The sequence below is a fragment of the Abramis brama genome (genome assembly GCF_963993115.1).
Source record: "Abramis brama genome assembly, chromosome: 10".
Lineage (NCBI taxonomy): Eukaryota > Metazoa > Chordata > Actinopteri > Cypriniformes > Leuciscidae > Abramis > Abramis brama.
The window spans coordinates 17,633,662-17,922,019 of record NC_139972.1 but is presented as its reverse complement, the minus strand read 5'-3'; the positions used below and the strand labels follow the sequence as shown (position 1 = coordinate 17,922,019).

Sequence of the window (288,358 nt, the reverse complement as noted above, 5' to 3'; positions counted from 1 at the left end):
TTACGAATTGCAGAGAGATCAGGTTGTCACTGAAGAATAAACAAAAATCGTCACACTGCCACTGCTGCTTCCAAATATGAATTTATTAAAAATGCAACATTTCGACCTGAAGGTCTTTGTCAGGTAGACGATTTTTGTTTATTCTTCAATAAATAATCAAATGAATCACAATCACATATTTGTGATTATTTTATATATATATAGCCTATATATATCAATATTTGCTGAGAAAAGCCATCATAATAAGATAATTTAAGTAAAAAGTTTAGAATCCTAAATAAAATACCTTTAGAAGTTTTAGATCTATATTATTGAGCTGTAATTTTCCAGCAATCCATTTTGCAGGAAGGTTGGAACATTTGGTAGCAAAATTCTTTTCTTTTTTTATGCAACATTTTTGAACACATCATTTTTATGCAATTAAATGCATGACAGCATAGACTTGACAGCTTTACTTAATAAATGTAGGAATTAGAGTAAGTGCTAGAATGACTTTAATTTAACACATTAGTAATCTAGAAAATTACACTTAAAAAGGGTGAAAGAGGAGGTCAGCATAGAATAAAACGTATGCAAGTTGTAAAACACTCCAAATTACAAAATTATAGCCCTGAAGATCAGAGATTTGTTCATGATATCCTTGCCCAAAAAACTAAGCTATTTATTTATCTCAGTTTATCCTGGCAATTTGGAGACACGTAGCAGTAAATATCTTCAAAACTGCCAAGAATCTGAAACCCTCAGCCTCATGCCAAACCAAATGAGCTGTTACAGTTTTCTTCACTTATTGTTGTATTAGACTGATGATGTTTAGTTTGCATTCATGTTTGTATATTAAATGCGTTCAACTTCCACTCTTTTAAATATGTCATTACTGAAATTGAAGTCGGATTTCAGCCATCATATTATATGATTTGACTTCACAGCTAAACTGTCAAACGGTAACTTTTCCTCCAGGCGTTTAGCCATTACCACAGAGAGGCGAGGGGGGAGTTATCATATAGAAGATTTGATGGCGTTGCAGTGGCTTGGTGGGAGTTTCCATGGCAACTCATGAGTCTGGTCACACCTCATTAGGGGACACAGCGTGCCTGTATAGGCTGGCTAGTTCAGGAGTGTGCGCTCTCCATGGTAATTGCCTTCAGATTTTACTGCCTCACTGCGCACAGTAAAATCACACATCCTAGATGAGGCTCACACTGGTGAGAAACTCTTCTTTTTTCATGGTACAGGTGTTCCTCTTGCGTTTATTGAGCAGAACAAGTGCGCGATCACTAACAAAGAACAATGCTTGCTGAGATCTCACTATAAGATTAATGATTAACTTAAGGGTTCCTTGTTTGTCTGAAGCTTCGATTCTAAGCAACAAAAATGTCTAAACAACCTTCCTGTTGACATGGTCTTATAGATAACCTTAAGTAACGTAAGGTTGTATTTTCAGTGAAAGCCAACTGACATCTGGTTTTGTTCACATATCACGAGTATAAAATATTGCCATATGGGAAATAAATATTAATGTCAAAACAGTCAGATAATATCAAAATACATACAAAACCACACTATGAAAATACCCTAATACGATATAGGGAAATGACGAGAAAAATGTATCAAAGTGCAGTAAACTGTAAAACTGTTTTCGCTACAAACCAGCGTGTTTATAATTAAGACAATACATTAAAATAATATGGTTAGAAATACCAGTTTGCAATATCAAGCAGGATAACGAGTTGTTTTGTACAGCTAAAAATAACCGGAAGCGAATGACACCGAAAGCCAGACACATTAAAATTACAAATGGTCAGAAGTGGATAGTCAAGGCCAAAAGTTTTGGCAGTGACATACATTTTGTGTTTCGCAAAGTTTGCTGCTTCAGTATTTGTAGATTATTTTACAAATTATCCTTTTTCAAGATTATACTGGAAAACAATGATGAGCATTTCATAAGTTTTAAAGGCTTTAATTGGTAAAAACATTCAATATATGCAAAGAGTCAGTGTTGACACTTCTTTATAACCTCTGCAATTCACTCATGCATGCTGGATACCTGCTTCTGGGCCAAATCCTGACTGATGGCGATCCATTCTTGCCTTATTAGTGCTCGGAGTTGATCACAATCTGTAGACCACTTGTCTTTTGAAGATTGACCACAGGTTCTCTATGAGATTAAGATCTGGGGAGTTGTCTGTCCATGGATCCAAAGATTTTAATGCAATGATCTCCGAACCACTTGTGACATTGTGCTCCATCATGCTGGAAAATGCACTGATCATCACCAAATTGCTCCTGGTCGTTGGGAGAAGTTGCTCTTGCAGGACAGATAAATACCATTCTTCATTCATGAGTGTTTTTGAGCACCCTTGGATGAAAAGCAACCCCACACATGGATGGTCTCAGGATGCTTCATGTTGACACGACACTGGACTCATGTTAGCGTTCACCTTATCTTTTGTCAATCGATTGTCAATCAATCAATCGATTGTCGGGATGTCCCAAACAGTCGGAAGAGGGCACTGGTGGTGACAAGATTCCATAGCTGTCTCCTCAGGAGGAGACGGTCCTGCCGTTTGATGGGACGTCCTAACACTCTGGGACGCCCTTCATCAAACGTTCTTCACTGCAGTTGAACCTCTCTCCTTGGAGTTCTTGATGATCCGGTAAATGGTTCTTTCAGGTTCTTTCAGCAATTTCCATAAATGTGAGGCCATTTTGTTGCAAAGCTGCACATCTTTCTTTGGAGGAAACCATTTCTAACTCAAGAACACATGATTGGAAGCACTTCTTCCCTCCATTTATAGCAGTCTGCTCTTATTATCAAATTAAAATGATAGAGCAATTTTACCTGACTAATAATACTTTCCCATGTACTGATGGTATGATTAGTGAAATGATGTTAGCTGGTCATTTTGCGTCAGGGCCAAAAAACAGTGAAATTTGGGTTTTTGTGATCAAGTTATTTTGTTTTTGGACCAATTAAGCTTTTTGCGATTATATAAAATGCATCTGATCACTCTGCACAGTAATTTAGAAATAACTGTGCATCAAAACCAGAACAACTGAAGCAGTAAACTTTGCCAAATGGAAATTTATGTCACTGCCAAAACTTTTGGCCTTGACTGTATACTTTTTGAATGTCATTGTATGTGGATATTACACATAAACGTACAAAAACCCATCAAACTAGCAAAAAAAACCTAAATAATAGTGGCTATTTGGTAACACTTAAGTTTAGGGTCCAATTCTCAATATTAAAGGACAAATCCAGTGAAAAATGAACCTAGGGGTAATTAACACATGGTTACCGAGTCGATCGTTCCCTGCGATGCGTTTTCATGAAAATCGAATGTAAAGAGTTTTATCTTTAAAAACAGATTAGCTCATAACGCTAGTATATGGGGCACAGAGTAAGTAAAAGTAAATCGCTAGTTAATACCACTAACAAGGCTCAAAATAGCCTCACACTAACACGGTAGCATAATGAGGGTCCCTACATGCAAACCGAAGCATTGAGAACTTTGTAAGTGTACAGACAGTTTAATAAGAAGATACTTTATAAAGACAGTACATTACGCGTTTACAGACAGGATCCATCTTGGAAAACAGTCTCGACTAATCGAGCCACGAACGCCGTGCTAAGTGAGCTGGTCGATAGGAATTACACATAGTGAAATCTAACGTAGCACGGCGTTCGTGACTCGACTAGTCGAGACTGTTTTCCAAGATGACGCCTGTCTGTAAACGCGTAATGTACTGTCTTTATAAAGTATCTTCTTATTAAACTGTCTGTACACTTACAAAGTTCTCAATGCTTCGGTAGATAAAACGATAAAAAAATAAGATAAAACTCTTTACATTCGATTTTCATGAAAACGCATCGCAGGGAACGATCGACTCGGTAACCATGTGTTAATTACCCCTAGGTTCATTTTTCACTGGATTTGTCCTTTAAATTGCTTATAATCATGCATATTACTAGGATATTAGCTGTTTATTAGTACTTATAAAGCACATATTAATGCATTATTCTGCATGACCATATTCTACATCCCTTAATCCTTCCCAATACCTAAACTTAACAACTACCTTACTAACTATAAATAAGCAGTAATAAGGAGTTTATTGAGGCAAAAGTCATAGTTAATATTTAGTTAATAGTGAAGATTGGACCCTAAACTAAAGTGTGACCGGCTGTTTTTATTGATTATCTTTTACTACCACATTTACTCATTTAATAAATTTGCATCTTGAACTTTAAAAATTCAGAGAAATTTAACACACATTAGAAAACAATATTTGTATTATTTAATTTGGCATTTTTGCAAAGGTACGTCCATGTTGTGCACAGAGGGGTATTTGACCTGGAGGGGGGGCTTTCAGTAGATTTATTATCCCATGGCAACTCAAAGATGAATGTGAAGAATGTCAGGAAAACATAGAACTGGCCCATAAGAATGTTCAGGGAGTATAGCAAAGATGAACTGATATAATACAGGGAAAACAGTTCTGGTGTGCAAAGTAGGAAGTTTGGGAAGGAAAAATAATGAAAATGGGGGGCTGATGAGTGGAGAAGATTAGGAGAGGGGGGATGGGAAAGCATGGGAGGCTTTGATAATATGGAACAAGACGCATATGGAGAAAGTTACTGAATGTTACCATGGCTGACTCTGTTCCAGATTCATAACTGATATACACACAGAGCACCAGCAATCAGTACACTGCTTTCTACTGTGATAAATAGCGCTCTTTCATATACATTTCTATTAAAAACGTCTGTATGCCGTGAGTAAAATAAATTAAAGGGTGACAAATTTGCATAAAAGCCCAGAAAGTGTCCTGTGAAAGCAGAATGCTGCACTGAGGCGTGCGTGTGATTGCATAGTTTTTGTGCAGTAACTGGTTCAGACGCTCATACAGCTGTGGCACAGTTCTTATCTCCACGGCAACAGGCTGTGATGTAGGGGGAGCTGGGTAATGCAGTGATATTACACACTAAACTGTTGCAGTTCTGTTCAACTGGATCAATATATATATGCGTGCCTCCAGTTTATTTTGCTAATTTCTGTATTACATTATCAACCTCTTCCAGCTTGCCCTTTTTTTATTTATAAATTGTATACATTTATATATTATTTATTCATTGTCTTTTGGCTTAAAGGAACACTTTAAAAAATGTATATGTAATTTGTAATCTAATAGTTATTTAGTTACTGACAATATCTGTTCAGTGGTCCTCATTTAACAAACAGGTGGAAAAGTAATCTCTTACGGGTTCATAAGCGCTGCTTACTGTTCGTCTCTCTGAGAAAATCATCGTTTGTCTTCAGTAAAGCTGGGGACACACTTAACGACTGTAAGGCCTATTATGAATGTAATTTGATACTTACGACTGATCATGCCCAAATGCCCTGAGTCAGAGACAGTTACATTCAGTTCTTTTGAAATATGTTTTAACTGTTTTTGTACAATGAAAGTCAATGAATGGACATCTGACATCTGGCTAAATATCTTTACCGTAAAATTGGGGTATAGAAACAATTTTCACTCATTTCATTAAATTTCACAAATAATTACTAAGAAATGGCAATGAAACTAAATTGTATTTTCTTCTTATTTAAAACGTCATTTTTTACAGTGTTCTCTTGTATTTCACAAAAGAAAGAAATGCATTGAATTTTAAAAAGGATTGTTTTCGAACAGGTTTCCTAAAACAGTTGTTATTAGCCGGCCAAACTGGTAGTCCCGCCCCACTGGTTGGGAACAAAGAAAGCTTTTAGTGCAAAGTTCATGCTTTTCAAGGAAATCAACCTTGTGAGTGCCAATGCATATTAAGCTGAGAGTGTATTTTACTATCGAAAAAATTACACACCTCAGCTTGAAGTAGAACTGCTTTAAAACGAAAAGAATGAGCACTTTAAGCTCCATCTATGGACGCATGGTGGCCGTCTTCAGGCGTTTCCTTTTATCGCACCTCCCTCTATGCAGTGTAATCTCAGCACCTGCACAGTGAATAAACTAATAATCTTTCGCCTCTCAGCGACTGCAAAGTTTTTTTTGTCTGAGCTCTTCTTCGGTAGCTCTTTCATGATATGACCGGTGGCTTAGGCGCTAGAACGTGTTGCATGGCATCGGTGGGATGGCTAATGATGCAAACAACGGCAGTCATCCGTGTACCTCCTGACTGATTGGTTTCTTTGTGTACGGCCTCTCTAATGAGGCAGGCCCAGCTCACGACAGATATATAGGGCCATATCACTGCGTTACAAAGCAGTTATTGTCATTTATGCCACCATTAATGCCATGGGGAAGTGCTGCGCTTATACTTACGTTCACTCAGGTTTCTACGCACCATTGTCTCTATGCATTTCAGCTTCAATTAAGCCCTCCCACAAGGAGGTAATGGGCTTTCATGGGCCACTTGAGAAGCTGTGTGCAAACCCGGAGAGGACTGAATGAGAGCAGGGGCTCTCCGCTCCCGTCCCTCTCGGGGGAGAACCACCCACTACGCTCTCATCCATGGGGATGTTTCCAAGCCTATTCACCTGATGGCATTCCCCCGGTGAACCCTGGGACTTTCCACAACTCTCTCGATCAGGCCAAAGAGGCCGCATATCAGACAACGACCTATTTGGAAAGTTTTTAGAAAGCTCCATGTAATTAAGGTTTACACTTCTATCATCCATGCATTTTCATGTTATTTTTTTGTGAACAAAAGTACATACATAACCAGTCAGATTCTACATCTATTAAAAAAAAGCAATTCATGAAAACAAAAAAAAACTTAAGTATAATCAGGAAATTACATCATAAACAGTAGCCTACCCCTGACTGTGTATCGAGGTCAATAAGCCGCTTAAAATATCAGAAAATGTGAACTTTTAAGGAACTTAAAGATGGTTCAGGTTGTAAATGTCTTGATACTTATGAATTAATAATAATTAATTATATTTATAATATATCACCATCATTATACATATATTATTAATGGCCGCTGATGATTACTGGATGAAGCTGCACAAAAATCTACCTTAATAGATATATTTGAGGAAAATATATTTGAGAAAAATTACTGCTTGGCTGCAGATGATTTTGGACATTTTTCAACCAGAAATGGGCACCAATCAAAACATATTTACTTAAAAGAAAATTACTTTACTGCATGATTACTGCAGATAACAGAATATAGGCTATTCCTTGAAGTATGTATTTACTTTTTCCTTTCTACCTTCCTTCCTTTAGTAAGATACTAATGTCAATATATTGTTGCTATAGCAGCTGTCAGGTAAATGTAACTACAATTGTTCTGTTTATAAAAAGTAATTAATAAAAACAGTTAAAAATGTATAATATAAAACTGAAAATGGCATAAAAAGCTTTTCAAAAACATTAAACCAGCATGAATACAAAATAGATTTCTAAGAGCTTGGCTTTTCCCCTCTTCTATGTCACTGACCCATGTAAGGGTGTCCTAATGAAGGCTGTCCCGGCGGGAGGAGAGGGCAGCGGGGCACGGTGTGGGCAGGATGGAGGGGCAGGGCTCCAGCCACTTTGATGTCTGCCGGTCCAGTCACGCCTGTCTGCTCCCCTCACGGCTCAGGGGACTCCGTGGGACTTCGCAGCCCTCTTTTAGACGGACCGGTTTGAAGTGAGGGACCCCCTGCCGCACACAATGAATGAACGCATACCTAGCTGACGGCCGTTTGTGCCGCGAGAAGAATGGCAGGAAGGGAAGAGAAGGGACGGGGGGTGAAAGTGCATTTGAACTTGGCCGATACCATCTGCAATTTCCTCTGACTCTGCGTTAGTCTTTCCATCAGCATATCTGCTGTATTAGGACTTGTATTTTGTAGTCATTCACCAACGTGGCTCACGGTGTTTAGAACAAGGTTTTCTATTGCATACGATGAATAGCGCACGCACGCGCAGAGAAACACACATATTCCGCGCCGAGTGTTTTGTAAAACACATGAGCCAGCCGATGACTTTTCGGTTTAGTCCCAGACTTTGACTTCCAGCATGGTGTAGTTTCTGACTATCCGACAATGCCGCCTCGCTTGGCTAACGCATTGTTCCGTGTGTGGGAACTTAGTTTCCTCCTATATTAATAAACAGGAGAGCCCCCTCCCCCTTTCACACACCCTCCCGTTTTCCCCTCACTTTCTGCCCACATAATAAAGACTCTTATAATACGAGAAAGGACGGTAGGGAAGGAAGAAAAGAGGAAGAAAGTTGTGCACTCTTAACACTTCAATGGAGCCCCGTACTGCAGCACACACACATCTCTGCCTCTCAGGCTGCTTTTGACAAAGGACAAGGGAAATGCACAGATCAAAGCCGCACAGCGCGAACCACACACAGCTCCACTATATCGCCACCCCCCCCTCTCCTCTCTCTCTCTCTGTGTGTGGGGATGAATATACAGTCGGCTCGGGCAGATCTCTATTGCCCTTGAACAGTCCCAGGTGAGGGCAGCATCCATTTCCCGAAAAGAAAAATACCTTGTTTGCATGCGACTTTGGCTAAATTAAACCTTTTCAAAAATAATTTAAAGTAAATTAAATTGAAATAAACACTAAATTAGCCCAGCAGTTAAACGATTGCAAAATTATCTTAGCACTTGAAAGAAAAAAAAGAAAGAAAAACGTATTTCAGACTAATTAAACCCAACAAATCATTTGTTTGTCCTTGTGGATCATATGATCTATAATTAAAGAGAAACAAACAGCAGGAAAACGGCTTTATGATGCAGAAAATTCCAATCAAGGACTATATTTTTTCTTTTTAAAGATTTTTTATTTTTTTGAAAGTCTGTTATGGCACAAATATGTTCAAAGGAAATATTCAAGAAATGCAGTTTCACAAATAAACAGTTTCAGAACTATTAGATAATATCACATGAATACTGAATAATTACAGAGAAGTGAGTTAAATTCTTGCAATTATGAAATATAATTTTCTTGCATATACACATTGGCTAGATATACAGTGTTGGTATTCGTCTATACATTTTGAATATCAAAATTTTATTCAATCAGTGAGACCCAAGTAGCCTACCCATTTATCAACACCAAAATAGAAAAAAAAGGTTCTTTTGATTAAATTACTGAATATCATTTAAACATTCATTTTAAATAAACATTTTTAAAAGCAACTGCAACTGTGAGTGAAAGACCAAGTACAAAATAACTAGACTCAAGAACTATAGGTTTTAAATGTTTTGTCAATCACAAATTTTTACTGATCTGCATGGAAATAATAGTCATTTCTGTTATCTAGAAAAAACAAAGTCTGATCTGGTGTTGTACTGTAAAGTGATGAATTCATCTTGTATACGTGGCAGGGCTCCAAGTCTGTTTAAAAGTGGCACTCTTAATTCAACATGGTGATGCATCTCCTGCATATTTTGCTTGTTAAAAAAGAAAGTGCTGCTAGGCTTGGAATCCAATTCCAGAGAACCTATTTCTGGATCTGGAAATAGCCGTAATCTGCTATTTATAGCCAAGCACAGAAAACACATTCAGATTCCTTCTTGATGCATGAAATCACACTGCCACATTTCACTTTAAATGAGGGAGAGTGACATCACCGTCTCCGACGAACACACAGCACCGTTCAGCTCCGTTCAAGAGTTTGTAACACTTTCAGGTAAAACAGAGCGACAGAATCGGTGTGTGCTTTTCACGGTGATTTAGCAGGATATAACTGTAGTGGCTAAATGATAAATTTGAAGTGTTTTTCAATGTTGAGATGTTTTGTTTTTTGTGTTTCTCTCCATCCAAGTATAAACATCTATAACAATAAGGAAGTCATGCTGGTGACAAATGAACAGCTCAAAAGAAACAGAAAAATGCTCTCAATTGAAAGTACCGGTAGTGTTTGCACCTTCAATATTTTTTAAATTCCAAACAGGAACTGAAAGAGGGTAAATTCAATTGTAAGTAAATACTCTTATTAAGTAATTAAGTATGAAAGTGTGTGCACCTCTAATGCTTATTAACAGTGTTTGCCAATCCACAGAAAAGACAAAGTGATGAGGAGAAAGGAAAAAGAAGGAAAAGGCATCATTTAATGGGGTCTTAAAGTTCTCAATGAAGATCTGAAAGTTAACTTTTATTTTACAACTGATAATTAACAGTTTTAGGATAAAAACAACAACAAGTAAAACAAGGAACATTGTGACATTATGAAATGTTTAATATTCAAAAACCTCACAAATCATTAGACTGATTATATAATTTGTAATAAAATAACAGTCCTTAAGTAGATAAAAAGAAAATAGAAGCATTTGGATCCCACTGTATATGTTTTACTTTTGAATTGTAAAGAGTGGCCTGCAGTGCTTCTAAGCTTTGACGTTATACTCCTTTTATCTATTTAGGGATAAATCAATAAATGAATAATGTTGTATCAGAGCCATAAAAATAACAGAGGTACTTTAAGTAGATTGTGTACAGGATGACAATATCTTCATCAAGATATAGCGCCTGCATTTATATTTTGTTCTGGATGCTGCTGAACCTGAATGGGCAAAACATGAAATGATAATTGTCCTGTCAAATTTAACATAAACTTTCACATGTAACAGACAGATTGAATCTTTGCAATAATATTAGAATTTGCTGCAAGAAATAAACCTAAACAAAATGTCCTCAAAAAAGTATTCAGACACATAAGTGCCACTTTCCAGTATGAATGTAATACAGTAGATACAAATATAGAAATAAGTTCCCAATACTGTGCTATTTTAGTTATAACATTCTAACATTAATTAGTGGAAAGTCCTGTAACTACCTTAATGAAAAAAACTACCAAAATGTATTTAAAATACATTTACTTCATACAAAATATACTACAAATCCACTAACATATCACTTGAGACTTACTGATATAAATATTATAATTCAACTTTATTTTGAGTACTTCTTTATATTGCATAATGCACATTTCTTAATATTAAGCCTAAATTGTGTTTTAATATCACTATGATGGTATAACATCAGTCTTTAAAAACAAGATATTTAAAGTGTACGTACTTGCAATAGTTCCACTTTAGCACAATCAAATATTAAGTTTATCTTTAGTTGAACTTCAGCACTATTTCCAGATAACTAAAGTGCATTAAGTAAAAAATTAGTTGTTCCAATTTAGCAGACTTTAAATATATCCGTTTAGTATACCAAAAGTACAATTGCAGGGTATTTATATTAAGTAGATAAATATGTAGTATACTTAGCATAAATACATTTCAAATGCATTTTAATTTTCACTAGGGTAGTCACCACTTATTTTGTTTTTCACAATTTTGTAAACACCATTTTTCATTTGATAGTTAATTATTTGACATTGTTCTGCAGAGCAACCAATGCATTTTGTAACAGTAAAACTATTTCATGTAGTCTTTCAGTTAATAAGTTTATTAAAACTGCATGTATAATAACTGTATAGCAGAACTGAAAACCCCCCAAATAGCTTTAAAACAGCTTTAGATGAATTATAGCATGTCATGGCACAGGGCATTGCTGAAACTAGATATCATGTCAATCAGAGTAATAACAGCTGTAATTCATCACATTAACCATGAACATGTAAAGTGTCCAAATAACCTAACAACATTTTGTTTTTGGCTCGAAAAGTGTCTGTGCTATCTTTCTTTAAAATAAATGACACTTGGTTTGATATATTGATATAATGCAAAGAAATTCATAACTTTTTTAAGCAACTTAAGTATCCAAATACATTTCGGGGGAATGAATCAGCATAAATAGGAGTGAAGACATGACCATTAAATCATAAAATCTTTATCACAATTATGTGACAAATCTGCATTCATAATCAGTGCATGCTGTACCTCTAAAGACCACTCTAGAGGAAACAATCTGGAGGAAGTGCAGCTGTTTAATGACTGGTTAACATCAACATTGAAGCCATTGATTAGGACGTGCATGCAGAAGAAACACTGTGCCCTAATATAAATAGCCTGTGCAAGAGCATGCCTACTGACAGATTAAAACATCTTTGAAGTCTGCCATACATCACTTGAAACTCCCATCTTGGTTTTAAAGCTAATACGCTTAAGTCTTCCAGCAGTCAAAGCTGCTCCTTCACGAAATTTTAATCCCGGCTTTGATGATTTGTTATGTACTGCAGGAGAGAAAAGGAGAAGAAGAAAAAACTGTTAAAGTTGTACTGAAACTTTTACAGACAGACGAGCTTTGTATCTGTTTATAAAGACCTGAGACTTACAGTTGACAGTTAAAAAATAATAGCTGACCACGGTTTTCCTCAAGCCTGACAATAAGTATATCCTTCCTCCACTCACAATTTATGCTTTAAAACCCCACCTGAAAAATGACATAAATAACTGTTATATAGTTTCTATAGCAACACACTGGAAATATTCTTGCTATTAAAATGGCTAATAAAAGCAATAAATAACTCAAAATAGATACAGTGCTGTGGATTCCTGCTAACAGAATTCACAAAAGCAAACGGTTGCTGAGGATCAAAGCAACATAAGTAATGATTAGTAAGGAGAAACAAGAAGCTGAGGATATTAAATCTAATATATGTGGCCGACAACATTATGGTTTTATTACCCCCCTGAAAGAACACAAAAAGCTCCCTGAACGCATTAAACTGCAACAAAGATTGCAAACTTGAGTCAGCACAAACACAAAAAGCCTCGTTACTGCTTAAATAAATATGCTGTCTTAAAAGTCATAATTGCTTAGTTATACTGAACATTGAGGGATGAAAGAGTCCAAGCAACCTAACAAACCTTTTTTGTGAAATGACAGACATTCATCATTTTTAAATGTCTAAATGCATTTCTAATGTAAATTCTGAATATGTTCAAGTAAATCAGTTTTACTTGAGTCTAATTCAGTTCATTAATAATCGTTACTAACTAACTTATTCAAACCTTAAAATGTAAAATGGCTGCTGCTTTTTATCTAAATAATTCCTTTCGACATATGTTCTTGAGTCCAAACATGTTCTGAATTATAAAGCTTTAAATATCCTCAAAGGAGATGATGATTATGAAGCAGGAAGCTCTATTTAAATTTGAAATGGATAGTATTACTAAAGCCTGCACGAAAAAAAATAAAAAAAGCCCTTCCCCCATGGCTTTCGGCCCACTGTCCCCGTTAACCTGGCTTCACTCATCCTTGTGAGCCGAGAAAACAAAGCCGCCGCAGAAAGCAGAAGTATTTCATCGTTTATTTCTTTTACATTCATTTGTGTTCCGCAGATTTAATACAATCAAGACAGAGTCGGGAGATTCAACACCCCGACGTCAGAGCCACCGCAGAGAGAGAGAGAGGAGCCAGCAACTGGAAGTGTTTTAGGAAGGTGAGAGAGAGAGAGAGAGAGAGATAGAGAGAGAGAGAGAGAGAGTGAGTAAGAGTCGGGCCCCTACGGGGGGCTTATTACAGTCAGACGGGCATGTCGTGCCTGCGCAGGGTCAGCAGGTTTACGCAGAAAAGCCTCCTTGGGGTCTGATAATATAACCGCCATTTGCTATGGCATTGTCAAAGTGTTTTCTTGAACTCGCGGTGCCTAAAAACTCAGTGACCCGAAGTCCGTGTCTGACATGGAGGCTGTCGGATTTACATTAGTCTTATAAGAAAAACGTACAAGGTTTCAACGCACAGCATTTAAACAAAAGCACATTATATTCAAAACAAAAGAGCTGTAAATTACAGACACAAACAGACAAAGGGCTTATTATCACTCAAGGTCTTAAACTGACAAACGCAGGGTGCCTTCGCTCACGGTGGTCTGAAAAACGTTTTCTGTAACGTGGCTAATGCGCATCGGGGAGGCGCCAATATAAAGACATTTTGCTGGATGCTCTTAAAAACATTAGGCAGACAAAAAATGTTATGCCGAGCCCTGGAAGGAACGCTGCGCCAATAGTGGATTTAGAATTTGGAGCTGATTTCTTCACAAATCAATGGGGTGCGGCCACTCGCTCACATGCAAACATTCGCACACGAACACACTCGCGTACATTCACACGTTCGCTTAACCAGAAACACTGACGCTTGATAATACAATAAGTAGGCCAAAAGCCATGCGAGGATAAGACTCGGAGAGTGTGCGAATAAAACAAAAATGACAGCAGGAGGGAAACTGAGTGGGAGAGAAAGAGACAGACAGACAGAGACTAAGAAAAAGGGCAGCGCGTGTTCACACACACACACACACACACACAGAAAAGAGAGAATCAGGCTCATTCTATTTTGGTTGCTGTCAGCTCGAGGATAATCTGCAAAGGCTTTCCTGACTGAGATGGCAGACTAAGAGCAGGCTTAGTCCCTGAGCCATCTCACCATTCCCTTTACACATCTTCACTGCGACCTGCAACTGCACTTTACACCTCGTACACACCTGCTCCATGCCTGACATTCATGGACAAAGTGGAACAAAATAAGCCATTCTGGGGCTAGTTGTCACATGCAGAAGTTGTATATCAGTACGGGATTAAGTTAAAGTGCAATTACACAATCATTTATTTTCAGAAGCAGTGATGCTTTTTTCTTCAAAACCCTCTTAAACTAGAGCCATTTCTGTCTAACATATTAAAATGACACATTTTAATTCATACAACAGTCATAAGAGCAATATTGTTGAGTCAACAAGTGAAAAAAACACACTGACAAATAGGCCCGGCTTAGATTAAGCCAGGATTGGGCCTTAGTTCAATTAGGACATTTAAAAGAAAACAAGAACAAATATTACTGGTGTGCATCTTGAGAAAAAACAATGGCACTGACATATTTTAAGATATATCAGATATGAAAGTTCCTTTCAGTTAAAACATGCATTTTAGTCTGGGACTAGCTTAAGCCTTGTCTGTGAAACCGGATATTCATAGTCATACAAGTGTTAACTATATAATGGAGGTGTTTTTAGAATGAATTTATTTTCATAAATATCATGACAGGGCAAGTTGTCACATGTTTTAAATGTTATACATTTATATGATTTTTAGCCCCCAAAAAATATATTTTTATATTTTACCCTTGACATTTTTGTTTCATGACTTTTCATAATTGCTTTAGCGTTTACATTTTGCTGAAAGCTAATAATAAGCTTGGTATCGGCAACTCACTAGTGACAACATGCCCTTCTAAACATCAAATTGCATCTTTCCTGTGCAATATCAGTATAAATGATCAGAAGACTGAATGTGTCTATCCAAAAAGTGGCTTTAAAAACTATCCCCGCTCTTCTTTAAAACTGATATAAAAAAATATACATTTGTCATTAGGACAAATGTCAGAGTAAAGTCTAGAAGTCTCCAAACCTCTAGAGATTGTGTTGAATTTCATGATTATAATGTTCTCACATTCACTGAAGAGCTTTATTATACAGTACACGTCTGTATTTTTGGTTGCATGGGTTTTCTTAACATCAGGACAAGCCAGCTCTGTGTATTCTGTTGTCCTGGAGGTTGAGGAAAGGAGAAGACGTGCTGTCCATCCAAAGCAAGGCATCTATGGACGCACGGGCACGGCTGACATGGTTTGTAAGCAGAGGACAGGAAGGACAGTCTGAGGACGATGGCTCACACCCAGCCTGTCCTCTGTCTCTCTGTTCAGGTTAGTCAATAGTCACAAACACGAACAGTGACAGTCTGCCTCCACAGCACACACCATCTCTCCATGAGACGCTCTCCACGCGCGACTCATTTTTGTTCTTCATTAAAATTAATAACAGATTAAAAAAAACCTTAACATGCTCAAATAAATCATTTAAACAAGCTCTTGAAAATAAATGAATCATGTCTGATTTAACTATAAATTGACAATATGATGGACCAGTCATAAAAGAATAAAGGTGATTTAATGTGTTTTGACATCACATTCAAACACATTCAGGTACAGGGCAAGGATAGAAATCATTTTCAAATATTTGAAATCACATTTTATTAGACGGTATTTATAATATAATATACATTCCCTGCTCTATATATTTTTGACAAAATGTATTTTTGAAAATACTTAAACATCTATTTATTAAACAATACAGATAGCAAACTGAAATCTCCCTTTTAAAATCTTTAATAAACTTTAAAAAAACAACAAAAACAACAGCGTAAAATAACAATAACTCAAATAATAATGAGAGATTACTTTGGCATGTGAACAATGATCTGATAAGCCATCTGAACATCTGTTATCAATATTCTGGCCTTAGTAGCAAGGCAGCTCTACTCAGGTTATGTGAAGCTGATGCCAAACTAATTCAACATCAAATGAGATTGAGATATGAGAGGATGAACTGCGTCCTGAAACAACAAAATAACCGAGGCCCTGTTTACACCTGGCATTAAGATGCGTTTTGTTCGATCGGATCACAAGTGGACGACGCTAAATACAGGTGCAGGGCTCTAGACTCATTCTTCTCACTGGTCGCACTGGTGTTTCTCAGTTGGTCGCACCAACACAGGATTTGGTTGCACTTTTTTCCCCATTGCTACAACATGGGATTAATCAATGCATGCTGATGAATAGTTTTGCACTGATGTAAAAAGACTGACAGTGACACGAAACATCATGACGTGTTTAACTCTCAAAATGTGACTGATAGGCTTGCTGCGATAGTCGGTGTCAGCGGTGTTACAGGTGTTCAGCCGCAACAGCGGTTACATCACTTGCCCACCGCGGAACCACATCCCTGTCGTTTTGATTTTTTTTTACCGTAATAAAAATCATTTAGTTCAATATAAAACTGAATGTGTCTGCTCAATTCAGCGTGAGCCGAACGAGAGTCGCAGCACAGATCACCAGCAGGAGTCAGCTCATCTTCCATTGGAATTGATTGAAAATGCCCATGTGGCCATATATCGAATTAGCGATTTAAAAGCAAGGTGCAAAAAAGAAAATCTCCAACGGGACTAACTACAGGAGAATATCCGGCTTGTTGTGGTCGATAATACATGACGGATTCGATAAGTCCCTAATGCAAATGCAGGTAGGCAGACACCGATTGAGTGCGTGACCATGCACTCGCACAAATTCTCAAATTCACACATTCTCATAAAATGGTCACATCAGTCTAGAGCCCTGAGGTGTAAACGGAGTCTAAAATGTTTTGAGCTTGTCCACTTTCGACCACTTCCAGAGGAAAGACCGGATTGCTTTCGTAGTGTAGACGCTCATGTGTTCGAACAGCCACAAAAGACCGCCTACTCTCCACCAACTGACCTATAGCGCGCTAGCAAGACAGGATTTAAACTTTGTCGGCTGCGTGGAGACCCAAGTTTGGTTTGAAGATGAAAAACGTATCAAGCACAACGATCTCTCACAATTCCTGATTTTTAACACGCATTCATCGCGTTCGGCGTAGTCTTGCGGCTTTCAGAGTTGAAACGAAAGCAGCTGCTCTCAATGTGTTGTCCAGTCATCTCAGTTCGCGTTCATATGTAAATTGCGCAAGCTTATTTTGTCAATTAGATCCAAAGATCTAAAAAAAAAAAAATCATACATTTACCCGCACATAAACCCTCCCCTAGAAGAAATCAGGACAGAAGTGGTTGAAAGTGGACAAAAGAGACGGATTAAAACACCGGGTGTAAACGGGTATGTGTCTGCCTCGTCTACTTGGTCCGATCGACCAAAACTCATTTTAATACCAGGTGTAAACAGGGCCAAAAAGTGTCTCAAGCTCTGCCAGATATCATAACATGTGGGCATGATTGCACTACAGCAAAAAATTTATACGTTTGACAGTTCAACACATTTATAATACGTGTAGACATCCAGTGCGAATGAAGGCTTTGTATGACATGTGCCATATAATTGGGGAGGCTTTAGGATACAGCTCTGGCAATCTGTAATACCCGTTACCAATGAGCATTGGCCTTTACAGCACTGGGGCCATTATTTCCTCAAGGTGCTTGTGGAAGTGTGAGAAACATGATTTGAATGTTCCTTTGTGCCTCATTTGACGGCAACACACACACACACACACATGCAGAGCTGATGATGACAGAGTGAGAGACAGAGCTGCCACCATGCTTTTCTCGGCACTCGGAGACCTGGCCACTAGCTGCCCCTGGCAAATCGCTGAGAAACAAACGTCAACCACTGTCATGCAAATCGCACTGACAACAGTCACCACAGCGACACAATTCCTGGCTCCCGAGGGAACAGGGCCACAGCCAAAAGAGACAGTGTTTATTAATGACAAATTAATCAGTCACCAAGCATGATTACAGAGAGAATTACGTACATAGAGGCGAAGATTGATTATCATGCTTAGAAATTCTGATTGAGTGCAAAATTAAAAGAACGAATGAGTGTAATAAATTACAGTTTGTTTATTTCAGCCTTATTTGATCAGGGACCTCGTGTTAAATGTACACTACCTTTTAAAAGTTTGGGGTCGGTAAGATAAAAAGTAAATAAATACTTTTATTCGGAAAGGATGAATTTATTTGATAAAAATTTGACAGTATGACATTTAGAATGTTTGTATTTGAAATAATTGCTGTTCTTTTGAACTTAAGAAATGTTTCTTGAGCAGCAAATCAGCATGAGAGGATCATGTGACACTGAAGACTGGAGTAATGATGCTGAAAACATCACGGGAATAATACATATTTTTAATGGAAAACAGTTATTTTAAATTGTAATAATATTTCACATTATTACTTGTTTTTACTGTATATTTTGATCAAATAAATGCAGTCTTTACATTAATTAATCTTACCAACCCCAAACCTTTGAAAAGTAGTGTATATATTGAATATATCAGTGATAATCACAAACATAAAATAATTATAATAGTGAATTGTATTAATTAACATTACTCATCAGCTCAATTGAATCTATAATTTAGGCAACCTTAGGTAGAGCTGCTACATTTCCCTCTATTTTTTTTTGTTGTTGAAATTTCTAGGATGTCTCCATCCCTTTTGAGCAATAATCATAGTTTAATGGCTTGTCATTGTTTTGTTTGACACGTAAAAAGACCAAAGGGAAGACATGTACCTACATCCCGGAATTTAATCATTTATTTAAAAAAAACTAGCTAAAATCAAACAAATACGAACGTAACAAGTCTCACACCATTAGCTTCCGCAGCTATTGAGTTCAGTAAGGCCCAGTGAGATGAGCCAGAACAGGTCCGACCCAGCACCACATTCCCACAGTAAGAAAGGGGAATTCCAGGCCGTCTCCATATGAACCAACTGACCTGAGTGCAGTGAAAGGAATACTGTTCTGCTCGGTGAGCTCCACGGATAGTCCGGGCCAGAGGATGAGAGGACTGACCTATCCTTGCATTCCTGAGCTGGGCAGGGCTGAGTGAAAGAGAAAAGCTTGTTGATATACACTGGTGACATTTGCCCGCTGGCTTAATTAGGTTAGGTTTGAGCTGATTAATCTTCCTATGCCTGTGCTGGTAATCCTTAAGATGCTCTAACCTGTACTGAGGTCCGAGGTGCCAGCCCGCCTGCGCAGACAGCGAACTCTCTCAACGCTCATTATGAAGTGAGCAGCTGAGCCTATGCTGCTAATATGGACCTATGTAGATGCAGGCAGTCTCCATTATACGGGTACAATCTTCTAGTGGTCAACCAATATGGGCGTTGCAATGTTAATGTTAATACCTAGAGAGTGGGGTGGCCAATATAATTCTGAAATAGCCTAAACATGATACAATTTTATGTTAAATAAGACATACAATAAAGTAACCTTACATAGTATTTACCAAATATTCAATAAAATAATTGAAATAGAAAATGTTTAGTATTAATTGACAGGGCTGTTGGTTGATTTTGGAAATGACACAGGAGATAATGTAGGCCTATATATTCAATTACTTGTGATTCTTCTTTTGTTTTTATCTAAATGACTAATTGCAAATGTACCACTTCCGTTAATTAGAAAACATAGGGCATTCAGTTGATGCTGATCATCTCAAAATGGTCAAGTCCTTTATTCAAACTGGCTGATATATCATTACACTCTCCGTACACACACACAGCTGTGCTCTTTAGCATCATTAATCATTGCACTAGCTATAGCCTACCCTTGTCCCGAGGGGGAAAGCATTCAGGAATGTTGCATGTGGATGAAGGTATGACAGACACACGCGATCGTCAACTCAGCAACGACTATGTTCACATAAAAATCACTGAGATGCATCGTTCTCTACTGACTATACAGTACGTTCTCATTCAATCTGCCTACTTGGAGAGCATGGACAAGCACATACCTTCTCCATGCGACTGACACTCAGCCAAAACTTCCTTTACATTATAGATCAAATGCAACTACTGCAGAATCATTATTTTAGGTCTTAGCATAGAATCTGGATCAATTTATAGGTCGGCCAAATATTGAGCAACACCACCTGTGGGCATGGAAAATATTGTTGCCTCTGACAGACAACGTGCTTTCCACACCATCTTGCCATGATTTAAAAAAAAAAAAAAGAACACTGTGATAAACAAATCACACTCGCATGTGGTCACCATCATGAGTCCAGTCTCTTTTTTATGAAAACCCAATCAAAGTGATCTATATTGCCTGGTTGTAAAAGGAATAGGAATAGTCACTATACCAACCAAATTCACATACCCTTTCAACCACCACTGAGTAATAATTAGTGATGTCCGGTTTGTGAAAAAATCGTTCTTTTGAACCGGTTCTTTTTAGTGAACCGGTCGAACCAGTAAACTAAATCGGACTGAATCGTTCGAAACAGTTCGCGTCTTGCGTCAGCGCTGATCCACAACTACTCACTTTTGGATATGCCTGACAGTCCCTCTGACTCGAAATAAACCAATATCCCGGAGTATATGTTACTCCAGTAACTCCAACAGTTCACTGAACTGAGACATGTTGTGCTGAGAGAAGTGATGAGCACGAACAGCTGATACTGAGCATGCGCATACTACTGAACGTACAGCGGTTCTCAATCACCAGTACATAACCGAGAACTGTTTCTTTCGGACACGTTCGACATACTGATAACCGATGAGCTGAGCATGCATGCACTTTTTTCAGAGGGAAGAAATGCATGTTTCTTAAGTATTTTGTTGAAGCTAACATCAATAAGTTTAACAAAATAAAACATGTTGGAAACATGTTTATCACATAATTACTGTCTTTTCACTGTATTGTTTTAAAGATTGGATATTTTATTTAACTCTTGCCAAGGTTTTAAGGGTGCAAAGTAAATATTTATAATGTATTAATCAAAAAACATAACATATTAAACATACTGGAGACATGCATCGACTTCAGCAGTTCTCAGCTCAGCGCACGTATACTGCTACAGCAGTTCTCTGATCACCAGTACAGAACCGAGAACTGTTTCTTTCGGACACGTTCGATACAGAGAACCGATGAGCTGGAGATACTGAGCATGCGTGATAGCACCGTCTCTAAACCGAACCTTCTTTCGGCCAAGTGCATGCTGTGCTGATACATGAGCACAGGTGAACCGAGGACTTAAATAAGGGGCCGAATTCGGCGAAATGTACGTTTATTTAATAACAAATAAAATAAAATTGATCAATACCAGTTTATTCACTTTTTAGGCTATCGTTACATCGCCAATACAGGGTTCATTTGCAAAGCGTAAATGTAAGAAACTTATCCAAGATGATTATGACGATGATTACTATTATTTAACTGACGTTATGAGTACAAATCTGAATTTATTTTTATCCACCGGAATGATAGAATTGACATCAGGACGTAAAAGAACTGGTGAACTGTTTTTTTGAACCGGTTCATTGAAACGAACTGTCCGAAAGAACCGGTTCACGGAAAAGAACCGGACTTCCCATCACTAGTAATAATCTTGTTCCATCAAACAGGCTGCCTTTGCACTTTGCACTGTTTTTAGACCTGATGCTTTAGTGATTCAGAGGGATGTCTTCGGAAACTCTTACAGCAGACTGGGGCAAAACTCTCACCGGGGTAGGTGAGACTGAATATGAAGTCTCAGCAGATCAATTGGACCTGACTGGATGGCTCTGGCTGGAAGTGTGTCAGATAGATCGGTGCTGCTTAGCCATGGGCGTCACCCGCCCTGGCGCTGTCTAACACTCCACCTGCACAACCTTCCTCACTGCGGCAGCCTTTGTTCTAAGTTAGTAAACCTGTCGCAGTCTGGCTTAAACATGGTTGTACAGCTTCCTCCATGCTCTCCAGTCCACCTTAAAAGTGGGCCAGGCTCAGGGAGGCTGTCCCAGTGTCAGTAGAGTGCAACGTGAGCGCAGAGACACAGGAGTGAACAATAGAGCTGCAGCCTAGACGCCAAAGCACAGCACTGCAGAGACAGGGGTAAAGTCAATATAATACCATGCTATGCCATAGAAGAGACCGGCCTACTACAATCCTTTCGTTTTCATTCGAAAAAAACTCATAAATGCGTGCAAAAGCTTGATGATTTCCATCAGAAATTCAGTGAGCAATCTAAGCAGAGTGTATCAGACAAATCCTCTTAGAGAGCAAGAGCATGGCTACCTCCACATGTACCGAGACGAAGAGCTTCTCTGTTTGCTCTCCCTTTAGCAAAAACCGCCACAAATCACACCTCAGACAAGCATTCAATGTATGCAATAGCAACGACACTGTTTGTGATGAAGAGAGTTTTCTTTAAATGTGACAGTGGGTACTGATATATAGAGAGAGGTAGAGAGACAGCCTGTGGGTGTAATGGTGGGTAGAGAAAGAAAGACAGACAGGGATGTGGGCGTGATGGCACGATGCATTATACGTACGATGCAACGGCTGATGCCTTAAATCGCAACACTGCACCGTCCATGAACTGTGGGCAAGCCTTTATCTCGTTAAGCCTCTCACCGTCTCTCCAAATGCCAAAAAAGGTCTTAGACAGTAAAGGTGTTTGTGTAGAGTCTGCAATAATTTCTCTCACCATAGCTCTTGCATAGCTTTGAGTCATTCATGAAATGTTGCCGCAATGCCATTTTAGACAGCAGCAAGACGTGCCACAAGAATGGACAAGTGGTCCACGGACACACTAAGAACATGGAACTAACCGCAAAAGAGCATCAGTGATCTCTCAACAACTGATTATGTCTTCCAGTTGCAGATCTTTAAGGTTTAGTGTCTAAATCTTAAGGTTTAGTTAAAGGGATATAATTCAAGGTTTGTCAACAACCAAAAGAAAAGAGGCCTAGTCAGCACTTGTGTAACACAGTAGCCATGCTACATGCTAAAGCCACGCCAGAAAGCATGAGGGACTTAACACACACACATGACTCAGCAGCACACATTAAAAAGATGGCATTCACATCTACAAGGTGAGCGGATGAGGGCTCTCTGAGGTCAAACACAAGTGTACCGAGCCTTTAGCATGACGCTCTCCATAGTACTTTGTGCTGCTCTCAAATGAAAAGAGATCTGAAATTGTAAATATAAGTTATGGTCAATAAAGGGATAGTTCAATCAAAAATTCTGTCATCATTTACTCACCCTCATGTCTTTCCAAATCTATATGACTTTTTTTTTTGCAGAACATGGAAGATATTTTGAAGAATGTTGGTAACCAAACAGTTTTGGTTACCATTGACTTCCATTGTATAGACATAAAGGCATTTTTCAAATGATCTTCTTTTGCATTCCACAGAAGAAAAAAGTCATACAGGTTTGGAGCAATGTGAGAGTGAATAAATGATGACAGAGATTTCATTATATCCCTTTAACAGGTCCTGGCCTGGCAGCATTTGACATCAAACTCAAGAAGTGCAAAGGAATTAAATATCCTCTTTTTAATCTTATCCCTCCAACAATGAATCCTCAGCTGATCCAACCCACTAGCGCATCACATGACCCCTATGCCAGCATTTCTTCAACCCCCCCCCCCCCACCCCATTTATACACACAACTAGCTGCTTCCTCTCTCCTCTGTCAGTTGTGCTTCGCCGTTGACTAAAATGTCTTTGTTTCCGACGCCGGCAGGCTGATGACAGAGCGCCCCTCTCAGCTCCCAAGAACCTAACCCGTGCACATAACAGGAAAACGTCACAAGTTAGGGTCTCAGGGATTGTGAGAGGCACATTCGCAGATTGACCGCCAACCTGCAACAAAATTCGAGCACAAGGTCACACTCTGATGTGTCCCACCACAACAAAAATTAGAAGAATGAATGGCAATAAAAGGCCCATCTACTCATAGCATTTGCGCATTCCCCAGTCCCCCGACACTTGTTTGTCTGTCTGTCTGTCTGTGACACAACAAGTGCAACCTTCAGCTAGACACAACATTGACCCATCTTTCCCTCCCCCCACAAGCTCTCCCCCTCTCTCTCCCCATCACCCCCACTCCGTCTCTAACATTGAACAATAAGGCACTTTAAAAAATGCCCCTGGCTCCAGGTAAACTCTTCACCAGCTCTTGTCTCGCTAAGCTCTCTTCAAAAGCATTCAACGTTAATCATAAAAAGCTCTCTGTCTAGCCACTGTGACTTAATACTGGTGTCCCAACATACATCACTGGTTACTCTAAACCACTAAATTGTAACATTAGCTAAACCATGAAGTGTTATAGACTAATACAAGAATTTAGCTTACTGCTAACTGGCAAGCCCAGCACAAGCTGCTTCAGACAAAGGTAATGAAGACACTAACAGATGCTACAGCTGTGGGTGGGGAGAAGCAGAAAATGGTTTTAAACTCACCCTGGCGCGAGGATGAGCATTAAGCCGATCGAAGTTCTCTCGCAGCCTGCTTGACAAAGAAAGTGGGTGAGAGAAAGAAAGAGAGAAATCTCAGATTTCAACTTTTGTTGCTAGACCCGCTGACAAAATTGTGCAAATTTGATAGGCTAGAAAAAAAAGGAGAGTCATACGGTCAGGTTGACTGGACGGCTGTTCGCGTGAAACGAAAGAGGAAGAACGAAAATGAGGAGAGGTGGACAGGAGAGGAGATGGTTGGATGGTAATATTAAAGCACAGGTCCGTACGTCCATATTACAGCTTGTCGAAAAAGCGGCAGAGGTGGAGAGCGTGCCGATGAGGAAAAGCCGAAGGGTGGTGTGATGGCACTGAGGATGAGAGACAGTCCGAGCAGCAGCAAGGGCCACACTACCAGCAAATCATGCCAGTCTGCTGGATCTCAGGAGAGGAGGGGTAAACACACACGCGCGCACACACAGCACAGAGACTCTCACTCATTCACTTCACCTCACTCGTCCAGCGCTGCTCAGCCGCGGCAACTCCGTTCACGCGTATATCCCTATTCCAGGTCTGACTCGATTGGATGATGGAAAACAGGCAGCCTGCTGCTGCCAAAAACCCTGGGCTACTTCCCGCTGAAAGAACACGACTGAGACGCAGCAAATGCATCAATGCACCGCGTTACTGGCTCTCCACTCTCGCTAGCTCGCTCTCTCCACACCCCCTTCTTCTCTTTCACTCTCCGTATCTGTCTTACATTTCATTTTCTCCCTCCCTCACCACCTCTCTCGCTCTCTCCCAGGACACACACATGCACGCTCTTCCTCTCTCTCGGAGTTGAGCAGACTGAGATGCATGCGAAACTGAAAAGAGGAGGGGGGAAACGTAGAAGCGTGACACCCCTGGTCCATCTTTCCCTCTTTATAAATCCACGTTGAAAAAAGTTGGAGAAGGGGGGAAAACAGAGAAATATCCATTAATTTGCACGCACAGCTGTGATCATTTAAAGGCAGAGGCCCACTTCTCCTGAGTATCAACCCGAAGGGGGAGGATGTTGGTGGAGAAAGAGAAATAATATAGAAAACGAGAGACTTTCATGATGATTGTTTCACGATTTACTTGTCAGCTTTAAAATATCTATACATTTGGTATTCCCAATGACATTGACATTCTAGAAGTTCCCTATCACATGCCCGGCATCATAAACACCATCCTTTAAAAAGAGAATGAAAGTGAGGGAGAAAGACAGAGAGAGAGAGAGAGAGAGAGAGGCCCTAGAAACACAGCTACATGATGTGCTTGGCTTATAGAGGCTACATTTAATCTCCACTGGCTCCCCCAGGCTTGGGCAGAGCGAGGGGGGAGAGTAGCCTGTGCCGATGGGGGAGGGATGAGCCGAGCAGGTAGGGAGGCTAGCGACGGACAGCAGTGCATGGGATAAAATCAGCGACAAGAGAGGAGGGAAAGCAAACCAGCACCACACTGCCCTCTTCCTCTCTTTTCCTCACTTACATCATGATCTTGCTGCCTCTGTCTAATCTCTAGGCGTCACATGTAGATTGAGCATTATATCCTCTCTGATGAGGATGGGACATGCATGCAGGCTCTTCGGCGGTAAAACAGAGATGCTATCCCTTTTAAATTCCCCCCTCGGCTCCAAGGCCCCCACCACTGCTATCCTCATTTATCACCCTCTTTCGTCCAGATACAGCAAGCCATCAGTGAGGTGCTAATATTAGACTGCCTTTGACTGCGCCGGCTGCCGCCTAGAGCCTATAGCGAGCAGACACGCGTGCACATGCACATATGTGCACACAATTACACATGCATGATAATGACCTAAAAAAGTATAGTAAAGCATATTTGATGCATGGTGGGTAATGCAAAGAGAAAGTGCATGAAAAAAGCTGTGCAAAAACACACACATTCAAGACAACTCCATATGCCGCACTATTAATTTACAGGTCTTTAGCACGCATGTAATTGTGTGCATGCATATACACCTCTATATTGGATATTCAGAAAAAAATCCTATCTCTTTAAATCTGTTCCCATTTTTTTTATATTGTTTGCTCGTAAAAAAATCAGAGCAGTTAAAATTATACAGAATGAGATCAGCACTTATTCACTGTGTGGGCCTTTGGATCAAGCAGACAACTGTGATTTTTTATTTCAAGAGGATATGGCTTTTTTTTGTGTGTGTGTGTGTGTGTGTGTGGCAACCCACAAACTGTTTATGGCAAAATTGTAGAGTATTTCCAATCCTAAATCCAGTCATTCCTGCTGTAGAGAATGCTAAGTGCTCACTGTAAGATTATGACTACAGCTATGTTTAGCAGACGTGTCTCCAGAGAAGTCAAATATAAGGCCATTAGCAAAGCGGTGTAATTATAGTGCTTCATACCTTGCATAACAAACATTGTGGTTGAAGTTCTAATGAGGGAAGAGGCACTTCTTTAGGACCCAAATAAACCCTTGATTTAGTGATACTTACAGTATAATACATGACTATGATAATCCTCATTACATACTATCAACTGGAGTAATTACGTCGTATATCAAGACCTCATAAAATTAAACAGAGTTTTGTGGCTTTGAGTCTGTGTTTTATCTTTGAGGCTATATGTTAGTGTAATCCTAAATGTCTTTCTCTTCCGGGAAAAAGGAGCAAAGATATTGATGATTCATCCTGCACTAAACAGATTTTTGTCCAATCAAATGCTCTCTATTAGAATGCCCCTGCCCCAATAACATCTGCCATTGACTAGCAAGTTGAAAATCAAGCTCATGACTGACTTATAGTCAACTGGCTTTTAAAAAAATGATAATTATAAAAAAAACTTTATATGCCCTGCTTGAATTTTCTGTTTAAAAAGGAAATAGATTCATACTGTATATGAGACCTTGTGAGACTAATATTATCATGTAAACTTGCAGTCTCCCAATTACCAAATGCAAAGGTCCAGATGATATTAAGCTAATGAGGCAGACGCAAAGCATTTCGATTAAGTTAAAAGCATGTATTTCAGAATGTCGGCACAAGAGCGAGGCAACATGGTCGTATAGCATTTCGAGAGCTTTCATAAAAAAGAGAGAGCGAATGAATGTTCATGAATGCCTCAGAGTGAAAGTGGCGAGTTGAAAAATCTGTTTGTTTGTCACAGCTCTTTTCCTTTGGCAGCGATTATCAAGAAGAGGTGCAGAGAGCTACAAACTTCTGTGTGTTTAGGACCCTCTCGGTTCTCTGATCTGCTTTGGATTCGTGCTTCAAGGCTGACATTACGCAGCACACAGACCCTCCTGGCCAACTAAAGGCACACACAGAATGAGGCACGTTATCGCAGTGGTATTGCCGCAGAGACACGGAAGAAGAAAGGAACGGAAAAATGGGAAATAAAGCAACATCAAAGACTACATTTTCAGATTATACATAAACCCTGGAAGGATTCTTAGAATCAGATGCTAAGCAATTTACAGCTGTCTGTTTCAGTGTGTGTGTGGGGCGGTGAAAAGCTGCACCATTGGGGGGCAGCCTTTTGCTCCAGAACTACAGTAAAGGCTGTGAGGGAGTGTTCACGTGAAATCTCCAGCCCAGCCAGTGAGATCTACAACGAAGATAACATCTCACTCAATCTTGCTCAAGCTTTGTGCGCTGAGCGTACGTACATCCATGCGTTCTGTTGCTCTTAATGTATAGTCAGGCAGCCTCTGCTGTTGTAAACAAAATTACACAAGTACACACTTGTGAGCATTTTCATCACTTCAATATGCGTAAACCTGTTATTACCATTAAACAAGAATATAAAGGAAAACTGGTTGTGATTGCAGTGCAAATATCATGTCCTTTAGCTGACATCTTTTCTACTGGTGTAAGATGAGGACAGGTCCGGCAGTAGCATGGGCATTAATAGAAACAGAAAAATCTATTTCAGCCTCCATTGTTCGTGGATCAGAGGTGGCATATGGTACTTTATTCTTGCTCCAGATAATGAAGCATGCTGCTATCATCTAAAGTGCGCTTTTAAGCATGACATATCTACTTAACAGTAAATACAAACTTCAGTCTTTGTATCTTTGTATCATCTTTGTACCCATGAAAACCACTCTTCCTTAGTAAAACTGATGGCTAAACTCCATCCATCCACCTCAAGATTAAAAACCAAGTGTAAACTCTTTACCATTACTTGGCTGTAATTTTGACCAGTGTTAAAAAGTAATGAATTAAAAGTGGTGATATAACTAATTTAACTATATGTTCCTTGGCATTAGTCTTCTTTCTCTCAAGTAATTCAGTTTTACTGAATCGGTTCCTTTGATTATTCATGTAAATTAAGAAGTTTATGACATTGATATTTTATTTGTTGCATTTAGTAAACAGTGGGGTAAATTTAAATAAAAAATGAACAAATATGGTGAAAGGAATAAGAATAAGATTTGAGTTACAGGGATGAATCAAAATAGTAAAGTATAGAGACATGTTCAGGTTTAATGCTATTTCCCTAACTAAGATCTTTATTTTCTGTACTACTCTGACTGTAATCATAAATTATATATCTTTATTAAATCAGTTTTTTTAAGGATATTGTAAAAAAGGACAGTTTGGCCCAAAGCAATTTCAATCCCAAAACATAACACGCTTCTATTTTTAAATGCAACCAAGAAATTTAGGTAACACTTTATTTTACAGTGTCCTTGTTACATATGTTACATGTATTTACCATAGTAATAACAGTAAATTATGCATAATTACATGCAACTAACCCTCAACCAAATCCTAATCCTACCCTAACCCTATAGTAAGTACATGTAGTTGCTTAACATTACTCAGTACTTAAATATATAATTACACTGTAACAATGACACCTTAAAATAAAGTGTAACCGAAATTTACCACAAACTACTGAAACGTAGTGTAAATTGGGAAAGTTTAAGTAGAAACACTACACCTCTCACCTGAGACTATAAAAGGTGATTTCTGAAGAAAAGAAATACTGTCAGTACAACTACTGTATGACTTCTGCGTTTTACCTCAAGGTCTTTGGTGTGCCTGGTCTGTGTCAGTGGCTCATTTTGGTTCTACAGAACACTGTTGCAGCTCAGTCATTTCACAGGAAATAAAAATCTGATGTTTTGTTTATGCCGTTGTGTTTATATGCATTTTGTTTATATAGCTCCTTAATGAGAAAGACTGCACAGGTGGAAAACGTCAGCGAAAAAGTAAGGTTGTTTGTTGAGGTGCTGAGGCAGGAGTGTGTGTATCTCAGGGAAAGCTAGGAGGTTGTACAGTTATCTCCTGTGATGTTACTCTAAACTATACAACCTACTACCTCAGCCTGGGGGCACTGCAGAGACCCTGAGGGAGGAACAGGGTTGACCCTCTATAAATCTGAGAAGGAAATTCGACTGTTAATTTTGATGAGACTCCTTGGTTGTAAACGGTTTTAAAAAACTTTTAAAATCCTACATTCTGAGTGCAGGATGGTTTAAAACGAGGCCCTGAATAGTAGGTGTGAAGGCCACACAGACAGATACCTATAGATACAAGCTTGTGTGGACAGTCACCACAAGTTCGGATCTACGGGTTTGTGTCAGCAGGCAGGTCTCTTCTTGTAGAAAAACCAGTTCAAATGTCATCCATCTGCTTCAGTTATTCCATTCTCAACCAAATAATTCTAAATCTGGAAATGAATTTCAATCATATAAAGGTAATACTGTTTATAAACAGGCTGCATATCGCAATTCTGAAACTACTATACTTATGTAAATAGGAATGGCAGCACATACACTGAGGTGAAAAACATATTTGCAGTTTTACGGTTCAGCTAACAAACAATCAAGAAAACTGATTCTTCCCTTTCTTGTTTTGATTAGATACAATTGAAAATGTCTCCACAATGGCGAGATCATCTGAGACATTCAAACACACACTGAGATATTTGGACTATATTCTTGTAAATGACTCCCGGTGCGTCTTCATGCGTCTGCTCTCCTGTGGGCTATGAATCTAAAAGCCAAGTCAACAGTGCAAGAGCAGCTTGCAAACAAAAAAACAAACAAAAAAAAGAATCCTTGTCTAACGAAAATAACGAAAAATTACAACATTAGAACAGCACTACAACAAATGCACATTCAAACCTCCTTTATAAGCTATTTTCAAAGAGAATGATATTATTATTATGATATTTTCTGGACAACCACAAAATGACGAGAGAGAGAAATAACTTTCATAACATATGAATATACAAAATCCAAAATAATGGCTCTTTTAAAGGGTTTAATATTTGTTTTATATTTTATTAAAACATTTTTTACCAATGCTGCATAGCATATACCTTACCTATGGATCATGACTTTGGCATGTTAATGTCAATTATTAAATTATTTTAAATAATTATTTTAAACAATCAAGATCCAGCTAATGCAGTTTCTGAACATACTTTTGAAGAAAAGAGCTGCAACCTCTTCATTTTAAAAGGTCTCTATTTGAAAAGGCTCTCAAAATGGAGGCAGAATGCCCGAAGACACAAAACAAAGCCAAATTTAGAGAAAAATGGTGAAAAGAACAGTCAAGATGTGTCAAAAACTGTAGATGTGTCCCCAACGGTAACACATTCTGCAGACTAAGCTAATTACAAAAGCTAGTATAAAAGTGATTTCATGAGCAGACAGCAGTTATGAATTCAACACCTGGATCAATTCACCCCCTCTGTCTGATATTATTCTATTGCAAGATATTGCTAATTTTAAAGAATAGATTTTAGTTTACATTAAATCAAGCCAACAAAGAGATAGACAACAAAGGTTTTATCATTATCTGCTTGTCCATTTCCAAGTCAGACAGGCAATTAAACCATTGCCTTGCAATCTAAGTACACTCTAAAAGCATTCAGACAAAAGAGGAAGGGCATCAGATAGAAATTTTGCGAACAATAGGAAAACCAAGGCTGTGTCCAAGCTGGCCAACTTCCAACCCTCCTCTGAAAGATCTCATCGAACGTCAGTGCATGCTCTTATAAATGAAGTACAGAATAAAGGCATGTATACAGAAAGAAAAGAAAGAAAGAAAAGAATGAACAGTGAAAAATCGGTATTAGACGGATATAAGCTAAGGATCAGCAGTGTCTGCTCTAATAACCACCAGCTGGAAGAAACAAAAACACAAAAATACTGAACTGGGAATTTATATATTAAACTAAAGTAATATACTATATACTGCTATACTAAAAGTTTTACTTTTAAATTTTCTTTCTATTAAATTGAAAAAGGCAGCAAAACAAAATGAAACAAAATCCCCCAAGATGGAAAAATAGTAATAATACTTTTATTATATTATAGATAACATAATTATATTATATTATCTATCTACTATATTATTATATTGATATAAACTAAATTGTTCTTGCAAGATACTATTTGCCATATTCAAAAATATGAAAATGAGAATATTGTAGTCATTATTAGGGCCCGAGCACCAATGGTGCTATACAATAACTAAAAGCAAGTTGATTTTCCATTGCCAGTGCCATTGCCATTCCATTGTAACACGTTTTAAAGCGGCAAAGTAGTTGGCAAGGTGAAAGTAAAGGTAAATACACAAAGCAGGGAAATATTGTATTGCAAACATCAATTGTAAATGAACAAAACAGCTACAAGTTGCCCAAGCACACAGCTATGCTAAAGCATTTAAGAAACATCAAGCACCAGCATATCTTGAATAAATATTGAATAAAAGAAAAAGACAGGTTTAAAACACATTATTCGAAGAATGCCACCCCTAAAGCATACCTAAACCTTTTATATTCTAGCTTTTTGGCCTCTTTCCCTTCCATCAGACCATCTTTCTTTCGGTTTTATAGGCCTGCATCTGAGGACAACAGCTGAGCAGTGTCAGATCAAAGACCTGTCAGTACAACCATAAGCTAAATATCTGCATTACCCCTGAGCTGACCACACACAACTATATATACAGATTACTGGACAACTTTCTTTAATAGCATAGCATCATATAACAATTCAAAATACATGCCTTTTAAAAAGGGGTTGAAGTCAAACTTACTTTTATAATGTATTATTTCTTTAAGAAAAAAAATCAAGCATGTTTAAAAAGTCCTGTTGATTTATTTAAAAATGAAATGATGCATACACAGACCTATGCATTAAGATATTTATTTGCATCGCCTAAAATTTGAATATTGTCTCACCTAATTGGCCCAGCATTTTTCAAAATTTGAAGATTTCTGCATCCAAATGTTTTAGGCCCCTTCCTTAGCATAATAAAGATGTGTGAAGTAAGTCTGGCCCACGTAGCCAAACCCAATGCCATTAATAACATATGGCTCAGTGTGAAATTATTTGATGGTCAATTTAGACTGGCACCGCACCTCCGGTGAAGAGCTTCTGACAGTTCGTGTTCCCTTCCCGTTTCCCACTACTTGAATACAAATGAACAAACTGACTTTGAAGTAGGTGCCAAGATCCTTTAACTATGTTAGTGGGTCTAAGCCAAGAAGTTGAAAAGACTCCTCAAAATCAGCTGAATAGGGGAGTGAGAATGACCCGGTGTTTCCTAAGCATCAGGGACGGCCAGACTTCAGTGGAGAAGTGAACTGATGCAGGACTTAACATCAGATCAACACAACAACACGCCCAGGGCCTCACCAACCTGCACGCCATAACCACGAGCAACTACACTGACTTCTACAATAATAAAAAATGCGAAATATTATGCACAGAAAATAAAACGTATCAATGTGGTAAACAAATCTACCAAATAGAAAGAATCAAATGCTTACCGACTGTGTTTACTGTTTCCAAAAGGTCTCTTTGAACTCACTGTACTTACAGTACTGGCAGATGGCATGGAGAATGTCCAGTGTGGCCCACAAAAGAGCAAAACACAAATGTGCAACTGAAAAAAATAGTAAAAAAAAAATTGAAACGAGCAAATGGATGAGATAAAGCGAGGGAAAAATAACTATTTGAAAAAATAAAAACAACGAATTGGAAAAAAGACATTCCCATGTTCATGAGAGATCGATTTTCCTTGCAATAAAACCATAAATAAGAGAAAGCAAGTCAGTATTGTACGATCTATGTGCCTGCTTAACGACCAAATGACAGGCAACATCTGTTTGTAAGAAAGCCAAGATCGAGTCTTAAAAAAAATTGGCTTGATTTTCTCTTTCACTCTCTCTCTATAGCCCTCTCCCTCTCTTTCACTCACTCTGTTGAATGAAGCGAAACAGAAAAGAAAGAAGCGACTGTGGAAATTCGGCAAAAATGAAAATGGAGTTGTGCACTAGTCCCTTCACCCCTTAACCTCATCTCCGCTTGCCTCTCTCTCTCCCCCAGCTGTAGAGGAGCAACCCAGGTAACAACTCCTCGGCAATCCTCACGCTCCCCTCTCCCAGACCGACGGACCGACCGACCGCCCGCCCAAGCAAACCCCCCACCCCCGCACACATACACCTCCCAAAAACACACACACACACACTTCTTGGAAGACTTCTCTGCACCAAAAATAAATACTAATCTGCAGTTCAGTCCAGCGTCTGAAAGAGTCTCGTTGGCCCCATGCCATTGTTTGCTAGGGGCAAAATTGTTTCGTGGTGGACTTGCCATTTCGGCAAACACTGACACCTTCTGTACATGACTGAAAGCCAAAGAGTTTCCTTTCCTTTGTTTTAACTGATATCTCTCTAGCAATCTAACAGAACATCAGTGGAATTAGCATTTTTAATCGAAATACAGTTAGCTTGACCACCAGGTGAGCCATAGGCGACAGCGAAGAGCATCAATGTGCGGCGGCCAAGAATAGAGGGTCTTATTGTGGCACATCTTCTAAGGATCAGCAGTCTGCAAATATAGCGCTTGGGTATTTAGACGTACATAAATCAGAGCAACAGACCTAAATATACCAAAATAACACCAGCAGCGGCAGAAGGAATATGTTTTAAGCGCTGATGTTAGCATGAGGCCAAACACAGTACTTTAAAACACCATCTCAAGCTTTCACACTTTAAGATGCCGGTTCTACTCGGCAGACTGAAGCTGACACCCTAATAGACCTGAATGCCCAGCGGGTATGTGCCGTTTCCCAGGGGACGGGGTGAAGCCATGTGAACACGCTGTGGTGTTTCCCCTGGAGCGCTGACTGTAAGCAATACCTCCAGTGCCTCGTACTCTACTCCCAGCATGTTGGGAGTGAGGGAGGGAGGGAGGGAGGGAGGGAGGGAGGGAGGGAGAGTCGTGTACATTGTGCACTGTGTCGGTGATAAACATATGCCTTCAGACTCGGTTAAGAAGCCACCATGTCTTACCCCTCCAAATTCCATGCCTCTCCCTCTCTGTCTCTGATATTCTACTCACGCACAACTGCGGCACTGCTCCACCAATCCGTTGCATTAACCAAAATCTCAGACAAACGGGCCACCGGTCTCTCTGTCTCACTCCTGACCAGTCAGATAGAAAGACCATTTCCAGACAGAGTAGGATTTAAAGGTCGAAAACTCTAAAAATCACACTTAAAATTTGGGATTTAGAATCACTTTTAAAACGGGCAAGTAACAAAGAAAAGTTATGATGTAAAATTAATAAGAAATGTTTCAGAAAATGTTTCTGAAATTGAATGAGATTATTTGTGACAGTGACCATATAAAATATTTTGCACAAATGGTCAGATTAGATGTTCTTGTTACCATTGAAGCACAAGCCGCTCTTTGACGCTCATCTCAAATCATGCTGGATGCATGATCATCAGGTTTTACACAATTAATGTAGCTTGAGAGTGGCTTTAATTAAAACAAACAAGGATGTTTTTTTAATAATAAAAAAATATATATTTTTAACATTTCCTCATGTTGTGTTCGGGTCATTTTGACCCGGAGAGGATATTCTTTTTCCCAAAAAAATAATAGTTAATGCTATCGTATTGGACTAACACTTACTGACTTGACTCACCCAGGGTATAACTACTTCCCCAAAAAATGTTGAGAAGTTTTGTAATGTTTTCTGTTTTTTTCCCCCCACTGTGCTCTCAGTAAAAAATAACCAGCCTAAAAAAAATTCTTATAAATCTCTCATTACTCTATATTATTACCAAATATTGGATTCATTTTTTTTTCTCAACTTGTTTTCTTTCAATTAGGATAGGTTTTGGATCTGATTGATCATATGCCTCCTTTATCAAAGCTTTTTTGTGGGTAATTTCTAGTGTGCTTTAATGTTTAACAAGGAAGTTTGTTTTGAAATGCTTTTATCTTTTCAAAATCAAAGGGGTTTCTATTATAAATCTTATAAATCTCTATTATGCTATATTATCACCAAATATTGGAGTCAATCTTTTTGTCAACTTGTATTCTTTCAATCAGTACAGGTTTTGTATTTATATTTTTTAAACTGAAATCTCTTGACTATCGTCGATACACGATACTATCGTCTATTGGCACAACCCTACACCACATATACAAATTTTCTTTGTTTTTTTTACTATAAAACCAAGTCTTCTACATTAGATTAAGACACAACATTTTAAATAAATTATCAATATTAGCGCGTCAAAAACAGGACATTGGTTGATAAAGGTTAAATAGTAAGTAAACTGTGTCTCAATTACATCCATAAATGTAGTGTGACCATTCAGCCCTTTGTCCCTGACTGAGACATCACCTGCTGCCCAGCAGTGATACTAGTTAATTACTGTTAATCTCGTGGGAAAGAAAACTGGCATTTTGTTTTCATTACAATGCAGTCTGCAGTCAAGGGAAAACAGCGTTGGTGGACCAATTAGTGTCATTTGGCTCTGATTTGCGGTAAGGTTCAAGCATCTTCTCCTTTGCTTTATATTATCTGTGCTCCACATCTTAAGAATGTATTGGGGAATAAGAGGATAGTATCCCTATATAGCCAGAACAAGCTTTATGCAAGATGATGCATGTGAGGCTCAGAGGACATGAAGAGTCTCTTTGTTCCCGTCAACCCATGAACCACTGCAACACTATCCACTCTGTTCCACCATCGTCGCATCCACCCTTCAGGATTGGTTGAAACCGATTTGAGACCATGACTCAGCCAGTTCCTCTCTGGTTCTCAGAGGGTTACAGTCTTGCGTGCCCCCAACTGACCTCAAATGCTTTGTCAATATACTTTAGGCTTCTAATCTTACATGGGCCCAGTCAGCACCCTCAATGTCCACACCACTCCCCCAAAACAAGGATAGTTCTAGCTTCTAAATCTGCAAACTGTTTAATTTAAAATGAATGACCAGCTTAAAGAGTTTAAAACCCATAAAGTATGAGAGCCATAAATTTGTCATCAGAATAAAAAGGATTATCCGAGTCTGGGTAAACAGACAAATCATGATGTAAATTAATAAACGGTATGCCAAAAATATTGCGGTGCTTGTGGGAGAGCTGGTGGTAAATTTAAAATGGTCAGACTGAGGTTCTTGTGAAAAAAAAAACCTTTGTAGTGGAAGAATTAAGCTCCTAAAAGAAATAATTTGCCTTTTGTACAAACAAAAAACCTTTATGAAATGCAAAAGATGAGTCCTTTGTGCGTGAGAAAACCTTTCGATTTTAAGCATACTCTATTCAAAAATGTACACCTGGAACTCAACAAAAGCCTCGATAATAACAAACGAGGAACATCTTCCTGCACAAGGCTACTCGTAATAGAGTCGCAAAGTGAATTACCCTTGAAATAAGCAATGTAATGCTAATTTCAAATTCTTGCCTCATCACGGCAGTTGTTTCGCTGCTGGAGTTAAGAGAGGCATATCACTGCATTGATTTCATTATGCTTTATCAGACGGATTCTTGGCTCAAGGGGGCAGAAATGAAAATCGTGTACTGCTGCGGCACACAGAAATAGAAAGGAGATACCTTCTTTTCATCCCTATACCAAGTGCACCTTATCTTTGAGATTCTAAGCTTGAGTTCAGCATCAAAAAAACAAAAATGTCTGAAAGATATCAGCACACTTTACAAAGCCCCAACATCTTCAGCGAATTGCACTGTGCCAAACTCTCTGAAGCTACAGCAGTCCAAGCCTCTGTCTCGCACCCCCCTCTTTCTTTTTTGTAAATCGCTGCACCTTTCTCTGTCTAGCTCTGTGCCCCCTCCTTTGGTTGTGCCCTTTTGCTTCTCCTCTGCCACCCACTCCCTCCTTTCTTTTCTGTTTGCCTCTTTCCTTTTCTCTCCTGTCTCCCTCCTAAGCTTTCCCTCTCCCTTTAATTTACAAATCCTCCAGTGAAGGACAGGAAAAGTGAGCTCCATGGAAACCTGGCACCAAGCCATCTCATTACACCGCCAATTGATTCTGGCCCTACGCCACACTGCTGTCCCCTGCGAACCCACTTCCCATCATGCACCTGACATCCCCAGTCTGTCTGCTGCAAAAGAAAAAGACAGAACACACACAAACTCACACTCTTTCTCCCTCTAAAGCTCTAAACAGAAAAGACCGGACACAGTTCTTCATTGTGACATAATGAAATAGGCAGAAATGAAGAATAACTTGAAATAATTTGATTTATGAAACATGAGATTCGTTTAAGATTTGTAAAATATACTGCAGCCGGTGTAGCTAGTACTAAATGGGGTGTTGAGACAAAGAAATACAGCACAACTCATGAATTAGACGTTACAAATACGGGCTGGAAGTCTTTGTTTATCTAATAATGACAAAAAGAAACATCTGCCTGCAGTTGAAAACACTTACAAGACCCTTGACATGTCATGTTCTTTTAAACAGCATGATTAGAAAAGGAAATGTATTAACAATAATTAACAGAACATGCCAAGTTGTTCAAAATTACATTAAGGTATCCGTCTCAAAATCCTCCAAGCCTTAGGCATAGTATTTGTTGCACTGATGATCCCCTCACACGGCCTTGCTCTAATCAAGAGCAGACACTCATATCTGTCTGAAGCCCTGCCAATAAGTTTAATCTCTGGGTATGAATTGCAATCGCTTGCGAGATGTGCTGCAAAGTCATCTGATTTTTAAAGAGGGAAGGAGAAAAAAGAGTTAAAAGTAACACATGGACAACTTGTTGACATGATGAACTTCACATGTTCTGGGATTGACTCCGAGCACAAAGACTACTCACATCTGGCACATCTGGCCTGAGGAGCGCATTGGGGAAGATCTGTCTGGAACAGAACTGACCGATTGGTTAGACAGGAGAATAAGCAAGTATGGTTATCAGGGTATCTGCACGTCAAGGGAATGAAACAAGACTTTACAATTGAGACTTTTTAAATGCATATTTTAAAAGAATTTAAGGCCAATTTTGTGACAAAATTAATATTTTTAAAACAGTCTTTAACATTATGATCCTTTAGAAATAATTCTAATACACTGATTTGGTGCTCAAAAACATTTCTTATTATTATCCATTTTGAAAACAGTCGTGCTACTCAATATTTTTTGTTTGAAACTATGATCAGTTTTTTCCCCAGGAATCTTTGATGAATAGAAATAGAATAAAACTGTAATTTTTGACCAATTTAATGCATAAAGATGTGTTCATTTCTACAAAAAAATCTTACTGAACCCAAACTTTTGAATGGTAGCATATTCCATGAAATGGTTCGACTTTGAAATATAGCACAGTGTATCTAACTATAAGTGTCTCCAGCCATTCCAACACATTTTAGGACCTTCATATGTAAACATTTTAGATTTTTTTGACACTATTTGAGATGTTTTCTAGCTTTACATTTTGAAAAGTTTTAAGCTACTGTATATAAAAAAGATTTTTGGTCACACTTTAGTTTAAGGTTCAATTCTTACTATTACCTAACTATTAACTACGACTTTTGCCTCAAACTCCTAATTACTGCTTATTAATAGTTAATAAGGTAGTTGTAAGGCATTAATTTGTGCTTTAATATGTGCTAATATGTGCTAAGTACTAATAAACAGCCAATATCCTAGTAATATACATGATTTTTTAATGCTTAATGCTCAGAATTCACACTTTGGGAAATCTGCAGAATTCTGAAACCAGATTTATGCGTTCATTTGTTGCTAAAGTTTCTTGTAGCTTAAAGCATAATCAAATAGGGCCTAAATATTTAATAAACAAACAACCAAGGGGCAAAGATGTGTAGAACCTTATTAGAGATGCACCAGTCAACTGGCCATCAATCGGAACCAGCCATATTTTTCACCAAACACACAATTGGCAACAGTTTTTTATTTATTTTTATTTTGGCTGATCTCTGTTCCACATTTGCACACAAACTGCATTGCAATCATTTCCCAAAATGTAATTTGTGCGGAAATATTAAGAAGTCTGTAAACAGGATGTTAACACAGGCCAGAGACGGGACACGCTGAAGACAGATGCAAAGAGGAGAAGAGCACAGGTGCGCCAGTAGAGAAAATGCTGTACCAGGCACAGCAAGCTCACGGTTTGTGATGCTTGAAATATTTGAAGAAAAATATAAATATTGAATTGGGGCTGACGGTTTATTGAATATATAGGGATTTTGCACAGGGTAGTTATGAGAACTCAGTTATAGGAACTAGCCACCAGGGGGGTTCCCAGAGAACTAAATGTTCCCCTTGGTCTATTTTGCTGGTTGCATTCGCACCACCAATAGGAACTCTGAAGTGACCTAAGCCGGCCAACAGTGACGTCATTTAAGTTTGCCATTCAACAATGTCGACAACTCCATAGTGTAAAGGCTGAGAAGTGCCTGGACTTCGGTGTTGGTCCATCTATCACTTTTTTGCCATGTTCGTGGATTTAGTCTGTGGAGTAATATGTAAACTGTGTGTATGACATGCATTCAGCCAAAGTACACTTGCGTCACTGCTAGTTCCTTTTGTGCTAGGTTAGACCCTAAACTGAAGTAGCTAATTTAGTCCCTCCCAAAATATGTTCCTAAAACTAAATTAGTTCCCAGTTCCTGTGGTGCGAATACGCAAAAAATGGAGAACTTCCACCAATAGTTATAGGAACTATGACATTTTTGTGAATTTGCATATTCAATCAGTCCGTCTGCTGTTTTTGTTTAATGCATGTTTTATGTAGCATAATTTTACAAAGCTAAAGTCTGAACATTGCATTTTTGCTTTAAATTCTGAAATCAAAAACAACTGCTCAAGCTACATGTAGCGTCTTTGTTTGGATCATGATAAAAATGCAGTGGATGCCGCTAATTTCAAATGGCTACAGGTTTAAGACCAGTTTGGTTTAAGACCAGTTTGGCCTGTAATAGAGCAAATAAACAACAAATACATCTGCTTAAAGACAAAGAAATTGGCATCCGGTATTGGCCCATTTGCTTGTAGAAAATCGGGAATTGGCCATACAAAATATTATGATCTGTGCATCCCTAAACCTTATGAATGATGGACTTTCTGATTCCTTTTGCATATCTGGCAAAGCACTGAGCTGCTCATCGAGTGTTACATGCCATGAAACAAACACTGGGTCTCTAGAGCCATGCCCGGGCTGAGCCAGCCACAGTTTGATACCACATTCCCACGATCTGGCAATTGACAAGGTGATTCAACCATCTCAGAATCTGTCAAAGTGCAAATTTAATTTGATTCTCCAGAGAATGTATCACAATTATGAATTTCCATGAACTGCAAACACTGTGATACGATCAAGTTGTTGTGATGCTAATGACAAAAGATGGATTCGAGTGCGCAGAGACTGGAGGATAGAGTGTCCCATCAAGGCCTCTAATTGTCCCACTAATGTGAGCTTCAACAATATCAGTCAATTGATTCTTTTAACCGATGGCCTCATTGCACCTAAAATCAATCTCTGTGATAAATCCTCTCATCGTTGCCTAGTGTGGGCAATTAGGCAGAGTTATTTTGGGGGATATGAATGGAATTCGATTTGGGGGGGAAGGCTGGTACATACAAACAGTCTGAGTGCACTGCAGCTGCAAGGAGACCGCTGGCAGATAAAGTTAAAGTCCCTGCCAGCATGAGAGGCCCAAGTCTAAATGTATAAGGGTTGTCTGAGGACACGCTAATTTATGTTACTTGATCCTGACGCAAGACAGGCTGTAAGATGCCAGGCTTGTGGGAGAGGCACGCCAGGAATCTGAGGTGAGGGGGCCAGATGTGAGGGGAGGAGGATACCTGCCCGAGAGGAAAGCGCAGGTGGGATGGGACATAGCTGAGGGCCACAGAGGGACAAGGACTACGACATTGCTTCATCCTGTACTTAAGCTTTAGAGCTCAAAGACTGAACAACAACAATGTCTAACTTCAAATGAGCTGCTAAATAACTGTTTGTGGCCTGATTTATTACTCATTACAGAGAGTAACTCCAAAATATACTTCATGAGATGTGTATGGAGTGTTTTGTTCTGGCGGTAACGAGCCATTGTGGTTGCAATTGCTGTGAAGTTGCCCAGACTTCCTTCCTAGGCTTTTTAATCAAGAGGGGAGAAGCATTGTGACTCCGTGAATCACCACCAATGATCCAGGAGAAAAACATACTCCTGTAGGAAAAAAAGGTTTAACTCAAGTATTGAGCTTCTATGAACGGAAAATATAAAATATCAATGTATGGAATGTGAACACAAGTCTAAAAGATGAGGATAACAAAGTCTGTTGCAATCCAAACAATATGTTTATCTGGACAGAAACGTCTAACTATGGAAGCATATGGGTAGCAATATTCAATTTGAAATGTAATATGCAAAATGACAATGCAATATGTAAAATGGCAATGTATTTCTGTATTTAAATTGACATTTTCCATTACATTTGTTGGTGCAAAATGAAAATGAAAAATAAATTATATAATTTACATTTGTCATTTCATACACTAGTTTTAATATGTAAATTGGATACATATTTTAACGCTTTATAAGTTGCAAAATTAAAATTAAAATGTATTACAGAAATTATTAGATATGTCTAACATGTTCAAGCAAAAACTGTAGCAAAATGATCATTTGAATGTTATTTTTCTTAAATGCATTTACACTCACAGTTAAGACACTCGCGATTGCATTTTCATTAAATGTTCCCCAATGAATGTAGCAAAATTCAATGTGCAAATTGAAAATGCATTCCGAGCCGATCACGTCCCCGCCCCGTCCCTCCCTGTCAATCACTACGTGAAGGCGGGCTCAGCAACAGGTAAACATAGGCTATGTGTTAAGTGTTTTGAGGTGTTGGAATGAAACATGGTGGCGGCAGAGCTGATACGAGCGTTAAATTCACTGGCAGATGAAGTGAGTGTTGTTTCCGAAGATTATTACGCGTCTGCAGGTGATAGAACCAGTACGATGTTGGAAGGTCTGGGATCATTTTCTGCCTTATCAGGCGTCGACACCCGTGTCAACATTATCCTGAGCTGTTGTTGTCTGATGCTGGACTGTGTTAATGACGGTTTCGTTTTGTATAAAATATTCTCATTGTCTGATACACATATGCTTACTATTAACTATAATTACCCAATAATGTTGGAGATCATACAGTTTTTCCTTACAAATGCATAGGCCTATTACTCTGAGATTACAGAATACGACGGGTCAAATTCATAGCTACCGAAAATTATTACCGCTCTTTATTTCTTCATAACTGACTGTAATGTTCAATAAAGTGACTCATGTGATGTATGAACATCTCCCATTTCTATTTTATTAAGCATATTGATCAGATATTGATAAATCTATAGGTACAGTAGGGTCACGAAATCTGACAGGTCAAATTCATAGAAGACTAGCCTTTTTTGTGTGAATGTGGAGCAGGTCTTGGGCTGGTGACGTCATCGCCTATAATTCAGTGTCAAATATTTAAAAAAACGAAGCAGCACAAACAATTTTTTTACCGGCACAAAACAGCACAAACGGCACAAACAAACGAGACTATTTTGTGTGAATTTGGAGCATGTGGGGGGGCTGAGTGACTTCAGAATGACCAATAATATTATTTTAATATCTAAGAAACCGAAGCAGCACAAAATAAACGTTTACCGGCACAAACGATTGAGCCTATTTTGGATGAATTTGGAACAGGACTGGGTGGTGACGTCATCGTCTATAATTCGGTGTAATATTTTAAAAACCGAAGCAGAACAAACTAAACTTTTACCGGCACAAACGAAGCACAAACAAACAAGACTATTTTGGGTGAATGTGGAGCAGGTCGGGGGGCTGGTGACGTCATCACCAGTAATTAAATGTCTAATATCTTAAAAACCGAAGCAGGACAAACAAAACTTTAACAGGCACAAAAGAACAAGACTATTTTATTTGGAGCATGTGGGGGGCTGGGTGACCTCAAAATGACCTATAAATATTCTTTTAATAGCTAAAAAAAATCGAAGCAGCAAAAAAAAAAAAAGTACAGCACAAACCATCACAAACGAAGTAAAAACGATTGAGCCTATTTTGCCGACGTTTTGCATCGGGTGGGGGTGGGGCAAACTTCACGCAGTGATTGACAGGGAGGGACGGGGCGGGGACGTGATCGCCTCGGAATGCATTTTCAATTTGCACATTGAATTTTGCTACATTCATTGGGGAACATTTAATGAAAATGCAATCGCGAGTGTCTTAACTGTGAGTGTAAATGCAATTAAGAAAAATAACATTTAAATGATCATTTCGCTACAGTTTTTGCTTGAACATGTTAGACATATCTAATAATTTCTGTAATACATTTTCATTTTAATTTTGCAACTTATAAAGCGTTAAAATATGTATTCAATTTACATATTAAAACTAGTGTATGAAATGGTAAATGTAAATTACATAATTGAATTATTTTCATTTTGCACCAAACGTTGCACAAATGTAAATGGAAAATGTAAATTTAAATACAGAAATGCATTGTCATTTTACATATTGCATTTCAAACTGAATATTGATACCCATATGCTTCCATATCTAACTACTGTATAAGCGAGACAAAAGTCACAAAAATCATCCTTGTTATTACACTTTCCTCAAGGTTAATTCTCAAGCTAAACAGTGAATCTCTTCTCAAATTAAAGTCTATATTTTTTAAAAAAAGGCACTTTTCACTTCATCGTTAGAGACATGCATAGTAATTACTGTTGCCATGGAGAAGTGAACTGCTACACGGGAGAGGAGATGTTGGCTGTACTTACATATAAACACATGTTTTTCATTTCTAGTAGATGGGAAAATATTTGAAGAGCTAGAGGGAGTTGTAAAATATTTCAGGATTGAGCTAAAAAGAAGTAGTTTTTTTATGGTGTTTTATCTAGATACTCATGCCTGCATTTGTCTAAATAATAAAAAAGCCTTTTGGTGAATGGTGAAGCAAACTGTTTCATTAAGATACTGCACATCTAGCAGTACATACAGTAGCACAATCCAATGTACAAAGAATATGCATAATGTGGGCTCTACAAAAGACCTTAAAGGCACAGTTCACCCAAAACTGAAAATCCTGTTATTATTTACTCACCCTTGTGTTGTTTCAAACTTGTACGACTTTCTGTAGAACAAAAAAAGGAAGATATTTTGAAGAACTTTGGGGTCCAAACCACATTGTACCCCACTGACTTTAATACCTTTTAAATAGTATTTTTTTAATTATATAATATAAATATTATAATATATCATTACATTTATTTACACATTCATATATATATATATATATTTTTTTTTTTTTTAATTTTTTTTTAATTTTTTTTTTTTTATATATATTTATTTATAACATGGCCAGTGCTTGATTGTTTTTTGGGGCTCTTTAAATTGTGATATAGAAGTCACAGCTCAATAAAGGGCTCGGGTTCTTGCGGTTCATCCAGTTAGTCAGCATTGTCATGATGTCATTTCCTGTGGCCTCCCTTGGTTTGACAACATTGTCTCAACCAATCTAACTACCTTTCATTATTTTTTGCAAATCCATTCGGTGTCGCTATTGGAGGAAAAATAACACACTACAGCTTTAGCAGTTCTATTTCTATTTCTTGACACATCTTGTGCTGAACAACACAACCAAACAGGAATGATTGTTCAGTCCAACAATTTATCCAGGAGGTTTCAAGGAAACGTTTAAGGATGTAGTTCTGAGGGCCCAAACCTTAATGTCCTTCTCATCTCTGTCTTCCAATACTCTGCCTTTCTCTTTCTTTCTCTATGCAGTGAGTGCCAGGCCCCTGCAGGGCTGGCTTTGTTTTTTAATAGGGGCTAATACTCGACCTTGGTTCCTTCCCATGGGGACAGGGCCCATGAATACCCCCACTGTGCACCCCTCTCTCTCTCTCTTTCTCTATCCTGCTTATTCGCTCAGGGAATGCCAATGCTCTGAGGTAAGGAGCCTTTGTACCTCTAACACACACACACACACACACACACACACACACACACACACACACACACACATACACACACACATAGTGGTTCTGGAGAAGCTATTGTGAACCTGTTCCCTCTCACACTCACAAATAGAGAAACATAATAATCGCCATGGATTGATGAAGTAGAAAGCGGGCCAACGCTGGGGTGCGGACTGTGTGAGCCAGGTTAGTGTTACCGCCACAGCGGGAGCATTAGTGGACCATCAGAAGAGAGAGGTCTGCTCACTGGCGTAGGTTCAATGTTACCAGACATTATCAGGACAAGTTAATTACAACAAGCTGCAGCAGCCATCTTCCATTATAGTTAATTTTAGGGCATTTAAGAGAGGTTTGCCCAGAAACAGACCCCAAAAATAAAGTCGAACAAGGTTTGTGAATTGGCAACAAAGCTGATTTATGCATCATCATCATCATAAATGAATAAAAACTTAAGAGTTCATCTCATCTCATCTTTTTTATTTAATGCCATGTCAGCAATCAGAGCTATCTTCATGGCAAAAATTCAATTACAAAAACACAAATATCATATAAATACAATAAAAACAGAACAAAGATAACCAGCAAGTCATATTATACAATATACTTAAGAGTTCAAAAATAGTGAATAAAAAAATGTCAAACAGGGCAAAGCACTTCTAAACTTCATATTATGCAACGCCCAAACCAGTTGTGGCAGCCAGCTCCACTATTAATTTTTTAATTAATAAAATTGTTCAATTGCTAAAAAACATTTGCAACAATCAGTAAATTACACAGAACTAACACAGTGTAACTCCATAACATTTCTGGAAAACAACAGCATGTGATGCAAAGCAGCCCTGACTGGTTTGTAGTTTTAAACTGTAACAATATTTTACATTACAGTTTTTACTTTATTCTTGATCAAATAAATGCAGCCTTGGTGAGCATACAAGACTTATTTTAAAAACATTAAAAAATCTTACTGACCACAAACTTTTGAATGGTAGTATGCAACAATAACATGAAAAAATCTTAAACTGGATGACATCATCTCCTGTAAGCCTGCAGTAGTGAAAGTAGGACAATACCGCAAACCAATTTTGGGGGCATCACTGCCGCCAGTCCTGATATAGAGCAGCACAAAAGGCCTTAAGCCTCAAATAGCCATATTCATATGGTAGCTTGCACTGCTGCTTCAACCTCAAACCTAATATGTCAGCGAATCCTAATTTAAATGACTGTAAAAGTCAAGCTGCTGAATTATTCAGTTGTGAACTATTCTTCCTTCTCTAAAGATATAACTGAAGAGAACTTACAGAAGCAAGTACAAAGCCATCTTCAATAACCTGCATTTCTCAACACACTTACACGCTCTCTTTCTTTATATGTTAGTACTCAGCCACCATTATCTCATCTGTACATTATTGACAGCATGTGTGGATGTCCGTTGCAAGGCCGTCAGCCTTGTTTCTGTAGCTAATCATTGTAAAGCTGGAATGTAAGGGATAAAAAGGGTGAGTTAAAGGCACTGTATGGTAACTGCTTCTGAGGTGGACTGCTCCTATTAGGGGTGTGCCGGTTTCATAATTGGTGATGACGGTTATGACGTGAGTCAAATGTGACGGTTCATAACATAACCATCGGCCGGGGGGGGGGGGGGCGGGGGGCGTTGCGACGTTCGTCTGTTATAGGACAACTTAGTTTGAATAAACGAGCAGACACTGATTAGCTACTTGATTGCCTATTAAACAAATAAAATTAATATCTCATCATCCGCACCAACGTTTTTTTTTCAAAGCCGCACCCGCCCGCCATCCGCTGATTGTTTTGCGGTCTATGGACGATGCAATGCTTTGCTGATGCGAGCCGCAAGAAAGCCCCTTGTCTGTTCTAGAAAGGATGCAGCAAAGATATTTAATGCTAATGTATGAGGCATAGGCCTACGCTGAGTTTCATTCATTTACGATGAGATGCGCTCTAGTTCACAATGCAATGCAAGTGAACACGGCGCGCCCGCGCCTGCATGTCGCGGTTATTATATTGTCTACTATGTTTGCTTTTTATTTATTAAATACATGCAATTGGTTGATGAAACATTTATTAAAATTAAGATACAATTTGTACAAAACGAAATTCGCTTTAAAGAAAGGCTCTTAACAATGCAATGCAAGTGAATGCGGCGCGCCGTCGCCTCAATGCACGGTTATTATAATGTCTGTTATATTTGTTTTTTATTTATTAAATACATGCAATTGGTTGATGAAACATTCATTAAAATTAAAATACAATTTGTACAAAACGAAATTCGCTTTAAAGAAAGGCTTTCTACAAAGCAAAACTTAATGAAAAGGTAAAAATCATGTCTGATGATTTACAAAACAAAACTTCATTAAGTGGTAAAAACCATGTCTCCCGAAATATTGCGCATCTTATGATCCTATCTTTTATTACAATTGTTTTTTGAGCTAAAATGTAATACACATCATATATATATATACACAGTGTATATGTTTATTTTATCAAACATGTTTGGGGCCAGTCAAGGGCTAATTAAACTGCACGATCACGGTAATGATACATTTTTTTATTGCAAATGTTTATTGCTAATGTTTATTATTGCAAATGTTTTTCATTTGTTTAATAAATCTCATAATGATGGCACATCACTATAACAGTCGTTGCTTTTATTTCTGTTTCAAATGATTGGCGGTCGGTCAGGGGGTACTTGGCAAAGAATCAAATACAGTTGGAAACGACGTAGATCACTAATAACACAGACTGTTAACAATTGTTTTTAATTAGTATTTAAACATTCTCTATGATAAAAAATATTTGTAAAAAATATTTTAATAACACGGTTTTGGCGGTTATAGAGTTCTAATGACGGTGTTCAACTATAACCGTCGGTCTCACGGTTATATACTAACCGTCACACCCCTAGCTCCTATATAGTTCAAATTAACTCACTTTCATGTTTTTGTGTATTCATGGACGGCATACAACTTGTTCTGTTTGCACAGTATTTGCTGCTATGTTTAAAAAAAAAAGAAAAAAGCTTAACATGCCGGTTAAAGCCAGAGGTGGACAGTAACAAAGTACATTTACTTGAGTACTGTACTTAAGTACACTTTTTGAGTATCTGTACTTTACTTGAGTATTATCTTTTCTGGAAACTTTTTACTTTAACTTCACTACATTTGAAAGACAAATATCGTACTTTTTACTCCACTACGTTTCTGTCAAGGTCCTTGAGTAGAAAGTAGTAACGTCAGTCAGGGGATGATTTTGGTTTGGAAATGAAAGTCGGGTTGACGTCAAAACCCGACGTCAGATTTACGTCAGAACCCGACGTCGGACAGACGTTGGATTTTGGTTGGAAATGAAAGTCGGGTTGACGTCAAAGCCAAAAAACTAAGCCAAGGGCACTATTTGAGGGAACAGCCATTTGGGTGCCCGAAACCATTGTAGACGTTATTGAGTGCACTTATTCAATCTCATATTCAATCCCACTACTGGAACTGTGTTCTAGAAATAAATGTGATATTGATATGAGGGCAGGCATAGATTCAGAGGCATAAGGTACTGTAAGTATTACATTCAACAATGCAACAATAATAAAACAATGCATTGACATTTACTTTTTACTTTTGATACTTAAGTACTTTTAAAAACGAGTACTTCTGTACTTTTACTTAAGTGAGAATCGGTCTTTACAACTTTTACTTGTAACGGAGTAATATTTGACCAGTAGTATCTGTACTTTCACTCAAGTAAGGAAGTTGTGTACTTTGTCCACCTCTGGTTAAAGCTTACATGTGTAAACTGATAAACCTGAGCAAAAAAGGGAAAAGAACGCTAGGCAAATCCCTCATATGCATTTAAACGACGTGTCAATGGTTTACTAACTCCTGCTTAAGCCCTGAATAAGAGCCATACAGCTGCGTGACAAAGATGCAGAGCTGCCTCAAACTGCGCTAGCCTTGAACTCAATCTTCTGACTGACCTTCTGTTAAAACAACCATGATCACTATTTACGGTTGACGTTAAACTCTTTTTTTACAACATATATCTACACAATGGCCCCTTAGCCCAGACATTTTGATGATGGTTCTGAACATATCAATAATATTAGGCCAAGAAGTAGTGAGCTAATCAGTTTGGACTAAATAATCATTTTAAACAAACTATTGGGAACTTTCAAGAAATGTTTCACCTGGTGAAAAGGTGAAACTAAAGTCAAAAACATCGATACTGGCTGATAACCCAGCCCGCTTGTGCGTTTTAAAATATATATAAAATATTAATATATATATACACTATATATATACACTATATATATATATATATATATATATATATATATATATATATATATATATATTAAAACGGACACGCAGGCTGGGTTGTCAGCCAGTATCGATGTTTTTGACTTTAGTTTCACCTTTTCACCATATTTTATCAAGATGTCTAGCCTAAGGCATATTGAGCAGCCTCTGCATTGCTAGCTGTTGAGTTGCCAGGATTGGCATCTCAAAGCTGTTCCTCTTTGCGTTGAGGTTTATGGTTATGGATACAGCACATTGTCGTACTCGGTCATTGATCTAATGCCTTAGAGTGCATTTATATTAACTCATCGCGTATTATTTAAATATTATTCAAAAAGTGTTAAAGATTTTGTAAACGTATTGCATAGTTGTGCTTGGAGTCAATTGTTTTATTTGTGATAATGCAATGAAACATACCAAATTATACAGACATAATTTTATTAATAACTGATTATGATGCAGTCAATGTACTATGCTTTTCCCTGTGTTTTTTTTTTCTATGCAATTTTTGCTGTAGTTTGCCTGTTATTACTATTATTATTAGTATACCTTAACCAAGTTTAGTCTTTTGTTCTTCCCTCAGTTCTGCTGCTTAATATTTTGGTGGAAACGAAACGGTGATACATTTTTCAGAATTCTTTGATGAATATAAAGTTCAAAAGAACAGCAATTATTTCTATTATATTTTGTTACTGCGAGATCAGTATTGGTTATTGACCTCAATAAAAACAAGCCAAGAGAAATAACATTTAGATATGGTTTTCAAAAGGAAATTAGCATATAGACCACATACGGGAAAATATTCATATAGTCTATTAATCTAATAATGAAAAGCTTTAGTAGATGCTATGACATGAGCTTTGCTCATAGTGGTCCGGTCTATAACAAACTTAGGAACTTTGACACAATTTGGCTCATCATTTAGTCTAAAATGAATCTAAAGAGAAAACATAAATCCATATTTTTGATTTGTGCCAAGTTTAAACTTTGTTTACTGCTTAGTACTGCTATTTATCCTTGATGGCACTTTTACAACTTTGCAGTGGCACTCATTTTGATGAATGCAGTTGGATTTACAATAAACAGCATCCTCTTATCGCTAAGCATTCACTTATTGAATGTTGAAAGAGTTTTTGCATAAACTCAAATGTCCCAGATGCAAATGATCAACTATAAACGCACTTCACCAAAAAGTTCTCAAGTGATGGCCTTGTCTTTCTATCCTCATACAGTAAATCCTCATGTTTTACATCGTAAAAAGCCCCACTAACAGGAAGAGAATAATGTTGTGCTTCCACTTTGCATGAATATGTGTTCTTGAGTGATTATTTTTGTGCCACACACATTACTGCCATCAGTCAGCATCTCAAAAGGCTTTAATTGCACAGAATATCACTTAATTTCATCATTCAAATGCATTTTAAATATAGATTCAGAAGTCCAAATGCTTCATGCAAAACAGAGCTGACCATTTTGTAGTATCTTAGCAACAGCACGGGCATCTGATCTTTTCCAATGAAAAGCTCTAAGCACCAGGTCAGGGGGTCTTTACAACAGTAAATAACACTTTAGTTCCTGCCCTGGCAGCAGAAAATGTTTTTTGTAAGATAAATGTTTGTAAGATTTCGCTTTCTCATTGGATGAGAGAGTCTCGAGACGGTGCTATTTCACAGCAGCTGACACTGACATAAGTGTTGGAAATCAGCAGCGGCCTTTTTCTGCTCTTTTGCCATCGACAAAGTGTCGCCCAGCCCAGTTTGAGTCGGTTTGGGAGGGTGTGAGAGAGAGAGAGAGAGAGAGTAAAAGTCGAAGCATTCTCACAGGACGAAAGGAGTGGTCTCAGGCCAGATGGCTCCCCTACAGCTCTGGACTCAATACCTAGCCCTTGATAGAGCAGACAGGCCGGTACACTCTTCAAAAAGGCCTGAAAGAAAATACAGGCAGAAAAGACTGGCCTTTCCAAAACTTTAATTACCCAACTGTCTGCTGTTGCTTTTCATTGGTGATCTTTGGACTGCCCACCCCTACTAAAAGCACACTGAACCCCAAGAGGATCCAAAACACAAGACACAATGCAAGAGGGGAAAAAATGAGGGGAGGGAAAAAGGGAAACGGGCGAAGGAAAATGTGCGCACACAAACACTAATACACACACATAAAAGATATGCAAATGCATGTGTCTGGGACGACAGGCATTAACTAGCATTGGTGCCATCTATTTTTAACTGTTGTCTCTTTGCAGTGGGAGGAAGGTGTGTGATAACTTCCTTAAGCCCGGCTTAAAAGAGCAACGCAGTCAGGATGAGCGCTTCTTCCAGAAATATGCCACTTACCACAGGCACAAAGGAGACGGAGCAGTCTAAAAAAGGTGCTAAGAGACAGCTATTGTAAAAATAAGCTTCTATGAAATCCTGACAGCGTGATGTCTTAATAAAGAGCAGAGAAGAACTGTGTGGTAAGAGAAAAAGCTGATTAAAAGCAAGAGCTGACCAAGCTAAAAGTATACAGAGATGTGCAAAACAACATATTTTCAAAAACAACTAGTCAGTGGGTTGCCTAAATGACTAGTTGACCTTCTGATCTTGCTCAGATGTGTTTCTTATGGGGCATTTACATAAGATGCATCCTGTGTACAAAAATAGAGATGGAGCACTAAGAAATGGGACAGAATGCATGCAGGGGTCTAGTGTTTAAAATTGTGACTATTTTTAACTTTACATTTGCCTTTAATACAACGCATACCGTGGGATGTTCAAAAACTTTGCAAGATGCGATCCAATGGTTAAACACATCTAAATGTGCATGGCTGAGCAGTAGGACGTATTTAAAACAGCAACTTTTCTGAGAGGGTTTTGGTGTGAAATCCGCCTAACAAGATGCTGTCAGCAAGCTACAGTAAGCAGAGTGCCGCTAATAAAAAACTCAATAAAAAAACGACATGACCTCATTAATCAATTGATGACTAGTTTTGAGGTTCTCTGCATAAGATGATCCCCTTGCAAGACAGTATAATATATCTAAATTCAAATTAAATACATTTCAGCAAATGTAATTTAATAAATATAATTTTCTTAACCCGTGTGGAAAATATTACTTGTGAAGAAAACTGATTGTTAAATACAACAAAGTTAAATAAATGTTTCCAAAATCATAATTGGTCATATCGTCACTGTACTAAAGCGAATTATTCAAATATCATCTAGAAAATATTAACTTTTTTTATTGACAGTTTTTCTCTCCCACAAAATTATATACAGATTTATTTTCTTCTCACTGTTAAAATCTGTGTTGTCAATAGAATAAAAAAAATATATATATAATCACAATTAATCTTATGTTTTCTGACCAGTGTTTAAAAAGCAGAATGAAATAACAATATAACTGAATTTGGTGAATGCAAATGTAATACAATATATATGTTTTAGCATTAGTCTAATGACAAAAAGCTAGTGCTGTCAATACAACAAAATAATCACAATTTATTTAAGAATTGCGGATCAGTCCTTTGTAGTAAACGTTAACTATGACAGCTCTAAAGAATACATTTTTTACAGTCCCCCTAGCACCGCCTTGTGCTACCCTGGGATTACCGGACCCAATTTTAAAGACCTCTGAATAAGTTGACCACTGTGACCCAACGGTCTGAACCAACATTCCCCTGTAAGCAACATTGTAAGTAATATTCTGCCATATGGATTAGTATTATCTGTTGAGCGCTCAGATCAGGGAGGAGTAAGGTAATAGGCACAAGGGGGCATATGGCCAGGTTTAGAAAGCAGGCTGAAACCGAACCGTACGCTCTTCTGTCTCACGCCCAACGACTCCTTCCATGAAACGGATACAACGATCGTCCAAAAAATGCTGCATACCTGATGATGCATGTCGGGAGGAATCCGAGACCTAATACAGCACCACCCTGCGAATGACCTCACATTCATTGTCTGTCAGGTGTTAAAAGATGCATTGCAGGAACAGGGCGGCAAACTCTCCCTGTCAAAAAAAAAAAAAAAAAAAAAAAAAAAAAGAAAAAAGAAAAAGAAAAAAAGGTATGGAATGAGATAAGCACCTAAGTTGTGTTTGTTGTTGTTTCTACTAAACATGCCAAGACTAGGGAACAGCAGGCAAAGTGTCTCTTCTTCTCATGGTTGAGCATATGGCAGTCAAAGGGAACAAACAAACAAACAAACACACGGAGCAACACACAAGTGTGATCACAGGATGGAAGTGTTAGTGACTTCTCTTTATATTTGTGTTGAATGGTTGTTGAGGTGCCCGGGGAGAGAGACATGTCAGGCTGACAGCAAGCAGGACAGGCTGCTTAAACCAGTGAAAGGAAGAAAAAGGAAAGCAGGAGAGGGAACAATGATCAGCTTCATATGGGGAAGACATCTTGTGGCTCTGCACAGCCGGGTCGGTTTACAAAGAGAGCCATTGTTTCTGCACAGCCACCTCTGTGCCCCTCTGCTCTGAGACTGAGCCGTACGGGGCCTGTACGGGGCCGCTGCAACCTGTCCCGGACCCCACACGCCTCCGCTGCTCCCACCACCCCTCTTCTAAAGTTTCATGCCGCTTGAGCTTATCATTTGTAGAGTTTTTACCTTTGTGCATTGCAGGGCGCGTTCCGACACTGAATTATGTTTCACGCCGACTCGCAGGCAGAGTCCGGCTCACGTTTCAGCCGCAGATCGCTGACCGATGAGGATATGTTTAAGGCAAACACACACAATGAAATCCTTGAGAAAAGAAGCGCAGGTCACATCCTGAGAGGGTCTAGCAGATATATGGCTTATGTTGCTTTGGCGGGCTCAGGATGAGAAGCAGAACGGAGGCCAACGACTAATTGAATAGATAAGAACAAATGCTGGATGAGAGAATTTTTCCGAGCTAAAAGGCCGAGAGGAAACCAGGGGTAATGGAAAATGAGGATTTATCCCGCACTATCTGAATAACAAGAGTATGAAAAACTAAATGGACTGACATCTCACACCACGTCTATTATGTCCTCATGGACATAGATGGCTTTACTTACCAAGTAAGCATGGTTACAAATCCTGGCGCTAAAGCAGATCCAGCGCATGGAAGTGGAATCAGGCCACATTCCATCAGTGTTCATGGGACTGTTTTGCCTCCTAAACCGCAAGCATACAAAATAGTTTCTCAATCCCACAGTGCTCGTTTAACATTTATACCACACATGTCTCAACAAACACAGTGGAAGACAGACTGACTTCTGTTTAAAGAGATCCTATTTTTCCTTCCTTCCTATTTTTACATTAGATGACCCCAGCAACATCCCTTCCCAAATACTCTATACATATCTGCACTTAAATGCACATACAGAGTCACAAATATACATTCTACAAACATGTAGTTTTGGACAACCCTAACATACACAACAAACCAACCCAAACAATCAGACATGGGCCAAATATAACCACACATCCAGACACTAACTCAAGTACACACACACACACACACACACACACAAATATGGGGAAGGTCATTCCATACCTTTTATTAGTGTAACATGGACTCGCTGCCCCTGGTCATCCACTCAAAAACTATAATAATCTTGTTTATTACTGGACGAAATAAGGAACCGTCTGACAAGCCTAGCACCCATCTGCCGGGTCAAGAGGGGTGTTATTCTGTCTGTTTCTTCTTATTTTCACCGCTTTCTACCATTCTATCTTTATTACCTCTCTTTCTTCCCTCACAGATTTATTCCCAGCCTGCTCGTTCTCCCTTATTCACATCTGAATGCCAAGGACAGCGAAGGTCAGGCTGCTCAGGATGGAGAGCTGGTGGTGTCTCAACAGCAGTCATTAATGTCCAGATACTGCAGAGCTTCACACCCAAACAAGGCGACTAGAGGGAGAGTGTCTGACAGCTCGCCCGGTGTACTAATGCACTGCAGCCTCTTCTGCTCTAATCAGGGTCCCTTGCAGAAAGCTAAAGGGGAGTGGGAGTGCATCAGAGCAGATCATTCATCTAGGTGAGCGGGCGAATGGTTGATCTGGGATTATTTGTGCAATTTTCTGAAGGCTCAACTGTGAAATTTATCACCATCCCTGTACCATGTTTGAGCTGCTCTTCTAATTAGCTTTCAGACACGATTTAAAGGGTTAGTTCACCTAAAAATGAAAATTCTGTTGTTCCCTCATGTTGTTCCAACCCCATAAGACTTTCGTCAAAGGAACATAGGCTCACTATTGGCCGACGCTGGTCATGTGTGTGATGCGTGTGATGCTGGCCAATAGTGAGCCTACGTGTGACGTAGAACCCAGAAGCGCTGCGCTGTTACACTACGTAAACTCACTCAGAGGCCCACACAGAAGAAAATGAATAGTTGGATAAAGTCGTTATTTTTGTTTGTTTTTTGCGCACAAAAAGTATTCTCATCGCTTGATAAACTTAAGGTTGGGCCACTGTAGTCACTTGGACTATTTTAACGATGTCTTTAATAACTTTTCTGGGATGGCAGATATCGATTACCTAGCAGCCTAGGAGTGAGCCAGCTCTCAGATTTCATCAAAAATATCTTAATTTGTGTTCCGAAGATGAACGAAAGTCTTACAGGGTTGAACAACATGAGGGTGACTAATTACTGACAGCATTTTCATTTTTTGGTAAACTAACCCTTTAAGAGCTCGTTTTGGCATATCATTTTATCAGCCTCGGCTTGAGGGATTCATTAAATCCATTAACATGTTTCTGAAATCACCTTGTCCAACTCCACGCTGCAACAAAGTGTGAATGCAGATGATGACACGCTGACAAAGAGCCTTTAAAGGGATAGTTCACCCAAAAAACATTTTGCCATCATTTACTCATCCTCATGTCGTTCCAAACCTTTATAAGTTTCTTTCTTCTGTTGAACACAAAAGAAGATATTTCGAAGAATGTTGGTAACCAGACAGCTGATGGACCCCACTGACTTCCATTGTAGGAAAGAAAATACTATGTAAGACAATGGGGTCCATCAACTATCTGGTATAGGGATGCAAGATATTATCGGCACACCATCAGAATCGGCCGATAAAGGCTTAAAATGTAATCATCAGCATCGCTCGATATGAAAACATTATGCAGATATGCCTTGCCAATAAGATAACGTTTAATATGCGCCTGCAAAAACTCACATGTGCAAGGAGTGCTAGCGATAAGATCACGTCAGTAGTGTGGCCATTATTGAAGTGAACTTTTGCATCTATGGTGATCAGAAACACTGTTTTGGAGTGTCAATTTGAACTTGAGCACACAAGTTTTATTTTCAGTTTTATTTATTTAGGGGGTCGCTGGTGGACTAATAAAATGTAAAGCAAATAAAATACACAACAATAAAAATACACAAGTTAACGATACACAAGTTACTTCCGAACTTCTGAATAAATAAAGCAGTAATTGCAGGGCTCCAGACTGCGACCAATTGGCGCCCCGAACTTGCCAGTCGCGGGCCGATCTCGATCACGCGACACTGTAACTAGGAGATCCAGACTCTGGAGATCCAGTGAAGAAATCCATTGAATTCGCCTCAGAATTAATTGCATCAACGCTGCGAGATCCAGTGAGAAACATTCCAATTCGGCGCAGAGTTCTCTGTTATAAACCATAGATATCAGATCAAACAGCGCTGACGTGGAAACCAGAAGAAACCCTTATAGAAGGCTTTCAGTCCACAAATCAGCAACATTCACCATGGATGTAGGCTAATGTAGTAACTCTAACCATAACTTTGGTATTGTGACAGAAATAGTCAAATGCTTACAAGTACTACACTTTTTCCAGCACTTCAAAACTATAACATCATATATAAATGTTATTTTTAATGTGATGACCAACACAGGATTTTGTTCATCCTTCAAGGATTGTCCTAAAACTAAAATTTTTAAGATGTAGGAAAACTTTTATTTAAACACTTATTTAAAAATAAAATAAAAATAAATACCATTGTTAACAGTAGGATGCTTATTGGCTATTTTCACTCCCTAATATCAATTTTTTCACTCGTTTTGCTTTTTAATTAATATTAAGACATTGTGAATGATAATAATTAAAAGTTAATTTCATCTACACCCTAAATTAAGCTTAGTGCTTTATTGTCAGTCCCAGTGCTACCAGATATTTTTTATAGAAAATGTGGCTCCGGTGCTGCTGCCCTCAAATGTTAGTCTGAACTTAAAATAAAACTGCACATTATAATATCTGTACGTTAAGTCTATTTATTATTAAAGAATTTGTCAGTATTACAGTTATTTTGGGGGGAATCTGAATAATTGCATTGCAAGCTGATTTAAGGCGTGTCCCTAAATTTTCTGCTTGTGCTCCTAAAATTTTCGTCAGGGGCTACAGTGCTCCTAGTAAAAAAAGTTAGTCTGGAGCCCTGAATTGATATCATAAAATCACAAGTCTGATTTGATTTAATGGTCAGAAACTATAGCCTACATGATAAATAAAAACGACACTTGTAAATTAAAGAATTTTTATGTATATACAGTTTATCAATGAGTTATTCATTTTTTTTCAAACAGATGATAAAAATAACTTGAATCCAAGGAGCTCTGAAAGATTTTTAGAATTTTTATCTGAGGCTAAAGGTGGTATCCTTCAACTGAAGTCACGCCACCCGCACTTATGTTGACAAATCCATTGCTGTAGACTCTACATTAATGGATTTGTCAACATAGAGTGCAGCTGGCGTGACTTCAGGTGTAGACCAGCTACAAATGTTAAAACCTCAAATAAAATGTTCAGGTTACAACTACATCTGCAACAGCAGTGATTGACTTTATTATTGTTATTTTTAAAGCTTTCAATATACTCTTATTATTAGACCTCAGAACTCTGAAACCGGAATGAAAAAATACAGTTTTTGCTATTTAATAAATAAATTATTTAGTGCAAATGTTGCTGGTCTGAAGCCCCCTCCCCCCATTATTCAAAATGCAATTATTAAAAATTAGTTTAAAAAAATGAAATGCATTATTAGAAATGCATGTGTAGTGTGATCCTGGATCAGCATATTTTGGCAAACTCCAACTGTTAACTCTAATTAGCTCTACAACCAGTCCTAAGATTAACCTGATAGGAATAGAAACTCACCCTACCAAAATTATGGTCAGTCTACAGTAAGTACAGTGGTAATCAGCTGCCGCTGGTACTCAAAAGTGTTATTCACATAGATGAAGCGAATGTTCTGAGGCGAATAATACAATATGAAAAGAGACCTGCGGGGGACGGTAGAAGCGATCAAACCAAGTGTGAAAACAGCATAATTGACATCAAATAGCTTAAGGATTCAGCAAGTTCAAAAATGCTGTGGTCTGAACCTAGAGCTTGATGATGATTTCACAGCAGATCCATTGTTTTTTGTTTTTTATTTTAAGATTCCACTGTTCATAGATGAAAGCAGACAACCTTTTATGACGATCCAGCGGCATATTTTTAACAGTTCTTAATTTGGCGAGACCTTCAGATGATTTGCAGATGGAAGTGCTTAGAGCAAACACCTGCCTGTCATTAACACAAATTGTCTGTAATATTTGTAGAAGTTGTTTTTTTTTGTGGCTCTGTCTCTCATCACACATTCTGCACACCTTGTGGGCCTCCAGCCTGAGAGGAGACCTTGTCTGTGTGAGCGGTTCGGCTTTCTGCACTGAACCCGTGACCCTGCTACAATTAAAATAAGGCTCTCTCTTTCCTCTACTCGCGCTCATCAAAAGGAGCTCCTGACTCAAGGTCAGCCCAAGAGCTGCTGTTTTCTGAATGAGTGCACAGGGCTTGTGGCACTGACGAGAGTAGCCGTGTGGAGAAACATTGGGGTTTGTTCTTTCTGAGTGTGTCATGAGCAATTAAACAGCATCTAGGACCAGTGTTGAGAAACTAGTAAAAGTAGCTAAGATGTTATAGAAAGTGTAGCTTTTCCATTAACAAATTATTTGTTCCCCTAACAAGTAGCAGTGCAGCCACGGCTTTATAGCTGAGCAAGATATAATTATCAGAACAATGAAATATGCAGTCAGCTCTGATTCACTGAATTGGTTTGGGGTCTGTAAGTTTTGTTTATGTTTTTGGAAGAATCTATATTGCTCACTAAGACTGCATTTATTTGATCAAAAATACAGTAAAAATTGTGAAATACTATTAAACATTTTATTTTGTTTTTTCCCAGGATTCTTTGATGAATCTTTTTGTAACATTATAATTGGTTTTACTGTCACTTTCAATCAATTGAATGCATCCTTGTTTAAAAAAAGATTTAGCATTTTTAGCTTCCACAACACTAGTAGACATAAAGAGATCGTAAAACTAATCTATATGAATTGAGCGGTTTAGTCCAAATTTTCTGAAGAGACACGATCACTTTATATGATGAACAGATTTAATAAAATAAAAAAAATTCACATAAACATTCATCAAAAAACAGAAGTTCAAGCATGTTCGCTTGTCGTGCGAGAACCAATGAGGCTCATTCTCTTGTGTTATGCAGCACGTTTGAGCTTCCGCAAGAGGTTTGTTCTCACACATCAAGCAGGTTCGGCTGAGCTTCTGTTTACGTTCACTGATCAATGTTTAAATGTGAATAAAAGCCTAAATTAAATCTGTTCATTATATTATAAAGTCCATTAAAATCTGGACTAAACCGCTCAATTCATATGGACTAGTTTTACAATCTCTTTATGAACTTTTTGAAGCGTCAAAGTGGTTGTTGCGTAGCTGTCTATAGAGAGTAGAGAAAGCTCTCAGATTTCATCAAAAATATCTTCATTTGTGTTCCAAAGAGGAACGAAAGTCTTACAGGTTTGGAACAACATGAATGTGAGTAACTGATGACAGAATTTTCATTTTTGGGTGAATTATCCCTTTAATGGTCTTAAAGTTTGTATTTCAGCATATGTGTGTGTGTGTGTGTGTGTGTGTGTGTGTGTGTGTGTGTGTGTGTGTGTGTGTGTGTGTGTTTTTAGCAGCTAGTGGTTGGTCAGCTGCTGTGTTTCAAGGCTGATGAGCAGAGAATATAAACAGCTGCACGTAAACACAAGTTTTGTATTCTATCCATGTGCCAAATATTTGTTTACACGCACAGCTATTAAAGGCATCCAAATCATGTCTGCAAATATCAGTAATGGATGGGCACAAAAAGCATATACTTACATTTGAATGATGACTTTGTGCTTCGTGTCACAAAACTTGTGGGTGCAGATTTCAAGTAACCCCTGAAACCAAAACAAAAACAAAAAAATTACTTCAGAATGGTCTTTAAATCACACTCTAAATTCTAGAGAGCTGTATAGAATTTCAGTGAACACTTCTCAATCGCACTTTGTTATTCTAGGTTAAAAAAAAAAAAAAAGTTTTAACTCAATGCTTTTAACACCATGGTTTTAACACCTGTAATTATATGGCAACTGCCTCTGTTGCAAACACACTAATGAAAACTACACCCTTAAAAGTGTGGTGAATGCTCTCTAGTATGCCAACTTCCCTTAAGCAGGCCTGCAGCAGACTGTAGTACTCACTAGAAACATGCACACTCTTATTGTTACCATTATCTTTACTGTTATTCCCCTTTGCCAGTGCAAACACATTCCACCCATTCCTGGCCTGTGCACTATTGGTTGAAAGCTGGACTCCTTCAAAGACAGATTTCTCATTTTTTCCTTGCATTTTTAAGACAAGCAGCCAATTCCTGGCATGCAGTAAAACAAAAGGAGATGAAAAAAAAAGTTTTTCTCCGACACACGCTCCTGCTGCATTAGCTCACTGTTTTCTTTTTATTGCACTTGAATATTTTTTAATTCTGTTGGCTGTTACGGTAAATGGCCTTAATTATGATCCTGCGTTCCAAGCGATGGCAAAGTAAGCAGAGAGCTATTAGCGTGTGGCTCCTGTATGCCTATTAAACAACATGCATCCAGGCAGGCTACTGTCTCTCCTTCCCTACCTGTTCACAGCAAGCTTGAAAGCAGCCGTTTAGGCAGTCTATTTGTCTTCTGTGTTAAGGCCTTTCATTTCTTTAGTTTGACAGGTCATGGTGAGCTGCTCTTGGTTCAATCCTGTTTAACTGTGAGGCACGAGAAATAAGGAACAAGCTATGCAAAAACGGACTTTAATGACTGCAGCGCGAGGAAATTATCGCATAAATGGAATATGACACACTGGTAATTAAACAAGTTTTCAATAAACGACTATTTAATTCAAAATATTGAACTACTGTATGCGTGTACAACAATCTGAAGGATTGCATACACGAGATACTTCCTAATCAAAGACATACGTTGTCAACTTTAATAGCATCTGATGTCACAGTACAGTGGGTGCATATATTGTGATCATGCATGCTGTGAAAATATAAACCACACTTCATTGGCTACTGAAAGAACAATGCAAAACATGTTGTCTGTTGCATGTAGTTGTAATTTTATCCTTCTCTCATCATTCAAATATTTCCTCTGGGGTGCTCATATTACAGCAAAAGCCTTGCTGATTATGATGGATTAGAAAAGTGGCCATGATCCATTTCAGTTATTAAAAAAAAAACTACCTTGACAATGGCAAAAATCTCTCAAGGATAGACTTGCCTGCAGCGTGAATGGTGGGATCCCTCAAAACCTTTCAAAAGGCAAAGGGAAGAATTCAGAATGCATAGACAAGGTTTTTGTTTCTCACAATGATTTAGCCTCAATAGTACAAAATCTTTTTTTTTTAAATGTATTTTATTTATTTTGTTACATTTCTAACATTTTGATTTATTTAATTTTAATATAACAATATTTAAATGTTCACTGACAATGAAATACAATTTTTTTTTCTCCCACCAAAATATTGGCACATTGTTTAAAACATTCCACATTTGTCAAAGGGATAATTCGGAGGGGGGGGAGGGGGTTATTATTGAAACTTGTGCTATTCAAACAGGATTCATTTTCTAAACAATGTTTGAGCAACAAATATTAATGGAATATTTCACTCATAAACATATTATTCAGTTAAAATTGTTTCACAGTCATGTCATTCCAAACCTGTGACTTTCATTCTACAGTGGAAGATAAAAGAAGGTATTTTTTTAGATAAAAATCTCAGTGTTTTTAGTCCATACTATGTTAGTAAATGCTCCAAAAAAAAAAAAAAAAAAAAAAAACAGGCTCCAAAACAACTTCTTTTGTGTTTCTCAGAAGAAATAGTCAGAATTTCCATGCTTTGGATGAAATACCCCTTTCACATGGGGCATCTGTGATTTTATGTACTGATTCAGATTGGGTTCTGTGTAGATTTTAAGATGGGAGTGTTTTTGTCTGGATGTGGGCATAAAGAATGATTATGTGCTCTGGATCCCATCACAAAACCCACTGAAATAAACCAGACTTGATATATGATTAATTATTAAACATTATGTATGTAATTATGGGAAGGAATTAATTAAGGTGAGGATCATACTACAGCAGCCACTCTTAGCAGTTTCCCCGGATCAGACTCGGATCAGACATTTAATTTTCATTTTATGTCAAATTAGATGAAAGCAGAACCACCAATTGTTATTTTCTCAAGAAAGTTGGCATAAGTTCTAAATACACAATCAAGGTTCACCAGGCAGTGCAATCATACACTTAGCTATACTTGCAATATTCGTGAAGGTCAAAATAAATGAGGTGAAAAGTAATATACTGCAATCATGGACAATTCAATCCAGAGTTGAAGTTTTCCAGAGGACCCCTTGAGTTAGCCAAAAAAAGGTAGGTAAAAGTAGGTAATTTTGCAACATCATTTTAACCAAGAGTGAGAAAAACACAGATGTGTTTGATTCGGATGCCATTAAAATTCAAGTACAGCTATGAAACTAGAAACTGTGAAAACTAGTCCAGTCTGAATAGGGCTTTACACCAGTTTACAGAACATTTCTCCTCCCTAGCGGGTCACAGGTCGTGGATGCTAATGTAGTGAATAAAATGCAACTGAGCATATAATCATATAGTTAGGACAGAAATTAATAAATATAAATAAAGTATAAAAATAAAATATAAATAAAACTTTTTTATTATATCTTTTTAAAACATTTCTTTTAAAAGGGAGGAGAAAATAAACGTACCATATCTTTTATCTATTAAAGGCCATCCGTCCAAACAAAATATACAGTGAAAATTAACTTCTTGGTAGCAGCTAGCCAAATGATGCCTTTATACATAAAACATGGAGAAAACCATGCAATAAAATGAAATTTAAAAATAGGTGTAGATTAAAAATGGGTTTACATACATCTGCTGTAGGACAAACATGGTTTGTGTCACCTAAAATGTGTTTTGTGTGATGCATTAAAAATATGTATTTTTGTAAACCAAAAATAAAGGAAAACGTCATTTTTCGTACTATTTTCTGAACATCTGTGGTGCTGATGGAGCTCTGCTGTATTGTGTGGTGGTTTATGACTGGGCGTCATCGTACTGCTGCAGTCCTCTCTCTGTCTCACTCTGCAGTCATCAGCGGCCCCTGAGAGACGGCAATTTTTTGTGAGTGTCCTTAAATGACCCGCAGTCCCATTTGCCTCCCTCCCTCCCTCCCTCCCTCTCTCTTTCTCTCTAGGCTGCTTCCTTTTTCTCTCTCAAATCACCTTCCATGCCCCCTTGCTTTCTGAATGTTTCCTCGTCCTTTTGACCTGTGCTCTGTCCCTGTCACTCTCTCTGTCTGTCTGTCTCTCTCACTGAATACACCTTTTCTCCCCAAAAAATTATTCATCATTCACCTCCACTGTCCTCCAGCAGCTTTGAACGCTTATTTATTTCTTCTAAACACATCTCTGACCACCCTGGGTTAGTTCTATAGTTTTGAATTAAAATTTTTAGTTTGTGCTTTCAATTTTGTTTAATTTTCATTCATGTTTTATAGTTTTCTTAAATCCCTTTTTTTTTTTTTATAAAAACAAAATATTTAATTTTAACTAACATCAATTAAATACTTCTGGGTCATCTAGTTTTATCATTTTATCTAAATAATTTACAATGAAGGCAGAAGGAATAATTCCAAAATAAAAAATATATATATTTATTGTGTATTTAAAAGGTAAAATTAACATTTTAATTTATTTTCAGTTTTTCCTAAATAATTATGCTTCCTAAATAAATATTGTATATATATATATATATATATATATATATATATATATGTGTGTGTATGTATGTATGTATGTATGTATGTATGTATATATATATATATATATGTATGTATGTATATGTATATATATATATATATATATATATATATATATATACACACAATATTTATTTAGGAAGCATAATTATTATATTTATATATATATAAATATAAATATATTTTTTTTTTACATTTTATATTAATTCTATATATTATATTATATATTATAATAATTATTTTTTTATCTTTTTCATTAACGCTATCAGCACTATATATTATATTTGATTATATTTATTGTCATTTTGTACTATGCTTTTAAAACTAAAATGAACTCGTTCCATTTTATTTATTTATTTTAGTATTTTTAGTCATTTATTTCAATTTTTTCTTTCTAATGTTTTATATTATATTTATATATTTTATATATGATACATTTTATATGAATCATTTTTATTTTAGTTAACGCTAACAGCACTGCGACCACCTAGTATCCGCCTGTCCTCAGCCCTCCCTGAATCTCTCTCCATCCTTTTCTCCTCCTCCTCCTCCTCCCTCTCGAGGCTGATGGAAGAGGGTGGGGTAATCCGCACTGGTTGCCATGACACCAGACAGCCCTTGCTCGGTGAAGGCACGTAGTTTCCTCTCTGCTCTATTTCCCCGGAGTCTTAAACGCAGAAGAGAGTGAGGTGTATGTGTGTGTGTGTGTGTGTGTGTGTGAAAGGGAGTGTGAGACAGTGTGCCTGTGAGTGCAAATGTGTAAGAGATGCCAGTGATGCTCGGTAGTGAATACATCATGTGTCAGAGTGCTGTTAAATCACCAGCCGTGTAAATGCTCGCATGTAATGAGCATGTAGACATAAGCAGTGCTAATGCTACGTTATCCTCCTCTCGACAGGCCTTTATTCAACACCGCCGCAAATCACAATCAGAGAGCGATGTTTGACAGCACCTAAGATCAACACAGCAGGCACTGACATCTGGGAAACATCTAAGGATAATATTTCAACAACAACATCAACATTCAGCACAGACGTGAATAACGGCTGTGTTTCAATGAGGCGGTGGCACTTCTGCAAATTCGATGCAAGGCTATTATATTCATGCCGGTGTTGCTCTCTTTATTTTTCTTTCTTTCTCCCACTCACTCCATCGCTTTCATCGTCCCAGTAAACTCTATCACTCCGTCACTAACCAAAAGCTGGAGCCCTGATGAATAATTTAGCAGTCGATATTTGCAGCCATCTGTTTATCTTTTCCACACATCAGTCTTCCTCACAAAGTTCCCATTCACTGCACTTTGCCATCAAACAGTGACTTCAGTCCAAATACTGCATTAGAGGGCTACACTAATTAATGCGCTTTAAAATCACAAAAATGACAATTCTGTCATCATTTACTCACTCCCATGTTGTTCCAAACCTGTATGACTTTCTTTCTTTCATCGTACTGGAAGAATGATACTACAGTAGTTGTTCGTTTCCATGTTGTTGCAACGAATGGGGCTTAGAAGCTTCAAAAAGGACCTAAAAGCACAATAACGCACAAATTATGGACCACACGAATTATACACTATATTCCAAGTCTTCTTGAGTGATATGATAGCTCTGTTTATGATAGATTCTGTTAGAGGAACAGAACGAAATCTAAGTTGGTATTCACTGAAAATGATGATATCCTTGTTCATAAGAAAAGCAACAATATCTCATTTGAGAACAAATCCTTCTTTTCAATGAATTAGTTAATCCAGTTCATAAAACTTACTAGTTGAACAGATCCAGTGATTCAGTGATCCAGCTGCAGTGGTTCACAGCTCAATTGAGAAGAAGATTACGCTACCGTTCAAAACTTTGAGGTCAGTAAGTTTAAAAAAAAGAAGAAGAAATGAATACTTTTAATCAGCAAGCAAATTGATCAAAAGTGACAGTAAAGAAATGTATAATACTACAAATTAAAGCTGTTCTTTTGAGTTTTCTATAAAGAAAATCCTGACAAAAATGCATTATTGTTTCTACAAAAATATTAGGCGGGCACTGCTACTGTTTCCAACATTTATAATAATACATGTTTCTTGATCAGCATATTAGAATGATTTCTGAAGGATCATGTGACACTGAAGACTGAAGTAATGGCTGCTGGCAATAGAAAACTATTTAAAATTGTAATAATTCTTCACAGTATTGGTGTTTTACCAATAAAACATTTAAAAAAAAAAATCTTACTGACCCAAGTTTTGAACGGTAGTGTATCTTAGCTTTTTGTGCAAAACTGAACAAAAACATGGCTTCAGAATAATTAAAATATAGTGTACAAGTCATATAAAATACTTTTTTTGGTGATTTTACAAGTACGTTTGTGTCCTTTTTGAAACTCAAAAGCCTAAAAAAAAGAAAGAGGGTGAGTAAATGATTTTAGAATATATAAATTCTATTTAACTAAACTAAAAGTTTAATAATTATAACAAGATCTGAAATATGGCCATAGAACTTTTCTACAGCACTGAAAGCCTGTCACTGTTTTTAAATGACGATTATATAAAGCCATGTAGTTATTTCATATTTACCCCTCTATAATGAACTAGTTTTTATGTTACTAGAGGTCATAGGAGGTTAATAGGTATATTAAGTGACCTCTGTAACAACTCTCTCAATAACCACATTATGCTTCAACTACCAACAGGGGGCAAACTATAGTTTCACAGCATACCCACCCTCTGGTGTGTGTCTCACAACTTTATTTAACAATGTTTAATCAAACTACATCAGGACGGGCTGCTTTTGATTATAGTGTATGCATGATGAAAATAATATGCCATTTCAAAGTCCTAGTACTGTAATTATGCCTATTTCAATAACATGCCATCAGGACGGTACAGAAAAATAAACATAATCCACATTAATATCCTCAGCCAGCGTTTAAAAGGTGGGAGCGGGTCGTAGCATACTGTAGGCTATTGCAAGGGATGATAAGCTGACTGAGTTGAACGTACAGGGTCCGAACAGGGTCTCTATTTTTGTGAAAATTACAGCTTTTGTAGATCAAGCCCCTGGTGGGGAGCCAACACAACCAGCATCTTTGTTCAGGTGAAATTCCTCGCCGTTATCTCAACCCACCGCTAACAAACCACTCCCCGCCCCTTTTGCTAGCCGCTAGTGCTTTAATTAGGGGTCCTGCAAACCTGCCCCGGGCCCGCCGGCATGACTACTCTCATGCAGAAGGTAATAGAGGGCAACATTTGGGTTCCGGAAATAAAAAGTCAATTTATTTTCTCCATAGAGAAACTGATTTTTAACGATAACTTATAAACCTTTAAAGACAAATCTGTAGACTTTATGCCAAATGCCACATAAACAAACAGGAAACCAGGTCTCATTGCATCCACTTGTCGGAGAAAGTGTTACTACCAATATGAACTGACGGCAATATCTATGGACTAGATACTGGATAGGTAATCGGCTAAACTAGCTAGTGCTTTTTATTGTTGGCGTTTTATCCGATTTAAATATCTAAATGTTAGTAAGAAGAAGAAAATAAAAAAACTTTTAGATATCAATCTGCATATGCGATAGACATCAGGGCTGGGCGATATGGCCAAAAATATTATCACAATATTATAATATTGTTTTAATATTATTTGATTTTTTATTAAATAAGATGCTGCAGAACAGAACTGTATAAATTAAAACGGGTGAAAAAATATCTTTGTTGTATACTATATTTCTGTCATAATTTCTTCGCCTTAAACCAGACTTTTATTTTGACGTTTTGTTGTGAAGGTATTTTAGTTTCAGTTTCAGTGTGTATTTGACGGTAATTTTTTTCAAATTAAATGGTAAAAAGCTCTCAGAAGCAGCTCTGGAGAAGTTCATGTCTTCATATTGAGACGCAGATGCTGAAAACACCGTAAGCATAATAGTGTTTGAGTTTGTGTGGACAAAACTTCGGTACTCGTTCAGAGACATGCAGAACATGCAGACTTATTAGCGATATGCACTGACTGGCTGTTGTCGCGTTCATTTCTGCTGTGTGATAGGCTGTTAGATTGTCATTTTTTATTCACAATCTCCTCATCTGTGGCACTAATTTTCACATGAGTTTGTGTGTTCTGATGTCACATGGCGATGGCGCAACAGAACCCCGCAGCAAAGCAACTTGTTCAATTATTGGCTGTTGACTTGTCACTCGTAGCAATTTATCAAGGCATGTGATAGGCTGTTTATGATGCAGGGACAGTCTTCATGTCTATTTACATTTTACTGCAGCTGTCCGACTTTGAGATGGCGAATGGGAATATGCTTTGTGTAACATTAGCAACACATTGTTAGCTCTTTGATAACGTAGTCAAGCAAAAGGCTAATCATATTAATTACCTTTATGTGTTCGACGTTGTAAAGAGCGATACCATTGTGCAGCGTTTACTACAGTAAGTTAAGTGAGTGCATCTCTGAGCTGGAGTGAGTGAATGGAGGTGGGGCTAATTAGCATATTCATGGATCTAAATGAAGGATGTAGCATTCAAGCTATTCTAAGGCATGAAAAATTTTTTACAGGAAAAAAACGTTTAAATGTGTCATTTTGGAGATCAAAGATGAGTTTTAAGGGATAAAATTGTTGATTACAGGGGAACTTTAAGTGAAGCTATCAAGCGTTATATCGGACAAATTTCTATCGATAACGGGATATACCGTCGATAACAGAGCATGGAAATTTGTTACGCATAACCCTCGTTGTGAGCTCCAAGGTTGTTGATGATTGTATATGCCTTTGTTGAAGTCATCTGTTCATTATTTCAGCTTATTTAATTTTTTTTTATTTTTTTAATGCAAATAAATGTTGTCATCGTTTTAATTTATGCGATTCACAATGCATCATAAGATTGTAGTTCTTTCCCTCATTAAATCTATTAAGTACAAAATTGTACATCTTTGTCTTTTTGTTCGATTTTCAAATATTTTTGTAATGTTGTGATTCATCTTGGAGCTTGGCTGGCTTTTTTTTTTTAATCCCTATGGGAAAAATAATTGGAAAAAATACTTCCGGAACCAACATCGCTGAAAAAGTAAGCAGGCACTAATGCATTCAATACTGCACCAAAATCACTCAACGTGTGCTGCGAGCCGTCAGAGCCGAGCCGACACGGCCTCGTATTTTGGTCATAACTGCACGTCTGGAGGGTTCTGACCGAAGCCTGACACATCTCATCAGAGCTCAGACACACTAGAGGCTGCTCTAAAAGCAGCCGGAGCAAGAGAGAGGAGGTCAAACATTCATTTTACTCTGCCTTTACACACACTGACAGATGCTGTCTGCTTTGATCTATCTTTAGCCAATCCGCTCCTATCTGTGGGCCTCTGTCCGGAAAGCCGCTTAGAACTTGCTGCCTCTCCTATGCCCAATGGCACCGCACGGTCGAGCCGTGCATGAGGTGTGCATCCAACGATTGGGGGGGAAGGGTGATTGGAATTCATTCAAACCAACAGCACCCATAGGTGAAAACGCCAGACTTGAAAGCATACGCGGTGGGCATAAATAGCTGAATTATGCACAGCTGCATGCAGTGAAGTAGCACTGTAGCTCGTGCGCACAATGGCAGCCGCAGCAGCAGTGAAAGCAGGAAGAAATCTGGCAGTGTATGTGTGTGTGTGCGCGCACTCTCTCGGAGCACAGCGCGGCCAGGCTGAACCGAATGAACTGCAGAAGAGCGTTTGCTGTGAGGTCAGAGAGTCCAACATTCCTCTGGAGCCGTGTGTTTACACTGCTCCGAGAGAGGGGGGATGGCGAGGGGGGAGCAAGAGGGGCTTACAGGAAAGGAAACAAATCAAGTCCCGGCTGCGCTGTATGCGCTTCTACCTGCCGGCTGGACCCCATCGCTTATTAAATCACTATAGGTGCTCATCTGCTAGGCCAGCCAGGACAGCACATACAGTTTATCACAACCTAGTTCTCCGTAATCTTATCCTGCACTTAAAACATGGGAGTCGAGTGTCATTCACAGAAGCTTTATAAATCTGCTGGCAGCTAAGGAGTGGTGCGCACAACACAGAGATCTCGTAGTCGGACGTTTCGTTTGCTTTGTATTTTTTATTGGAAGAGAAAAAGAATCACATTTTATTTTTTAATTATTCTAAAAAAAAAAACTAAAAAAAAAACATACCTTTATTAAAAAATAAAACTTTGATCAGAAGCTATTTCTGTTTAATCTGTTGACGGTTTACTGATTTTAAATGAGGTCAGCATTAAACTAAATAAATAGTTTCAAATATAATTTAAATAAAATGAATTAAATCAAACAAATCAAGGGGTTTTTCTGGGAGGCTTCGATACGCTCCAGAATATTTCCAGGCTCAAAGGCTTATTGTTGGGAATGGATTAGATTTTTATCTTTATTAAATTAGCATTATTCTGCCAGGTTAATGAGATAAAAAAAAAAAAAGTTCTGTCTTTTGTTTTGGTTAAAAGGCAGGCAGCCAGCAAACAAAACTGATTCCTGCCCAAAGCTGTACAGCTTTTTAACAAGATATCCGTTATTAGATACGATTAATAAGATCACATTTGCCAATTTTTGGATTCAAAAACATGCTCCTCACAGATACTGGCTGAATTATGATAATGATTACATTAATTGTATTTTACAAACTATAAAAAAAGCAAAAAAAAAAGTAAAAATAAATAAATAATAATATAGCCTATATATATATATATATATATATATATATATATACACAAAGCTTATTTATTAATAAAAAAAAATAGTGTAGATATAATCTTCATCTGTATTTCAAAAACATAATGGATCTGTCTTTACAGAACCAGATGAGACAAGATGAAAAGCTACAGTCATTTATGAAGTGATGAGTCTGAATTTGGAAAGGAGTATGCACATAAAACTAAGAGTCCCGCTTCAAAAGATTAGAACTGTATCTCCTAATCTTTTTATATTATCATATCAAATGCAACAAAGCGAAGCAATCTGGATCGGAACCACTTTTACTCACAGCCGGGGATGGGGGTGGATTTTCCTGACTTGTGCAAAGACGTTCAGTTTCCTCCCTCTCCTGGACAAAGATGAAAACTGCACAGTGACCACATGAAATCTGAGTGGACATGCTGTAATACATTGAATTACATGTACATCTCCAGATTTAACCTGTCACCTATCCTTTTGCCTTTTAACTGAATGCAACTAGAGGCACTTTTATTGCAAAAGACCAGCAGAAAAGCGAAACATCTAACATCTGTAGCTCTGTAGAGTTATTAATAAAGACATGTAATCACAATAATCCCAAAACAGAATCTCATTTATAACTACGTCATTATTTAACCTAATAATAAGAAAGCATCTCTCTTTATCCAGTCATTTATGAGATATAGAGCTAATTCAGAGCTACTAATAATACTAATTATCATTACTACAGAGATAAATATATTTCATATCCACATATTTGCCAGCTTCGATACTTGTCCAGAGGGCTTAGTGATGTCAGCCGATTTCCGGTCGACTTTCAAGATTTAGACTTAATTCACCCAAAAAAGACAAATCTGCTATTGTTTATTCACCCTCATTTAATTCCAAATCTGTATGACTTTGTTCTGTAACAAAAGGGGATATTTTAAAGAATGTCTGAAATGTTGTTTTGGACACACTGAATTTCAGTGTATTGACAAAAACACTTGAAACATTCAAAATATCTTGTTTATTATTTCACAGACAAGCGCAAGTCATACGGGTTTAGAACAACATGAAGAGCAACAAGGACATTTTTTAAATCTAAAGTTTTAAAAAGTCTAAAAATGTAACTGCAACACGATCATATCATATATTATGTTATGTATTTTCCTCAGCCCTAATAAACTGGTTTGACATGTCTTTAATGTCATCTGTCTCTTGGTCCTTTTGTCTTTTTGATATCTCAGATGGGCATCAGGAGGTCTTTTAAACTTTTACACATATATGCCCTAAGTCCTCCATACACACATTTAGGTCATTTCTTGCTAAAAAAAATTCCCTTTGTGCAAATGTTTTTAATCCATATATATATATATATATATATATATATATATATATATATATATACACACATACACACACACATCCTAAACCTCTCACTACCCTCGGATTCATATGCAGTCAGTGTAGTAGCTGACAGCCTAACATGGGCACATGATCCACAACACAACCATAAGACATCCACAGACCGGATGGAGATGTATGAGATGAAAGAGCATAAGAACTGAGAAGAAGAATCATCTTCAAAAAGGGCTTCACTGTGTGACGCAGCTCCTTTAGCAGTGCTCGCCGCTGGATAGCACCCCGGCTTGCAGGACGGGGCGCAGCGGAGCAGCAAACAGCTGCCGTACCTCCATGCTGCAGCCGCTCAACCCCTCTCCATCTGCAGCATCGGGGCTCAGAGAGAGAGAGAGAGGCCCAGTTTTGGGGGGCAGTGGGCTGGACATGAACACAATAGCTAGCCGTGGCTTTAACAATGGCTTCATCGCGCTCCCGCCCTCTCAGTGCAGAGACCTTTGCTCTCTCTCCATGACACCCGCATTCAGACAGCCAGCCAGACAGGGAGGACAAGGACAAAGGCAAGTGCAAGTGCAAAAAAAGGGGGGGGGGAGGGGGGTAGTGCGAAAGCGTGAACCAGCAAGGGATGATGAAGAAAAAGAGGATGAATGGAATGGGTTAGATTGCTCACCTTTTGTCCCGTCTCGCACTCTCTTTTTACGCGTTTAATTCATCCTCAGATTATTTTTCTCCCCTCTTTCATAGTAATCCATCAGGAAGTTTGAAGGACAGAGCGGGTGCTGAGAACACTTTTATCTGCCTGCCTTTCACTCGCTTCTCAGTTTTGGACAGTAAGCGTCTCTCCCGAATCTCTCAGTCCGGTCCAGCCTTGCATTGCTATTAGAGTAGAGACTAGAGCGGCGTGGAAAGTCAGCTGTGAGTGTTTTGGTGTTGTATCTGCACTCCTTTAGATATCCCTCCTGCACACGTTTATACACCCCCACCTCACCTCCCATTATACCACCAGCGTGAGAAAGAGTCGACAAAAGTATAAAGAACAGAAATTATATGTGCGTTAGAGTAGCCCGTGGGCGTGAATGTCCTCTCAACTATGTGTGTGTGTAAATACAATGTTCAGGTATGTTCGACTGCCTGTGTTTGCGTGAACCTGAGTTTCACAATGTCTCATTAGCAGAGCCATTTTTAGAAGCTCATTAACAGTTCTCACACTAATGTATCTGAGAGTTCAGAAGACAAAAAGGTGGAACAAAAGTGTGATGGAAAAGGTGGAAAACGCACTTCTGTTAGAACAGTCCCGTAGATCATTATTAGTCCGTCTGTGCCAGTGACTCACCCGTTCGATCTGCGAGTGGTTTGTGTGCCCTTGGTGCTGGCGAGTCGAGAGGAGGAAGTGTTTTGCACCAAAATGGCCATGGGTGAACTTAAATAAACAAACCTAATGACAACAAAGATGCAGATTTATCATGTTGAGAGGCAAGAAACAACTTTCACTAAGTAAGAAAAATCCACATGCAAGTACATTAACATGCACAAGTATAACAAAGCTACTGAGGGCTTTTGCATTATTTGTCACAAAACAAAATTAAATATTTGAAAGACTAAATAAATGCTGCCTTTCACCTCTCTTTCAGAGCAAGTAGAAACATCAAAGCCAATTGAAGTCCGATTAACATGTGTACATGCTGGACGAAGTCAAGCTGCAATCACATTATATAGGTCTGCTAATCTGACTGTGCAAAAAAATGGACTGTACAATCTCAGTTCAATTAAAGCATTTACATGAACACCGAAAAGGACAAATTATTGCTCTAGTCTGACTGAGTTACTGCTAACAATCACACAAACATGCACGCTCCTGGTCTTGGAAGCCAAGCAAGGTTTGGCTTGATTAGTTCATGAATGAATTGAACTTTTCAAAGTTCATGTAATTGTATGACAAAAAGAACCCACGACAATTCTCAAAAACACTGACAAACATGTTGTTATGGCTTTGTTGATTTCAATAAATAGTTTTTCTCCAAAATTCCAGAATCAAAGTTTTCAGCATTTGAACAAACCCATAACCCAAGCATTAAAATTTAGCACACACCTCATACCGCAGCGTTGTGCTACGAACCCAAATGATTCCTCAAATCATGTGGCTTGTTCAGGAGAGGTGTGCTGTTACTTTTCTAAGATAAACAGGTAAAAACAATCCCTTAGACTTACATTGAAGAACTCCAGCCATATCAAGAGACCAGAAAGTGGTCTATATATAAGGTTTATACACATGGTGGCTGTTTTAAATTGTGCCTGTTAGCAAACACCCTAGAAACCGCAATGAACACCCTTAAGAACACCTTGCACATAGTATTGCAGTAGGAATGCCCTGGCAACCACTCAACACTGTAGCAATGTCAAAAAATATATATATTTTTTTTCTACAAATCTGTGGTCATAACTTTTCATTCTTATGTTGACAAAACGCTAAATGTGGAGGAAATAAAAAAAGGGAAGTAGAGGGATGAGGAAGACATTTAAAGAAGAGAAGAGAGGGGAAGGAGAAACAGCATGAGATGGGGTGTCTGTCTGGACTGGAGCACATACCCACAGGAATGGTGCTGCTCGATACTTCTAAGGCTTTCAGTTGTACTAAATGCATTATTCATTCCGCTCTGCAGTTGTGTCACTGGCAGATTGAGACGTACCCGTTTCACGGCAGATACAGACACAAGCATTATGCCGAGGAGCCATTCAGCAAGCCCTGAACTTACACAAATGCCTTGCTCTTGCACGGCACATCATTTATTCAAAGTCATTCAAATTACTGGTCATCCCACATTCTTCTCCAATTTATCATCACACCCACAGAGTCATCCCATCACACCCATGCAAACCTGGATGTAATCAACCATTCCATAAAAAAAAAAAGAGAAGACCTGTGAGAAATACTGGAATAAAGCCCCGTTCACACCGCCAGCGACTCTGTCGCTGTATGTCACTAGTCTCTGTACTGTGAAGTCGCTTGTGGGCGTTTCCAGTGCTGTCGCTCTAATGTTATTGGTTGACTTCACGTCTGGCCATATCTATAGAAAGTACAATTACAATTGATATATTAAACTAAGATATCACTATAATTTGACAAGGAATTAGACTTAAAAGAATTAAAATTAACATTATGCTGTTGGAGAGTGTTGTTATATTAACCACAGCAGTGCTCAGTGCATTAAATCATTAACTAGATTAACGATAGATCAATCAACAAATTAAACTCAGTCATTCTGTCAAAAATTACTAAAATGTCATTGTCTAAATGACTTGTCTAAAATGACTTGTCCCTAAAAATCAACATAATGCAGGGGAAACCGTAAAATGAACTGCAGTCTGCAGCAGTGCTAAACTTGCATCATAAAATTACAACACAAGAACTATCAATGTATAAATCAAACTCACAAAGACTGTTGACAGTTTCTTTTCCATGCATCATTTTATTATATCCATGGTTACAGTCAAATAATATAAAACAGTGAAATCGCTCCAGATCTCTGTTCTGTCTTGCCTGCAGTCGAGACGGTGACGTGAGCTCAGTGTTGCCAGATTGGAAATGTCAAAGTATCGTACCAGAAGCTCAAAATTATCGTATTTGGAAGAAAATTATCGTACACGAGTCCAACCTGTACACAATACAGCATAGAAATGACAGACAGTCAAGAAATCTCCAGGCACACTAGCACACATACGCAAGGTCTCTCGCTCCCTTTCTCTATACGTTCTTATCCCGGTAGACGTAGAATCAACAGCTAGATCAATGAGAAACCCTATGATTACAACGACCATCATTTGAAGTGTCACACAGTTCTGAAATTATCGTACATTATAGGATTTTTTCCATTATTGATCGTACATCGTACAGAGGTCAAAATTATCGTACAAATACGATAATTATCGTACATCTGGCAACACTGCGTGAGCTTTACTGACAGTCCCTCCTATTGGTTGTCGCTTGCGAAATCCACTTCTCATTTGCATAAAGTTTAAATTTATGAACTTTTGAAGCATGTCTTGCGTCGCTTGTCACGCGCACATTCTGTCGCCAACGGTCACTGTCGCTTGAGTCGCCGGAATTCGCCAGCGCTCCATTGAAATGAATGGGATCATGTCGCGTTGTTTAAGCATTGATCTGTTATCTGCTAGATACACTCACTAATTTTAATCTTTAAAAACAATTACACTAAGTGTAATGTTTAGCAATTTACAAATTTTCTCAAATGCTATGCTACCTAATTTACTTGTGACATTTAAAATAATCGATTTGAGGTTTTAGTATTTAAATTTTGTATTTTTTTTAATAAAACAGTTTAACATTTTTTTTTATTTAAATTCTGCCATATTTCAGAATTAATAAGAATTTTAATTAATTTTTTTAATCATTCAACCTGCAGCTTTTCTCTCTCTTAATGTGTGTCCATGAGAAAGAGATCTCAAGTCAATCCATTTATTACTTAAAGGGCATATTTTAACATATCGCCAATCAGTATGCGTAGTTTTCCATTGACTTAAACATTCCGAGGATTGATTTTTTTCTGATAATGACTGTCGTCAATAAAAACGCCACTGTATAACAAACTGCTGTATAACAAACCATGACTGGCGCCATCTTGCGTCCCCTTAGCGATTGTATTGAAAATGACTACTCGTCTTGTTTCCAGAACGATTGTTTTGCACATTGTAATGGATTATAAAGGAACAAGCTGGATTTACATTATCCCTTACATCTTAGGACCTTTATTACAAACAAAACAGATAATAGAAAGATCATATACTTTGTCTATATAATACAACTAGAATAAAAATAGGATTTTTTGAGTATGAGAATTTTTTTTTTGTAAGGCATGAAATTACTTGAGACTCGACTTTGACTCGTGACAAAAGACGCCAGCTTAAAGACTGGTGAACATCTCGGTTCCAGGCTAATTGGGAAAAAAAAAATGCATACGTTGTAATAATAATACTATTACATTGTAAATAATATGAAATACTGCACTTCTTTTAGCACTGCTGGACCAGATGACCTGTCCAGTCCAGGTAACATTTCATCTGTGCATAAAAATGATTTGTTTTTACAGACAGAGATATCTGCAATATGTTGGTAAAATAAATAAAAAATAATAAATAAATGAGCATATTTGTCATAAATCAGCAGTGTAGAGGGAGTGGACTTTTACAGGAGACTCTTTTGTCTTTGGTCTCCAGTATCAGGTGAGCTGCAGTGATTATCACGACAGCAACAAGGCTTCAGCACTTTCTAGCCAGGTTGGATTCTAACCAGCAGCAGAACCCAGCTGTGGTAATTATCGAGATCTCTGCAACTGGAATGGTGTTATTGGGCAGCGTGTTAAATGTAGGCTAGATGTCAGCAGGGCTGTTGTGGGCTCACGAACCTCACGGCCCCGTGCCTCCGCTCCATACAGCCATCCGTCAAAAGCCGGCGTCTCAGCTGCACATAAACGAGCAAACTCAGACACACACAGTTACACACGTCACTGCAGTGAGATCGATGGATGTGAAAGGGCAGAGCAGAATGGCCTTTTCTGAAAAGTTTCTGCATTTTTATTGCTCAGAAGTTGTTCTTTCATGAGACTTAACGTTCTCAGTCATATTTCACTGAAGTATCAAATTTGTGTCAGGTGTTTCTCCCAAAATTAGACACAAAGGTGCAGAAAATTTGCCTTTTCTCATCAAGAATCTGATGAGAAATGTTTGAGTTAATTTTGAGATCTTTGATTGTAAGATTTCAGCAACTTGGCAAATCTGAGAACAGTTTCTGACTTAATAAAAATATCCTAGTTTCATAAGAGAATTTCAAATAGGATTAATTTTCTATCCATTTAATCTCACTGCTATCTCACATCATTTCATCACTGACTAGAATTGCAAAAATAATATTGCTAAACAAGTTCAGTGAACATATTCAGTGTGCTACTGGTTGAACAAACTCACTCTATTGGTTTAGCCAATGTTGTTGTTGTAGGGCTGGTAAGGATGCTCAAACGAACAGAAAAATGTTGTAACAGTGCCACAGAGTTTACAATTCTATTGATATCTGACATAAAATGGTAAATGATGGGAGAATTTAAGAAAGCTTGTGTGTAGCTGTGTGTGTTCCTAATTTGTTGCGTGTGTCTTGTCAAATGTATTCCCGATTCACCAATGACAAATGGTTCCATCCTAATTACTCTGGTCAAATTATAGCTGCTAGAAGAAGCAGGCCAAACATCTCTGAGAGGTGAATAACTTTACGCCCAAATTAGCACTGCAGATTTTGTTTTCAGAATAATAGAGAATATAATGCACAGAGTGAATTTTCCCTCCTAAAAATTTTGGTGTGCTCAAGAGAGCTCATTTTAAATATCATTTTTCTCCAACTCAACATCTGGGTAGTGTATTTCATAGGAATGGAAACATGACTCTAGTGGGTGATTTATGCTGTAGGGTAAATGAGTGGAAGACCTGGGCCACTCGAGTACTTGCATTACAGCACAGAGGAGAGCAGGCTACATATTTCAGAACAAAACATCTATTCAGTTCTGTTTCTGTGAAAGTCAGTGTGGCAGTAGGTGAGATGTACTCAATGAAAAGTCTGGACTTATTACTTTGTTAAGCTCCTGAAAAAGACACCGCATCAAACTGTCATTCAATGTTAACATTAGAGGAGAGAATTTCTGTGCGTTTTACTGTAAATGCAGTTAGCTTTTATGGATTCTTGAAAAATCATACTAGGTTTTTAGCTAAGTTTTCCTGTCACACTGAAAATCGAGGCAAAGCAAAACAAAGCTTTCTTTCAGCACAGAGTGCCCATGATCCTTTGCAGAGGGGTCTATATCTATAGCCGACTGTGTAGTATCAAAGCGCCAGTTAGGACTCATCCAACACCTGGTTTCCTGCACTAATCTTGGTGACAGCTGCCCCACATAAGCTAGCACCTCTGCTTACACAGCTCTTTACTACAGTTCAAGAGAAATATTAAAGGTTTAAAGAAAGAACGAATTAAAGAATCCTTGAAAGAGGAATGGTCCAAAGAAGGAAAGATCGAAAAATTGACAAGTCGAAAGAAATATAGTTAGGTTGAACGGTTGTGTGTGATATGTAGTGAAGGGAGTGGATTTACAATCCCTCTTCTTGTATTATATAATGAATTGGAAGTCATATTTTTGTTAAAACCAGTGTATCTATTTGGGTATTTATGTTACAGGCAATGTCTGTATTTGATATATAAAAGGTGACTGGGGGTCTGACCCATAAAAGGATATATACATACACACACACACACACACACACACACACACACACATATACACATATATATATATATATATATATATATATATATATATATATATTAGGGCTGTAGTCAAGACCACCTTTGTCAAGTCCAAGACCAGGACTAGTCGAGTCCAAGTCAAGACCGAGTCCAAAGAGGTTTGAGTCCGAGTCAAGACAGGAATAAAAAAGTCTGCTAAAAAATATAGGCTAGCCTATAGAAATTAAATCATTATGTAATAATGAAATAATGAATAATTTTAATTTTATTTAAAATAATTGACTAATTCAAAGAACAACCAAAAAATAATAATTATATAGCCTAGGCCTAACACATTCGTTTCGACTGTCTGATCAGCCTTACATTCTGTTCCTGTCAATCATACACGCGATGTCAACCAATTAAACTGCATGAGGGAAGACCGAGACAACTCACAGACACACACACACACACACACACAAGAGATGCGGATAAACCGCGGATCGGGCGGATGACGTGACGAAAAATAATATTTTAATTAAATTCGGGCGGGTGGCGGCTGAAGCAATCAAATGAAAAAAGTTTGCCACTAAGCAAACCTGCAAGTTATGAGCTGGGTTATTTTGTTTCGATATTAGCTATATTTTAAAACAGCCAGTCATTGCGCCTACCACTCATGGAATAGGCAAAGAAAGAAAGGTAAGAAAAAAAGTCGGAAAACTTTGCCCATTAATTAGATGTGCAAGGCAAGCAGGCTAGTTTTCGGGGTGTTATGGACAATAAAAAATGTGAATATTCACGTTGCACTAGCGGTGGACTTTCAGCGAGTTTATTTAAACATTTATTTTTTAAAGAGCCGTTTGTGAGTCAAAAGAGCGAAAAAGAGCCGAAATACTTATTAGGTGGCCAGTGTTTCACTTTCCCTCCAATAATATATTGTTTTAATATCGCGGCGACGTATGTGTGATTACTGGGAACATAATAAAGAAACCTGGACTCGGTCGAGACCAAAAGCCATATTTGGCAAGACCAGTGGCCGAGACCGAGACAAGTCCGAGTCCGAATACCAGCGAGTCCGAGACAAGTCCGAGACCATAGAAAAGCGGTCTCGAGTCCGGTCTACAGCCCTAATATATATATATATATATATATATATATATATATTCTGTTCTTCTCATGATAGCTGTATGAGAAATGTAAAGATGTAAAGACAACTGTGTCTAAGGTCATGAAGGTCACTAATGCACTACAGTACATGTATCCACTAACACATGCATTGTTAGCATGTGTAATTCTTTTTAGGATATTTAGCACCATTGGTCACTACATGTTAAACTATGACAGTGAATTATGTGTAGACATTTGTATCCATGCACTGTGCCCTGTGTGGATGCAGTTTTCATGTTCTGTTCCAGTGAAGTCCTGACAAAACCCAGCCATGAAGAGAGTGTAGAAATGTGTTTTATCTAATTGTCTTTGCAGGGATTGTTTAATATTATGAGAGGCATATATATATACATATATATATATATATATATATATATATATATATATATGTAACGGTTCACAATTTTTCTTTACTTTGAACAATGATGGAGCAATACTTTACCCATCTTCTGGGGTGTCTTCTTAGCAGCATATAAAACAAAAACAGCTCCATCGTTCTACTTGTTAATTTGTTTTTAGACTTGCCATTCTGTTTATAGTTTTGTTTTTGGATTTGTTATTGTGTTTTCATTATTGTGATTTGTTTTGCATCTCTCGGCCACCGTATCGTTCGGTTTGTAATGCGTACCGAACCGAAAGCCTCGTACGGAACGGTTCAATATATAACCATGCCAAATGAATGGGTTTCAGGAGAGTTCAACAGCATCCCAGATGTGAAGAGTCCTACTGGAATGTATTATTTGCCTGTGACCCTTACCAAAGTTTTCAAAAGAAAGTATGAAAAAAGGCTGAAAGAAAGAAATATAGGAAGATATAAAGATCTATTAAAAAATGGAAGGGTTGAAAAAGACAAACAAATGTAAGCATCTGCAGTTGTATAGAGATGATCTGTGAGATGATCAATATGAACTCAAACATTCCTACCATATAATATGTATTAATAAACAAATTAGTCAAGGATTGAGTCATGAGCCATTTAATGTACCTTTCAAAAAAAAAACAGTCATCATTTTCTGGTTTTTTTTTACACTTTGTAAAATTGAGATCTCATCTAAACTTTCGAGGAGACAAATGTGAGAGCTTCAGAGTCTTTAGCTAAGTGGAAAAAATCTGAGCAAAGTGTGTGATGTTATTGAGATCTCTTCTGAGGAGACAAATTTGAGAGATCCAGAGACTAGCTGAGGAGAAAAAGAGCTGATTTAGCAGAGGAAATCATGACCTGTTTTTACATGCATACAAAATGGGTTGTGCAAGATAAACATTGCAGTGTTAAACGAATAAAAAAAGGTTATGTAAGAACCATTAAGCACTGGTACACTAGTATTACATTTGTTAAAAAGAAAGTATTTATCTTAGACTAAACATCTTACACTTGTCTAATCCCTTGTTTGGAATATGCACTGTATTTACAATGCTGGGCACTGAAGATAAACTTAAACTAGTAACCCATGATATTCTGAAATGTATAGTATTAGTAAAAAAAAACAAAAAAACAAGTTTCCTAAAAAAATTGAAGGGGACCGGTTGTAAAAACTTAGACTAGTCTTCAAAGTCTAAATGTTTTTCCTTAAGCCTGATGAAAACTTTAAGTCATTTACATAAAAAGTTAGATCTGTTTAATTTGAATTGGAAAAGTAAGACTTATTGCCTTTTGGTTAACTGATACTTAATCAAACTAGTTCTTAAGTTACTATGCAACCAAGTGGCACCAGAAGACAAAGCTGATACCTAAATGAGACATATTAGAGAATAATTAGCCCTTAGTATCCTGAGCTTAGAGAAATCTCTGTCAGGGCAGCACATCGATATCAAGACACAACTGCACCTCTGACAGCACAAGTTCAAGTCCCAGCTAAAGTTACTTTCTTGCTCCTGTTCCCTTCTCTCCCATTGTTTTCTGTCTCTCATTATACGGTCCTGTCCATTAAAGGTGAAAAACCCCAATGTCATGAAAAAAAAAAAAGCAACCTCTGAAAATAATTTTACAATGGAGTCTTGAAAGAGATCTCCCATGCTTCTCATTTCTCATGCATCTCAGAACTTTCTCATGTGTCAGTTGTGTCTACTTTTATTTCTCCTAAGGAATTTTAGGAGAAACATATGAGATACTGTTGATACTACAATGAGAGATATATGAGAATCAAAACTAAGTCTCCTGAGTTTAAAAAGAGCAAACTCTGATCAATAAAATATTCCTATAATGGAGTCTTGAAAGAGATTGCAGCAAGACAATAAAGAGATGTTCTATGTTTCTTCCATAACAATCTCAGTTTTAACCCCTTTTCTCTCAGATATTTCTCATGTCTCAGTTGTGTCTACTCTTATTTCTTTTAGGAGACATATCTGAAACTCTGTTGACACTAAAATGAGGGGTATATGAGAATCACTGTAAAGGTCCTTGCACACCGAGTCTGAAATTTTCGTATCCGGTTTTTTTTCGTATTCGTCATTCTTTGGCTCTAAATTGGCAAAAAAAAAAATTCAATCTGCTTGCTACGGATGCGAAAAACCCAGAAAATCGAACCCCGTCGTATTTATTTTTTAACATGCGAAAACTTAGGAAAAGCAATACACCACTGAGCAATAAATTTTTCCTCTGGGTAGAGTTAAGACAACCTTCTCCTAAAGCTTGGCCCATGTCCTTGGTGGTCAGAGCCCATCTGAAGTGTGCACCTGTCCCCACTTAAGCAACAGGAGATCGCTTTATGGTGTGTAAGGAAATCTGATCTGGAAAATAAGGTGAGGCTGTCAAATGTGAGGGTGTAGCCTGTCCTCAGTAAATAAAGTCCTGTTGATTCAGCTTTCACAACTCATCTGACAGCAGCAGGGAGCCACTTACACAAAACCTGGGCTGATCTGAGACTCTGAACATATTGCTCCTCTTGTACATGGGTAAATCTAGAAATACCTACAAAGATCGGGTCAGCGGCTATTTTCGAACATTTCGAGATTACAACTACACTCATATTGGTATCATATTTCCTTTTTATAATCATAAATCAAAGCAGACTGATTTACAGACCTGTCTGTCCCCTCCAGACGTCTGATTCTTCAGGACGTGGAGCTGTACAAACCGGCCCAAGTGATTTACAAGCCCTGTCTCCACGTACAAGAGCCATCAAGAGCCACCCTCCCCCAAAACATGGCTGTCCTGCTCATGTCATAAAACACCAGGTAAAGATGCTCACTGCCCCGGACAGCAGACAAATCTGGCAGAAAAAAAGGAGGAGAAGGAGAAGGAACAGAAAGGAAAGGGATGCTGAAGGCCCAACAGCTAAAAGCACTGCATGGCCCACATTCCTCTCACTTATCTGGGGCGGCAAAACAAAGTCATTTGGCAGAAAAGGCCAAGAGAGAGAGAGGGAAATCGAGAACACAGGGTGCTAGCACTAAGCCTAAATAATTACCTGTCACACCAGCTAGAGTGTGACTGGCAGACACGTTTTGCCCTGTGAAATAATATGGAAAGATTAATAGTTCCCTGTCTATCCAACTTTCTCCCTTCTGCTGGACAAATCTCTCTCTGCCTAACATTGTCTACACACAGGGAATTCTGAGCAAATGGTGATTACCAAACAGAGAAAAGGCACAGCAAGAAAGACTTTGCTTTAATAAACCTAGTAAGTACCGGTAAATAAATCAAATATTATGTTTTATTTTGTAAATATAATATTTTAAATTGAATATGAATAATATATTTTATTATGAATACAAAATAAATAAACTTATTAAAATAACTTATGAACAACTATTAAATAAAATAATAGTAATTATTACTATTATAAAAATAATAATAATAATGATAATAATGAAAATGCTGGTTGGGCAGCTGATCTCTAAGCTTGAGCAAATGAAAAGCATGCAAAAACTATAAAACCTACAAAACAAATCATCTTAACCAGCTTGGCCAGACTAGGAGACCAGCCAACCACATTAAGCTGGTTTAAGGTTTTTTTCAGTGATGTATTTTAAAAAGTAATGATATAGTATAAAACCATGTCATAGGTTTGATATCTAGGGAATATATGAACTATTTAAATGTATACTTTGAATGCAATGAAAGGTGCTTTGAATAAAAGTGTCTGGAAAATGCATGCACATTCAAAAAACTACAACTTGCTGACGTTGCTTCCAATAAGTAATTTGATGATACCACGTTATTATACACTCTAAAAAACGCTTCGTTGGCTGAACAACCATTACTTATAAAAGTAATTAGATTAAACACAAAAAACTTAGTATTCATAACTTTTAAACCTCTACTTAACATATATAGTGTGTGTAACACAAAAATATAAGTTACCAGGTGAACTTAAATGTATGCATAAATAAAATGAAAAAACACAAGTCAAATCAACTACTATAACAATTGCATCAAAATTAAGTAAGTCTAGCATAACATTTTAAGTAACTATATGAGCCACGTGATATGCAATTTCCCGTGATGCCTTTCCAGCCAAAAATTTAAGCCATTTTGTGAAGCACATGTGAAGATGGTGAAAAGGTAAGCTTAACTTTCCAATAAACTTAGTAAAATATTCGATTTTGAAGTTTTAACATTAATAAACACTTGTTTATTGTGTTAGTGGGTGAAGATTTTCTGAAACGCAACGTGATGAAGACACTGAAAAGAGGTAAGCTTAACTTTTTTAACTTAAGGTACACTCGTTTATTGCATTTTTGGTCAAGAAATTAACTTTTAAACTGAATTTAAGAATTGCTATGAATTTTCAACAATTAGAAACGTGTTACTTACAAATACGTATGAAAACGTTTGCCTACATATTAGTTGATGTAGCCTATGAAATGAGTGACTGTGCGCGAGTATTCAAAAACATATAGCCTATATATTATTTGAATTATTAAGCGAGTGAGCTTCCATCGAATGTAAGGTTAGTGTTTATAGTAGTCAGAGTATTTATTGTTTATTTCGTGGGATATGACCATGCATCACATTGGCACGTATGCATTAAGATTGCATTTAGAGAACAATTCAGACGGCTCGCTCTCCCGCACGGAGAAATTCGTACTTTACATTAACGAGTTGTCACGTAGCTTATACTTGAGTATTTTTTAAGTAAATGTAGTTGTCATTTATTATATATGCATATAAGTTGTTCTTTGTATATTTACATATTCCTATGGATCGCGGGAAATGGGGGAGGCCAGGCCTTGGGCGCGGGTTACTTTTGGTAACGTTAACGTACAAATATTAAATTCGAAAACACAACAGCTCCATATGTGTGCACGATTTATCATTAAAAAATGGCGATCTTGATTCAAGCACAATATTATTTCTAAATGACAACGACGACTGTCTATTAAACCTTCGAAATTATTATCAAAATAAGTAAATGCCCTTTAAACAAAAGTTTAGCTTCAAATAAAGATTGTAGATCTATTACAGTTAGGCTATTCCAGTAGTTAAAATGTTTTCAATGAGATTCATTCAAAACCTCTGAGCAAACTAATTCTAATTCTGGACTAATTTATAACATTTAATTATTTTTATTTTTAGATAGATTTTTGATCAACAGACAAAATAATAATTATATAGATATAGACACACACACAATTTTTAATGTTTATAAAAGAAGTCCCATTTGTTCACCATGCTTCAATTATTTGACCCAAAAAACAGCAAAAACTGTAATATTGTGAATTTGTTTTACAATTTAAAGTAACCGTTTTCTATTTGAATATATATTTAAGATGCAATTTAAAAGTTTGGGGTCAGTTAGATTTTTTTTTTTTTTTTTTTTTTTAAAGAAATAAAATAAATTAATAGGCCTACTTTTATTCAGCAAGTATGCATTATATTGATCAAACGTGACAGTATATACATTTATAATGTTGCAAAATCTTTTTATTTCAGATAAATGCTGTTCTTTGGAACTTTCTATTTGTCATATCCTGAAAAAAAAACAAAAACGGTTTTCAACATTGATAATAATAATAAATGTATTTTTCGCATCAATCTGAACAATAACAAGTGATGTTGCAAGTAAATGCAGATTTGCTGGGTTTTTTTTGTTTTTTTTTAAGGATACTCATGGGAACGAAGATGAACTGGAACAGCTCACATTGAGGATCATCATGAAAGGTGGCTCAACAGAAAATATTTTAAGTGTTGCAAAGGGTGAAAAGTTGTAAGTGAACTTACATTTGTCAATTTGCCATATTTTGTTGTACATTTCATGTGTGGTTTCAGGCTTTGCAGCCTGTGGCAAAAAATAAAGTGAAATGCTTTATTGTGTGTGATTTGCATGTTTAATTTATTTTAAGACATTGAAAGCAGTGCAGTAAGCAGACCAATAGCTGAAGATCTAAAATAGGTTAAAAATGTTAAGTAAAAATGTTAATTCATTTAATTGTCTTATTTTTATTTATAAATTAGCTTAAATGTTAAGTTAACACAACTAAGATTTATTTTGATCTCACATGGCCTGCACTGTGTTGGATTTACTTAAAATGTATATGTGTTGGATTTACTTAAAATGTATATGCACCATTTTTGCATCACACTTTTTAAGTAATCCCAACTTGGAATAATTTTACTTAAAATTAACAAGAAAACCTTTGTTATATGTACTTATATTTTTAAGTAAAGAATGTTGCGTGAACTCAAATATTTAAGTACATATAACAAAGGTTTTCTTGTTAATTTTAAGTAAAATTATTCCAAGTTGGGATTACTTAAAAAGTGTGTTGCAAAAATGGTGCATATATATTTTAAGTAAATCCAACACATCATTTTTTAGAGTGTACAGTACATATTAATTAGAACGTGTTACACAAAACTGTATATAGAAATGATAAAGTATATTACAAATCCCTGTCAGGAGCTATAAATGTAAAAAGAAAATATCCGTGAAATACTTTCCAATCACTGTGCTCTGTTGCTTATGTATATTATGCAAACAAAAAAAGCAGAAAAAAGCAGCGGGTGTGTTGAGCTGAGTTTAGCCAGGCTGAGTTGAGGTGTGGTGTCCAGAGCAGCTGTGGGGGCCCGACCGCAGGGAGAGCTGCAGTCATTCTTCAACTCCCTCAGAGACACATGCAGCCATCACACCCCGTGACAAAACAAACAAGATCTGTGATGATTGGAGAACGGCCAGCTTTTAGGCGAAAAAAAATAATAAATAAATCTCCCTCCATCAACCCTCGTCATCTTGCCTAAAAGCTATTAGGGCCCAGGAGAGTCACGCACCCTCTGACTCCTCTCATGGTGGGCTAGCAAACTAAATTAATAAACGAATCAAACAGAGCAGGGCTGGGCTCCGGCCCTTTAGCCTGTCGGACAGTATGTGCCCATCTCTACAAAGTTGTAAGCATACAGTCATATAATTGTTCCCATATTTCTCCTGAGGATGCAGTGAATTGTCCCGCTCTGTACTGGCTGTCAAACATTTTGGCCATTTCATGTCTCCTGAGAAATTTGGGTCAGTGATTTTTAAATAACAGTTTTGCATAGTACAGTAAATGAGAAACATCTGATCTGTTATGGACAAAAGTAAGGATTGACATACTATACAGCATAAATGTCACTATATTGTTAAATATACTCATCAGCCATTTTGTTAGGTACGCCTGTTCAACTACTCGTTATTGCAAATCAATGCATTTAGGCATGCAGATATGGTCGACTCAATGCATTTAGGAAGCGACTCAATGCATTTAGGCATGCAGATATGGTCAAGACAATCTTTTGTTAAAAGTGAGCATTAAAATGGAGAAGAAAGGTGATTTAAGTGGCTTTGAACATGTTATGGTTGTAGGTGCCGGAAGGGCTAGTCTGAGTATTTCAGAAACTCTCGTTACAAACGAGGTAAACAGAATAGCGTCTCTGTCTGAACACACAACATGTCGAACCTTGAAGCAGATGGGCTTCAGCAGCAGAAGACCACACCAAGTGCCACTCCTGTCAGCTAGGAACAGCAAACTGAGGCTACAAAAATTGGTCAATAGAGGATTAGAAAAACGTTGTCTGGTCTGATGAGTCTCGATATCTGCCATTCAGATGGTAGGGTCAGAATTTGCCATAAACAACATGAAAGCATGGAACCATTATGCTGGCAAATTTTCTTGGCAAATTTTGAGCCCCTTAGTACCAACTCAGCATTGTTTAAACGCCACATGAGTATTGTTGCTGACCATGTCCATCCCATCTTCTGATGGCTACTTCCAGGATAATGTGCCAAGTCACAAAGCTCAAATCATTTCAAACTGGTTTCTTGAACATAACAATGAGTTCACTATCCTCATATATATATATATATATATATATATATATATATATATATATATATATATATATATATATATATATATATATATATATATATGATGCATTTGGTTAAGTTAAATACTGCAGTAGTAAATCGCTTCAGTGTACCGGTGATCATCTTTAGATTCAGCGCATGCAGCTCAAACAGCAATGTACGACATTAATAACTATGACTGGGACTGTCATATTACATAACATTATAATGAGAACATTATTTTAATAAAATGTTGTGAATTAATTTGGTTTAGTTTCAGTGCGTTGTTGCGTGAAGAGCCAGCCCGTTCTCATCCTAGGGCGTCATATATTGACGCTTTTGACATTTCGTCGACATCGAACGCACATGGCACCCTTTAGCGTCAATATGAGACGCAGATAGAAATGGGCCAGAAGGCGCCTCCTAGTGGTCTAACCCTAACCCTACACTAGACCTAAACCTACCCATAACCGAACAAAGCTCTGTGCTTGTCATATTGACGCTAAAGGGTGCCATGTGCTTTGATGTCGACGAAATGTCAAAAGCGTCAGTATATGACGCCCAAGGATGAGAATGTGTTGGAAGAGCACATCCACAACAGGAGTTAGACATTCTGACTATAGCACAGTCAAGTTCGCTTGTGCATTCGCAGTCTTTTGTGCAATTGTAAGTTGCAATATTATGTTTATTATCCGATTTATCTCATATAGGATGTGTTTGGTTAAGTTAATCAATGTGGTAGTGATGAATTAAGGCAGTTATGAAGGCAAAAGGGGGTCGAACCCGGTACTAGCAAGGTGTACCTAATGAGTGGCAGGTGAGTGTATATACAGTATATAAATATCATGTACCATCAGAGGAATAAATTACATTTTAAAATATATTAAAATAGAAAACAGTTCGGTTAAATTTAAACTTTTTACAATATTTTTATGAAAAAAATTAAAGCCTGGATGAGGATAAGAATTATGTAAAAAAAAAAAAATCTTACCAACCCCAAATGGAACATGCTCATAGTTAAAGCTGCATTCCGTAACTTTTTTGGGTTAAATATTATCCAAAATACATTTTTGAGCAAGTACATAACCAGCCAGTGTTCAAAACGATCTGCTTGCCTTAGCTCGATTCAAAACGGTAAGCTTGTAATAATGTTTTTAATTCCAGTGCTACTGGTGGATTTCCGTGGGAAATTCGAGCATGTCTTTGTGTCATTATGTCACATCTGTGTCTCGGCTAGTAGGCTATATTGCGTGTGAGGATGTTGGAGGTGGAGATTTATAGCCTTTTCTCACAGCACTTGATATAATTAAACTTATCAATTTGATGGCGGATCCAAAAAGGTTCAAACGACAATCACCAGTGACAACTAGAGATTCACCCGTTGTAAAATGCAAAAGACTTTGTTCGGACTTCGGAGTGGCTACAGAAAAAAAAAAGAGACTGCAACTGGGCCCATGTGAAAACAAGGATAAATATCGGAAGGGCATTAAATGTAGTTACTCAATGCTGATGTTGTTAACATTAACAATTTGATCATTTGCACGGTTTGACGTGATATGATAAGCGATCTTTAGATTTAATCAGCGCGATTTACTGCAATGCTTTTTTTCCCTTAGTTGGTCAGAACAAAAGTGGATGTTACTTGTTCAGACGACATTTTCTGGTGAAAATTCTTATGTTGGTCATACTACCAAAAAGTAGAATCTGTGATTCCAAATGACAGCCGCACATTCTCCTCAAAACATTGGATTCATCCGCGCTGTGCCGTGCCGAGGCACAACCCGCGTAAAGTTGATAATTCCGTGAATAACTGCAATTACAGATTTCGAACAGAGATGGCGACAAAGAGGACTACGGACTGCGGCTTTAAGGCGATAAATTGCACCTGTGGTTACCCTGTTAGGACACATGTGTGAACTTGAGGGAATCTAAGTTCTTATAGCCACTAAAATCACAGTTAATAGAAACTGTAAAAATGGCTCAGAAAAAGTTAATTGTGATTCTATTCATTTGTTTGCACATTTAGACTTTAAGTGCGATATAAGCATCCAAATCCTTTTAGGGGACACTGTATAATAAATACAGTCAAAAATGGAAATAAAGCAAAAAATAAAGCCCTGGCATGGACACTAGACATACACTCGTGACTCCAATCTGACCCAGCTAATGTTACATCATTTATAACAGCAGGGAGTTGTAGGATCCTCTCAGATCATGGGCTGACACGTGAGCATTCCAGGGTCTGGAAGGTGACGATTAACAAGAATAAACTGCATTCAATCTTGTGTTCTGTGGTTGTGCATTCCCGTCAGTCTCTGGAGATCATGTCTTTTCTATTCCATTTCTCAGTCTTTACACAAACACAAACCAGCCTGTATAGTTGATGAAAGATGAAACCCAAGACAATCATCCCAGCGAAGAAAGCAAACGCACACTGAAGCGGGTCTAATGCTAAATTGCAATCAAACAAAACTATTCCTTATATCAATCACAGAGCTGCTCTGATTGGTCACAAAGTGCTACATAAATTTTATCTAGTTCTGCTATGGGTGACAAGAATAATAAACTTGTAGGACTATATTGCACAATTATCACACATTTTCTCAAAATTGCTCATAATTGCAGGCTCGAGTTGTTATTTTAAACGTGGTCCTATGTTTTTGCAAGTCCCACCTTTTGGAGCTAAAGGGAAAAAAGGCTATATTAATCATTGAAGCCCTGATTGTGTGCATTCTGCATCAGCAAGCACAGAAGATTTGTGGTTGCCCTAGTGATTGCACATCGTGAGAGTAACTCGAGAAAAAATGGCCTCTCTTTGCACAGTGCCTGCAAACCGGTCCAAACGCCATTAAAGGAATAGTTCAACCAAAAGCCAAGAAAAAGAATGTCATACAGGTTTGGAATGACATGAGGGTGAATAAATAAAAACACAAATGGGTGAACTACCCCTTTAAATGGTACCACTTTCAGAAATGGCATGTGGGCCCTTAACTAAAGAGTACGAGTGAATACAGAGTCAGACTTGTATTATAAGTGGTGTAAGGAACTTCCAGAATAGTTAAACAATGCCATGGGATTGCAGGGTATGTGTCGGGGTCTGGTACCATTTGCTAAATAACCATCCTCAGAAAGGAACTGATCAGTAGACCAGGAACAGGCCAGTAAGATTAAAGAAACACACAGCCATGCCTCGTTCAGCCGGTCCCCTAGGAGAGCAAGAAACGCTACAGTGGGCATCTCACATTTATCCAATATCAGCAGCTGCTGTACCGCCCCTGCCCTCCCCTTCACTACCCTCCCAGTCCCGCTGGGGCATTCAGCAGATTTTAATTTCACTTCTAGCTTCTGTTCTGCAGCTTGTGCTTTAGGCACACAAAAGCCTGAGTTTCAAGTTGAACGTGAGAACCACCTCATCTCCTGAACCCTATTAGCATATGAATCCTCTGGCAAAATGATGGAACAGAAAGAGGAACGGGAAGACATAAGAGAATGACTGAACAGGAGGCAAAAAGTGTGCCCACCACCAAGTTAAAATCTCAGACAAGATTTTTTTTCTTTTCTTTTTTTTGTTGACAAAAAGCCACAGATTATGTTCTTTTGCGCTTTTTCAAATATGCTTGGTTCTTTGGGCATTACGGTTTTTATTAGCAATTCTTTTTGCAAGGTTTACAGACTTAAAATGTACGACAGGGAATGCTGCCATTAAAATGTTCTTTTATTAATATAAAAGTATGTGTTGAAAACACATACATGTGATGCTTGAACTCGACCTTAGTGCACTCACTGTTTGTGCAGGTAAATGTGCCCATCTGGAACTAGCTGTAGCTCTGAAAGGGTTTTGAAAGAAGGTTATAAGTGCTATTTGGCCAGGGTTTCATCCTCTGAGCAGCTAATCTGCCGGCAAACCCAAGATTGACCCCATTCTTCAGGGTTGATCTGATGGGTCTAGCTGGGGTGTTGCTGGGGGATATACAATGGGGGGAAGAAATGACAACAGTTGCACTGACCCGATCCGTCTCTCTCAGCATGGCAAACAAAGGGCCCCATACTTGTTCTTCTCCTCTCCAGCTGTGGACAGAGAAACACCACTGTCAGCAAAGCAGAACAGGAGAAAATACACACAGAACAAATTGATGTGGACCCTTGTGACACCCAAAATGATTCATGATGAGTGTTTCAGTAAAATGTCTTTCAGAAATTGATTATGCAGGTCATTATGAGTCAAAGGATATCCAGAAATTTTAAAAATCCTTGTTATTAAAGCATCCTGAGCCAGAGACCCTGTACACAAGGCCATTTAACTTTTTCATTTATAGTGAAAGTGTCCAATAATGGGGTTAGGAGCAAAGTATACTCATCATCATATTTCATCGTCAACATAGTATGTGCGTATGTTCGCATACATGCAGCCTTTTTTCTAACCGTGTACAGTGCATGAAGTAAGCACCGGAACGTAGTACCGACACTTTCGCCCGTTTCACACATACTCCGTTTGCAGTGCGTATGCGGTGCGTATTTTTTTCCGTACCCATGTTAACAGGTTAGAGCTTTCACACTGCACGCGGTTGCAGTCCGTCGATCCGTTCCAGTTGCGGTGCGTATACAGCAGTGCAGCGATCGTTTCCGCACCGAGTCTATTTTTGCTGTGCTGCAAACGCTGAATTAAAGAGACAGCGCATGTTTCGTGGTCAAAATGAACACAGATTGACCTGAAAATGTAGTAATTTCACCATAAATGCGTTTAATTAAAAAAAATGTAGTAATCTCACCATAAATGCGTTTAATTAAAAAAAATGTAGTAATCTCACCATAAATGCATTTAATTATATACTACTATTTTTCAGTCATCTTTTTACTTTTAGAAGACCGGGGTAAGGAAAACTACAATTTACTTCAACAAGGCGAACACTCATCTCATTCGTGGAGGTGGAAAAACAAGTTATTTGTGACATGCAAGATTTATTATATAAAGATTTAAATTATGCAAAAGAAAGGGTATGAGTCTGCTGTTTTTGTCAATTTTAAGTTTTAATTTAAAATGTATGCGATTTTAATATAAGTACATGGTTAAAATTTTACCACTTGCTTGAGCAACTTAAAATATAATTATATAGAAGTAATGAATTGAATAATACGTTGTTTAAATTGTGTTTAAACGTGAATATGTCTATTCAAGAGTGTATGTGTACAAAGAGAATCGCAATGCTGACAAAACTTTTTTTAAAGTTGCTGATAACTTCTGGATTTGAAATACAAATAGTGAGTATGTGTTTGTGGTACAGCCGCGGATCAGTTACGCACTGAAAACGCAGCATATGTGAAAGCACTATAGCGAGTGCTGCTCCTGTGCCGCATACGCACCGCAACACGCACCGCATACGCACTGCACACGGAGTATGTGTGAAACGGGCGTTTTATATTTTAATCTGTAGCGTACTCTCACTTTTTCTTGCCTACTACCAGCACTTCTGGTTGCTGGTGAACGGCCCACCCCCAGAACGATTTCCACCATGCTGTCTGAATTTTTGGCTACAGTTGGTCAGTTCCTTTGCTGATATAGCCCAAAAAACAACATGTACTATATAGGGATTAGTGAATGCGTGAGTAATTGCAGTAATTTTAGCCTGCTCTCAAGAGATAAGCAATGGTATCGGCCACTGAAAAACCCATATCGTTCAGCCACTACCAAGGGTCATGGAACATGTTCCGAATGAATCCAATAAATGCAAGACAGCACACATAAAATTGTTGTTCCAAGCAGATAGTTGTAGATTTATGATCTGTTTCTATCATTGGTAGTCTACTGGACCATTACACAACACAAAGCGGCATCAATCTCCACTTCTGTCAGGCCATTAATGATGGTGGCGGTCGCTACCCCACTCTCTCTCTCTGCCCATGTACCATCAGCTTTTTGTTCCCTCTTATTTTATAGTGATGAATGATGGATGTTATCGCAGACTAAGAGACAGACTTTTACAAGCATGGATTACTTCTGTACATGACCAAAAACTACCACACTACATCATTAGATTAAAGCACATAGCCACAAAGCTCTTCATTGTGACAGCAATCGAGATAAGCACCACACATGTAAGGGGATCATATTGTCTAATGTCTTCCACAGGACATCATTTATACATTTTTATTTGTCTTTCTCTCTGAGTTTGCAGAGGACTGGGGACGCAGCAGTACAAGACGGGAGCGAGGCTCAGAGCAGCTGCCTGTGTTATTATTGCTCTACACAGCTTTTATCATTCCCATAAATCTGGTTCTGCAGAGCCCCATAAAATGGCAACCTGTGAGTGTCTGGCACTCCGAACACCCCGTGGAGAAGGAGAGATCGAGACAGAAAGAAAGAAGGAGAACCACGGGAGCTGTTAACCTGACTAATGACAAACTCCACTTGTGCAAAAGCCCAGCGGACTCTATGACAGTGTTTACTGCTGCTACTGATGAGTAAACGGAGATGGAAAAACAGAAACTTGGCATTATCAGTTTTAAAAAAATGATAACAACAATACATACTCGTACAAGAAATTGAATTGTAGTATAAGTGCTAGGTAGTTTAGACTAACATAGTGTCCAATCCAGTCGCAAGAGCAAAAGGACTTGCTTTCCTTAATTCAGTTCCGATTCATTTGGGTATAACTTATTTCAGTCCATTTTGCTTATACATTAAATACATTTGGTGCTCAAGAAAATGTCTTATTATCAATGTTCAAAACAGTTGTGCTTTACATTTTTTCAGCATTCTTTTATTAATAGAAAGTTCAAAAGAATTTGATTTGATTTATTTGAAACAGAAATCTTTTGTAACAATGTAAAAGTCTTTACTGTCACTTTTGATCAATTTAATTCTGAATAAAAAAAATCCTAATGACCCCAAACTACCAAATTAATTAAACTTTAAATTGCACTTACTGTGTAAATCTGTTATAGCAATATGTAAAATAATTACAAAATTAGGGTTAGGTCTATTAGTTTGCATTTACACTCCAAGACTCAATGCAGTATCAGTTTGTTTTGTCCCATCTGTTGCTATGGTTACATCAGTGTCAACACAGGCGCCAATTTATGTTTCCACCAGTGGGTGCCGACCCCCCAAACCCCTGCCGCGAAGACAAACTCACCTCCTGCTAAAAGCAAAAAAGTGGCCTACAGTGCACAGTACATCTATTATTTACAGTGTTTAAACTTTTTTGGTAATAATGAAAGGATTGACGAGAAAACACACTTTTTTTCATACAGAACTCTAAAGTGCGCGGTGAACGAAAACTCTGCCGTTTTGAGCGGTGTTGAGCAGATTCTGACTAACTTAAACATCTCTGATGGGCCTTTACATTTTCACGCCCCTAAACATGAGGCGGAACAAAACGAACTGTGATTGGTTGCTTGCTTTACATGTTTTTGGCCAGTGAAAGCTGCGATGGAGTCCAGAACTTCTGCCGTCAGTCTGAAGGTCTGACTACACGAAACTAGCCATTAGTGGATAATATGCGTTGCAGCACTTAAACTTACAGCAAAGACGTAAAATGTTTAAAACAACACCCAAATTCAAATATCAACAGCAAAATTGCTGCCCATAAACCTTATAGAAACTCACATGTGAACAATTCCAGCTTCCACTACAGCATATGCTGCTTTTATCAGCTGATCTCATCTCACACTCAGCCTTCAAATCAATCACAGGGACAGGTAAGATAGCTGAGAAAACAAAGAGCTCAGAAATAATATTGCTTCCAAGGGTAACCACAGTGTCCTGCTATTGTGGGAAAGGAAACACCACGTATAATACTCAGGACATTCTTAAAAGTCGGAAAAATGACTGCTTTCCTTCAAGGCTCAGTGGCCTTCTGCTGTATGCTTTTAGTGTTGTGTTAACAACTGAACTCTTTCACCCTTTACTCAAAACACACAGCTGATGTCAGTATGATAACGTTGCGTAAGCAATGACGTGTGTCTGCCCAGACCAAACAAAAGATCTGACACATTCAATGTACTTTGGCCCAAAGCAGAGTGAGCTAAGACTTCATAACAACAGGTTGAAGTTGCCCTGCAACAAAGCTACAGCTGTTATGCTATGCTATGCTATGCTATATACTGTTTAATATTATCTTTAAAAATCAAACAATTAAATTATCCTTAATATAAATACAATACATTTAAATAAGAATAATAAATTATTATAATTAAAATAAAAAAAATCTCAGCATTTAATAATTCACGGGACAAACATGTTTATCCTCATTGCAAGTGAACTCTGTCATAGTCTGGGTCATATTTTCTTCTACATTACATCATTCTGCTCAAGTTTTTTTAAGGATGAAAGCAGTCTGTCATTTGATGATTGTGTTCATTTGATTAAGCGTGAACGCTGCTCTCCGAATCCTGGTGCGCACCAAACAAGCAAACCAAGACCACTGAAAAGATGGGTCTCGGTTCGCTTCCAAAAGAACTCTGCGGTTCGGCTGAAATATGAACGCAACACGGACCACAGACATCTAAATGGAGCTACGTTGCCCATTAAAGTTCGGTACAGGCATCAGAAACGCCGTCTCCATTGCACACAAACGAAGATCTGCAGAAACTAGGAATTCCTGACGCTGTTTTGACTCCTTTACACATTTTAGAAACTCTTCACGAGTTCTCAGCTTGTCAAAATACCATCATAGGTTGGCTATGCACATAAAACGAGCGCATTTAGTCCAGAACACAGCATTGTTTTGGATGTTCGTTAAGCTCCGTCACAAAAGACACAAAACAAAAAACGTTTTTTGTGACGTGTATTTTGAGACGGAGCTTGTCGAACATCCAAAACAATGCTGTGCGCTGGGGTAAATGCGCTCGCTATGCGCGTACATATGATGGTATATGATGGAGCTGACAACACGTGAAGAGCTTATAAAAGGAGTCAAAACAGCAGAGGAATCCCTCCTTCACATAGATAAAGAAGATCTGCTGGGAGGAGACACGGTTCTGATGCCTTTACCGAACTATAATGGCAACATCGTGACTATGAAAGGAAAAACAGGTATGCTTGAGCATTCTTTTTTAGGGTCGTATCTTGTGACATCATGTCCTTTTTTGGTTTGTTTACATGTCTTTGGTCCGCGTTGCATTTATATTTCATTCGAACCGCACCAGAGTTCATTTGGAAGTGAACAGAGACTCATCTTTTCAGCAGTCTCTGTCCGCCTGTTTGGTGCGCACCAGGGTTCGGAGGGCAGAGTTCACACTTAATCAAATGAACCGCACTAACAGAGCAATCGCACCAGGGTTTATTTTAATCGAACCAAACCTGCCAAGTGTGAACATACATTAAATGCATCATTTTCTTTATTTTTCGAAAAATCTAATTAAACTTGAGTTTTAATTCCTTTTAGGAGGACACTTTTTTTTTCTTTTTTTTTTTCTGTCCCTCTATTTTTGCAACTTTGAAGGACACAGCAAGGCAAGTAGAAATTATTTTTGACCATGACAGTTCTGATACTAAACACAATAGGAAAAAGTGTTGGCATTGAAGGGTAAACCAAAAAGCTTTCATGGCCTCTGGACACATTGAGTGTGATGCTCTATGAATTAAAGATTTAGACTTCAGCATTCAGGACAAAGAAAATGATCTTAAGCAGGCTGCATTTATTATCATGAACGGTTCAAGCATCTTCAGCAAATAAATGAATTTACTAAATGCTTTTGGTTAGCTAGAAATTAATTTTAAATTTTAAAATATATATTGTGGTGGGGTAAGTAGAAGAAATTGCTTTACAAGAAAACCATGGGCACATTTCCATCAGAAGACATATTTACTTTTATTCAATGGAAACATAAAAACTTATCACAAACCAAGAGTGTTTGGGTCCATAAAATTACACTCTTCCTTAAGTTTATGAGTTTTTTTTAAGGTGATGAATGTGTGTAATTATCTAAGTGCTAAAACAAGTGCCTAAGAGTCAATGATTTAGAGTGCAAACACACTTTTCATATGTAGTATTGCGTAAGTTACTTACAAACAGTGCCAAAGGGTGTAATGAAAATAAACCATATTAATGGGTTATGGGATTTTCATACAGCTGTTTGTTGCCAAGCAACACTTCCCAGATGTGAATTCCCAGTATCAAAGCATGGGAGTAAGTGTTATGTCTGGTGAGCCTCCATGACAAAACAAACAGGCTGTCGGAAAACACCAAAATCTTTACATCTCCTGCTGGAGAAGGGAGCTGCACAACAGCTGAGTGGGAAAATGATTTCATCGACTGTCATTAAAATAAGAGAGGGAGAAAAACAGCTTAACTTTTCTTTTCAGAAATTAAACAACAAACACAAAGGTTGCAACATATAGCATAAATAATAAATGGCACAAATAATACCAAATATAATCTGAAGTTGTGTTGGAATTTAAACCGTGTGTACTCAAAAATCTGGACTGAAATGGTGTTAATAATGGTATTACTAGTATGACAACATACGCTATGTAAATACATAGAAAATAATAAGTTTGACACTTCTGATGAACTTCTGTTTCACAGGACAAATGACACAAACTATCAAGTGTACTAATTTAAAAGTTAGATTTAAAGGTTTAAAAGGCAGACAAACTTTACAGCCCCTCTAAGTGGGCGGCAATACAGTGGTGTCAAATGTTCAGAACGCAATTAAGATCTAGCTTCTTGATTTCAAACTAAAAGTATATAATCTTAGCCAGAGGCCTTGAATCAACTTCCTGGTCTGACATATTAAAATAACACATACTGTGGTTTCAGGATACGGTAACACTTTATTTACTTTCCCTTATAGTTAATGTATTAACTACCATGAACTAACAATTAGAATTACATTTGTTACAATATTTATTAATCTTCGCTAATGTTAGTTAAAAATAAGTTGTTAATTGTTTATTCATGTTAATTCACAGTGCATTTTCTAATGTTAACAAATACAACTTTTGATTTTAATAATGCTGAAATTAACATGAATTAAGATTAATAAATGGTGTAGAAGTATTGTTCATTCTTCTTTCATGTTAACTTAAGTAGTCAACTAATGTTGACTAATGAAACATTGTAAAGTGTTACCAAAAATACATCGATTAGACTACATACAGTGAAATGGTTGCATTAAATATTTTTGTACATCAAGGTAACATCTTGTAATTTTAGCTTTTATAAGTGTGACCGGAAATTATACGTTACTGCTTATAGTATTGCTGCATTGCTGTATTACCTTCAGATGCAGCAGGTGACATGTATATGTTAGTGCTAAGAAATCACAACATCTGACAACGGCTTGTGCCCCCAAGAACACACAAAAATCTGAGACTTCTTGAAAAACACATGACTACAGAAACTCTAGAAGTTGCAGGAAGAATTCAGAAAAGCAACCACGTGTTTCACACTTTATGAAATCTGCCTTTTTTCATGGTACCCACGTGGCTGTAGTTGAGACAGATCCCTTCCGCCCTGCCGTCACATCCCAGACAGACATTCACCCTGAATCAGAGCAGCCACACATGAAGTGGTGATGAGACACTTCGAGCAGTTATGTAAAACTCTGAGCCCTATGTCAATGTAGGAGTTCTCAGAATGTGTCCACGTGTCTTCCCAATCATAACACAAGTACAAGATTCCTAACGCCTTTTTGCCAGCATGTAAACATACCTCCTGACCTTTTCTTAGACTTCACTGGTTTCCATTTGAGCTTAACAAGTTTCTTTGACCTCATTATTTCTAAAATCTTTATTCAGACTGCTTCTTATCTTTCTGATGAAGTTTTCCTTGCTTAAGAGAGAAAATGTACAGGGGTAGAAAAAAAAATTGAATTAAGAAAAAGTGCACGCACCCATCTCATAAGTCTTCCTGTCAATGCGCTCCATCTTTTCTAGTGTAATCCGCGTTCACCTTTTCAACCGTAGAGCCATAGGTGCGGAAGGAACCATGCAGGGTGGAAGCCAAACAGACACAGAAGAGTATAACTCAAGAGTCAGCGGCGTAACTTGCCCTCCCTCCAGTTCAAATTTGGGGGCTGGATTTTGTGGGACCCGAGCGTGCCTCAGTGAGCATGCTCTGAAACGAATGGCACACTTTTATAGGCACATGACAAGTGATTTCCAGTCCCTCCTCCCATCCACATCCTCCCTCCCTTCTGCCTCCGAGCTGAACAGAACCCAGGAATGCGGCTCAGACCAAAGTCCGACCTCCATCAGGAGTAGGAGCAAGAGAGAGCCTCCCCCCACTGGATCAATAACACGTCCAGCTGCCCGAGGCAAACGCCGAATTTTACCGGCCGCTTGCTTTTTCTTTATTGGAGGCAGGTGGCTAAATAGCAGAGGTCTGTACCACAAATGGGAGGGTCCCAGTTCCCAGTGCTGGGAGAATGGCACCTAACTAACCCCCTGACCCTTCATCTGCCCCAGGGGCATCCCAAAATGGCTGGCTTTCCCAACAAAGTGCGTTTTCTGCTAAGAATAGGAATGTGTGAGGTAAAAAGACACCTGAGCTAAAGCTTTTCAACTGGTTAAGTAAGTTGTGAAATACCCTCTTATGTTACTGCTCACAAGTTCTCACAAATCACAGGTGACACGCCTCCCTTAGTCAACCCCATGACCTCTATTGAAACTTAAACAGGTCTTAAATTATTTCTTTATTCAACACCATTCAAATGTTTGGGACCAGTAAGATTTTTCGAGAAGTTTTTGAAGGAAGCCTCTCATGCTCCGATGCTGCATTTACTTAATCAAAAATTCAGATAAATAATAATATTACAATTTAAAATAAAGGTTTTCTATTTGAATATTTTAAACTGTAATTTATTCCTGTGATGAAGTTGAACTTTCAGCATAATTACTCCAGTCTTTAGTGCCACATGATCCAATCATCCTAATATGCTGATTTGCTGCTCAAGAAACATTTCTTATTATTATCAATGTTGTCTTTACTGTCACTTTTAATCAAGTTGCTGAATTAAATTATCAATTTCTTAAAAAAAAATTAAAAAAAATAACTTACTGACCACAAACTTTTGAATGGTAATGTATATTTATACTTTAATCATACTTATTTAACTATTAACCTATTGAGTACAACAATAACATCATATTATACTATAATCTAGTATACTTGATTCTGATTGGTCAAACACAAAATTCTACATTTTTTGTATAATGGCCACTATTAACTGTTTATAACTGTTTAATTAAACATGTTTCTTGTAACATGCTGCTTTTTTATTTCTTTCTTTTTTACACATGCTGATAAAGCAATTTCAACTCCAATCAACATTTTAGGTCTCTGTATTTATTTATTTATTTGTCAAGTAGTCATGTAATAAACAGTATAATGTCATTAACTAAAAAATAACTTAAATTTATCACCCTGACAGAGATTATATTTTGCGTTAATGACCGGCTGATTGTACAACCACACAGCTGAAAAGGACTGAATTATAAGTTTTAATTTCAATTTAATTTAATTAAATTCAATTAAATTAAAATTTAATTTCAATTTAATTTATAAATTATAAATGAATTTCTCAAATAGTCAAAAAATGTGTTATGGATAACTGTTCGCCATCTCATCCACCAGTACTGTTATCATTTACAGTATGCTGTTTCATATGCATATCCACCCAAGGGAAGAATGAGACACGCCTTCCATGGTGTTTTTACAGTGTGTGCACGTCTGTTTTCACTCTTCTATCTGTGTGCCACTGTCTGGATAACTCTGATAAGCGCCTTGTCTCTCAGCCTACATGCAGATCTATTTGCCATTTCACTGATCAGCCGGATGAGACTTTTGTTCACCAAGTGTAGCAAAACAAACCACTGCTGTTTTCACACATACAAGCATACTTATCACATGCCGCTCTATCTATCGCAGACAAAAACACACACACGACCCATGGAATCACTGCTCATATTCTCCAGCTCTCACAAACACGCACTGAGCTGATAAGACTGAAGAGCAAACAGATTCATTCTAGAAAACGTGATTCCGCTGGAACAAGCTTCTATTCAGAGAATAGAAATACAAATTAAATGTGTTTCTGCTTTTTAATTCATCAAAACAAAACAAAAAAGGTTGATTGAAACAGGTTGATCATTCATCTGCTAATTACTGCTGAAATCTCATTTTTGTCTAATAAAAGTTAAGTAATGAATTGATTTTTGACATCAGGTATTACATTTTCTGGCGGTGGGTTTCACTGCGCAGGGTGTTTCAGACACGCTCTGGCGATTCTCTCTCCTGCCCTAATTTCTCAGAGAATCTGTCTGCATTCAAACCAGGTTGTACAATGAGGACATTAGTCCTTTGAGACATTCTCTCAGCCTCCCTCTAGCTCTCTCCTCTTTCACACACTCTCACTTTCTCTCCCCACACTCACTTTTTTTTGTCTTTTCCTGATTGCCACCCTACAATGAGAACCCTATACCTCTGTATTTCCCTTCCCTCTTAATACCTGTCCATCATACCATATCCCTGTAGGCACCAAACAAATGCCAAGTTAACATCTTACCTCAAATGATTTCTATTCATTGTATATAGTAAAGGGATTTTCAAAATGTTTCCAACAAGGGGGTCTCGGGCAAAAAATAATAATTGCAATGTAAAAATGAATTGAATTTGTTTCCTTCAATACAAATTATACCTTGCAGATAATATTTAATATCTTTAGCTTTAGCAATACATAAATGGTAATTATTTAATTTTTAAACATGTCTTTATAATATTATAATCTCTATTTTTCCACACACTTAATACGACAACCTTCATAATTTAGGAAGAAAGTCCTTTGCAATCTTCTTGGCATGAAAAAGTTTGAAAACCCCTGATGCAGAGCTTCATATCTCACAACATAATAACATACCTTGCAAATCTAGAGTATTCCAGAAAAAGTATCCTAAATGGTTTATTCAGTTTAACACAAGTATATTAAATTAATTAGCTAATATCACTTAAACAGTTTACACAAAACATCAATGTTTTGTGTAAACAAATCGCCCGATTAGTTTTGGCAGGTGTCAGAGTGACTACAAGGAAGAGAATTAAATTGCTCTGCTCCAGATGATTGCAGATCAGTCCATAAGGTCAAAGGTTATGGGAAAAAAGGAGGTAAAAAGAGCACTCGTGCTGAGGTGAAGGTGGTTGTCTAACTGGGCAAGAACAAAACAGAGAGGTGCAGAAGTGGGGGAGGAACATTGTCATTACGGTGGCCACAATAAAAGGTTTAAGCCTGTGACCCTTCAAAGCCAAAATAATGCCAATTAAGCTTTAAGAGACCCTAGCGTGGGTTCAGCCAGTGGCTCTTAGCCCTGGTCCTATTTGTCCGTTTTAATGACCACTTTAGCCAGACAAACAGCTCACATTGTCCGTACATAAGAACAACAACAAGAACAAAGGCGGTACATTTACTGCCTTTCTCAGGTCACGCCTTCCCATAACACAGCAGCATTGACCGGCAAGCCACTACACTGACCGTGACTTTACAAAGTGAAAACAAATAAGAATGTGGTTTAAATCGGAGTTTCAAAGGCAGCTGCTGCCTGCCCCATTGATGCTGAATAGCATATGGTTATCTGTGTTTCCTCTGCAAATAAAAAAAAAGGGAAGGGCGCATTTAAAACAACTAAATCTCAACAAATAGTGCATGGACTGTTTTCATTTATCATGGTAAGTAAATCAGACCATAATCTCTCCCAGTTGTGTGCATTATTAAAGCTACTAACCTCAAGAGTCTGGAACAAAGATATGTGCTAACAGCAGCAGCTAGGTGCAGGCCATCTCTTCTACAAACAAATGATATGTATCACACTTCACGTATTTTAAGTATTCTTTCTGCCACAGAAATATAATGAAACCATGCAGCTCATTTAAAACAATACAGAGACAGCAGATGGCAGTATTTGAGCCCTTTTTTATGAAAACTAGGGACATTTGTAGTGATTTTTTTTTTTTTTTTAATTACAATGATTTTTTTAAATATATGATAAAAAATTTTTTTTTTTTTATTTATTATAAGTTATCCGTGTAAACTATAAAACAGCAAATTCACTGCAAGTTTTCTTTCAATAGACTAGTAACACCTGCACAACACCACAATGGACCTTTGTGTGCAGACCTTGAAATAAAAGGGCTTAACAACAAGCAAGAAGTAGAAAACTCACAGGTCTTACACTGTTGCTGCATGAAGCAATGGACCGGCAGCTTCCATCGCACCATATGAAGCTCTATTGCCTCCTTTTGGAAATAAATGGAAGTTCCTGAGGACTTCATTTCAGTCAGACAGCTTGATTAGTGTTAGGCTGCAGTTTGCAGTTTGTTTAATTCCTTATGGCATTTAGACATATTTTAAACGTTTTTTTATTTTTTTTTAATCTAAAATTTAAACACAAAGATTACTCTTCAAGGACCATATATTAGGATGTGTGAATGCAACAGAAATACATTTTTCTTTGGTCTTTTAAATAAAATTTGTTCCTTTATTTGCTCAAAAAGATCCTGTTCCTTAACTGAAAAATATCCATTAAAAAATCTACATGAAAAATATATAGTATATATATGAACATAAAGTAAGAAAACTGACAACTTACCTGAAATGTTCTGGTTATGGCTGCATAATAATCATCTGTCCATAATTTGTAGAAACAGAAGTTTCACTTGAAAGATTCAGACCTCTTCATTTCCACATTCTGCATGCAAAGTGAACAAGCAAAGACTATAATATCAACACTGAAAAGCAAACGTTATTCCGGTGAGACGTCTGTGGGAGAGCCACGGGCTCAGTGTCTTTACACCCTCTGTGTGTGTGTGTGTTCCTTTCACTCCACATATAGGCTACGTGCCTTTGCCATCGGCATTACACTAATATATCTCCTGTCTTTAAGAAGGCACTTCCCTTTTTTCTCTCTTTTTGACTGGAACTGAAATCAATGGTCATGCAATTACAGAATGTGGATTTGTCAACCGACTTCAGGCTGTTAAAGTGCGTGTGGGGAGCACTATACAAATACTCAATGAGGAGTTCAATAAGAGCAGTAACACTGCTGATTGCCAACTACGGTCCCATCAAAACCAGACGGCCAGTTCCAGGTGTTTTATTCTGTCGAGAGGCAATACTGCATATTGGCAAAGAACATCGATGTTCACTCAAACGTCTCAAGGCGGTCTATTGACTCTCCACCAGGGAGCAGAGTCAACCATTTGGAAGTTATAGCTCCTTTCAAACAGTTTTAAGATAGAACAAACGTTCAGAGCTGGAGAGTGCTGTCTCGAGAGGCTCCGTCACCGATAATTAGTGATCAATCACGAATTAGTTTAAAAGCCTGAAAAGAACACTGAGAGCATTATTAGATTGCAGAGATTCACTGCTCTCCAATAATGACTTGGATTTTTAGAGGAATGAAACCCTCCAATCGTTTGTCAGTCTCCTCTATTGCCAATCAGGTCCATTAATCAGGGGAAGGTCCAACTGGTCCACATGTGAAAGAGCGCAGGTGCCAAACAGAAAGGAAGAGGGGAAAAAAGGCTGCTTTACAGCTTGTGTAATTAGAGGACGTTAACACAGATGGAGTCGACTGCTTCAGGTTCATCACTATGTGGTAAGTATTTAATAATAACTAAGTCTTAAAATGCTAATCAGAGACTCATTTATGTTCATTCTGACACTGAGATCTAAACTGAAAGTTATTTGCTTAAAATTGCACTCATCTAACTTAACAGATGTAAGATACTTCTATGTCTGGAGTTTGCTATCGAAACCACTCCCTCCCATGAGCATCTCTAACAGTAGCTGACCTGAACTGACCGGCTCTCTGTAATTGAACAAATGCATCAATGCTGCATTTGTTCAATCTAATTTCAGGATGCTGCTAGAGGGAATCTTTATCGAAGAAAACAAATGTCTAATAGATCAAATTAGCCCACAAATCACAGGTCAAAGCAAGAAGCCATATGACAAGATACCTGAGGTTAAACCAGGACATTAAAGATTTTATATTGTTGTCCTTTAGAAACCTGACCAAGGGCGTTATCGTGGTGGCATAAGGGCCTTAATTATTCAGTCGGAAGCTAAAACTAAATAATAATAATAATAATAATAATAATAAAAAATCAAACAGTTATAGTTTATATACTTCAGTTTCAGTTATTATGGTTTAAACTGTCAACATTATTATATATATATTTGATCATTTGTTATTAATATACTCAAATTTTTTTGTAACTATCCTCTACTGTTAACTGACTTAGGCAAACTGACTGTAAAAGGGAAGGGTTGGCAACACTTATGGTGATGTAGGCTTCTTGATAAAGGCGCGAACTCCGCGAAGCAACTAATTGACAGAAATGATATTTTCAATCGACTTGTTTCGCGCCATAACACTTTCACCTGCAAAGGCGCGAAACCAGCTGACTGCAAATGAGATACCTTACAAAGGCGTGAGACACTTGCTTATCTTCTCAAAACTTTCATCTCCAGATCAACGAGATAATGGGAGCTCTCAAACAAAGAGCCGATTTTTTTAATGGATCCTGGCCCAAATTGGCACTGGACGTAATTTAATAAAACTTTGAGTAATGGCCGAAAGCAAATTAATTACCTACTTCTCGTACCTGTTATGGTGCTCTTTTTTTAATGATGATATCTCTCTGCAGTATTTTTCTTTTCTGCAGTGGGGATGGAGGGTTGTTGCACTGCGCAGTGCGCAAGATAGATTTGAGGCGCTGTCTGTCTCTCTCAGCCAGCTGTCAGTCGTTCGAATCATTTCCGCGAATCGGTTCTTTCGAACTTTGCTCTAAACATTCAAATAAAGCCATTTCTATGAACATATTGCTGTTTATTGTGTGTTTTTAAGCAGGTTATGAGGGTGTTGATTGTACTTTCATGTATCCCCAACCAAATGCGTTAACGTTAATTCAAACGATTCAACTCAAATTCGTTTAGGGATCTCAACAAGTTATCATCCCAAAGTCCCTTTGAGTAAAATCTTTGATCATTCTCTCGAAAAAAGTCACTACTAATAACAAAAAGGCAGCTGTTCAAATTTGAAACATCTTAAGTGTTTAAAAACACTCAAACAATATATTGACTTTTCCACGTCTAGATTATTAATATTAATCGAAGAATTTTACTGAATGAGTTGTCGCTTTGAAATATGGTATATTTGACAGAAGGACTAATTATTTGAATTAGTCTGTGATTGTGATACTGCTAAATGGAGCCTTTCAGCTAGTCAAAATGAGCCTATAGTAGCCTATAACTCAATCAATAGTTTTAATAATATGTGCATCCTACCGCTACCGCTGGAAACTTACCTTGATTCGTCTGGTTGAGATGGTGTTAAAAAAAAACTGAAGTGTGTAAATACCACTTACCTAACCAAAGGTATTTGCAACAATTAACCCTTTTCACATTTCCGGGTTTCTCAGAAGCGGAAGTCGTGATAGTTGGGTTAACTTCTATAGCGGTAGGCTAATTGAGAGAAAACATTAAATCCATTTTTTGTGTTCTCATTTGCTCAAATAGCAAAAGAAAAACTTGACAATAGTGTTTTCACAACTTTCAAAAAGAGGAAAAAAATAGAGAGATTGATAACAGCATTCAGAAGAGAGACATATAGCAATTTTATCGTAACTCCCAAAGCCGCTGTATTAGAAACACCCTCACAGCAGCGTTAACTAGTTTTTTGAAATCTGATGCAAAGGTAATATAATACAAATTATAGTGTTATAAATGTACATACACAAAAAAAAAAAAAAAAAAAAACCTTTCAAGGATTTACGATGCTGATGACCATTAAAACTGTCTGTGAAAAGGGTCTATTATTGTTTTCAAACAGGTTTCCAGAACACACCCCCTTGTCTATCATTGGTCGAAAAAATTGACAGGCTTCCCCCAACTCATGCAATTGGTTGAGCAATGCTGCAGTCTCCGGCTGCTCAAACAGTGATAGAGCCAAAGAGTGAAAAGAGGAAAATCAACCTGCAAATAACTTTATATTTATCTGATCATATTGCTCTGAGATGGGAGACCCTGAGACCCTTTTTATGATTAATTACAATATTAATTATTTGTTTTTAAAAATGACACACTTCAGCTTTAATGTAAAGATATTACAAATGCATCTGATATCCATTCAGCTATGCTAAAACAAATATTACACTTTTTATGCATTCAAGTTACATTTGCAAGAGAAATAACTGAGACATGGCTGCCTTTAAGCTCTTGCAGAATTGTACATATTTGCATGGCAGGACATTTAATCTTTATAATAAGTGCTGCATTATGCCACTGTGCATTTTGACCAGTTAAAGTGATAGCCAATGCCCTGAGAAAGCCTCTTTAAAGGCTCAGTAAACACTACCACAAATGTTAATTTATCAGTGCAGTCTCCTCTGTCCACCTGCAAACAAAAGCTCTGCCACATCCTGTAAGAATATCTTATTTGCATAACTTAAAGACGTGACAGATTAGTTCTGTTTAAAAAATATTCTCATTTGTGTGCTTCCAGTGCAGGTAGCATTTCAGTCTCTTGTGGAATGACCCTGCAGATAAGATCATTCTTGCTGTAGGGTCTCTCTCCAGCTGAAACTGTGGTTGGGCCCATGAGTTAAAGGAAGAATTGGTGGATCCACGAGCTGCCAGACTCCCGAGTCCCCTTGCTCCTCACAGGCACAGAGACCCAGGTATGGAATCTGGATGGAAAGATCGGCTTCCATAAAGCATCACTTTTTAAAGTATAAAATTCAAATGTTTAAAGTAAAAGGCTGAAACTAACCTTTCGAACTACTTGCACAAATTCTTTAGGATTCTGAGGAGAAAGACCCTGGATCTGGCGAGTGCAGGCCTCCAAAGAGGAAGCATGTCCCACAAACAGAATATTTTTTCCTGATATAAAAAAAGAGAAGGTGGTTATTATTAGTAAAGAACAAGTGTGCTAGCCTGACAAGCCTGGGAACACACCATTGGCAGGGCTCAATCCGAGAGGCGGGATAAACGGTTGTCTTTCAAATTCCCTCTGCACGCAATAGGATAGCGCCACAACCAACCAGAGCAACGAAGAAGGTGACGTAGTCAGAGAGATTAAACTTTTGCCGTATCCGGTCGGCAAAACTCAGTGCCGTTCTTTGTTCTTTTCTCAAAGAAAAGCTTAACTCCAAGTCTTCCAGAGTCGCGACCAAAGCTGATTCGAAAGACCGCTGTTCGCCAGCAGCAGCAGCCATCTTCTTTGTTTTCAAGTAGCAGGGAATTCACGCAGAACCGTCACAACTCTGCTGTCATTATGTTAAGCCCGCCCACCGACTCTATACACGATGTGATTGGCCTGACTAGTTTGGTTTTTCCAGCTCGAAAGCCAACGGAGATTTGCTAGACGACATTGGCTGCAAAATAACATTTGCTGCCACTAGGGTGCGTCTAGATTTCTAGGCTACAAGTGTGCCGCACACGTCAGGTCGCCCCCTGGTGGCTGGCTGCAGTATAGGTCATAAAACCCACCCTCTCCATGTAATAGAATGGGACACAAGTCAAACTTATAAAATCCACACAAAAAAATCCAATTTCACTTCAAATAATTTTTTTATTTTGTCATTTTCGGTACTGTAGTTCTTATCACACAGTCGTATGTTCAAGTGTTTTTCCAATAATTTGGTTTTAGTTATTTGATGCGATAAAAACATAAAAACTGACAGCTGTGCTTGCGTGAGCAGGAATATGGACGGGACCTTGATAACGCGTCTCCACCTCAGGATCACTACTACGCAGAATCAGGCTCCGAAGGACGTAATCGGCAACAGCCATTTCTGGCATATTTTGGCTTAATTTTTCTACAGTGGAGGGAAGTGGTGGAGACGCGTCGTCCAGCTTTTTACAGTCTATGGTAAAGATATGTGAGTCAAGTAAAAGCAGTATTTTGATCACTTACCCTTATTTTTGCAGTATGCCAAAATGTCTTTGGTCACCTGGTGGCTGCGACTTATGTACGTGTCATACGCCTCCGAGACGGTTAGCTTGCTAATGGGGATGTGGGGTCTGAGGAAAGGCAGCTGTTGATTAGGACTGAATTTGAAATACATAGGCCACAGTACATGATCACTCCAGTTGTTACCTGTACGTTGTGTCTACATTAAGGTTGGCCGCAGCAAGATCTGTGGGGGGTATCCAAGCAGGCAAAGATGTCCCTGACACCCATTTAGTCCACTCAAAAAGCCCAGGCTCAACTCGAATGCTTATTGTGCCATCTTGCTGCATTCCTAAAGTAGTACATGACACATGTCACAGAGCATTTAAATATAATATTTTTAATTAAAAATAAAGTGACAATGTCAATAAAGATGTAGCACAACAGAGTGCCATTCTTTTTCAAATTGGGGTCCAGGGACTCCCAGGGAGCCACAAGGAAATTCTACCTATCTATTGGTGGGTGGAAGAAAAGTGCAACTTCATAGGACTAAATATACATAAATAGATTGATATATTCAATTAATATCCATTAAATATTCCAGCTAATATTTTTCACAGTCTGTAAGACTTTTTAATGTTCTAAAATAAGTCTCTTATGCTCAACAAGGCTGCATTAATTTGATTAAAAATACAGTAAAACAGTAATATTGTGAAACATTATTACAATTTAAAATAACTGTTTTCTGTTTGAATATATTTTAAAATGTAATTTATTCCTGTGATGGAAAAGCTGAATTTTCAGCAGCCTTCAATGTCACATGAACATTCAGATATTATTCTAATATGCTTATTTGCTGCTCAAGAAACATTCTTATAATTATCAATGTTGAAAACCGTTGTTCTGCTTAATATTTTTGTGGAAACCAAGATGCCAATGATTTGTTACGTTGTTTGTGTATTTAGTCATTGTTGATCAATTAATAAAAAACGTATTTCGAAAATCTTGCTGACTGAACGGTTGTGTATTTATAGTATTTTTATTTTTCACAGTATAAATTGTATCTTTATACTGTACATGCAAATGTATTGCTACCGTTTATATTTTAGAAAGGGGGTCCCTCACAAGGGGATCATCATATTTGAGGGTCCATGGCATCTAAAAGATTAAAAACCCCTGGTCTAAAAGACATTTACATACACCTATAGGGATATTCCTGTAGACATGTATAGATTTGTTCACACTGCACAGGTGTAATTTTTGACAGTAACTGAATCAGCTCATTAATTCTCATTCATATCGTTAACGATATAAGAGTGTGATTCTTCCAAATGTAGGTCATGTAAAACAATATTCCCAAGTGGCAAATTCTACCCTTCTTTATATCATGTTGGCATTCTTATCCATTACACCACTGCTGCCTCCATATTCCTGACTGCAGTACGTACCTCTGAGAATTTCATGAGCCGTCTGGACACATCGGAGGCTGGGCGAGCAGTACACAAAATCAATACTGGTATTACTTTCCAGCAGAGCCTCACCTGGAAATCAGACAGATGACATAAAAAGAGCATGATGGACAATTCGATTGGTGAAATTGCATGTGGACATTCAAACAATGAGCAGACATACCCACTGTCTTAGCCTGTGTAGATCCAACCACTGTGATAGGAGCATCCATTTCATAGTCCCTGTGCGCTCCACCCCGGGCGGGCAGTGCAGCAGGCATATTCAGGTTCCTCCTCACATACCTGCCTACAGGAAGACAAACTGAGCTGGCAAACTAACAGCACCATGTGAGCGAGGCGCCACGACCTGTCCGTTCAGATTACCTTTGGAGTCAGAACACTGTGAGAACCAGTGTTTCCCAAACACAACATCCATTCTCTCTCCATGCCGACATACAAACAGGGTCCTTTTAGGGGATCGAGACTGCATGTTGGATCGAAGCACCTACCATCAACAGCACAAAGAGCATTAATAAATTACTCAAATCATTAGTAACTGCACAAACCCAACGTTTATCTTGAACTCAGAAGTTTTTTTTTTTTTTTTCATACTAATAAATAATTAGGCACCTGCATAGGTTGGCAAATAACACTCAAGATGGCAGACTCTCCCAGCTTTGAGTTTTCAAAGCATCGAAGGTTGAGCAGCCCATCCAATGCTTTGCTCTCTTTGGAACTCTTTTCCGAAGGAGAAGTACAAAAGAAGGAGTGCGATCTGTTCAAGGAGCATGGGTAGAGTTAAACGCACTGCAAAACATTGTCTTTGTTAACATTTAACACATTTAACACTCAGTCAGACTGAAAATGAGATTACATTTTTACATTAATGCATTAATATTATGTGGTTGAACTAGGTTTTCTAAGGGTTTACACGACAACAAATGTACTAAAAACAGAAAAGTTTTTGTGTATAGACGACAACATTGTCAAAAAACAACTAAAAACGTTGTATTCTGCATGCCAGGCCAGTAGTTGGCGATGTCACTTTGTTATGAAACACAATTTTTTTCTGTTTTTAGTTGAAAACTGTGTCATGTAAATGGCCTCTTAGTTTGCCAAGTAGTTTCTGACATGTTTCTATGCGTTTGCTATGAATTTTGGAGTTTGTTCAAATGCTTAAAGAGATAGTTCACTCATAAATGAAAATTCAGACATCATTTATTCACCCTCATGTGATTCAAAACTTGTATGATTTTCTTTCTTTTGTGGAACACTCACAAAAAATTTACATTGGTGTCCAAACAACATTGGACCCCAATGACTTCCATTGTATGGATAAAAAAAAACAAAAAAACACTGAGACATTTCTCAAAGTAAGTCATATAGTGTAGGAATGATATTGCAGAAATTGCATACTTCCTTAATATATAATAGGTGAAAAAAAGCACTGTGTCCGAATTCACAGTATTTATAAAACAGTAGGTGAAAAGTACCCGGATGACCTACTACTTCTGTCGAGATTACGAAGTGTGCATCCAATGGACACTTTACTATCCCATGAGGCCACGGGAGAGGATTTCTAAAATGGCAGCGAAATGACGCAACTGACGCTGGTAGGTCACACGACAATGAAAACATGGCGAATGTAGTATGTCTGGATAACATTCATACTATTGTGAGATTTATTTTGTGTGAATATTTAGTATTATATAAATTGGATAATTTGATTTGCTGTTCATGGGTGATGCAATTGTGACATTATGGATAGGTATGGGGAATTGGCAAGCTGACATGCACAGTTATTGTTATGTGTGAAAAGGGACATGCACATGTATGTATGACGGAAAAAAAGAATAGTATAGAGAGCACGTAGGTGAAGCGAGCGTTACTGCAGTGTGTGTCTCCCTATATGAGCTCTGACAAATAAAAGTAGCCAATAAAGTTCCAAATTTCCTTGTGTGCCTGCATTATTCATTCCACATCCCCTCTTACCCTACATAGAACATACTTGTTTAATGGATGCAAACAAAGTGATTTCTTATTCAAAAGAAGTACCTACTCGGGAAGTATGTGATTTCGGATGCATCCGGTGAGTATGTGTTAGGTGAACTTTCCCTTGAGCCTCAAGCAATGTGAAAGAGTCTTGCTGAGAACATTTGGAGAACTTACCCGTGGAAAACCCACGTGTCAGACTCATCTGCAGGGCTCACATAATTCTCAGGCAGCAGTGCAGAGATGCCTGTTCCCAGAGACGTGCCGTACACCCAGCCCTCACTGGTACTCATTTGCTCCACTGTAGATGAGAAGATAAAGTCTCCTGGCACCAGTTCCAGCTCATCGTCATTCTGAGGAGTGTAGGGGTACATCACTCGCAAAGTCTGACAGTGAAACAGAGGTTAGTGTGCATTAAAGTGGATTTGCATGAACTAGTAAAACAATAAAACTGCATGAATGAGACTAATAGTAGGACACTGGCTCAATTGGGCCTCACCTCGTGATTCGCAAATCGAATGTCCCGTGAAAAGAGGGCAGCTAGCCAGTCACAACCCAGCTTTACCTCAATCCCTCTTGCCAACTTTTCCAAGGAAGAAAAATGATTGGTTGGGAAGTGATAGGCTAGAGTCAAATGAAGCTGCTTTTTATGTGGTTCCACATGGACATCTATGAAATAAATAAATAAAATAACTAGTGTCATGAGCATTTTTATGAATTGATAATCATTCTTTATTCAAATACCCTTTTTGATTAATTAATCAGTATCAGTTAATTCAATTTGAACAGATTTTTTAAAACATAAATCTATCATTCATAATGTTTAATAGTTTAGCAATTTATCTTGGACAATTATAGATTTAAAGGGATAGTTCTTTTAAACAGAAAATTCTGTCATCATTCACTCTCATGTCTTTGATGTCATGTCATTCAGTAAAGCAAAAAAGTTGAATGTTTTTGCTGCTCTTGTCCATATAGTGAAAGCATACAGTGTCCATGGGTCGTCAAGCTCCAAAAAGGAAAAAATAAGCATCATAAAACCATAAAAAAGTACTCCTTTTTATCTTATCCTATATGATATTATGTGCAATATATGAATTTTCTGAAGCCATATGATAAATTTGAGTCAGGAAAAGAACATTATTTTAGTTTTGCTTATAGTATTTATTAATATTTTTAATTAGCAATTTTGTAATATTAAATTTTTTTATTAAAATTTTAGATTTACAAATTTTGGGAAGTGCTTTTGCCACTTTTTAAAAAAAATCTATTTATCTTTAGTAATTGTTTTACAGTTTTAGTCATTTTAGTATTTCAAGTTGTTCGTCTAATATTTCTAATTCATTTCAACTTTATTTCAATTAACGGAAATTATTTTTATTAGTTTTAGTGGTAACGCTACAATAAGGTCCAATTAGTTAACATTAATAAATGCATTAACTAACATCAACTGACAATGAGCAAGACATTTTGTTACAGTATTTATTATTCTTTGTTAATGTTAGTTAATAAAAATACAAGCTGTTCATTGTAAGTTAATGTTAGCTCAGGTCCATTAAATAATATTAACAGATACAACTTTTTGATTTTAATAATGTATATGAGTAAAAGTTGAATTTAGCATCAAATAAGATTAATGAATACTTTCATTGTATTTTTCATTGTTAGTTGAAGTTAACTTTAAATTAACTAATATTAAGAAATGAAACCTTCTTGCAAAGTGTTACCATTTTAGTTAACAGTAACACTCTTATTCGCTGATAATTAAATCTTTAAAAATCCATAAAAATCCCAAGAAATGTACTTTGTTTTTTTAAATGCTCTGCTTTCATTGTATTGATAAAAGCAGCATGGACATTCTGCCAAATTTCAACATTCATGTTCCAAGTAAGAACGACATGAGGATGAGTAATGAGCTGATTAGGAAAAAAAACGTGAGCACTATCCAGGCACCATCTGTGACAAATGCTCTGATCACGCCCCCCCACCAGCTTTAGTGGCAGCCTCCACGGCAAAGTCAGCCGCAAACTTCTTCAGTGTCTCAGCCACCTGCTCCTCCACAAAGAGGCCAATGAAGTTGGTGGAGGTGTAGAGCTCCAGGGGCAAAGGGCTGGGGAAGCGTCCTCTCCACTGATTCACTGTAGACTGCAGAGCTTCACACAGAGCCACTAGTTTATTGTCTGGACACTGTAAACACATAAAATGAAGAAATGTAAAAAATTTCCACAGCATAATTAGAATAGATCACGATTAAAATAGAAATTGTGACTCACCATAAAGAACTGGCAGAGTGTGATGTGTGGAAATATGTTGTGAGCTTTGTTCTTTCCACAAGTCAAGCGAGACTGCTGCCAAAAATGGGATAGCTGGTTTTGTAAAGGCCCACTGGGGCGCAGGTAGAGCACATACTCTCTGGGTAAAGGGTCGTCCAGGAAAGGGTCATCCAAATGTGAGAAAAGCCTAAGGAGACATTTGCACATGATCATAAATTCTAAAGAACAGCTAAACCAGAATATAAAGTATGTGTAATTGTAACTGTCAACCAATTATTCTGCTTGTTTTATGTATAGAACTGCTGGATTGATGAAAATGAAGCACTAGAGGGCAGTACAATTCCTTTAGACTGAGGGCTTCAACCTTGCTCCTGGGGAACCAATGTAAAAAAGCATAACGCCTGCTAAAGCTGTGGTACGCAGGGAAGGAGAACAGGGGATGGATTTTTTTAAAGGATGTCAATGGAGGAGAGGCTTCACTACGCTGAATAAACCGCTTTTGTGGGAAAATGGCTTATCATTTAATGAATCGACAGCCAATCGGCTAATCTTCAACATATTTGCTCTTAAACATTCGTTTTTGATAGTTTACACCAAAAAAAATCCAGTTTTATAAAAGAAGTCATGGACATTTGGTGACAGGTATGATCAGTTTAGGGCAATTCTCATTCATTTCTATGGTATCTGCAAAGAGTGATTGTCGCACAACTCTGAACTCTGAAATTCAATGACGTCAAGGCTGTAATGTGATTGGTTATCAACCCACACATGATCCAAGTTGGCTGTTACGCTTTCTCCATTGTTAGAGCCACGGACCCTCGTATTTCCCAATAATAAGACCACCGCTGCGTTCCAGTTCGCCTACTTATACTATGCCCTAAAAGAATGTACTGTTTTCGTAAAGAAAAAGTACATACTTTTGAGTGCGTAGCAGAATACTAGGCAAGCTTTGGGACATACTACTTCGTCATAACGTTTAAAATGCCGTCAATCATCTTGTCACAGTTAAATCCTCCACATTCAATTTAATTTAATTTCCTACTGTTTCGGAGAGACATATAGCAGCACGTTGATCTGCCAGTCGTGGGTCTTTCATGCAGGAAACTCTCCTTTGCAATCTGCATGATGATGTTTTTAAAAGTACAAAAGTTTTACAAAAGTTCACAATGCCGTTGCAGATGAAATATAATGTGGATAACATTGAATACATATCTTTAAGTCAGGTTAGATACTGATTACTGATCACTCAAGGGTCAAACCCCTTTATCTAAACCTCTCTACTACTTTCTAGTTTTTAACACTTTTTATTCGTGTTTGTAGTTCTAATCCAATTTTTTGTCCAACGCTCAGTGGGTTGTGGCACTGGGTGATTTTAGCCATTAGAGTGGGCACGGATTTGCACTTCGGATTCTAAACGGAAAAAGTAGACCATCCGAGTATCTTTGGAAAACTCATTTCAACATACTACGATTTGGGACACTAATTCTAATTTCAAATACTATTTAGGACGGATAGTATGCGAATTGGGACACAGCACATCTCTGGTTTAGCTACAACCCTAAACAAACACACCTGAACCAGATAATCATGGTACTCAGGTGTGCTGAAGCAGGTTGGAAATAAACTTTGCAGGAGATTGGGTCCCCAGGAGGAGGGTTGAAGACCTAGGGGTGCAGTTAGGAAAGCTCACCAGTCACATGCAAGCTGAACACTTCTGCCTCCAGTTGATGCCAGAGCTTTCAGCCTGTAAAGAGAAAATATTTTAGAATTACCAGTAGCTACAAGTTCCCCATCTCAGAGTCAGACAGCTGCCTCAGTATCCTTAGAAACGCTTTGAACATCTTAGAACGTCAATGGAGAAAGGCATATAGTTCATCATAACATTGTAATATACATCATATACATAATTCACCTGCTACATTCTTCGATTCTTCATATCAACAGAAAAAATTACAGGGATAACATGGCTTCTGTTGAGACTCTCTTGCTTCACAGCATAGTAATGATATGCTAAAGCCCGCCGGCACGTTGACATGATTGGTTACAGGTAGTTTGTGATGTAATTAACACCAGCGATTTCAAACCGTGTCTTTAGATCACAACAGTTTTAAAGATAAAATACTCTGCAATGGTGTTGACTTAAAGGGGCATTCCACCCATTTGAACATTGTTTTTTATTTAAAGTGGGTCATATATGTAGTCGAAATGTAAAATAAATTTTGAATTTGGTGCCTTCGTGACCGAGGAAAGACAAAAAATAACTTCAGGACGCATTTGTATGAAAGACAACAACTCCCACAATGCACCACATTGCACAGCTCCGCAAGCCACTCCCACTAATCCAGAAAGCGCATATCTGCCTATAAGAGAAATCACTCTTCCGTCTACAAGGCTAGCTACCACCAGAGCTTGAAATTCATTTCACACAAAATGTCTAGTTAGTTGGCGAACTCATTAGTGCATTACTCCTCGTTTGTATTTCTTTCGAAAAGGTGAATTATTGCATGGTACCGGGATGTTCAGTCAGAACATATGCGGTGCGAAACTAGGATAGTTCACAACACTAACGTCCGTGTCCTCGTCTGATTCAGAGATTTCGTCCAGGAGAAATTGTCATCGTTGAAATTCTTTGCCGCAGACGGACTCTATCTCTGTGTTCGTAGTTGCATAGTGAGATCACCGGCGCCACCAGTCTGCCCTAACTCGAGCCAGTCCGGGCTCCTCGTCCGCGGCAGGCAGGTCTTCTGCCTCGGCTGCTCTTCGCTATAATGCGGCTTGTAAAGGTAGCCACAAACACCTGATTCAAGCATCAGACTTCCGAAATCCTCTTCTTCTATATCATATTGAGCACTCTCCTCCGCTATTGTCATAACTTTACATCTGTCTCCTCTCCACAGCGCCTGTTAGCTTAGCTTCAAACAAGATGGAGGATATTGCTTTCAGTTTCAGAGAGTAAAGTCCCACCCACTGATCTGTAATAGGTCTGTAGCGTGAGCGGTTCCCGCCCCCTGGGAAAGATGAGGAACGAGTGTCTGTAGTCTCAACAGAAATCTCCCCCTCTTACACTTCCTCCTACAATGACGCAAAATGACGATTTTTGCGTCATTGTAGGAGGAAGTGTAAGAGGTAAATAATGGATTTCTCCCGTCTCAGGGGAAAATGAGAGAGTGTTGCACGACCATTCAATAGTATGACTGGGTTTCTAACAATGCAAAGCTTAATGCAAATGGGTGGAGTGTCCCTTTAAGAATTTGCACATGGTTTGTCTTAAAGCATATTAAAAACACCACATAGACACATAATATTAAAATATTAGAATATTAAAAACTTGATTTTTAAGCAACTTGTGGTGTGCAGGCCTGAGCAAGCATACAGTATGATGAGAATATGTTTGAAGTACAAGAGCTAATATGCACTTGTTATTTTCCAGTGGACCATGTGTCATGATTTTTGAATCTAATAGACTATGTGCTCACTGTGACACCATGTTTGAGGTCTGTGACAGTGGAACATGTATAAAAAGAGATGAGATGTTTTTTTTTTTTTTTAATAATTTCTAACATGTGAACCAGTGAAAAAGCTGTAATGCTGCGTGGGAGAGGTGATCATCACACTTCTCTCACACTTCTCTCACACCTCAGTGTCTCATACACACTGTGATTGCTTCTTGAAGTTAAAGTTCTGCTTTAAAAAGTGTACATCTTTTTTAAGATGCACCTTAAATGGAAAGTATTTCAGTAGTAAATGCAGTTTGGATCATATTTTCTTTGATCTTGCATACTTTTGTTCATGGTTTTCAAAGATCTTCTTTGAAACATCTTTATTTGACTAGCTTCTACCAAGTGACAGATAAATTTGTGCAAAAATATAGTGGTTTCAACACACAACCTTTGAGATCAACAACAAAAAATATGCATAACTATGCATGATAGTATAGTTAGTTGGACTTAATTTGCGTATTACGGAGCCCCGCACAAAATGTGTTCCCTTGGAAAAGAAACGTAAGGGATTACTATTCATTTTTCTGTAATTTAATTACAGTTACTTCTGATGTAATTGCATTAAATACTTTAAAAACTATAGAACAATTCTTTAAGACGTTTATGAAAAAAAAAAAAAAAAAAAGCCAGGGTAAGAATACACCCTAATTTGTCATTTTCAGAAAACTTGGAACCTAATGTCAAAAGAAGAAGAGGTAAATTCAACAGCATTTGCGTGACCAAACAGAACAAAAAAAACATTGTGAGACGGTTTCTGTTCTGAAAGTACAACTAAGTGACACTGTGGTTACATCATGGGATTGTAGAGTGTATTAGAGTGTTTCAGCCTGTATAAACAGGTCATCATAAGACCTCACAAAGCCTCGTTTTAACTATTACCACTGAAGCGAAACCTCACGGTATACCAGGACTTCCCCTAAGCTCTGTTCTGCAAAGACCTCGAACAGGAAAGAGTTTACCCAGAGCCACGGACAGTCTGTATATTTCTCAAAAAAGTTAAAAAACTGACTTTTCAGTTATTACTCCCTTGTGACGGTTTAAACCCTTTTTCTAGCACAGCTTTGCAATAACTTTTTACAATATTATTTGTTCATTGAAAAGACAAATTAATTACTGTAGATAACAGCAGTCAACATCTGAACATAAATAAATGACTAGATCGTAAAAAAACCTTGAAATTCATTATATTTCCATGATCGCGTAAATGCCAACAACATGGAAATTATGAACTATACATATGATGAAAGGGATTTTTTTTTAAATACTAAAGTGTGCTTTAAAATGCACATGAGACAATCACTGGGCTAAATATTGCATATTTGCAAATAACAGATGAATATTGCAAATAACGGATGAATCTGTGCTAAAATATCACAGTTTCATTAGGCTCATGGCATTTCACTTGACAACAAACAAGATATGACACACAAAAAAACTCACAAAAAAAGTCAGGCGTTTTGTCCTCCCTAATAGTTGATGAATTTATTTAGCTATTAAATATATAATATAATATAATATAATATAATATAATATAATATAATATAATATAAGATTGATTTGATATGATATGGTTAGTTACATTTTATTATTTGCATTAAACATATATTTTTTTCCATTTCCTCATTTTCTTATTAGAACAGACTTTTTCATAATAAAGCAGCCCAGATCAAGTCATCTCACTATAAAGTTTAGTAGACTTAATCACAGTGGTAACAGGCCTGAAATACTTTCTCATGCACAGTATGCACTGAGTGAAAAAGAGAAAGAGGCCGAAGAGGTTTACAAGTTAACTAAGAGGGTGACAAAACAAATCCGTTTTTATGGCAATCTAATTTCATGGAAAAAGCTCTTGACAACATGAAATATTAACACGCATACCAAGCATGATAATGAAAACATCCACTGATTAAAATTTAAATTAGGTCATAACGCTTCAAGTAATATTTTCCCATCATATAACCAAATATGCCTCTTAAAACGAGATAAAAACTGAATAACCGCCCAGACGCCCACACAAGCCTCACTCACAACCTGTCATGCCCTAAGATGCCTTTTATGTCTTACTAGCTATTTCCAATACCCTGTATTACTCATATACAATTTGCTGAAGGTGCAGTGGGGGGTGATTCTTTACAAATTCCAGTGACACATATGATAATTAAATAATTATGACTGTTTGTCCGAAAAGCTGTGATCAGTAAAGCCTATTTTGCTCAATGAATTTGTACATCTATATCCTCAAGTGTATTGAACAAAAACATAAATTTAAATGGAGAGGGGCGCTTACATGAGCAAAATCTTTGCATTGTTTGTGGTATATGATATAAATGATCTAAAAGGAGATTATTTTCGTGGATATTTGTATCATGGCTTTTAGCATTAGCAACCAGCAGCCAGTAAACAAGATTAACTTTACGGGTTTACTGCCTGTTCTAATTTTTGTTCTTGTTTAATGATGCATCTAATTGTTTTCCACAAATCATTTCAGATAATCTCCACAAAGTGTCTTTCATAATCATCCAGCTGACCAAACAACACACCTTTCACTCGGCTCTTTGGGGAAATCCCACAGCTCAGACCTCTGCATCCTTAAGTTTCCTGTTTACAGATCTTCCGTTTAGCCTGATTCTTTGCCAAGAGGCTCAAGAGTCACTGCAATCCAGAACACTACTTTCAACAACTGGTTTTGCAGACAGATAGATGTACTGCAGTACTGGACTGTTTGCACTAGAAGAAGTAATAGCCTATATGTAAAGATTCAAAATATAAATAGCTTTTATAATAGTAAGGACACATTAAATCAATCAAATGCGACATTAGAGACATTTATAATGTTACAAAAGATTTCTATTTCAAATAAATGCTGTTCTTTTGATATTTTGAAAAATATCACTGCTTCCACAAAAATATTAAGCAGTACAACTGTTTTCAATCTTGATAATAAAAACTGTTTCCAATGGAAGATTGTTTCCGCCACAGAATGAAAAATAAAAAAGCTAACTGCGACTTTTTATCTCACAATTCTGACTTAATTTCTCAGAATTGGGAGCTATAAAGTCAGAAATGCTAGATGTAAACTCTTGTGAGACAAAAAGTCGCAATTATCTTTTAAAATGTTTTATTCTGTTGCGGAAACAAGCTTTATAGTTTCCTGACCCCCAAATCAGCATATTATAGTTATTTCATGTGACATTGAAAACTGGAGTAATGACTGCTGAAAATTCAGCTTTAGCAGGCATAAAACACTCTAAATAGTAACAATACTATTTTTATTTGTTATCCTTGTGTCCTTGCGTTTCTTCCAGAGCTTCATTCTGAGCAGGAGGGTGGAAGGACACCCGCATTTGGACACACGGCTCTCATTCTGGCAATCGCACAACCGCCACAGATGGTGGACTCACAAATGAGAGAACACACACTGATACAGGCCCCTTATAAACAGTGGAGGAGTGGAAGAGTAGGCTGACTTTAGAACAACTGCTTCTGTGGATCCCACTCTTGTGCCTGTGTCTGTTTTTTCAGAGGTGGAGGAGAGGTTCGCTCCCTATTGACGCTAGTGTGCTGGCCTACATCTGTTTCCTTTATCCCAGCAGCCACCGAGGGAGCTGAGCCAAAAAGGAAGAAGAAAAAGATACGATTGATCTCACTGACGCCCGGCAAGAGCAACAGACACTATCCCACAAGCCCCAAGGCCCACAAGTACCAGCTGCCATCCCTGCCACACAGAGAGCACAGCTGTTCATCCCAAAATATGGCCAGCCAACACCTGCAGGCCTGTCGGCAAATGTGGCCAGACCAGGACAGGCAACAGGGACAGCTGACGGCCCACTTGTATCCACAGAACATCACATCACAACAGAAAAATGAAATGCATCCTGCGAGGGACATAATGTGGCCTTTCAGTACGGAAAATGATCAGGATCTCAGTATTTATACACCAGGAGGTCATGGTCGCTATCTCATCTCCTGCTCTGTCATCTTTCAGGAAGGAAGTTGATGACATTTACACAGCGTGACCCTGAGACGAAACCACAGCATTATTATACACGCAGACTGACTACTGGTAAACCATACCTTATGACAAGACAGAAACAGTGATATACGCATGAGCAAGAGAATAACGAGAAGGACTGGTTAGTGTAGTCAGACTTAACGGTTCACCCAAGAAGGAAAATACTGTCATCGTTTGCTCACCCTGCTGTTGTTCCAAACCTATAAGACTATGTCAAGTCAAGCTCAATTGTCATTCATCCGTATACATGTACACAGCTGAACGAAATTTTGTTTCGTACGGACCGAGGTGCATAACCAATGCAAGAATAAACAGCAACAGATCACAACATCCTACAACAGACAGTGCAACACAGCCCTCAACCATTCACATGATACACAAAATACAATACATAGCAAATGGTAAACAATACATAGTAAACAGAAAAATAGTGCAAATCGCCAGTAGACAGACAAAAGTGCAATAGACAGTTAGTATATGAACAAAAAGAGGAATTTTTGAAGAATATCTTGCCCACACTTTTTTTATATAATGAAAGTTAATGAGAACTGTATTCTGTCAAGCTCCAAAATAAAATAAAAAATACACCATAAAAGTATTAAAATTGGTCCAAATGACTCATGACCTTTAGGCTGTTATTCAGTGCAAATCTGGACATCTGCCTCATCTTGAACTTGAACTTCCACAAACTTGGTGAGTTTATGAGAAGTTGTAATCAGTGTTGGGGGAAACGAAAACACGCATTACAAGTAATGCGAGTTACTTAATCAGATTACTTTTTTCAAGTAACTTGTAAAGTAACGCATTACTTTTAAATGTACAAAAAAATATGAGTTACTTTTTCATATATATATATATATATATATATATATATATATATATATATATGATGGTTATTGTATTGCAGTTAATCTCACTTTATTAACCAAAGTATTTGATGCTGACCTTTGAAGATCCAATTCAACCACACTCTCAGAAAAAAAGGTACAAAAGCTGTCACTGGGACAGTACCCTTCAAAAGTGATCTAATATGTACCATTTAGGTACTAATATGTACACGTTTGGTACCAATATGTACCTTTGAGGGACTTAAATGCACTCTTTAGGTACAAAGGTGTACCTTTTGAAAAGGTACCGCCACAGTGACAGCTTTTGTACTTTTTTTCCTGAGTGCATACTAATAAGCAAAAATTACTAGATAAACATCACATTTAATTTTTTTTTTTTTTTTTTTTGCTGAAGTGAGAGAGATGAAATTTCCTGCTTCCTATTACTCAGCCATCCAGAATTGTTTAAGCTGCACCCTCTACTGTACAGCCGCGAATTTGCATTTTCTTCAGTCAAGGCTTACTCATTTTACTTTTGGTGTGAAAGGGCCTTTACATTTGCACAAAAATAGAACTTTTGTGTTTTTTGTTATTAAAGCAAGCAAGCCCAGCTCAGGTGAGGAAAAAGTAAAGCTAAAGTAATGCAACACATTACCTTCCATGAAAAGTAACGACACAATATTGTAATGCATTACTTTTAAAAGTAACTTTCCCCAACACTGGTTGTGATGTCCAATTTGTGAACGAATCATTCTTTTGAATCAAATGTTCTCAAATAATCTGTTAATCCAGTTCATAAAAACTAGGCTGCATTTAAATCCAATTTGTTATGCCCTTCCCTCGCTAACTTCCCTCCGTCTCGTTCACTCGGGTGTACGTCATTGCTTACATTGCATGAGTGCCCACTACTGGCGCCCTTGATCACATGGAATCTGCTATGGACCTGATTTTTTTTACATTTTATAATATATATATATATATTTTTTTTTTATTTATTTATTTATTTTTCTCCACATGAATTTGTTTTATGCACCATTTTATATGCCTGTAAGTATGTTTGGCCTGTTAAATAATTAAATATAAACAAATATTAAATATGAATATATTTATATTAAATATAAAAAAATACACAAATGAAAATGATAACAATACAATAAACTATAACTGTATTTAAAAAAAGTTTAAGGTAGCTACAACAAGTATTAAATGTAGTTAAATGTCAAATTAACGCCAATATCATACACTAGAGATGTGTGGGGTGGGGGTAAATTAAGAGCGACCTGCTGTGACGTCACAGTCATGGTGGAATTGTGGACTATGGATCCGCCTGAAGTGTACATGTTGAGTAGACTCACTCCCTTGGTCAGAATCGAGGGGTAGAGGGTCTGTCCAAATAAAATTTTGTCGTCCACTGGACGAAGTTGAATGCACTTCAAAATGGCGGTGGGGATTCCCAGAGGGGAAGTGCTTAGGGAAGTTTGCAAGTATCGCTAAAAGTGGAGAATGATTGTATTGATCTATACGGTTTTAGGAATGATTCTACTGATTAGAACGATACAGATCAAAATGATTTTCTAATCGCCAACTGATCCGGTTACAACGGTTAACAGCTCTCTGGAGGGAAAGGTTATCAGTGAATAATGATTTAAATTTCAATAAATTTGAAAGTAATATTGAAGTTTTATGGGTTTTTTTTTTTTTTTTTTTGTCATTTTGGAGCTCGACATCATTAAAGTGGTCAGGATTTTTCTTAAAAAAATCTGCTTTTGTGTTCCACTGAAAAATAAAAGTCATCATATATGGGGTTGGAACAGCATGAGGGTGAACAAAGGATGACAGAATTTCCATTTTTAATTAAAAAAAAAAACATCCTTGTGATCAGTTCCAAATGCAACAGGACCAAACAAGTAATCACCAGGACCACAAAAAAAAGGGGAAAAAAAGAAACTTCCCACACAAGACTGAGCGCACATCGGCTGTGCTTTATTTAATTTTGAACAGCTGCATAGTCTTGGGTTTTCTCATATATGTGCCAAAATAAGAATGAAAACAAAAACCTTGTGACTTACAAATCATTCATGCTGTAATAAACACAGATGTTCCTTCCTCATGTTACAGGACACCTTTACCATCTTTTTACATTGACTGGGTCAGTATGATGGTACTCCTACTATCTCAGTTGGTTCACATCAGGGCAGTGGACACATCTGAAAGCTCTTAACTTTAAAAGAGTCCTTTACAGGAAATCAGGACAGTTCACTGTTGTTATGTGGGTCAATACATCCATAAAGGAAACAGAGGAAAAGCATATTAATAACTCCTGACTAAGCTTGACACACACACACGCTAGTTAATACAAATGCACTTACGAGTGCCCTTAAATAGAAAAAAAAAACTTGAACATATATATATATATGTGTGTGTGTGTGTGTGTGTGTGTGTGTGTGTGTGTATGTATGTATGTATATGTATATATAGTTGTATTTTGTACATTTATTTGTTACATTGTCACAAATGTATAATTGTAATTTTAGATTTATATTTGTATAGAATAAATTATTAGTGAAGGAAACACTGACATTGATTTAGACATAATTCCCCAGTTTAGATCGTGCTCTCTGTGGGTTTTTTGACACAATTACCAAAAATGGCTAGAAGACTTTCTCTTATGTGATGCTCAATGTGGCTGCAAAAACACATCACTGACCTGAATGATAAACAAAAGCCTTTCTTGTAAGCGATATAATACAAGCCATTTGCACTGCATGATAACCATTATTTTCATGTCTAAGTGTACATTATCCCATATGATATTCAGTCAGTTTCGTGACTTTATACTGACTTGAAGTCAAAGTAATCCACCTCAACAATAATTTAATTAGGTTCTATAGCGTGTTAAAACACCCTACAGACGAACTTTGAGAGACAAAAACATTATTTATTCATGGATGATTTTACGAAGAACGCCATTATGGTCTATATTATACATATGGGACTTACGCTCTCATCTGAGGAAACCCCATCGACAGCAGCACGTCCAGATTGGATCCATGTTTGACAGAGACGCAATTGTTCTGTCTCAGTCTGCGCGGAATAATCTTTGAGTAAAGATCCTCCTTTGCTGCCATCCTTTAGTCCCATCAAATGACACTGACGATAGTCGGGTAAGACACATCCACATCTGCTTATTTAGCGATTTACACTATGACTGCAATAAGCATAATCGGTCCCTCCTCCTGACAGCGGCAACGTATGTTTGTATACAGTAGCAGTAGTAGGCTACAGTAGATTAACGAGCTACAGAATGTCTGCGTCTCAAAATCTAGTCAGCTCCCTACATACTAAAATATATTTGGACCATCATAGGCGGGTTTCAAGTATGAACAAAGCAGCATATTTGAGAAACGCGCCTGTATGCCAAAAAGAAAAAGAAAAAAAGAAAGAAGCAATCTATATAGGCAGGTCACGAGGTTTTAGACACAGCTCAAGTGTTATGCTTGTCAAACTAGCAGTGACCCGTTCACTCGTCATGCTTGACACTAACCTTCTTTAATTAGTCTAATTTACCTAAAAGTCCAAAGTTAATAAGGTTTTACATTACCGTTAGCCTACACCCATGACATGAAATAACAAGTAACTCCACACATTCAATCACATATTTTATTTACCATTATTTACTTCCATGTAATTCCAATACTAATTTAAAGTGAGTCAAAAGGATTTATTTGATTCATTAACATATTGACAAAATATATGACAACATGGGAGAATTTTTTGGTGGTAATTTGGTAGTGCTGACTATAATAATACATAGACCGATATAATTTAATTAAACCTTCTATTCGCAACCACGTCTTATTGAAATAAAGAAAACACTTTTGGCTCTGCACAAAAACCTCTTTACGATACAAAAACAGGATGGGTGTGGAAGGCCATTGCAAAGTCCAATTGTTTCTCGTTTCTATCCGAAACGTACAACAATTGGAGCCCCACCTACCGCTAAACAATGACCTGTGATATAGAAGTCTGAAATAGGAAAACATTGACAAGTTCATTTAAACTTAAGTTCAAAACTTATGTTAAAACAAATATAAAGGGATAATTCACCCAAAAATGTACATTCCGTCATCATTTACTCACTCTCATGTCGTTCCAAACCTGCATGGCTTTCTTCCGTGGAAGACAAAAGATGATATTTTGAAGAATGTTAGTAACCAGACAGCTTTGGCTACCACTGACATCCAAAAAATCTTAAAAGAAATCTTCTTTTATGTTCCACAGAACAAATAAAGTGATACAGGTTTATACTGTATATTGTAAAAATTAAAATTTTGGGGTGAACTATGCCTTTAAGCTATGTTCCTTTAAGCAGAGCCTTTATATCTCAGCTTCTTGGCCAACAATTAACCATTTCTCTGAGTGATCAGTCCTGACCCTGCACTGACGGGTCATAAGGCACAATTAGGCAAAACACACATCCCGCCTCTTGGAAAGCCCTCTTCATCTCCACCTAGTGGTAAAACATGAAATATATTTTTATACTGGGGCACAAAAATACCACTTCCAGTTCAATTTAATTTCATATCAGCCAAGATCTGTTTATGATAGTTGATGCTGTTTTCACAACATGTTAAAATTTGTGTAATTACCAGTACATTATTACAAGACCAGTAAAAAAAAAAGCATCAAACTCATAATTACAAGTTGAAATGTCAGGCTTCTCTAACTTGACTGTTTTAATGTCGTAAAAACAACAAAAATGGCAGCAGTTTAAAGTAGTTCGGTAGCTATATACATACACTAGGTTGCAAAAGTTTGGGGTCATTAATTATTTTCTTGAAAGAAAGAAATTAACACTTTTATTCAACAAGGTGACAGTGAAGTAAAGTTTTCAGCAATACTAAGAGATGTTTCTTGAGCATCAAATCAGCATATTAGACTGATTTCTGAAGGATCATGTGACACTGAAGACTGGAGTGATGATGCTGAAAAATCATCTTTGCCATCACAGGAATGAATTATTTTTGATCAAATAAATGCAGCCTTGTTGAGCATCAAAAACATTAAAAAAAATCTTACAGACCACAAACCTTTGAACACTAGTGTACATTTATGTTTGATATAATTCATAATGTCTTAATATAGAATCATTTCAATTATAAACCAAAGACATTAAAATGGTTTACAGACACAGTACAAAAGTTTTGATGTTATGAAAGTTAGAATTTCCAATAGCACATGAATAGCTCTGAGTAGAATCCTAAGTTACTTGTTGCCTCCTAATTATGGTAATTCACACATTGCATCAATTAAAATACAAAAAAGCATTATCTAAAAGTCAAAAGATCTGCCTTACCAGCCGCTCTTGGTCCTTACACAAGCCCACCACAGCACCGCCACTGCCGGGCAATTTGACTGCAGATTCAAACTACACACACAAGAAAAAATCATTCAGATGTGCTGCTTTTTTTCTGCAGGTCAGATTGCTTCTAGTATTATGGAATAACTTAGTGCACCAGTTAATTTACCAGATATATTAGGGAAACAATGCATTGGCATTCATTTACCTGTCTCGCAAGCTGTACCATTTTCAGATTTCCAGGGCCCAAGCAATCTTCAGTATACACCGACCTGATGGACAAAATATAACTTCAACAGTGGTATCTATTTAGCTATTTATAAATGATTTAAACCACATAATGAAGGATTCGTTGTTGGTTCTTTTAGCTTGAAACTACAGCATTAATCCACAGATTAGTGACATGCTGTTAAACCTCCATTCAACTTAAAACATCATACCGCCGTAGCTCAAAGTTTTCATCCATGAGCTGTGCGAGTCTGGCCCAGTCCTTACACAGGAAGGCAGCCCTGCATACGGTGAGAAAAACTTTAAAGCACTTTTCATTGTTTCGAATTTTACATGAAAAGTATGACGCTACAATTATTGAAGGACCAATCGTCAAAGATGAACCAACCGGGCTTGGTCTGTGAGTTCAGCAAACGATTTCATAGCTTCAACCACAGCAGAGTCACCTGTCCAGAAAGAACAAGACTTATGAAAAGCTTCATTTATTCACTATCAAGACATAAACCAAGAAATAAAGCAGGACTTACCGTTTAACCACCGCTGTCTAACATTACTGTGGATCCGTCCAGAATCACTTGGATCGCTCAAGTACGCCAGCCAGAACAAGGGAAGATCGTTCATGTCCAAGGGAATGTATTCTCCTATTTAAAAGAATAGATTGACATGCAGTACAGTCACTTAAAATGTAGGTTTCTATAGCAAATGCACTACCGTTTAAAAGTTTGGGGGGAAATAAATGAATACTTTTATTCAGCAAGGATGCACAAGTGACAGTATTGACTTTTACATTCTTACAAATGTCTACTTCAAAAATGCTGTTCTTTTGAACTTCCTATTCATTAAAGAATCCTGAAAAACAACTGTTTTCAAAATTGATAATAATAAGAAATGTTTTTGAGCATCAAATCCGCATATTAGAATGATTTCTGAAGGATCATGTGACACTGAAGACTGGAGTAATGATGCTGAAAATTCATATATTTTCAATGTAATGTTATTTTACAATGTTACTGTTGTCACTGTATTTTTGATCAAATAAATACAGCCTTAAGCATAAGAGACATCAAAAACATTCAAAAACTTTTTTAGGTTTATATACAGTACAATAATGCATTTTTTTATTTATATTGCCCAGAATAATATTTATGTTCAAAGACAGTACCATAACCCCGCTCGTCCATAAGCTGTTTGTTGAAGTCCATGTAAACCAAGCCTTCATAGACCTATTAGAAAGTTAATACAGAGACAGTCATGTTCCACAAAGTCTAAGTCAGATTGGTATAATTAATATATATATATATATAACCTGCACAACTCGATCCTGTAGACCAGCTGTGATGAACAGCTCATCTGTCTCTACGTTGAGGATGAAGTTGGCTCTGACTGGTTTAGGAAGATCCTGTCTCAGGATAAAGTTTATGTAAGATAATAGTTTTTTCCAACATTAAAAAGTAGTTCTAAATCTATCCACTGATTGGTGAATGCTGAACATACGTTATCTGTGATGTTGTAAAACTTCATCAGGCACTTCAGTGTGGCAGACACAATCGCACTACACAGAAAACACCCAAATGCTAATGTTAGAATACTCAAATTTGACCCCAATAACAGCAGATGAAATGGCAAGCGTTTGACACTTGAATAATGATTATAATGCATCTTGTTTGATTACAAATCAAATAGACATGAATGAGCTTTGGAGAAACTGACTGTTAATGTTCATTGAAGTTTGTAGTCAATGTTTTACTTACCTACTGCCAGCTAAACCCTAGAAGACATCAAAGAAATGTAGAACAGTGTTACTCCACATTCTTAGTACTTAAACTCTAGATAGACAACTGCAAATATCATTAGTAACAAGTCTTACCACTTGCCGAGGAATGTTTGTGTCATACTTGAGAGTAAAATTCTGCTTGGACAGAGCAATGCTGTCAGCATAAAAGAAAGCAAATACAGTCAGTGTCTTAATCATTCCAATTACACAACAGATCTTTTCTTCCATATTATTCCATCCACAAGTGTAATGGATTATCGAAAAAGTAAAAAATATAGTGCAGGGATTTGAATCATTCCAGTGGTTGTTGATTGGATTTATTTTTTATTTTTTTATAAAATCAGTTTGCAAAGAAATCTATGATCTCCAAAATACTTTCAGATCAATTATTATCTTCATTTTTATACGGTATATCCTTAATGATAATGAAAACATATTTGTCAAGTTGCCAGACATGACTAAATGTATTTCTGTCCAATTACAATGAAGAGACAAAATTATTTGTCTATTTCAATATAGTACATGGAACAATACTTCAATAAAGAGACAGTATTGTATTTAAAAAGAGACACTGCCATTGTATCACTGTATTATCTACATAAGCCATGTCTACATAAAGTGATTGGACCCTGATAATCATGTATTTATTATGTTTATTGGATCTCACCCTTGTTCAGAGCAGAACTGGTAAAACTTTTTACAGGTGGCTTGTAGAAGTCTCAGACCTCCCAAATACCTGTAAGGTAAATAAATGAATACTAATGTTAATAATTGGTTTTGTTGTATTGTAAAAATTAGACATATGGGTTTGGGTCGACATGAGAGCGAGTAAATGATGAGAGATTGTTAATTTTGCACGATTTATTCCTTGTTTAAAGTGTCCATATTATTGAAGTCCATGCAAAAAAACACACTAAAAAAATCAGAGACAAATACTTTGGACAAACCCTTCTTTCCGGCTGATCTGAAAGAGATCCTGCAAGCTTCCGAACTCCGTAGGGTCGTTCAGAGGATGAGGTAGAATGGCCTTAATAAAAACAGTGAAATTAATGAAGAACAGAGCTTTCCTTGATGTCTTATCTCAGTCTGTTTTTTTGTTTTACCAGAGTCTGGCTCTCCATGAGTGTGACCTCAGCCCAGAAGTTAGCAATGGTCATAGCAATGGTTTTCCCATTGAAACCATCAGAAGGGTTCCCCATGAGTCCAACCCTGTGAGTCAACACACAGATGTATGTATAGTAATGAAAAGCAGGTAGGCATTTGTGGATACTAGCTAATGTGTTCTGACTGACCTGGCATACGAGCGGCATGTAACAGGTTTAGATGGGGACAGCTGCTGTTTAGAAGAATAGTGAGCGAGCCATTTCGTGTAATCAGACAGACCCTGTAATAACAGATGTTAACATTCTCAACATGTATTAATACAAAATGTATGTTTAGAATAGTGGGGTATACACTCCTATTCGGTGTCAATAAGATTTTTTTAATCTGATACTTGCATTCAGCAAGGATGCATTAAATTGGTCAAAAGTGATAGTAAAGTAATTTATAATGTTACAAAAATTTCAAACAAATGCTGTACTTTTTAACATTCTATTCAATAAATCCTGAAAAAAAAGTAGCAGAGTTTCCACAAAAATATTAAGCAGCACAAATGTTTTCAACATTGAGAATATAATAAGGAATGTTTTTCAACACCAAGGATGATAACTATAACGATAATGAAAAATATATAGTTTTAAAAATAGTTGTAAAAGAATAGCAGAGTCCACAGCTATAACAATAACGGCACTGAGTAACAATATCATTGGAATCACTTTCAGAACAATTTTTTTTCCAGCTGAAGAAAGATAAAAACATCGACAGCCAATCAGAATCCATCCTCGAGCATTTAAAGTGGTTGACGATAAACCTGCAGCGCGCGCTTAGGATAAACAGCATTATTGTTTGTTGATGTCAATGTTAATATAGTTATCGTTATGGTTATCTTTATAGTTATTGTTCTTGGTGTGAACGGGCCTTGAGATTGCTTTTGAAGGATCATGTGACACTAAAAACTAAAGTTATGGCTGCTGATATTTAAAAATTAACCTAAATAAAGCTACATTTGTACCCACCACTTGTCCAATTAGTTGAAATCCTGTTGGTAACTTCATCCCATAAACAGGAACCTTCTCCTCATTTATAAGCCATTCCTACAACCAGTAAAATCCTATTTAATATTGAAGTTAACATTAAATCTAAAGACACAGAAACAAAGGTTTAATGCTTTACATTTTAAAACTCAAAGATAATTTAAAACATTTACCCAAAAAAAGCCAAAGGTTCTATCTTTAACGTCTGTGTGTTGAACAAGGAAATCAGATATGTACGGTAAGGACTCTTTACGCAGACAGTAGAACACCACACTTGCCAGACGGGATGCGGTGACGCCCTCTCGAGGCTTCTCAATGAAGCGCATGACCCTGGTGTGCACATAGATTCAACATTTTGTAGTGAATGCTTAAACTCAAGTGGTGCTCACTGCTCACTGCAGAGCCAAATGACGTCCACCTTCTAGCTCCACCCATTATGCCTAAATGTCATCTAGAGAGGGGGAGCTGGCCACCCATGGCTCTGCAGTGAGCAGCCTTAAATTAAAGCTACACTGTGTAATTTTTTAAGTTGATTCAAAATGATATGTACTCATTAATGTGTAATTACTTATACCAACTAATCAAGTATTCTCGTAAGCGTAGAATCTGCCATTTAGAATACATACGAGCGAGTCGCTCGAATGGTGGCAGCCATGTTGCGCCTCCATTTTGAAAATACATTAGCCAAAGAGGGACATACCTGGAAATTCAAGCTTCGCCTTTTGCGTTTTGACACTCAGCGGCACCGTGACGAATGCGAGGGGGAGATTACTCGCGACTGCCGGCAGATTTGAAATAATACGGCCACCGTAGGAGTTAAAACGCCCTCGGAATGAGAGGGGCTAGAAAGTAATATTCAGTTGGTAGTCATAAACAATTTCACCGCTAGATGGGAGAAAATCCTACACAGTGTAGCTTTAAAAGAAAATGATTAAATCTTCCATTGGGCCATATATCAAAAATGTCTTATTGTCAGTTTGAATTTTAAAATGCTACTTTTTTTATTTATGTCTACATACAGTAGGCTATATGCTTATAAACATAAGTATACATGTTGTCATATGTAAAAAAAAAAGAAGAAAACAAGTCAGCCATCATAACGTCACTTTTCTATCTAAAGTTTATTTTTATTTATGTCCATATGTATGTTTATATTCAATGATTATGTCTAATGTTTATTTTCTGCACACAATTGTCTAAATGTAATTTATGAAAACGTCAAAACATATTTCCATTCTATGACACATTAAAAGGAGAATTAAGAACTTGTCTATTCATGTTCATTTGATATACATTTCGTTTGAATCATGATGTCACTGATAACGTCAAAGACATTTCCATTTAATGATAAAATGAATAAATGATAACGTATAAAATCCTGCTATTAAGAGGGCATGACAATGGCTATGGAACACTAAATTAAAAAAATATATATAAAGAATCTAATAAGCTTGGCTAATTTTATAATATCAGAGGGTACTTCTTCCATGACAACACAACAAAAATAAAAGTAAAGATGCTATGTCATGCCTCACCGATGGGTGTTCGGACAAACTTCAACAATTCCTCTGGAGTAGCTCTTCTCTCCTGACTCCAGCTCATAATATATAGCAAGTTCTCCAGGCTGAAGTATTAAATTGTAATGAGAATTAAAATTGAGCCGAAATTACAAATTATTTCAGCAGGTTAAATGAGTAATGATAAATAAATAATGATATAAAGTTATAAAATAATTAACTTTATAACTGTATGCGTCTGTGCCACATGAGAATCCCACTATGGTGCAAGCGGGAAAGTACAAATCAGTACGAACCTGGTTGGGTCACTACGTTTGACATCTCACCCACAAGAACCAACTTGTTACAACACAGTCAATATGATAAGTCTCTCTTACCTTAGATCTGAAAAATCGAATGACTTGTGCAATATCAAAGTTTTGATCAGCACAAAGCATGTCTCCTGCGATCTGCAAATGCAATATGAGAACACACAATTGAAAGCAGCCCTTTCAATTTAAGATTTAAGTCAAATAAAATAAAATAGGTTTTGGAAAAAGGTGCGACTAAATGGACATTATGCAGTGTTTTAATAGCTCAATGCGGTGTCATACCACCATAATGTCATCTTGTAGCTGTCGGCTCCGGATGGCCAATTCAAGGTCTGCAACAGCCCCCAGTCTGTCATCCAGAGTGGTGCTGCCATCATTCACAACATTCTCCACCGGAAAGTCATTGGCTGTTGCCCACCGCTCATAGTGTTTGTATCTAAATTGAGTGCAGTTTTGAACCAATATACAATTTTAAATTAGTTTAATGGCTGCTATTGTGTATCTTAAACATACAAAAAGCCACACTTTCTGCACTTATTTTCACAAAAGAAATGTAAACATTGCAAAAACCTAGTTGACATGTTTGTCAAATGACAGAACAAGGACTTACTTATCAGCATTCGTGACCAGATAGACTTCACTGAAGAGCTGGCGACTGGGAGAGAGGGTAAATACTGTGTTGCATTAGTTTGCATGGAAAACACCTTTCGCAATGATGCTAACAACAAATATAATGACTCACGCGTTGACGGTTTCCCACCAGAAATCCAATATTTTCTTTCCACCCACTCCAGGTAACAGAGCTTTGGGCACACCGGCCAGATGAGCATACAGACCTGTAATATCACTCTTGAAATATAGAGACATGTTTATTGAACACTGCATTACATCTTTTCTTTCTTGTTTTGAACAAAACAACGTGGCATTAAAGTTATTACAAACGCTAACTGCAAAATGACACAAAGTTTTAAGAAATCATAATCGTTTTTGCAGCTTACAGGAAAACGTTTAAATCAGTTGATTTACCTTAATCTGTGTCTCTAAAACCGTGCCGTGCCCTGCAACTAACAGTATGCAGATCATTGTTCTGGCTTATTATTTTTTTGAAATAGCAACGCATAATCTTTCCATCACAGGGTCCGTAGAGAGTCCATAGTGCAACTAATAACACAGTTACAACTTTGAACTTACTCACGTCACCGGAAACCCTACAAATCCTTAAAGAAACAGGCTCATGATTTCATTTGTAATATGGCAAGCCGTTTTAACATTTAGTAATTTAAACAAACTCTTTGTTTGTTTGTATACTAGTACTTATTAATAAATAGTGGTGACTAGTGCACCATTAATAGATACTAGTAGACCTGCTCAAAATAAACAAAATCTCAATTTTATTAGTAATAGTTCAGGTTTCACTAGTGATGATTGCTTTATAAATAATGACTAGTCAGAATGGTTACTTTATACATACCTCTATTCACTTCTGATTAGTGTTGTTAACTGTTAACTAAATTTGTTCCAGGTTCGCATTCCTGTTAACTCTTCCAGGTAGCCTAGTACTAATGTAGTAGACAATTGCACTGTATTAGGCTGCGTTTACACTTGGCATTAACATGCGACCTGTATCCGGATGTTGTCCACATACACATTGAAAAGACAAGTGTAAACGCGCCTCTGATCGTAATGTTATCTGATCAGCGTTTCCAGGTTCGGAGATAGTTAAGGACACATTGTGATAGGATCTCAGTGTAATGTAAACGCAATCCAGCCATCATGTCTGCATTCACAGGTGGACGTCACACAAAACCCCGCCGGCTGTCATTATTCCCCCTCTCTCCAGAACTGAGAGCTGTGTGGTTTTGCGATACAGTCGAGTGCGATGTACATCGCAAATTTAGGCTACTGAAATGTTTGCCTTCGCACCCGAAAGTTGCAGCAGCTGCACCATTCATTTTCTGTATAGAACGCACATTTTTCCCACCACAGCTGGCAACGTTCTCGGACTCATACGTTTCTCTGTACCGTTTCCATTACGGCATCTATCCACATTATTAGAAGCCTACTTTGCAGCCTCTTCATCCTCCTCATTTTGCAAGATTTGTAAAATGTCCGTCGACAGAAAACTGTTTTTAAAAGAAAACCCACCACTTCAGGTCGACTTTACACCAGAGCCATCCTTTTTTTTCTTGTTTTTCCACGGGAATGCAAGATCCGATCTGTTATCCAGATTCAGAAACCACTTGATGTGGACAGGTGTAAACACACCGTGTCCTGATTGGCTTATGATCCGATCTGCTTGATCGGATCACGGTGATCGCATGTTAATGCCAAGTGTTAACGCAGCCTTAGAAACTCTCTAATCATAGTATGTTGAAATGAGTATTCCAAAGATACCCAGAGGGTCTACTATTTCTGGTTAGAATTCGAAGTGCAGATCCATGCACACTCTGACTAATATTGCCCAAAACCCATTGCGTGTTGTACGAGGATTCGATTAGAACTACAAACACGAATAACAAGTGTTAAGAACTACAAACCTGGAGGATGTCTGAGACCAACAGTTAAGGGCTTTTAGTGATTAATAATTAGTATCTAACCTAACAACAAAAAAAAAATTCAATGTTATCCACAACATTGTGAACTTTAAAGATGTTTGATCATTAACCTTTAAAGGCAGTTATCGCATGAGAGACCCGCGACTGGCAAATGAACCTGCTAATACATTTCTCTCCAATACGGTAGGACATTAAATCAAATCGAATGTGGAGGATTTTAACTGTGACCAAATGATTGACAGGGCAGTTTAAACAGTGACAGGATGCACATAACTAAGTGACAGAACGTTCTGTTAAAGATGAAATTATGACAAGGCAGTATGTCCCTAAGCTTGCCTACTATTCTGCTACACTCAAAAATATCATGCACATACTTTTTTCCTGTTTCCTTCACAAAAACAGTACATACTTTTAGGGCATAGTAAAATAGGTCAATCCTGGAGGGCCACAGCCCTGCAGAGTTTAGCTTCAACCCTAATAAACTGCACCTGATCCAGCTAATCAGGTTGGGACAAAACTTTGCAGGATTGTGGCCCTCCAGGGGCTGAGTTTGCCAGCCCTACTCCAACTCCTCATATATATATATATGTGTGTTAAGACATCAAAAATGGGTACTAGTACTAGTACATAATTTGTATGAATACACCAGTCACCATTGGAATTATGTACAAGAATCTAATGGTTACTAGCAAAATGGACAATGATATTAGTCACTATTGGATTACCTAATATTAATTTTAAAAAGGACTAGAAAAACATATACTTTTTAGTTTTAAGAAAAAAATGTTAAAATGGCTTGCCATAATGTCCATGGTCATAGAACTCAGTTCCTGGAGTGCCGCTGTCCTGCAAAGTTTAGCTCCAACCCTAATTACACACCTGAACCAGCTAACCAATGTCTTCAGGATTATTAGAAACTTCTGGGCAGGTGTTTTGGAGCTGGTTGGAGCTAAACTTTGCAGAAAAGTAGCCCTCGAGGAGTGGAGTTCTACATGTGTCATAGAGGAAGGTCTAAGAACATTGAAAGCAGGTTCTTTAAGGCCTGAAGTGCTGCATGACCCTTGATTTTTAAGTCTTGAGCCTTTTTGCATACCAAATATTTGGTATTTAACAAAAATAGACAAGAATATCTCCAGGAATCAGATATTTTTGTCTATTTCTGTTAAAAACTAAATATTTGACAAGTGAAAAGGCATAACATAACAACATACACTGAGGTCTTGCAACACAAAACATTCTTAAACCAGAGTCTACAAAAATGGCGTAGGGTAAATGTGTCTATTTATTTCAGCACTCTGAATAGTGAAATCTCCTATGATGCTATGTGTTGTAAATTGTCAATTAATAGGCAGTTAATGTACATGCTCATTCTTCAAACAAATTAAATTGAAATACCTTCTGAAAAGTATGAAAAATATGAAAAATGCATTAATAACAAATATTTGACATGTATAATTTTCACAAATTTAGAAGTAAAAGTACAAAATGAACAAATTTTCCTGACCTGTCCTGGTACATAAAATGAATGCTAAATTACATTAAAATATGGGGACTGGAAGGCGCAAAAAATAAAAAATAAATTATGTACATAAGGCAAGATCCTGATGGAGAATCATCACCAACAGTGGCGTGCACCGACCTCTGCTGGGGCAGGGGCGAAATCGCATTCCGGGGGCATGGGGGCGGGGGTCCCCCTCGGTTGAAATTGCCTTTCAGGGGGCACCGCAATACGACCGAAAGTGCACTTTACTATAAGCGATTAAAGTGCACACCACTGATCACCAGTAGGTTGAATACTGCATTATGTAAGTCATGCATTAAGCGTTGTTCAAGGTTGTTAAAAAACTGCAGAAATGTGCATCTCCAGCACCAAATGTTTTTGTTCTAAATTTCCAAAACTCCTTAGAATTCTTCACTGGGAATCTGCACTTGCTGCTGCAACTATGCCATGCTGTCGGAGTTGGTTCCTCAAAATCAGATTCTTAGACTTCCAATCTTCCACCTTTAAAAAACAAGAAGACAAAATAAAACTGTCAATGAGAACAATACAAAAGAGAGAAATAAAGAAAGTGATAAAGACAGATAGGAAAACATGCCAAGTCAAGTCACCTTTATTTACTGTATATAATGCTTTATACGATACAGGGATGCGTTTCCCAAAAGCATCTTAAGCCTCATAGGCATCATAAGTAGATCATAGAGTCCTTTGATGCAATTGGTTTACGATCAACTTATGGTGGGGACACACCAAACCAACGCCAAAAAAGAAGAAAACGTTGGGGAAGAAAATCTGTGCTTGAACACACCGTCATTTGACACCGAACACACACTACAGGCGACTGTCAACTAGCACACGCGTTCTGCGTCTGCATGTCAAGGAGATAACTGTCTATTTAAGCAGATATATATTCGTCATTCAAAAAGGTAAAGCAAAAGAACAGCCTTCTGTCTGTGCCATCATGACTTTGCTTGCTTTCATCACTTTTGCTCTTATTCTTGTGTTCGGTAAACTGAACAGCTATAATCAGTTCACTCTCTAACCGACGGCCCGACACTGATTCTACATGTTGAATCGGACCAAAAAAACCGACATGGTCCGACTAGAGCCAACGGTGCAAAACAGACAGAAAAAACTAAGTCGGCCAATGCTCAAAAACCGATGGCTTGGTGTGTCCCTGGCTTTAGGCTCACAATGCTTTTAGGGAAATGCAGCACAGATTGTTTCAAAGCAGCTGTACAGTAATAAACAGGAAAATAATGATTAATGATGCAAAAAGAATTCCATTCAGCTTTAAAGCAGCTCTAAAAACTACAATACTCTTATTATTCAGCTGATGTCAGTTCAGTGTTGATTCAGTTCCGCAACTTTGTAAAGTTCATCGATTATGATGTTCAATTCAGCTATAAAGTATCTCTGCAGAAAACAGTGATGTCAACATTGAGCTCAGTTCAGTTCTCATCCGATAGATAAATAGATAGATAGATAGATAGATAGATAGATAGATAGATAGATAGATAGATAGATAGATAGATAGATCTATCTATCCATCTATCTATCATATAGCATATAACATATAGATAGATAAAGCCTAAAATGTTAATGTTGATCTTGGTTTTGCAAATTAATTTTAAATAACAAATTAGTTTTTAAAACCTTTACCTGTGATTAATTTTGAGATTTAACTGAGTTTAAAATAATTCAGGTTCACTGTAAAATTTAAACTAGGATCAAAACTATGATTAAAGTGCAACTGAATTATTAGATTAATCTAATCTAGATTTAAAATTAGCCCTAATTGATACAAACTAGTAAAATACCTCTTGCCGTAACAGTTGGTTATCCATCCTCAACCTGTCAAGGCTGTTCATTTCATCTCCTAACCGGCTGTTACTTTGTCGCAGCTCCTGAATGTAATCGCAGGCCTTTGATAGAATCCCACCCTTACTCTGTAACACACAACAGCAGATATAATGGGGTTATGTGCAACACATTTCCATATTCTGTAAACAGGTTGCATCGTGTTCAGGTCTTTTGTAGGTGCTTTCGTAAATAAAGAGCCGTTTTACTCAAGATCAAAGATGAGCATAACCGATGTCCATCACATATGCAGTTTTTTTATTTATCTAACATTGAGATATTTAAATCGAATAAAACATCAACAATAAAAAGAACTAGCTAGGTTAGCTGATTAACTTAAAAGTCCATAGATATTGCCGTCAGTTCGTACTGCCAGTAACACTTTCTCCGACAAGCGGATGCAATGAGACTTCTTTTCCTGTTTGTTCATGTGACGTTCGGCATACAGCCTATCCAGTAGATATTGCTGACACAATTATATTCACAAAACTAACACATACCTGTCCAGTTTTAGTGGCATCGATGGTGCAGTCTGGAATTGTTTTTGAGAGCTGAACAATCCAGTTGTTAATTTTGTCTCTGCGTCTTCGCTCAACTGTAAAGTGGTTTGAAAATAATCACTCACAAATATATTACACAACAACCTGCATGTCATTTTCAATAATTTTTCAATTGAAAACCTTTACCTTCATTGTGCTGAGCTCGCCTTTTATCATCTCTAGAAGTTCTTGGCCCCTCTGACTTACTGCAAATATTGAAAAAGTGTGTTACAACTGTTTTTTCTTCTTCTTTGGGACCATAAGCTAATCCATGAATTCAAAATGTAAATGTCTAGGGAGAAACAATGAGTTGTATTAGCAACACTTCAAAGATTGGAAATACAACTTACAACAGATATCCATTACTTTTTAATTCATTTTATAAAAACACAGTAGCTTGAATACCTCTGCTCCCAACTACTAGAATATGGAAATAACTTTTACTGTATCTTCTGATCGCACTACAAAAAAAAGTGATGTTCTTCCTCAGTATATTTGTCTTCCAGTTGTTTTTCCAGCGAAAAAGTCTAAAGATTCTTAAATCAAGATGCATTTACTGGAGACATAAAATATGAAGTCTTGTTTTCTGTGAAAATGTTTGTTTTGAATATTTGTTTTTGCTTTAATCATTAACTTAATTTTGTAAAAATTCTTAAGACTTCATTTTACATTTGGATCTTGAGTAAATGTATTTAGATTTTAAGATGTTTCGATATTTGTTTGGAAAACAGGATAAAAATACTGAGGAAGATATTGAGTCTCATTCACTAAGCATGCGTACGCACAAATTTGTGCGTGACATCTGTGTACGAACCATGGAAATGGTTTGCCCGTGTTTTATGCAAATGACTAACCTCATGCACGCGGCCGCTCATTTAAAATACTCCAAATTCACTAACATTAGAACGAGATTAAGAACAAATTCATGTGCGTACGCTTGTGTTGTGAATTAGGCAGAGATTTTTCGTGAGAAGGTCTCCTGTGCGTACAAATACGAAATGATCCACGCAATTATTAGTGAATGAGACCCATTCATTTTTTGCAATGCATGCAACATTTAATGCTATGACTTTGTGAATTTAAGACTGTCTGCTCTTTTTAAGCCATTAATTTGTGTAAGGGCGAATTAAGAATTTTTAAGACCCGCAAACACCCTGTCATACGTTTATTAACAGCTCAATTAAATACACTATATTTTTTACATTTAATATAAAATAGAATAATGGCATGCTTAGACTGATATTAAAATAATAAACTGAGTTTATTATTTTGATTTATTTATATTTTTTATTATTGTGTGTGGTCACTGTGGTCAATAAAGATAGCGAAACAGCAATAACTGAAAAGAGAAATGTATTAAACGACTGAGTGCTTTTAAGAGGCTGGAAAAGGCAACATTACGCATTGTAAGGTTGTGTACGAGGTGCAATAGACCTCTGGTTGGCTCCAGTAAGGACCTCCTGCGGAGACATCATAACATACAACTGACCTAAAGCAGGAGCAAAAAAACAAACAAATAAATATAAAAAACTGAACTGAACAGAACAGAACTGTTGCATTGTTGTCTATTCATGCAGATAATAAAACTGAAAAGGGTTTAATGATGTACCTGCAGGAGCACTCTGACTAAGCAGAGCATCTGAGGCCTGAACACTGGTCACCATTGTGCCTGCTGCAGCGTCTGAGATAGTAGCAGGATAATACGTGTAATGGGTTTCTGTGCCATCTCCATCTAAGCCTTCTGAATGAGAGAAAACAGCCTGAAAGACATATTTAAATTAAGTTAGTTGTAATCAGATTTATTTATATGATCTATTTCAGGTAAAATAATAAAGGCTTTTCCACCTGTGTGACAGGCTGTGTTGTAGCCGGAAACCCAGTAACTACACTAACAGCTGTTGCACCATCAGTTTGAGCTTCCAGCTGTCCATCTGCGACCTGGATTACTCGATATGTAACCTAAAGAAAATTAAGATGGAAAATGATGTTACGCAATATAATCTTTCAGAACTACACTCGTCTGTACATACTATCTAAAGTGAAAAAGAGAGATCACAGCTAAATCTTTCTGAATCGTGCATCAGAAAGACCATTCTATGGGAAGAATTTAGGTTGGTTTAAACCTGGTATTAACATCTGTCTGGCATGGACAGCAGCACTAAATAAATTTGTAAAATTGTTCTCCAAAAGCACTCAAAAGGTCATGTCTGTGGAATGTTTGAGAGCAAAAGTGAGTCTGTCTTTCTTGACTGACCACTTGTGATCAGATGACTGAGACGAATGTCACTACCAGGTGTAAACTGGGCCTAAGTTCTTACTCAGGTTTGAATATAACCCTTCCTCCCCATCTCCTACCTGCCCTGAGGGAGGGTACAGCTCCCCTACCTGCCCCCCAGCTCCCTCTGTCTTGAAGAGGTATTTAATCGGCTGCTCCGAAGAAAACGTAGAAGCAGACTGAATAGTTGTGATTGCCGATGGGTCCTCTGCAGTAGCAACTGCCCCTGAGAAAAGAAACCACACACATCAATTCTCAAAATATATTTTTTAAAAACTGACATTACTGCATTGCTTAATCTGATAATACCTTCTTCAATGACTGGAACATTGACATCAGGTTCAGAACTTTTCTGTTGTCTGAAAACAATATTTTAGATCATAGTGTAGTTATAGTGCACATATTCAGATAATTTCTAATCAGTGACAGTAATACTTGCTACTAACCCTTTCATATCCACAGTCAGTATGTAACAGGAAAAAGTGCCTTTACTCCTTGTTGCCTGATCAAATCTGTAGTGGAGCCAATAGAGAAAACCAACTATTTGAACGTTAGCACCAAGTTACTTGTGATATATACGGATAATAACCATTATTAACAGAACTGGCCAACAGGAGTCACTCCTTACATTAGTACGCTGGTTGTGTATTACAAGGTAAATATTTTATAATAAAATAAATATTATATTGCAGGCAATAGGCTAACAAAAAAAAAACTGCACACAAAGAGATTTATAAGCCATATCAATGGACATTATAGACTCAGTTAAAAAAGGATAGCTAGCTAGCTCCTAGCAGAGCTATCTAGAAAGCATAGACAAATAACGAAGCATGTTTTAAATAAGCCACGAACGAGAATAAATAATTTGCATCTACATATAGCCATCATAAAATTGGTATTGAAATAATGAAAAGAAACATGGGATTTCATTTACATCTCACCGTTTACTGTTCTCGTGTCGTCTTGTTTACAAGAGGGGCAACCGGGCGGGCGGTTCGGTTTTTGCGCATGCGCACATAATCAGCTTCAACACAGGACATCATCGTCGATACTATCTAGCAGTGTTTCCCAACCTTTTTTCAGCCACGGCACCCTTTGAAATTAAAAAAAAAAAAAGTGGCACCCTACACTAGTTTTGTTATGAAACTACTTTGATATGATACCTTGAAATGTATCGATTTTCAATACCACAGGGAAGAACCGCTTACTGTCATATAGGCTATACTTTTTTTTGTCCATCCATTGAAAGTCTAGAATCAGTCATTTCTTCTGAAGAGATCACTTTATATGATGACATATTTAATTGAGGCTTTTATTCATATATACATTGCTCAATTTCCATTCAAGGGTTCGATCCCTTGTCGGGAGACAAGACCATTCTGAGAAGTAACCCAAGCTATTAACCTGGGAAAACCCAGACGAACTTCCGGCAAATTTAGATTTGCTCTGCAAGTCAGTCTGGCCAAGAGCCCATTCAAGCCCATTTCCAATCTTTCCAAATCTTGGCACTAAACACAAACGTTGAGGCGGGCTTTACACGATGACGATCGCTCTGATTGGTTTTAGGTCTATCCAATTGCGCCTAGGCATTTGAGCGACGTCCATTGGTGACGCCCCTTTGGAAATGGGATGTGAATGAGGCTAAACCAGGCTACTGAGCTATGCACAACGCCAATTGTTTTATCCACAAGACATACACTTATAATTTACTGCTTAAAAAATGTCATGCATGTATAGTTTTATTATTTTACGTTAAATCTTACAATATGACAATCCGTAAAAATATTGATAAATAAATATTCCTAAAAATATGAATTATTACATTTTAAAACTATGATAAAATAAACAGAGTTAAACAATCAGTCGATTTCAGTATTTATTGTGTGCACATATATTTAAACAAAATTATTTTCATTACAGCAAACAATTCTGCCCATAATAGAGTTAAATTTAAACGTTAGCATAGCCTACTTGGTTATCAAGGAGACAAAAGTGTCAGTGATTGATGTGAAACATGAAGAGAAAGAAAAATCAAGGTAAATATCACTTGTGAGCAGAATATGTTTTTATTGTGTGCCATTTTCAATCAAGCTGTAATGAATTTCTGCTTCCTTCTGCTGAACACAAAATAAAATATTTTGACAGTGACTTCTAGCCAAGAAATCTAGACGCACCCTAGCGGCAGCAAAATTTATTTTGCAGCCAGGGTAGTCTAGCAACTCTCCGTTGACTTTCGAGCTGGAAAAACCAAACTCAGGTCAGGCCAATCACATCGTGTATAGAGTAGGCGGGGAAGGCTTAACATAATGACGACAGAGTTGCGACGGTTCCCTGCTACTTGAAAACAAAGAATGGCTGCTGCTGCTGGCGAACAGCGGTCTTTCGAATCGGCTTTGGCCACAACTCTGGAGGATTTGAAGTTCAGCTTTTCTTTGAGAAAAGAGCAAAGAACGGCACTGAAGTCATTTTTAAAAAAGGAAGATGTGTTCGGAGTTTTGCCGACTGGATACGGCAAAAGCAGGGGAGTAATTGAGCGCTCGATTTCCGTACCACCCCCGGGCGCCGCCATTGGCTAGCGGACCCCCACCTGCTGTTAGCATCCCATTGACTCCCATTCATTTTGGCGTCACTTTGACAGCGAATAACTTTACATCTGAGGCGTTTAAAGACTCCATTTGTCCATTATTTATTTCTAAAGAAACACGACAATGTATAAAAGGCTCCATTACCTTGTATCTTACGTTATGGCCCCGTAGAAGCAGTTTTTGTAAAAATAGGCTAACGATTGCATCATAACCATGCGACTCTCTGTCGCACAGTAGGAAATTACTGTATGGACAGGAGGAGAAGCTTGCGGGCAATCGGGGGGACATGGAGGCAAAATGACAAAGTAATTAATCAGAATACCTACTAAAAGTTTCTCCTGCTCCTAGCTCATGGACAGCTCCTACTCACACTTTCTGTCTCTGCAAGTTTCGGAAGGGAATGATTCAGATTTCTCTTGGCACAGCTACTAGAAGACAGACGGGTTACTCACGTCACATCTACGTCGTCAAGCTCAGTTTGAGACTGCGCAGTACGCTCGACCCCCAGGAAGTGAAAGCTTCTAATTGACTTCACTTGGCTCCGTTGAATCCAATGGGGTCGCTGTGTCCAGTTTATATACTGTCTATGGGCAAAAGTTTAATATACCAACTAGCCTTCTTTGTTGCTCTGATTGGTTGTAGCGCTATCCTATTGCGTGCAGAGGGATTTTGAGAGACAACCGTTTATCCCGCCCCTCGGATTGAGCCCTGCCAATGGTGAGTTGCCAGACCTAACATCTTGATGTAGGTCTGGCTTGCCAGGCTAAATGACTTCAATAGTATGGGGGAAATACTATGCAAGTCCAGGGCTCTCAAGTGTCACGCATTTAGCATCAGTTTTTCATGAGTGTCTGTAACTTAGCCAACAGTTTTACAGCCTGTTCACTGACAACACGAGCTCAGAACAAGTAGTCTAGGCCTAGTCATATTTTTGTTATCACACGATGACTGACATATTGTCACATTATAAACATCTCTCTATCCAAATAGGCTTAATAATTTTATTAGCACTAAATAAATTAAAGTGTATTGCATAGTCGATGTTATTGGTCACTTTTAAAATCATGTCTTTTATAATTATATCCTAGCCATGGATGCATTAATCTTTCTTTTAAAGATGTCAGGTAAAAAGCAATTAAGCATCCATCCTCTCATTCACCCTAAGAGGAAAGCCCCCTAAAAAGGCCAGATACTTTGTATTTGGTATATGAGCAATTATTAATAACAACAACAAAAACAGTTATTAATAATTGCTCATATACCAAATACAAAGTATCTGGCCTTTTTAGGGGGCTTTCCTCTTAGGGTGAATGAGAGGATGCTTAATTGCTTTTTACCTGACATCTTTAAAAGATGTTAAAGATGCCCCCCCCCCCCCCCCCCCCCCCCGTTTGGTTACCCATATTCTTCAAAATATATTTTGTGTTCATCAGAAGAAATAAATTCATACAGGTTTGGAACAACTTGAGGGTGAGTAAATTTTCAGAATTTTAATTTGTGTGGTTAAGTGTTTTCAACCCAAGTCGTCAAAAGGAAAAGGAACGCCATTCCAGATCGGAAGTAACTTTTCGGATTTTGATTAAATATTACCACGACAAAAAAAAAAAAAATATATATATATATATATATATAGGCTATATATCTGTGTATTAACATGCAAGGATTAATTGGTTAGACCAGTAATGTGTGCTAACAAAGTATATAGGGTAAATTTTGATTTCATGAGGACTTTAACAGAATTAATGGGGAAAAGTGGGTCATTTTGATAATTGATGATCCGAAAATAAGTTGACTGTTAAAAGAAAACATGTGACAACATTAAGTGTAGGTATAAAAGGTAAAACCCGTGAGGACTTGTTATTAAACAGATAAACACCTTCAGTGGTTGCGTGTTCCTAATACGTTTAAGTATAATCTCCTATTTAATGGTTTCCACAATGTTTCCTATGCACACTCCACTCTTGTTTTGAGTATAGGTTTTGAGTGGGGAAAAACGTTTGATTTTTTACAAGTACGTTTCTTGGAAGAAAAGAAATGCCATTGACCACAGCAGTCTTGAGACATGTAGGAATGGTCCACCTGAGGGACAGACCTTGGGCTCTGAAAGTAAAAAGAAGGCTTAATCTGTTAAAGGGTGTAGGATAATGCACTGATTAAAAAACAACAACAAATATAGCACATTTCATTACCTACATTTGCATAAATAATCATCTTTAGCAAGTGTTATGAAGTGTTCAAACCTGCTTTTTAACTGCAGGTTAACAATTTAGAAAGAATAAAGCATTCTGTTTATCACAGAATGCCCATGTTTCCAAATTTAGTGTTTCCCCCAACCTCATTCATTTTTAGGGAAATTAATGATAAGGTCATCTGTATCTTTCACATTTCCTTTACACTGACACTAACCTTTTCTTTTCTTATTGTGTTGTACAGTCAGGTTCTTCTTTTCTTCACTTTTTCTTCGTGACAGATAGCATGTGTAAATCTTGGTCTTGTTATTGTAAATGGTGGCATGATCGTTGATAATGAGTAGACATTTTCCAGATGAAGCATTTAAGTATGAAACTTTGCCGTTTACCATTGACTGGTTTGAGCTGCCAATTAGCATTCTTGTGTTTTCTTCAACTTCATACAAGTCGCAGTTAAAGGGTGTGTTGTCGTCACAAGGTGGGTAAAAACATTCAACCTTTAGGCTTCGGTTTTTGTAGACACATGCTGAGAGTGTTCCATAATCTATTTTCTTTTCAGAATAGACAGCTGAGAAAGAAAATACAGAAAATAAACTATAAATAAATAAATCTTATGTACTTATACTAAGGTATTACATAAGTAGATTTGAAGTAAATTGTTATCTCTGGAAAGCAAAATAATAATTCCTTTAAAGGAAAATTATCCAGAAATGGAAAAAAAAAAGAAAACAAAAAGAATGACAAACAATATGTAAGTGTATAGAGACAATGGGTGATTTAAAAAACTTGATCTTGAAGACTTTTATCAAATCACATTAAGGACAGTAAACTTGCTGGCCTATATGCTGCAAAAGGTTCACACCAAAACTATTTCAAGCAAGCATATCGCATATAAATTTAGAGAACATTTCAGAAAACTTGTTGCAAAATTTCACCCTTGATTTTTTTGTATTGATGTGAACATTTTTAAAATGTATCTGATACATTTGCACTATTTAAAGAGTGAGATGTAGATCTTCTATGTGGCTCTTACCCAGGAACAGGAGGACAGCGATAATCATTTCAATATGTAAATGGCTCTCTGTGCAAGACAATAAAAACAAACTTTTGTAATATTTATTATTTTGTCTTTAAAAACATAAATGACACAACTAACTTAACAATAATTAAAGAGGACAACATCAAAGTCATCTGTTGATACACAGAAAACTGGTATCTAGTTGAGCTGTTTTCATAGACAGTTTTTCTGTTCAGAATTTTCACAGATTCAACAGGTTGAAGAAAATAATTCTAAAGTTCTTACCTTTGAACATTGTTACTTGAATATATTTGCGCTTTGGATGAATAATCCTTGTATATCAGTTATTTGAGATTGAGAGAAACATCTAACATTGTGGGCAGGGCTCAAATGAGCGAAATCGATAGTAATGTGATTTCATAGGGCTTTATAGCATTATATTGTGTGTGTGTGTGTGTGTGTGTGTGCGCTGGGGGCGTGGAATGCATTGCCGGATGCATTACATATTAAGATTACTCATTACTATTACTCAGAAAGGGTAGGAGAAGGAAAAACAATGTGAATACACCCTAATCTTTCTGATTGTTCTTACTATTCGTAGAAGTAGCATCCTTTTACTTTTTAACCACATCCTGTCTTCTTAAAAGAGCCTCAGCTACCACAGTCCATCAGTGTGCCTTTTACATGTGTTCCAACATCATGCATTATAAATGTAATGCACCATTAGAGGACTCAATATCACCATAGAGTGCCTTTGAGACTTCACAATTTCCCAAATAAAAAGCTGAGATTTTCCATTTAACTTCATATTTGTTGTATTGAGGAGACCATAGTTTGTTAGAAATGCATGTTGGTCGAGCTCCAGCACTTTTTATAAATTAACTTCAAGCAGACAATGTACGGGCAAACCAAAAAACATGTCCACCCTGTCACAAAATCAAAGTAGAGTAAATACATTTTCATTGCATAGTGATTATAAAATTTTGATATTCAGAAAGATATTTAGTCCCTTTCTCAATCATGTATTTGGGAATATCATCTTTTATATCATCCGCAAAATATTTGTTTCCCTATAAAATATGTGATAGTTGCACTTTCTTTTTTAAATAATGACCAGGTTAGCCGGTGAGCGTAAGTTACTATGGCGATGAACACTGCTAAAAGCCAAACCACTTTCATGGTGCCTAAAACCCAGGGTTGGTGCAAACTAAACTGAAACATGATAGGCCGGCTTCATGATAGGCCCCAGGAACAAAACAACATAGAACTGACAAAGAACTGGAAGAAACAAAAAGGCTTAAAGGGATAGTTCACCCAAAAATGAAAATGCTGTCATCATTTACTCTTCCTCAAGTGGTTCCAAACCTGTATGACTTTCTTTCTTCTGCTGAACACAAAAGAAGATATTTTAAAGAAGGTTGGTAATTAAACAGTTGCTGGTCCCCATTGACTTCCATAGTATATATTTTTTCCCACTATGGAAGTCAATGGGGACCATCAGTCGTTTGGTTACCGACTTTCTTTAAAATATCTTCTTTTGTGTTCAGCCGAAGAAAGAAAGTCATACAGGTTTGGAACAACTTGAGGAAGAGTAAATGATGACAGCATTTTCATTTTTGGGTGAACTATCCCTTTAAAGGCTAAAATAGACATCAAACAGAGGAACTAATGAGACTAATTAACGAGACACACCTGGGGCCTGTTTCAGAAAGGAGGTTAAGTGAAAACTCTGAGTATGTTAACCCTGAAATGAGGTAAACTCTGGGTTTTCCGTTTCAGAATGGGAGGTGGCCTATGTCAAACCCGAGAAAGCAGAGTAAGTCAAGCCCGTTTCTGAAAGAGAACTTATACTCAGAGTCAGTTACCACGGTAACTTACTCTGTGAACCTAACCTGGTCGGGAGCAGGTTTTTTTTGGTAAACCCAGAGTTTCTTTCGGTCTCCTCCCCCTTTTTAAAGAAGAAGCAGTGTTTAAACACCTCATTCATTCTTTCAGTACATTCATTCATTACGCACTTTTCAGTCACGCAGAGAGCATCAAAGTGAATGAAATGGCATGTCATTTTATGGACGATCCTGTAGGTGAAGAGGATGCATTAATTCGTAGGGAGTTACATTTACGTCGGGAGTGGATTTTTTGAAATATCCCTATGCATTTTTATTTGAGCAGTACCGCTTTTCTCGTGTTGGTCAATTAGATACATCCATAATCTCATCCATCCTTACATCAGTAACATCAGCCATCGTGGCCGTGCTCTTCCAAGCAGATGCTTTGCGTTGCTTTAAGTTTCTTTGCAAATGGTAGTTTTCTGTATAACATCGAGGATGCAGAACACATTAGTAAGGCTACTGTATGCAGAGCGAGAATTTTTGGTGTTTTTTCCTGGGCACAAACCCATGAGAGCCATCAAAGAGGAGTTTCACAGGATTGCAGGTCAGTGGTGTAGAAATCGGTTTTTATATGAGGCTAACCTGATAAATTACATTCAGTTAAGAACATCTTGCTGCGACCCCTGGAAGCAACCTAATAATTAGAATTCCCTTTAGGATTTCCCAATGTGGTTGGATGGATTGATGGCACACATATCCCCATCATTGCACCTTCCGAAAATGATTATGTCAATGACTTTGTCAACAGGAGGTCCATCCACAGTATTAATGTGCAGGTACACTGACAGCCTACTGTTTCTAATGGTCAAAGACTACATCACAATACTGTAACATGTCTCATTCTTTGCACTGTCAAGATCATATGTGATGCTGCACATATCATCACAAATGTGGAGGCCAAGTGCCCCGGCTCTGTTCATGACTCACTCAGTCAACCCTTAACAGCAGGCTGGAAAGGGGTAAGTAAATGTATGTCCTATACACTTATTTAAATGTATGCACTACACACTTACAGGGAACTTCTATGCAGCACTAAAGCAATGTGAACTTTCTTACAGGAGAGATTGATGGCTTTCTGCTGGGAGATAGGGGTTACCCATGCCGACCAACACTAATTACCCCTTACCCAGAACCTGAACCAGGCCGTTGAAAAAATAATGTGAAGAAATGTGAATGTGTAGATTGTTTGATGTGTAGACACATAATATTAACATTACCTCTATAGGCCTCTCTGTGGCTGCAGAAACTGTTTCTTCCTCCCCATCATCCTGTGAAGATGAGCATTTGGTTGAGTACTTTATAATACTATTTGTCATAATTTCTGGTGCTGAGTAGGCTACTTTTAACTGCCTGGGGTTCTGTTGGGACAGGAGGCTCCAAAAGACAGATATTACCATCAGAATCTGTTGGGACCAACGAAAAACCCAAAGTAATATGGAAATATCACAAATAGCCTATAAAAAATAACACATAGGTAGACCTCTTACATTTTATGAAGGCACTTGAATCTTCGGGAGTGACTGGCTCTGATGGAGTCCGAGTAGAAGTCAAATGAGAATGAACATTTAGACCTATGTCAAAAATGCTGCTGCACTTCTAGACACTGGATGCTATTTAGTTATTTAATATGTAAAATGTTTGTAAAGTCAGGTATCCTACACCTATGGTATGCTCAAGCCTTACCTGATTGAATTATGTTTTTATATTTCATTTTCAGCTGCTGCCATGTTCTTTTAATGCCTGCAGGATTCCACCTACATGAAAATTAAATATTATAGGTTTAATAACAAACTGTTCTTCCAGTTTCACCTCTGATATTATAACAGTTGGGTAAGTTACTCTAAAATAGTTATTAATTACTAACTACAAATGACATCTTCAACAGTCTAATTAGATTAATGTCATAATTACTATCTCTAGAAAGTATTGGTCTACTTATTACTAATTACTTTCTAAATCCCATATCAACCTCAACCACTTGAACAATACAAGGAGAGACAAGAAACTGCACTTTTAATGCTTTAAAATAAACAATAAATTGCATGAATTATTCTTGAATTGACCAAAGTGTGTAGAGGGAGAAGGTTACATTAAAAATATGCCTTTTAAAATTTGATGTTAAATCCACTATTGTTTTATAAAGAATTGTTCTATAGTCTATGCAGCATTTAATGCAATTACATTAGATTTAATTAAATTACAGTATTTGTATTATTTAGTAATTAATTACACCCAACACTGTATAACAGTAATTAAAATGTAAACTGACACATTGACTCGAGCAGCTATTTTCTCCCAAGCTAACTCGCTGTCCTTCGCTGCTGCAGCCGTGTTGCTTTTTTAAATTTAAATATGTGTTCGTACTCGCCATATGCTTGCATAAGCACATCCAGTTCTGCTGGTGAAAAATATGCAGACCTCTTTTTTTCTGCCGCTGTTGCCATGGTGACTCATAATATCTGCGCTCCATTGATATTGGCTTTTTATAGTTGTGGTGCACGCGCTTAACTCAACTTAGAGCTGATTGAACTAACTCATTTCAGCTGTTCTGAAACCGAAAACTCAAGAGTTTCCCATCTCAGTGTAAAATCAACTCAGAGTTCAAGTTTTAACTCAGAGTTGGTTGAACCTCCTTACTGAAACAGGCCCCTGAACTGAAACTCAAATCAAATCAGTAACCACGGATACAAACAGGCAGGGGACGGAGAAAGACTGAACTAAACACACTGACAGCAAAATACTAGAAATCCTATCATGAATCAAAACACCCTACACAAGACAACTATCCCTTTAAGGTGTATCATTGAAAATTGTTTATAACACAAATTAAGGACTATGACCAAACTTTTCATGACATTTTCAGCACAATTTGTGAACAAATGGTTAAGAAACACTGTTTCAATTGATTTATAATACAGAATGACCGGTAGCCCCTCTCACACATAAAAATGGGTGTAAGTTAACTACTGTGTAAACAGGGCCAACAGGTCAGTGACCATGGTTTTTCACTGATTACATAACCACAGTGATGAAACAATTTCATTAAAGACTAAATACGAATACAATCTAATCTTTATATGTTTATAGGCTATATTTTTTATATTTCAGTATAAACAAACATAGGTATCAGCTTTGCATCTGAATCAATAAATAGTCATTGAGGATGACAACTGATACTAACTGCTTATTTTTTATTTTACAGAATTTAAGCAATGTGAATGATATCAGGAGGAGTAGTTAAGCAATGTCTTAGGACCTTTGCACAATGTCTCGAAGCGCCAACAATTGTAACTAATGTTTATCAAAATCTCAAGAAATTAATCATTAATTTTAATACAAATAATTTCTCAATAGCTTGTTTGGGGCGAGTGCCCTTTAAAATAAAGACACAGTCAAAGTTGTGTTCATAGTGTGTTCTGCATCAGCCTTCATCATGGCTTTCAATGAGCATTGTGATTGGAAAGGGCTTCTTTTAGTTTCTTTCCTCTTCCTCTCTGTTCATGGACAAACCTCAGGGCCGTAAGTAACTTTGAATGGTAACTGTTTATCGATCATTGTGAATAGTGAATGGATTGAGCCACAAATTTACTGTTTGTTGTTCTTGAATAAGACACAAAAGTTGCAGTGCTTTGATATTTCTCTACAGATCTTTCATGGTGACGTTTCCTGCAGTGATCGGGTCTGGATCTGAGGCCAAACTGTGTGCAAGTCTTCTCAAGCCCAATGAAAGCCTTGTCATGACCATTCATCTGGTTCATGGTAACCAGAGCACTTTACTGCTGCAGGAGAAAGCTGAGGAAGAGTTTCACCGCTGCTTTAACTTTCAGGTTTGTCATCAAGAAATGTGTATTCACACATAATTGAACATTCATAGGTTTGATATAACTTGTCTCCCAACAGACACCTCAGGTAAAAGCAGAATCAGTGCAGACAATGAAGGTAGAACTTCAGGGGAAGAACTTCAAAATGACAGAAGAGAGAAAAGTCTTGTTCAAACATTACCACCCTTTGACTTTAATCCAGACTGATAAACCCATCTATATTCCAGGACAAACAGGTGAGTTGTGTATGTTTGAGATTTAAAGGTCCGTGAATAAATACTAAGGTTTTATTTGTTTCACACTGTTAGTGACATAGCGGTTTTATGGGATGTGATTAATGAAAGAACATTAGCAATGTCCAGGACACAACAGACAAACAGTTTGGCATTTCTCAGAGCCTCTAATATTGCTCTGTAGCTCAGAAATGACAAGTGAAAAGTTTGTAATCTCATGTTTTCACATATTTCTCATTTCACAGTGAATTTCAGAGTTGTCACACTGGATACAAGTTTTGTACCCTTTGATCAGAAGGTTTGTATCCTTTAAGCCAAAGCAACAGTCTTTTGTGGGTGTGTAATTCTCTTATGTTTAGCTCCAAGCCCAATTAAACACACCTGAAACAGGTAATCAAGGTCTTACTAGGACTACTAGAAACTTCCAGGCAGGTGTGTTGAGGCAAGTTGGAGCTAAACTCTGCAGGACACTGTCTGGACAACCCGGCTTTAACAATAAATATATGATTTGCACAATAGATTGTTAAAAAAATTATATTGCATTTTGTTACATTATTAATATTTGTTCTCTCGTTTTTAGTACAGTGCAGTCATGCTGGAGGTAAGCACAACCCGTCTTTTGCACAGCCATATACATATACAACATTTGTATTTCAAATTTCTGTTGTATTTGCAGTTATTTATTATTCATGTGATTACTAATTGCTCAAAGTCGGCTTAAAATAGAAGTCTTTCTACTTTTTACCAAAAAATAAGTGTAGGGCGGGACTTGATTTTGTCCATGGGGAATTGAATGGATGGTTGTGGTTTGCTATTGCTGTGATCTCATGTGAGTGACAGGTTGTCCCGCCAGTAAACACGTCATCAGAGAAGAGATGAGATGTTTAGAAAGAGCCCAAAAGCAGACAGATCCATCAAATATTATTTAAACTCAAAGAACAAAACTGGGTCGAGCCACCTGGCTCCAGGCCAACTTGAAAATGGGCAGATTTGAAGAATGGTCAGACAGGCGTATGTCGAGCCAGATATTCAGTTAGTCAACAATGGGATGAGCAGTTTAAGAGAGGTGTGGTGTGGTAAAAAAAAAAAATGCATCCACGGCACTAACTGGGCAGAGGAGAGAGATATGAGCAAAACAAAAAACTAGACTAACGAACTAGACCGACAGACTTGACGGGACTGAGAAATGGGCACATGTGAAATGCGTGGAAAGAATGAAAACAAAGACTACAGCGAAGAGAAGGAGAGATCAAACCAGAGTCCTGACAGTTGCAGTAGGAAGTCGAAGTCATTTTGATTAAATATTACAAGGGCACATAAAAAAAATAAAAATAATGATGTGCATGGATAAATCATTTATAATAAATATCACAATATTCCATAAAAAAGAAATGTGGTAAAACTTTATTTTACAGTGCCCTTGTTACATGTGTTACATGTAGTAACTATCAATTATGCACAATTACATGCAACTAACCCTAAACCAAACAATCATCCTAACCCTTATCCTAGAGTAAGTGCATGTAGTTAATTATTATTACTCAGTACTTAAATGTATAATTACACTGTAACACGGACACCTTAAAGGGGTCATCTGATGCAAAATTCACTTTTATATGGTGTTTGCATATAAATGTGTCTTTGCAGTGTGTGGACACAACCACCATACAATGGAAAAAATCCAATCACTCCTTTTTTTTTTATACTCAAAAAGTCTAAACACTCTCAATAATCAGGCCTTTTGGATTTTCATGAATGCTCATGCTTCACCCACAACCACTGACGGACTGTCCCGTATTAGCATATTCCCCCCTCAGCCATTCGACACCTCCTATGGAAGAGAGGGGTGGCGTGAGCAGATGCTCATTATCATTTAAAGAGACATGCACCGAAACAGGTCACTGTGAACAAAGCTGTTTTTGAGGAGGTAAAAAGGGTGTTGTTTTACGCAACCATTGAGAAATTTTAACCAAAGTATATTACAAACTTTACATGAACACCCTAAAGAATCATACCAACTTGTGGAAAATGGGCATCCGATGAAACTGTCACCAGAAATGTCAATTTTTATTTCATGCTGACTTTAAATAATGGTCAGGAACTCAGGATGTATGTAGATGACTATAGCTAAAGTATCTGCACTGTGTGTTCTTTGTGATCAAACAGGACAGTCAAGATAACAGGATTGGTCAGTGGACAAATATTTCCTCAACAAGGTGGATATTGCAGCGCTCTCATGAGTTGAACCCAGAGGCTCGTGAAGGCGTGTACAAACTGAAGGCTTATATTGGTGAACGGGTGATCACACATTATTTTGAGGTGAAGAAGTATGGTAAGTTACAATATCACAGAACGTTTTTTGAGAGCTATTACAGCATTAATCCTCATTTGAAATCTTTTTGAATTGATTCCCTGTACTTGATTTCCAGTTTTACCTAAGTTTGAAGTTAGCATGAAAGCTCCAAAAGAAATAAGTTTTGGTGATAGCGACATGAATCTAGAGCTTTGCGGGAAGTAAGTGAATGTTTATCTTATTTTATCTTGTTTTACTGTATATATTAGTGTTTTATTATAATATAGCACGATTTCAAAAGTTTAACCCAAAGCATGTACTTTATAGATACACATTTGGGCAACCAGTGGCTGGTAAAGCATGGGTGGAAGTATGCCGGGAACATTTGAAGTATATTTCTCTACCCAACTTGATTTCACTATGTTTGGTTGAAACCACTGAGGTATGAGACTATGTTACAGCATGTTTATAAACACATTTTCATCCGATACTGTTTTTAATGGTTGTGTTTGTGTTTCTTCCAGCAAATAAATGAGATGGGCTGTGCCTCCTTTACCTTGAATACATCAGTCTTTTTTAACTCTACAAATGAGAGATTTCTGAAAGAACATCTTACTGTAAAATGGAAAGTAACAGAAGAAGGAACAGGTGACAGATCTAAGAACATGAACACTTGGAATGAACAACCACTTGCTAATCCTTTGAAATATTGGTAACACTTCACAAAATGAGTGCACTAATATGCATTAATACATGCTTAACTAATGTACAGATAATCCAAAATTAATGTATGAAGAACTTAAGCATTTATTAATTATTGCTGCATCATCAAAAAAAGAGTCGTCAAATATGAATTGCTATGAATTAAATGCCTTCTCATGGATTAATTCCCTATCAACTTCTAGTATTAGACTCTTTATTAGTTGCTGATGCAGCAATCATTAATGAATGGCTTAGTTCTTCGAGTCACACTTTAACTCAGGATTATCTATGTATTAGTTAAGCATGGATAAATGCATATTAGTGCACTCGTATTGTAAAGTGTGACCATTATTATTAATTTGTTTGTTTTCCCAGAAAACACAATGGAGCGGTCTGAAATGATAACTCTGACATATGAAAGTGGTAAAGCTACGTTTACTGAGCTGCCCGAAATTTATAAACATGGGTCAGTTATTGAAGGAAAGGTATGTCTAAATTCTGGCTGTTAATTGTTATTAAATAAAAAAAATTAGTCTGATTTTTCTTTTCTTTTCTTTCTTCCTTGAACAGATCAAACTTGCAAACTTAAAAGGAGCACCTCTTCAAAACAAACAAGTTTATCTTTTGGAGGGTAAAAGGTGGACTTCAAAACGGCTCCTAAATCTCACTACAGACAGTAAAGGACTAGCCAGTTTCTCTCTTAACACATCTAGTCTTTCTAAAAGTGAAATGAACTTGATGGTATGATAATCAGTGCTCATCCATCCAGTGTTTGGTCATTTTATGTCTTTGTTACATGAAAAATAACTGCACATTCTTTGTTAAACAGGCTAGTGCATATCCAGAGTTTCAGATTCAACGCTTTAAACTGCCTTACTTCTCTACTGAAGAAAAAACAGTCCAGCTCTTCCAGCCTGCCACTCCATACACCCCAACACTAAGTGAATTGATTATAGAGAATACTGAGCAACCATTAAAGTGTGACTCTGAGTTTACAGCCACCATCAAGTATTATTTTATTGGAGAGACTGTTGAAGACTTCAAAACGGACATTGTCTATATGGTGAGAACATCGGCAGTATTTGTATTATTACAGAGATGTTTTTGTTTAACAGTATTATTTGGCTGCTCTAGTCAGTTTGTTATTAGAGTGTCATCTGTCTGTTTCAGGTCTTGTCCAGAGGAGTGATCGTTCATCATGGATATGAGAAGATTGAAGTTAAGTCTTCTAATGGAGCAAGTGGCACAATGTCGTTCAAACTGTCTGTTGGTTCAGATCTGGCTCCTGTACTGCAGATTCTGGCATACTGTGTTCTGCCCAGTGAAAATGTTGTTGCTAGTAGCAAAAATTTCGACATTGAAAAGTGTTTCAAAAACAAGGTATGTATAAAAACGTCTCCGGTTACTAAACATAACTTTGGTTCCCTGAGATGAGGGAAAGAGATATTGCGTCAGAAGCTGACAAAGAAATACTAAAGCCTGATTGAATAACGCCGTTGTTCTTACAACGGCCAATGGCGTTCATGCATGCAAAATAGGGTTAGGTTTTTTTTTCTGAATCCTAGAGATCTGTGAGGCTCAGCCACAACTGTCTGTCCAACACGACCAGGCATCCCATCACACTTCAGAGTTCTCTAAAGATCTCAGGGTCAGGGCCTCGTCCAAGTGCTTCAGCATCTTGGCCTGGAAGACTTGAAGGACAGACATACAGTACAAGGCTGAGAAGCTGCTGCCGCAGTTTAGGCTTTGCCAGTGATTTTTGCAGTTGTGCAGAAGGGCTTTTTGAGCAACAACTTATCCAGCCGGCTTAATTTTTTGGCTCAGCGGCGTCAGAACTCAGCTCTTCCAATGCCCAGGTCATAATCCGGAGAAGCTCTTCATCGATAGCGCCTGGAAAATCCAACACTTAGGGCTATGAGACTAGTCCTCTGTGTCCGACGCCAACATTGACATAGTATCATCGTGCTCCTCGCTTGGCTCCCTACAGAGGCGGCTTCTGAGGAAGAAGATGCAACTGTCATGGCTGTCCAGGAGCTCAAATGATCTTGAACAGGCGGCACAGGGCTTGGTAGCTTTTTCCATCGAAGATATCGTCGTCGAAATGCTAAGGGCATCAATGTAGAATTGTCGTCCACTGCATGTGATAAATCATGGTGAGAGGCTTCTTGTGTAGATGTTCTTGTGAAGGAGAAAGATTCTGAGGTAATTTCGCTCAGTGTCGCTTTAATAAGAACAATGGCGTTATTTAATTAGGCTTCAGCATTTCTCTCTGAAAGGATTTTCCCTCAATAGTGTCAGCTTCTGATACAATGTGGAGTGAACCAAAATCATTTACATGACCACAGTCCATTCTAGTTTAGTACTAAAATGACACGTCCTTCTGTTGTTGTCACAGGTGTCTCTGCAGTTTTCTCCTGCTAAAGCGGTTCCTGGTGAGAAAAACACTCTCCAGCTCTCAGCTCAGCCTGGTTCACTGTGTGGCCTCAGTGCTGTAGATCAGAGCGTCCTGATCCTGAAGTCAGGAGAACGTCTGGATGCTGACAAGGTGTAGATGAATAGCTTATCAAATGAAAAACAACAACAACTTTTGTCTAGAGAAAAACATAAAATGTTAAAAAGAAATCTGTAGATTGTTTTTAATCTGAATATAAATGTTACCTTCATAGGTCTTTAACCTGCTGCCAGTACAGTCAGTATCAAATTATCCTTATAATGCTGTGGATACACCAGAGTGCCTAGAAGTTAGACCTCGCCGAGCTGTGTTACGAGACCATGTTTATGACAGCTTGAAGGTAACAAACTGCTTATTAAATGGTTAGTGAACTTATTTATAGAGGATGAAGTAGTACATAATGAAAATAATTACAATTAACTACAAGAAATATGGATTTAAATGTTGTATTTTAAACATTCAAGCCTCATATTACATTTAATGTAGTTTATAATTGCTGTCTGACAGAATGTGGGATTGAAGATGGCAACGAATTTGCTTGTGAGACAACCCCTTTGTCTGAAATACCGTGGAATTACTTATCACAGAGACTATCAATTACGTATGTTCTTTTAAAATTTGTAATATGATGCTTTTTTTGTTACATACAATTGCAGAAAGTGTTTAAAGGCTGGAATGCACTACACAACTTTTCAATTCTGAACAGATTTTAAAACACTAAGCATCATGCACTTGCCGACTATCTAAATGGTTACAGAGAAATACTGGGAATCATACACTAAAAGACTCACTGACTCACTAAACGGATCACACAAAACCAGACTTTCACGTTGTTCCAAACACAACAAACTCATACAAACATGCATCTCGTTTCTCGCATAACAATTGACAGTGTGTTTTAAAATCAGCTCAAAATATCAACATGTTTGATATCCTACAACTAGAAGGTAGTGTATTCTAGCCTTTAAAGGAACATGAAATCATGTGACTGGAAATCCACCTGGTTCTGTTGTTGTTAAATAGCAGTGTTTGAGTGTTAATAGTTGAAATCTAAAATTGATTCAGATGCATAAACAAACAAAAGCGTTTTGGACAAGTAAAGGCATACATATACTGATGGGTGAATTTACTAAAAATCATTACGCCTACTGAAAGCACTGTTTATTTGAACACATTCAGATACGGTGGATTACATGATTATGCATTCAAGAAGAAAGCTTTCATCTCCTGTGGAAACGGTTCGTACCTTTTTCCCAGAAACGTGGATCTGGAAACTCAGTGAAGTTGGGTACGTAAATGGATACCCAGCAAAGAGTTTGTAAGATGAAACTGAACATTACTAAGACACTTTCCACTACATTTTACTGTACTGTGTTGCACGACAGGGACTCTGGATCAGTTCAGGTTCCTGTCACGGTTCCTGACACCATCACCTCTTGGGAGACGGAGGTCTTCTGTCTGTCCTCTGAAGGTCTGGGTCTCGCTCCTCCTGCTCAGCTGACAGTTTTCCAACCCTTCTTCCTGGAGCTCTCTCTGCCTTACTCCATCATCCGTGGGGAGATCTTTGAGCTGAAGGCCACTGTCTTCAGCTATCTGTCCAAGTGCATCATGGTGAGATTTCAAACTCAGTCTAATCAAATCATATCAAATATGCCTCTAATCATGTGTGGTTGATTGACAGGTTAAAGTGACTCCAGCTCCGTCCTCAGACTACACTCTCAAAGCCTCCTCTGATGATCAGTATTCATCCTGTCTATGTGCTAATGGAAGAAAAACCTTTAAATGGATCCTCACTCCTTCTGTTCTTGGTGAGTTTTCCAGTCTGAATCATTGTTTCTCTGTGTTTGTGTCTGTTGTATCTTCACGTACATGTCTTGTGTTGTAGGAGTCTTGAATATTACAGTCAGTGCAGAGGCAGAGGCGTCCCAGACTGTGTGTGACAATGAGATTGTGAGCGTCCCAGAGAGAGGACGCATTGACACAGTCACACGAAGTCTGCTTGTACAGGTCAGTGCACGTCAAATGTCCACTAGACGTCAATTACCCTTTATCCTAATGCTGCTTATGTCAGAATGATGTGTTGATGTGATTATTTTATGCTGCAGGCGGAAGGAACTGAACAGACCGAGACTCAAAGCTGGTTATTGTGTCCAAAGGGTTTGTCCACATAATTATTTTTATATAGATTTAAAATGTATACATATTTTAATGTTATTTAATATTAAACCATAGCGTTACTCTGCTGATCACTGCTATGTGTTTCTGTCTGGTTTGTAGGTGACAGTCTCTCAGAGGAAGTGGCTCTGACTCTCCCTAAAGATGTGATAGAGGGATCAGCCAGATCCTCTGTTTCAGTCATTGGTAACATTTACAAATACAAGCATATATGAGGAGATTGGGTTTTGAACTTATGAAATATAGTGAGTTTCATGTGTGTATGGTTTATAGGAGACATATTGGGTCGTGCACTGAGGAATCTTCACGGATTATTACGGATGCCGTACGGCTGTGGAGAGCAAAACATGGCTGTTCTTTCTCCCAATATTTACATTCTGCAGTATCTGGAGAACACAGAGCAGCTCACCTCAGCCATCCGAGAGAGAGCCACAGGCTTCCTGAAGAGCGGTGAGAGACATAAATCATGTCAAGGAAATACTGAGAAAATATTGCCAAATTATAAATTTTTCAACACACCTGAAAGTCATTCAGTAAAGTTGAATAATCAGACACATGGAATCAAACTGTTGAAGTGTTAACCATTATCACACTAAACAGGATACCAGAGACAAATGAACTACAAGCATTCTGATGGATCATACAGCACATTTGGTTATGGTGATGGAAATACATGGTAAATATATTTTCACTATTACTTTTGTTAAACATAAATAATATCAAGGTAATCTACAATAATAAACCCAAGAGAATAGTAAAAAATAAAAAAAATAAAAAATAAAAAAAAACACATTTAAGAATGTGTCTCTTAGTTCAAATAATTTGTTTTGAAATTTATGATGGATGAAACACCTGATGACATTTTTTTTTATTATATCTTCCACACCACCAGGTTGACTGCCTTTGTCCTAAGGTCTTTTGGCAGAGCACAGAAATACATATTTATTGATCCAGAAATTATTAAGGGTGCAAAGAATTGGTTAATAAGTAGACGGGATTCAGACGGCTGTTTTATCCAACAGGGAAGCTTGTTCAACAACAGAATGAAGGTCTGTCAACTTCTGTCTATCTATATCTCTCTATCTCTCTTTCTATCTAGAACACAATAGCAGCCACCTAGAAATGGTCTAGTAACTATCTAGAAAACCTGGAATCTTAGACCTGTAAAAGTTTAAGCTTTTTTAAAACATTTAGACGTTCTCAAGCCAACATCAAAGTTTGTCTAGTTGAACTTTCCTTTAATAGTTTGAGTGCGTTGCTTTATTTATCCTTCATTTCTCATATATTCCAGGGTGGAGTGAATGATAATGTGACCATGACTGCCTACATTACTGCATCATTGCTTGAACTGGAAACTCCAGTCACAGTAAGTTCATCTTCAGGAAACACAGTATAAACTCATAGAAAAATGACACTCACAGTGTCTGTTTCTCTGTTTTTGTCACAGGATCCTGTCGTCAGTAAAGGTTTGTCATGCTTGAGGTCCGTCATTGAGGATGTCAAAAACATTTACACCACTGCTCTGCTCGCCTACACTTTCAGTCTGGCTAATGACACGGACACTCGACAGCAGCTTTTCAAGAAACTGGATGATGTTGCTCTTTCAGACGGTAAGAGGTTTGTTTCTGATGATTTCTGTTGTCTTTTATGACTGGACTATTTGCTTTTTTTTTGTCATGATCATTGAGTTATGCGTGTGTCTTTTGTCCTCAAGGGTCTCATCTCCACTGGTCTCAGTCTGCATCTGCTGATGACTCTGATTCTCTGGCAGTGGAGATCAGCTCATATGTGCTGCTAGCTGTTCTCTCTGCAGATTCAGTCACTACAGCTGATCTGGGCTATGCTAACAGGATTGTCAGCTGGCTTGTGAAGCAGCAGAATGCCTATGGAGGATTCTCCTCCACACAGGTTACTCAAACTACTCCAATCAAACACATTATTAGCGGTGTGAATGAGTAAAAGTGACATTACTGAACACATTTATTTCCCAGGACACAGTGGTGGCTCTTCAGGCTCTGTCTTTGTACGCCACCAAAGTGTTCAGCTCTGACGGCTCCAGCACAGTGACTGTACAGTCAGCAGGAGACACTCACCACTTCGATGTCAATCAGGACAACAAGTTACTGTACCAGGAGAAGCAGCTGCAGACCGTTCCAGCCAAATACAGCATTGAAGTGAAGGGCTCAACCTGTGTGTCGGTGCAGGTCTGTAGTGTGTTCAGCTTCATTTACTCACTCTCTCTTTCTCTGTTGGCATTGTGGTTATTCTGCTGTGAAATGGTTTATTCATTTATTTTTGTTTGTGTTGACTCTCTCAGATAGCTCAGTTCTACAACATTCCCACTCCTACTGAAGCTAAAACATTGAGCATTGACGCTAAGATTGAGGGAGATTGCAAGAAAACCTTTGGACAGTCCCTATTGTTAAATTTCACTGTGAAGTAAGAACAATAACTTTATGCTATAAGACATGATTTTGGTTATGGCTTTAGTTCATCAACTCTGATGGATCATATTTATTTTTTCCAGATACGATGGTCTACAGGAAAGGACTAACATGGTCATTGTGGATATTAAACTCTTATCTGGATTCACAGCTGATACATCAATGGTGCGTTTGACTATGTGAAGCGATGCATTATTAGATTTACTGTATTATCTCTGTGAATCTACTGTACTGTCTCTGTGAATCTACTGTAAGATGTTGCAGCTATGGCCAATATTGTCCTCCTCACTTCTTGTTGAACAGCATAATAGCTTACAGAAAATAGCTCAGTTGGTCATGTACAAATCATACTTTTTTTCTTTTTTAAAATAACTTTTTCCACAGCTTGAAACTCAAAGCACTTCAAGCGCATCACTTGTGAAACGGGTCGATTCTAAAGATGATCATGTCATTGTATATTTGAAAGAGGTGGGAGAACAGCAACATTCATATGATAAGTTACAGTGATTCCTTCACATTTTATCTAAAATCTTCAATAATTTCCATGATTTATGTTTATTCTCCTGCAGGTTCCAAAAAATATTCCTGTCAATCACCATTTACAATTAAAACAGATTGTTCCAGTGAAGAATCTCAAGCCAGCTGTGATTAAAGTGTATGATTATTACCAAACAAGTAAGATTTTTATGTGCCATTTTTCTTTGTTTTTATTATGATTCAAAAGTGAAGTATAAGTTGGCATTAAGCTAATTTCTCATTATCAACATTTCCCTCAGGTGATCTGTCAGAGACTGAGTATTCATCCCACTGTGAATGAAGTGTCATGCCTCAGTTATGCAGCTCGGATAAATATATTTGAATGCTGACTGAATGTTTTTATTCAGTGTTTATTCCTTTTTCTGGGGAAATTTGTTTCCTGATTAGCCTTTGTTTTATTAAACCCAAACAACCTGAAAACACTTTGGTGAGATTATTGTATTTTTGTTATTGAGTTGCTTACATACTATGGAAATATTTCAGTGTCAGATTAGATATTTTTCCTTGAGACAGTCTAGGTGCATCCCAATTCATATAATTATGCACTATTCTAAGCCATTTTATAGTTTAAATAGAATGAGTAGTTTGTTCACACTGAAAATTTCAACAAGAAATAGTGCACTTTAAATGGATGATGCACTTTAATAACCAAAAAAATAAAATAAATGTTGGATACTTCAGGCACTCAACTGTCACAGCTTTCCTTTCGTATAGCCAAAGTGGAGAGGCTATTATACTCCAAGACTAGATGGTTGAGTACAGTATTGCATAGTATAATGTATAGTTTATAGTACTGTACGTCATTTGGAACACAGCTACTGGCACAATAATACATTTTCAATACATTCTAATGCTAAAGAGATTATGCAATTACAGGAATAGGGTTAAGATCCATGACAGCCAGGGTCCTCTGGAAGTCAGTACTACAGAAATCTGTTTTAAGGGATATATAAAACAGAAATGTTCTTTAAATTTTTTATTTTTTTACATTTCTGATTATTTGAAAGAACATGAATGATGTGTTAAGCATTATATAATTTGGTAATGTTAGTTAATTCTCATTTATGCTCCATTTATGAATTTGCACTGATGAAAATATCCCTATTATCTGACATACATACAGATACCATTGAATTAGCTGTCCTGAAATATAACGCTTGTCTCTGTGACAGCACTAGGCTGTATAAACTGCAAGAAAAAAAACAAAAAAAAAACTGTAGGCCAATCAGACATTACCAAGTTAATTAGAAAATCAAGCTTTTTTATATTAGGGGTCCCAGGGTTGCATGAGAGTGTGGTGAGGTCCATGTGTCTGAAAATCCCTGATGTACAGTGTTCTTTAATGCCAAAATACATCCAAAACAGGTTAAAAACCAGAAGATAGATCCAAAATACTAATCTAAAAATCACAGTGGAGAAACAGAACAAAGTTCAAAATAATCATTAAACCAATACAGAACTGATTGCTCAGAATTGCAGGGACACTGCTGGACCTCGCAAATATGAGAGCAATGAGTATGGAAGACAGACTATTTTTCCAGAGATAAAGTTAATTTTCAGGAGAATAAAGGTTATGACATGATAAAAACAGTGCTATAATAATTAACATTTACTTGAGCAATATTTACATTTAATCATTTAGCAGACAATAGTTTATCAATAGCAACTTATAACTGAGGAGAACAATAGAAGCAATCAGACCAACAATAAGGCAATAATATACAAGTGTTAGCCTAGTCCCAGTTAGTCTAGCACATGTAGCATCCAAATGAAACACTGAACATCTGTTAAGAACATGAAATAATTATAGCATATAATCTCAGGTATCAGGAAGTGTCTTGCATATTTAATATTACACAACAGATTTTAGGTGACTTTCAGTAGCCATAAGTTTAGTCGTATTGAGAAGGCAGAGAATTTACAAATGCAAACAGCAGCTTACAGTATCTCTCCCTCTCAGTTTGAGTGGGTGGGTGCATGTATGTGCACTGGATGTTAATTATCAGTTGTCTTGGCCCACTGTTTGTCTACACAGAGTTAAAGGTCAGTAGCTCTACATTTCTCTGTAGATGGGATAGGAGATAAGATAGGAGTTTGTTTTCAGATCACATGTACACTTATATACTTTAAAGATTTGAGTTGATTTCTTGCATGTTATTATTGACTACTAAGAACTGAACTTCCCAACTTCCATTTTGACTGCAGATAAAATTACTATTTAGAATATTTAGATTTACATGCTTGAATATACCAACATGCAACCTTTAAGTTGTTCAACACTGAATTATGCACTCAGGAACATTCATAATTAACTGAATTGAATTGTATTTATCATTTATCAAACTCATCACAAATGAATTTTTGGGCAAAAGAACAAATTGCATTTTAGCACAGGTTGTTGAACTGCGTTGCCTACATGGTTGAATCATTAATCAGATGATCAATAAAAAAGTTTTGAAGGACCTCCTTTAGCACGAGAGTCCCTTTAAAAGAGACGGTCCAGTTCATCTCATGACCTGTATGATCGCTTGTCATCATGACTCTGAATATTAGCTGCTGTTGGAAAGGGCTCCTTCTGCTCTCTTTCCTCCTGATCTGTGTCAATGGACAAACATCCGGGCCGTAAGTTTTTAACAATTTCTGCTGAGGATGGCAGTGTTTTGCTTTCTAAGTGTGATAAATTATTATACCATTAGTTATTGTGTAAGATAGGTCTTGATGATTTCTCCTGTATTGATTTAACGGATCTATGTTGCACAGTAGAGGTTTGCTGTTTAAAAGACAACTTGAGGCATGTGTAAGATCATTCTTAAATAATTACAGTGTATTTTTAACGGCAATACTGTTCTGAAAAAAAACATTAAATTAATTCTCCAGACTTCATTACACGATTTGCTCTTGTATTCTCACTTCTCATATAAATGATCAATAGCAAACAAACAATCTGTATTGATTTTCAGTCCCATTTAAATTTTTTCAGTCACATTTTATTTCTTATTGTATCGAACTAATCAGGCAATGTTGTATGATCATTTTCTCTGGACAGATCTTTCATGGTGACATTTCCTTCAGTGATCGGGTCTGGATCTGAGGCCAAACTGTGTGCAAGTCTTCTCAAGCCCAATGAAAGCCTTGTCATGACCATTCATCTGGTTCATGGTAACCAGAGCACTTTACTGCTGCAGGAGAAAGCTGTGGAAGAGTTTCACCGCTGCTTTAACTTCAAGGTCAGCCATCAAAACATACACATGATGATTTTTTAATATATATTTCACCATAACGCATCTAGTTTTTGTGATGGCAGGTTGTAAATGCAGTATATTATTTCTCATCAGGCTCCTCTGGTCGAAGCAGAATCAGTGCAGAAAATGAAGGTCGAACTACAGGGAGAAACTTTCAAGATGACTGAAGAGAGAAAAGTCATGTTCAGGCCTTACCATCCTCTGACCTTTATCCAGACCGATAAACCTATATATATTCCAGGACAGACAGGTGAGCTTTGAATGTCTCAAAGGCTCAGTAAATAATGCTGTCACTGACATCTAAACCCTGATCACAGCTGATGTAACGTATACATTAAGTAAAGCTCGCTATGATCATACAATGAGCTGATGATCAGAAATTACAAATGTTGCACAAACCGACAGATGGTAAAAGAGCATTAAGTAAACAGTTCAATGGATTTACAAACTTGTAAACAGAAAAGAGGAGCATAAGAAAAGATAAGGAAAGAAGATAAGGATGAGTAGCTTTGAAGTAGCTTTGAAATCTAAATTTAATCTGTTTAAAAAGTTTAATTTGGCTTAAAAGACATGTTCAAACCGCAGCAGAATACAGTAGTCAGCCCTGCATTTGAGTGAAATACTGACTGTAAGCATTGTCCCTTACATAAGAGCTGAAGACGTCAAAAATTTTGTTTTTTTTTAAATGCACATTTCTATTTTACAGTGCACTTCAGAGTTGTTACCATGGATACAAACTTTGCACCCCTTGATCAGCAGGTCTGATGTGTTTACCTTGCATCTTTATTGCCATTGTTTTCTCTTGCATTGTTGAATACACGTTTAATAAATCTTTTAATCTTTAATTGCTATTTGCTCTTTTACAGTATAGTACAGTGGTTCTTGAGGTAAGAACACAAAACCTTCTGTGCAGTCATAACTTACACAAGTTTTAAATCTTATTAACACTATAGACATTCTGTTAGGCTATTTTTGCAATTATTGTATTTTCAGTAGGCTAATTTTACATTTCTTCATTGATAGTCAGGATATGTGTAGCTGTAACTAAATATCTGCCCTGTCTCTGGTATTAAACAGGACAGTCAAGGTAACCGGATTGGTCAATGGACAAATGTTTCTTCAACAAGGTGGATTTTGCAGCGTTCTTATGAATTAAACCCAGAGGCCCGTCAAGGCATGTACAGACTGAAGGCTTTTATTGGTGACAGGATGATCTCACGTGATTTTGAGGTGAAAAAATATGGTAAGTCATAAAAACAAATGATTTGCATTGTTGCATGGGAAGAATTTCAATAATATGTAGTAGCTTTTAGAAGGGAATGTCACGGGTTACTTGACTGTAACCCTGTTCCCTGACAAAGCGGTAACGAGATGATGTGCTGAGCGCTATGGGAAAACATATTTGTTTGACCGGTTGTGAAAATTTTGCTTTAATAACCTTTGATGACATCATTGGAATGCGCAAATCAGAGGCTATAAATAGATGTGTGACAGGTGCACTTTCAGGTCACTGTCTGAAGAATGTCCTGAACACGCCCCCAGTGCAGCAATGCAGCGCAGCATCTCGTTCCTGCTTTGGGAACAGGGTTACAGTCAAGTAACCCGAGACGCTCCCTTTTAAAAGCTACTCTCAATGCTGCGCTGAGTGCTGGGAATGAGAATGCCAACTGCGCTGCACTGGAAGTGTCTGGACCCCTCAAAGTTGTGTAGTGTGTGCGCACAAACACGAGAATGGCCTCAGACATGAGTTTGGGATGTTGACTCAAGGACGTGTGAGCCTGGAGTGACATGAACATCCAAACTATAGAATATAATAAATGTGTGCGGAGAGGACCAGCCTGCCACATCACATACTTGCTGCAACGGGGCACCTCTTGCTAAAGCCCTGGAGGATGCAATCCCCCTGGTAGAATAAGCCCTAACGCCCAGAGGCAAAGCTTGACCGCTTGCCTCATAGGCTAGTGTGATGACATCTCTCACCCAATGAGACATAGGGTGTTTCTCAATACCAAGTATGCAAACTTCGGACTTGCGTCCTTGGTAGTTCAGACTTGCCAAGTTTGACTCAGGAGAACCAATTACCGAGGACGCAAGTCTGGTAATTCTGCAAAAAGAACAGCGCCGTTCTTGATAGCATCCCTCAGCTCGCTCTGGCTACTCCGGTTATATGGTGGTTCTAATATCTCTAGCCTTCCTCTTGGTGTGTCGATCAGAACACAGGAATGGATCAGGGCAGTCTGATTCAATCAAAGGGGTTTATTGAACACTGAGAATCCGTTGGTCTGTGTGCGGGTATGTGTGTGGTTCTACAATAAAACATAAACTAGATAAAAAAGTTTGTAGACAAACTTTAAATTGGCATGAAAAAGCCTAGCCAGAAAGTTTGAAGTAGTTTTAAAAGTTTGAAGGTTTTTAGTTTAGAAGTATTAGATAGAATGGAATCTTAAATGAGTCTCGATGGATTAGAAATAGTATATAGAATGAAATATTGTATAGAATTACTTTTTACAAGCTTGAAGTTTAAAGTAGTTTGTAGAAAGATAGATAGATAGATAGATAGATAGATAGATGATAGATAGAATCCTAAATGAGTCTCAGTGGATTAGAAATAGTACCTAGAATGGCAGCTAATGGAGTCTAATGAGCCTCTCCAACTGTCAAAATTTGAATTTAGACTGTTGAAGTTTGAATAGTCTTGGCTCATCTGAACATTTCGTCAATGAAAGTCTATGGTAGGCTATTTTTCCGAGTTTTGATCAGCATTTTTAGGAAAACCGTAAGTCTGATCAGTCTGAAAAGATATTGTAACGTGTTCAAAATGCTGTTCTGCTACAAATAAGGATGCATTTAATGTTACTGTTGTACTTTATTAATTTTGTGTGATTCGATTGATTCGATGTTCAAGTTGAATATGGAAGAAGGCTCCACCCCTTGGGGAGTTGTGGGGGAACCTGAGAGATAGGAGTTAGTTTGAGTGCCTCGCTGGTTCAGGTACGGTTCTCTTATAAGTCAGGTGTGTATGGCGTGGGCTGTGGCCGACAACAGCCTCTAATAAACACCCTTTGTTATTAAAAACGTCTCGTCCTTGTCTGAGAACGCTACAATATAGTAGCCTACACTAAGTCAGAACAGAATGAACGTCTAGTGACTCTAGTCTGAGTTTGGTGGATGTAGCTTGAACAGTTTTGGAAGAGTAGCAATTAGAAATTTTAGTCTCAGAATAATAAAAGTAATAATAAAAGTATCTTTTTCAAGCCAACTCAATAAAGAAATAATCAGCATAACATGACGACTGTTATATCAAAATAAATCACACTATACATAACATTGCATTACACTATACATTGTTATAATATACATAATTACAGTATAGAGTATCAACTTTCCGTGGACCAATACAATGCAATATGGCGCTGTCATTTAAGTAAACTATGGAAGTAAAATAATGACAAATCGTTTAAAAAAAATAAAAAATAAAAAATAATTGAAAAAAAATAGGCATTGCATTAACTGTGCTTGCATTTTAATGCATTGCATTTTTAGGGCTTGCATTTTTATGGGCTGAAATTCAACATGGTTGAATATTTAAGCTGTGAATATTTCAATTCAAAACATTTCAGACACATTTTCATTTTTAAAAATTCAATAATACCTTTCAGATTTCACATCCAAAATGTTTATTTAGTTTAAAATACAACCTATAATATACGACAGGCAATTTTCAGTCCATTTTATTTCACCTTATAAATTCGCTTCCACAAATTCAGTGGTTCAAATTCGACATTTGACATCTGATGATGATTCTGTCACAGCTAACATCAGCATTAAAAACTTTTAAAATAATTTATCTCAAAACTCACTTTCATGTCTGTTTGTGATCCGATTCTGATCACCGCATAAAATATTTATACGCGATGCAAAAGACTGAACGCTAACCATTACCATAGTAAACATAGCAAATATGAACGCTTGAAGAAATCAGACAAATCATATCACAATCATGTTTTTATCTGTCAATAGCCTACGTCTCGTCTCTTTATACCGGAACCGGACTGTCATAAAATAAAGCAACTTTTTTTGCGTCCTCTGTTTCTCTGACTGAAAATATTCTAAATGTGATGTAGGCCTAACTTATGTCCTGTAACTACCAAATAAACAGAAACAGGCGCGACTGAATAAGTAAGTCTGTCCTCTTTCTTTTTTTAAATAGACCTAACGGTAAACCACTCTTTTTTCTGTGTGACTATTGTGCAATTTTGATCAATGTATCTCTTTTTATTGTAAACCTGTGGTAAAACATCGATTCTTGGGTTTTAAATATTCAAGTAAACAACAAAAATGCCAGCAAATGGTTGCATTTATTTATTTATTTTTAAATAAATAAAACATCCATTTGTTGGTGAAATGATGGGTTAGTGTGATGTTGTTCCAAAGAGTGTTACGGGCGTGTTTTAATGAAGCGCTGCTGAGTTTCTGGCCCGACAGTGGAAATGCAGCGTGTTTTGGGCTCGGTGCTACAGGCCCGGGGATTTTAGCCCGGCACGGCCCGTTTAAATCCCTGGCTTGCACTATCCCGACAGTGGAAACGCGGCTATAGAAAGGGTACAAAGCCTGTGGCTCGTAAACCTTATTCACCTTTGGCGACTGGCCCTTGGATGAAATCCCCTGGCTCTGAGCCACAACTGTGCAGAAGGCCCAAAGGTATAACCGTGTACGCAGCTGCCATAAGATGGAGAATCCTTTGAAAATTATGGAGTGTTATTTCCTGACCTAGCCTGACATTGCTCAGGGTGTTTAAGATGGACTCAAAATGTGCGGGAGACAACTGTGCCCGCATGGTGACCGAGTACGCATGGTGACCCATACGACCCCTAAATACATTGTTCTCTGGGCCAGAGAGAGAATGCTTTTCTTGGCATTGAGACTCAACCCCAGAGTATGAAGATGAGCTAGGACGATATCTCAATGTTGTAGCACAAGCTCTTAAAGGGGTCATATAATGCCATTTTTGTACAAGCTAATATGATTCTTTAGGGTCTAAATTAAAAGTTTGTGATATACTTTAATTAAAAATTCTCATTAGTATTGTAAGAAAACACTCATTTTACCTGGTCAAAAACAGCTCTGTTTTCAGCACGCCGTTTAAGTGCATGTGTCTTTAAATGATAATGAGCTTTGCTCACCCCGCCCCTCTGTTCTGTGCTTACACCGTTTGTAATAATAACACAGTAACCATAACACGTTGTTCATTATAAACGTGGGATTATGAATTATATTGAGAACGTTGTACATAGAAAACATGCCGTAATGTACCCTGAGTGTAAACAGACGCATTCATCGTGAAGCGTGCTAGCGATTTGCAAAGATTAATATAAATATTAATATAAAAGTTAATAAAACGTTACACTCACTTCTTCTTCTGGAGGTGCAGCAGGAACACGAATAGTTGGTACCGATCCTTTTTTCAGGAGCAGCTTCTTAGCAAAACCAGTTTTATACTGACCCTCCTTTGTAAAGCAGTCTGGTGTGTGAAATGATTCGCGCAAACATGAAAGCATTGACGTTGATCGTGGGGAATATTTAAGTATTAAATACAGCGGTTCGGATTTAGGAACATCAAAATGACTGCTGTGTTCCTTATTACACCCAAGAACAGAACACCACAATCGCTTAGACGCCATTCTGCTCATAGACAGTGCTCCAGCGTATCAACAATGACGCGCGGACTATGATGACAGACAGCTCGCTCACGAGCGAAGGCGGGTCTGTGTTGAAACACTGCTGTCAATCAACAATCGTGGGAGGGGCGTCCGACCGTGTGACGTCACTAGGTCGAACGGCTTGATTTGAGACATATATGGAAAACATATAAGGAGATTTAAAAAAAAAAACACTGGATGGATTTTTATCATTTTATGATGGTTGTGTACAGGCACTGCCAACACACATTTCAGTACAATCAACTTGTAAAAGTGCATGTACCATTATATGACCCCTTTAAGACTGGGCTAGTATCAGCCAGTCGTCTATGTAATTTAAAATGCGGATGCCCTGTAGTCACAAAGGAGCCAGTGCTGCATCCATGTATTTTGTGTTAATGCGGGGTGACAAGGCTAGGCCGAATGCAAGAACTCAGAATTGGTTAGCTTCGCCCCCGAAAGCGAAACTCAGGTACTCCCTGTGTTGTGGCAGAATTTTTATATGAAAATAATAGACGTTGGCCTAATAAACCAATGTCGCAGGCACAAAGACACAGGAAGAATATATTTTATTCCATGGCCTTGATAGTTCATCATGGAGACCTTGAAAGAAGGGGAAGGACTGTCTATCTGATGCCTCCCCTTGGCCACCTGACAGAAATCTGTCGTCTACTAATACCATCTCAATTTTGCATGTATCTTTGCTTGTATGTAGATATACATTAATGTATGCACATATGTAATTTTTTTTTATTTTATTTTTTTGATCTTCAGATGTCCTGTTTATCAGATTGGGGATTGCTTTGTTGGGGCTGGATAGGGTTGTTTATGGTGGGTGGGGTGGTATAAAATATAAAAATGCAGTTTGCAACAATAAAAATTCTATGATAAAAAAAGAAATATGTCATCTAACTTTGATCGTCTTGGTGTCTCTTGTTTCTGTGGCCAGTCTATTTGAAGACTGTCCACGGCATGAGTAACTACCTCGAGTAGCTCATTGTATGATCTGTCATCACTAGAGGAGCGTTCAGAGGCAGTGCACCCGATATCCATTTCCCCAAGAGAACTCACGTCCTCAGCCTGGTCTGAAGAAGCGCTGGAGCATCCTCCAAAAACGGGCTCGAGGACCTCACGATCTAGTGAAAGAACAAGAGAAAGGGAAGGATGGAACCTGAAAGCTCACCTAATTTAAGCCAAATTCTTGGCGTATTTGCCACATGTGTTTACAACCGGTCAAACAAAGATGTTTTCCCATAGCGCTCAGCGCAGCATAGAGTATCTTTTGAAAGGGAACTCTAATGTCTGCCTTCTGACTTCTAGTTTTGCCTAAGTTTGAAGTTACTGTAAAAAGCCCAAATGAAGTGAGTGTTGAAGAAGAGGAACTGATAATTGAGGTTTGCGGAAAGTAAGTGGTTTATTTTATTTCCTGCATTAAGAGAGCAGTGTGTTCTTCCAATCTTGGCACAATTAAGTTACTTTGATTTAATTGATAATTGTTTTCTTTTTAACTTTGTTGTCATTTATTTACTGTAACCCCCATCCTAATATATTAGTTGCTTAACTCAACCTTGGGTCATAGATCAGTTGCTTGTACCTTTTTCACAGATACACTTATGGACAGCCTGTACCTGGTAAATCATGGGTGAAAGTGTGCCGTAATAGATTGTCCTACCAGAGCCATCACATCAATCCAGTGTGTTTAGAGGAAACCATTGAGGTATGTAAGTTGAGAAACAGTTCAAGTAATTGCATCTTTACTTTCCTCCATTTATCCAGTTAAACCACTCTTTAGTTAAAATGCTATGTTTGCGTTCATTCATTATAATTAGATAAAAAAGACAGGCTGTGCCATCCATACCTTAGAAACATCAGTCTTTTTCAACGCCACACTAAAGGATAGGCTGGAGAATTCTTTTCGTGTTGAGGCAATGGTTACAGAAGAAGGAACAGGTGAGCTGCAGGATTTGGTCAGATCCTGTTACTTACATTTCTTGAATTTCTAATTTTTTATGTTTTACTTTAATTTTATTTTAAAGAATATTTATTTTGGTGTTTTTACTGTTTACAGAGATCACCATGACAAAATCTGAATCTGTAACTCTCACTTATGAAATTGGTAAAGCCACATTTACTGAGCTGCCCAAAACATATGAACATGGATCAGTTATAGAAGGAAAAGTAAATCTAAAATCAGTTTGTCTCAGTTTAACACCATTAATTATATATGGAATTATTCCTTAATGCATTTCTGTAAAATCTTATTTTCAACAGATCAAACTCTCAAACTTCAAAGGTGCACCAATTCAAAACAAAGAGGTTTATCTTATGGAGGGTAACACTTGGTCCCCAAAACTGCTCCTAAATCTCACTACAGACAGCGATGGACTGGCCAGCTTCTCTTTTAATACGTCCAGTCGTCCTGAAAGTGATATTAATCTGATTGTAAGAGAGTTTTTTTTATTTATTTATTTATTTATTTTGTGTTCCCTGAAGAGTTCAGTTGCATGAGTTATTTCTGATTCTTTGTTATCAGGCAAGTGTTTCTCAAGAGGGCCGTTATTATAGCCACAACAAGCCTTACATCTCTGTGGGTATACAACCAGTTCAGCTCTTCCAGCCTGCCACTCCATACACCCCAACACTAAGTGAATTGATTATAGAGAATACTGAGCAACCATTAAAGTGTGACTCTGAGTTTACAGCCACCATCAAGTATTATTTTATTGGAGAGACTGTTGAAGACTTCAAAACGGACATTGTCTATATGGTGAGAACATCGGCAGTATTTATATTATTACAGAGATGTTTTTGTTTAACAGTATTATTTGGCTGCACTAGTCAGTTTGTTATTTGAGTGTCATCTGTCTGTTTCAGGTCTTGTCCAGAGGAGTGATCGTCCATCATGGATATGAGAAGATTGAAGTGAAGTCTTCTAATGGAGCAAGTGGCACAATGTCGTTCAAACTGTCTGTTGGTTCAGATCTGGCTCCTGTACTGCAGATTCTGGCATACTGTGTTCTGCCCAGTGAAAATGTTGTTGCTAGTAGCAAAAATTTCGACATTGAAAAGTGTTTCAAAAACAAGGTATGCATTGTAGCTTTAGAAATGAGCCTCTTTACTGTATTACTTACTGTATTACTAAATTAAATTCTATTCACTGTATTTCACAGGTGTCTCTGCAGTTTTCTCCTGCTAAAGCGGTTCCTGGTGAGAAAAACACTCTCCAGCTCTCAGCTCAGCCTGGTTCACTGTGTGGCCTCAGTGCTGTAGATCAGAGCGTCCTGATCCTGAAGTCAGGAGAACGTCTGGATGCTGACAAGGTGTAGCTGCTTTAAGATTAAGTATTGATCAAATGTGTCTTCATAATGGGAATCTACAGTGGAAATTTAGTGATAACAGACTTTAGTTATTACTGCTATGATCTGTCGAGGAAAAATTACTTGGGTGAGGCCAAAATGAAATTCAAACCAGGAATTTGTCTTTTAAAACTTTATTCATGCAGCAAGAAGGTTGTCTGACATACAGAACAATGCACTCCTCAGTGAGAAGACACCATCTCTCACTTCCCCATCATATTTACGCTCTCCATCCCATGACCTTGGAGGCCAGGCTGTAATCTCCTAGAACACAAGATATTTTGTACACTCTCACAAAAGACAAGTTTCAGCAAGTTTCAACACAGCATAGAACATATAGAAAACACCCTAATATGTTATTTAAAAACACTATATTATAGTGTTTATGACACACTACTCGTGATGACACACATGTGACACACATATTTGTAATTTTACATTAAAGATCCATCAGTGTTTAAGCTAAAATCCTGATCTCAGGAGATTTAACATGATTCTGTATTCTTTTCTCACCAAAATGGAATTAAAGTTTTGTTGAAAATACATAAATTATTTAGAAATCATACTGATAGTGTGTGAATGTGGTCCCGTCACAGGTCTTCAACTTGCTGCCAGTGCAGTCGGGGTCAGATTATCCTTATACTGTTGAAGACGAGCGGGAGTGTCTGCATGTGAGACCCCGTCGAGCTGTGCCGACAGACAACGTCTATGAATCCTTAAAGGTAACAGGTGGATTATATGTGTGGCAGTGCACTAGATAATGATTGGGAGAGTATATACTGCACATGTGCAAGTAAATGCATAAAAATGTTCTCTTGATTATACTGACAATTAAAAGTAATTTGTATTTTCATTATTTGTATTGTGGTTCATTGCCATTTGACAGAGAGTGGGATTGAAGATGGCAACAAATTTGGTTGTGCGAGTGCCTCAGTGTCTGTCATACAGAGGCTTGACGTATCACCGATACCATGATATAGGTACATGTACTGTTATCACAATCCAAGCTGTAATGTTTTAATATGTAGGTGCTTGTTATTAAATATATTAAAAATATATGTTCAATTTGTGAAATTGTGAAACTCACACAATTCGTACAATTCCACAATTATAGTGATGTAGTAGGAAAATACAGTTTTTCTGGGGTCATTAGTTAACTTTGACTTTGACTGTTACAACAAATCAATTATAAAACTTATAACTTTTGGAAAATAAAATGAACGCATTAACTTTGGGAGCCATAAAATACTAAAACTAAAATGAAAACTAAATAAACTGAAACTAGAAAACTCTGACAACACTAAAATATATCTGTATATGAAAATAAAATAATGTGTATTAAAATTATGATCTGCCATCCATTTTCTGTTCACTTAGTGCTTTTCTGCTCACTACAAAACATAACTTTTTTTTACAGTGATGTATCGTTATAATCATGTTCCAGTGGCAGTGATGTCTTCACAACTTAATTATGATTCAAATGACAGACATTCTCCAGCAGTGACGATTCGGACCGTCTTTCCAGAAACGTGGATCTGGGAACTTGCTGAAGTGGGGTATGTGAAATGTAATCAGCACAATTAACATGTTTATCTTATTACTTATCTTTAATACATCATCTCCCCTCACACCCACAGGACAGAAAATACCTTGCCTGCTTTGCAGATTTTGAATCCAGTTATTTTATCATTTGTGTGCTGTATGTTGTTATTTAATACAGGAAAAATGGCAGAGTCAGAATCAAATATGCAAATTGTTGTAATTCCTCCGCAGGGACTCTGGATCAGCTCAGGTTCCTGTCACGGTTCCTGACACCATCACCTCTTGGGAGACGGAGGTCTTCTGTCTGTCCTCTGAAGGTCTGGGTCTCGCTCCTCCTGCTCAGCTGACAGTTTTCCAGCCCTTCTTCCTGGAGCTCTCTCTGCCTTACTCCATCATCCGTGGGGAGATCTTTGAGCTGAAGGCCACTGTCTTCAGTTATCTGTCCAAGTGCATCATGGTGAGATTTCAGACTCAGTCTAATCAAATCATATCAAATATGCCTCTAATCATGTGTGGTTGATTGACAGGTTAAAGTGACTCCAGCTCCGTCCTCAGACTACACTCTCAAAGCCTCCTCTGATGATCAGTATTCATCCTGTCTATGTGCTGATGGAAGAAAAACCTTTAAATGGATCCTCACTCCTTCTGTTCTTGGTGAGTTTTCCAGTATGACTCATTGTTTCTCTGTGTTTGTGTCTGTTGTATCTTCACGTACATGTCTTGTGTTGTAGGAGTCTTGAATATTACAGTCAGTGCAGAGGCAGAGGTGTCCCAGACTGTGTGTGACAATGAGATTGTGAGCGTCCCAGAGAGAGGACGCATTGACACAGTCACACGAAGTCTGCTTGTACAGGTCAGCGCTCGTCAACTGTCTCTTAGATGTCATTTACCCTTTATCCTAATGCTGCTTATGTCAAAATGATGTGTTGATGTGTTTATTTTATGCTGCAGGCGGAAGGAACTGAAAAGACAGAGACTCAAAGCTGGTTATTGTGTCCAAAGGGTTAGTCTGCAAATATTTTATATATTTTGGTGTATAAGCACCAATAATGCTGGAACCCTTTTGCTTTTGTTCAGTTTTTTTTTTTCCGGGGATCAAGCAGTGAAGCTTTTTCAACTGACAAAAAGTTGCTCAAAGAATTTTGGTTGTCAATATGTTTGGCATATAAAAGACTTATTGGCTCTTTATCTTATAAAGACAAACTCTAACTTCATGAAAATTAGTACACATTGCATTGCGGACATTTTTAGGCTACACCAAATTTGAGGACCAACAGAGGGAGCTAAAATATACAGTAACCAAAATATTTTCATATGTCTCTGACATTGTAATTGAGAAAGCTGAAATTTGTCAGCCTTTCATAATGTAGTTTAGTTGTTCAGCTGTACCACATTTTGAAATTGTGGCTATTTTCTTCCCTTTTCCAAAGTGCTTGAAACACAGTAATTTCTGCTTGCGATTATATATTATTATTGGGACTTCACAGATGCTATTAGAATGTTAATATTATTGCATTACTCTGTTGATGCGTTTCTGTCTGTCTGTTTCATACAGTAGGTGACAGTCTCTCAGAGGAAGTGGCTCTGACTCTCCCTAAAGATGTGATAGAGGGATCAGCCAGATCCTCTGTTTCAGTCATTGGTAACATTTACAAATACAAGCATATATGAGGAGATTGGGTTTTGAACTTATAAAATGTAGTGAGTTTTATTTGTGTATGGTTTATAGGAGACATATTGGGTCGTGCACTAAGGAATCTTCACGGATTATTACGGATGCCGTACGGCTGTGGAGAGCAAAACATGGCTGTTCTTTCTCCCAATATTTACATTCTGCAGTATCTGGAGAACACAGAGCAGCTCACCTCAGCCATCCGAGAGAGAGCCACAGGCTTCCTGAAGAGCGGTGAGAGACATAAATCATGTCAAGAAAATACTGAGAAAATACTGCCAAATTATACATTTTTCAACACACCTGAATTTCATTCAGTAAAGTTGAATAATCAGACACATGGAATCAAACTGTTGAAGTGTTAACCATTATCACACCAAACAGGATATCAGAGACAAATGAACTACAAGCATTCTGATGGATCATACAGCACATTTGGTTATGGTGATGGAAATACATGGTAAATATATTTTCACTATTACTTTTGTTAAACAGAAATAATATCAAGGTAATCTACAATAATAAACCCAAAAGAATAGTAAAAAAAAAAAAAAAAAAAAAAAAAAAAAAAAAAAAAACACATTTAAGAATGTGTCTCTTAGTTCAAATAATTTGTTTTGAAATTTATGATGGATGAAACACCTGATGACATTTTTTTTTTATTATATCTTCCACACCACCAGGTTGACTGCCTTTGTCCTGAGGTCTTTTGGCAGAGCACAGAAATACATATTTATTGATCCAGAAATTATTCAGGGTGCAAAGAATTGGTTAATAAGTAGACGGGATTCAGACGGCTGTTTTATCCAACAGGGAAGACTGTTCAACAACAGAATGAAGGTCTGTCAACTTCTGTCTATCTATATCTCTCTATCTCTCTCTCTATATATAACACAATACCTAGAAATGGTCTAGTAACTATCTAGAAAACCTGGAATCTTAGACCTGTAAAAGTTTAAGCTTTTTTAAAACATTTAGACGTTCTCAAGCCAACATCAAAGTTTGTCTAGTTGAACTTTCCTTTAATAGTTTGAGTGTGTTGCTTTATTTATCCTTCATTTCTCAAATATTCCAGGGTGGAGTGAAAGATAATGTGACCATGACTGCCTACATTACTGCATCATTGCTTGAACTGGAAACTCCAGTCACAGTAAGTTCATCTTCAGGAAACACAGTATAAACTCATAGAAAAATGACACTCACAGTGTCTGTTTCTCTGTTTTTGTCACAGGATCCTGTCGTCAGTAAAGGTTTGTCATGCTTGAGGTCCGTCATTGAGGATGTCAAAAACATTTACACCACTGCTCTGCTCGCCTACACTTTCAGTCTGGCTAATGACACGGACACTCGACAGCAGCTTTTCAAGAAACTGGAGGATGTTGCTCTTTCAGACGGTAAGAGGTTTGTTTCTGATGATTTCTGTTGTCTTTTATGACTGGAATATTTTTGATTTTTTTTTGTCATGCTCATTGAGTTATGCGTGTGTCTTTTGTCCTCAAGGGTCTCATCTCCACTGGTCTCAGTCTGCATCTGCTGATGACTCTGATTCTCTGGCAGTGGAGATCAGCTCATATGTGCTGCTAGCTGTTCTCTCTGCAGATTCAGTCACTACAGCTGATCTGGGCTATGCTAACAGGATTGTCAGCTGGCTTGTGAAGCAGCAGAATGCCTATGGAGGATTCTCCTCCACACAGGTTACTCAAACTACTCCAATCAAACACATTATTAGCGGTGTGAATGAGTAAAAGTGATATTACTGAACACATTTATTTCCCAGGACACAGTGGTGGCTCTTCAGGCTCTGTCTTTGTACGCCACCAAAGTGTTCAGCTCTGACGGCTCCAGCACAGTGACTGTACAGTCAGCAGGAGACACTCACCACTTCGATGTCAATCAGGACAACAAGTTACTGTACCAGGAGAAGCAGCTGCAGACCGTTCCAGCCAAATACAGCATTGAAGTGAAGGGCTCAACCTGTGTGTCTGTGCAGGTCTGTAGTGCGTTCAGCTTCATTTACTCACTCTCTCTTTCTCTCTTGGCATTGTGGTTATTCTGCTGTGAAATGGTTTATTCATTTATTTTTGTTTGTGTTGACTCTCTCAGATAGCTCAGTTCTACAACATTCCCACTCCTACTGAAGCTAAAACATTGAGCATTGACGCTAAGATTGAGGGAGATTGCAAAACATTGGGACAAAATTTCATTTTGAACTTCACTGTCAAGTAAGAAAATCTGTATTCAGTTCAAGTCAAAAGACTTGAACATGATTATGACTTAAGATTTACTAACAAATAAATCTTTACTGAATATCATAAAAACTGAAATGGCATATATCAGTATTTAAAACTGCAACACTAAGTTGAGAAACGTACTCGGTTACCTAATGTAACCTCGGTTCTCTCTAGAAGAGGGAACGAGTATTGCGTAAGTTGCTTACGCATCGGAAAGTCTTCTTTCTTCGAGATCTGAAGCCAAAAAATTATCCTTAATTTTGTATTCATTGTCAACGCAGTGCGGCAGCCGGCAGACCTAGGCAGGCTGTATAAGCTTGCTCATTGGCTGCTCGGCGGCAACTGCTTAAGCCTATCAGTGAGCACTCTGAAACGTGGCCACCAATGAGGGCGCTTCGCGCCCTCCACACCCTTCTAACCGTCAGAATGGGTGTGGCCAGCGTGTATATAACCAGTGCTCAGAGGCTAAAAAATCTGGTTTTCGCAGTCAGAAGCGCAAAAGCTCGTGGCGCGACACGGCAGGTTACGCAATACTCGTTCCCTCTTCTAGAGAGAACCGAGGTTACATTAGGTAACCGAGTACGTTCTCTTACGAGAGGTTCTCTCGTATTGCGTAAGTTGCTTACGCATCGGGAACCCTTTGTCAACGCCGTGTGCGCCGAGCATCCAGCCCATGAATCCCAGGGAGACCGGGGAAAAACATTCTGCTGGAATAGGTGGCCGGTCGGAGAGACGGGCCAACACAGTACAAAGCACTTCACACAATATAAGAAATAGAGCGGCGCGGCCGATCTATAAGCGTATAACAGTGCAAATTAGTAGGGCCGGCAGAGCGAGCCCACACAGTACGTATGCTAGAATAGGTGGCCGGTCGGAGAGACGGGCCAACACAGTACAAGCACATAACTCAGTACATATAAATAGAGCGGCGCGGCCGGTCTATAAGCGTATAACAGTGCAAAATGGTAGGGCCGGCAGAGCGAGCCCATACAGTACACATGCACTTATTAGGGTAAGAAAAGAGCGACATAGTCGGTCTTTCATGAAGAGAATAGACCCCCGCGCCACAGAGTGGAATACGGGCGGCCGGCAGCGCGGGCCAACACCGGAAAGCAGCGCGTAAAGGGGAATGAGAAACAGAGCGGTCCAGCCGGTCTGAGTATAAAACACTTCACCCCAAGTACCACACCAGACATATCGTCAGCATGAAAACATAGTCTGCACATGAGAGGCTGGGCAGAGCATATATGTCAGTTACACTGACAGTAATTTTGCCTGTAAGGCGGGAACTTCCAGGTTATAAAACCTCACGAATGTCGATGGGGAGGTCCAGCCCGCCGCCATACAAATATCGTGGATAGAAATTCTGCTGGACCAGGCCCACGAAGAGGCCATGCCTCTAGTAGAGTGGGCTCTGATACCCAGAGGGCACTGCAGGTGTTTGGAGGCATAAGCTGCTGCAATCGCGTCCACTATCCACCTGGACAGGCTCTGTTTTGAGGCGGCGAGACCCTTGGTGCGTCCGCCGAAGGAAACAAAGAGCTGCTCTGAACGCCTGAAAGCGGCGGAGCGCGTGATGTAAACTCTCAGCGCCCGGACAGGGCATAGGAGGTTATCACTGTCCCCATTATCGGATGCTGGCAGAGCCGAAAGGGAAATGACTTGTGCCCTAAAAGGGGTTCCAATCGCTTTGGCGATGTAACCGTGTCTCGGCTTGAGAATGACTTTCGAGTCGTTCGGTCCGAACTCAAGACATGCAGGGCTAACAGATAGCGCGTGCAAATCCCCCACACGTTTAACTGAAGACAGGGCTATCAGAAAAACGGTTTTAAGCGACAAGTACTTTAAATCCACGGATTCGAGCGGTTCAAAGGGAAAAGCCTTCAGGGCCTCCAGGACCAAGGACAGATCCCAAATGGGAACCAAGGGGGGCCGCGGGGGATTCATCCGTCTAGCTCCTCTGAGGAAGCGGATAATGAGCTCGTTCCTTCCTATTGCCCGGCCGAGCGTCGTCTCAGCGAACGCTGCAATAGCCGCCACATATACTTTGAGCGTGGAAGGGGACCTGCCCTTTTCCAACAGCTCTTGTAGGAAGGAAAGCACCCGCGGGACCCCGCATGCGCGTGGATCCAAGCTCTTAGTAGCGCACCATTTAGAAAACACTGACCATTTAGATGCGTAGAGCCGTCTCGTAGAGGGAGCTCTAGATTGTGTGATCGTGTTCACGACCCCTTCTGGCAGGTCAACGGGTATCCGTTGATCACCCATGCATGCAGAGACCAGCGCTCTGGATGGGGATGCCAGATCGATCCACCGGCTTGGGAGAGGAGATCCTTTCTCACCGGGATCGGCCATGGGGATGAGCGCGACAGCCTCACTAGCTCTGGGTACCAAGTCTGGTTCTCCCAGCGCGGGGCTATAAGAAGCACTGAGTGGTGCGTTTCCCTGATCCTCGAAATGACCTGTGGCAACAGGGAGATCGGAGGAAAAGCATACAGCGGGAGGCTGGGCCATGTCTGGGACAGCGCGTCCTCGCTTTTCGAGAAGAATCTCGGGCAGTGAGCATTGTCTTCCGACGCAAAGAGGTCGGTCCGCTCTGCCGAATAGGCGCCAGAGAAACTGGACTGTCTGGGGGTGCAGGGACCATTCTCCCGGGGGAATGTTGTCCCTGGACAGTCTGTCTGGACCGATATTCAAGTGGCCCGGCACGTGCGCGGCTCTCAGCGAGCGCAACGAGCGGTAAGCCCACACAAGAAGGCGTTCTGTCAGCTTGCACAGATTCCTGGATCTGACACCGCCCTGTCGGTTCACATAGGATACCACGGACATGTTGTCCGAGCGGACTAGCACATGGTGATCCTGTATGAATGGGAGGAAGCGCTTGAGCGCGTTCTCGACCGCTATCATCTCCAAACAGTTTATGTGGAGGCATTTTTCCTGGTCTGACCACAGGCCAAAAACCGGTTTGCCCTCGAACAGGGCGATGAGGGTCTGCAGTAACCGTAGCAACGGGGACTGACAGAGCGCGAAGCTTTGACGATGGTCCGGCCGCGGCGGGACACGATCGTCGCTTCTTTCCTCGGGCTAGGAGGTTTTTGCAGGCTCAGGCTTCACCGCGATCCTCTGCCGGGGTCCCCGGGGAGGAGGCGGCCTGACGCGGCTGGTCGAGCGAGAGCGAGGGCGGCCGCCCTGTCGTCGCTGCGAGGACGGAGGTCGAGCTGGGCGCTGGGCAGAGGTTTGCGCAGGCTGGTCACGAGGACGGCGTGCAGCAGGCCTGGAGCGCCGAGGCAGAAACAAATTCATAGCCTGTGTGGTCTTCTGAACCTCCGAAAAGCGGTCCACGATCCCGTTTACCGCTGGGCCGAACAGGCCGGTGGGGGAGAGGGGGGCGTTAAGGAACACCGCGCGCTCAGACTCCCTCATATCCGCGAGCGTGAGCCAGAGATGCCTCTCTGCGACAGTCAGAGAGGCCATGCACCGTCCAATGGCCTGGGCAGCGGATTTCGTGGCGCGAAGGGAGAGATCCGTCGCGCTCCTCAAATCCGTGATTGAAGCAGACTCCGAGCCCTTCTCATCCAGATCACGGAGGAGGTTAGCTTGGAGGATCTGCAGTATGGCCATAGAGACGCCTCGTCGGTCTCCGGCGGTCGCTGTGAGCGGCGCTTCTTTTTGCGCGGCCCAGCAGGGACAGGCGGAGCGACATCCTGGTCGAAAACTTCAAGTCGAGCCCGCAGGGTCGACATTGAAAGTTCCTCGCACTCAGGGCAGCCGCCCGTGGAGAGTGCGGTGGCGGCGTGCTCGCGGCCCAGGCAGAGAGCGCAAATGAGGTGGCGGTCTCCGTTGCTGAGCGGAGCGCGGCACGAGCCGCAGGAAAAACGGGGCATTTTGAGAAAAACGCCCCGTGCTCTTTTAGATAGAGAGAAAAGTGTGTCGCAGTAGGCGAACACACAGCAGTAAAAGGATATGACGCCGGATAGCGTAGCAGGCACGGAAGGCTGAAGGCGGCGAAGGCGGCCGGCTTCTCCAGGCGCTGTCCTAGGCTTGCTGGTCGCTGGTTTCAACGGCGGCGGCTCTCAAGATCCAGCGATGCGAAGAGCTTCGCTGAAGACAAGAAAATCAGATTTTTTAGCCTCTGAGCACTGGTTATATACACGCTGGCCACACCCATTCTGATGGTTAGAAGGGTGTGGAGGGCGCGAAGCGCCCTCATTGGTGGCCACGTTTCAGAGTGCTCACTGATAGGCTTAAAGGAACACTCCGACTTTTTGGGACTTTAGCTTATTCACAGTATCCCCCAGAGTTAGATAAGTCCATACATACCTTTTTCATTTCTGTGCGTTCTGTAAGTGTTATTTGACGCACCCACCGCTAGCCTAGCTTAGCACAAAGACTGGATGTAAATGGATAATGGTAGCATACTAATCCCAATAAGTGACAAAATAATGCAAACATTTTCCTATTTACATGTTGTGATCTGTATAGTCACAGCGTGTACAAATAACAAGGCTATATGAGACAGAGACCATTTTTAATCGTATAAATACTGGGAACTATATTCTCACGAGGCGTAGGAGCACAGCTACTTGGGCGGAGTGGCTACTTGGGCGGAGTGATTAGCGCAGCACACGAGACGCCCTGTGGTGAGTAGCAGAGAGTTCGCTCAGAGTTGGAGTAATAGAGTCAGCAATTACTAGATAGTAAATTTATAGTTTACAATCATGGGTGTTCGCTGTATTGTAAAGAGCTGCGACAATAAACAGGGGAGACCAGGTAATACTATGATGTTTCATAAAATTCCAACCAAAAACACTGACCTGATGAATCGATGGCTACTTGTTCTGGGTATAGATCCACACACACCTGTAAACAGCATCACGAAGTATTTCGTTTGCTCTGAACATTTTACTATAGACGACTATTTTGAAAAAATGCAAGTTGCCACACGGACCATGAAACGTGTGCTAAAGGATACAGCCATCCCATCGATAATAAAGACAGGACAAATTGGATCACCTGTTGCTGCGGTAAGTGTTCCGTTATGTTTTGAGATGACTAACATTAGCCATACTGTAACAGTGCCATGCTGTAATGTAACCTTAGTAGTGACATTATTACGTGAATAGGGGCTCCGTGTATCCCCTTTATTGTTATTATTGTGTTGTCATGACCACACTATATGCAATGGCTATACTACAATTTCATTGAACTATGAATGATCATTATAACAAAATCACTTACTTGGTGGACAGCTGACCATTAGGTTCACTCGGCATGGGGCGTTTCTTCCAGTTGATCTTGTCACAATGGGGGAAAAAACTACAACTGCATTAGGGCAGAGAAAGGGCAGACAACTGTATTAGGGCAGAGAAATCTTCCGTGGTAGTGACGCAAATATTTTGATTGTCATCAAGCCTTGACATTGATGGCAATACCCGGTCCCATTCATTACAACAAAGGCATTAGGTTTCTGTCGGCATAGGTTGGCATGTTCCACATTTACACCACCAGTCCGTGTTCGTTCTGATTCTCCCTTCGACATCAATCTGTTCGGCATCTTGTCTTACAGCTTCCAAAGTTTGTAACTCCTCGTCTGTGTATTCTGGCTCAAAACTATATGGTTCGGGATCTTGGTTTCATACACAGTAAAATTCCTCTGACAATTCCTCAAAGTCAGCCATGATCACGAGTCACGTCTAGCTAGTTAGTCACGTTTGTTTTGTTTACGGAACCATCAACAGGGCGTCTCGTGTGCGGCGCTAATCACTCCGCCCAAGTAACGTTAGCTGTGCTCCTACGCCTAGTGAGAATATAGTTCCCAGTATTTATACGATTAAAAATGGTCTCTGTCTCATATAGCCTTGTTATTTGTACACGCTGTGACTATACAGATCACAACATGTAAATAGGAAAATGTTTGCATTATTTTGTCACTTATTGGGATTAGTATGCTACCATTATCCATTTACATCCAGTCTTTGTGCTAAGCTAGGCTAGCGGTGGGTGCGTCAAATAACACTTACAGAACGCACAGAAATGAAAAAGGTATGTATGGACTTATCTAACTCTGGGGGATACTGTGAATAAGCTAAAGTCCCAAAAAGTCGGAGTGTTCCTTTAAGCAGTTGCCGCCGAGCAGCCAATGAGCACGCTTATACAGCCTGCCTAGGTCTGCCGGCTGCCGCACTGCGTTGACAATGAATACAAAATTAAGGATAATTTTTTGGCTTCAGATCTCGAAGAAAGAAGACTTTCCGATGCGTAAGCAACTTACGCAATACGAGAGAACCTCTCGTAAGAGAACAAGATTTTTTTTATTCTTATTGACACATTATGACTGAGTGATGAAATCTTCGCCCGAGTCTTGTTGATTATACTGGCTTTTGTTCTCGCTTATTTATAAATTTATATGAGGCATTTAAGAACCAAACCTTTTCATTTGCTCTTTTCCAGATACGATGGTCTACAGGAAAGGACTAACATGGTCATTGTGGATATTAAACTCTTATCTGGATTCACAGCTGATACATCAATGGTGTGTTTGAGTGATTCATCACAGAATGTGTAAAGTTTCTAGAATTCTCTATTTAAAAATTAACCAGCACTTTTCCCCACAGCTTGGTTCTTCCGGAATATATGTACCACTTGTGGAACGGGTCGATTCTAAAGATGATCATGTCATTGTGTATTTGAAGGAGGTGAGAGAACAGCAACATTCATATTATTTTAAATAATTAGGTCGATCCATAAACCTTTTATCCATAATGTCCATGACTAATGTGTTTCTTTCCTCCTGCAGATCCCACAAAATTTTCCAATGAATTACCAGATACAAATGAAACAGATTCTTCCAGTGAAGAATCTTAAGCCAGCTGTGGTCAAAGTGTACGATTACTACCAAAAAAGTAAGATTTAATATGCCAGCGTTGAATGTTTTGATCATGCGATGCACATTGTTTATTCAGATTTACAGGTTTCCAATGTGGTATGAAATGTGAACATCTTTCTTTTCCTTCAGGTGATCAGTCAGAGGCCGAGTACTCCTTTCACTGTGAATGAAGCTGCTGAAGTGCATCACCTCATAGTTCAGCTCGGATAAAGATGTTTGAACACTCTAATACTTAATATTGTAATGTTTATTCTTTATCCTGTGCAAAATGATTACCAATATCATCCCAAATTAGAACAACCCCCCAAAAATCTGTTTTTTTTTGCCAGGTCTCTTGAGAACATGACTATTCAATTCACAATGCATATGATTAATAAAAGTGATGAAAACAAGTTATAGTGAGCTGGTTGAATTGTTGATTGTGTAGTACCTACATGCTATGGCAACATTTCAGAATCAGACAAGATATTTTATGATGATATCTTGTGAATTAGTTTTTATCTCAACTCTGCTTTATCTTGTCTTCACACACTGTAAGATGGCTATTTAGGTCCATTGTAGGTCCTCATGTAGAATATTTACCTTGTCCTTCATTTTTAACTGAACAGCAAACAACCAAAATATGAACAGATATCAATAACAAATCACCTTACCTAAAGTCACTGAGAGGTCAGAAACTTCACTCATCCCATCACAGCCAGGTACTCAGGAAAAGACAGACTATTATTTTTAAAAACCAGAAGAACTCACAATAACATGTGTGACCAAACAGTTGCCAACAAGAAAGAGTCAATTTAATCTAAAGGAATAATTCAAAAGAATATAATTGTTTTGTGTCAACTACGCCACCTAGGGACTTACTCTCCAGGAACTCACTCACTCACTTTTGATGAAATCCGATGGCTCAGGAGGGGCTCCATTGACAGTGATTTAATTAACACTTTGAAGGCCCAGAAAGGAAGGAAAGACATTAAAATAGTCCATGTGACTATGGTTCAACTTTAATGTTATGAAGTGATGAGAATACTTTTTGTGCACCAAAAAACCCCCCCAAAAAATAACGACTTTATCCAACAATTTCTTCTCTTCCTCTCTTAAAATAGATATAAGAGGCTGCAACACAGCCACAAGCTTCTGAAAGACAGAGATCAAGGGAGAGCTGGTGGTGTAGATATCATTGTGTCCGAACACAAGTCGGAGACTGATACGGAAGAGAAGAAATTGTTGAATAAAGTCATTATTTATTTTTTTGTTGCACAAATTGTATTCTCGTCGCTTCATACAATTAAGGTTGAACCACTGTAGTCACAAGGACTATTTTAACTATGTCTTTCCTACCTTTCTGGGCCTTCAAGATGTTAGTTAAACAGCGGTCAATGACTATGTTTACATGCAGCCAATAACCCGTTCAAAACCGGAATATTAGCAATAACCCGGTCGCGCACGGCCATGTAAACACCGGCAAAAACCCGGATATGCTCATATCCCGGTTTTTAAAAACCCGGATATGCTCATATCCCGGTTTTTAAAAACCCGGATATTATACCTGGGGTACCCCTTTTCTAACCCGAATATTTGGTCATGTAAACGCGTATCGGCATATCCCCATCAAAAGGAACATTGATTTGTGTTCTGTGCATGTTCTATTCGCAAGTAATCTTGGTCTTTTGAGGAGAGACGGCGCATACAAAAACCCGCGTGCAGTATACCGGAAGTAAACAAGAAGTAGAGGTAAACAAGGTGAGACGCAGCACAGCACCACACTTTTGGAGCGAGGAGGAAAGCGCAAACAAAGGCGATCGCTATCTTCCCCGAACTATTCATTATCCGCGTGCTGCTGCTGTTGTTGTTGTCTTTGGATACAGGAAGAAGAATCGGAAATGACGCATATTGCGTCTTAAGGTTGTCCGTACGTCCAGACGCTAACCGTGCGTCGCCGTTTACATCGGGATATCAATGCCAATTGATCACAAATTCCATGTATACAGGAGTTGCTCTCTCTACTCACGCATGTAAATGGGTTATTCCGAATGTTTCAGAAACCCAAATAGTGACCTTAACCCGACCATAACCCGATATTTTAACAGCTTGTAAACGTAGTCAATGGAGCCCCGCATCGGATTTCATCAAAAATATATTAATTTGTGTTCTGAAGATGATCGAAGGTCTTACAGGTTTGGAACGACATGATGGCGAGTAATTAAAAACAGAATTGTCATTTTTGGGTGAACTATCCCTTTAATACCTTACACCCAAAAACATAAAAGGAATCCCCAAATAACCAAATTACAAAGACAAATAACAACAAATGGATCAAAACATTCAATATTCAAAAATGGGAGAAAAACTCCCTTTAGTCACTCACACTCTTAACAAAATTAGATACACAGAACAGAAAACAAAATAGAAAAATAGATCCAACTTAAATTGATATATATATATATACATATATATAAATTTTTTTTATTTATTTTTTTCCCCAGTTTTAAATGGTCCAAATGGTTCAAATGGTTACCTCCCAATCTTTCCATTGCAGCACATCCAGCCAAAGATCTATCGTATCACGCAAAAGGTGCTGCCCATTTAAATACCCTCTTCCTGATTTGGCCCTCCACACACAACCAATAGGTGATGTGTAAGTCATCCCTCCCACTGCATATAGGAAAGTTTGCCAATCCTTGTGCTTTTCCTGCCTGTGTGTCGCACATGCCGATCTGCATATAGATACAATGTTACAAACATTCTTTTTTTTTACTAACATTATTAGTGGATCCCAGGCAGAAAAACAAACATGGTAAAATATTAATCATGTTGTATAAGCTCAAGTAAAATTATAATTTAATTGCTCATTTAATAGATTTACTTTACATATGTTAATGATAAAAAAATGTCAGACCCCATAATAGAAGGGATCAAGGGTTTGCACATCTAAACAAACATTTACAGTAACTCTCTCACTCATTCTTGACCCTTGATTTCAGTATTGATTGTTTTCAGAAAACAGGTCAGTGGCCTTGTTAAACTGTTAATGGATAAGGTAGGAACTCTCTGTTTTGTAAAGAGTCTTTGTATTAGTAGATATTATATAATGTATATAATCTATATTTTACCGCATGCCTGAATACTATTTTTAATATTTGTCTCAAATGTATTTTTAAGGCTTTAGTAGTGCTAATTTAGCAAAAGTTTTCAAACTGCGTTGCCTACATGGTTGAATCATTAATCAGATGATCAACAGAAATGTTCTGAAGGACCTCCTTTAGCACGAGAGTCCCTTTAAAAGAGACGGTCCAGTTTATCTCATGACCTGTATGATCGCTCGTCATCATGACTCTGAATATTAGCTGCTGTTGGAAAGGGCTCCTTCTGCTCTCTTTCCTCCTGATCTGTGTCAATGGACAAACATCCGGGCCGTAAGTTTTTAACAATTTCTGCTAAGGAAAGTGTTTTGCTCAGCTGGGAGGTATGGTAACATTTAAATATTCTGACTGATTGAGTTGTATTAAAATTAACCATCCATTGGTCTTCCACAATAGTATAGCCTACATTTAGATCACGATAACCACAGTTAACACCACGGATATAGCACCTCAATACCATGGTAAAATGTATAACTATGGTTATATGATATTTGTATTTGTCTTTAGCCTAAATACAGAATAAATGCACAAACTATAGCTTATCACAAAAAAATACTGTTTTAGCCAAACATTCCATTACTCCTTTAATACATTTAATACATGTCTACATTAATAATAAAATAAAATTCACATAAAATAAAAGCACTGCCCAAATGCAATGACGTAATGATGTAGCCTATGATGCATGGAACAAGCTCTTCTTCCTGTTAATTAAGTGTCATTTAAATGAGTGTCCCATCATTCTACAATTCTCCTTTCTCTCAGCGTCTGTGAAGTGGAGCAGGACAACGTCCCACAGTCCTTGTTCTTTCAGATTCTCATCCACAGACGATGGGAGCGCGGAGGGACATTTTTACTGCGTGATAAATATAAAACGGTTCATGCTCATTGTCTCCAAATTATGACCAGAAATGGATATTAGTCAGCTGTTTAAAATAAGGAACCAATTTAGGAAAAGTTATTATGCCCAAACATCGGGAAACTCTATTCGTGCAGTGTCAAAAAATAAATTCCAATTTGAAGCTTGTGACATAGCCTATATGTGCACATCAACCCGATCACTTTGGCCTCGTTTAGCCTACACTGTCAGTGAAATGTGACCCAATTCCTAATTTTTGCTCATATGTGACACAGATCGGATGTGTTCTATGACAGTGTTAACAGGAAAAAAACGCATGCATTCGGATATCAAAAAAAATATCGCGTCCGGGGAGCGTAAGTTACTATGGCGATGAACACTGCTAAAAGCCAAACCACTTTCATAGTGCCTATAACGGCTCCTGAATGTTTTTCCAGATCAGAAAAATCACGCTTCAACTGATGCCTTCAATCTTTTAATGTCTTCCTTTCAGGAATCAGGATATTCCATATCACAAAATCGAATGGACACCGTGAAAAAACTGAAAAATAAACCAAAATTACAATCAAATTTGTTTAAGTGATTCTACCATGACATCGCTCGAAACTGAAAACTGAAATCAATACACACAGTACATCAAATTATAAACTAGATGTACCGCATGGCGGTACAAAATATGACCGCCGCTCAGGCCTGCACTGGCTTTCCACAAAAATAAATGACGTGGAGCAATTTGGCTGTATTGCGTGTTTATGTATATACCTAAAAAAAGTAGTAGTATGTGCATGTCTGTCTGTGTGTGTGTGTCTGTGTGTGTGTGTATGTGTGTGTGTTTGTGTATGTGTGTGTCTCTGTCTGTGTGTGTCTGTGCGTGTATGTATGCGTGTGTACATGTGTGTGCGCGTGTGTGTGTGTCTGTGCATGTGGATTTGTATGTGTGTGTATGGGTGTGTGTCTGTGCGTGTGGATGTCAGTGTGTGTGCATGCTTGCGTTTGTTTGTATTCCTGCATGTGTGTGTGTGACAGTATCATCCTAAACCAGCAACCCTTCGCTCAACACCACCATCTACAGGCCGATGAGTGTACAGTCACTAAATGTGCACATAAATGAATTTATTTTATACCCCCCCATGGATGAAATTCTACGAAACTTTGCATACCCCCAGAGGATGTCAAGTTAATCATACACATGAAATATGGTGCAGTTCTGAACATCTCAACTGAAGATAGGGGCGATTATAGCAGAATAATATTGCATTTTCATTTTTTATGGGAGGGGCGCAAATCACAAATGAGTGATTATGGGCTAGGTTGATGTGGGCCCTTAAGAGCAACATACCATAAAAATTTATTCATCCTCGGTGCCACGGTTCAGGTAGTTATTTAGGAAAAACTGCATTTTTTGGGTTTGGGGGGGCCCAGTGCGGGGGGGGGGGAGTGGCCCCCGGGGACCAAACGAAATTTTTCCGTAAAAGTCTAGTGGGGCTACATGCCCACCAAATTTCATGTTCCCCGGTGTTTCGGTGTCCCTGGTATCGTTGACGAAAAATTCAAGGGGGCCCCAGCGCGGGGGGGGGGAAGTGGCCCCCGGGGACCAAACGAAATGTTTCCGTAAAAGTCTAGTAGACCAACATACCATAAAAAATTCTTCATCCTCGGTGCCACGGTTCAGGTAGTTATTTAGGAAAAACTGCATTTTTTTGGGTTTGGGGGGGCCCAGCGCGGGGGGGGAGTGGCCCCCGGGGACCAAACGAAATTTTTCCGTACAAGTCTAGTGGGGCTACATGCCCACCAAATTTCATGTTCCCCGGTGTTTCGGTGTCCCTGGTATCGTTGACGAAAAATTCACGGGGGCCCCAGCGCGGGGGGGGAAGTGGCCCCCGGGGACCAAACGAAATGTTTCCGTAAAAGTCTAGTAGACCAACATACCATAAAAAATTCTTCATCCTCGGTGCCACGGTTCAGGTAGTTATTTAGGAAAAACTGCATTTTTTGGGGTTTGGGGGGGCCCAGCGCGGGGGGGGAGTGGCCCCCGGGGACCAAACGAAATTTTTCCGTACAAGTCTAGTGGGGCTACATGCCCACCAAATTTCATGTTCCCCGGTGTTTCGGTGTCCCTGGTATCGTTGACGAAAAATTCACGGGGGCCCCAGCGCGGGGGGGGAAGTGGCCCCCGGGGACCAAACGAAATGTTTCCGTAAAAGTATAGTAGACCAACATACCATAAAAAATTCTTCATCCTCGGTGCCACGGTTCAGGTAGTTATTTAGGAAAAACTGCATTTTTTTGGGGTTGGGGGGGCCCAGCGCGGGTGGGGAGTGGCCCCCGGGGACCAAACGAAATTTTTCCGTACAAGTCTAGTGGGGCTACATGCCCACCAAATTTCATGTTCCCCGGTGTTTCGGTGTCCCTGGTATCGTTGACGAAAAATTCACGGGGGCCCCAGCGCGGGGGGGGAAGTGGCCCCTGGGGACCAAACGAAATTTTTCCGTAAAAGTCTAGTAGACCAACATACCATAAAAAATTCTTCATCCTCGGTGCCACGGTTCAGGTAGTTATTTAGGAAAAACTGCATTTTTTTGGGTTTGGGGGGGCCCAGCGCGGGGGGGGAGTGGCCCCCGGGGACCAAACGAAATTTTTCCGTACAAGTCTAGTGGGGCTACATGCCCACCAAATTTCATGTTCCCCGGTGTTTCGGTGTCCCTGGTATCGTTGACGGAAAATTCAGTAAGGTGACGGGAAAAAAAAAAAAAAAAAACTTTGACAATCCCTATATGACCGCTTTCGCTAGCTACGCTAGCGGCGGTCATAATAAACAATAACCAAAATACATACCGTGTGCTTTCCAGTCGGGACTCAGGAGACATCAGTAGACAATTTATTTGCTCAAACACTCTTTCTATTTTACCTCTTTCGATTTGTGTGTGACACCTCGTGTTTCTCTCTTATCTTTTTTCTTTTTCCTTTTTCCTTTTCCAGTAAGCACGCAAAAAATAAAATCACATGACCAACATGTCTTATGTTACTCCTTTTCCCAGTAGGTGTCACTATTACCAAACTATCATGTAGATCAATACAATTTTCACACAAGTATTACACAAAATTTATAAAACAAAACAAACCAAAAACCTTTCAAAGGTGAAAAAATATCTGCGACAGCTACACTGGCACACCAAAATTACAAGGATTTATGTCAGTCATATTTTGAACAAATAAAATAAATCCTGCAATTTTCCTATAAGCTGTTACTTAACTTTCATTCATCTTTCAACACTTTCATAAACAGTATTATTTTACCTTCATTTGAATTCTACTATTTTAGATGTCAAAACTAATTAGTCTAATCCTTGTGGTTTCACTCATAGTTTAAGAGTTGTTTTCAACTATTACTACAATTTTTTGGATTGGACGGTCCAAAATGGATATGTTTGTCAATCGCTCACCCTTTTTTCCTAACTTACTTTGTCCCATTTGCAGTTTAACCTTTCGCACTAACCCATCATCGTCTGCACTTGCATCAACGACTCTAGCTAGCCTCCATTCATTTCTGGGAACATTGTCCTCTTTGAGAATTACTACATCTCCAACGTGAACATTTCTTGTCTGAGGCTTATGTTGGCCAGGTATTCTTTGCGCCATCTGCTCCAAAACTGTTCTGACAAGTACTGCACTCTCCTCCATCTTTTCCTAGCGTACAAATCTTCACGGACAAATTTGCCAGGAAGAGGCACTGAGGTCTTCATCATGAGCAGATGATTAGGCGTCAAAGGCTCAACACTCTTTGGGTCATTTATTGTGTTAGTGGTAAGCGGACGACTATTACAATTGACATTGCCTCATAGAAAAATGTCCTTAATGAAGTGTCATCCAGTCTTCCTTTAGCGTGTGCCAGAACAGCGTTCATCACACTCCTAACAGTCCTTATCTGGCGTTCCCACACACCTCCCATGTGGCTTGCTTCAGGAACATTCATAAGGAAGTCACATTGTTTGCTTGCAAGATAGGTAGAGATCCTCTCTTGGTCCAGATCTTTCAAACCTTTCTCCAGCTCATTCTTAGCCCCCACGAAATTCGTGCCTTGGTCGGATCTGATCTGTCGCACGGCTCCTCTGATTGCTATGATACATCTTAAGGCATTCAGAAATGCATCGGTGGAAAGATCTTCTAGCATTTCTAAATGTACAGCCCTGGAGCTCAAGCACGTAAACAACAGTCCATACCTCTTGAATTCCTTCCGACCTTGTTTTGTGTAGAAGGGGCCAAAACAGTCAATACCAGAATACGAGAATGGAGGTCAGGGTTCCACTCTGTCAGCTGGAAGGTCAGCCATACGTTGTTCTTCGACTGATCTACGCAGCTTTCTGCAAGTAACACAATTTTTGATGTTCTTGGCCACTACATTGCTTGCACCTAATACCCAATATCCACTGGCTCTGAGCTCATTCAAGGTTTGACCGCGGCCTTGATGTTGAGTTCCCCTTCGAGGGAACTCGCACTGCGTCGTCGTCGTGATCAGTTTGGGGAACGCCCTTAGCGTAGCGCGTCTGAAGCATGAATGAAATCTGTCCAATCCTGATTTGTTCTGCGTCATGACGTAGTAGATGATGCCATAACCGGAAGATACAAAGGGACGCTGGCACAAACACACGTTAGCTTTTTGCTCTTCAGCAAGCGCTCTGTGTGAAACTGTTTGTCCTATTTGGTGTTGTTTGTCCCATAAGAATTGTCCCAAATAACGTCTGCATTACAATATAGAATCTAGTGGCTAGGATCTCGCGTTTGCCGAGGCAGCGCGTAGGTTGCGGGTCTACTCTGCAATAAAGATTCTGTGACTGGGATCTCGCGTTTGCCGAGGCAGCGCGTAGTTTAAAGGTCTGCATTGCAATACAGAACCTATAGTGGCTCGGGTCTCGCGTTTGCCGAGGCAGCGCGTAGATTACGGCTACTCTGGAATAAAGGAATTGAAATGAGGAATTAAAATGTTGAGCCTCGCACCGACAGGTGCAAAAAGAGAGTGTCGCCTCCCGCGCCCCTGCCGAGGGAGCCTGGCAAAGGAGGCGGTGCTCTCGCGGCAAGCCTTCTGAGCCTAAGGTCGATATGAGGACCGTCCTTCAGGCAAAGAAGGCTTCCGCCAAGCGGTCCTAGCTGCGGCCGGACCGCTCAGAGCTGTCCCCCCCGGGGTGGAGCGATCGAGGTCGCCTCCCCCCCGGAGCTCTCGGGAAATCAGTGCTGTGTTCCCGCCGTCCAGTACGCTTCGGGCCACACATTTCCCGCGCACGCACGCCGCTTCAGCCGCCTCTAGAAAGACCTGTGGCTGGGCAGTGAACGCGTCCGCACACCGAAAATCATTCTCGACTGCTCCCTGCCGGTCAGCCGCTTCAGGGGGTCGGGAACGAGGCTCGGTTGACACCCGAGGCCAGCCTCGAGAGGCTGGTTCCCTTAGTAGATTATCTCGGCGCATGGTCATGCCTTCCGAATATATCTGCGTGGGCCCTGCGTACTGTAGAGCTGGGTTACAGACTGCAGTTCAGCTCCCCTCCACCGAAGTTCAATGGGGTGGTCTGGACTGTGGTCGGCCCAGAGCAGGTTCGGGTTATGGAACAGGAAGTTCAATCCCTGTTGGTCAAGGAGGCCATAGAACATTTTCCTCTGCCAGACAGGGAGTCCAGGTTCTACAGCCGGTACTTCATAGTTCCCAAGAAGGATGGGGGGTTGCGTCCAATAATAGATCTCAGGTACTTGAATCGTTCTCTGAGGAGATTCAGGTTCAAGATGCTCACAATTCCAGCCATCGTGAGTCAGATCCAGTTCGAGGACTGGTTCGTCACGATAGATCTGAAGGACGCATACTTCCATATATCCATCCTTCCATGTCACAGGAAGTTCCTGAGGTTCGCTTTCGGGGGCGAAGCGTACCAATATCGGGTTCTTCCCTTTGGCCTAGCTCTCTCCCCTCGCACCTTCACCAAGTGCATGGATGAAGTGCTGGCTCTGCTGAGACTCCAGGGCATCCGTGTACTCAACTATATCGATGACTGGCTAATATTGGCCAAGTCGCGTGAGATGGCAGTTCGGCATTGAGATGTCGTTCTGGCCCATATCAGGTGCCTAGGGCTGAGACTCAACACAAAAAAAAAAGAGTGTGTTGACGCCCTTCCAGAGGACTACGTTCCTGGGAGTTGTATGGGACTCCACAACGATGCGGGCACAAATGTCTCCTGCGCGCGTGGAGTCCATACGGGTGATGGTCTCCAGAGCAAAGCTAGGCCACAACCTCACTGTGAAGCAGTTTCAGAGACTGCTGGGGCTCATGGCAGCAGCGTCCAACGTCATACCTTTTGGCCTGCTACACATGAGACCCCTACAGTGGTGGTTGAGAGCCAAGGGGTTTTCCCTGAGGGGAAATCCGTTCCGTATGATCAGGGTAACGCGCAGATGCCTTCGTTCCCTTGTCATATGGAGGAAACCTTGGTTCCTGTCCCAGGGACCGGTGCTGGGAGCACCATGTTGCCGGAAAACCGTTTCAACAGATGCCTCCCTCACTGGTTGGGGCACGGTCATGGACGGCCGCTTTGCGAGAGGTCTGTGGGAGACCCGGCATTCTTCCTGGCACATCAACTGCCTGGAAATGCTGGCGGTCTACAAAGCTCTGAGGAGCTTTTTCCCGGACCTCCGCGGCCACCATGTCCTGATACGCTTGGACAACACATATGTAGTCGCGTATCTGAATAGTCAGGGGGGTCTGAGGTCGCGCTCTCTATACAGACTGGCACACCAGATCCTTCTGTGGTCCCAGGGGAAACTGTCGTCTCAGAGCGATGTATGTCCCCGGGGACCAAAATCAAAGAGCAGACGTCATGTCGAGGCAGGGGCTGAGGCCCAGGGAGTGGCGACTCCACCCCGAGGTGGTGGAGGCCATGTGCGTGAGATTCGGCCCAGTGGAAGTGGATCTGTTCGCGTCTCAAGAGACGTCCCACTGCCCACTGCTGTTCTCTCTCAGGTATCCAGCTCCGCTGGACCCGGGTATGGTTCTCGGACATTGTAGCACTGCTGGACGGCCTCCCATGGCAGGTCCCTCTGAGAAGGGATCTGCTGTCGCAGGCAGGGGACACAATATTTCACCCCCGGCCAGAGCTGTGGAACCTCTGGGTCTGGCCCCTGAGGGGGCTCGGTATCTAGAGGCTGGCCTGTCAGCAGGTGTTGTCGAGACCCTACTCAGCTCCAGGGCTCCTTCAACCAGGAGACTGTACAGCCTGAAGTGGAATGTGTTTTCCACTTGGTGTAGAGAGCGTGAGGTGGACCCAGTTAACTGCCCAGTGGCTTCAGTGCTGGAGTTCCTCCAAGATCGTTTCTCCACCGGTCTTACCCCGTCCACACTTAAGGTGTATGTGGCTGCCATTGGGGCTTTCCACTCACCTGTAGGTGATGGGCCCTTGGGAAAGCACCATCTGGTTGTACGTTTCCTCCGTGGGGCTCGGAGGATGAGGCCTGCGGCTCACTCCAGAGTCCCAACTTGGGTTGGCTGAGGCCCCCTTCGAGCCACTGGAGTCGGCTGAGGCAAAGAACCTGACCTTCAAGGTGGCCTTTCTCCTTGCTATCACCTCTCTGAGGAGAGTGGGGGATCTCCAACTTGCGCCAACTTGCCTGGAGGAAGTCAGACCAGTTGTTGGTGTGCTTTGGTTCACCCAAGAAAGGGCTGCCTGCATCTAAACAGACAATCAGCAATTGGATTGTCCAGGCTATAGCCACGGCTTATCAGGTGCGCAATTTGCCTTCACCTATGGCCGTGAGGGCACATTCCACTAGGGGCATGGCCTCCTCGGTGGCCCTCCTTTCTGGCATCTCGCTTCAGGAGATCTGCGAGGCGGCTGGGTGGGCCACCCCGCACACCTTCATACGTTTCTACAGTCTGCAACTCCCTGTGACGCCTGGCACCAGAGTGCTCGCGTCCTAAGTGTGCCTGGTCTTCCAGCTTCACACTAGGGCGGGCGTGATTACGGTGTGGCATAGTGGGCATTACGTTCCCCAAAGTGTCGTCACGATGACGACGCAGTGCGAGTTCCCTCGAAGGGGAACGTCTCGGGTTCCGACTGTAACCCTTGTTCCCCGAGAAGGGAACGAGACACTGCGTCTCGTCGCCACACCTATCACGGGCAGAACGCTTGCTTCATCGCAAAGGAGCTAACGTGTGTTTGTGCCAGCGTCCCTTTGTATCTTCCGGTTATGCCGTCATCTACTACGTCAGGACGCAGCACCAATCAGGATTGGACAGATTTCATTCATGCTTCAGACGCGCTACGCTAAGGGCGTTCCCCAAAGTGTCGTCACGACGACGACGCAGTGTCTCGTTCCCTTCTCGGGGAACAAGGGTTACAGTCGTAACCCGAGACGTTTTCTTGTGGTAATGGTCAAGTATTAGTTGTGTGACAATGCCTTCCTTAGGAAGAATTACTGGATGTTTCAACTCAAACGCTGTGTTAGACTTTCTTAGTCGTCCTCCAACCCTGAGCAGTTCATTCTCGAAGATGGGATCAAGTTTTTATAACTTGTTGTTCTTTGGCAGCTTAGCAGGGTTTTGACTGAGCAATTTCAGTTCTTCTTCAAAGGCTTCTTTTTGTGCTGCCTTGATGAGCACAATAGCTGCCTTCTCTTTCTCTTCTACACTAATGAACCCTGACTTGTCTTTGTTCACCAGTCTTTTGATCCTAGCAATAGTATTGAGGGCTGTATTCCAATCTGAGAATCGTGAGAGTCTTTCAAGGAAGCTACCTCTTACACAGGCATCTGTTTTCAGGACCTTTACCTCAGGGTCACCTACAAGAAGCACTGGGGATTTTTCATGAGGGCTAATCTCTCGTTCCCATAAGAAATTGGGACCTATCAACCAACTTGAGTCTATCAGGTCTGCCACCTTGAGACCCCTAGACGCACAGTCTGCAGTATTCTGACTTGTTTCCACATAGAACCATTGTCTTGGATCTGTAGAGTCTCTTATCTTCCGTACACGATTAGCTACAAAAACATGAACGCGCCGGGCTTCGTTCTTGATATACCCTAGCACTACTTGGGAATCTGTCCAGAAAAACTCCTCATTTACCTTCAGATCAAGCTCTTCCCCAAGAACATGACTTACTGCCGTAGAAACTGTGGCTGCGGTCAGCTCAAGGCGTGGTATGCTGAAAACCTTCGTAGGGGCTACTCTGGCCTTACCCATGACTAGACATGTGCCGGTATTCGGTAATGCGATAAATCGCGGTAATGAATATGCACGATATTGTTATCGTGGGCACTTCAAAATACCGTGAAAAATAATAGATCAGAATTTATATTTATAGAATGCGCATTAGCTTATTTTCCATCAACCGCTTAAACAAACACTGCGTATATGCTGCACGAAACACGTACGCACTCTGATGTAAACAATCCCCACATGAAGCACTGCGTGCACTGCGTGCAGGCGGCGCAGTGCGCACTCTAGTCTAATGTAAACAATCCTCACATGGAGAAGAAGCACGACGGAAGGAGGAACGCTGCCGACGATTTATCCATAGGCAGTAAAGTAAAGGATTTATCCCCCTTCTAAAAGCAGGGCTGTTAACTCTACGCATTCAGCTTGAGACTCACGCAATTTACACTTTTCACACGCTCTCGCGCCACACATCCATTTTCTCATGCAGAGAAAAATCGCGGAGCAAAGAGGACACTGACACCAACAGACTAGACAGAGCAGGTTACTTTTCATATGAAATAATTCTCAGCTCTCAGGTTCTGTCCATTTTATTACGAAAATCAGACGATAAATACCGTTTTGGCGCTTGTAAATGTGACGTGACCGATCGCTGTAACGCCTCAGTTCAAGTAAACCGATCATCTGTTACCTCATATTTAAAGATACAGTACAACTTACTGAAAGGTATTTATGCCTCATACATAATATCGATCAATCAGTGTTTTTCAACCATGGAAAGAGGTCAATAAAACTGCAGGTGAACAATTATGTCACAGAACGTTACATTTACCTCAGGAAAGCCATTTAATGACTAATACATTAGTTGACTAGAAAAAATAGCTATAGAGAGGAGTATTTTGCTAAATATGTGCACTATATTACATTTGTAATATATTTTTACTTGTGTCATAATTGTTATTATAATGAAAACCAAATTATATTTAATTTAATTTTTAACCTTTAATAATACCAGCTGACAGGGCTCTCTGTATGTTTACAGCATTATGTGAGATATATTTTTTCTAGAGAAATATTAACATTTAGGCTATCTACTGTAGCCTACCTAATATTTATCCAAAGAGTCAATATTGAATCAAGATTGAAATCAAATCCCAAGAATTGAATTGAAATCGTGAAAATTGTGTAAAATTCTGTTTAGTTACCAAATGTTTTGACAATCACAATTACACCTATTGTGATGCAAGTTGTTTTTTTTCTACATCCCCTCCCAATCCATCTGTTTCTCTTGAGCAATTAAAATATCGTGATAATACCGTATACCGTGATAAAAGCTCAATCAATTAATCGCAGCATGAAAATTTGATACCGGCACATGCCTACCCATGACCAGTGCACAATGTACTTGTTCATCAGCAACAATCCTGATGTATGAACACTGCCCATAACCCTCACTGCTGGCATCTGAAAAATGATGCAGCTCTATTTTCTGGATTCTGCCCATATTTTCAGGAATGAAGCATCTTGGTATTTTGACCTTTTGGAGATTCTCCAAATCATGGATCCATGTATCCCACTTTGGCTTCAGATCAGAAGGAAGAGGTTCATCCCATCCTACCCCTCGTTTGCACATCTCCTGGAGCACTCTCTTTCCAGTCAAGATATAGGGAGCGAGAAAACCTAATGGGTCGTACACACTTGCAACTACTGATAGAATTCCTCGCCGAGTGGCAGCCTTTTCATTAAGGTCAACTTTGAATGAGAATGTATCCATCTCTATGTTCCACTTTACTCCCAGTACACTCTGCATTGGAAGCTCATTGTAGTTCAGATCTACATCCTTCACAACACTGGCACGTTCGCTCTCTGGAATTGCGCTCAAGACTTCTCTGCTATTGGACACAAACTTGTGTAAAGGCAAGTTTCCCTTAGCCAAAGTTTCTTGCACTTCACTAACCAACTTATTGGCCTTCTCGATGGAATCAACGCTGACAAGTCCATCATCCACATAGAATTTTTGGCAAATGATGCTCGCTGCTAGTTGGGTAGTCCCTCTCATATTTGCTGGCAAGATATTTCATGCCGTAGTTTGCACAACCCGGAGAGGATGCAGCTCCAAAAATATGTACTCGCATGCGTTATTACTTGGGTTCCCTTTCGGTGTTCCCTTCTTCCCACCATAGGAATCTCAGGAAATCACGATCATCTGGACTGACATGAAAGCGGTGGAACATCTTTTCCACATCACAAACAATTGCAATCTGATTCTCACGAAATCTGCACAACACTCCAGTAAGAGCATTTGTTAAGTCTGGGCCTGTGAGTAAGTGGTCATTTAGAGATGTACCTTCAAATTTGGCTGAGCAGTCAAATACCACTCTTATTTTTTCTGGCTTCCTGGGATGATACACCCCATGGTGCGGAATGTACCAGGCGTTGCCTTCTTTCAGTGTGAAATCTGCTTCTTCGGCATCACCATCTCTAAAGACACCATCCATAAATCTCACATAGTCTTCTCTGTACTTGGGATTTCTCTCCAATTTTCTTTTCAAATGCTTCAAACGAACCGTAGCCAGTTGCTTATTGTTCGGTAATTGAGGACGTTCTCTGAATGGCAAGGGCATTTCCACATGTCCTTCTTTGTTGTGTTAAGTCGTTTCATCCAACTGTTGAAGAAATTGAATGTCCTCCTGAGATATTGTTTTTTCTCTTGAGTCTGTATCTCGAAAATCTGCTTCTAACGTCCTGATTACTGAAGCAGGTGTGATTGCTGGGAGTTCCTTCACAGAAATGCGATGACAGAACTCCGGTACATTTCTAGAGCAAACATGGGGTGTTATGGATCCCACTACACTCCAGCCTAAGTCCGTCTTGACTGCATATGGTTTGTGATCCTTTCCTGATATCACTTGGGTTGGCTTTAGAGCCCTTGGACAATCAAAGCCAATGAGAAGCCCTACAGGACAATTCAACAACTCTGGCATCTTATCTGCAACACTGAGCAAGTGAATCCATTTCTGAGCCTTCTTGCAAGTAGGAATGCTATCTCGTTCCAAGGGAATGTATTCTCGAGTGTATACGGGTGGCAACTCGATGTACTCTTGCAGACTATAACCTCTCACTCTTAGTCCAACTGCTCTCTGACAATTCTCTATTGAAGCTCTATCAGTCATTGTGGACAGCTTTAATTTCACAGGTTCTGTGTTTGCTTGCAGTTTGTCACAGATGTCCTGACTGATAAATGTATTACTGCTCTGCGTGTCCAGTAATGCATAAGCTAGAATTTCTGTGCTGTCCTTAGTTGCACAAGAGAGCCAAACTGGAACTATCATCGAAGTGTGATTACCTTTATCCATCTCCACACTGCATAAGTTAGTGGAAACCCTTTCATCAGGTGAAACTTCTGGCTTTCCTCCTTGAGAGCGTTCTTCAAGAAGTGGAGAGGGATGACTCTGCTTGCAGATGTTGCAAGTAGCTCGCTTTCTACAGTTTTTAGAGACATGGCCAACTCTGAGACAACCAAAGCACATCTTGTTGTTGATAACAAACCTTTTCTTCTCCTCAAGAGGCATTGCCGCAAACCTTTCACATTTGTATATAAAATGATTTTGCTGACAACAGACATATTCTATTTGTCTCTTATCCTGAGTGACAGAAGGGTTTAGTTTGGAGCCTTTCTCTCTTTCCAATGCACTCTTTGCAATGGGTTTAACATTTTGCGCCAGAGCACTGGCCTTGAGACATTTCTGCTCCTTCCCAGGCCTTTCATCTGCATGTTTTAAAGCAAGTAGAGAGGAAACAGGATTACATGCAATGCGTGCCTCCTCTGCCACAAAGTCTGAAAACTCAGTGAAGCTTGGGTATGGTTTCTCTTCATCTAGTGCTTTAGTGACATACCTATTCCAGCGAGTTGTTATCCAGTCAGGAAGTTTCTGAAGCAATTTCTGGTTTTCTTCACAATCGTCCAAAACCCTCAAACCATGTACATGAGGCATTGTATTTTTGCAATAGATAGGCCTAAGGAAATCACTAAACTCCCTTAATTTCATTGATTCTTTGGGTCCAAGTTTTGGCCAGTTATTAAGCTTTGCTCTGAACGCTCTTTGAACTACAAAGGGGTGTCCATAATGTTTGTTCAGGGCATCCCAAGCTTGTGTGTATGCATCCTCATCACTCCTATAAAACGTTCCCTCTAGTACACTAAGCGCATCTCCACTTATGTACCTTTTCAGATAGAACAACCGATGTGCTGGGCTTGTACAGTTCGTTTCGATCAAAGCTTTAAAGCAGGTGCGCCATTCTGTGAACTTGAGTGGGTCACCCGTAAACGTGAATGGCTCTGGAGCTGGAAGTTTAGTCATTGCCAGGGATTCTTTTAGTGCTTTCACTAACAAGACCTCATCTACTTTTGTCTCTAGCTCATTTTCAGAGCAAGGTTGAGCTAAAGTTTCTTTCTTGACGCAAGAAGGGTTATTGTGGTGCGGTGGCAGCTGACTTGAAGGCATGCTTTTTTCTTTAGCATCTTCTATTTCAGCATTCAATCTTGATTCCTCTTCTGCATACACAACATATTCAGCTTCCATTACTTCAAGATCTCTTTGCTCTTCCAGCATTTTTAACTTATCTTGTTGGGCTAGTACCTCTTTTCTTTGAGCTGAGATTTCTTGTTCTCTCTTTAGTTCAGCACGTTTTACAGCTAAGCGTGCCGCTGCTTCTGCTCTTTTTATTGACATATTACTTCCATGCTGACCATCTCTTTCAGCTCTCGACACAGTTGAACCATAAATTGAACTGGCGTCATCTCTTTGCAGTAACTGAGTGAGTGTTTCTTTTACAGCTTCAGCATCAAACTCCTTTATGCCAACTTCTGCGCAACGTCCTTTCAGTAGTGCAGTTATTTCACTAGTAACTGAAGTGCAGCTATCCATTCTCCTCCTTATATCTTGAGATGGGACGTTCAGTGCACGAATACTCTCATATATTTGTTTTAACTCTGCTTCATGTTTCTCTGATGTCACCATCATATCATCTAACTCGGTTTTAGAGCACTCTTCTTTCAGCTTGGATCTGATGAACTGAGCTTCAGCTTTGAAGTTTAAGTACGTGAACATAAACTTCCGTTCTCTTTTTGCTAATTCGTCATGTCTCAACTTAAGCATTTTTTCTGTTGGACGCCTTTCTCTTTCTGATCACCTAACTGCCTGCTCAACTCGTGAAGATGATTCCTGGAATCTCGTCTTATTAACTTCCAGATCTGCATTAATTTCAGCTAAGCGTTCTTCATATTTTTCTCTGTCAGTGGCATCAATCTCAGTTTCTAATTTCCCCTCTAATTGTGCCTTTTCTTCTTCAAGAGCTTGAATCACTTGGTCTAAGACACAGCTTTCTGATCTATTTTGATCCATGTTGGTAACTTGCTTTAAACTACACTACTGTTCAGCTTTAAACCCTGATAACAAGCTGTAATACCATGAGGAAATTGCACAATGTCAATTATTAAACAAGTTACACACTTCTATCAATTTAGACAATTATCAAAAGCAAATATTAGTTACAATCATTTGCTAACTATTTTAACAAATGTTATTCAACCAAGAAATGAAAATTCAAGCTGAAAAGATACAGTCTGACCTGCAAATCCAAAGGTAGCAACTCTTATTGAAAGCTGAATTGTCCAAAAACATCGCAACGTTGCCGCCTTGTGGCTGTCTTTCGTCACTGCAGCATTATCGTCTTGCATTGCCCTTCCGCACGGCAAAGAATGCAGTCACGCGAAACGCAATAGAGTTTCAATGCGACGAAATCGCGTAGAATGGCGGCGTCCTCACTTTACCCAATAGCTGCAGTTTTCCACCGAGGTCGACTGGAGGGAGGTCTGGCAATCTTTCCTTTTCCACGATGAACTCAACTCTTGCACTCTTCCAGGGGAATGTAAACAGACGTTTTTTCACTATAACGGCTCCTGAATGTTTTTCCAGATCAGAAAAATCACGCTTCAACTGATGCCTTCAATCTTTTAATGTCTTCCTTTCAGGAATCAGGATATTCCATATCACAAAATCGAATGGACACCGTGAAAAAACTGAAAAATAAACCAAAATTACAATCAAATTTGTTTAAGTGATTCTACCATGACATCGCTCGAAACTGAAAACTGAAATCAATACACACAGTACATCAAATTATAAGTAAACAATAACCAAAATACATACAAACATACCATGTGCTTTCCAATCGGGACTCAGGAGACATCAGTAGACAATTTATTTGCTCACACCTCTTTCGATTTGTGTGTGACACCTCGTGTTTTTTTTTTTTTTTTTTTTTTTTTTTTTTAGTCAGTTCAAATACAAAAACATTTCAGTACAATGCAAAAAAACAAAATGGTTACAAAGCATTGACAATACAGCTCAAAATATTTAACCAGAAAAGAAAAAGAAAAAAAATAATAAACATAAACATAAGAACAAATACAAAAATATAAGTATAAAATATCAGGGCATTTATATGTATTTGAAAAGCTTTAATATTTGTATTGTTTTTATAAGCTTTTTATTTTGTGATCTCATGTTTGAAAGAGTTTCAAAATATATTGTTAGATCAGTGTTATAGAAGGCAATATAGGAGGGTTTCTTTTGAGTTATTCTTGTCTTATGAATATAAAATTTCGCCAAAATGATAAAAAGATTAATTATATAATTTTGTTTTTCAGAAAAAAAAGGGTTTTGGAAACAAAGTAAAATGTCATGAGGGTCTAAATTAAGACATCTGTTCAATTTTTTTGTCATATCTATTTTAAAGTCAGTCCAAAAAGAAATAGAAAAAGGGCAATATAAAAATAAATGTTCAATGTCTTCAAGTGATGTGTTACAAAAAGTGCACTTATCACAAACAGCATGAATATATCTACTAATGGTTGCATTTACAGGATAGCATCTATGAATAATTTTGTATATTACTTCTTTGACTTTATTAGAAATAATAAACTTATAGGGCATAGTCCAAATGTTGCGCCAAGATATACAATATGGTTTAAGCCACTTTGATTTACATGGAGGACTGGATCCAACATTAAAGGAGTTTCTTATAAAGTTGTTATTAAAACCTTTATCAAATAAAGAGAGACCATTTACAAAGAGTTGAGGATTTTGTAAAGATGTATTATTGATAGCCTATCTACATCTGAAAATTTGTTTAATATTAGTATGCCATTAGGAATAGCCTTAATTACTTTGTTAAATTCTTTTTCATTTACAAATAAACCATATTTTGAAATAAAATTAGGGTAGGTGTAAAATTGCCCATTTTTGTCAATTAGTTGGCTAACAATTAAAATGTTGTGTTGGACCCAATTCTCCATGTACAAAGATTTTTTATTATGAATGATATTACTATTGTTCCATATAAAACACCTACTCTACTGGGAGAAAAATTGTGTTTGTACAAAAGGGACCAGAAAAGTAATGTTTGTTTATGATAGTTAGCTAAAGCAATTGGAAGTTTACCGGTCATATAAGGACACTGCAACAAAAAGTTTAATCCCCCAAGTCTCTTGAACAAAAAATAAGGGACTATATTAAATATACTTGTTTGCTTTTTTAAAAAGTTTTTAAGCCAATTTATTTTTAGAATTTGGTTAAAAATAGTAAAATTAAGAACATTTAATCCACCATCAGATAGTTTATTAACAAGAACGCTTTTCTTAATTTTATGAGGTTTGTTTTTCCAGATGAAATTAAAGAGTAATTTATCCATTTGTGAGCATATATCCTTTGGGGCACTAAGTGAAGAGAAAAGGTATGCTGCTCTCGAAAGACCTTCTGCCTTACTCAATAGAATTCTCCCTTGAATAGAAAGATCTCTTGCTAACCATGAGTTATATTTCTTTTGTATTTTTTCAATAACAGGCAAAAAATTGGAGTTAACCATTACATCAGTGCTTTTAGAAATTTTAATTCCCAAATAGGTTACCATACTTTTAACAGGAATATTACACACATTGGATAGGTTGTTGTTTTTAAGTTGTAAGATCTCACATTTAGATAAATTTAAATTCAATCCAGAGAATTTTGAGAAGCTATTAATCATGTTTAGAGCCAAAGGTACCTCAGAACTATCACCAAGAAAAATTGTCGTGTCATCAGCAAGTTGCGATATTTTAATTTGTCTTTCATGAATTTCAATTCCTTTAAAAGGGTGTTGGTTTATCATATTGCTTAACACTTGAGCTACAACTAAAAAAAGGAATGCAGAAATTGGGCAGCCTTGCCGAATGCCTCGGTTTATTTCAAATCTGGGAGATGTCCCATTAATAAGTTTAATAGAGCTATTACTACCATAGTACATCGTTTTTACACTTTTTATGAAATATTCCCCGAAACCAAAGAATTTTAAGGAATCAAATATAAATTTATGGCTAACTGTATCGGAAGCTTTTCTAAAATCTAAAAAGAGTATTAAAGGGTCACCATTTAGTAAATTGCTATATTCTACTAAATCAATAACTAAACGAATATTAGAGGAGATATGGCGTCCTTTCATGAAACCACATTGAGTTTCATCAATTATCTCATTTAAAGCATTTTTCATCCGTTTTGCAAAAACTGCTGCCATTATTTTATAATCATTATTTAATAATGATATAGGTCGCCAATTTTCTAATAATAGTCTATCTTTTTGAGGTTTAGGGATCAATGTGATGACGCTTTGTCTAAGTGATGTAGGTAAGGATCCTTTGTTGATGGCCTCTTCATATACTGCTAATAGGAATTTAGATATATCGTTTATAAAAGCTTTATAGAATTCTGATGAAAGGCCGTCATTTCCAGGGGATTTGTTGTTTTTAAGTGTTTTTATACAGAACTCAATTTCACTTAGAGAAAGGTTTTCAGAACATTCAAATCTACTTTCTAAAGATAGCAATTTTGGATTTCTAATGGTTTTAAGAAGAATTGAATTATCTTGTTCTTCTCCTAATGAATATATATCTGTATAATATTTAGAAATAAATTTAGATATTGTGTCTAGGTCTTCAGTAACAAAGTCATTTATTTTCTAATTAGGCACATTTCTGCATTCCTTTTCTCGAGGCTAAAAAAATATTTACTATTTCTTTCACCTTCTTCCATCCATTTTCTTCTAGATCTTACAAAAGCACCTTTGGCTTTTTCTTGATAAATATGGTCTAATTCTTTCTGCAAATTATCTAAAACATCATTATTGGATGGGTGTGTAGATGTTTGAGTTAAATTGGAAATCTCTTAAATTATATCTTGAATACGTGTTCTTTTTTTCACGGCCAATTTTTTTCCAAATTGAATACTATATTTTCTTATCTCAAATTTTAATAGTTCCCATATCTTGCCATATTCCTTCTTAATATTTGCCTGTTGCCAGTATGTATTTATTAATAATTGGATTTGTTTCACATAATCTTCATGGTATAAAAGTGAATTGTTTAGTTTCCAATAGCCTACATTTCGAGAGTTACACTGGATATCTTCAAATTTAATACTTAAAGTTAAAACTTTGTGATCAGTAAGAATAGCTGGGGAAATTTCAGCTTGTAAAATTCTTTGTTCCAAGTCTAAGGAAATTAGCCAAAAGTCAATTCGCGATTGCAGAGTCATTTGTTTATTGCTCCATGTGAATTGTCTAACAAGGGGGTGTCTATATCTCCAAATGTCCATAAGAGCTAAATTATTACAAAAATTCTGGAGAATGTTATTTTTATTAAAGACTTTGGAGGGGAATCTATCTAGAACATTGTCATGAACCATATTAAAATCTCCGCCAATAATTATCTGTGCCATTGGAAATTTAGTTGAGAAAATATTGACATTTTCTTCTATTGTGTCTAACAATTCACAATTTAAAGAAGAAGAGTTGTAACCATAAATATTGCATAATATAAACAAATTACTGCTAGTTTCAACAACTATAATTACCCAATGCCCTTTAACATCACATTTGTTACAAATAATTTTTCCTCTAAAGTTGCCTTTCAAAGTGCTTACACCAGCTGAATGGTTGTTTCCATGAGCTAACCAGAGATCATCTCCCCACTGATTCTTCCAAAATAAAACATCTTCCACACTTGAGTGGGATTCTTGTAAAAAAATAAAATCTGCCTTCATTTCTTTGCAAAACAAAAATATTGCTTTTCTTTTAACAATATCTCGAATGCCCTTTACATTAAGTGAAATGAGTGATAACTCCGTTATAATATAACAAGTTACAACAGGAGAAAAAATAACAGAAGTATGAGGAGGGTTTGGTTTATCCTCAATTTCAAAAGCAGAACAAATTTAGTATAGTTCAATATACGAACATTATATATGAACTAAAAAACGTTGTTAAGTTTGAACAAAAAAAAACAACAACAACCGTGCATGCGTTTGTGGCCATACATCTCAGATGTCTGAGGATCAGTTACTGTACTACTGTTCAGCTTATCTTTTGGCCTTCTGCATTCAGTTTAATCTCAATACCTTCAATCAGGGGCGTCATGCAAGCCAAAATTCTGGGGGGGCACAATCTGAGACGTTGCAATTATTTTCTGACGGGTGATATGGATCATGTTAGGAGGGGTCAGGGGGTTTCTCCCCCTGAAAATTTTTAAATTCTGGCTGCTAAACATACCATTTCAATGCAGTTTGGGAGGGACAGAAATACCTTAACGGAGCTAGCAGCAACCCTCCTCTATCTGAGGACTAAGTTAAAGTATCTATTTTGTAAGTTTATGTAAAAGACAGGTTGATGAAAGAACTGTAAGCTCAAATTCAAAAGCTTTTTAAGTCTACTTCATTAATGTTTGCCTATCTTTTTTCACTGCATTTGAATTAGCTGCCTGATCCGCGAAGAACCGTGAATAACAGTCTATGGGAGAAACATCAAGTCGATGCCTTGATAACGTTAGGTTGGATTTTGCAGTTAGCCTACAACAAATTTAACACCCTCGTTTCTATGAAACTGAAAACAATTGAACCAGCTGGAGACTTTGACACAAGATAAAACAGAACAGATGTTTCAAAACCGATCAGATAACGTTAATGGCTTTGGATGGCAGTAACGTTAGCCAACTAGTTTACGGTTAGACTAGGCTAGCTATCGATAACGTTACACTGACACAACTTAAGTTAATGCTCTGAATTCGCAGCTAATATTAAATCCATAACTTTTTGATCAAGTTAAAATTTCCAGGTCAACCACAAATAATCCCACTACCTTTTAATATCATCCGATAACTAATTCAATGCTGATTTGTTGCTTTGCCCACTTACCACTTCAAGACCATCTGTAAAACATTGCTAGCTCAACGTGCGAGATGAGTGAGTTGCTTGAACATACACAGCAAAGATTCTAGAGCGCTACGCGCGTAGATTGCTCTAGATTTGATACACAGACACCATATTAGGAAAAAGGGCTGATGCTGACCGATTTATTACACATCCAGAAGAATACATTTGAGTCGTTATAGGCTCTGGTATTATGGAGCATAATAGGAATAAAGTTGTGACAAAAAAAATTATCAGGGAGGAAAAATCTGAGGGGGCACGTGCCCCCTCACTTTGAATGGGCATGACGCCACTGCCTTCAATGAACGCCTTGGACCCGACATAGTAGGCTTTTCTGTTATCTTCACGTGCTTTCTTCACATGTGGCCATAAAAGCGATCGTCTGTCTTTTTCCTCTTTGGTCAGATCCTCCACGAAGCGAAGCTTGTGTTGTTTCAGGAACTCGTTGTTTTTGGCATTCTTCCAAATGGCATCACGCACAGACCGTAACGTGAATAAAGCAATGATGGCACGAATCCTACCCGATTGCGGTTTACCAAGCCTGTGAGCAATGTCAATGACTTCAAAACCTTTTTTGCAAGACTCAGGGGCAACAACGTTACAAATTTCTACAACTCTTGCCTTTACATCTTCGTTTGGTTGCTCAGAGAGGCCATGTAGACATAGGCACCAACGTCTTTTGTAACGTTCGGCATCGGCGACTCTTTCTTCCAGACTGACGAGAGATTTTTGTTGTTGCGTGAATTTCTCACCCAGCTTGGTTTTGTCCTCCTTAAGATCTTGAATCTCCGAATAAAGATGATTTAAGGATGTTTTGAGTTCCTCGATCGTGTTGGAGTTGGTAATTATCATTTTCTGGAGTGAGTCTGCCCGTTGATTAATTTTCAGGGTGAGGGCCGTGATGATATTTTCCTGCAACTCGGATAGGGAAGGCTCACCTCGGTTTTTCTTCGGCATAGGGCTGCTCAGTGGAGTGTCAGGAGCGGGAGGAAGAAGTACTGGCAGGTCTCCTTTAGCTGAATCAGCTGAAGATGTGTGATCAGCTGCGTAGAAATGGTCTGAGATCACTTTCTTTCGTTTGTCTTTGGCGCTCATTTTAATCGCTTGTCGTGAGTCACGCGGTGACGGATCTAGATCAGCAACTTCTTAGTACTTTTTTCAAGCGAAAAAATAAAGTTTGCTATTACAGTATTATAGACTATAGTTTCAAGTTCGAAACTATAGTTTTTTGAAAGATTTAACACATGAAGAGTCTTCACAGAAAGAGGATAAAATCAAACCCTTCAGAGCGTTTCAACATACGTCTGTCTTGGTCGCCATCTTGTCTCGACCCCCACACCTCGTGTTTCTCTCTTATCTTTTTTCTTTTTCCTTTTCCGGTAAGCACGCAAAAAATAAAATCACATGACCAATACGTCTTATGTTACTCCTTTTCCCAGTAGGTGTCACTATTACCAAACTATCATGTAGATCAATACAATTTTCACACAAGTATTACACAAAATTTATAAAACAAAACAAACAAACAAACCAAAAACCTTTCAAAAGTGAAAAAATATCTGCGACAGCTACAGTGCCTAAAACCCAGGGTTGGCACGAACTAAACTGAAACATAGCTGGCTAGCCACCTAAACCGGCTTCATAGTATAGGCCCCGGGTTAATGTGCGTGTTTGTAGGCCTATGTCACAATAAGCTTCAAATCGGAATAGATATTTTTGACATGGGCATATAGCACGGATACATTTTCCTGCTGTTTGCGCATAATAACAACGGTTCTTTATTTGTTTTAAACAGCAGACTTAATCCATTTCTGGTCATAATTTGGAAACAATGAACCGTTGTGTTGTGCATCTTATATATATCACGCAGTAAAAATGCCCCTCCCCGCATCCAAAACCAGTCATCTGTGGATGAGAATCCGAAAGAACAAGGACTGGTGACGACGTTGTCCTGCTCCACTTCACAGACGTTGAGTGAAAGGAGAATTTTGGGACACTCATTTAGGATATGACATATTCGGTGTCTCTGAATTGTCAAAACACCTAGATCAAAATGCTTGCTACGGATGCAAAAAACACTGAAAATCAAACCCCATCCGATTTTTTTTTGTATGACGGACAATGTTAGTGTGCTAATATTTATCTAAGTCATAGGCCTATTTATTTTTTTAACGTGCGAAAATTTTGAATGAGTATTTCGGACTCAGTGCCTCGCGAGACTCGATCGGATCAAAAAGGAATAAACCACACCAGATAATTTGTTTTCTCGTTTTTGACTTCTAAACGGAATAACGAAGAAACCATTTATTTATCACATATTCGATTCTTCTCGTGAATAAAGAAATCTTGCGATGTTTTTTTATATTTTTATCTTTGTTTTCATCACACTATTTGTTCTAATCCGCCAAATGGAAAAACAATAAAAACCAAAATGAATAAACAGCTTGAATATTCGATCTCAACATGGGCGGGAATAAAACGCCCCTTTCCGCTAATTGGTCAACCAGAGATCAAGCCGTGCTGTCATCAGTTCAGCTCCGTGTAACACAATAGTCATCTGATACAGTTGTTTGAATTATTACAGAGTGTATTGCAACTAGGCCTATATCTCTTTTTCTTCAAACAGCCAAACAAATGGCTCGACACAAGTCTGGTGAATTAATTTTATGTTTATTTAGGACAATATTGCTTTTGAAACAACACAATTTTACATTTTCTCTGGACAGATCTTTCATGGTGACATTTCCTGCAGTGATCGGGTCTGGATCTGAGGCCAAACTGTGTGCAAGTCTTCTCAAGCCCAATGAAAGCCTTGTCATGACCATTCATCTGGTTCATGGTAACCAGAGCACTTTACTGCTGCAGGAGAAAGCTGAGGAAGAGTTTCACCGCTGCTTTAACTTCAAGGTCAGCCATCAAAACATACACATGATGATTATTATCATATATATTTCACCATAACGCATCTAGTTTTTGTGATGGCAGGTTGTAAATACAGTATATTATTTCTCATCAGGCTCCTCTGGTCGAAGCAGAATCAGTGCAGAAAATGAAGGTCGAACTACAGGGAGAAACTTTCAAGATGTCTGAAGAGAGAAAAGTCATGTTCAGGCCTTACCATCCTCTGACCTTTATCCAGACCGATAAACCTATATATATTCCAGGACAGACAGGTGAGCTTTGAATGTCTCAAAGGCTCAGTAAATAATGCTGTCACTGACATCTAAACCCTGATCACAGCTTATGTAACGTATACATTAAGTAAAGCTTGCTATGATCATACAATGAGCTGATGATCAAAAATTACAAATGTTGCACAAACCGACAGATGGCGAACGAGCATTAAGTAAACAGTTCAATGGATTTACAAACTTGTAAACAGAAAAGAGGAGCATAAGAAAATATAAGGATCGATAAGGATCAATAGCTTTGAAATCGAACAGCTTTGGAAACACAAGAATGGTCATCTAGTGTGTGTTTGAACAATCACCTCAGATTCAAACATATATTCAGCCTAAATTCTGTAATTACAGTATCTATATGACTTTATTTTATATGAAATCTACAGATACTATAGATCAGGGGTGTTCTTGATGAGCCACTGCAGAGTTTAGCTTTAACCTTAAATGTCAGGATCAGGATCCAGCTAATAAAGTCCTTCAGGTTTATCTGAAATCTACAGGTCTGTGTGTTGAAGCAGGGTTGGCCCTCCAGGAGTTTGACACTCCTGCTATAGATCGTTACATGAGATAATAGCTGTTAATAGAGATAATTATGGCTAAAACAGGCTACTATGACAGTGTAATTTGGCTCAAAAAACACGTTCACACAGCAGCAGAATACAGTTGTCAGCCCTGCATTTGATCCTTAATACGGTTACGTTCACACACAGTTTGGTTATTTACAGGAGTGAAATACTGACTGTAAGCCTTGTCCCTTATATAAGAGCTGAAAGACGTCAAAAGTGGAGTTTTTTTTAAAATGCATATTTCTATTTTACAGTGCACTTCAGAGTTGTTACCATGGATACAAACTTTGCACCCCTTGATCAGCAGGTCTGATGTGTTTATCTTGCATCTTTATCGCCCTTGTTTTCTCTTGCATTGTTGAATACACATTTTGAAGCTTTTAATCTTTTACTACTATTTGCTCTTTTACAGTATAGTACAGTGGTTCTTGAGGTAAGAACACAAAACCTTCTGTGCAGTCATAACTAGCACCTTTTGAATCTTATTAACACTTATTTTTACAATTATTGTATTTTCAGTAGGCTAATTATACATTTCTTCATTGATGGTCAGGATATGTGTAGCTGACTGTAACTAAATATCTGCACTGTCTCTGGTATTGAACAGGACAGTCGACGTAACCGGATTGGTCAATGGACAAATGTTTCTTCAACAAGGTGGATTTTGCAGCTTTTTTATGAATTAAACCCAGAGGCCCGTCAAGGCATGTACAAACTGAAGGCTTTTATTGGTGACAGGATGATCTCACATGATTTTGAGGTGAAGAAATATGGTAAGTCATTAAAACAAATGATTTGCATTGTTGCATGGGAAGAATTTCAATAACATGTCCGTATATTAATATGTAATTTGACTACTAATAACTCTAATTTCTGTCTTCTGACTTCTAGTTTTGCCTAAGTTTGAAGTTACTGTAAAAAGCCCAAATGAAGTGAGTGTTGAAGAAGAGGAACTGATAATTGAGGTTTGCGGAAAGTGAGTGGTTTATATTTCCTGCATTAAGAGAGCAGTATAGCATGTGATTAAATATTAATTTTTAAATACATATATTAAGAGAGCATTCTTCCATTCTTGTCACAAATAAGTTACTTTGATTTAATTGTTAATTGTATTATTTCTTTTTAAATATTTTTTACTTTGGGGTCAGTTATTTACTGTAATCCCCATCGTAATATATTAGTTGCTGAACTCAACCCTGGGTTCTAGATAATTTGCTTGTACCTTTTTCACAGATACACTTATGGACAGCCTGTACCTGGTAAATCATGGGTGAAAGTGTGCCGTAATAGATTGTCCTACCAGAGCCTTTACACCGGTCAAGTGTGTTTAGAGGAAACCATTGAGGTATGTGAGTTGAAACACAGTACAAGTAATGGCACATTATCTTACCTCCACTAATCCAATCAAACCACTCTACAGTCAACATGCTATCTTTTTTGTTAACTCCTTATAATTAGATAAAAAAGACAGGCTGTGCCATCCATACCTTAGAAACATCAGTCTTTTTCAACGCCACACTAAAGGATAGGCTGGAGAATTCTCTTCGTGTTGAGGCAATGGTTACAGAAGAAGGAACAGGTGAGCTGCTGGATTTGGTCAGATCCTGTTACTTCTTGAATTTTTTATGTTTTACTTTAATTTTATTTTAAAGAATAATTATTCTGGTGTTTTTACTGTTTACAGAGATTACCATGACAAAATCTGAATCTGTATCTCTTACTTATAAAATTGGTAACGCCACATTTACTGAGCTGCCCAAAACATATGAACATGGATCAATTATAGAAGGAAAAGTAAGTCTAAAATCAGTTTATCTCAGTTTAGCACCATTGATATGTACATAATTATTCATTTATTTATGCCTTCAAAATCTTATTTTCAACAGATCAAACTCTCAAACTTCAAAGGTGCACCAATTCAAAACAAAGAGGTTTATCTTATGGAGGGTAACACTTGGTCCCCAAAACTGCTCCTAAATCTCACTACAGACAGCGATGGACTGGCCAGCTTCTCTTTTAATACGTCCAGTCGTCCTAAAAGTGATATTAATCTGATTGTAAGAGAGTTTTTTTGTTGTTTTTTTAGTTTTCTTTTGTGTTCCCTGAAGAGTTCAGTTGCATGAGTTATTTCTGATTCTTTGTTATCAGGCAAGTGTCTCTCAAGAGCCCCGTTATTATAGCCACAACAAGCCTTACATCTCTGTGGGTATACAACCAGTTCAGCTCTTCCAGCCTGCCACTCCATACACCCCAACACTAAGTGAATTGATTATAGAGAATATTGAGCAACCATTAAAGTGTGAGTCTGAGTTTACAGCCACCATCAAGTATTATTTTATTGGAGAGACTGTTGAAGACTTCAAAACGGACATTGTCTATATGGTGAGAACATCGGCAGTATTTATATTATTACAGAGATGCTTTTGTTTAACAGTATTATTTGGCTACTCTAGTCAGTTTGTTATTTGAGTGTCATCTGTCTGTTTCAGGTCTTGTCCAGAGGAGTGATCGTCCATCATGGATATGAGAAGATTGAAGTGAAGTCTTCTAATGGAGCAAGTGGCAAAATGTCGTTCAAACTGTCTGTTGGTTCAGATCTGGCTCCTGTACTGCAGATTCTGGCATACTGTGTTCTGCCCAGTGAAAATGTTGTTGCTAGTAGCAAAAATTTCAACATTGAAAAGTGTTTCAAAAACAAGGTATGCATTGTAGCTTTAGAAATGAGCCTCTTTACTGTATTACTTACTGTATTACTAAATTAAATCCTATTCACTGTATTTCACAGGTGTCTCTGCAGTTTTCTCCTGCTAAAGCGGTTCCTGGTGAGAAAAACACTCTCCAGCTCTCAGCTCAGCCTGGTTCACTGTGTGGCCTCAGTGCTGTAGATCAGAGCGTCCTGATCCTGAAGTCAGGAAAACGTCTGGATGCTGACAAGGTGTAGCTGCTTTAAGATTCAGTATTGATTAACTGCGTCTTCATAGTGGGAACCTACAGTGTGAATCTAGTGATAACAAAGATTAGATATTACTGCTATGATCCATCAGTTTTTGAGCTGACATCCCAATATAAGGAGATTTAACATCTTCATTCTTTTCTCACCAAAATAGAATTAAAGTTTTGTTGTGTGAACTTGGTCCCGTCACAGGTCTTCAACTTGCTGCCAGTGCAGTCGGGGTCAGATTATCCTTATACTGTTGAAGATGAGCGGGAGTGTCTGCATGTGAGACCCCGTCGAGCTGTGCCGACAGACAACGCCTATGAATCCTTAAAGGTAACAGGTGGATTATATGTGTGGCAGTGCACTAGATAATGATTGGGAGAGTATATACTGTATATGTGCAAGTAATTATACTTGATTATACTGACAATTAAAACTAATTTGTATTTTCATGACTTATTGTGGTTTTTGACAGAGAGTGGGATTGAAGATGGCAACAAATTTGGTTGTGCGAGTTCCTCAGTGTCTGTCATACAGAGGCTTGATGTATCACCGACACCGTTATATAGGTACATGCACAATTACAATCCAAGCTGTTATGTTTTAATATGTAGGTGCTTGTTGTGAAATATATATATATAAAAAATATATATATATATGTTAAATTTGTGAAATTGTGGATCTCTTACAATTCGTACAATTACACAATTATAGTGATGTAGTAGAAAAAAACATTCAGACTCAGTGTTATTACTGATACAAAAACGTAACTATATAAATTTGGCTAAATTAAATGAACACATTAACTTTGGCAGCCCTAAAATACTAAAACTAAAATATTAAATAAATTGAAACTAGAAAACATCTCAGGTTACGCATACCACCATGGTTCCCTGAGAAGACGATGCATCACCTATGGGTCGCTATGGGGATTGCCTCCGGCCATGACAGTTGTCTGAAGCAGTGTTTCCAACACCTGTGCCACTAGTGTCAGGTATGCCGTGGAAAATGATCATATTCCAAAAATAAAGAAATGATGTTTGCGTAAGCACAGCTTTTATTTACTCAAGAAACACTGTCCATAAAGGCTAAAAAAAAATAATTTGAAGAGCGGTGAATAGTAGTCTTTGCTGTCTAGTCTAGAAGCAAATATAGTGTTTTAAATATAATGTAGCAAGTCTAAAGACTGTTTATGTTCAATATGATCTAGATGCGTGTATTTTCTTTCATGTGTTATGTGTTTTGGTTGTATGGGGCTTTAAGGAATGGGCTGTTCTTCTAAAGAACGAGCCTGCGCAGTTAAGCGTGGGCGGGGTTGGAGAAAGGGGAGTTCGAGAAGTTTGTGGTTCGCTGGACTGTGTGAGGCAAGAGACTCACTTAACAGTTTTAATGCTCTTTTATTAACGTGAGCACCTGTGTAGCCGATGCTCTTTGGGATCATTTTCTCCGATCGCTACAATATTGTGCATAGCGCTTCATCTTTTGTATAATGAGATTTTGATCGTGAGATTTCAACAACAAGAAAACTGAGCACCCATATTAAACTTTATCTCCTGTTCGTTGATGAAAACATAATGCGATACAGACAAACTATATCTGTCATTCGCTGGTCAAAAACCTTGTAACTCAATTTAAGCTTGATTTTCTTGCACGTGTCTGACCATCCAATCCAATCCAATTTTATTTGTGTGACCCCTAGGGGGTGCTCCAACGCACACAATTTGAATATTTAAACTAGAAAACCCAAGCATCGCTCCCCTTTAAAGCAGGGCTCAGTAATTTCGGGATTTCTTCGCTGTATTCTCGCTTTTTGCTCGCAGGTTTCTTTCTAGAGCTCCCCCTACAGCTTCGGAATAGATATTTGACAACACTGTTGTAAAAACTCGTTGGCGATTCTCAGACACCAGAGGCTAGTAGATCAACGACATCAAAGCAGATGGGACATTCTTTAAAACGTCTTCTTCATTCGGGTTCGAACAGCGTGAGGGAGCGCAATAATGACACCATTTTAGCAGATTTCTTTTGGCCATAAAGCAATTCGTTACATCGTGAGACCTGATATCACGCGATGCTTCCTGACGCGGCGGCCGGCGGCCCGCCGGCTCAAAGTTGCAAGTGCGGATTTTCCGCTCACGGGCACCAGGGGGGTGCGAAACGACCACCATTCAACCCGAAATAAGTAATATAACCATTCCAGTGACTCCGAAGCTGTTCAGTTAAGGTAAAAAAGTTATTTAGTTCACCTTTAACTATTTAGACAGGTTGTATCCAATGAAGGGATGGAAATGGGACTGATGTACTCAAATATAGTTTTATTAAACACTAGACAATACACTGATTGGCAATCGGAGCAGACAAATGTTCCCCGTAGGTAACAGTGAACAATTCTACAATAAATAAATCACAGTGAATGAAAGTCTCATAGTAAATGAGTTACAAGATATAAAAAGTCTAACAATACCTAGACTACAGTGAATAAAGTCGAATAAATAGATACTGTTCACATACACACACTCAAACACTGCAAGAAACACTTCAAACCAAATTGGCCATACATACATACATTAACACAGCATTTCACACAAAACACTAATAAACATTGCAAAATAGACACTGTCCCCAAAGGAGATATTGCACAATGCCCATAGGCCGAATGTTGAATTATAACGATTGCCAAACAGACAAAAAAAACAAAAAAACATTTAGATTAACAAGCTACCACTAGCAGAACTCCATCCCAGGCCCACCTAGATCCAGGTCATCACAAAACGGTGGTAGCAGATCCCCAAGACACACACAAACATCCAAAGAAATAAAAAGTAAAACAGAATGATTAAACCCAGGAAAAACAGTGGCTAGTGACCGACGAAGGCAATTCTCGTTTTTCTTTGGACACCAGCCTAGATGAATTAGAGCTATATGCCCCGTAACAATAAAGTTAAACGGTGTGGATGACTAATAGCTGTGCACTCTTCCCAGTGTTGCTTGTTGCTGCAAACCCGTATAGAATCACTACTCGCTATTATGGGAGCAAGTTTCTATAGACTCGTAACTGCTGGTACCATTTACTGGTCACCATACACACAGATGCCAGACCAAGGTTCTCCCGTTTACACAGCCAATACACCATGAGGCTCACTCTTCAACTCACACCGCATTCATGTTTTTCTGTTCATGTCTCACGACACATTTAAAGGGACGCGTCACTTACGCCACCTGATCCAAATAATCAGTGCCAATAAGCAGGCCTTAAAGGTACACTTGCCATCTCAACCACCCTACCCGCTACATTTGTAAAGCACATTTAAAACAACCAAGGTTGACCAAAGTTCTGGACAATGACATGATTTCGGACAGATTATAAACACGAGTAACAAAAAACAAACATTTAAAACAAGGGACAAACTAGAAGATAAAAATGCAGAATACAACTCTAATCTAATATTCTAAAGCAAACCGGTAGCCAATGAAGGGAGGCAAGAACAGGCGTAATGTGATCTCTTTTACAAGTTCCGGTCAGGAGTCGAGCTGTACCATTTTGAACCATTTGTAGTCTGGAGAGGGAGGCCTGGTTAATACCTACATATAGAGCATTACAATAATCCAGGCGAGTTGTGATAAAATCATGTATAACCCTCTCAAAATCAGTAAAAGATAAAAATGGCTTCAGTTTGGTAAGCAGCCTGAGTTGAAAGAAACTAGCTTTTAGCTATACAAGACCATAGCTATATAAAGCCACAATACCAACTTCGACAACAGTATTTAATTAATATATGTAAATTTGCTGTTTTATCATCACTAACAATATCATACTTATTGTGGGGTGGGTGCATATGCTTGTGCATATGCTCTGCCATTCAGCCGTGATGTAACATGGCAGAAACAGCGCCTTCAATGTGGATGCCTCACCTACCGAGAGATAGCTGGCCAGTGTCTCTTCAAATGGAGGCATCGACGCATAACCATATTCCTGCATCCCTTCCACTTCAACATAGTTTGCCTGTGAACTTCAACATAGTTTGCCTGTGGTTGCGAGCAGAAAATGGCTTTCCCCAAGATCTCTGCACCTCAGTGTGAAGATCTGGGAGAAAGGGAACATCACCCTCATCCTGTTAATCTTGGCTTGAGGCGAGGAGTTCGCTTGCTGCCAGATCAGATGATGTGAGGGATAACACATCATCCTCCAGGAGCTTGCTTTCGCCTGCCCCCGACAAATGATAGATATTCATACCTTCCTCAAACTCATTGGAAACTCACAAATTGCTCGTCCATCTGTGAGCCCCACAATCTCAGTCTCCTACTCTCCTCAGCTGCAGCGGGTCCCGTCCCGATTCCCTCGAGAAAAGGGACAAACGAGAGCGAAGCTTCCTCATGGGAAAGCATTGGCAATGCACGCAAACAGCCCCCTCAAGGACTGAGCTTGCATGCTCCTCGCCCATGCACAGAACACATACAGTTACACGTGTGTCATCAGGTGTCAGGACAAGCTGATATGGAGGAACACACTTCTTGAAACTCATGGTGCTAGTGCAAGCCATAGTTTTGGCTTTCTATTTAGACACGCACTCAAACAGATGGTCTCCTGAAGACAAGAAAGAGGATGACGTATTTCACAGGTGCCATTTCATGGTCTCATCTTTGTTGACTTCATAGGCGGCCACCTGCAAAAGTCAAGTTCATTGTCATGTTTAGACTCATGCTTCAGACACCTGTCATGCTGGAGGCATTTCCCATAGCGACCCCTAGAGGACGCAGCGTGAGTTCCCTTTCGAAAGGGAAACTCGAAACTCGAAACTTCGAAACTCTGACAACACTAAAATAAATCTGTATATGAAAATAAAATAATGTGTATGAAAGTGATGATCTGCTTTCCATTTGCTGTTCACTTATGACTCTATAGAGACTTGGTTATTTTGCTTTTCACATACATATCACTCAAAACTACAAAATATCACTTTTTTTTCCAGTGAGGTATAAAAGTGCTCCAAGGAGAATGATGTATGCAGAAGCGGGTGAATTTGGTGCAAATGACAGACATTCTCCAGCAGTGACGATTCGGACCTTCTTTCCAGAAACATGGATCTGGGAACTTGCTGAAGTGGGGTATGTGAAGCGTAATCAGTACATTTAGCATCACATCTATCTTTTTACTTATTTTTAATACATCATCTCCCCTCACACCCACAGGACAGAAAATACCGTGCTTGCTTTGCAGATTTTGAATCCAGTTATTGTATCATAAATGGCTGGGTCAGAATCAAATATGCATATTGTTGTAATTCCTCCGCAGGGACTCTGGATCAGCTCAGGTTCCTGTCACGGTTCCTGACACCATCACCTCTTGGGAGACGGAGGTCTTCTGTCTGTCCTCTGAAGGTCTGGGTCTCGCTCCTCCTGCTCAGCTGACAGTTTTCCAGCCCTTCTTCCTGGAGCTCTCTCTGCCTTACTCCATCATCCGTGGGGAGATCTTTGAGCTGAAGGCCACTGTCTTCAGCTATCTGTCCAAGTGCATCATGGTGAGATTTCAGACTCAGTCTAATCAAATCATATCAAATATGCCTCTAATCATGTGTGGTTGATTGACAGGTTAAAGTGACTCCAGCTCCGTCCTCAGACTACACTCTCAAAGCCTCCTCTGATGATCAGTATTCATCCTGTCTATGTGCTGATGGAAGAAAAACCTTTAAATGGATCCTCACTCCTTCTGTTCTTGGTGAGTTTTCCAGTCTGAATCATTGTTTCTCAGTGTTTGTGTCTGTTGTATCTTCATGTACATTTCTCATGTTTTAGGAGTCGTGAATATTACAGTCAGTGCAGAGGCAGAGGTGTCCCAGACTGTGTGTGACAATGAGATTGTGAGCGTCCCAGAGAGAGGACGCATTGACACGGTCACACGAAGTCTGCTTGTACAGGTCAGCGCTCGTCAAATGTCTCTTAGATATCATTTACCCTTGATCCTAATGCTGCTTATGTCAGTATGATGTATGATTTTATGCTGCAGGCGGAAGGAACTGAAAAGACAGAGACTCAAAGCTGGTTATTGTGTCCAAAGGGTTAGTCTGCAAATATTTCATTTTCATTCATATTTTGGTGTATAAGCACCAATAATGCTGGAACCCTTTTGCTTTTGTTCAGTTTTTTTTCGGGGATCAAGCAGTGAAGCTTTTTCAACTGACTGTTGCTCAAAGAATTTTGACTCGTCAATATGTTTCGCATATACAGTCTGTAAAGACTAATTGGCTATTTATCTTATAAAGACAAACTCTAACTTCATGAAAATTAGTACACATTGACATTGCATAGCGGACATTTTTAGGCCACACCAAATTTGAGGACCAACAGAGGGAGCTAAAATATACAGTAACCAAAATATTATCATATGTCTCTGACATTGTAATTGAGAAAGCTGAAATTTGTCAGCCTTTCATGACAAATGTAGTTTAGTAGTTCAGTTTTGAAATTGTGGCTATTTTCTTCCCTTTTCCAAAGTGCTTGAAACACACCCTTATGAAAAAGAAGTTTATTCAAGTGTTCTATTAGTATACTTCTTTTAAACTAAAAATAAGAAAGTATACTTTCAGTCTACTTTTTATATACTTCTCAGAAATATACTTCAAATTGCACTTAAGTATACTTGACTTATACTGACAGAAAAGTCTAAGTATATTTAGCCTATACTTGTTGATCGAGATATACTTAAAAGTATAATTAAGTATTCTAAGTATTCTTGGCTTGTACTTGTGTTTACTATTTTGATTGAGTAGCTTATTAAATACTTTTTTAAAAACATAATATTACACACCGTCTTATAAACTAACATGTTCAGCTTTATATAGTAACAAACTTTCGGGTGGAATAGCTTAATATAGAGTAAATAAAATAAGCATGGAAAATAAGTTTATTCAAGTGTTCTATTATACTTCTTTTCAACTAAAAAGAAGAAAGCATACTTTCAGTCTACATTTTATATACTTCTCAAAAATATACTTAATTACACTTAAGTGTACTTGACTTATACTGAGAGAAAAGTCCAAATATATTTGGCCTATACTTGTACTCAATCTTTTGATCGAGATATACTTAAAATTTTAATTATTCAAAGTATACTTGGCTTGTAGTTGTGTTAACTCTTTTGATTGAGTAGCCTATTAAATATACTTTTTTTAAATCGTTTTTCATATACAGTTTTATGAAACTTTGTTTGAAAATATTGATTAAAATATTGATATAAAACAAATATGTTTCTAATTCTGCGTATCTGAATTTTTGTGTAGGCTAGTCCACTGGTAGTGTACATATTTACTTTAATTAAACTTTTCCCCACCATTGACTGAATTTTCCAGCTATCCATGTTTTCACTGTTATACGGTAGGGGGCGCTATGACACATCTTCTAGTACAGATTCTCCGGATCAAAACACAGGACAAGAAGCTGAAACAAGTGATAGAAGATTGCTCACTCAAATGTAAAATAATGTGATATCAAACATTAAACAGCTTGTAAATCAAAACTGCTTAATGTTTCCAAATGAAATGAAGCGTAGGCCTAACCCATGAAGAGAAAACGACTGTGAAGCTTTGGAGGTGTTGGACTCGATCTACTCCACCTGTGTTTTGATCATCGTTCTGGATCTGATCAAGGCGTAGTCTTTGACAAAAATGAGATTTTCTCAACTATTTTGTTTAAAATGTTGCCTTTCTTTGTGAAACTTACTGACATTCAAGTGTTGATAAAAAAGGATGCATGAAGCTAATAAAATGTTTTTAAAATTAAAGTAGAGTTAAAGGTATTTTTCAAGTATAAAAAATAACATTTGAACAGCAGTATAGGCCTACTGCAACTGCAAAAATTGTATATAAATAGTAAACTATAAGTATAATGTTAAGTTCACTTAAAGAAAACTTGTAGAATAAAACTACTAAACTAGTAGTTTACTGAGAGTACACTAAAAGAGTAAAAATAATATATAAATGGTAAACTATAAGTATGATGTTAAGTTCACTTAAAGAAAACTTGTAGTATAAAACTACTAAACTAGTAGTTTACTGAGAGTATACTTCAAAGTTGCTACAAGTATTAAAATAGTAAACTACTAGTATACTCATAAGTTCACTTGCAGTACAAATGAGAATCATAATTATGAACTAGTTGTGCACTTAAAGTTTACTACTGTTACACTTATAGTACACTTAAACATATACTTTTATATACTTCAAGTGGGCCAATTTAGTCCCAAGCGGTATTAAAATAGTACACTTACAAGTTTACTACTAGTACATATTGACATTAGTATACTTACTACATAAAGTATACTTAAAAAATATACGTGAACGTTACTCAAGTATACTTCATAAAATGAACTTGAAGTATACTTTTTTTTCGTAAGGGCAGTAAGCCCTGCTTGCAATTATATTATTATTATTGGGACTTCACAGATGGTATTAGAATGTTAATATTATTGCATTACTCTGTTGATGCGTTTCTGTCTGTCTGTTTCATACAGTAGGTGACAGTCTCTCAGAGGAAGTGGCTCTGACTCTCCCTAAAGATGTGATAGAGGGATCAGCCAGATCCTCTGTTTCAGTCATTGGTAACATTTACAAATACAAGCATATATGAGGAGATTGGGTTTTGAACTTATAAAATGTAGTGAGTTTTATTTGTGTATGGTTTATAGGAGACATATTGGGTCGTGCACTAAGGAATCTTCATGGATTATTACGGATGCCGTACGGCTGTGGAGAGCAAAACATGGCTGTTCTTTCTCCCAATATTTACATTCTGCAGTATCTGGAGAACACAGAGCAGCTCACCTCAGCCATCCGAGAGAGAGCCACAGGCTTCCTGAAGAGCGGTGAGAGACATAAATCATGTCAAGAAAATACTGAGAAAATACTGCCAAATTATACATTTTTCAACACACCTGAATTTCATTCAGTAAAGTTGAATAATCAGACACATGGAATCAAACTGTTGAAGTGTTAACCATTATCACACCAAACAGGATACCAGAGACAAATGAACTATAAGCATTCTGATGGATCATACAGCACATTTGGTCATGGTGATGGAAATACATGGTAAATATATTTCCACTATTACTTTTGTTAAACAGAAATAATATCAAGGTAATCTACAATAATAAACCCAAGAGAATAGTAAAAAAAAAAAAAAAACACATTTAAGAATGTGTCTCTTAGTTCAAATTATTTGTTTTGATATTTATGATGAATGGAATTCATTAAAACACCTGGGGCCTCATGTACAAAGACTTGCGTTGAATTCATACTAAAACATTGCGTACGGACAAAGCTGCAAATGTGCGTACGCACAAAAAAACCCAGATGTATGAATCTCTGCGTACGAAGGATCCCACGCATATTCTCTTTGTACATCCCAGTTAACGTAAAATTGAGCGCACATGCACGAGCACAACGCCCCACCCAGTCTCCTCCCTTAATTAAATTAATTTAAATATGGTAATGAGTCCACTTTGGCAAAAGAAAGCAGTAAGAAAATGGCGGCAAGAAACGAAACTTTACAGAAAGTGAATTGGAGGTGCTACTATCGGAGGTAGAAACGAAAATATATATATATATATTTGGAACTTTGTCCTCCGGAATTAATAACAAAAGGAAAAAATATGAGTGGGAGAGTTTGGCTGATGCCGTCAATGCGGTGGGATCTGAAAGTCGCACTGTAGAGTAGACTGAGTACAGTTGAGACACTTTTTGCGTTTTGATTTTTCACACAAAAACATTTGATTAGCTTGTAGACTAAGATATTATCAATCAATAATACCCACAAGTAGTTTATATTTTCCACAATTAGCTCATAAAAATAAGGTGCTTTTTGTCTCAACTTTGTCTCAACTGTACCAATATCTGGTACAGTTGAGACAGTGCATGGTACAGTTGAGACACCCATTTCTAATGATGTGAAGGTAACTACCATTCATTGTAAATATAAAAAATAAAGACAAATAAAGAAAATAACAATTGGGCAACATTTTTGTTTATTCATCCATTTATATTCATTCATTTTATTTAAATTAGCACTGGTTAAAATGTATAAAGCAGGAACAAGATATGTAACAATATTTAATAATAATACACAGTTTAAATATCACAAATTCAAATTTTATTTTCATTTGCGTCCTATGCTGGCTAATTACGATGTTTAACCTGTTATTATAACACTGAACAACTAAACAGTGTGTTTCCTAATAGAGCTCTATCGGGGGTACAGTTGGTACATGTCTCAACTATCCCCCGCTGGCCACCTCGCACATTTCTCTAGATTTTGCAATTACCTTGCATGACACAATACCATGAAATATGCCAGTTTTTAGGGCACAGAATAACGTTTGCGGTGATACCAGTTACGTTTAACAGTCACATAAGGATAATAAGCTATTCATTGTGTAGAGTGCATGGTGAAGTGAACGTCATATCTTAGAAAAAAAATCTTTTCCCGATATCTTCGGATCGGAGATGCGTCCGTTGTTCAAATTTCCCACGATCAAAGAGGACACTGATACGCACATGCACAGCAAAAATCACAACTTGTGCTTGCTGCGAACGCAAGTTATTTAAGGTGTCTCAACTGTCTACACATGTCTCAACTGTACACAGTCTACCCTAAATGACCTTAAAAAGAAATGGTCTGATATAAAGGTGGACATTAAACCAAAGCTGTCATTGCCATAGACTAAGGATTGTATCAATTTGCATATGCTTTTATGTGTTCTTACTTAATTGCATAATTGATAGAATATTCCCATAAGGCTCGTGTGACAATATATGTCAATTATTTTATAAATTGCAAATTAATAGCAATGCTTCCCACAGGTGGTGGTGCGATAGACTTGTTGAACAATTCGTTGTGTAATGTTTGCAACTTCACTTCATTGCCTGTAAGAGTCGCCAACGGACAAAACAATGAGAAATGTACGTACGCCAGACATGAAATTGGCGTGGAGGAGCGCACATTCTCGCGTTAATTTCACTGTTAGTACATATGACCGTGAACGTGAAAGCTGGCGTACGCAAAGTTTTTGTGCGTACGCAAGATTGATACATGAGGCCCCTGATGACATTTTTTTATTATATCTTCCACACCACCAGGTTGACTGCCTTTGTCTTGAGGTCTTTTGGCAGAGCACAGAAATACATATTTATTGATCCAAAAATTATTCAGGGTGCAAAGAATTGGTTAATAAGTAGACGGGATTCAGACGGCTGTTTTATCCAACAGGGAAGACTGTTCAACAACAGAATGAAGGTCTGTCAACTTCTGTCTATCTATATCTCTCTATCTCTCTTTCTATCTAGAACACAATAGCAGCCACCTAGAAATGGTTTAGTAGCTATCTAGAAAACCTGGAATCTTAGACCTGAGTTTGTCTAGTTGAACTTTCCTTTAATAGTTTGAGTGTGTTGGTTTATTTATCCTTCATTTCTCATATATTCCAGGGTGGAGTGAATGATAATGTGACCATGACTGCCTACATTACTGCATCATTGCTTGAACTGGAAACTCCAGTCACAGTAAGTTCATCTTCAGGAAACACAGTATAAACTCATAGAAAAATGACACTCAAAGTGTCTGTTTCTCTGTTTTTGTCACAGGATCCTGTCGTCAGTAAAGGTTTGTCATGCTTGAGGTCCGTCATTGAGGATGTCAAAAACATTTACACCACTGCTCTGCTCGCCTACACTTTCAGTCTGGCTAATGACACGGACACTCGACAGCAGCTTTTCAAGAAACTGGAGGATGTTGCTATTTCAGACGGTAAGAGGTTTGTTTCTGATGATTTCTGTTGTCTTTTATGACTGGACTATTTGCTTTTTTTTTGTCATGCTCATTGAGTTATGCGTGTGTCTTTTGTCCTCAAGGGTCTCATCTCCACTGGTCTCAGTCTGCATCTGCTGATGACTCTGATTCTCTGGCAGTGGAGATCAGCTCATATGTGCTGCTAGCTGTTCTCTCTGCAGATTCAGTCACTACAGCTGATCTGGGCTATGCTAACAGGATTGTCAGCTGGCTTGTGAAGCAGCAGAATGCCTATGGAGGATTCTCCTCCACACAGGTTACTCAAACTACTCCAATCAAACACATTATTAGCGGTGTGAATGAGTAAAAGTGATATTACTGAACACATTTATTTCCCAGGACACAGTGGTGGCTCTTCAGGCTCTGTCTTTGTACGCCACCAAAGTGTTCAGCTCTGACGGCTCCAGCACAGTGACTGTACAGTCAGCAGGAGACACTCACCACTTCGATGTCAATCAGGACAACAAGTTACTGTACCAGGAGAAGCAGCTGCAGACCGTTCCAGCCAAATACAGCATTGAAGTGAAGGGCTCAACCTGTGTGTCTGTGCAGGTCTGTAGTGCATTCAGCTTCATTTACTCACTCTCCAGGGGCGGTTCTAGAGGCCCTGGCCCCTGCTGAAATCTGATTGGCCCCTGATTGGCCCCCGTTCCTAGGGGTGGGGGAAAAATCGATGTTTAGATGCATCGCGATGCGGACGTGGACGATTCTGAATCGAATATATATATATTTTTTTCCTAATAACGTAATATTGATGGAACGCAAAAGGCGGAATTCTAAAGTGGACGTGCAGTGCGCGGACAGTCTGTGGCGCACACATAACAGAGACGCATGATGGCTGAGCGCCAAATTCGAACGGCACCCTCTTCGTTAAAAGCTAACGTATGGAAAATTGGCAATTTCATTGTTACCTATTTAGTACTTTTTTGTATGAGAGCTGCTTTCTGTATTGTTTAGTTTTCACATCAATATGCTGTAAACCGATCTGTTATATGTACGTTATACTGCCCTACAATATGTGCAATGCTAGTCACAAAAAGTTACATTTTGACTGTGCTCTCTGCAGATGTTCATTCACTTTTTTTGTATAAGCTGTTTTTGATTGTGGTATACAGCAAACATTTCAAGTCATAACTCTTTATCATTTAGTTGTGTATAAGAGCGGCTTTGTATGTTACTAATTATTCAGAATATGCGTAAGTCCACAAGCATTATGTTTGTATGAGGGCTGCTGGTACATAATTCTATATTTTTGAACGAAAACTGTTTGTGAATTTGCTACAGCAAAATTTCTTTTTTGTCTGAAGGATTATATTGCTCATTGGAAATAAGAGGATGTTGGTTAGAAGTCTATTATTAAATGCTAGAGGTTCAGAATGCTGAAGTTTGTATTAATTTACTACAAGTATGCTGCTAGTACAGGCACACATTTATTTTCCTGTTGGTTCTTTGCAATGTTGGGACAAATGCTGGCAAGTGTAACCTTACAGTTGACTTGCCAAATCACTTCCATTTGTTTTATTAATAAAATTAATATAGGAAGTATTGGAAGTAAGTTCGTTATGGGTCATCATAAATACTTTGCTTTAAAAGTACCAAGCAGTAAAAAAATAAAATAATAATCGATAATCATTACCCTCTGAATCGTAATCGAATCGAATCGTGAGGTGCCTAGAGATTCCCACCCATCAATCGTCGACGAGAAGAGCAACCGGAGAATTCTTCACAACGATCACAGACGCAATTCACCCCCAAACAATTAACAATAATTTACTGTTTATAAGCGACGACATGATTATGAAACTTAAAAGGTGGAATTCAGAAAGAAGTGCATTGTGTCCTTTATGCACAGTATAAATAAATGAAAAAAAATCATTAAGAACTTTACTGGCTCATAATTTTTTATTAGAGCGTTTGAAAAAGGAATGACTGCCGAAATGTATTTGCACCGTACTGAATAAATTATTTTGTGTGCTTGAATGTACCCTGTATTTGGCCCCTGAATGTAACATGTGGCCCCTTAATGGCCCCTGTTACAGAAAAATCCTAGAACCGCCACTGTCACTCTCTCTTTCTCTCTTGGCATTGTGTTTATTCTGCTGTGAAATGGTTTATTCATTTATTTTTGTTTGTGTTGACTCTCTCAGATAGCTCAGTTCTACAACATTCCCACTCCTACTGAAGCTAAAACATTGAGCATTGACGCTAAGATTGAGGGAGATTGCAAAACATTGGGACAAAATTTCATTTTGAACTTCACTGTCAAGTAAGAAAATCTGTATTCAGTTCAAGTCAAAAGACTTGAACATGATTATGACTTAAGACTTGAACATGATTACTGAATAGCATAAAAACAAAAGCAATATAAACTGAAATGGCATATATCAGTATTTAAAACTGCAACACTAACTTGAGAAACAAGAAAACATTTTTTTATAATTGACACATTATGAGTGATGACAACTTCGCCCGAGTCTTGTTCATTATACTGGCTTTTGTTCTTGCTTATTTATACATTTATATGAGGCATTTAAGAACCAAACATTTTCATTTGCTCTTTTCCAGATACGATGGTCTACAGGAAAGGACTAACATGGTCATTGTGGATATTAAACTCTTATCTGGATTCACAGCTGATACATCAATGGTGTGTTTGAGTGATTCATCACAGAATGTGTAAAGGTTCTAGAGTTCACTATTTAGAAATTAACCAGCACTTTTCCCCACAGCTTGGAAGTTCTTCCAGATCATACGTACCACTTGTGGAACGGGTCGATTCTAAAGATGATCATGTCATTGTGTATTTGAAGGAGGTGAGAGAACAGCAACATTCATATTATTTAAAATTATTAGGTCGATCCATTAACCTTTTATCCATAATGTCCATGACTAATGTGTTTGTTTCTTCCTGCAGATCCCACAAAATATTCCAATGAATTACCAGATACAAATGAAACAGATTCTTCCAGTGAAGAATCTCAAGCCAGCTGTGGTCACAGTGTACGATTACTACCAAACAAGTAAGATTTAATAAGCCTGCGTTGAATGATTTGATCATGCAATGCACATTGTTTATTCAGATTTATTCCATGTACAGGTTTCCATTGTTGTATGAAATGTGAACATCTTTTCCCTTCAGGTGATCAGTCAGAGGCCGAGTACTCCTTTCACTGTGAATGAAGCTGCTGAAGTGCATCACCTCATAGTTCAGCTCGGATAAAGATGTTTGAACACTCTAATGCTTAATATTATAATGTTTATTCTTTATCCTGTGCAAAATTATTTCCAATATCATCCCAAATTAGAACAACCCCCCAAAAATCTGATTTTGGCCAGGTCTCTTGAGAACATGACTATTCAATTCACAATGCATATGATTAATAAAAGTGATGAAAACAAGTTACAGTGAGCTGGTTGAATTGTTGATTGTGTAGTAGCTACATGCTATGGCAACATTTCAGAATCAGACAAGATATTTTATGATGATATCTTGTGAATTAGTTTTTATCTCAACTCTGCTTTATCTTGTCTTCACACACTGTATAATGGCTATTTAGGTCCATTGTAGGTCCTCATGTAGAATATTTACTTTGTCCTTCATTTTTAACTGAACAGCAAACAACCAAAATATGGACAGATATCAATAACAAATCACCTTACCTAAAGTCATTGAGAGGTCAGAAACTTCACTCATCCCATCACAGCCAGGTACTCAGGAAAAACAGACTATTATTTTTAAAAACCAGAAGAACTCACAATAACGTGTGACCAAACAGTTGCCGACAAGAAAGAGTCAATTTAATCTAAAGGAATCATTCAAAAGAATATAATTGTTTTGTGTCAACTATGCCACCTAGGGACTTACACCCCAGGAATTTACTCACTCACTTTTGATGAAATCCGATGGCCCAGGAGGGGCTCCATTGACAGTGATTTAATTAACACTTTGAAGGCCCAGAAAGGAAGGAAAGACATTAAAATAGTCCATGTGACTATGGTTCAACTTTAATGTTATGAAGCAATGAGAATACTTTTTGTGCACCCAAAAAATAATAAAAATAACAACTTTATCCAACAATTTCTTCTCTTCCTGACGAGAGCACCACGACACATGAGCTATAACTGAAAATAACAAATCAAGAAAAAGAAAACGAAAAGGAAAAAAAAAATGAACCCAGCAGGGTGAACCCAGCTAACACAGTACGTTGTGACGACGTCGTTAGTTAGTCGTCATTTGGTCAGCGTGACATTACTTTATGACAACGTTGTGAGGACGTTGTGGTAAAGTTCCATTTTTTATAATCTTGGCTAACGTTCCAGAAACGTGGGCACGTCCTCAAAAGACGTCGCTAGTTTATCCCATGGAGAACGTTTTAGAGACGTGATTTTTAAGAAACTTTTTTCCAACTTTTAAGAAAATTGCATTACAAGTATTATCCTAGTGATATATGCCATTTGGATATTATATGGAACATTTACTCAATTCATCAAAGATTTTAAGTTATCTGGTGACTAGTGGATCACGTCTCTACAACGTTCTCTTTGGGATTAACTAGCGACGTCTTTTGAGGATGTGCCCACGACGTTTCTGGAACGTTATATATATATATGTGTATATATATATTTAAATAATACACGTATACATTCTACAAACACGTAATACAACTATTGTGACTGTCCATTTGGGGGAACGGAATGATCGCATCCAGAAACACACGGGTGGAATGGCATCTTGAAAAAGACGCAAACGCACCCTTGTTGCTCTTTCAGGAAATGGAAGCCATCACCAGTGTCGGAGCACACAGGGGAATGACCGCGACAACACTGAACAGTGAACTGAAACAGTGAAGCACTCATTTTTCCACCCAACCAGCCGACAAACAGAGAAATTTGATGCTGTTAAAACAGCAGTTGAGAGCGATCACCGCTGCACTCGCGCTGTAGAACCACCAGCAAGTGGGAGAGTCTTCCTAGAAGAACACCGACACACTCGCTCGTTGTATACAACAATACTCTTTAGAGCAGGGTCAACCTTTTTCAGCCCAGGGACCCCAGAGCGCAGCAAAGAGGCACGTTTGCAAGGCACTCTACTTAATCAAATTGACAGTCTTCACAACAGTGTCCATAATGTCAGCAAAGTCAGCACTCATTTCTTTGGCAGCAAGAGATTCTCTGTGTAACATGCAGTGAATCCACGTAACTTTTGGGGCGATGTTTTTGATAAGCGCCATCAGTCCACTTTTCTGACCAGTCATAGCGGCACCGTCAGTACACACCGCAACACACCTTGCCCAGCTTATCTCATTTGCTCTGAAAAAGTCATCAATCAATTTGAAAATTTCAGAGCTTGTTGTGCGTAGAGGTCGACCGATATGAGTTTTTTCAGGCCGATGCCAATCTTTTGAAATCCGGGTCGTCCGATGGCCGATAAATGCTGCCGATTTATTTTGGCCGATATTTGGCCGATTATGTGCTTGTTTTTAAACTCTATTTGAAAGATAAAATGTAACACAAATAATTACTTAAGATAGACAAGATTTCTCAACAAAAACATTTATTGAACACTTGACCAATCTGCACTTGTACAAAAGACAAAAAGACCTTGAGATATGTTTGATAATTGTACCTGAATGAATTGAAAATTAATTTGCTACATTTCAGATTAACATATTTGTTTTCCTTAAAATTTTAATAAACAGTATCTTAAACACTTTGCAGTTTGAATTATGTCTTGTATAAACAAAATGACGGAGTATGTTTTTATGTTTCCACTCTTCGATCGCATCCGCGCCTCACACCCACACACACGCGCACAAATATAAGTAAACACTTTAAACACACGCGACTTTTCGATCGCGCCTGCGCCTCTCTCTCTCTCTCTCTCTCTCTCACACACACACACACACACAACATATTCCAGCATTGCAATCTTTACATCGCAGCCTGCTTCAGAGCTAAGGCGGAGCTACAGATGTCCCTAAAGAACCCGCGTATCTAACAGTAGTTCCGCATTACATTAATTAATTTGCACGCGAGTTTTATTTATTTTTATACCATGTATTCTCCGTGTAAATTTATACACCGAACCGTGATGCCCGTACCGTTTCGGTTCAATACGAATACATGTACCGTTCCACCCCAGTCTACAGTGAAATACAGTCACACATTACACTGTTTGGCCAGCATTTTAACCATGTTTAATCCAGCTACTAGCTAACGGTATGCTAAAGTTAGCTGCTGACTAGCATCACGTGCAGCGAAGCGATGTTTCTGTTATTCTAACGTCCGTTTTCAGAGCATCCAAGAGAAGCACAGGCATAACAGTAGCACCAAAATGAAGCACAGAAATCCGCATTGATATTCGGTCCGGTAGATAATGGTCATTAAGGCACCAGTGCCGTATTAGCACCGGGTCTGTCTGTAGCAACCCAACCCTAGCAATGACGACGCTAGCAAACCAAAGTCAGTCCTTCACTAGCCTATAGTGCGTTGGTCTCTTTTTTTATTACTTATTTCTCTGCATTGAGTGACAACCCTCTCAAATATAAGACACTCAAACAGAACAAATAAAAGTCTCAGATTCTCTGTCTGTAATTGCAAAATTCTTGCTTACTTATTGTGACACGATAGCAACCCTTCTGCTGTGCTAATGCAACCTCAACTACGCTATCAATATCCAAAGTAGCCGAACGTCAGTAGCCGAATGAGTTTTCTCCAAGGAACTTAACTCCTTCCTTAGGCACTGGATGAGGTCTGCTCACTCTGCTGGAAAATGACTCTAGGCACAGCGTGCGTCGAACACGTGTTCCACAACAACAACAACACTAGGCTGCCCACAGATGCGCCCACCTAATAATCGGCTTGATATACTTGGATATTGGCCGATGCCGATTATGTTAAAAAATGCAAAAAAAATCGTCCGATTAATCGTCCAACCGATTAATCGGTCGACCCCTAGTTGTGCATTCAAGAAGCTTCTTACAAAACAAAAACCCCTCATACATTTCATTTTGGTCAACAAAACGCACAAATCCCAAGAGCTGTGCGTCTTTGGATACATCCACAGACTCATCCAACTGTAATGAAAAGGCTTCCGCCGATATCAGCTTCTCAATTAACTGCTCCCTCACATCAGATGCCATTTCGGAAACCCGCCGAGCAATCGTTGTGTCTGACAATGGGATAGTCATCAGTTTTTTTGCATATTCATCATTCCCAAACATGGTCTTGCACATATCAGTGGCAATATCAAATCTTCCACAATTGTATACGTTTTTTTACATTTAGCAGGAGGCTTTCAAAGCAAGCTCTCCAACTTTCGCTGAATTCCTCATCATTGTCTGTTGGCCTTGGAGAGACTGCAGACGAGCCTGAAAGCATTCCAGCAGTTTATCTTTCAGGTGGCCATGATTAGTCTCCAAGTGTCGTTGCAGCTTTGATGGCTTCATGCCTTCATTTGAGAGTGTTGCTGCACAAATAACACACATCGGCAATTCAATTCCTTCGCTTTCCTTGAAGGTAAATCCAAACTTTAGGTAGGCTTCTGAAAATTTTCGGGACTTCTCTCTCTTACGTTTACCCTCTCCCACTGGGGTGGGTGCCTCTGGAGCAGGTGGAGCCGTGACACTCCCATCACCTGTGGCCTTGGATGAGGTGGATGGAGTAACATTAGCTTTCGGGTTCAGTGCTCGAGGCCTTTTTGTTACAAAGCGATCCATTATTATAACAACCTAACTTAGTAGTCAAGACTATTATTTGCTTTCGAGCTTAGGAGTCAGGGCTGTTTTTATTATTGTAACACTATTAGGTATTACAGTCTTATCACTTGCCTGTATTTTGTTCCATATTCATGAAGACTTACAAAAGGAGATGTTATGAAGAATATCGTGTCAGTTACTTTTTCATACTGTAAATTAAAAGGTGAATGAGAATGTCTCTATTAGATCAATTGTCATGTCAATTTTATAATATCAACTTAACTCATGTCAACTTATAATAATTGTTTGCAGATTAAGTTTGTCTGTATTGCAGCTGATTCATTTTTGTTGATTTTTTTCTATTGAAAAAGAACCGAATATTTAAACAATGCTTAGAGAGCATTTGTGTGTGATTTGAGTTGGACAGAAATCTGAAAACTTAAAGAGAATGACCTGTTTAGTTGCTCAAAGTTCATTAAAACAGCCATTTCAAAAGCTGAAGTGATTTTCTTTTTCTATATTATAGTTAGAATATGTATAACTAATGTTTTAAAGTGTTTTAACTAATTAAAAAAGCTGAATAATCGTTCTAAAACTTACTGATTAGTCGGCGAAATAATCAACGATTAGTCGATTAATCGTTCTAATAATCGTTAGATTAATCGATTATCAAAATAATCGTTTGTTGCAGCCCTAACCTTGAGTGTGTGGGCCAGTACTTCCGGTGAAAACTTCCAGTAATCTGACAGCGAGAGCGAGAGACAACAGCGACCGAGTTCCATTGCCAGAGATAATTTTTCACAATGAGTGTTTTTAAGATTCAAGAGAGGCGACTTGCCTTTCAGACGGTGACAGCCTCAGCACTTCATTGTGTACCGTTATGTACCGTTTCTTCACGTTACAACAAAGTGTCACAGTGTCTGGTTGTGTTCCACGTGTATCCACTAGATGTCCTCCTTTTCCCCACGGTGTCATGCACATGAACTTCATCTCCCACAATTCCTGTCTGTGTATCACACCCAGGTGTTAGTAATTGTAATCACCAGCTGTCTCTCGTTTTCCCCTCGTCATGCATGTATTTAATGCCCTGTTTGTCTTGTGTTCTTTGTGGATCAATGTTGTATGTCACGCCGCTTCTGTTCTCGTGTTTTCCTGCCTTGCCTGTTTATTGTTTTGTATTGATTTCCTGGATATTGAACCCTGCCTGTCTTGACTTCGTTTTTGGATTACCCTATTAAAACTCATCTTGCTGCATTTTGGATCCCGTCTGCTTTCATCCTTGTGCGGTTCGTGACAGATTGATCCACCACAAGAAGATCCAAGCAGTATGAGTTCCCGTCGCCATTTCTCCACTGCAAGAGGTGAGCGGAGACAACCACCACCAAAACCGTCTTTCAGTGAGTCCCAACCCAGGATGAACATTTTTGAGTGTTTTGCTCTGTGGGCTCGGAAAACAGACGAAAGGTTCATCGTCAAACCCCCTGAGCCTCAGCCCACAGAGAGTTTTGTGTCGGACCACGCCCCCCGCCATGAAGAGTCCTTCAAGGGGACCCGCTTGGCCAAGTTCCGTGGAACTCGGGGAGGTCGTAGAGGAGGCGGGGAGGGTCGGGAGGAGGTCCAGTCCCATCACTCGGTCTGGCCACCTTTCGATGCCGAAATTCCTCCGCCACGGGCTCCACCCAGTCAAGAGTCGTCCACTCGCCATCAGAGACGGCAGAGGAGGAGGAAGTTTCCCGGTCCTGACCTCGATCCCGAGACAGTGTCCGTGATCCCGAAGCCCGTTCAGCCGGCGGTCATCCCAAGGCCCGTGCAACCAGCCAAGGTTCCGAAGCCCGTGCACGTGCAGCCGGCTGTCATCCCGAAGCCCGTGCAGCCGGCTGTCATCCCAAAGCCCATGCAGCCAGCTGTCCCTAAAGACATCCTGGAACGGCCCGTCATCTCTGCAGTTATGGTGAGGAAGGCCGTATGTCTTTATTATGGGATAAAGGTAGTGCAGGCATGGAGGAGGCACGCTAGTTCAGAGAAAGCTTCATCGCCGCCCAGTTCAGAGAAAGCTTCATCGCCGCCCAGTTCAGAGAAGGCTTCATCGCCGCCCAGTTCAGAGAAGGCTTCATCGCCGCCCAGTTCAGAGAAGGCTTCATCGCCGCCCAGTTCAGAGAAGGCTTCATCGCCGCCCAGTTCAGAGAAAGCTTCATCGCTGCCCAGTTCAGAGAAAACCTCATCGCTGCCCAGCCCAGAGCGTGCACCGCCGCTGCCCAGCCCAGAGCGTGCACCGCCGCTGCCCAGCCCAGAGCGTGCACCGCCGCTGCCCAGCCCAGAGCGTGCACCGCCGCTGCCCAGCCCAGAGCGTGCACCGCCGCTGCCCAGCCCAGAGCGTGCACCGCCGCTGCCCAGCCCAGAGCGTGCACCGCCGCTGCCCAGCCCAGAGCGTGCACCGCCGCTGCCCAGCCCAGAGCGTGCACCGCCGCTGCCCAGCCCAGAGCGTGCACCGCCGCTGCCCAGCCCAGAGCGTGCACCGCCGCTGCCCAGCCCAGAGCGTGCACCGCCGCTGCCCAGCCCAGAGCGTGCACCGCCGCTGCCCAGCCCAGAGCGTGCACCGCCGCTGCCCAGCCCAGAGCGTGCACCGCCGCTGCCCAGCCCAGAGCGTGCACCGCCGCTGCCCAGCCCAGAGCGTGCACCGCCGCTGCCCAGCCCAGAGCGTGCACCGCCGCTGCCCAGCCCAGAGCGTGCACCGCCGCTGCCCAGCCCAATGCGTGCACCGCCGCTGCCCAGTTCAGAGAAGGCTTCATCGCCGCCCAGTTCAGAGAAGGCTTCATCGCCGCCCAGCCCAGAGCGTGCACCGCCCAGCCCAGAGCGTGCACCGCCGCTGCCCAGCCCAATGCGTGCACCGCCGCTGCCCAGTTCAGAGAAGGCTTCATCGCCGCCCAGTTCAGAGAAGGCTTCATCGCCGCCCAGTTCAGAGAAGGCTTCATCGCCGCCCAGTTCAGAGAAGGCTTCATCGCCGCCCAGTTCAGAGAAGGCTTCATCGCCGCCCAGTTCAGAGAAGGCTTCATCGCCGCCCAGTTCAGAGAAGGCTTCATCGCCGCCCAGTTCAGAGAAGGCTTCATCGCCGCCCAGTTCAGAGAAGGCTTCATCGCCGCCCAGTTCAGAGAAGGCTTCATCGCCGCCCAGTTCAGAGAAGGCTTCATCGCCGCCCAGTTCAGAGAAGGCTTCATCGCCGCCCAGTTCAAAGAAAACCTCATCGCTGCCCAGCCCAGAGCGTACACCGCCGCTGCCCAGACCAGACACCGCTCAAGCTCCAGAACCCAGCTCAGAGCCTGCACCTCACCGTCGTAGGCGACAGAGGAGGAGGAGAAATGTCCCCGATTTCCCCAATGTCCCGGATGTCGCCGCTGCTGCGGAGGAGGAGTCTGTTCTTGAGACCGCTGCTGCTGCGGAGGAGGAAGCTGTCCCTAAGGCCGCTACGGAGGAGGAAGCTGTCCCTGGGACTGCTGCCTGGGAGGAAGCTGTCCCTGAGGTCTGCCCAGCTGATCCTGAGCCGGAGCCAGAGACCTGCCCCGCTGATCCAGAGCCGGAGCCAGAGACCTGCCCCGCTGATCCAGAGCCGGAGCCAGAGACCTGCCCAGCTGATCCAGAGCCGGAGCCAGAGACCTGCCCAGCTGATCCAGAGCCGGAGCCAGAGACCTGCCCAGCTGATCCAGAGCCGGTGGTGCCAGTTCCTGTGCCTGAGCCGGTGGTGTCTGTTCCAGTTCCTGAGCCGGTGTCTGTTTCTGTGCCCTGGCCGCCCGAGGGAAAGTCTCCGCCCTGGCCGCCCGAGGGAAAGTCTCCGCCCTGGCCGCCCGAGGGAAAGTCTCCGCCCTGGCCGCCCGAGGGAAAGTCTCCGCCCTGGCCGCCAGATGAACTTTTCGCGTTGCCCCGGCCACCCGATGGTCCGTTCCCCTTGCCCCGACCGCCTGATGAACTGTTCCCCTTGCCTCGACCGCCTGATGAACTATTTGTTTCCCCGTTCTACGGTCCATGTTTCCCTGGTCCTCATGGAGTCTGTTGCCCCTTGTGTCTGTTTCCCCGCACGGACCTGGCCCCCCATCCCTCCCCCTGGTCCTCCACCGGGCCACCTCCCTCCTGAGCTTTTGTTTTGTTCCTTGTCCTGTCTTGTAGTGTCTGGGAGCCACTCCGTTGAAGGGGGGTAATGTCACAGTGTCTGGTTGTGTTCCACGTGTATCCACTAGATGTCCTCCTTTTCCCCACGGTGTCATGCACATGAACTTCATCTCCCACAATTCCTGTCTGTGTATCACACCCAGGTGTTAGTAATTGTAATCACCAGCTGTCTCTCGTTTTCCCCTCGTCATGCATGTATTTAATGCCCTGTTTGTCTTGTGTTCTTTGTGGATCAATGTTGTATGTCACGTCGCTTCTGTTCTCGTGTTTTCCTGCCTTGCCTGTTTATTGTTTTGTATTGATTTCCTGGATATTGAACCCTGCCTGTCTTGACTTCGTTTTTGGATTACCCTATTAAAACTCATCTTGCTGCATTTTGGATCCCGTCTGCTTTCATCCTTGTGCGGTTCGTGACACAAAGAAGTCAGCTTTCATGTATTCCCCGTTGACACTGCGGTACGGGCTGAGTGGATGCAGAAGATCCGGAGGGGTGACTTCAACCCAACCAAATTTTTAAATGCATATCATTTTCAGTGTATTTCACCTGTGCATTTCTATGCTTTCTATTACTTCATTTATTTCATTTATGTTTCATAAATCATTATCTGTCTGGTGTTTATAAGCAGCATATACAATATTTTACTACGTGTAAAATATACACAAACTTAGCTATATTAAATTGTTTGTGGTACCTACAGTTAAAAATGTAAATGTAAAATATGTGATGATAATATTGATCGAGCAATTGATAAGACCGTGAAAATATATGCGCAGAATTGAGAAAATAGTATTTATGGAGATAAATTGTAGCCTGTCACAGGGCAAACGTGTTTATGTACATGGTGCATTTTATGCAAACAACTCTAATAGTAGTTGTAACTCTATATTTACCAAGGGTGTAACTTTGGTTTGAGAAGTGGGGGGGACACAAAATGGGGAAACATTTTTTCGATTTGAATCCCATTTCCTGCATTTACATACATTTGGGGACTATGGTGATACAAAATCATTAATAATAATAATTTAGAAAATAATTAAGTTGATTAATTAAGTTATAATAAGTTATAATAAGTTTATAATGATAAATTCTGCCAAAAAGAATAGTAGGCTACTAAACTATGTATAACAAAAATATGTCTTACTTTTTTATTGTTTAATATAGGGGCCGATTGCCAAGACGTGAGAGAATCATTTTATAGTCAAAAATGTTCACTATTAATGTTTTGTGTGTACATAAAATTGAAATAAAGTGAGACTCAATTTCCACTGTAATGTAGAAACAACATAAAGACAGCACATTTTAAATAATTGTTTAATAGCATCTTTTTATGAATGAAGGCCTGTATAGCTGATATTAATATAGCTACCGATGTCTCGATGAAAATTATTTTTTTCCTCAAATTTTAAACATTTATTAGGCTTCAAAAATATAGGCTAACAACTTAATTTAAGTGAACTTTAAACAATCCTCACTTAAACCCATAATAAATGTCATATTTACCTAGGACTGGATTAACAATTTCCTTTGCCCCGGGCATCAAGACTCAAGGCATAGTTAGGGGGGTTCGGGGGCATGCTCCCCCGAGAAAATTTGGATTTCTTTGACCTACATATGTGTAATTTAGGACTTTTGAAGGCCAAAAAATGATAAGAAATAGGCTATTTAAAACCTTGTCATTAGATTATTTGTCAATACCTGCTCTCTCCTCATCTTCATATTTCTTATTCTCTCAGTATTCTTATCCTGGCCTATTTCTTCCCCTCCTAAAGCTGAACTTAGACTGATAGTCTTTTCATTTCCGTCTGACGAAAGTATAGGCTCAACTGATATTTATACGTTTTATGAATAATTTTCTTAGTTAATTTACTCAAGGCTACCTGCAGCCTAAGTCAGTATTGCCATTAGGAACCTTCTGCAAGATTTGGAATTTGAAAACGTCTTTTTTTAAGTGTTAAAAGTAATTTAAAATAATAGAAATTATAGGCTACGTTTAACGCAGTTGGTGGAATTGGCAGACGTTCCCTTAAGCATTGTGTGCTGTGGAAACACGTCAAAGCATTCTCAGGTATAATTATGCAGCATTAATGCACAAATGATTTTGAATGACTATTTTCATCATGTCGATATACAATGGTCACATAATGTTAAAACTAATCTTGCTATTGATATCTTTGTTAGACTACCGACCCTGTAGAACAAATGTCCTGCTAATATCGAACCTAAAACAAACTTTTTCCGCACTCAACCAGCGGGAGTGCATTTCACAAATTAGTAATCGCTGGCGTTTAGCGGGCAGGGAGGAAAGACTTTGTCTGTGTGAACCCGCGTAGATGCACCTTATGCAGTGAAGACTGTAAAGTGTTTGATAACTTTATTACATTTCTGTGTATTTCTTACCTATCAGGGCCCCTTAGATGTCATGTGCCCCTGGGCAAGTGACCAGTTGCCCTAATGGTTAATCCGGCCCTGTATTTACCTGTGCCTTTCCAGGTACGAAATATACAGAAATTGAATAAGGTTATCAAATAGTCCGCACTGCATAAATTATAAATTACATATAGATTAATCCTTAATGATTTTCTCTGTTCCCTTTGTTCTTTGGTTAACTTTACTGACAGAGAGAATTAGTGGCTGCTGTCCCTTTAAGATCTGCCGCTGACAGGATCTCACGCATACTCTTGACTTTCATTTAGGATTTTATTTAACTTATTTAAGACTGTTCTTGTGAGTATACTCGACAAAATGGGCATTTTGGCATAAATGTGTGTGTTATTGTTCGATTCTGGCGCGCTGTCTGTTCGTCGTGTGCGTCAGGAGCGCTCCCTGCTCGTTAGAACTTTCATTGAGCTATTTTTAGAGTGTGGACGCGGCGTTCCTGGACTCGGCAGCTCACATCGCCACAGGCTTTCTTTGTCCTGCTCCTCCGTGGCGATGACGGTGTGCGAAAATAAAATAAAAATTCATAACGAATTGGAAAGTGGGGGGGACACAAACGGGATTTTGAAAAGTGGGGGGGACATGTCCCCCCTGTCCCCATAGGAAATTACGCCCGTGATATTTACAATAGGCATAACTGTCATTGCGTATGCAGCATGAGAGTCAAATACAATCTTCTGTTCGTGAACAGTTGTATTTCATTCATTAATCTGACTATGCATCCGTGCATTTAATTGCCATTGGCTAGTGTGATAGTAATATGGATCTTAGTAGTATTTTAAGTGATATAATTGATTCTATAAACAACTATAAGAGATCTTTTTCGGCTTTCTCCGGCTCCCTGTACCGGGCGTAATGCGAAACCGGAAGTGTCTACCCCCAAACTCGCTGATCGTAAATCCAACATGGCGGCCACGTGCAACTAGCCTATTGCATTGGCTCGTTCAATAGTACTCGAAGATGACAGGCTCCCTAGCGTGATCCCATTCAGTCGACTGAACGACTGAAAGGGAACTCTTCACATAACCACTCTCTCTTTTACAGAAGTCTTTGGCAGGGTTTAAGCTTCTCGTGTGAGTAATTCTCCTTATGTGAGTAATTCACCACCCACCCAAATATCAAATGGTCAAACTCAAACTCTCAGCTCTCAGCTCAGCTCTCAGTATTTTTCTTATTAAGTAAACCACCGGTCAACAACATGTTTCATTTGTTTCTCTTTTGAGAATGTCTATAACAATGAATATTAATTCTAATCTCAGAGACGAAGATACAAAAGCTAAAAAAAAATTTTTTGTTACAATGAGCTTCTGGCAACATTGTAGAGACTTTTGTCTGACACAGTGGGCTCCACAGTCACAAATAGGCACCTTTTGTATTATGAGCAAAACTGTGAAAATTTGTTTTTGCGATTTCTCTTCTTAGTCTTTCATTCAAAAAATTCACACAAATCTAACTTTTAATTAAAGTCAAATGCTTATCATAAAACAAATATTGTTTCTAAAATATATGAATTTCACAACTACTGGCACCCCTACAAATTCTAATGAGTATAAGTCTATTCACATTCATATGGCGTGTTACACGTGTTATTATGTCCATCTTAGTGATCAGGAACACTTAAGTGATGAGTCATGACTTCCTGTTTCATTGAGCTCTAAATATGAAGTGACACACAGGCCAAACTCAGGACTGTCTCTATCGGGGTACCTGGACGTCATGTTCCTTCCTTTGTGGTCTTTGGATTATGTTCCTGTTTCTTTGTGTGGACTATTTGCTAGTGGTGGGCAGATCGAGGCTTCGTGGAACTGCGGAACGGTTGCGGATCCGCTCCAGAACGGCGGCGGAGTCAATAGGTTTCCATTAAAGTCATGTGTATTTTCAATGACTGCGGAACGGCTGCGTTCCGACTCCTACGATCCGCAGCCCTCCGGAGCAGAAACGCAGAGCTTCTATTTTTGCCGGATGCCGGAGAGCTCCGCAGCAATTCAGCACTTATATAGCGCGATCATACGTGAATTCGCGAGATCTCGTAGGTCCTCCTGACTTCAGCTGTGCGTCCCAATTCGCATACTATCCGTCCTAAATAGCATTCGAAAATAGAATTAGTACGTCCCAAATCGTAGTATGTTGAAATAAGTGTTCCAAATATACCCGGATGGTCTACTATTTCCGGTCAGAATCCGAAGTGCAGATCGATGCACACTCTAACGGCTAATATTGCCCACAACCCATCGCGCGTTGTACGAGGATTCGGTTAGAACTACAACACGAGTGAAAAGTGTTAAAAAAAAAAACTACAGACATGGAGGGCGCGCGAGTCTGGCGGTTATGTAGAGAGGTTTAGATAAAGGGGTTTGAGTGATTAATAATCAGTATCTAACCTGACAAAAATTTATTTATTCAATGTTGTCTACATTATATTACATCTGCAGATGCATTGTGAACTTTTGTAAAGATACGTTTAGCCTTAACTAAGGCTAGTTAGTTATAATAGTTATAGTTATAATAATAGTAGCTAGTTAGTTATAATAAATGCATCATTATTCATATTGCAAGCACATGAGGAGAGTCTCCGCATGAAAGACCCACGACTGGCAGATAAACGTGCAAGTATATTTCTCTCTGAAACGGTAGGAAATTAAATTAGATTGAATGGAGGATTTTAACTGTGACAAGATGATTGACAGGGCAGTTTGCGGTGACAGGATGCACGCGACAGATCTGTCCATTAAGTAGTATGTCCCAAAGCTTGCCTACTCTTTTGCTATACACACTCAAAAGTATGTACTTTTTCTTCACAAAAAGAGTACATACTTTTAGGGCGTAGTATAAGTAGGCGAATTGGGACGCAGCATTAGTCATGGCCGCAGCCGTTCCGCAACAAATCCGGACCTGGTGGATATTGAAGGACAGCGGACCACGGAGCCGACACGCAGCCGTTCCGCAGTTGGTGGAAATCCGGGGTTAAACCATATTGTATTACGGCTTGGAAACAATCCGGCACCCTTCTCCATGGTGACCCCTAGTGATCAGAACAGTGAAAATGCAACAAAAACCCGGGCCAAAACCTGCATAAAAACACCTTTTACAAATCTATTGCATTTTTTACTGAAAGTAAAATCTTTCAAATGCAATTATCTAATAAGATTATCAAATGTAAATATGTTATTTTATCAATTGTCAGGGTTTGTTTTGTTTGTTCTATGAATGGCGCAGCTAAACATGCCAATGGGGTAAGAAAAAGAAATCTTGTTTTCCATTTGAATTAAAGGAGAAGTTCACTTTCAAAAAAACTTTTGCTGATAATTTACTCACCCCCATGTCATCCAAGATGTCCATGTCTTTCTTTCTTCAGTCGCAAAGAAATTAAGGTTTTTGATGAAAACATTCCAGGATTTCCCCCCATGTAATGGATTCTATTGGGACCCAAACGGTAGAAGGTCCAAATGACAGTTTAAGTGCAGCTTCAAAGGGCTTTAAACGATACCAGACGATGAATAAGGGTCTTATCTAGCGAAACGATCGGTCATTTCCAAAATAAATAAAAAAGTTTAAGTTTTATAAGCACAAATGTTCGCCTTGCTCTGTTCTGTGATGCGCGTTCGTGACGTCACGTAATACGCAATTACGTTGAAAAGGTCACGCTTGAAAAATTTCTGTCCTGAAGAAAATGTTCTTTTTGGCTTTTTAATATTAAAACACCCAGGATACGCACACGAAATGGGCATTTTAAACGATAAACTGACACAAATACATTTGAAAATGTGTATATGGTCCTCCTTCCGCACATTTGTAAACACGTCAAGTGTGACCTTTTCAACGTAATTGCGTATTACGTGACGTCTTCAACGCGCATCACAGAACAGAGCAAGGCGAGCGTTTGTGCTTATAAAACTTAAACTTTTTTATTTATTTTGGAAATGACCGATCGTTTCGCTAGATAAGACCCTTATTCATCGTCTGGTATCGTTTAAAGCCCTTTGAAGCTGCACTTAAACTGTCATTTGGACCTTGGGTCCCAATAGAATCCATTACATGGGGGGAAATCCTGGAATGTTTTCATCAAAAACCTTAATTTCTTTGCGACTGAAGAAAGAAAGACATGGACATCTTGGATGACATGGGGGTGAGTAAATTATCAGCAAAAGTTTTTTTGAAAGTGAACTTCTCCTTTAAGATTTTTTTTCTTGTTTTCAATTTGAACTGTAAGAGGGGCGGCCTACAAACTCCTTGTGAGTCTTGAAGCTGACTTCTGCCTGATGATACTGCAAACTCAGTTCAGTAAAAATTTTCTTCAATTTATTATAATTCTGACTCTTGTCTTAAATTGACTGCACCTCTAACTCCTGGTCCTAATTAATCATATCTGGTCCACAGAGATGGGCAGTATTTTAATTGCATGTATTTGAAATTACACGTATTTAATTACTTTACTGAGTATTTTGTAATTTGTATTTTCCTCAACAAAACTAAATTAAATGTAATAATACCAAAGAGTAGGCCACGAATTCTGAATTCACCCTATTGTAATACCTATAGAAGTATCTATACTCTTTGATAATACTGTAATTAAATACTTTGAGGGAATGTAATTTGTATTTAAAATACTTAAATACTTATTTAAAAATATCATTTTATTTTGCATATATTAACTTTCATCACCAGGCTATATAGGACCATAGAGAAAAGAAAAGCGCCACAACAGCGTTTTCACAACTTTCAAAAAGATTTAAAAAATAAAGAGAGATTGATAATGGCAGTCAGAAGTGAGAAAGATGTCAACTTTACTGTCACAGCCGCAGTATTAAAAACACCCTCACAGCAGCATTAACTACTTTTGTTGTTGTTGTTGTTGTTGTAATATAATACAAATATAGTGTTAAATGTTTACATAAAAAAAAAAGTAATATAAAAAAAAACTTAGCAGGATTTACGATGCTGATGACCGTTAAAACGTGCCATTATAGTCTGTGAAAAAGGTCCAGCTGGCTCATTGTGAACAAGGTCAGACGCAATTAAAGAAGCTGCTTTTGTGCTCAGTTAAACTGCTTTTGGTAAAGTATAGTAGTAGTATAGTCTAGTAAAATATACCATCAGATATACCAGAAGATTGGTGCAACCGTGCAAATAGCTAGAACTTGTGAATTGACTTGCGCTAAAGAGTGAAGTGCGGATCACAGTCGCATCCGCGGGTGGGTCAAGTAATAAAAATAACATTCTGATTAAAATGCGTGAGGGTCGCGGGCGGATGATATAAATCATTAATGATGGTAGGCTAATATTAAAACAACACGTAGGCCTACATGTGTATGTGAGTGTGTTGCTGAAATCTGAGTGGTTGAACTGCTGTCTGGCGGGGGAACTGCCAGATACACACAGAATTATGTAAAAATGCCCGCCTTGGAGAATATTTGCGTAAACAGTCGGTCGTTTCTTAAATTAAAGTAGTAAAGCCGCCTTTTCAGTGCACAGGATAGTCGGACTCTCGGAATTTGCCACCCAGTGGCAGGAGTAATGATCTTCTATTAAGACAGTATGCGGCAATGTAGGCCCATCTTCTGCAATATATTCCAATATTCTATACTCTTATGTGTAACTCCACAGTTAGCCTACTCTCGCACTTCAAATGATTGTAGGCTACATTTTGTTTGTATTTTCAAATAACAAATTACTTGTATTTTAATTAAATACCTTTTTATTAGTAGTATTTTGTATTGTAATTAAATACATTTGATGAGTAAGTATTTGTAATTTGTAATTAAATCATTTTTTATGTATTTGTGCTCATCTCTGCTGGTCCATATTTGGCATAGACCAGCGCCATCTAGCCCACCGGCCTCAGCGCTCTCAAGCCTGCCAACCTGCGCTGTCTGTCCCAGAAGTTGTTTCCTTGTCCTATGTACTCCGCGTTACGGAAATGGCCGTTTTGTGTGTTTGGGCTGCACACTGCTCTTCAGCCCATGTACCCGCTTCAGCTCCAGAGCCCTTTTCTGCCTCAGATAGCCTACAGTCCTGTGTCGATTCCAGTCCATGAACTAAATGAACAGCCCATTTAATCTCTTGTGTTTTACTCGTGGGGCATGAGTCATTGTTTGAATTTATTTATTTGTTGTCTCCATTGGGGTACATGGATGTCTTGGACCTTCCTTCGTGGTCTTTGGATTATGTTCCATGTTTCTTTGTGTGGACTATTTGCCAGTTTCCAGGTTTGGAGTGTCTGTAATTTGTTTCCTTGTTATTAAAACTGTGCATTTGGATTGTCTCTCTGCTTCGTCTCTTCAAAACGTAATGACTTTCAATAGCCATAAGTTTAGTCGTATTGTGAAGGCAGAGAATTTACAAATGCAAACAGCAGCTTACAGTATCTCTCCCTCTCAGTTTGAGTGGGTGGGTGCATGTATGTGCACTGGATTTTAATTATCAGTTGTCTTGGCCCACTGTTTGTCTACATGGAGTTAAAGGTCAGTAGCTCTACATTTCTCTGTAGATGAGGATAAGAGTAGGAGTTTGTTTTCAGATCACATGTACACTTATGCTATGTACTTTAAAGTTCTCAGTTGATTTCTTGCATGTTATATGACTATGAACTAGATCAGTTCTTGGTCATATAACATGCAAGAATACAAGAATTCTCTTTTGACTGCAAAAAAAAAAAGACTAGAGATTTAGATTTACATGCTTGAATATTCCAACATGCAACCTTTAAGTTGTTCAATCCTGAATTATGCACTCAGGAACATTCATAATTAACTGAATGTTTATTATGATCTGTGAAGGAGTAAAGCTTTTGCATGCCTTTACTTGGAACACTTTTTTTATATATAATTTATCAAACTCATCACAAATGAATTTTTGGACAAACCAACAAATTGCAAATCACAGGTTGTTGAACTGCCTACATGGTTGAATCATTAATCAGATGATCAACAGAAATGTTTTGAAGGACCTCCTTTAGCACAAGAGTCCCTTTAAAAGAGACGGTCCAGTTCATCTCATGACCTGTATGATCGCTCGTCATCATGACTCTGAATATTAGCTGCTGTTGGAAAGGGCTCCTTCTGCTCTCTTTCCTCCTGATCTATGTCAATGGACAAACATCCGGGCCGTAAGTTTTTAACATTTTTTGCTGATGAAGGCAGTGTTTTGCTTTCTAAGTGTGATAAATTATTATACCATTAGTTATTGTGTAAGGTAAGTCTTGATGATTTATCCTGTATTGATTTAATGGATCTATGTTGCACAGTAGAGGTTTGCTGTTTAAAAGACAACTTGAGGCATGTGTAAGATCATTCATAATTAATGACAGTGTATTTTTAAGAGCAACAGTGTGAATAAACATGCAAAGATAAAGAATTAAGTCATTAGACAATTACACAGTTTGCCCTTGTATTCTCACTTCTCATATAATTGATAAAAAGCAAATGAATACCTTTTTATGGTTCTTATTGTATCTAACCACTTTTTGCAATATTGTATGATCATTTTCTCTGGACAGATCTTTCATGGTGACGTTTCCTGCAGTGATCGGGTCTGGATCTGAGGCCAAACTGTGTGCAAGTCTTCTCAAGCCCAATGAAAGCCTTGTCATGACCATTCATCTGGTTCATGGTAACCAGAGCTCTTTACTGCTGCAGGAGAAAGCTGAGGAAGAGTTTCACCGCTGCTTTAACTTCAAGGTCAGCCATCAAAATCTGCACAAGATAATGACTAAATAATCAAATATGTTAGTTTCACCTGTAATGGAAAAATTTGATTTCCATTGATCTTCAACATATCTTGCAACATAATGTGTCACGTCTATATTGTGGAATGTGAACAGGATTATGTATGTTTGTGCACCTGGCGTAAGCAAGACACACACAGTAAGACAAATGGTTCAGCTAGATTTGGCCATGCTAGGTGACTGGAAAACTACAGAGGAAAGACCTTGAAAAAGGAGTATAAGAAGGGAATTTCCTGGGCTGGGTGTCAGGTCTTGCTCACGTCACGGGGTAGCTGCTGTGATTTTGTGACTAAGCCTCTTGCAAGAGAATAAATATCTTTTAAAATACAATTTGATTCTTGGTGTCTCTTATGCAGTGATGATGATTGTTTAATTATTGTTTTTGCCACAACACACCATAACGCATCTAGTTTTTGTGATGGCAGGTTGTAAATACAGTATATTATTTCTCATCAGGCTCCTCTTGTCGAAGCAGAATCAGTGCAGAAAATGAAGGTCGAACTACAGGGAGAAACTTTCAAGATGACTGAAGAGAGAAAAGTCATGTTCAAGCCTTACCATCCTCTGACCTTTATCCAGACTGATAAACCTATATATATTCCAGGACAGACAGGTGAGCTTTGAATGTCTTAAAGGCTAAACCTCAGTAAGTAATTCTGATGAAAATGCATTACATACATAGGCTAATATACATTAAGTAAAGCTTGCTATGATCATGCAATGAGCTGATGTAGCACCATAGGTCAAAAATTACAAATGTTGCACAAACCAGAAGATGATAAAAGAAGTAAACCGTTCAATGAATTTACAAACATGTAAACAGAAAAGAAGAGCATTAGAAAAGATAAGGAAAGCAGATAAGGATGAGTAGCTTTGAAATCTAACAGCTTTGGAACCACAAGAATGGTCATCTAGTGTGTGTTTGAACAATCCCCTCAGATAGAAAAATATATATTCAGCCTAAATACTGTAATTACCAATAACTGATAACGGGTAGTAGTGAACACACAAGTAGTGCGAAGGATGGAAGATGATGAATAACTGAATAAATAGCCTAAATGAATAAAGAGTAAGGCAAAACAAATAGCCTAATAGCCTAATGAAACAAATGGATAGATGCAATATCTTTGCAACATTATTGAATTAATTTGTCACTATATGCCTCTGCCTACATTTGCAAAGAGAAGAACATTTTAATTTGATTCACAATGAAACGTTACAATTACATGCAATGAGTAGCCTAGTTTTGGTTGTTGTTGGTGGCGTTATTGCATCCCTAGTTATGCCTACAATGCAAAATTGTTCCCTCGCGATTGGAAGCTCCTGTAGCCGCCGCATATGCATTTCAAAACATTGCAATGTGAAATGCCACAAAAAGCGGTTTGTGAATAGGTCTTAGTGAGTTAAGAGTCCTCTCGACTTATTTTAAGCTGTCCCAGGCTTAGGTGCTACTTTTAGGGCTAAAATGCTTGGTGAATTACTCTTAGTTAAAAAAAACTTGCTGTGGTCCTAAAGTTACGAGTGACACACCCATTATTTTTAGGAGTTGCTCCTAAATTCGCCAGTTAGGAGCAACTTTTAGCCTTAAAATTCTTTGTGAATATGGCCCCAGGAGTGTTCTTGATGAGCCACTGCAGAGTTTAGCTTTAACCTTAAATGTCAGGATCAGGATCCAGCTAATAAAGTCCTTCAGGTTTATCTGAAATCTACAGGTCTGTGTGTTGAAGCAGGGTTGGGACTAAACTCTGTGGCCCTCCAGGGCCCGTATTCATAAAGATTCTAAGAATCCTCTCAGAAAACTCTTAATTTAGCTTAAAAACTTTTACGTAGGAGTCTTAGCTTAAGAGCGATTCGGGACCGATCTGAGAGCAACTCTGAGCAAGGAAAAGACAAAAACTTTTATCTTAGTGAGGAGGCGGGGTTGACCCCGTTGCTATGTATGACACTATCTTTTGACGACTGTGATTGGTTGGTTGACCAAGAAGGAAAAAAAGAGTGATTTTAAGTATAGGGTCTATTCTAAGCCTTCACTTTGAAATTACATGCGTAATTTTTCCTATTTGACCGTTCTCACACACACACACACACACACACATTATATATGTGTATATAAATCCTTTTTTTATTTTATTTACCATGCTGTTAATTTCCTATAAGGTATTTGATTGGCTTAGAATGATAAAAATTGTTCCACTCTTTCCAGTTACACTGATTACTGGCATGTCTATTTAAGTGGTGGTTTGAATGTATCAAACATGGAATTTTCCCAGTTGCCAAATATCGTAATGTAGTGATTACTTTCATTTCTGGCGCTATGGCATTTCTGCGCTGTGTCGGAGATGTTAGCGTGTCTCTAATAAGATCAGTCACAAACATGATCCCTGCACGATCTAATCTATAGCGTCTTATTAACTCACTGTTATCCATCGTCTTAAACCAATTTCTTCTCCTTCTTCGTCTTTCTGTCATTTTCTCCTCTGCTAAAGAAACTCTTAAGCCTCTTAAAAGTCCTCATCCGTGCTCCTAACAATTTTGAACTTAAGACCTCTTTTAAGGGTTAAGATGCTTTCTGAATTACTTTTTTCTTTACTAGGACTTTTTCTTTAATTTTAAGAGTAAACGCCCACATTTCTAAGAATTTTCTTAGAATTTTGTCACTAGGAGCTACTCTTTGCATTAAGATTCTTTATGAATACGGGCCCTGGAGTTTGACACTCCTGCTATCGATCTTTACATGTGATAATAGCTGTCTGGTATAAGCCTACTTGATTCTAACTGGTCAGCTGGTGCAAACTGGTCAGACATTTTGTAAAATGACAGCTAAAACAGGCTGTGACAGTTTAATTTGGCTCAAAAGACATGTTCACACAGCAGCAGAATACAGTTGTCAGCCCTTTTACTGTATTTGATCCTTAATACGGTTACATTAACACAAGGTCTGGTTATTTACAGGAGTGAAATACTGACTGTAAGCATTGTCCCTTACATAAGAGCTGAAGATATAAAAAATCAGGTTTTTTTTTTTAACACGCATTTCTATTTTACAGTGCACTTCAGAGTTGTTACCATGGATACAAGCTTTGCACCCCTTGATCAGCAGGTCTGATGTGTTTACCTTGCATCTTTACTGCCATTATTTTCTCTTGCATTGTTGAATACATTTTTAATAAATTAACAAATTTTTGGCTTTTATTCTTTAAAGGCACACTATGCACTTTACGTTTTTGTCATTCTTTAATTGCTATTTGCTCTTTTCACAGTATAGTACAGTGATTCTTGAGGTAAGAACACAAAACCCTCTGTGCAGTCATAACTAGCACACCTTTTAAATCTATTAACACTATAGAAATTCTGTATATTTGCAATTATTGTATTTTCAGTAGGCTAATTATACATTTCTTCATTGACAGTCAGGATATGTGTAGCTGACTGTAACTAAATATCTGCACTGTCTCTGGTATTGAACAGGACAGTCAACGTAACCGGATTGGTCAATGGACAAATGTTTCTTCAACAAGGTGGATTTTGCAGCTTTCTTATGAATTAAACCCAGAGGCCCGTCAAGGCATGTACAAACTGAAGGCTTTTATTGGTGACAGGATGATCACACATGATTTTGAGGTGAAAAAATATGGTAAGTCATAAAGACAAACTATTTGCAATGTTGCATGGGAAGAGTTTCAATAATATGTTTGTATATTAATATCTAATTTGATGACTAATAACTATCATTTCTGCCTTCTAAATTCTAGTTTTGCCTAAGTTTGAAGTTACTGTAAAAAGCCCAAATGAAATATGTGTTGAAGAGGAGGAACTGATAATTGAGGTTTGCGGAAAGTGAGTGGTTTATATTTCCTGCATTAAAGGCAGGGTCGGCAGTTTTTTTCTACAATTTTTTTATCCAAATTTGTTTAAACTTTCTTTATATACCAATACATAATTAAAATGTAAGTACTCTGAAAAAGAGAGTATACAAATTGAGTGTCTCTAGTCCTCTCAGGGCGCAATAAACACAGCTACTTATTTCCATTCGGAACGAATGAAATGATTGGCTGGGCGACTGTCACTCTCCCTCGCTACCATGGCTACCACCCCTGCCGCTACAGGAGCTGCCCACATGCGCGAACCCATTTGACTCGAGGAGGGGAAGAGGCACGGAAGCTAGGAAGAATCACAATTATGGCAGAGAAAGAGCAGTCAAAATTCCCAGTACCTGCATATACAGTCAGCGAAGGCAAACAAGGCAAAAAAAGGAACTAATAAGGTAGAAAGGTAGGCTACTTGTCTCCAGAGTGTAACGTTAGTCCTCATCAGAGCCACCAGTGCTTTCATTGTGGAAGCTCTTACATGCAAAACACCGTATATGTTATGAATCTTACATGAAATTCACCTTAATCACAGTGTAACTGATGGTAAAGGGAAAACGTGCATCAATGCAACCTGTTTTTAGCTCGTTACCGAATCAAACTCAATATATTTTAAACTTTACCAGTATCGATATTCTAGCTTGATAGTGAGTACTAACAGCCATGTTAGTTGTTTATATTCATAATGATAAAGTTAGGTATTTTATTATATGTGATTCTGACATGATGTCACTACATGCACTGCGCTCCTCTCCGCTCGGCGCTGGTAAACGCGTCCTCCAGCCGGCAGCTGAGCAGTCGGCATCGCGCGTTCATGTGTTTTGGGGGCGTGGCTTTGGAAGGAGCCCAGAAGGGAGGGGGTGGGAGTGAATGGAAATAAGTAGCTGTGTTTATTGCAGTCCTGAGAGGACTACAGACACTCGATTTTTATACTCTCTTTTTCAGACTACTTACATTTTAATTATGTATTGGTATATAAATAAAGTTTTAAAAAAATGTAAAAAAAGATTTTTTTTAAAACTGCCGACCCTGCCTTTAAGCAAGTTCTTCCATTCTTGGCATTAAGTTACTTTCATTTAATTGTTAATTGTATTCTCTTTTTTTTTACCTTTGGGTGAGTTACTTACTGTAATCCCTATCCTAAAATACAGTCATGTGAAAAAGAAAGTACACCCTTTTAATTCTATGGTTATACGTATCAGAACATAATACGTAAAAACATTAAAAAAAATTGTGGTCTTTAGCAGGTCTTAAAATATCAACCTCAGATGAACATCAACACATGACATATTAATATTGTTATTATGTTATCATATTAATATGACATATTGTTTCGTTATTTATTTTACAAAAATAAAGACAAAATGGAGAAGCCATGTGTGACAAACTAAGTACACCTTATGATTCAATTGCTTGTAGAACCATCTTTAGCATATAACTTGAAGTAATAATTTTCTATTTGACTTCATCAAGTCTCTCACATCGTTGTGGAGGAATTTTGGCCTTCTATTCTTTACAACGTTGCTTCAGTTCATTGAGGTTTGTCGGCATCTGTTCATGCACAGCTCTCTTAAGGTCCACCCACAGTATTTCAGTCGGGTTGAGGTCTGGACTTTGACTGGGCCACATTTTCAGCCATTCAGTTGTAGATTTGCTGGTGTGCTTGGGATCATTGTCCTGTTGCATGACCCAATTTCAGGCAAGCTTTAGCTGTCGGACAGATGGCCTCACATTTGACTCTAGAATACTTTGGTATACAGAGGAGTTCATGGTCAACTCAAAGACTGAAAGGCACCCAGGTCCTGTGGCTGCAAAATGAGCCCAAATCATCACCACCTCTCCACCAGTGTTTGACCGTTGGTATGAGGTGTTTTGGTATTGGTGTTTGTGCTGATATGGTGTGTTTGGTTCCCTTTCAAGGGAACTCGCGTTGCGTCGAGTTTGACGCTATGGGAACGCTTTGCGTGATGACGTCTTGAAGCACATGTAAAATCAGTCCAATGGTGTGGCGGAACGTCAGAGGCGGGTGACGTCACGTACCAGGAAGCTATAAAAGCCGGCCCGAAACAGAAAACGAAAGCTTTCTGAGTCTTCAGTTGCGCTCTGTGTGAAATCTGTCTGTATATTTGGTGTTGTCTGTCTATATCATATATATATATATTCAGTATGGCGAGCGAGCAGCAGTTTAGAGTGTGTGTCCATCCCTGCCCGCGTTATTTAACGGGAGGTGACACACACACTCTTTGTGTTGTTTGTTTGGGAGAGGAGCATGCCCAGTCAGCACTCGAGGGTGGTGACTGTGTGCATTGCTGTGCGCTTCCATTGCGTACGCTCCGATCCCGCTTGGCTCGGTTCAATCCCGACCACGCTCCCCAGGGCTCGGGTCCCGCCGCTGCCGAGGCACGGCGTCGATCTCAGACCTGGGGTTCACAGATGGATTTATCAGTGGATGTTGAGACGGGCTCTGCCTTATCTCAGCATCCGTCTGATAGATCCAGTGCCTCTTATCAGGGTGTGGAAGCACGCGCTGCGGTTTCTTCCCCCCCGATAGAGGTACCAGTACTGCAACTATCCAGCTCTGAGGAGTTGGATGTTGTGAGTATTGTAGCTGAGTCTGAGGATTCGCCACCTCAGTCTCATGCGTTTGAGGAACTGCTCGATGTCATTACTAGAGCTGTTGACAGACTGTCTATTGAGTGGCCAGAAGATAGGCAGGACGTTCGTTCGAAAAGTAAGCTCGACGAACGCTTCCTGCCATCTCGTGCGCAGCCCCAGCGCAGGAGCCTGCCGTTTTTCCCCGATCTCCACACCGAGATGTCGAGATCGTGGGCGAAACCAGTGTCATATCGAGTGTATACTGCACAAACATCACACTATTCATCCATTCACAATTATAAAGAGCATGGTTATGGGGAGATGCCGAAGGTGGAAGAGACGCTCGCGAGCTATCTCTCTCCAGCAACGGCATCTTCTCTGAAGGCTCCTGCACTTCCATCCAAGCCAGTAAAAGTTACTTCTTCCCTGGTTCATAAAGCTTATGCCGCCGCCGGTCAGGCTGCAGCGTGTTTACATACAATGTCCATAATGCAGGCTTACCAGGCTGAGTTATTGGGTGATTTTGAGGAGGGCGGGGGTATTAGTGCTGATACGGTGTCTGAACTGCGTAGAGCCACGGATTTGTCTCTCAGGGCCACCAAGGAGACGGCTAAATCCATCGGCCGCTCTATGGCAGCCCTGGTGGCCACTGAGAGGCATCTGTGGCTCAACTTAAGTAACATAAAGGACAAAGAAAAACATGTTCTTTTAGATGCACCAGTATCCACGCAAGGGTTATTTGGAGACGCAGTTAATAGTGCTGTAGCGAAGTCACAAGAAGCTTCAAAACAGGCAGCTGCACTTCAGAAACTTCTCCCCCGCCGTTCTTTCTATGAGGCTGCTGAGCGGGAGCAGCCTCACTCCTCTAAAAAGAGCGCTGAGCACCGCGCCACTCAGAAACAGAGTGTTTCCTCCCGTGCTCCCCCACAAAAATCTCGGGGACACGGAGGGCGCTCTCAAACCCAGCAGTCTTCGAGGGGTAAAACGGATCTGCGGACCGTTATTACCGCCAAGAAGGCTGCTGGGAAAAAGTCCTGATGTCTGAGGGCTCAGGACAAATGAGGGTAGTCCCCCCGAAGCAGAGCGGTTAACACCTCTTTTCACGGTGCCCGTCTCTCTTTGGTGCCCTCAGGGGACCGTTCTGCCAACCCTGCCGCCTCCGGCGTTACAGGGCGCAGCGGTCTCCGGCGAGCACATATCTCAAGGTCCACCCGGAAACGTAGTGGCCTCGGGATGCCCGCCCCCTCTGAGGAGGGTGCTAGAGCAGTCTGTTTGGTCGTTCCCTGCCGGTGCGCCGTTACAGGGGGACGAACCGACTGCTCAACAGCAGGAGAAAAATACGGTGCCGTCTCTCTTCGGTGCCCTCAGGGGACCGTTCTGCCAACCCTGCCGCCTCCGGTGTTACAGGGCGCAGCGGTCTCCGGCGAGCACATATCTCAAGGTCCACCCGGAAACGTAGTGGCCTCGGGATGCCCGCCCCCTCTGAGGAGGGTGCTAGAGCAGTCTGTTTGGTCGTTCCCTGCCGGTGCGCCGTTACAGGGCGACGAACCGACTACTCAACAGCAACAAAATCCAGAAACCAGTCTCGAGAGACTGGTACCTCTAGTAGAATCTTTGACAGCGTGGAAGCTACTGTCAAATGTTTCTCGTTGGGTCCTGCAGACCGTGGAAAAAGGGTATTAGATACAATTCTGGTAACGCCCACCGCGGTTTATGGGGGTCCTGCCCACAATGGTGGGCCCCGAGCAGGTTCTGGTTATGGAACAGGAAGTAAACACTCTGTTAGAGAAAGGGGCCATAGAATATGTACCTCCCTCCAACAGGGAAACCGGGTTTTACAGCCGGTACTTCATAGTTCCAAAGTAGGACGGGGGATTGCGTCCCATTTTAGGTCTTCGAGTTGTCATGCAGCTCAAGTTCAAAATGTTAACATTGAGACAATCGTGCCACAGATTAGTCCGAGGACTGGTTTGTCACGATAGACCTCAAGGACGCATATTTCCATCCGTCCGTGTCATTGGAAGTTCCTGAGGTTTGCTTTCGGGGGCAAAGCATACCAATATCGAGTTCTTCCATTCGGCCTGGCTTTATCACCCCGCACTTTCACCAAATGCGTGGATGCAGCTCTGGCGCCTCTGCGCCTCCGGGGTATTCGCATCACGAACTACATCGACGATTGGTTGATTTTAGCTCAGTCGCATTAGATGGCGGTTCAACATCGAGATGTTGTTCTCGCCCATATGAAAGAGTTGGGGTTACGGCTGAACGCCAAGAAGAGTGTGCTTCTCTATTTTAGAGGACCACTTTTTTAGGCGTGGTTTGGGATTCAGTGTCGATGCAGGCGCGCCTGTCATCGCCACGCTTCGATCCTGGCAGCTGTGAGAAGTGTAAAGCTAGGCCAGCTACTCACTGTCAAACAGTTCCAGAGACTGTTGGGTCTCATGGCAGCAGCTTCCAACGGGATACCTTTTGGACTGCTGCACATGAGGCCCCTGCAGTGGTGGCTCAGGACCAGAGGGTTTTTCCCCGAGGGGCAACCCATTTCGCACAATCAAGGTCACGCGGTGATGCCTACGTGCCTTGGTTATGTGGAAGAAACCTTGGTTCCTGTCCCAGGGCCCAGTGCTGGGAGCTCCTTGTCGTCGCAAACTGCTAACGACGGATGCTTCCCTCACGGGTTGGGGAGCGATCCTGAGGGTCGCTCATCTCAAGGTCTGTGGGAAGACCATCATCGTTCCTGGCATTCTATAGCCTAGAGATGTTAGCTGTCTTCCGGGCTCTGAGGAGCTTTATCACAGGTCTCAGGGGACACCATGTGTAGTACATACGGACAACACGTCGGTAGTCGCCTATATCAAGGGGGTTTGCGCTGGCACGCCATATCCTCTTGTGGTCCCAGGGGAAGTTGCTGTCACTCAAGGCAGCCTACATCCCCGGGGTCCAGAATATAGGAGCAGACACTCTGTCGAGACAGGGGCCGAGGCCCGGGGAATGGTGGCTCCACCCCCGAGGTGGTGGAGCTGATATAGAAATTATAAGTGGATCTGTTTGCGTCTCGAGAGACGTCTCACTGTCCACTTTGGTTCTCCCTCACGCATCCAGCTCCTCTGGGACTGGATGCTATGGTACAGACGTGGCCGAGGCTACGTCTGTACGCCTTTCCCCCAGTTGCTCTGCTCCCGGGAGTTCTGGAAAGAGTTCGCAGGGACCGGGTTTGCCTGCTTCTTATAGCCCCGCGCTGGCCGGGCAGAGTATGGTTTCCCGATCTTGTGTCTCTCCTCGACGGGCCTCCTCTGGAGCTACCCGTCAGGAGGGACCTTCTGTCCCAAGCAGGGGGCTCGATTTTTCACCCCCGACCAGAACTGTGGAACCTGTGGGCTTGGCCTCTGAGGGGGCCCAGCTCATAGAGTCAGGTCTCTCAACTGAGGTTGTTGAGACCATTCTACAGTCCAGAGCTCCCTCCACGAGGAAACTTTATGCCCTGAACTGGAGAGTATTCACCTCTTTGTGTAGTGACCGTCGGTTGGATCCAGTCAACTGCCCAATTGGTACAGTTCTGGAGTTCCTGCAGGACCGGTTCACTGCAGGTCTGACCCCGTCCACTTTAAAGGTTTATGTGGCGGCCGTAGGTGCTTACCACAGTCCTTTGGGTGGAATGTCTGTGGGGAAAGACCCCTTTGGTATCTCGTTTCCCTCGTGGCACTTGGAGGTCCTCCTCCCTTTCGAAATCGGACCAGGAGGCGATTAATTTGCTTTGCCCTGTTCGGGCGTTAGACGCGTATGTCCACAGAGCTGCCCTGTGGCGTAAAAGTGACATTTGCTCCCCTAACAAGGGAGGTCCAGTGTCTAAGCAAAGGATGAGCAGTGGGTGGTTGAGACTATCTCACTTGCTTATGAGGCGGCTGGACAGCCTTCTCCTGTAGGCTGTCCGGTCGCACTCTACGAGGAGTATGGCGGCCTCTAAGGCCCTTATATCAGGAGTTTCGTTACAGGACGTTTGTGATGCGGCAGGCTGGTCCTCACCGCACACTTTCGTCAGGTTCTACTCTCTGGATCTAGACTCTGCTCCAGGGTCTCATGTTTTGTCTTCCTAGTGCTGCTCACCAGATTTCACACAGGACAGACATTTGTAGCTATGGAGGCGTTGGTATAGACGTTCCCATAGCGTCAAACTCGACGCAACGCGAGTTCCCTTGAAAGGGAACGCCTCGGTTACGACTGTAACCTCGGTTCCCTGAAGAGGGAACGAGCGTTGCGTCACCTTGCCATATCTCCTTCATGCCTGTCAACACGACTTCAGACTTTACGAAGCTTTCGTTTTCTGTTTCGGGCCGGCTTTTATAGCTTCCTGGTACGTGACGTCACCCGCCTCTGACGTTCCGCCACACCATTGGACTGATTTTACATGTGCTTCAAGACGTCATCACGCAAAGCGTTCCCATAGCGTCAAACTCGACGCAACGCTCGTTCCCTCTTCAGGGAACCGAGGTTACAGTCGTAACCGAGGCGTTTTAGCCGATGCAATTTTGCAAACCTAAGCCATGCTGCCAATTTTTTTTTACATTTTTTTAGAGAGAAGAGGCTTTCTCATGGAAACCCTTACAACATGTCATCCTCCACCTGAAGCCAATTTCTGTACTTGGTTTTCAAGGCAGTCAATTTTGAAAACCGGCCTCATACAGACAGCTTAAGGTGAATGGAAGAAGTAATTAAACTGAGGATATTCAGTCATCACACTCGACCAAAACGAAGGCAGAGAGCAAGATCTTTGTCTGAAATATACAAGGTGTTGGCATCTCTCCCTTGCATCTATCTGTTTAACAAATTCAACCTGTCCAAAATGTCTACAACTTAAGGTATGACAACTGCACTAACCACAGGAGGTCAGCTAGGTGCTGTACAGAGGTGGGCACAAATACATCAAAAACTATTTTGTTACAAACTACAAATACTGGCTCATGAAATGTAACAAAATAAAATACAAAATACTGATGTGAAAAATGTATTTAAATAAAATACAAGTAATTAGTATTTTGAAAATACAAAAATGCTCCACAATAATCTTGTCTTTTTTTTTTTTGTATTACTGAAAGGTCAATAACACAAATAGTAGCATTAACACAAATATGAGAAATGTGTAAATTCAAAATGGCGAAGTAGCAAAAAAAAAAGGGGGGGGGGGGCAGACAGAATTTGTCACAAAATCAAAATTAAATTTTAATCATAATATATATGATTAATCATATTAATCATAATACGTGTGGGTTTGTTTTACACACAAGACTCTAACTGCCCTGATCGCGTATGCCTTTTCCATAGTAGAATCGCGCTGCGTGCGCAATTATTGGAAAACTATAGGATTGATGTAGCCTGACTTCGTCATACTCATATTCTAGGCAGAATGTGAGTCTGATACTGCTCCATAGGGCTTTGATTATGAGGCGTGTCTTAACCGAACCAGGAAAAAAAAAACTGCACTCAATTGGATAGACCTACAACCAATCAGAGCAACGCAGTAAGTGATGTATGTTGAGCGACGCATAGTTGTCAACAGAGCTCAACTGCACACACAGGAAGAAGTTGTAAAGTAATGAGTAAAGTAATAATAAAGCACTCCATGAGTGCGACCAAAGGAGAAACCACAATGACCACAGGGTTTTCATTGCGTCCCATCTTCTTAGCAACCATCGGAGTCAGCTGATAAATTAAACTTTTGCCGAATCCCGTAGGAAGGACGGCAACACATATTTCCGATCGACATATGCCTTGATTGCGGTTCTCTGTTCGTCTTTTAAAATTAATGCGCTGTCGATTTCTTTTATAACAGACGTGATAGCGGAATCTAAACATCTCAATTCTCCTGCTGCAGTCATCTTTGTTGAAAACCTTTGGTGACGTGGGTGATTACGTAACCGCAGATCATCTGTCCATCATCGATTAAAGCCCGCCCTGGCAATTTGATTGGCTCGGCCTTCTGGGAGCCGAGCATAATTACTCCTCAACGGATCCAGACCGAACTTCCCGACCAAAAAATGTTGTGGGCGGGGTTCGGGCTGGCACCCAGGCTAGGATTGGTGATTATTTTATACAAAATCCGACGGAATATCAATATTTCTCATATGTAATACGTTTAAAAACGTGTAAAACCTGCAGATGGATGTTATATTGTGAACGCTTGCTTGGTATGGAGATTTCAGTGGAGTTACGAAAGACGCGCTGTTTCATAATAGGTATGAGGTCCTTTTATGAATGACAACACAGTGCATTGATCTCATAAGGCACAATTATTTTCTCTATAATGCTGTTCAGTGTGCAATGTGTGTGTGTAGACTGTATATTTTTCACAAAAGACTTTACCTTAAAGGGATAGTAAGTTCACCCAGAAAGGAAAATTCTGTCATCATTTACTTATCCGTATGTTGTCCCAAACCTGTATGAGTTTCTTTCTTCTGTTGAAGTAAAAAGAAGATATTTTGAAGAATGTCTGTAATCAAACAGTTGACGGAAGCCATTGACTTCCATAGTAGGAAAAAAAATACTATGGAAGTCAATGGCTAGGCTACTGTCAACTGTTTGATTACAGACATTCTTCAAAATATCTTTTTTTGTGTTCAGCAGAAGAAGGAAACTCTTACAAACTATCCCTTTAATGCCGTTTTTAAGAGGAGCAGCACCACTTCTTCTCCTGTTCAAAACATAGACTGTAAAAAAATATGGACGTAGTGTCCGTGACGGGGTTCAAAACTCATTCACTTCTTGGAGGGAGCCCGGTCTACAGGGTGTCACGTGATTTTCGTGCATCTAACCTGGACATTGCCATTGCCAACATCAGACCGAAAATATGGCAAAATCATTTACTATGGTGATAAGCATATGTTGATTTTTCTTAAGTATTTAAGTATTTGAAATACTCTAAATACACTCCCTCAAAATATTTTGTTACAAACTACATTTTATTTTTTCCACACCTGCAAAATACAAATTACAAAATACACTAAAGTAATTAAATACGTATTTAAAATACATTTAATTGAAATACTGCCCATGTCTGGTGCTGTGCAAGGTCGGACTTCGCATAAACAAGAAACGTCTTCACTTCTGAATGCAATTTGTAGAGGCGATGTAAAAGAGGTTCTGGACAGCCAGTGTTTTTTTTTGTTTTTTTTTAATGTACACATCTACTTGAAAATCAATCAAATACAGAGTCCCCACCTGATGCCCTGTCTGTTTTTTTGTTTTGTTTTTAGTTTTTTTACAATTTGCGCCCCACACTTTGCGGTTGGGGACATGGGGGCCCATCAGGACTGCCTATGCATAGGGCCCGGGATCTTGAGCTACGCCCCTGCACATGACTCCATTTTTGCCTAGTTTTTGTTAAATAAACATGACATGGTATGTCATGTTCTGTTGTTCATCTGAGGTTGTATTTACCTAATTTAAAGACCTGCTAAGGACCAGATGATTTTTTGGTATTATGTCCTGATACATAAAACAATAGAATTCAAAAGGGTGTACTTTCTTTTTCACATGACTGTATTAGTTGCTTAACTCAACCCTGGGCTGTAGATCAGTTGCTTGTACCTTTTTCACAGATACACTTATGGACAGCCTGTACCTGGTAAATCATGGGTGAAAGTGTGCCGTAATAAATTGTCCTACCAGAGCCTTTACACCGATCCAGTGTGTTTAGAGGAAACCATTGAGGTATGTAAGTTGAGAAACAGTTCAAGTAATTGCATCTTTACTTTCCTCCATTTATCCAGTTAAACCACTCTTTAGTTAAAATGCTATGTTTGTGTTCATTCATAATTAGATAAAAAAGACAGGCTGTGCCATCCATACCTTAGAAACATCAGTCTTTTTCAACGCCACACTAAAGGATAGGCTGGAGAATTATCTTCGTGTTGAGGCAATGGTTACAGAAGAAAGAACAGGTGAGCTGCTGGATTTGGTCAGATCCTGTTACCTACATTTCTTGAATTTCTCTTTTATGTTTTACTTTTATTTTAATGAATATTTATTTTGGTGTTTTTACTGTTTACAGAGATCACCATGACAAAATCTGAATCTGTAACTCTCACTTATGAAATTGGTAAAGCCACATTTACTGAGCTGCCCAAAACATATGAACATGGATCAATTATAGAAGGAAAAGTAAGTCTAAAATCAGTTTGTCTCAGTTTAACACCATTGAGATGTACAGAATTATTCATTAATTTATTATCTTATTTTCAACAGATCAAACTCTCAAATTTCAAAGGTGCACCAATTCAAAACAAAGAGGTTTATCTTATGGAGGGTAACACTTGGTCCCCAAAACTGCTCCTAAATCTCACTACAGACAGCGATGGACTGGCCAGCTTCTCTTTTAATACGTCCAGTCATCCTAAAAGTGATATTAATCTGATTGTAAGATAATTTGTGTTCACTTAGTTTTGTGTTTCTTGAAGAGTTCAGTTGCATGAGTTATTTCTGATTCTTTGTTATCAGGCAAGTGTCTCTCAAGAGCCCCGTTATTATAGCCACAACAAGCCTTACATCTCTGTGGGTATACAACCAGTTCAGCTCTTCCAGCCTGCCACTCCATACACCCCAACACTAAGTGAATTGATTATAGAGAATACTGAGCAACCATTAAAGTGTGACTCTGAGTTTACAGCCACCATCAAGTATTATTTTATTGGAGAGACTGTTGAAGACTTCAAAACGGACATTGTCTATATGGTGAGAATATGTGCAGTATTTATATTATTACAGAGATGTTTTTGTTTAACAGTATTATTTGGCTGCTCTAGTCAGTTTGTTATTAGAGTGTCATCTGTCTGTTTCAGGTTTTGTCCAGAGGAGTGATTGTTCATCATGGATATGAGAAGATTGAAGTGAAGTCTTCTAATGGAGCAAGTGGCATAATGTCGTTCAAACTGTCTGTTGGTTCAGATCTGGCTCCTGTACTGCTGATTCTGGCATACTGTGTTCTGCCCAGTGAAAATGTTGTTGCTAGTAGCAAAAATTTCAACATTGAAAAGTGTTTCAAAAACAAGGTATGCATTGTAGCTTTAGAAATGAGCCTCTTTACTGTATTACTGATTGTATTACTAAATTAAATCCTATTCACTGTATTTCACAGGTGTCTGTGCAGTTTTCTCCTGCTAAAGCGGTTCCTGGTGAGAAAAACACTCTCCAGCTCTCAGCTCAGCCTGGTTCACTGTGTGGCCTCAGTGCTGTAGATCAGAGCGTCCTGATCCTGAAGTCAGGAAAACGTCTGGATGCTGACAAGGTGTAGATGCTTTAAGATTCAGTACTGATTAACTGCGTCTTCATAGTGTGAATTTACAGTGTGAATTGTCTCGTGTGCTGTTCCCTGAAAAGCGGGAATGAGATGCTGCGCTGCGTTTCAGAGCTTTTGGGAATACACTTTGTGTGTGACCAGCTGCAAAATATGTATTTAAACACGCCAACGAAATTGGCCTTGAACTTGGCAGCCTCTGATGGTGATGTCATTGGAATGTGCTCTTGTCAGAGACTATAAATAAATGTGAAACAGGTGCGTTTTCAGGTTTCTTTGTCTGAAGAGACGTCCTGACACATCGTCAGTGCGGCAAAAAGCGCAGCATTTCATTCCCGCTTTTTCAGGGAATAGAGTTACAGTCAAGTAATGTGAGATGTTCCCTTTCAAAAGTTACTCTCAATCTTGCACTGCTTTTCAGTGTTTAGTGGACCAGCATATGTACTTGCTACAAGGGGGCGCCCCAAGGCGAGCACGAAGCAGCTTAACCGAAAACCTTTCATAATGCTCGCAGTAGCCTTGTTCCAACGCATGGGCAGCATGCTCTTTTCCAAAACAGATAAAACAGAACTGAGGTGTGGCGTTTATTCAGGCAAGGGCCGTGAACACTGAGACACACACTGTCTGCTTTGACTCATAATTTCTCTTTTCTTCTTTCGCTTCACATACAGAGAGAATTTCTGCACACTGCCAACAAGAGTGACAGACAAAGAGGTGAAGCACACAGAGACTAACGCAGTATGGTCTCGAAGACAGAGAAACCTGAAAACGCACCTGTTTCACATTTATTTATAGACTCTAACGAGAGCGCATTCCAATGACGTCAGAGTCTGCCAAGTTCAAGGCCAATTTCATTAGCGTGTATACACACATATTTTGCAGCTGGTCACACAAAGTGTATTCCCAAAAGCGCTGCAGCATTGATAGTAGCTTTTGAAAGGGAACTAGTGATAACAGACATTAGATATTACTGCTATGATCCATCAGTGTTTAAGCTGACATCCCAGTCTCAGGAGATTAACATTAATCTTCTCTTTCACCAAAATGGAATTAAACTTTTGTTGGAAAATATATGAATTATTTGGATATCATACTGATAATGTGTGAACGTGGTCCCGTCACAGGTCTTCAACTTGCTGCCAGTGCAGTCGGGGTCAGATTATCCTTATTCTGTTGAAGATGAGCGGGAGTGTCTGCATGTGAGACCCCGTCGAGCTGTGCCGACAGACAACGTCTATGAATCCTTAAAGGTAACAGGTGGATTATATGTGTGGCAGTGCACTAGATAATGATTGGCAGAGTATATACTGCACATGCATAAGTAAATCCATAAAAATCCCTCTTGATTATACTGAGAATAAAAATAATTTGTATTTTCATGACTTTTATTGTGGTTCATCATTATCATTTGACAGAGAGTGGGATTGAAGATGGCAACAAATTTGGTTGTGCGAGTGCCTCAGTGTCTGTCATACAGAGGCTTGATGTATCACCGATACCATGATATAGGTACATGTACTGTTATCACAATCCAAACTGTAATGTTTTAATATGTAGGTGCTTGTTATTAAATATATTTCCAAAAAATAAAATGTTCAATTTGTAAAACTTGTACAATTCATACAAATTACAATTCAACAATTGATGTAGTAGTGATGTTTTTTTTGTTTTTCTTTACAATAAAATAAATCTCTAACGTGTATGAAAATGATGATCTGCCTTCACTTCTGACTGCATATAGACTTATTTTGACGTGCTTTTCACATACATATCACTTAACTACAAAATATCACTTTTTTTCCAGAGATGGATTATATTCTAGTGGGTTCATCACTGGGTGGTAGTCTTGACAGAAATTCTCCAGCAGTGACGATTCGGACCGTCTTTCCAGAAACGTGGATCTGGGAACTTGCTGAAGTGGGGTATGTGAAGCGTAATCAGTATTTAACGTGTATCACATTTAACATCATATTTATCTTATTTACTCCTCTTTAAAACATCATCTCCCCCTCACACCCACAAGACCCGCAAGAAAATACCTTGCCTGCTTTGTAGATTCTGAATTCAGTTATTTTATCGTCTGTGTGCTGAATGTTGTTATTTAATACAGGAAAAGTGGCAGAGTCAGAATCAAATATGCCTATAGGCCTATGCCACACTTCCCGCTTCCGGAACGCGGAGTAGGGATTCAGAACTTCCGGTCAACAGTATTTCTCTATAAGGATTTGGATTATCTGCCATAATGTCTAAACCATCCGAGGTAGACTGACCACGAGCTATGAGGTTGTGAAACAAAGGTTTTTGCTCCTGTAGAAGCTATAAGTTTGTATGAAATCAACCTTGTTTTAAGAAAAACATGTTTTATCCGCGATCTTATGAAAAAAAACTACAGTACCCACAATCCTAAGCAGAGCAGCAACGTCTGCTGATTGGTCCAACTCGCTGTTACCATAGAAACGTTTACCTTACTGGCGGCGGAATTCAAACACTTACCTCTGTAATTGAAAATGAATTTCTCCCAGAAGAACTTGTACCCTTTCCTCAGTTTCGACGTTTCCACTTGAGAGTTTTCATTTACCATCCGAACCACATCGTCATATGTGACTTAAAGCAGGTTGCGGAGAGATTTGATCCAGCGGTATATATGGACTCTGCCATTGTAAAAAGCTAACCGGAAGAGCCGTATCCCTACTAAAAGACGTACTTCCGGTCTTCAATTTTTTCGTGACATAGGCCTATTGTTGTAATTCCTTCGCAGGGACTCTGGATCAGCTCAGGTTCCTGTCACGGTTCCTGACACCATCACCTCTTGGGAGACGGAGGTCTTCTGTCTGTCCTCTGAAGGTCTGGGTCTCGCTCCTCCTGCTCAGCTGACAGTTTTCCAGCCCTTCTTCCTGGAGCTCTCTCTGCCTTACTCCATCATCCGTGGGGAGATCTTTGAGCTGAAGGCCACTGTCTTCAACTATCTGTCCAAGTGCATCATGGTGAGATTTCAGACTCAGTCTAATCAAATCATATCAAATATGCCTCTAATCATGTGTGGTTGATTGACAGGTTAAAGTGACTCCAGCTCCGTCCTCAGACTACACTCTCAAAGCCTCCTCTGATGATCAGTATTCATCCTGTCTATGTGCTGATGGAAGAAAAACCTTTAAATGGATCCTCACTCCTTCTGTTCTTGGTGAGTTTTCCAAGCTGAATCATTCAGAGGAATTTTATTGCTAAGTGGTTGCTTTTCCTAAGCTCAGGAGACTTGTGATTCTCATATATCTCTCATTTTAGTATCAACAGCATTTCACCTTAGGAGAAATTAAAATGGGCACAAATGAGAAATGAGAATTATTTGAAAGACAAAGAGTCAAAACTAAGAATGTGGTGGAAGAAACATTGAACATCTATTTATTGTCTTGCTGCAATCTCTTACAAGACTCCAGTATAGGAATATTTTTATTGTTCAAAGGTTGCTTTTTTTCCCCTTTTTTTATCTCAGGAGACTTAATTGTTATTCTCAAATATCTCTCATTTTAGTATCAACAGTGACTCAAATGTTTCTCCTAAAATTCCTTAGGAGAAATAAAAGTAGGCACAACTGAGACATGAGAAAGTTCTGAGAGAAAGGATTTCAAAATAAGAATGGGCTGTGGGAAACATGGGAGATCTCTTTATTGTCTTACAGAGGGGGCTCTTTTTATGACTATAACGAAAGTTAGTTGTAACGAAAGTTAGTTGTTGTGGGAAGGAGGAGGCGGGAACTGGCGAATATTTAAAGACTTTAATCATGTAAAATAAACAAACAACAAAACGAAAGTAAAAGTGGCAGCCCCTTACGGATGACTGCCGCCACATATAAACAAAACCTATCATAAATAGTCCAGGCCTGGTCCTCTCTCATCCTTCACTGTCGTCGCTCCTCCTTTTATGCTTCCGTAGCTCCTCCGTGAGAGATATGAGACTGGTCTCATCAATCACACCACCGGCCTCGCATCTATCTCCCACTGCTCTCAGCCTCGCCCTGCTTGCCACAATGACGTTGGAGTTCCTCACGTCTCCTCACCTTCCGCTAGCTGCCTGTCCCCTGAACACACTGTAAAAAATTTCAGAATATTAAGGGTTACTAGTTTAAATGTATCTTCAATGCCCAGCATTGTATATACAGCACATTTTCCAAACACATTAGAAAGTCATAAATGAGGTAACATTAACATAAAAATGGAGACTTTTGCTTGAGTTGCTTGAGTTTGCTTTGCTGGGTCCAAAAGTCAGTTTTTTTTTCAGTATGCATTAAGACCTAAGGGGAGGATGAGGGTTTTAGAAGAGACCTCAACATCACACACTGTGCTCATATTTTTCTCCTTAGCTAGAAGTCTAGAAGAGTCTAGAAGACATCTCAACAACTTTACAAATCAAATATCTCATTATGAACTCAGTCATTTCTACCATATAATATGTATTAATAATCAAATTGGACAAAGAATGAGTCGTAAGCCTTTAATGTGCCTTTCAGCAAAGAAAGCTCCAGGGTTACTGTTCCTGTAGTGAGACTTCTGTAAGTCAGTTGTGGAGGTCTCTTCTAAACTTTAAAAAAGAGAAATGTGAGCTTCTCTAGCTGAGAAAATCTGTTTGTTTTGTTTTTTTCTGGGATGGTTTCTCTGTGTTTGTGTCTGTTGTATCTTCACGTACATGTCTTGTGTTGTAGGAGTCTTGAATATTACAGTCAGTGCAGAGGCAGAGGCGTCCCAGACTGTGTGTGACAATGAGATTGTGAGCGTCCCAGAGAGAGGACGCATTGACACAGTCACACGAAGTCTGCTTGTACAGGTCAGCGCACGTCAAACGTCCACTAGATGTCAATTACCCTTTATCATAATGCTGCTTATGTCAGAATGATGTATGATTTTATGCTGCAGGCGGAAGGAACTGAAAAGACAGAGACTCAAAGCTGGTTATTGTGTCCAAATGGTAAGTCTGAAAATATTTATACATTTTGGTGCCCTGATAATGCTGGGTCCCATTTGCTTTTGTCCTTTTTGGACAAATGAAGCTTTTTCAACTGACAAAAAGATGCTCAAAGAATTTTGACTCATTAATTTGTCATACAGACTGTAAAGATTAAATGGCTCTATATCTTCTAAACACAATCTCCAACTTCATGAAAATTAGTACACATTGCATAGAGGACATTTGAGGACCAATAGATGGAGCTAAAATATACAGTAACCAAAATATTCTAATATGTCTCTGACATTTTAATTGAGAAAGCAGAAAAAATTGCCAGCCTTTCATGACAAATTTAGTTCCCTTTCGAGGGAACTCAACGCCGCATCAGCTGACGCAATGGGGACGCAGGACCTAGTGTCTGAGGCACGTGTAACAACAGCCAATCATGGCTGATGCAGTGATGACATCGCAAGATTCTCCCCAGTGTATAAAAAGTTTTTTTCTCATGATTCTGACGAAATAGAAAGCATGGAGTCAATAAAGACAGATATTTGTAAAAGATCTGTTTCCCGCACCATGCCACAAAATTCGAAATACTATGAGCTAGTGGAGCTTATGACTCGTGCTACAGCCAGACTGTGCTTGGAATGGTCCGGCCCATTCCCTTGAACAATCTATGGCCGCTCTGGTGACAACAGAGGCATCTGTGGCTTCATTTGTGGCTTCATTTGTAACATAGCAGTCCTCCTGGATGCCCCTGTCTCACCCACTGGTCTGTTCGGCGCAGCCGTTGAGATGGTAGTGAACGGGTTTTGAGAGGCGAGGGCAATTGGAAAAATCATTCCTTGCCGGGTGCAGGCTCCTCCTAGCGGACCAACCAAGCAACTGCAAATTGTTCATGTAGGCCTAGGTGTCAGGCATGATGCACACTTTTTAAATGGTTGACATTAAAATAAATATGAGCTCATGCGGTACTGAAAAAATAGCAATATTTACACATGATTTGACAGTTTATTTGATTAAAAATCTAAAAGGTGTGCATCATGCCTGGCACCTACATGAACATTTTACAGTTGGTTTTATTACTGTAAGTCATTCTCTTCAGATGCTATTGAAGTTAGAAACGTGTGTACCAATGTCGTATGTAACCTAAATGCGTGAATTTCGAATATCCAGTGTCAAGCCAACTTTATGCCAGTATTTCACTAGGAATCGCTTAGCGTGAAACTTTGTGCGTTACATTCATATTCTGAGTCCAGTCTTGCCTGTTCCTATATCTATGATAGCCTGCATCCCCAATAAGGTGAGAATTTGGTCTTTTATATCACTGTATTAGTCCATTAAGCATTAAAGGGGGGGGTGAAATGCTATTTCATGCATACTGAGTTTTTTACACTGTTAAAGAGTTGGATTCCCATGCTAAACATGGACAAAGTTTCAAAAATTAAATTGTACGTTTGAAGGAGTATTTCTGTGGCAAAAATGCTCCTTCCGGTTTGTCACAAGTTTCGGAAAGTTTTTTTCGAGTATGGGCATGTGTGACGTCAGATAGGGCGGAATTTCCTTATATGGGTCCTAAGGGCACTTCTCCCGGGAGAGCGCACACTCGTAGACCAGAGCAAGAGAGCGGAAAGCAGTTCGCCCATCATCACAGCGCTGTGCTCGGCTTTAGGGAAGTCAGTCTCACCAAAGAAGTGGGTTTTTAGTTGCCAGGGCAAGACATCCCTGCACAGATTCCCAAAAAACCCGGCGTTAAGGGACCAGTGGATGGAGTTTGTTTTTCCAGAGCATCAACGGAGTTGATGCAAGACTGTTTGTTCCCTGCATTTTGACGATGATTGTTTTATAAACAAAGCCCAGTTCGACGCCGGATTTGCAGATCGTCTAATACTTAAGGATGCAGTCCCAATGATAAAGGTTCACGGTCGTGCGTTGGAACCGTGAGTAAAACTGCTTGTCTGCTTCAAATGTCTGTGTGTTGTTAGCTATCGGCGCGTAAGCACAGCCCACACGGCACGCCTCCAGCCGCTCGTTTTTTCCCCGGAAAGACTCGGAACTGCCTATCTTTCTTTTATAAATATAATAAAACTAAAGACTTTTTGGAGATATGAAGGATGCAGTACTACTCTATAGGTACTCAAGATTAACATGAGATTGACTGAAAATGAGTGTTTCACCCCCCCTTTAAGTGTCCTCCTGACAGCAGGGGAATTCTGGAGAATGACGTATTCCGCAATATAAAGTTAAGAACTTAACAACCGAGAGAAATATATGTCTACTACCTCAGATCTAACGTTCTCTGGAGTGGACGCACACAACTTTAAACACTCAAAGGCACAAGGATGACGACCATAACTGCCGTCTGTCACGGAATCTGCATGGCTCGTTCTCGATGAACACAGGTGATGGCGGATACAGAACTGATCGAGTGCGCACAGCACAGTGAAGACTCCACAGAATGCGCTGCATTCCGCCAGAATAAGTCACTGTGATAGGGAGGAGCGCTATTGTGCATCCACATCCTAAACTGTTATCAGTGTCCATTATTAATGAGACTTTCGCACACTAGGTTATTTTTAGTCTCTAAGCAGGCACTGGTCAGCATGGCGTAGTTGGTATTGTCGTCGCCATTGCGTCAGCTGACGCAGCGTTGAGTTCCTTCGCAAGGAAACGTTATTACGCATGCAACCATGGTTCTCTGAGAGAGGAACCAGACGCCACGTTGCATTACCATGCTTTGGCTGTGCCTGCGCAGTCTTCCTTCAGACATTTGAAGCTGATTATGTGTTTTCAGGTTTCCTTTTTATACGTTGGAAAGCAGTTTGCAACGTCATCACTGCATCTGCCGGCCATGATTGGCTAGTTGGTACATGTGCCTCAATTATATTGGGACTTCACAGACGGTTTTAGAATGTTTCACGAGTTCGTTTGTCCATTAATCTTTAAGCTAATAAGGTTAAGCGTATTTGGCATGCTGACCGCAGTGGAGGGGTTCGAGGAAGCAACTTCAACTCGAGCTTAGATATACCCCCCTGTGATCAGTATGGCAACAATATGCCTAATTATGTTGGAGGTGTTGGGGAGGTGGAGGGATGCCACCAGAGCCAGGTAAGCGGCTGCTTATATGCTCCAGCAGTTAATTAAAAGATCAGATGGGTTCACTCCTCCCGAAATTACATTTAGGAACTTCGCTAAATTTATAGAGTTACTTTGCTGATCACTGATATGTGTTTCTGTCTGTCTGGTTTTTAGGTGACAGTCTCTCAGAGGAAGTGGCTCTGACTCTCCCTAAAGATGTGATAGAGGGATCAGCCAGATCCTCTGTTTCAGTCATTGGTAACATTTACAAATACAAGCAGAAATGAGGAGATTGGGTTTGGACTTATAAAATGTAGTGAGTTTCATGTGTGTATGGTTTATAGGAGACATATTGGGTCGTGCACTGAGGAATCTTCACGGATTATTACGGATGCCGTACGGCTGTGGAGAGCAAAACATGGCTGTTCTTTCTCCCAATATTTACATTCTGCAGTATCTGGAGAACACAGAGCAGCTCACCTCAGCCATCCGAGAGAGAGCCACAGGCTTCCTGAAGAGCGGTGAGAGACATAAATCATGTCAAGAAAATACCAAATTATGCATTTTTCAACACACCTGAAAGTCATTCAGTAAAGTTGAATAATCAGACACATTGAATCAACCCAAACAAACCATTGAAGTGTTAACCATTATAACACTAAACAGGATACCAGAGACAAATGAACTACAAGCATTATGATGGATCATACAGCACATTTGGTTATGGTGATGGGAATACATGGTAAATATATTTTCAATATCACTTTTGTTAAACAGAAATATCAAGGTAATCTGCAATAAACCCAAGAGTATGGTACCAAAAAAAAAAAAAACACATTTAAAAATGTGTCTCTCGGTTCAAATAATTTGTTTTGAAATTAATGATGGATGAAACACCTGATGACATTTTTTTTAATTATATCTTCCACACCACCAGGTTGACTGCCTTTGTCCTGAGGTCTTTTGGCAGAGCACAGAAATACATATTTATTGATCCAGAAATTATTCAGGATGCAAAGAATTGGTTAATAAGTAGACAGGATTCAGACGGCTGTTTTATCCAACAGGGAAGCTTGTTCAACAACAGAATGAAGGTCTGTCAACTTCTGTCTATCTATATCTCTCTATCTCTCTCTCTATATATAACACAATAGCAGCCACCTAGAAATGGTCTAGTAACTATCTAGAAAACCTGGAATCTTAGACCTGTAAATGTTTAAGCTTTAAAAAAAAAAACATTTTAGGCCTGGTTTCACAGACATGGTTTAGATTAAGCCAGGATTAGGCCTTAGTTAAATTAGGATATTTAAGTACCTTTTTTAAACGTGCCTTAAAAAAAACATTACTGGTGTGCATCTTGAGACAAAACAATGGCAGTGTAATATTTTAATTTTAATTTAATTTAATATTTTAATAGTCCCCCTGTAGTCAATCATTTGATCTCTTAAAACTCACTCTTGATCACCAAAATTACATATTTAACCCTCTACCGCATGGTGTTGCCATATGGCAACATACTCTTTGTGTTCATTTCCTTGCCATTGTCTCTTTAAGAAAACATTCTCGTGTTTTTTGTTGAAATGAGAAGACCTTAGTTTAGCCAATGATATGCTTTGGTTAAGTCACATGACATGCAGTTTTTTTTCTGTGGCACGATTTTTGACAGACTGCGGTCTCTTGTCGGTAGTTGCTAAAAAAAAAAAAAAACGTCAGTTTTTGATGGATCATACAACACATTTGGTTATGGTGATGGGAATACATGGTAAATATATTTTCAATATCACTTTTGTTAAACAGAAATATCAAGGTAATCTGCAATAAAATCGGAAACATCACCTCAGGTAAGTTAGTTTTTGGTAAATTGCTCAAATGTCTGTGTTGCCAAGCGGCAACAATGTGCAATAGTGGAATGACATTATTGCAATAGTTTAGCTAGCTACTGTACACTGAACAAAAATATAAATGCAATACTTATGTTTTTGCCCCCATTTTTCATGAGCTGAACTCAAAGTTCTAAGGCTTTTTCTATGTACACAAAAGGCCTATTTCTCTCAAATATTGTTCACAAATCTGTCTAAATCTGTGTTAGTGAGCACTTCTCCTTTGCCAAGATAATCCATCCACCTCACAGGTGTGGCATATCAAGATGCTGAAGCATGATTATTTCACAGGTGTGCCTTAGGTTGGCCACAATAAAAGGCCACTCAAAAATGTGCAGTTTTACTGTATTGAGGGGGGGTCCGGGGGGACCCAAAAACCAGTCAGTATTTGGTGTGACCTCCATTTTCCTCATGCATTGCAACACATCTCCTTCGCATAGAGTTGATCAGGTTGTTGATTGTGGCCTGTGGAATGTTGGTCCACTCAAATTTAAATAGCAATTTTTTTTCTAAACATTTCCACTATTGTATGTTGTTGCCGTGGCACCATATCATAAAGTACCTTAAAAAAATATTTTCAATATTACAGCACTTCAAGTTAAGCCATTCTAAGAAAAGAAAGAGTCAAATATTTTTTCCATAGGTCTATCATAATGCGTGTGGTAGAGGGTTAAATGTGTTTTCCTTGAAAAAACATTTGTCATGCCTTAAAATAGCTTGAATGTAACTCTACACCCTTGCCTCATTTAGTATATGTGGTTCTATGAATATGCAAATGAACCCCACCCCCAGTCAATCACGCCAGCTCAGAGATCCACTCGTTGACATCAGAAACACCAGCAATTTCAAACCTCGTTTTTGAGACTGTCTGGTTCACTGCAGTTTTAAGGAGAAAATACTCAGCATTGGTGTTGTCTTAAAGCATTTAAAAACCCCACACAAACATATAAACAACATTAAAAGCTTGTTTTTCAGAACAGGGGGACTTTAAGATATGTCAACGCAAGTTGTTTTCAGTGAAGACAGCTCAGACTTGCATTTTAGTCTGGGACTAGCTTAAAGCTTGTCTGTGAAACTGGCCATTAGACTTTCTCAAGCCAACATCAAAGTTTGTCTAGATGAACTTTCCTTTAGTAGCCTAGTTTGAGTGTGTTGCTTTATTTATCCTTCATTTCTCATATATTCCAGGGTGGAGTGAATGATAATGTGACCATGACTGCCTACATTACTGCATCATTGCTTGAACTGGAAACTCCAGTCACAGTAAGTTCATCTTCAGGAAACACAGTATAAACTCATAGAAAAATGACACTCACAGTGTCTGTTTCTCTGTTTTTGTCACAGGATCCTGTCGTCAGTAAAGGTTTGTCATGCTTGAGGTCCGTCATTGAGGATGTCAAAAACATTTACACCACTGCTCTGCTCACCTACACTTTCAGTCTGGCTAATGACACGGACACTCGACAGCAGCTTTTCAAGAAACTGGATGATGTTGCTATTTCAGACGGTAAGAGGTTTGTTTCTGATGATTTCTGTTGTCTTTTATGACTGGACTATTTGCTTTTTTTTTTTGTCATGATCATTGAGTTATGCGTGTGTCTTTTGTCCTCAAGGGTCTCATCTCCACTGGTCTCAGTCTGCATCTGCTGATGACTCTGATTCTCTGGCAGTGGAGATCAGCTCATATGTGCTGCTAGCTGTTCTCTCTGCAGATTCAGTCACTACAGCTGATCTGGGCTATGCTAACAGGATTGTCAGCTGGCTTGTGAAGCAGCAGAATGCCTATGGAGGATTCTCCTCCACACAGGTTACTCAAACTACTCCAATCAAACACATTATTAGCGGTGTGAATGAGTAAAAGTGACATTACTGAACACATTTATTTCCCAGGACACAGTGGTGGCTCTTCAGGCTCTGTCTTTTTACGCCACCAAATTGTTCAGCTCTGATGGCTCCAGCACAGTGACTGTACAGTCAGCAGGAGACACTCACCACTTCGATGTCAATCAGGACAACAAGTTACTGTACCAGGAGAAGCAGCTGCAGACCGTTCCAGCCAAATACAGCATTGAAGTGAAGGGCTCAACCTGTGTGTCTGTGCAGGTCTGTAGTGCGTTCAGCTTCATTTACTCACTTTCTCTTTCTCTCTTGGCATTGTGGTTATTCTGCTGTGAAATGGTTTATTCATTTATTTTTGTTTATGTTGACTCTCTCAGATAGCTCAGTTCTACAACATTCCCACTCCTACTGAAGCTAAAACATTGAGCATTGACGCTAAGATTGAGGGAGATTGCAAAACATTGGGACAAAATTTCATTTTGAACTTCAATGTCAAGTAAGAATTTTTATTCAAATCAAAAGATTATAACGTAAGATGAACTAACAAATAAGACTTTACTGAATATTTTTAACATCTTAATAAACACAAAAGCAATATAAACTGAAAAGGCATATCTCAGTAGTTAAAACTGCAACACTAAACACTTACTTGAGAAACAAGAAAACAGTTTTTTTATTGACACATTATGAGTGATTTGAGTGATAAACTCTGCATGTCTTGTAAATGACTGGCTTTTGTTCTCGCTTATTAATTAATTTATGAGGCATTTAAGAACCAAACCTTTTCATTTGCTCTTTTCCAGATACGATGGTCTACAGGAAAGGACTAACATGGTCATTGTGGATATTAAACTCTTATCTGGATTCACAGCTGATACATCAATGGTGTGTTTGAGTGATTCATCACAGAATGTGTAAAGGTTCTAGAGTTCACTATTTAGAAATTAACCAGCACTTTTCCCCACAGCTTGGAAGTTCTTCCGGATCATACGTACCACTTGTGGAACGGGTCGATTCTAAAGATGATCATGTCATTGTGTATTTGAAGGAGGTGAGAGAACAGCAACATTCATATGATTTTTAAATCATTAGGTCGATCCATAAAACTTTTATCCGTAATGTCCATGACTAATGTGTTTGTTTCCTCCTGCAGATCCCACAAAATATTCCAATGAATTACCAGATACAAATGAAACAGATTCTTCCAGTGAAGAATCTCAAGCCAGCTGTGGTCAAAGTGTACGATTACTACCAAAAAAGTAAGATTTAAAATGCATGTGTTGAATGTTTTGATCATGCGATGCACATTGTTTATTCAGATTTATTCCATGTACAGGTTTCCATTGTTGTATGAATGTGAACATCTTTCTTTTCCTTCAGGTGATCAGTCAGAGGCCGAGTACTCCTTTCACTGTGAATGAAGCTGCTGAAGTGCATCACCTCATAGTTCAGCTCGGATAAAGATGTTTGAACACTCTAATGCATAATATTATAATGTTTATTCTTTATCCTGTGCAAAATTATTTCCAATATCATCCCAAATTAGAACAACAACCCAAATTCTCATCAGTTTTTGGACACGTCTCTTGAGAACATGACTGTTCAATTCACAATGCATATGATTAATAAAAGTGATGAAAACAAGTTATAGTGAGCTGGTTGAATTGTTGAATGTGTAGTAGCTACATGCTATGGCAACATTTTAGAATCAGACAAGATGTTTTGATTATAGTTGGGATTGTTTTTTATCTGGTCTCAGCTCTGCTTCAGTTATCTTGTCTTGTAAGAGGGTTATTTATGACCATTTAACGAGTTTGTTTGCCCATAAAATCTTTAAGATATTAGGTTAAACTTATTTGGCTTGCTGTCCACTGAAGAGGGACTCGATGAAGCAGCTTCAACTCGAGCTCTGATATACCCCCCCAGTGGCTAAATGTAGGATATAATAATTGAAGGGCAAGGAACCTGAGATGAAGGTGGAGTTTGGGGAGGTGGAGGGATACTGGAACAGCTGATACTAGAGAGAGGTAAGCGGCTGCTTATATACTCAGGCTGTTGATTGAAAGATTAGATGGGCTCACTCCTCCCTAACTTACGTTTAGGAACTTCATTAAAGGTCCTCATGCTGTAGAATATTAATTTTGTCCTCCATTAACTGAACAGCATCATCAAACAACTAAATTATGAAAAATTTGAACAACTAACAAATCACCTTACCTAAAGTAATTGAGAGGTAAAAAAAACAGAAGAACGTACTCGGTTACTAACGTAACCTCGGTTCTCTCTAGAAGAGGGAACGAGTACTGCGTTTTTGTAAAAACGCTACGGGAAAAACTCTTTTTTCACGAAATACTGAAGAGCCACTGAACAGCCAATGAGCCAATCGCTCATTGGCTGTTCTGCGGCAACTGCATAAGCCTATCGAGCGAGGCCTGAAGTGACGGCTTCGCGCCCTCCTTGCCACTTCCCGCCGAGACGGGTGTGGCTAACCTCTATAAAAGGAGCTCGAAAAGGCTGATTCACTTGATTTTCATCGCCGAAGCGAACCAGAGTGAACCGTACGCACGGCAGAGAACGCAGTACTCGTTCCCTCTTCTAGAGAGAACAGAGGTTACGTTAGTAACCGAGTACGTTCTCTTACGAGAGTCCTCTCGTACTGCGTTTTTGTAAAAACGCTACGGGAACCCCTTGTAAAACGCTGTGCGTGCTGGGATAAAACACCGATCACTGGAAGCTAACCCAGGTATA

General features: G+C 39.0%; 8 protein-coding genes across 14 annotated transcripts; 4 read left to right on the top strand and 4 right to left on the bottom strand.

Moving 5' to 3' along the window:
- Nucleotides 1-109,737: 109,737 nt before the first annotated feature.
- Nucleotides 109,738-129,579, bottom strand: ubash3bb (ubiquitin associated and SH3 domain containing Bb). 2 transcript variants are annotated; one of them, XM_084125347.1, is made up of 14 exons: nucleotides 129,090-129,579; nucleotides 119,441-119,494; nucleotides 117,751-117,937; nucleotides 117,466-117,664; nucleotides 115,977-116,146; nucleotides 115,655-115,863; nucleotides 114,116-114,260; nucleotides 113,870-113,990; nucleotides 113,670-113,792; nucleotides 113,486-113,578; nucleotides 112,245-112,389; nucleotides 112,062-112,168; nucleotides 110,916-111,025; nucleotides 109,738-110,832 (listed from the first exon to the last, which is right to left on the bottom strand). In XM_084125347.1, exons 1-14 carry the CDS (start codon nucleotides 129,215-129,217, stop codon nucleotides 110,695-110,697), a joined length of 1,929 nt encoding a protein of 642 aa, XP_083981473.1. In that variant the 5' UTR covers nucleotides 129,218-129,579; the 3' UTR covers nucleotides 109,738-110,694. The 2 variants fall into 2 exon arrangements, with proteins under 2 accessions (XP_083981473.1, XP_083981474.1); XM_084125348.1 differs by having other exon boundaries at nucleotides 110,217-110,832; nucleotides 115,655-115,830; nucleotides 129,090-129,375.
- A 210-nt stretch (nucleotides 129,580-129,789) lies between these two features.
- Nucleotides 129,790-138,605, bottom strand: gkup (glucuronokinase with putative uridyl pyrophosphorylase). Its single transcript, XM_084125342.1, has 23 exons — nucleotides 138,440-138,605; nucleotides 138,156-138,262; nucleotides 138,024-138,068; nucleotides 137,696-137,849; nucleotides 137,480-137,551; nucleotides 137,121-137,209; nucleotides 135,759-135,915; nucleotides 135,568-135,645; nucleotides 134,743-134,834; nucleotides 134,554-134,659; nucleotides 134,398-134,477; nucleotides 134,118-134,186; nucleotides 133,544-133,604; nucleotides 133,428-133,444; nucleotides 133,171-133,228; nucleotides 132,983-133,075; nucleotides 132,839-132,899; nucleotides 132,204-132,317; nucleotides 132,065-132,122; nucleotides 131,889-131,957; nucleotides 131,657-131,720; nucleotides 131,446-131,517; nucleotides 129,790-130,599 (listed from the first exon to the last, which is right to left on the bottom strand). The coding sequence occupies exons 1-23, from the start codon at nucleotides 138,494-138,496 to the stop codon at nucleotides 130,513-130,515; spliced, it is 1,860 nt and encodes a 619-aa protein (XP_083981468.1). The 5' UTR covers nucleotides 138,497-138,605; the 3' UTR covers nucleotides 129,790-130,512.
- A 2,627-nt stretch (nucleotides 138,606-141,232) lies between these two features.
- usf1 (upstream transcription factor 1) lies at nucleotides 141,233-147,194 on the bottom strand. Of its 4 annotated transcripts, none has more exons than XM_084125343.1 (11): nucleotides 147,082-147,194; nucleotides 146,587-146,652; nucleotides 146,450-146,499; nucleotides 146,221-146,366; nucleotides 145,711-145,824; nucleotides 145,475-145,625; nucleotides 145,267-145,354; nucleotides 144,013-144,071; nucleotides 143,827-143,921; nucleotides 143,287-143,415; nucleotides 141,233-141,970 (listed from the first exon to the last, which is right to left on the bottom strand). In XM_084125343.1, exons 2-11 carry the CDS (start codon nucleotides 146,592-146,594, stop codon nucleotides 141,881-141,883), a joined length of 930 nt encoding a protein of 309 aa, XP_083981469.1. In that variant the 5' UTR covers nucleotides 146,595-146,652; nucleotides 147,082-147,194; the 3' UTR covers nucleotides 141,233-141,880. The 4 variants fall into 4 exon arrangements, with proteins under 4 accessions (XP_083981469.1, XP_083981471.1, XP_083981470.1 ...); XM_084125345.1 differs by having other exon boundaries at nucleotides 145,300-145,354; XM_084125344.1 differs by having other exon boundaries at nucleotides 146,251-146,366.
- A 2,952-nt stretch (nucleotides 147,195-150,146) lies between these two features.
- On the bottom strand, nucleotides 150,147-152,333 carry LOC311090499 (uncharacterized protein). Its single transcript, XM_084125797.1, has 4 exons — nucleotides 152,218-152,333; nucleotides 151,948-151,995; nucleotides 151,132-151,482; nucleotides 150,147-150,825 (listed from the first exon to the last, which is right to left on the bottom strand). Exons 1-4 carry the CDS (start codon nucleotides 152,225-152,227, stop codon nucleotides 150,731-150,733), a joined length of 504 nt encoding a protein of 167 aa, XP_083981923.1. The 5' UTR covers nucleotides 152,228-152,333; the 3' UTR covers nucleotides 150,147-150,730.
- A 4,867-nt stretch (nucleotides 152,334-157,200) lies between these two features.
- On the top strand, nucleotides 157,201-168,900 carry LOC311090907 (alpha-2-macroglobulin-like). Its single transcript, XM_084126540.1, has 34 exons — nucleotides 157,201-157,340; nucleotides 157,468-157,648; nucleotides 157,722-157,878; nucleotides 158,121-158,173; nucleotides 158,456-158,476; nucleotides 160,042-160,207; nucleotides 160,305-160,389; nucleotides 160,496-160,610; nucleotides 160,693-160,816; nucleotides 161,246-161,355; nucleotides 161,441-161,611; nucleotides 161,700-161,933; nucleotides 162,041-162,250; nucleotides 163,266-163,415; nucleotides 163,537-163,662; nucleotides 163,830-163,923; nucleotides 164,502-164,610; nucleotides 164,708-164,933; nucleotides 165,004-165,130; nucleotides 165,208-165,329; nucleotides 165,428-165,479; nucleotides 165,600-165,683; nucleotides 165,771-165,947; nucleotides 166,098-166,173; nucleotides 166,390-166,546; nucleotides 166,789-166,863; nucleotides 166,945-167,107; nucleotides 167,212-167,405; nucleotides 167,489-167,701; nucleotides 167,815-167,936; nucleotides 168,025-168,106; nucleotides 168,326-168,409; nucleotides 168,511-168,616; nucleotides 168,718-168,900. The coding sequence occupies exons 1-34, from the start codon at nucleotides 157,255-157,257 to the stop codon at nucleotides 168,756-168,758; spliced, it is 4,293 nt and encodes a 1,430-aa protein (XP_083982666.1). The 5' UTR covers nucleotides 157,201-157,254; the 3' UTR covers nucleotides 168,759-168,900.
- A 2,045-nt stretch (nucleotides 168,901-170,945) lies between these two features.
- On the top strand, nucleotides 170,946-193,498 carry LOC311090905 (alpha-2-macroglobulin-like). 2 transcript variants are annotated; one of them, XM_084126537.1, is made up of 34 exons: nucleotides 170,946-171,100; nucleotides 171,525-171,705; nucleotides 171,814-171,970; nucleotides 172,427-172,479; nucleotides 172,587-172,607; nucleotides 172,798-172,963; nucleotides 178,740-178,824; nucleotides 179,025-179,136; nucleotides 179,249-179,369; nucleotides 179,488-179,597; nucleotides 179,691-179,861; nucleotides 179,953-180,186; nucleotides 180,294-180,503; nucleotides 180,590-180,739; nucleotides 181,372-181,497; nucleotides 181,662-181,755; nucleotides 182,193-182,331; nucleotides 182,549-182,774; nucleotides 182,845-182,971; nucleotides 183,049-183,170; nucleotides 183,269-183,320; nucleotides 183,876-183,959; nucleotides 184,047-184,223; nucleotides 184,374-184,449; nucleotides 184,673-184,829; nucleotides 185,065-185,139; nucleotides 185,221-185,383; nucleotides 185,490-185,683; nucleotides 185,767-185,979; nucleotides 186,093-186,211; nucleotides 192,671-192,752; nucleotides 192,835-192,915; nucleotides 193,017-193,122; nucleotides 193,236-193,498. In XM_084126537.1, the coding sequence occupies exons 1-34, from the start codon at nucleotides 171,015-171,017 to the stop codon at nucleotides 193,274-193,276; spliced, it is 4,311 nt and encodes a 1,436-aa protein (XP_083982663.1). In that variant the 5' UTR covers nucleotides 170,946-171,014; the 3' UTR covers nucleotides 193,277-193,498. The 2 variants fall into 2 exon arrangements, with proteins under 2 accessions (XP_083982663.1, XP_083982662.1); XM_084126536.1 differs by having other exon boundaries at nucleotides 183,873-183,959.
- A 2,889-nt stretch (nucleotides 193,499-196,387) lies between these two features.
- LOC311090906 (alpha-2-macroglobulin-like) lies at nucleotides 196,388-239,509 on the top strand. Of its 2 annotated transcripts, none has more exons than XM_084126539.1 (34): nucleotides 196,388-196,519; nucleotides 220,316-220,496; nucleotides 220,606-220,762; nucleotides 221,592-221,644; nucleotides 221,750-221,770; nucleotides 221,945-222,110; nucleotides 222,229-222,313; nucleotides 222,571-222,682; nucleotides 222,796-222,916; nucleotides 223,022-223,131; nucleotides 223,224-223,394; nucleotides 223,486-223,719; nucleotides 223,827-224,036; nucleotides 224,123-224,272; nucleotides 224,483-224,608; nucleotides 224,751-224,844; nucleotides 229,243-229,378; nucleotides 229,566-229,791; nucleotides 229,862-229,988; nucleotides 230,066-230,187; nucleotides 230,277-230,328; nucleotides 232,782-232,865; nucleotides 232,953-233,129; nucleotides 233,280-233,355; nucleotides 235,402-235,558; nucleotides 235,750-235,824; nucleotides 235,906-236,068; nucleotides 236,173-236,366; nucleotides 236,450-236,662; nucleotides 238,258-238,376; nucleotides 238,676-238,757; nucleotides 238,840-238,923; nucleotides 239,025-239,130; nucleotides 239,250-239,509. In XM_084126539.1, exons 1-34 carry the CDS (start codon nucleotides 196,434-196,436, stop codon nucleotides 239,288-239,290), a joined length of 4,311 nt encoding a protein of 1,436 aa, XP_083982665.1. In that variant the 5' UTR covers nucleotides 196,388-196,433; the 3' UTR covers nucleotides 239,291-239,509. The 2 variants fall into 2 exon arrangements, with proteins under 2 accessions (XP_083982665.1, XP_083982664.1); XM_084126538.1 differs by having other exon boundaries at nucleotides 232,779-232,865.
- Nucleotides 239,510-257,377: 17,868 nt separating this feature from the next.
- Nucleotides 257,378-287,254, top strand: LOC311090908 (alpha-2-macroglobulin-like). The gene is made up of 34 exons (XM_084126541.1): nucleotides 257,378-257,510; nucleotides 257,901-258,081; nucleotides 258,585-258,741; nucleotides 261,176-261,228; nucleotides 261,389-261,409; nucleotides 261,597-261,762; nucleotides 261,881-261,965; nucleotides 272,182-272,293; nucleotides 272,403-272,523; nucleotides 272,634-272,743; nucleotides 272,828-272,998; nucleotides 273,080-273,313; nucleotides 273,421-273,630; nucleotides 273,717-273,866; nucleotides 275,000-275,125; nucleotides 275,291-275,384; nucleotides 275,680-275,797; nucleotides 276,634-276,859; nucleotides 276,930-277,056; nucleotides 278,572-278,693; nucleotides 278,783-278,834; nucleotides 282,066-282,149; nucleotides 282,236-282,412; nucleotides 282,558-282,633; nucleotides 282,829-282,985; nucleotides 284,960-285,034; nucleotides 285,116-285,278; nucleotides 285,385-285,578; nucleotides 285,662-285,874; nucleotides 285,988-286,106; nucleotides 286,414-286,495; nucleotides 286,578-286,661; nucleotides 286,764-286,869; nucleotides 286,991-287,254. The coding sequence occupies exons 1-34, from the start codon at nucleotides 257,425-257,427 to the stop codon at nucleotides 287,029-287,031; spliced, it is 4,293 nt and encodes a 1,430-aa protein (XP_083982667.1). The 5' UTR covers nucleotides 257,378-257,424; the 3' UTR covers nucleotides 287,032-287,254.
- The last annotated feature ends 1,104 nt before the right edge of the window (nucleotides 287,255-288,358 follow it).

Bases quoted from the DNA above. Each gene is read 5' to 3' on its own strand.
- ubash3bb (XM_084125347.1), bottom strand. From the start codon at position 129,217: ATGGCAGCAAAGGAGGATCTTTACTCAAAGATTATTCCGCGCAGACTG. The intron at 114,261-115,654 runs GTAAGTTCTCCA...CTCCTTGAACAG, and splicing joins GACACGTGGGTTTTCCACGG to ATCGCACTCCTTCTTTTGTA. The intron at 112,390-113,485 runs GTACGTACTGCA...GTACTACTTTAG, and splicing joins GGCTCATGAAATTCTCAGAG to GAATGCAGCAAGATGGCACA.
- gkup (XM_084125342.1), bottom strand. From the start codon at position 138,496: ATGATCTGCATACTGTTAGTTGCAGGGCACGGCACGGTTTTAGAGACA. The intron at 138,263-138,439 runs GTAAATCAACTG...CTATATTTCAAG, and splicing joins TTTTAGAGACACAGATTAAG to AGTGATATTACAGGTCTGTA. The intron at 135,646-135,758 runs GTAAATGTTTTA...TACTGGTTGTAG, and splicing joins GAACCTTTGGCTTTTTTTGG to GAATGGCTTATAAATGAGGA.
- usf1 (XM_084125343.1), bottom strand. The intron at 145,626-145,710 runs GTGGAAAAGCCT...TATGTCTTTCAG, and splicing joins CAACACAGCCTGTCACACAG to GCTGTTTTCTCTCATTCAGA. The intron at 141,971-143,286 runs GTATTTTACTAG...TGTTTTTTAAAG, and splicing joins ACCAACTGTTACGGCAAGAG to GTGGAAGATTGGAAGTCTAA.
- LOC311090499 (XM_084125797.1), bottom strand. The intron at 151,483-151,947 runs GTAAGAGCCACA...TTTCTTTCTCAG, and splicing joins CGCTGTCCTCCTGTTCCTGG to CTGTCTATTCTGAAAAGAAA. The intron at 150,826-151,131 runs GTTAGTGTCAGT...TTTTACTTTCAG, and splicing joins ACACAATAAGAAAAGAAAAG to AGCCCAAGGTCTGTCCCTCA.
- LOC311090907 (XM_084126540.1), top strand. From the start codon at position 157,255: ATGGCTTTCAATGAGCATTGTGATTGGAAAGGGCTTCTTTTAGTTTCT. The intron at 165,131-165,207 runs GTGAGTTTTCCA...CTTGTGTTGTAG, and splicing joins CCTCACTCCTTCTGTTCTTG to GAGTCTTGAATATTACAGTC. The intron at 166,547-166,788 runs GTCTGTCAACTT...CATATATTCCAG, and splicing joins TGTTCAACAACAGAATGAAG to GGTGGAGTGAATGATAATGT.
- LOC311090905 (XM_084126536.1), top strand. From the start codon at position 171,015: ATGACTCTGAATATTAGCTGCTGTTGGAAAGGGCTCCTTCTGCTCTCT. The intron at 178,825-179,024 runs GTAAGTGGTTTA...CCTTTTTCACAG, and splicing joins ATAATTGAGGTTTGCGGAAA to ATACACTTATGGACAGCCTG. The intron at 185,980-186,092 runs GTCTGTAGTGCG...TGACTCTCTCAG, and splicing joins CAACCTGTGTGTCTGTGCAG to ATAGCTCAGTTCTACAACAT.
- LOC311090906 (XM_084126538.1), top strand. From the start codon at position 196,434: ATGACTCTGAATATTAGCTGCTGTTGGAAAGGGCTCCTTCTGCTCTCT. The intron at 222,314-222,570 runs GTGAGTGGTTTA...CCTTTTTCACAG, and splicing joins ATAATTGAGGTTTGCGGAAA to ATACACTTATGGACAGCCTG. The intron at 224,037-224,122 runs GTATGCATTGTA...TGTATTTCACAG, and splicing joins AAAAGTGTTTCAAAAACAAG to GTGTCTCTGCAGTTTTCTCC.
- LOC311090908 (XM_084126541.1), top strand. From the start codon at position 257,425: ATGACTCTGAATATTAGCTGCTGTTGGAAAGGGCTCCTTCTGCTCTCT. The intron at 286,662-286,763 runs GTGAGAGAACAG...TTCCTCCTGCAG, and splicing joins TCATTGTGTATTTGAAGGAG to ATCCCACAAAATATTCCAAT. The intron at 286,870-286,990 runs GTAAGATTTAAA...CTTTTCCTTCAG, and splicing joins GTACGATTACTACCAAAAAA to GTGATCAGTCAGAGGCCGAG.